The 282,884-nt window shown below is 39.1% G+C and overlaps 3 protein-coding genes and 2 long non-coding RNA genes across 11 annotated transcripts; 1 reads left to right on the top strand and 4 right to left on the bottom strand.

Annotated features, from left to right (window-relative positions):
- Nucleotides 1-44,624: 44,624 nt before the first annotated feature.
- CYCS (cytochrome c, somatic) lies at nt 44,625-48,321 on the bottom strand. Of its 2 annotated transcripts, none has more exons than XM_034401938.1 (3): nt 48,165-48,321; nt 46,595-46,771; nt 44,625-45,032 (listed from the first exon to the last, which is right to left on the bottom strand). In XM_034401938.1, the coding sequence occupies exons 2-3, from the start codon at nt 46,761-46,763 to the stop codon at nt 44,884-44,886; spliced, it is 318 nt and encodes a 105-aa protein (XP_034257829.1). In that variant the 5' UTR covers nt 46,764-46,771; nt 48,165-48,321; the 3' UTR covers nt 44,625-44,883. The 2 variants fall into 2 exon arrangements, with proteins under 2 accessions (XP_034257829.1, XP_087748776.1); XM_087892650.1 differs by lacking the exon at nt 48,165-48,321 and adding an exon at nt 47,517-47,844.
- Nucleotides 48,322-52,342: 4,021 nt separating this feature from the next.
- SPMIP4 (sperm microtubule inner protein 4) lies at nt 52,343-76,232 on the bottom strand. The gene is made up of 9 exons (XM_034401940.3): nt 76,164-76,232; nt 75,024-75,179; nt 73,757-73,927; nt 68,972-69,007; nt 61,858-61,958; nt 60,641-60,708; nt 56,314-56,458; nt 54,197-54,288; nt 52,343-53,190 (listed from the first exon to the last, which is right to left on the bottom strand). Exons 2-9 carry the CDS (start codon nt 75,155-75,157, stop codon nt 52,396-52,398), a joined length of 1,542 nt encoding a protein of 513 aa, XP_034257831.1. The 5' UTR covers nt 75,158-75,179; nt 76,164-76,232; the 3' UTR covers nt 52,343-52,395.
- A 4,850-nt stretch (nt 76,233-81,082) lies between these two features.
- NPVF (neuropeptide VF precursor) lies at nt 81,083-245,249 on the bottom strand. Of its 6 annotated transcripts, none has more exons than XM_087892648.1 (4): nt 130,560-130,933; nt 83,893-83,975; nt 81,785-82,143; nt 81,083-81,250 (listed from the first exon to the last, which is right to left on the bottom strand). In XM_087892648.1, the coding sequence occupies exons 1-4, from the start codon at nt 130,708-130,710 to the stop codon at nt 81,175-81,177; spliced, it is 669 nt and encodes a 222-aa protein (XP_087748774.1). In that variant the 5' UTR covers nt 130,711-130,933; the 3' UTR covers nt 81,083-81,174. The 6 variants fall into 6 exon arrangements, with proteins under 6 accessions (XP_087748774.1, XP_060538985.2, XP_087748775.1 ...); XM_060683002.2 differs by lacking the exon at nt 130,560-130,933 and adding an exon at nt 84,523-84,743; XM_087892649.1 differs by lacking the exon at nt 130,560-130,933 and adding an exon at nt 84,523-84,738 and having other exon boundaries at nt 81,944-82,143.
- LOC117655104 (uncharacterized) lies at nt 114,999-118,065 on the bottom strand. Its single transcript, XR_004588560.3, has 2 exons — nt 117,838-118,065; nt 114,999-115,405 (listed from the first exon to the last, which is right to left on the bottom strand). It is a non-coding gene; the product is annotated as an uncharacterized LOC117655104 (long non-coding RNA).
- On the top strand, nt 198,736-219,002 carry LOC117655064 (uncharacterized). Its single transcript, XR_009620921.2, has 4 exons — nt 198,736-198,826; nt 199,395-199,558; nt 212,401-212,573; nt 217,950-219,002. It is a non-coding gene; the product is annotated as an uncharacterized LOC117655064 (long non-coding RNA).
- Nucleotides 245,250-282,884: the final 37,635 nt, after the last annotated feature.

Below are 282,884 nucleotides of genomic sequence, written 5' to 3'. Positions count from 1 at the left end.
TTTCAGCCCTAAGAAGCAACCAATAGGAAGCAAGAACAGAAAAACAAGCAAAACATCTAAAATAATGTTCTGTACTGTACCAGAGAGAAAGTCATGGAATAATGAATTAAACATGAGACTCAGAATTATAGCTCTGCTTTAGGCATGAAAGTTGGGAGGGTGACCTTGGATTATAGTCAGTCTTTCTCTCAGTCACCCACAGCACACAATTTTTATGAGAAAAATAGGAAGTGGGAGGATATGAGTTACTTATAAAAATAATGAAGTTGAAATTGAAATAAATAAATAAACTTCTGATTGAAATTTAGTTAAACTTTTTCTTACAGAAAGAACAGATTGACAGTGAAAATGATTTTCCAGAGATGTCCTTTGCACTAAATATAATCAAGGAGAGATAGATAGGGATGTTTTAATTTCAGTTTCAGTGAGGGTATCTGCAGGGCATGGTCCAAAAAGTCAGGATGGTGGATGGATGGGACAATGCAATCAAAGCTTAGCCTGTTATGTGTGTTGCACACACAATACACATGATAAAATGGGTGGAACTTTGATAATACCATCCTGGTGACTTTTTCTAACAACATTCTTCACATGTCCCTGAATTGCCAACAATGACTAAATTAAAGACCCTTGTGATAGAAAAGTCACTGAAGAAATCTATGTACAATTGGTATTTTTATACCAATATGATATAAAATATAAAATCTATATTTTATATTATATTATACTCAGTGGTGGGATTCAAATAATTTAACAACCGGTTCTCTGCCCTAATGATTTCTTCCAACAACCAGTTCATCAAACTGCTCAGAAAGTTAACAACCAGTTCTCCCAAAGTGGTGCGAACTGGCTGAATCCCACCACTGATTATATTATACCAATACAATGCTAAAAAATGCAAGTAGAAGGTAACAGCGTTCTATGTGCCTTTCGCATTTAGTCATGCCGGCCACATGACCATGGAGACGTCTTTGGGCAGCGCTGGCTCTTCGGCCTTGAAACAGAGATGAGCACCAATCCCTAGACTCGGGAATGGCTAGCACATATGTGCAAGGCAAACCTTTACCTTTACCTTTACCTTATACCAATATAATATAAAATATAAAGAATTGAAATATGTCACATGGATTAGATGATTGTCAAAAAATTTTAAAGAGTTTTTTCTTTTTGGGGGGAAAATGGACACTATATTATAGTGTTAATCTAAGAATTGAACATGTTTCTTATGTTCTTGCCAGAAGTCAGAAGTCATTCTTTACATATATTTTCATTTTCCTTTCTTTTTCTTTATATGTTTCTTCACCTTTATTTTTATCTTTCTTTTTCCTCTTCATCTTTCCTTCTGAGTGTGAGTTTATGTTATTTTTAAGTGTACATTTTGTAAAATTTAATAAAATTAATATGAAACAGGTTACCCCTGAATTTCAGTCTTAAATAAAAGCTGGGCTTGATCTAAATAATCCCCTTAACATAACTCTATGATTATATAGCAACTTAAAAAATCCAATTCTACATTCTGCTTCAACTTTTTAAACCCTTAATTATTTGGTTTTAGTTATATTATGGCTTCCTTTCCCATATATTCCTTTCTAACATTCTAGTGCACATCAGAGTCTGTGGTTCAGATTCCTTTAATGAAGCAGGATGTAGAGTTACTACAACCTTTTCATCTGAAATTCTCTTTAGAAAAAAAATTTATGCTGATCCATTAGAGAAAATTTTCTGGATTTCTGAAAAATCATAATGCCATTCTCCTCGTGACTTTTTATGAAATATCTTTTTTACTAACTGTTTTTATATTATAGCACATGCTTATGTTTTATAAGATATGTAAAAAGGCCTCTATCTTTTATACAAAAGATACAGAATATATCTTTTTATATAAAAAGATGTCTTTGACACCCCTTAGACTTGATGCTCTGCAGTAAGTGCACATAAAATATTGTTTCTTTTTTTAAAAAAAGTTTTATTTAGTTTTCCTTTAACAGCCATACATATTTTGTGGACAGTGTATTGACTGGGTCAACATAAGTTTTACACAATGCTAACAATAATAGTACAATTAAATACATATAAAATCCTAATCTTCTAACTTCTAACCTTAACATGTACATTATAATTATGATACATTCTTTTATAATTTTATAAATAAAATTATTTCTGTTTGTTTTGCCTCCATCTCCTTTTTTTGTTCCTTTCTGTATTTCAAACTATAAATTAATAATTATAAGTTATAAATAGAATATTTGATATCCCAACCAGTTTCATCTAGCAGTTTAAAGTATATTTTTGGAAGCTGTTTTCAATAATATCTGTTAACGTGCAATATTTTTAGGATATAGTTGTAAAGAATGGGATGGAAAAATATATGTGGAAAACATATTCCCTGAAAAAAATAGTGTTCAAAACATGAGCTGAGTGCAAACCTAAGCATAGTTTTTACTCCAAAGTGCTGAAGATGAGTGGGTTGGTTGATGAACAACAGGGACACAAGAACAATCAAGTGGGCTGGCTTAATTATTGCTAATTTCATGGCATTTTCACAGTGTCTTTTTATAGCCTCGCTTGGGGAGATGGAATTTCTCTGCAGCAAATGGACTCTGACCTAAGCCACAAAACAAAAGCTAAAAAAAACCAAAAACCCTTCTTAAATAAGAGCAGTTTATTTAGTCACCTATGTGTGAGTTGGGTGGCTATATAAATTTGTTAAATAACTAAATAAAGTACAGCATTTTTAACCATGCAGAACTAAAAATGTTCAACTAGCAATACAAATTAATTAAGCTTCAATACAGAGTTTAATCAAAATAGAAATAGATATCCTGCTCCAAACTCAGGAGAATCAGATTTTGGGTTTTTTTTCAGCACTGTCAAACTGGACCATAGACTCTTGTGGGAGAGTATGGGGTTATTGCAAGAAGTCTATATCTACCACCTAATCAATATCTCTCTCACTTCAAATAGAGGGACCATTCTTAATAGGGCTCTCAAGATGTTCTCAGCAGCTGGGCAAATGATGCCTGATGTAATCTGATATTAAGCTATATAGAATTTAACAGATCATCACCAGGTTTTTTAATTGGGCCTGGAAACTCACCCAATAAAAGGTTGTCTCCTATGGTATCATGTGTAAGTATATCAATAGGAGGCTATCAGGAAATCCACATGTATGATATTCACAAAATGAAGGCAGTTGTAGTATAGTGATATAAATAAAATGGACAGTAGTCTGCAAACTCTGTAACCAATTTCAAGTGGCTCCTTTTTATAAGAAAAAGGAAGACAGAAAGATTTGGAGAAATATACTGATAGAAGAGTTGCTTAGCTCTTCTGCTTCTGACCATTTTGCTTTTGCTTTTGTGTAGGTTGTTTTGTTTGAGGTTTTCTTTCTTTCTTCTTCTTTCTTTCTTTCTCTTTCTTTCTTTCTTTCTCTTTCTTTCTTTCTTTTCTTTCTGAAAAATGATCATTTAAATGGTGAGATTTTACCAGAAATTGTAACACTATAAGAAAGAGATTCAAAATAGGTTTTAATATGATAGATATGCTGTTAAGGGAAAAGCAAATGGCAATAGACAATGCCCAACTAGATGAAGAAATAGTCTGGTTTTACACACTTTGCATGAATCCTGTGGCTCAATTTAATTCTTTTAATGACTACAGTTTACTGTGTGAATTTTACAAGTCAGCCAGACAAGAATTACCAGGGCTCCATGGACAGCCAAGCCTGGGAATACAATCAGATCTTTAGAGATATAAAGAACGTTTGAAGGGTGAAAACCATATGTACCTTGGGGAGGTAATATTGCAGAGGATGACACTATGACAGAGAAGGTATGCTTCCTTGGTTCTTATAAATGACAATCATTAACTGATGACACTCTGAGCGCACCATCTCCTCTGTTTGATCATACATGAAAGGCAGAAATTATTAGAGACAAGGACTCCTTCAAATAACCAGGCCCTGTGCCATGAAGGGCTTTATAGGATGACAACCAACAACCTAAATTGCAATTGAAAGCCAACTGGTAACAGTGCAGTTCATCAAGCAGAGTTTACATGATGGGTGTGAAATGCCCATTACAGCTTGCACTGATGCATTTGGAATGATTGTAGTTTCCATATGGTTTTTAATGACAGTCCATGTAGAGTCCCTTATCAGTGCATGAATGACCATCTAAATAGGCCTCTTTGTTGGTCAGTTAAACAATAGAATTAATGAATTAGATGAACCTGTGGGCAAAAATCCTCCTGCCTACAAATTTCTATCACTCTTCAGCAGTATCTGAAAATCTAGGAGGATCCCCTTGAATGGGGAAGTGCAATCCCTTCCAGGTCTACAAATTAAAACCATCCCAAATTTAGAGATCCAAAACAGTCCCAGTCCCGCTCAATGTAGCCAGAATTAAGCCTGAGACTGTTCCTTCCTATCCAGACCTAAACAGTTTGCAGACCCTGGGATAGGACATTTTCACCTTTGCAGTCAGGAATGAGATATAAGTTAAATATCACCAGCATATTGATGATTCCAAATGGATAGATTATTTCTCTCAACTCCTTTCATTGTTGCAGTGGTGGAGTACCAAAATTAGGATGGGAGAGCTTCTTAGGAGGTTTAAATTATTACCATACTTTGAAATTATAGAATATTTACAGTTATGTGTGCAAGTATTTGAAACTTTTGTTGGCATGTTTACCAAGTATTATATCTTACATTGTAATGTTACATTGCATGTTACAAAAACTAAAACATCAACAACATAACTTGAAAGTAGACCTATGCCTGATCTTACATCAAATCCTTTATTTCCTTTTCAGAAATATTCACCTATAGTCAGAAAAACAAAAGCAGATATGTCTTCTCCATGGCATCTCCATCTGGATATGCCTTTAGGAATAATATTGTAAGTGATTTGTGCCACAATCTAAGAGATTCAATTTGATATTCTTAACAAGAAGAGGGCAGAGGGACCTTTCAACACATTTCTGCCACTAACACAGTATATGGGGTGGAAAACAAAGAAGCTAAGAGAGAGTGAAAGCTAATCCACACTGAAACCTGTTCCTCTTCAAATAACACTTATTAACGAAGGATTAGGCTGTCCACTAACCAGAACAGAAGAGCTGAATCTGTACTTCTGGCCACATTATCAACCCTCTCTTGATGTCTCACTGAAAGACATTATTGGATAATATCTCGAGAAAATTTCATATTTGTGCACATGCTTTACCTGCAAATGAAATTCACAGAACAGCCTGTCCTGTTAATTATGATGCTACTTATTGCCAAGAATGGAGGCAGCTTCTTTATCTACTTCCTTTCTTCCTCTTTCCCACTCTCAAGAAAACAACATAATAGAGCAATAATACAGCAGCTGGAAAGAAGAAGTCACTTATGAACAAGAAATACTGGCTGCTTAGAAAAAAAATTGTAATTAATCAAAGCTGCATATATATCAGCAGGGTGATCTGGCTATTAAAATAAATAAATACAATTCATTGAAACGTTAATTTTTTTCCGCTGCATGATTATTTCTTAACAAATTTTCCTTCTCACTCCATACTAAAATAACAATAACCCAGTTGTAATTGGAAGATTTTAGCCAACAAAGAAATAATAGAGATAGAACAGGAAGCAAAGCAAAATTAATAAGGAGAATTTGGTTAAGGTTTGAGAGGCTATACGTAGACAGATTGAAGTAGGTAGAAGAAACATTACAACCTGGGCTACAAAAAGTCATTAATTTAAAACTAGCAAGGAGATAAAGGACAAAGAGGAGAAATAATGTACCTATTTTCAGCGTGGGAGGAAGGTAATAGGGAATTGTTCCAACACCGGAACCAATGTTCCATAGTAATAAGTCAATGTATTATTGCTAGTTCAGAATAGGATTTAATGAATATACAGCAGTAAAGACCTCCCCTCCCCCGTCCCTCATGGAATACAGTGATATAGCAGAGAAGACAAGAAATAAAAAAAGCATTATAAGCTTTTATTGTTTTGTTGTTTTTTGCATTCCCTGGAGCTCTCTTATACCACATACTGAAATCGAATATTTTACAGGCAAAAATCAATGGAACAGTTTTTGACTATTTTTAGATGGGAAGTATCCTACTACAATTTGACCCTATGACACTATTTCATGAAATGGGAGAGGGGAATCCAACCTCACCCTATCCCTCCAGTCTTTGAAAAATATCATTCTTGTGAGTTACTAATCTACTATTCCAGGTCTATAAAAAAAGAAAAAAAAATGATTTTTTAGCCACTCCCCATGATGATTTCTGGCTTCTGAAACTTTGCCTGGTATAGATTAAGTAGTACATGCTAGTAGCCACTCAGCAGGTTGACCAGTTAATTAATTCAGCTTTCCCAACTGGTGCTCTTATTATGTGTTGGTTTTCAAGCCTCATTAATCTTTTGAATTCATCAAGTCTTATTATTCGCAGTCAATTCTGCTGGGTGTGTAGTCCAAAATAAATGAAAGGTACCAGAAAGATGAAATTTATTTATTAGATATATATATAGTACAGGAATACAAGACTGTGTAGCTAATATTTCTTTTTCCTGTTTTTACTTCCTACTATCTTTGCATTTTTGATGTTTTCCTGTGTTATTTCCAAAGCAGAACAACAATTTCTATAATCAGGTCATGTTTCACAAGTCATTGTGAAAGCAATTTCAGCAAATAACTAGATTTCTGGCACTTTCTCACCATGGTTTTAAATACAAAGGAAGGATATTGGCACAATTGACCTTGAGGTACTGAAATAATTTACAATGGTAAAAATATATACCATACATACAGTTCTCGTGATAAATCTTCTCTTAAAAAAAAACCTGAACTAAATATGCTAAACATTTCAGGATTCCTTATAAGACTGAAAATTCCTGACTGGTCTTTGAGATATATAGAACCTATCTGGGTATTATGGTGTGAACTGGCAGAGTTTATTACTGTACTTCAATTATGAATAATTTCTTCTATTGGACTTGGCATATCTTGGATCTCCCCAGGCCAAACACCTGTTTAACAATGCTACACGTTTTCTGTATTTTTTTAAACATTTCATTGCCATTTTTTCATACCATTTATCATCTCTTTATCCCTCTTTTTGTACTAAGTAAGATTAATACTTCCTGAAATTCTATGTAGCTGATTCATGAAAACTTTTGCTGTCGTAATAAATGGCTTGTCTTCAGAAGTTGTGAGTGCTCTATCAGTGGAGGTTTTTAAGAAGAGATTAGATAGCCATTTGTCCAGAATTGTTAGAGTCTTCTGCTTGACCACGGGGTTGGTCTATACAAGCCGTCCAATGTGTCTTCCAGTTCTGATATTCTGTTATTCTTTAACATTCTAAAACATAGTGAAATGCCTTCATGAAGAAGTAGTGTTTTGTCAAATGTTTTGTATTAGACAAACACTTCACAGAAACAACTTTCATCATAAATTTTTTAAAAAATCAATACTCAGGATTCCATAATTTCCAATATGACCAGAGGAGATAAATTCAAAATGTTTGCAGCAGTAATTTATAACCTAAGTCTCTAGATTTGTATCAGGCCTAGGAACTAGAAACTGTGTCCAAATTGTAGTTTAATTTGATGAAAGAAAAATTACTTAAACATAGGTAGATAATAGAAATCATATAATATGCACCATTTAAATATGTTTCAAATTAAACCAAATTTAGCTGTCCCTGACTATTGGGGAGCAATGTTACTTCTTTACACACTTCTTTTATGCAAAGGACGAGCACCTCCACACTGCAGAAAACTTTGCACAGGATTTATGACTTTGCTAACCTGATGTTATGAAGTTAGTTAAGTCATATCTGAATCAGATATGACACTAACCATACAGAAAAATATTACCCATCCTGACCTGTCCTCACTAATAATTTGCCACTGTTCTAGAGACGTACCTGATCTCTTCTGTCAGGAATCGATAGTTCCATCCATCCCTGATCAATTGACTTTCCTTCAACCTTGCCAAGCATTTTTCTCTTTTAGTTTGCATCACATGCCTGAATTATGTGAGTTCTGCTTGCTAATGATCACCTCAAGGGAACAGTCAATCTTTATTTCTTCCAGTACCAACTGCTTGATAGTGTTTGAAGTCCACAATGTAACTGTTGCCAAACTATAATTCAAAGAAATTTCTTCTTTGCCTCATTTTTTTTCTCAGGGAACAGCTTTCACTGGCATATATTACTGCTGGAAAAACCATTACTTTTTTCTGATGCAATCTTTGCCTTAATTGGTTTTATATTAGTTTTTCTTTAAATAAAATATTTAAGTTATTTTCTATCATAGTGTCCTGGTACATATTGACCACAACATTTAAAATGTTACAAATGGATTCAAATGTACTTTCTAAAGGATTATGATCGATCTCATTTCAGCTTTAGCAGGCCATAATTATATTCTATTTCACTATTTTTACTGTAAATTGTAGTTCAAAACACCATTATGTGATCTACATTTTTTCTTTTCTCCCTCCCTCCCACTTTTATGCTTCATTGTCAAAGTTGACTCCCAGTTTATTTTTTTATAAGAAATCTATTATTTCAGAGGATACGACGTGTTATACAAAGCAAAACCATTTGAGTTTTTGATTTAAATCCTGTACAGGAGAAGGATTTCTCTCTTTCACCTCAGACCCCTTTCACAGCAGGAAAAATATATATTTTTTTGAATTGCCAAATGGAAGCCTTTACATAAGAAAAGGCCACATAGGCTAGAAAATTCCATAGCGACATAGAAACAATCTACAGAAATTGGCTATTTGTGCATTTAGTCCTTTTTCTAGTTAGACAATATAGAACCTTGCCTTAATATTTTTCTATGAGAGTTATTTTGCAGAAATATACCAAATAACAAGCAGTTCTAAACAAGCTGCTAAGTTATAAGTAAGAATGGGTATGGTTGATTTATTTCTAGACCTAAGCAAAAATTATATTTCAAAACTCTCCATTGAGTTTGGGGCCAGAAAAATAAGAACTTCTCCAGCAATTTACACAGCATATTTTCTTTCCTGTAATTTAATGAGAAATTATTTTAAAATGCAGGAACATTTTATTTGCTATCACTGGTTCGTTAGTAAGACTTAATTAACAATGTTTTGTTAATAAAGTTTGCAACTTTGTCATAAAAATAAAAGAAAAAATACATTAAGAAATGCAGATAAAGAAATAAATACATTTACCAAAACATTCAAAGTATTTAGTCAAAGTTCTTCTCCTTGTTAAGTATCATGTGCTTTATTGCATACGTGTCCCACCAAATCTTTGAAATACTGTACAAGATACAAAAAAATAAACAAAATATCAAGATATTTCAATTAGATGTATACATTAAATTGCATGAGATTTAAAATTGTTTTATTTGGGGAATGACAAGCATTGCCTGTTATTAGAATGTCAAATTCTTATTTAGATATTGAAAATCTGGATACAAATCTTTTAAATTTTCAATCATGATTATCATATTAAATTAAATGTCACCCACTATTTTTTGACAGGATCATTAGATTTTAACAGCAATGAAATAGGTTCTAAATTAGCATCCTTATGTTATCAATATTTGCACTTTGAATTTTTAAAAATGAGAATACTTTTCTCATTTTTAAACATTTCATCATATACAAAGAGACTATATGAGAGTAAAGTCGGAAGGGGAAAAAGCTAAAAGAAAACCAAATTAATATATATGTTCTTTTACTTTTAAAAGGGCAAATAGGAATGGGGACAAGATTAATTGTGTCAGTCTTGTTAGAAATAAAAATATGCAAGGTTTTCCTTTATTGGATGGAAGAAAAAGTTGCAAATCGTAATGATTTTTCTAAAATCTGCCCTTTTCTAAAGAACTAATTGTGAATAGAAAAACAAAGGCTTTCTTGATTAAGTATTTTATCCTATATCATTCGTCTAGCTGCAGAAATGTTTTGTAACATTGCTTTTTGTAATACCTTCTGAAATTTTATTACCAATTTATAGGGTTTTATTGGGATATTATATCTCATTTACAACTACTGTTTTTGCACAGTCTCATGTTATTGCTGTCATTGTCTCATTTGCAACTATATTCATTGTATTATAGCTTTGACACGATTCTCTCTCAGTAAGCATTTTATCACATCATTTTTCTTTTTCACTTCAACATTCTATTGCTTGAGGAATATTAACAAGAAAGATCACAGATCCAATTCATGCATTATTATTATATTCGAAAGATCGTTCTTTTCATTGATTCATCATTGCCAATTCCCTTGAAGGGATAAAGTATCAAAAAGATTCAAAGAAATATTAGATATTTCTTGTGTTTGATGAAAATATTATTAAAAATTGAGTCAGGCAGCAAAAGTCTACAATTTGATCTAAATAATACGCTCTGTGACACAGTCACATTGTTTTTATATAAAAAAATGAAAGGACTCATTAAAGCTAAAGAATGATACATTTAACACAATATGACAGAATAAATTAAGTAACCCCAGAATGTACCACTTCATTAGAAATTTATAGGCTACCTTTATGTCAACTGAATTTTTAAAAAGTATTGTGTAATACTTTGAAGAAAGATAAATCCAAACAATGTGGCATTCAATAACAAAAAAACAATATGGTAATAAATTTGGTTATATGGGAAGCATATGAGGCTTTCTTTAAAAATATAGTTCATTCATGCATTTAATTGTCTTTGACTATGTATTACTTCTTTTTTGAAATCCAAAGATAATTTTCTGAAAAAGCAATATTTATAACGCTAGTTAATAGGAATCAAGGCCAACACTGATTATATTAGATTACAACAAAAATTACTCCTTTAAGAACATATATGTACTGGAATAAATTGAGAAGACTATATTTATAAAATAAAAACATCTCAGAACCTATTGCATTCTGTTTCTCATTTTGTAATTCATTTCTTCATTTTCAGGGTTCTGTGCTCACTGAGCATGCTCGGACCACAGTAAGCTCTTTTGGTTCTTTTTCCTTTAAAATTTGTTCTCTGAAATGAGGGAGGGAGCTGGTGGTGGCAGTGCAGGGGTTTGCAGGAGTGGTGGCAATGGGGGGAGGGGGGGCAGTGGCAGCCTTATTAATTTGGCCTCCACAACAGTCCTTGGAAAAATTAAATCCTGAGTTAGAGTCATAATTCCTGTTTGAAGGGCACTTGTGATTACAAGTACTTTGCTCAATTTTGTATTGTGCATCAGCTGTGCATAGATAAAGGGATCAAGGGACTCTACTCATGATCACTCTGTCCTAATCATCTGTACTTGGATTTCTGTAATGTAATCTACTTGGGGCTGCCTTTGAAGATTATCTAGAAGCAGTACTGGTTGTGATGTGGGCATGTATAGGAACGTACATTATATCTCTGCTCTTGAACTGCATTGGTTACCAGTCTGTTTGTAGGTCAAATTCAAGGTGCCGTATTTAATCTGCTACATGGCATGGGACCAGGTTATTGGAAAGGACTGGATTTTCCTGATTATATCTACCTACTCCCCCACCCTCAGATCCAGCAGAAAGGAGATACTGCAGGTCCCATTGGCTAAGAAACTTTGCCGGATAGTGGGTGATGAACTTCTTTCAGTTATGATCCCATTTTATGGAACATTTAATGTCTGAATTGAGATTTGCTTCCTCTTTTTAACTTACCAGAAGTATCTCAAGACCTGATTGTGTTTTCAATTTTGAGGACCCAGGGGACCCATTGAGATGGCTCCAATGTGATTAATATCTGCCTATTCACTAATTTCATTATTTGGTTTTAGTACTGTGACTGGGGTGGCCAAAAGAGACATTGCACAGATTCATCTAGTGCCCCAATTATACCCATTCCTGATCAGAAAGCCCTTCAGTCAGTCATTTGTCCCCTAATCACCTCACAAATGCTGTGAGTTCTAGATGGAGCTGCCATTAAAGATAAACTAGTCCAGATTGCAGTGAAATGGACAGTTATGGGCATATTGCCCATGTGTTACAACTGCTCTGTAAATTGTACTCATTACCAGTCAACTTCTGGATGCAATTCAGAATACTAGCTGGTGCCTACAAAGCCTTTCAATAAATAAGGCTGGTTATTTGAGGGACTGAATATTTCCAACAGCTCTGTTCATCTGTGATATCAGGCAGAGTAAGCAGGATTTCAAATCTTTTTGATTAAACAATATCATCTTCCATGCCATACGAAGCATGCCTTCTCTATCACAGCACCTGCCCTTGAAACAGACTCCCCCTCATTCCCCACGTTAGAGATCCATATAATTTTCATCCTGATAATATTTGGAAAACTACTAAAAGCCTGGCTATTCTTCCAGGCCTTTGGGGAAATGTGGGTGAGCCTCTATAAGACATTTTATTTATTGTCCAGTAAAGTGTTTGTCTTCTGGATAAATATGATTTCTTTATTTCTTTATTTTATTTTTTAAGTGTAAATTGCACAGAATCATTTGGAGTTGGACAGCATCAAAATTGTTTAACTGCATAAACAAACAACAAAAGAAAGCCAATGAAGCCACAGAAACAACAGAAAAGCTGCCTATCTCTGGTTTAATTTGTATTTATCTTGAACAAAATTACTATTATATTCTTCTAAGATCCATCACTGAAAAAGGTTATTGACAGCTATAAGTTATAAAGAAATCAAACTGAACATTTCTCCACAAGAAAAACTTTATTATATATTTTCTTTTTCTTCTGATGGTCAACATTTCATGGATCCTGAGCATGCTCTGACTGAATTTTGTTTTTTTCAGGAAAAGGGATGGGGGGACAGGGGTGTTGGGTATTTCTTGTTCCTTAGTATTTTTAAAGAACTATTCTTAGTAATATATACGTCTGGGAATTCTACTAAGTATGCTAAATATTTTTTTCTCTCCAGTAGCTCCATTTATTTCTAATTTTCTCAGCACTCAACACTCAAGTTGATTATTAACAGGAATAAAATGGTTTCTGATAATGCAACAGCTGCTATTTTATGTAAATACAGGTTATGTGGTAAACCATAGAAATCATGATAGCCATCAATCTGTTTTATGGCAACTGGCCAAGACTAAGCAGAATTAATAGAATTGCCTCTGAGAGTTCATAAAGCCTGCTGAATAATTGTGTTCCTCATATATTCCTATAAATGAGTGCGGACTCATATATTCTTAATGCTTGGAATTATTTTAGTTGTGACTAAATGAGAAATAAGAAATCTCATTCTTGGAACCAACTCATAAAACATGACACACAGAATGTCAAATCCTAATTTTATTGTATAGTTTAGCAGTCCCACCAACAGTGTGCATTTTAATATAGCTTTTATTTGTGATATTTCTGTCTGCAAATTTTCAGTATGAAGCATGAAAATAAATGAAGCTTAAAGTTTAATGCAGATTAAGCCTTGCTCATCAGAAAATTCTGCTCTGCTAGAATTGGAAAATAATTTCCCTCTAGACCTCACTTAAGATTATTTGAGGTTTTGTTCCCAGTCAATCCTTGGTGAAGTGAATATGAATATGAATATGAATAAAATAGGCAGAGAAATTAGTTATGTGATTTTGGATCAGTTCCTCTTTGTCAACCCACTTTATCCTCGCAGGATGAAGTTGGGGAGAAAATAGGAAAAGAAAGTGTTATGTAAGTCACCTTGAATGATAAAAAGACAGACAGTTATTAATTAATGTTATCTTTTCTAGAAAAGAAAAAAAAATTCTTGAAAATGTATAAAGTGGTTAAAAATCCTGCTTCTCTGCTTTGTTTTCCCAAAGAAATGCCCCATTTGCTCAGCCTAAGAAGCAATACATTGTGAAAGATTTCATGAGCGTAGAGGACCTGAAAAAAACAACAAGCCCTGGCCTTTTCAAGTATGCTCAGAAGAAAATAATGTTCTCCTCCCTGTCAGCTAATGTTTGGATTTTATTTTTAATAAAAATCCAAAGACAAATATAAAAAGGTAAAGGTTCCCCTTGCACATATGTGCTAGTCGTTCTCGACTCTAGGGGGTGGTGCTCATCTCCGTTTCAAAGCCGAAGAGCCAGCGCTGTCCAATGATATTTCTGTGGTCATGTGGCCAGCATGACTAAACACCAAAGGCACATGGAACACTATTACCTTCCCACCAAAGGTGGTCCCTATTTTTCTACTTGCATTTTTAACATGCTTTCAAACTGCTAGGTTGGCAGAAGCTGGGACAAGTAATGGGAGCTCACCCCATTACACAGCATTAGGGATTTGAATCGCTGACCTTTCGATTGACAAGCTCAGCATCTTAGCCACTGACCCACCATGTCCCATTTAAAGACAAATATATTAGAGTGGAAATTTTCCTGTTACTAGTTGGTAAACTGAATGCTTTTTAAATTGACCTACAATTCTTAATCTAAAGCAGGAGCTACACCAGTGGGTTATCTAAACAATTGTAGGTTGCAGATTATATAGAAGCCTCCAATGCTATCTTTTCATGAAATCAGCAATCTACATTGACAGGCACTCATTTACTTTAAACCCTTGACTCTCTATCTGATCCCCCAGAAGGCTAAGGATTGACATTAAATGAGTGTTTGTTAATGAAAATAAGTGATGGATGTGTTACCATCAACTCTATGTGAATCCATTAAGAATTCCAAAGTTTTATTTTTAGTCCTATATTTTAGATAATGTTTTAATATTTTTTTAAGAAGGCCATCATCATAACATTTAGATGCTTCTGGTAAGATGGGTTTGTTTCCAAAATCACTTCACATCTTTAATCACTGAAAAAAAATGCTACAATCCACCCACTTCCTTGGCATGAATAAATTGATAACCAATCTTTCCCTAGCAATTTATTTTCATGGTTTGTTTCCATCCTTTTAAGTTTATTAAATAATTAAAATTGACTCATTCCTGCTTGAAACCATTATTGAAACAGATTATTATCAAGTGAGGTGGATCAAATAAAGTATGTGGGTAAAAACAAAATTTCTGGTGGATACAATGTTTGCTTTGAAAAATTGTATGAGGCTAATTAGCAAACATTAATTAGTTGCCACTTTTGGAATATTTGAGAATGAACTGATCTTTATAGGACCAATTTTTGTTGAATTATTTATTTATTTATTTATTTTATTAATTTTTTATACCACCCTTTTCCTGCTGGACTCAGGGCGGTGAACAGCCAAGAATAAAAAACATCCAATGCAAAATTTAAATTATTAAAAGAATTAAACAAACTTTGGCCCAGATTTAAAACATCCCAACTAAAATCCGTTACAATTAAAATATCTAAGGGGGGGGGGTGTTACACCAGCCCAGCTTGGTGAAATAGAAAAGTTTTGAGGGCACGGCGAAAAGCACGGAGATCTGGTATCCTACGTATCTCCGGGGGCAGGTCGTTCCAGAGGGCAGGTGCTGCCACAGAGAAGGTCCCCCCCCGGGGGTCACCAGCCGACATTGCCTGGCTGACGGCACCCTGAGGAGTCCCTCTCTGTGGGAGTGAACTGGCCGGTGGGAGGCTATTGGTGGGAGAAGGCGGTCCCGTAAGTACCCAGGCCCTGTGCCATGGAGTGCTTTAAAGATGGTAACCAACACCTTGAAGCGCACCCGGAAGACCATCAGGAGCCAATGCAGCTTGCGCAGGAGGGGTGTCACATGGGAGTGGCCCGTCGCTCCCATAATCCCCCGCGCGGCCGCATTCTGCACTAGTTGGAGCCTCCGGGTGCTCCTCAAGGGGAGCCCCATGTAGAGAGCATTGCAGTAGTCCAGGCGGGAAGTGACGAGAGCCTGAGTGACTGTGTGTAAGGAGTCCCGATCCAGAAAAGGACGCAACTGGCGAATCAGGCGGACCTGATGAAAAGCCCCCCTGGCCACGGCCGTCATATGCTCTTCTAAAGACAGCCGTGCATCCAGGAGGATGCCCAAGTTGCCAGCCCTCTCCGAAGGGGCCAGTAACTCACCCCCAATAGCCAGCGATGGCACCATCTGGCTATATCGGGACGCCGGAAGCCACAGCCACTCAGTCTTGGAAGGGTTGAGTCGAAGCCTGTTTCTCCCCATCCAGACCAGCACGGCCTCCAGGCACTGGGACATCACTTCAAGGGCATCGTTGGGATGGCCTGGGGTGGAGATGTACAGCTGAGTATCATCAACATACTGATGGAACTCCACCCCAAAGCCACGGATGATCTCACCCAGCGGCTTCACATAAATGTTGAACAGAAGGGGTGAGAGGACCGACTCCTGCAGCACCCCACAAACAAGGTGCCTCAGGGTCGACCTCTGCCCCCCTGTCAACACCGATTGTGACCGGTCAGAGAGATAGGAGGAGAACCACCATAGGACGGTGCCCTCCACCCCTAACCCCTCTAACCGACGCAACATGATACCATGGTCGATAGTATCAAAAGCTGCTAAGAGATCTAACAAGACTAGGATAGAGGAACAACCTTTATCCCGAGCCCTCCAGAGATCATCCACCAACGCGACCAATGCTGGTTCCGTGCTGTGCCCAGGCCTAGAGCCGGACTGGAGCGGATCTAGATAGACAGCTTCATCCAGGTACCGAGGAAGCTGTCACGCCACCACACTCTCAACAACCTTTGCCACAAAGCGAAGGTTGGAGACCGGATGATAGTTAGCCAAAACAGCCGGATCCAGGGATGGCTTCTTGAGGAGAGGCCTCACCACTGCCTCTTTCAAGGCGGACTGCAAGACACCCTCACTCAAAGAAGCATTAATAATCCCCTGGAGCCAGCCTCACGTAAGCTCCCGGGAGGCCAACACCAACCAGAAGGGACACGGGTCCAATAAACATGTGGTCGCGTTTAGCCATCCCAGTATCCTGTCCACGTCCTCGGGAGCGACAAGATCGAACTCTTCCCAAATGACATTCTCAAGACTGGCCTCCATCGTCCCGTCTGTACCTACCCAGTCAGAGACCAACCCTTCCCAAATCTGAGTGATTTTATCGTGCAGATACTGGACAAAATCCTCAGCCCGACCCTGCAAGTTGATATAATTGAAGTAAATATGTTTAGGACCTAACTATTGGAAAAGTTCTTCCTTCCTCTTATTGAAACAATGAAGAAGATTAGCAAACAAAATGTTGAGCTTTCCCAGAACTGAAATCCACAGATTTTAAAGAGTATCAGATTGAACTATGTACACTTTGAATGAGAGCCTGAAGGTTTCATTGACACTCTTGCTCTGCAATATGTTCTCTGCTTCTGTATTCAGTGTACAAGTATGATGAATAGTATTGTCTGCAGAGCATAATTATATTGATAAATGAATACAGGTAGTCCTTGCTTACTGACTACTTAACTAGGAACTGTTCATTGTTATGACAGGACTGAAAAAGGAGACTTTTGGCCAACTCTCAAAATTGCTGTCATTGGAGCCTCTTTGTGGTCATGCAAACTCTATTTCGGTTCTTGATAACTGCATGTATAATGATGGTTACAGTGCTCCATAGTCATATGATTGCCATTTGTGACCATTACAGATGGCTTCCAACAAGCAAAATCAATGGGCAAACCAATAAAAAGTCACAAGTTGTGGTGAACCAGTGGTGAAATGTTCCTGGATCGGACTGGATCACCTGATCCGATAGTGATCTTGGCTGGTGGTTCAGCGATCCGGTAGCGACGGTGGAGCATAGCTCCACCTACCCAGCCGGGTGTCATTACCTGGTTTTAACCAGGAAGTAAGTGTTTTTTACCTTCTGCGCGTGCACAAAAGGTTTTGCTCATGTGCAGAAGGTCTGTGTGTGCCTGTGACACACACAGCATGTGCACTTCCGAACCAGTAAGGAAGGTAAGTAGATTTCAGCCCTGGATTTCAGCATACTCTGATACTACCGTAAGGCTTATTGACATGGGCAAGGTTCGCATCTTCTTGGAAGAATATGTTGTGCGCTGTTTGTGCAGCCATTTTTAAAAGAAAAACTGTTGAACAATCTGTGTCTTATTATTATTTCACTATAACTAAGAGTTTGTATTATATATTTAATCTCCCCAAATTAGATTTTTAGATAGTACTTTAGTCTAAAAAATTTACATTTTACTTTGTTTTGGGGAGGGGGAGAAAGATGAAAGCTGTGGATTTAGAAAAAGATAAAAAACAATCCCCCTCCCCCAAAAAGGCAAACAGATGAAATGGTCAGCTAACAAAGAGCAATACAGCAAATATGACTTTTTCTGCTAGACTTTCCTTGCAGGCAAATTTATCAGATGAAACAGAAACCACTACTCTCAAATGGCTGTGTTAGGATTTGCAAAATTGATAAAATTCATCACTCCCCACCCCTCCAGTTTTATCCATAAATGGAAGGCAATCTCCAGTCATCGTTTAGGTTATAACTGTTTTCCAGGGGTTATTTTAGATCCTATGGCATGTTTTCAGTACTGCATTTAAAATTGCATTTGCCCATTGATTGATTATCTGCTTCTTCCAAATATTTGGCTCCAATTACACAGGGGAGTACCTCCTTCCTCCATGAACATGCCTGTGATAAGTTATCTCTGAAAATTTGTACAAAATGGCTTTTTATACATCCAAATATTACAATATCATTAAACATTTTAGTGATTTCATTCAGGAAGGGAACTGATGTTTTCTCTGTTATGGTTTTATCTGTGGTGTTTATTTTACTTTAATTCTGATCTGTGGGGTCCATTGTAATTCTAATTCAAGTTTCAGATAATCAGATCACTTTTGCTTTGATACCCATAGTGCAAAACACCAAGGTTAACAGCCTGTTGTAATATTTGTTTTAGCCAGATAGATGGAGCTAAGGTGGAAAGCAAGCAAATCAAAGAGGACAAAAACTGAGGGACAACAAGCCTTGAGGTCATGCTTTTAAAACCAACGGACAATCTTCCCAGCCTAGACCCCATCCGCTACCTTTGGAATACTGAACTGAGTTGCAGTCCAGTGCATCTGGGACAGGCTGCTTTATCTTGAAGAATGTAGCTGCTTCTGTCTTCACATAAGATTGTCTTATCTGAAGCTGGGATGATGGCTAAAAGCTGCACAGTTGACTTGGCATGAGCTAAACATGACAGCAGATGGGACCTAGATTTATTTTTATCTAGACTGAAAATGAACAGAGTAATGAATGAGAACAAATGGCTACAATATTTTGATACTCCAGATTGTAGTATTTGTGGGCTGGAAGGATTTGTCTCTAGCAGCAATGATGGGAAAAGATCTAAATTTACAAACCGTTCCAAATGGATATCTCTTTCCATTGCAAGCAATGCTACTGAAATTGCCATAGGCAGTGGGGGGTGGGGGGAGAGGGGAGATATGAATGCCTTTATATATGCCTCTGGCATATCTGACAATGTTCAGGATCTTCCTCTGATTATGGCAGGGAAATAATCCATAATCCATAGTGCAGATGTATTTCAAGGAAGTTCTACAAAGTTGATTTATGTTATTAATAGTGCAGCATAATGGTAATTTTGAGCTCAAGGACCAGAAAGTTTAAAGTCCCCTACATACACATATACAATGAAGAAAAGTAATTGTGCTTCCATGGAGTCATTGAAAATTCAGTGGGATACATATATAATAAATGTATTATTTATAAACACGCAAAGACATTTTTCTAATCGCATTATAGAGGATTTTGAATTAGAATATGATTGTGATGGAACTGTTCTGACTAGGCTTCCTGAGTCAGTAAAAGACACGAGTAGTCCCAAAAACCTGTTTTATTTTAACAGCTGTGAATTCTGTTCATTCACAGATGAGTCCCAAATAGTTGTAAAGAGTCCTTTGGGATAAGGCTGATAATCATCCACCTTTATCTTCCTTGACACGCTGCCAAAGATACCTAATTGGCAAAGCCACACGGAGACCAGAATCAAACAGAGCTTCAGACTTTCAACTGCACAGAATTAACGTTGCTTCCTGCAAAGGCCCATTTGCCTTTACTCCTCTTTTATGTCTTATGGGAAGGGCCAATCATCTCAAAGCCCTACTCCCACATCGTCCCTTTTGTTTTAACTGTTCTTGCCTTCTGGCAGCTCTGCACATGCGCGCACTGGGAACAGGCTCCCCCTGTTCCTCTGCCTCACTGAGGTCTGACTCTAGAGGCTCCGGAGGCAGCACGTCCCAGATGGCCCTTTCTCTGCCTCCGATGCAGAGCCCTCATCTGAGCCTTCCCCAGACTCCAGGACTGGCCCATGTTCCTCCCCAGCCTCCTCACTGTCCAACTCTGCTGCCAACTCCACAGGCTGCTGGCAGACCACAACAGGAATGTTGTTTGAATTCCCAGGAGGGAGGGAATGCATTCCAGAGGAGCAAGAGACAATGCAGTTTACAGTGAAACCTTGGTATTCATCATTAATTTATTCTGGGAAAAGTGATGAGTACCAAAAACATTTTTTTCTGTAAGGAATAATGTAAATAAATTTGATGCATTCCCAAATCAAGACAATGCATATTTTAAGGCAAAAGATAGGGCTGTATATCATTACTTTATATGAGAAATAAATCTAAAAATTTATAAATACTTAAAGACAACAAAAACTTTACTATATCTCTACTGATGAGGAAAAAAGTGCAAAAATAGACAATAGGATCACAGAAGCTAAGAGTGCAAGGGGATGTGCATAGGGAAACAACTACTGCATGACTAATGCATCACACTTTGTTTCAGCTGGAAAGAGTAGTGAGTCATGAGGCAACCGACACCAACATGTTCTAGCTTGTGCGTTGAGTACAAAACAAACAACAAGTACTGAAACAAAATTTTCTTATCAAAATGCACTGAGTACCAAATTTGATGAGTTTCAAAGCAGTTGCGTACCAAGGTACCATTGTTGTTAGTTTGTGTGAGAGAAAGAGGGTGAAGAAGGTGCCTTCCTAATAATTCCCAAAGTACAGGTAGTGCTCAACTTATTACCACTACAGAGCCAAAATTAATTTTGCTAAGTGAAACATTTATTAAGTGAGCTTTGCCCTATTTTATGACCATTGTTGTCAGTTGTTAAGTGAATTACTGCAGTTAAATTAGTAACACGATTGTTAAATGAATCTGATTTCCCCATTGACTTTGCTTATCAGAAGGTTGCAAAAGGTGATCACATGTTCCTAGGACACTGCAACCATCATAAATATGAGTCAGTTGCCATGCATCTGAATTTTGATCTCGTGACTCTGGGAATGTTGCAACGGTTATAAGTGTGAAAAATGGTCAAAATAACTTTTTTTCAGTGCTGTTGGAACTTCAAACTGTCACTAAGTGAACTTTTGTAAATTTAGGACTACCTGTATATATTTTATGTGTAAGTAGTCTACTTTCCATTGGCAAGATTTCTGTCTAGAGGTAAGGAATAATAAAGAAGTTTGCTTAGAAGAATCACAGTATGTCTTTTTTTATTTTTGGAGCCTAACACTTTTAGTAACCTATACTACTATTTCCATCTAGTTACATTGAACAAGAAAAATCGGAGGAAAGGGGTATATTATCATGCATCAACATCAGAACTATCCTATTTATCTTTCAGTAATATTTCTTTTTATTTTTTACATGTACTGTACTAGGTTTTATTGGCTCACATTCAAATGAAACAAGGCCTTTATTAATATAAAAACTGTATATTACTTCTGACCTTTGAATGCTGCATACTACAGAACTTGAAATTTATTTTTCTCAAAATTGATTTTATGTTTTTTTTTTAAAATGTTAAGCTTCACTTTTATTAAATGTTGTAAGTAACTCAAGGCCAGGAACATATCTAATATTCCTTGTTTTTGCTGTTTTTTCCCACAACAGACCTATGGGCAGGGCCGGATTTAGATGAAAAGAGGCCCTAGGCTATTCCACTTATGAGGCCCTTTCACCTATAGTGAAAGTGTAATTTTAATTTTGCTAACAATTTGAATGTAGCCCCTCTTGATCTTGATGCCCTAGGCTGAAGCCTAGTTAGCCTATAGGAAAATCCGGCCCTGCCTATGGGGTGAGTTGGGCTGAGGGAGAATGTCCAAAGTCACCTAGCTGCCTTTCATGCCCAAAGTGTGACTGGAACTCATCATAGTCTCCTGATTTCTACTCTGGTGCCTTAACCACCAGATCAAAGTGGCTCTTATAAATAGATACAAATGTGGATTTCATGATTTACAAAAATTGTGGAATCAGATATTCCATCATTGTTTTTCTCAACAATTGTAGAAATAAGTCTACGTAACTCAATGCTTTAATAAGTAACTTTTCATCTATTCAGTTTTAATATTGTGTGTTCATCTCCATAGAACTGTTGATCGGTTGTCATAAATACTTCGGTAGATTTATTTATAATCCCTAAGTAAACCAAATTGAATTCAATATCTCATTTAAGAATCAAATGCAAAGAGTTTGTCTTTCTGCTTGCTTGGTTTCTTTGCATTGGCAAAGGCACAGCTATACAATTTTGATGCCTGTACAATATTGGGTTGTGGTGTTAGAAAGCTCAGAGAGATCCATCAATAATTTAATATCATCTAATGTTGTTTGTCCTGAGTAGCTGAAAGCAAGAAACATTCTGGAGAAAATGGCGTTATAATTTCCCTAACAAAAAAATGATTTAAGTGCAGACAACATTATCTTTTTCTCTGGTACTGTTACCGGAGGAAAGAATTTGGATCTCTCAGCATACATTTCTGCATAAAAAACAATCTGGAACAAATTAAAACAGAACATTTATTCTGTTTTAAGAGATCACGTATAAGCAATTTCAGAAAAGAAAAGAGATACTGCACTATTTATTGATACATCGTCAACATCACTCCAAGTACTATGAGATAAGATAAAACTTTGTATCACATAATTCTTTTAAAAGCTACAAGAATTCTTCACCATGGCTCTCCAGTACACCTTAACATAATGTAGTTGATAGATTTCTGAAATGAAGCATTTAATCTGATTTATTTTAAAACAGAATACCACAGTGTATTAAAGCTCTTTATTTGATCATAAACCATACTATGAATAGAAATTCAGAAATGTATTCTTCTGTCTGGAGTTTTGTTGAAAATCCATTTATTATTTCTTTCCTATAAGTCTATTACTTCTTTACTTCCCACTTTTTGCCAGTATGAGAAGACCTAGAGTTATTTATCTATTGTTTATTTATTAAATTTATTTACCCACCCATTTCACATACATGACTGAGTACCTCATAAAATTAAAATAATCACAAAACACAACAAACAAAATACAAATAACAGTAAAACAACAACCCCCATTAAAACTGAATTAAAACTGTAAAACATAAGGACAGGTGTTGTGGCAGAATAGCCTCCCTCTGAGTCCCATCAAATGGCCCTCCTTAATAGAAGGGACCTCTTACATGCCTCTTCTGCCATCCTGATGGGGCAGGGAAATGTAACTAGGGAAAGCAGGCTTCTTATTCCAACATCCAAGTAAATAGAATGGGAGATGGTGTTTCCACTTAAATTTACTCTAATTTCCATGAGTGCTACTTTATAAGATGAATTTTAAGACTCCTGTATTGCCCAAATATTGAATAGTATAATGGTGGAGGTGCTGGCTTAACTGAGAATTTCAAGTTCACTTTTAGTCACAATACACTCATCAGAAGTTATAGGTAATATATAAAGGTCTTATAATGACCCTGTTAGTCTAAACAATTTCACCATTCTATTCTCCTATGACAGCTTTTCTTTAAAAATGACATCAGCATTTTTCTGATAAGTGCTGATGGGAACAAATTTAGGCCAAGATGTGCAATGAGCATACTTTTAATTTATTGCAGAATTGTCAATAAATCAACCTGAATAAATAAACCATAGTGAGCCAGTATCACATAGTCATCATATAGGCACCAGGCTAGAAACCAGGAGAATGTGAGTTCTAGTATTGCCTAAGGTATAAAGCCAACTGAATAACATTGGGCCAATCCTTTCTCCCTAGGAAGTAAGCACTGACAAACCACTTCCAAAATTTTGCCAAGAAAAATTCAAGAGCTGGTTCAGGCAGTCCCTAGAAGTCAAGACTGGCTCAAACTCATCCCTTCAAAAAAATAAGCTATATATAAATAGAAGTTGAAGTTACATTCACATGACACATAAAAGGAAAAATGTCATGTTCTACATTGACTTTGCAGGACTGATCAAAAACTAATGTTTGCTTTCCACAAACTAAATCCTATAGGCCTTATGGAAAGATACCATGATCTTTCAAAGTGAAAGCAATTTCAAAGTGAATAGCAAAGTAGTTTACACTGCATTAGGATGGAGATGTTCAAATCAAGGCCATCCATTATTTTTGTCCTAAGCATAGGAAAGAGATTGGGGTTGGAAGAAAGGAATTGAGGGGCAGCAGAAGGGAGGGAGGGAGGGAGGGAGGGAGGGATCAAGATAGAGAAGGCTGCTTAATTAGTTTGATTTCAGTGTACCTAAATTAATTTTACCTTGTGTTTATTTGAATGCAGTCTTTAACTTTCTACTTACTGTCTTCATCATTTCATTCTCTATTGTTTTTAAAGTTTAAAATTTTTAGCAGTGTAATTTTCTCATTTATGTTATTAATAGTAAACAACCCTCAACAACCCTGCCCTGTTTAGGGTGACCCGCGCCCTGCTCCATCCAGGAGTGCGGGAGGATCCCTTAGAAGGCAGGGCGGAGGATTTCGGACAATACCTGTATGACAAAATCGCCCAGATCCGGGGGGATTTGGACTCTGACTGGGTAGATCAGGGCAGGGTGACGAGGAATAGTCTTGAGAATGTTATCTGGGAGGAGTTTGATGCTGTGACTCCTGATGATGTGGACAGGATTTTGGGGAGACTTAGTGCGGCCACATGTTTACTGGACCCGTGTCCCTCCTGGTTGGTACTGGCTTCCCGGGAGGTTACACGAGGCTGGCTCCAGGGTGTTATCAACGCTTCGTTGAGTGAGGGTTACTTCCCCACCGCCTTGAAAGAGGCGGTGGTGAGGCCTCTCCTCAAGAAGCCGTCCCTGGATCCGGCAATATTGGCCAACTATCGTCCTGTCTCCAACCTTCGCTTTATGGCGAAGGTTGTTGAGAGTGTGGTCGCACGACAGTTTCCGCAATTCCTGGAGGAAACATCTTATCTAGATCCGTTCCAGTCGGGTTTCAGGTCTGGGCACAGCACAGAAACGGCATTGGTCGCGTTGGTTGATGATCTCTGGAGGGCTCGGGACAGGGGTTGTTCCTCTGTTCTGGTCCTGTTAGACCTCTCAGCGGCTTTTGATACCATCGACCATGGTATCATGCTGCACCGGCTGGAAGAGTTGGGGGTGGGAGGCACCGTGTTGCGGTGGTTCTCCTCCTTTCTCTCCGACCGGTCGCAGTTTGTGTTGGCAGGGGGGCAGAGGTCGACCTCGAGGCCTCTCATTTGTGGAGTGCCGCAGGGATCGGTCCTCTCGCCCCTTCTGTTCAACATTTATGTGAAGCCGCTGGGTGAGATCATCCGTGGCTTTGGGGTGAGATACCACCAGTACGCTGATGACACCCAGCTGTACATCTCCACCCCAGGCCACCCCAACGATGCCCTTGAAGTGATGTCCCAGTGCCTGGAGGCTGTACGGGTCTGGATGGGGAGGAACAGGCTCAAGCTCAACCCTTCCAAGACTGAGTGGCTGTGGCTCCCGGCATCCCGATATAGTCAGTTGACTCCATCACTGACTATTGGGGGCGAGTCATTGGCCCCCACAGAGAGGGCTCTCAATCTGGGAGTCCTCCTGGATATGCAGCTGTCCTTGGAGGAACATCTGACGGCTGTAACCAGGGGGACCTTTTGTCAGGTTCGCCTGATTCGCCAGTTGCGGCCCTTTCTTGATCGGGATTCCCTGTGCACAGTCACTCACGCCCTCGTCACCTCTCGCCTTGACTATTGCAACGCTCTCTACATGGGGCTCCCCTTGAGGAGCACCCAGAGGCTCCAGCTGGTCCAGAACGCAGCAGCGCGGGTAGTGACGGGAGCAGCATGGCGCTCCCATGTAACACCGCTCCTGCGCGAGCTGCACTGGCTCCCAGTTGTCTTCCGGGTGCGCTTCAAGGTGTTGGTTATCACCTTTAAAGCGCTCCATGGCATAGGGCCTAGCTATCTTCGAGACCGCCTGCTGCTACCAACGACCTCCCATCGACCCGTGCGCTCCCACAGAGAGGGCCTCCTCGGGGTGCCATCAGCCAGACAATGTAGGCTGGTGACCCCCAGGGGGAGAGCCTTCTCTGTGGGGGCACCTACCCTCTGGAATCAGCTCCCCCCAGAGATAAGGAGAATCCAAGACCTCAGTGCCTTCCGTCGCGCCCTTAAAACCCATTTATTTAAACAAGCCGGGCTGGCTTAAGATGAAATTTTTAACTGTTTTTAAATGTTTTAAACGTTTTTAATTGGTAAATGAGTTTTAATTGGGCCAAATTTATATATCTTTTAATTGTTTTTAATATTTGTTCTGCATGTTTTTTTTTAATTTGGCTGTACACCGCCCTGAGTCCTTAGGGAGAAGGGCGGTATAGAAATCCAATATAAAATAAATAAAAAAATAAACAAATTCTATCTATTCTCTAAATACTCTTAATGAGAAAAAGATGAAAAGGGACAATTGATTTTGTCCTCTTGTTTTTGCCATAAATAATATCTAAATAATTGAAAACTCATTCACATTTGCCAATCTAGTTGTTTTTCTTTCCATAAACACCAACTTTTTAATGCCTTAAAATGAACTAATGGCTTGCTTGCTAATGCATTTCAAATTTGATCTTGCAGCAACCACTATTCTTACCATGGAATCTATATCTTCCTGCTCCTACATGATGTTTAAATTTTAGATTAAATCTCAATGCCAGAAATTGTCCTAGGAGAATGGTAGGTGTGTGTATAATTGTAAAATCCATTATTACTGGGGGAGAAAAAACCCTGGCAGAGGAGTAGAGTGCATTAAGCATCATTCTGGTCCAAGTTATTTTTCAAATGTCTTTGAAAGGAAGGATATTGAATAATTGGGCATCCAGATAGTGCACCAAAGGTAAGTAATCAAATGATTCATGCAGTACTACTACTACTTTCCTAATCTGTAGCATCTTAACAATAGGAATTTTGAACTAATAGTACCAACAAATGTTGTTCAGATCTTTTAAGAAAGGGGAGACCAAAAATTCATTATTAATGATTAATAAAGGATTAATATTAATCCTTTCTTGTTCCATTCTTTGAATTTTTTAAAAAAGGAAAGAAGAATATAGTTATTTTTAAGGGTACCTCAATGCAATGGCTGCTACACTTAAGAAAATGTTATCAAGAGGATTATTAATATTACTACAATTGTGAAATTACACTGAGCAAAGAATGGGTCTAGTTGAGTCATGGATGAATCTGCTTCTTTTGCATCAAAACAGAAAATTACGAATCATTTTCATATGCAATGCATAATAAAAGTATATATTTGCCCCAGTTTTAAAATAAATGTATAATTATATCAAGGCATATTGCATGTAGTACAGCACACTTTAGACATATAATTTGATGAGTCGTTTTGGGTCTAAAAATTCTTTTTTTTCAGCATGGATAGCAATGTACTTTGCTCTTTTGAAATTTGACCCAAATTACATCCCTTCAGGGGGCCAATGCTTTTAAAACATCTTGCTACACAAATTGGTCAACAATTTATTTTCCTTTTGCCCAATTCAAAATAGCCAACTGGATCCTCTTCCTGCTGCTCAGCAGGCCATGCTATTTTTGTTTCTCAACCTTGGTGGCTTTAAGATGTGTGGACTTCAACTCCCAGAATTCCTCAGCTAGCAAATTCTAGGAGTAAGTCCATCCTTCTTAAAGTCACCAAGACTGAGAAATACTACATTAAACCAGTTGTCAATACAGCACCCCGAGTGGCCAGATTATTGTATATTTTTGTGCCATCATCCAGATCAGAATTCAACTATTTAAAGCCAGTTAAAATATTTAACTTTTCTTTAACTCTTTGTTGGATGGCAGTTACTACTTTGTCCTAGAAACACATCACAATTAATTCAAGTATTGTCTTCAAAATGTTAAACAATTGCCCATAAATTATTCAAAAACATGCAAAGCTAGCAATTTCAAATATCATGTTTTACAGTGGCCACTAATTTTTTTTAAAAAAATCCTTCACAAAGATTTTAAAGAACAAATTCAAAATACTTAGTTTTTTGCATCTCAATCCTCAAGTTGACATAAAAAGGGTAAGTGTTAAAACGACACGGAGGTAATTAAACAAACGTTTCTCTGATTTCTTTTAAATATTCACTTTGAAGAAGCCAATCTGTTTAACTCTAAATGAATAACAAAATGAAAAAGGTTCACCTCTGGTGGGCTAAGCATGAGCATACTGAACAGACTCGAATAAGAAACATAAACAGATCCTACTTTTGTTTCATTGTGGCATAGGGCATAGACGGAGCAGAAGGGTTTTGTTCTGAACAGAATAATATTCCATATAATAAAATACATTCTAAGAGATGAATTGGTCTGCCCTAATTCAATGGCACAAGTCTGAGAGTCCACCAAACATTAGTAATATTTAGCACATGGTTCAGCTTGAAAATACACAAAAGAATGACTGATGGAATTCATATGTGCGAGATCTCACAATACTTTTGTCAGATGCCATTTTCTATGGTTCTTGGCTATGGCCTCTTATAATGATTGAAACATTGTCTGCGTGTCTTTCTGGATTGTATTCATTTTCTCCTGCTGAATCAAACTTTCTACTGACCTTTGGTTTGAGGGACTTGATGTTGCTGATGATAATGCAAATAATGGTGCCGATGGGATTTCCCCCTAGTTTAGATAAATTTGAGTTTCACAATTTAAACTATATCAATATACCAATAACTTTGAAGCAAGTGCCCACCAGTAATTCTAATTTCTACCAAATCTTCCATCCTCTTTTCATCCCCCTTTTTAGTATTAACCAATAGTTCTCTCCCCCCCTTTTTTCCTTTAAGTCATCAACCAACTTCACTGTTCTTTAACTTTAAATTCCACATAGTCTATGTCTGAATTAATCCAGTGGGTTTCTTCAGTATTCTTCTTAATCCACTTATTCTTCTTATAGCAAATGGTATTTATAATCCACAAAAGGCCCACAATAACCCCAATAGTTATAAGTTATCCTCTCTAGCCGTTCAAAAAACCATCCACTTAGCTTCAAAATAAATCCAAGTTTCGCACTGCCCAGTGTATTTGTAATCCACACAGATTCAGAGAGTTTCAGTCACAAATTTTCTGTGTCTTCCAAATGTCAAATGTAAACAATCTTCCAAATGTCAAAAGTAAACAATTTGCAGGTGTTAATTCCACAAGTCAGTAACAAGCTGGGCTTATCAGTTCAGTTCCAGGCAAACCTAGACAATCCACATTTCACAAGGCAATTCAAGGTCTTCTCCCTCTTGGCGTCAAATTCCACCCGTTTCTGGGGTAAATTCCTCAAAAGAAGTTGGAAAGTTGGAAGTATCTCACCCAGATCAACCACGCTGTTATCCACTTATCTTCTTCACTGCTCTTTCATTGGATCTGTCATAGCTTCGGTCTGGCCAGTTTAATGGCCATATTTTCCCCTGCCAGTTTGAGGAGTTTTTCCAATTCGAGCAAGGAGTTTACTGACTCCTTGTGAACAACGGAACTTCTCCTCTGTTTTCACCACCTCTCCAAGGTGGCTTGGATTCAATTGGACCTCCTGGCAGCGGAATTCGGCATCTTAGCATGGAGTCCTGTGAAAGCACACCATTTCACTGCGCCGTCAGCTGCGCCCTCCCTGTCACAAGCCATTCTCATCATTTAAAAGAACAAGCTGACATCAACTAGTCCACATTTTTAGATTTTAGAAAGAAAATCTTAAATCATTTATCATCAGAAAAAGAATATTTAGATTCTGCAAGATAGGTATTAAGATTGAAATGCTCATTCCTTAGAAGTGTAATTGGCATCCATTCTATTGGCAACTTGACTCAGGCTAAGACCCATCTGCTTTAAATGTAGCTAATATTTATGATAAAATGTTATGTGATTTATAGCTTTGTTTCTTTTAACTGATTTATGGTTATATTATTATGTTGTTTTTATTTATTAGCATTATTTCTAACACTTTTTATTGTTGTAAAGGGCAGTATCAACAGAAAAATAAAAAGTAAGTGCATTAATGGAAAACATTCATTTCTTTTCAAGGGCAGATAAACATTTAGGGTCATGATTAGACAGTGCCATGGCCCCATCAGAACCCGGTTCAGAGGAGGAGGAGCTGGAACTGGGACCATCCAACAGAGAAGGCACACCAAGAGCTGAGGAGGATACTGTCCCGGGACCCTCAGCACTGGGGAAGGTGCTCGATCAGACGGAGAGCTGCCTGCCTGCACAAACACAGTAAAGGATCAGCTGCTGACCAGCAGCTGATCTCCTCTAATGAGGAACAGCTGTCTAGTCCACTTGATCCAAGAACAAGGAGAGTGCAGCATACGCAAGTCCAAGGAAGAACTGCGAGGCTACTCAGGAGGAGGTCAATCCACCTCTCCTCACAAGGAACACCTGGAGAAGCCATGGAGAGTTAGTCTTTGCCAGGAACAATTAGTTGCTTTGGCTTATATCCCCCAGTTTTGACTCATGTCTGTTGCTGTTTGCCTTGCCTCGCTTGGAAGATTGCTTTCTGCCTTTTGTTTTGGACCTAGCCCTTCTCTTATGGCCTGCATTTGGTCTTTGCTTCACTGCGGTTTGGGAATTGCTTCTTGCCTGGGACTTGCTTCTTGTCCTGAGGACTGCCTTTGTCTTGCGCCTGGACTCTGCCTTGTGGCTTGGATTTGGAACCTTGCCCTGTGAGTATCCTCCTACTCTGTGGGCTTTCTTTGTATTACTGGGGCTGTGTTTGGGAGACTGAGGGAGGCTGCCTTCAGGGTAGCTTGGAGGTGAAGCTTTACCAGTTGTTGGAAGACTCTTAACATTGTTAAGAGAAATAAAGAATGCTCCAGAAGTGCGTTTGAACACCTGGATCATAACAATAGTTTCAAAGCTGTTTGCTGCATGATGCCAGCCAGATGAATACCGATGGATGCTGGTAGGCAGATTTTTTTCCCTTGTTTTCCTCCCCAAAAACTAATGTACATCTTATACTCCAAAACATTATATATATGTGGGTGTGGCTTGTTTGGTGGGCATGGCTTGGTGGTCATGTGGCTGTGGGCATGGCTTGGTGGTCATGTGGCTGTTGCTGTGTGTTCATGTGACTGAGTGGGTGTGGCCAACTTGCTGTCACTTGCATCAAGGTTTAGGGTTAGGGTGCCTGGCCTCTCCTCGCCTCAAAGGTCTCAATGAGATACAATTTCCCTGTCTATTTATTTACTAATATTGAACATCCAAAATATACTATTTAATCCTATGTATATATGCCATATGTGTACATACATATTACATAGTATAGTGTGTATAGGCACACAAAAAGATACATTACCTACTATATATACTGTACACACATATATTGCACACACACATACAGCTCTTCTAAAACTATACACATTCAATCTCACTTACTACATTTGGAAAAACACAGCCAGAGTCCACTTTCTGCCACACTATAACTTCTGTACTTTTAGAACATTACACACACCTTCACATCCTAGCTTGCATATGACTGTTAGAGCCAGGAGAGGTCATGGATTGAGTAAAATGTGGTGAAACTCATTTAACAATGCTCTTACTTAGCAACTAAAATTTTGGGCTCAATTGTGATAATAAGTCAAGGACTATCTCTGCCTTCCTCTGATGGCAGCCTTGTCCTAGTAAACTCCTTCTCCTTTCTGGCAATTTTCCTCTCTGTTACAGGCACCAAAATAATCCAGACGATATAAGGTTTCCTGCTGGAGCAGGGAGTTTGACTAGATGGCCTCCAAGGTCCCTTCCAGCCCTAGATTGCTGTCCTGTTTCAAAGCGTTTTCTGAAGCCACGCCTAGTGCCAGGATTTGTGGTCCTTCCTTCCTCTTCTTCCTCTCTTTGTCTCTTTCTCTTTCTCTCTCTCTCTCTCTTTCTCTCACGTTTTAGGAATCACATCTAAAGGACCTCTAGAAGTCCTGTTCAAAACTGACTGTACTCCATGACAAAATCTTTAGCTCAGATTTGTTAACTTGACTATAAATGATCCCATTTAAAGAATTTAGGAGGTTTTTTTAAGAATGTGGAAATGAGCAAAACAATATAGTAGAGAAAGAAAGAGAGAGAAAGAGAAAGAAAAGAAAGGTGTTTAGTTCTTAATATTTGAATGTATCTTGTTAATAAACATATTAGTAATAATGTATTAGAATATTTCCTTTCTCCCTCCCTCCCTTCCTAAAAGTTATTTGGGGCCACATGCAATTCTTCCTTCCTTCCTTCCCTCTCATTCCCCTCTCCTTCCTTCCATCTCATTTCCAGCTCCTTCCTTCCATCTCATTTCCAGCTCCTTCCTTCCTTCCTTCCTTCCTTCCTTCCTTCCTTCCTTCCTTCCTTCCTTCCTTCCTTCTCCTCCCCTCCCCTCTCATTCCCTATTGCAGTATATTATGTGCCATTTAGCAAAAGTCTTAATACTTTGGCTTTGAATAAACTTTTATGGATTTTATATTATAAATATTACAAGTAGTATTAAATGCTTGCCATCACCTGGAATGGGGAGGGGGGGAAACAGGGACACACCAGACAGCCGCCATCTCTTCTGGACCTGCAGACTGGGCTCTCAACAGCTGACCGGCGCTGATGCAAAGGGGGAGACCCCAAGCTGGAGCCAAGACTGCTGCTCTGTTGCAGCAAAAGGAAGAAAGCAAGCAGGGCCGGTGCTCTGGACCGGAGGGTGGGCAGATGTCCCAGGCGAGCTCCAAGTGGTGGGGAGGGGGACATGGCTGCAACCCCAGCGGCTTCAGGAAATGCTAGGCCGGTGGGGAAGGAGGAGGTGGTCTGGCAAGCTTTGTGGCTACGCTGTTGCGAAGCTTATCAGGCTGCCCCCCCCCGCCGCTTGGAGCTCACCGCTGCTGCCTGGAGTTCCAAGCAGCGGGGTGGCCCAGCAGTGGTGGTGGGAGAAAGGTGAGCTATCGCTCCACGTGGGTAAGCTCCAAGCAGCAGGGAGGGGGATGCAGCTGTAACCCTGGTGGCTTCGGGAAACACTAGCCCAGAGGGGAAGGGGGTGGTGGCCCGGCAAGTTTTCTAGCCATGCAGCTGCTGCAAAGCTTACTGGGCTGTCCCCTCTCCCCCTCCCCACCACAGCTGCAAAGGTGGCGGGTCGACTTTGGGAGCTACTAGCCGGCAGGAAGGGGACTGGCCTGCCTGGCAAGCTTTCTAACCACGCGGCTGCTGTGAAGCTTACCGGGCTGCCCCCATCCCCACCACAGCTCAAAGGTGGCGGGTCGACTTCAGGAGCTGCTAGCTGGCAGGAAGGGGACTGACCAGCCCGACAAGCTTTCCAACTACGTGGCGTCCCCCGAGGCCGAGCATGCCAGGCCCAAAAGGTGAGTGAGCCTCGCAACGTCCCCCCGAAGCGGCTCTTTGGCTGAGCGCAGCAAGTCTCTCTCCCCCGCCACCAGCGTTGGCCTTACCTTCTAGATCTTCCACGCGCCTCCGAAGGAAAGGCGACGGCGGTGGCAGGAGATGGTAGTGGCAGCCTCGGCAAGAGAGGGCAGTGGTGGCGGGGAGGGTGAATCCACCATCCTGGCAAGCGGCCCCCCTGTCCCCACCACAGCTGCAACAGTGGTGGATTTTGCAGCTGCTGGTGGCAGGGAGGAGGCCACCAGCCCATCAAGCTTTGCAGCCATAGAAAAAGCTGTCGCCATGTTTTTCGCACATGCCCATCCCATTGGACTTGCAAGGCAATGGGATGCGCGTGCGTGAACATGGCGGCGACAAAAATGGCGACCAGGGCAAGCGAATGGCAACCGGGGGACCGGTTCGGGGGTGTGGCCAACTGGCCATTGCTACTGGTTCTGCGAAATTGGCCAAATTTCCGCCACTGGTACGCCCGAACCGGTGTGAACTGGTAGCAACCCACCACCGATACACACACACACACACGATTATATATATATATGCATGCATACATATATAAAATGAAAGTTTGATTTTGGTTTTCTTGATCAGAAAGATTTGTCATTATAGAAATGGCTACTTATATATTAATGTGTAAAAGCAAAAAGTTGAGGATGGTTTTTATCTTGTACTGTGCTAAGAAGAGTTGGAAGTCAATGCCCTTTTTTCTTTCTTTCCCCCCTTGAATCTCACACCCCCTTTTCCCTGTTCCTTTTCCTTTTTTTAATTTCCTATTTTTCTTTCATTTTATATAATAAAACAAATAAAAATGTGAAGAACTTAGGAAAAAAAGATAAAAATAAAAAAAAATGAAACAAAGAAACAAAAAAGACTGGAAGCCACAATTTGAAATTAATATGCTTTAGAAACACAATGGAAAAAATGATATTCATGTTGTTGTAATATGGAGAAATGGAAGCTTACATCTACCTGTGAGACAGCTATGCAGGATAAGGGTATTCTTAGACACTCTCAGGAATAAGCAATGTCTGATCCCCAAGATATTGCTGAATTCCAATTTTCCATAAGCTTTTGTTAGCATGATCACTAACGGGGGTTAATGGGAATTAAAGTGCAGTAATTTCTGGAGAGTCATATACTTCCAACCCTTGCTCTGGGAGTCCTCTGAGAACTTAAGGTTTGCTGGTCTCAGTTTTCTGAAGGATGTTGGTTCTTGCTTGTAGTCCTCCTTTATTTTATTTATTAATTGCGAGAATTAAAAATCTCGCAACATGGTGACTCTTACTTTAAAATGAAATCATAAATATATGAATAAATATATAAAATCACATTAAAATTATAATAGTGCAAGTTATAACTGACAATGGGTAGGAAGAGACCAGAATGTGTGGGGGGCTGCTGCTGGTGGTGGTAAGCTGCTATTAATCAGCCACTTCCAACGTAAAATTCCCCCATCAGGGCCCCAAGCCAAATAACAGAGCCAGGTCTTCAGATTCTTACAGAAAGTTAGGAGGGTGGGAGTCAATCTCACCTTAGGGGACAAGATGTTCCAAAGGACCAGGGCCACAGCAGAGAGGGCTCTTCTGTCAGAATTCCTTGAATGATGAGATTTGCAGTATGACTTCTCTGCCATACAGGTGGAGAGGGACTGTCCCATAGGGGTGAGATGCTTCCTCAAGTAACTTGGAGCCATGCCATGCAGAGCTTTATAGGTAATAATCAACATTTTGAATTGCATCTGGAAGCAAACTAGTAGCTAGTGCAGCTCTCTAAACAGTGGTCTAGGGCCCCAGAGACTGCCTGTACCACTACACTCTGCACCAGTTGAAACTTTGAATGTTCTTCAAGGATAGCTTCATGTAGCCGCATTGCAGTAGTCCAAGCATGAGATGACCGGGGCCTGAATGACTGAGCACAGGGATTCCTTATCCAGATAAGGCTGCAACTGGCATACAACCTGAAGTTGTTCAAAGGTTCTCCCAGCCACAAGTTTCCCCTACTCTTTGAGCAGGAATTGCAAGTCCAGGAAAATCCCTAAGTTGCAGTTTGGGTTTGTCTGGGGTAGTGCCCGCCCACCAGAGCTAAAGATGTCAGAGTCCTGAATCTTGAAATTCTGTGTATCTACAACCATTCAGTCTTGCCAAAACCTGTTGTTATCCATCCAGGCTCCCGCAGGCTCCAGACACCATGAGAGAGCAGCGACAACATCACTTGGGTCATTAGGGATGGAGATACAAAGGTGAGTATCATCTGCATATTAATGATACTCAGCTCATGGTTTCACCCAAAGGCTTCATGTACATGTTAAAAAGGAGTAGAGAGAGAGAGAGATGAGCCCTGTGGCACACTACAGGGTTGGATCTCTCACTCTGTATCAACATTGATTGGGATTGGCCTTGGAGAAAGGAGCCAAACTGTGCTATCCAGCCCCAGACCCCGTAACTGGCCCAATACCATGTTTGATGGTATTGAAGGATGTTGCGACATCAAGGAGCACAGGGATGACTGCACTACCCCTTCTATATCAGAAGTCTGCAATTTTTTTCTTTCTGCTTTCTTTCCTTCTGCTGTACTTTGTTGAGAAACTGGCCCTTGCAAGTAAATTAAAATCTCAAGTTTGCTATTTCTTTTGAAAGTGAGCCATCATCATCATCTCCTTTACATTTTCTTGCTTGTATGGATTTCTTTTCAATATCTGGAGCTTTGATGATAAAAGCATCTTATAAGATCCTTAATAGCAAATCAGAATTTTCAAGTTGGTAAAGTAGCAAAGAATGACATCATAGTAACAATGTCTGAGAAAACCTTCATATTGGAACCTTTTCAATTCCCCTGTTCTAATAGAAAATACACTTTGCAAAAATTCTTCTAATTAGCTCCAACAAAATTAGAGCATAAGGAATTTTAATAGAATATTGTGTATTTTCTAATTGTATAAGAAACTAAGCTGTGACATTATGAATATTTCTCAAATATAATCCTCAAAATGAGAAAAATTCCATTATTTTGACCACAAAAGAATTAAGAGTTTTAACCCTCATGTGTTTTCCTTTTAAGGAAAAGCTTACAAAATTATTTTTCTTCAAAATATCTATATTTAGATACAATAACACTGAATTAAAAAACGGAGATTTCCCAGGATTGTGTGGCTTATCTGACCAGTAGCTAGTGATCATCAATCACCCTTATGTTCCTCTTATTCATTTGTTTAATGAAACATTGATACATCACTAACATTTGTATTTTGTTCTCACCCACTTCTCTTTTAGCCCAGATAGTTTTTCATGGCTGCACTCATTAAAAAAAAATAAATCAAAAGATTAATTAAATTAAAAATTGTTGCTTTTATCTACCAATGTATTTAACAGGGTGGCGTTCTGGAACTATATTTTGGGAGCATGATTTCTTACTTTTTCAAATATGTTTCATAGTGCTTCTCGGAAAGAAGTTGGAGCCACTAATGTCCAGAGCTGAAAATACTATTGCACAAATAGTGCAGGATCTGCCAAGTAAAGTTTGTTTATATTCTGAAAGTTATGCTTTACAGTTCAAACTCTGGCAGTCACTCAAGCTAAGAATTCCAGAAAGGGAAGATATTGCTGATTCCCAAGCTTGCTTTTCTGATATCTAAGCTGTTGGCTGTAGATAAGCTACAGCTGACATGAACGGTATTGGCTGCTTAAACAACTATTCACAGAGGGCATGAACAACCTAACATCACAACACCACCTGGAATCCAGAACAACACCAATCTGTTAAAAAATCTGTGCACGGCAGTATGACTCCAAGCCTATTTATTTCAAATTAAGCCCTGTATTTAGTGGGCTCCAGTTCATAAAAGCATTGGATAGAATAGAAATACAGAATTGGATAGAAAAATAACTCTATCATCCATAACATCTTGCCAGCTGGAAGGAAAGGATCCAAAGCAGGATTTGCTACTTTAAAAAAAAAAAAAAAGTCATTCAATTGTCAAAGAAATCAAACGTCAATCTTAATTTATATTTTTGTTTCTGTTGAAATTAAAAGAGGTTTTCAAAGATTAACATCCAGTATTTTGAAATATTATAAATTTAAATAGCCTTTCGTAGTATGTACTATATTAAATTATAAATAATGACCATAACTGTGTATCTTTTCTGAACTTTATATATTTGACCAAAAATTATACTAAAAAATATTCTCCCACCTTGAGATCTATGGATAGTATATTAACCCAGAAATAGTGAAACCCTGGTTGACTGAATGGGATCTATTTAATTTAAAATATTTATGTACCATTATCAAAACTCCAAAATAGCCCAAAGTTTTTAATATAAGATAAATCATATATAAGCCTACAGAAAACATTACCCACGAACATTATAATGGATTACCTTTAAATTTTGAATCATTAAACCATTATTTTATGTGCCAGACATCCAAGAGTGCAATCTTATATCTGATTCCTGAGTTACTCCAATTGAATAAAATGAGTTATTTTGGGTACTGGTACAACCATTTGTTTAGTGACTGTTTAAAATTACAGAGACAATGAAAAGTGACTTATGACCATTTTTCACACTTACAACTGTTGCAGCATCCCTATGGCCACATGATCAAAATTTGTATGCTTTTCAACTGGTTCATATTTATGATGGCTACAAAGTCCTGGGATTATGTGATCATCTTTCGCAATTTTTTGACAAGCAAAGTCAATGGGAAAGCCAGATTCATGTAACCATATTACTAGGTTAACAACTGCAACGATCCACTTAACAACTGTGGCAAGAAACATCATAAAATGGGGCAAAACTCACTTAACAATTGTCTCACTTAGCAACAGAAATTTTGGGCTTGAGTAAGTCAAGAACTATTTGTATTAAAGAAAGAATATGTACTCCCAATAATGTATACACAGAACTGGGGGATTAACGAAAGAAAGAGAAGGAATATCAATTATCAATATCAATATCAGGAAGTTCAGCATGTTAAAACATGAATAGTTACACTAACAGAGTAGAGTGAGTAGAAAACCAACAACAACAAAATGACTGCAATCAAAATATTAATATCAAACATTTTTGCCTCAATTCTTAGGATTCAGATGTAGCTTGATAGTAGAGTTCTACTATCTAATGAATTTGATGTTTTGAACTGTTCATGAACCTCCCAAACAAGAGCCATAAGGGATTAGATTTATTTATCCCTTTTCAATTAATGGTGAAGCAGATGCTTCTAAGAAACCCACAAGCAACATATGAAGGCCAGTCTTTCTCCCATCGTATTTCCAAATAAGCCAACACTGTAAAATTGAAGCTGATTTGTAACTATTGCTAGAAATCTTCTGTATGCATATTTGATGTTACCTGGTTTGGACAATGAAACATCTGCAAGAAAACAACCAAGCTCAGAGAGCACAGGGGACCCCTCATTTGACACCCTGAGCTACAACTATTCTGCTTTGTTGATGCATTTTTCAATTTAAAACTATCTTTTGGTAATGATTCCTACAAACTCTGCCAAGTATATTTTTTTGATGGATGTTTGAATCTTCCTACACATCTGACTCATTTGATATCCCTAGATTCTGTACGTAATATTCTCACCAACAAAAAAGCCAATAGGGACTAACAGAGGACATTGAACTCATTTGGGAAAAAATACTTAAAAACAGCTGCTTAAAATCACTGAATTTTAATCAGTGCAAATTTGCATTTAATGGAAAATTGTAATCTGTTCTTTTGTCTGGCCCTATGCTAGAAGTCAAGAGAAGCAGCAAGCATGATCTTCTAGCAGAAAACCCATCATTAGTTGACTTCCAAGGATAAAATAAACCCATGTACTGTACAGCACCTTACTATTTTTTTTTGCTTCTAAAATGGAACATGGAACTAGGTTTCCACTATTACAATATAATTCCCAAATGGAATAGTGTATTGATATTTTTTGTTACCTGGATATCTTACCTTACTGGAAAAATAGGTACAGTTATCTGCTTTATATCTTTGAAGGTCTGAGCTTTTCAATGTCTTTGCTCCCTCTTCTGGCTTTACTGAGCAATTTCATCATTTGAACATGAAAAACACTACTGTCTTCTTACATCTATAGAAAGCAATCTAGGAGTGAGTTTTGTTCTATTTTTTTTTTTTTAATTGTCAGACAATGCTATGCCAGTCTTGTCAACCGGGATGTGGCTGTAAGGGATCAAAAAGAGTCAAAGGGCAATCTGTACGGCCCTTTCTTTCAAAACCATAATCCGTGATAATTGAAGAAAAGATGTTTTCTTTTAAAAAACAAATAAGTTTTAAAAACTTTTTTGCAGTTAAAACATAGAAATGGACCTATTTTGATCATTTTAAAAGAGTTTTAAAGAACATTATTCCTATAAACTGTAGGAGTCAATTTTGATTTTTCCATTAAACAATATTTATTTACATAATACAGGTAGTCCTTGACTTAATAGTTCATTTAGTGACAATTTGAAGTTACAACAGCAATGAAAACAGTGACTTATGACCGCATTTCACACGTGACCATTGCAGAATCTCCAGGGTTATGTGATCAAAATCAAACCTTTGGCAATTGACTTACATTTATGTAAGTTGCAGTGTCCTGGGGTCATGTGATCACCTTTTGCAGCGTTCTGACAAGCAAAGCCAATGGGGAAGCCAGATACATTTACAACAATAAATTGCTTTTACCATTTACTTACTTACTTAACGAAGTCCATGTTACAACTGCAGTGGCTCACTTAATAACAGTGGCAAGAAAGATGGTAAAACGGGCCAAAACTCACTTAACAACTTAGCAACAGAAATTTTGGGATCAATTATGGTTTTAAGTCAAGGACTACCTGTATATATTTCCCAACTTCCAAACCAGTGGTGGGTTGCTACCGGTTCGCCCTGGATCAGGTGAACCAGTAGCAGCGGCGGGAGGCTCCGCCCACCCGCCCGGACACTTCTGCACGTGCGCAGAAGCAGCGAGCGTTCACGCAAACAAACCGGTAGCAAACTAATTTGAAACCCACTACTGTTCCAAACACTCAAGTCTGATACAGAAGCATTACAATAAGCCAGATCTGTGACTGGCATATGGCACTCTTTGGAACAAGTACAGAATGGAAGCTCCCTCTAGTTTAGAAGGCAAAAGGTTGTACAGTATGGAGCCGCCCACTGCTTTCACTTTCCATGGGGTAAGAATCCTCAACAATTCTTTTTGAGATAAATCCAAAGGTAATTGTTATCATGAAACATGACCCTAGAGGTACAGGGCTAAAGAATTAGTAGCTAGACTCCATTTTGGACTAATTGTAAACTTTTGAGTTATTTTTCAGGATAATCCATGGAAAACGCATTGCAATATCTTTAGTTGACCAAAATGGCAAAATTGATCACTTTGATTAAAGAAAAGAACATAAGTACTTTTGTTTCCACATGGAGACCACGATGTGGAGAAGAATGAAACTCTGACTTTGGGTTTTACCGATTAGATAGATCTTTTATAGAAATGGCTTGTTCATATTATTATGAAAAAGCAAAAAGTTGTGATTTGATGTTAATGCCTTATTTTACTGTAAGAGAGTTGGAAGTCAATGCTTCTTTTTTTTCCCTTACCTTTCCTCACCTCTCCTTTTCTTCGCTATTGCTTTCCTATTTACTTTGTATTTTACATTACTTTATAACTCAATAAAAATGCTAATGACAAAAAAGGAAAACACATTGCAATATCTTAAGTACAGATGTTATTAAGTCACCTTTGTAAGTCACTTGTCATTGTCCAAGAAGAGTTGCAAATCACCATCTGAAACTGAGCAAAGCCCTCTTGGACACTGTCTCCATCTGTTGTTCTATTGTACTTCTTTTTATCTATTTTTTGTTCTTCTTTTTCTCATGAGATCTAATGTTTTGTAGTGGTTAGTAGTTATGTGGTTATGAAAAACTAATTGATTTGGGATGGAATATTCTGGATAATTTCAGAATGTTTCATTCTCCTCCCAGACCATGCTGAACCTCATCCTTCTATGCTTTTCTGAAATCAGTTTGGCAGGTTCCAACAGAAAAATCTACTGAACTAGAAATAGTCTATTGTGTCCTGGTGGTCATCCAGCCCCAAAAGAGGAGTGTTTCATCAGTAACTCCTAAATGTTGAAGACACCTAGGGCCACTTCTGGATTAGATGATTAACTTTCAGAAACTAACCAGACTGAAATAATATGATTTTGAGACCTGCCTGACATGATCCAAAGAGGGAACAGAGAGAGCATGTTGGAATGCTTCACACGTTCCATTCTAAATTTTTGGGTTTTGTACAACTTCAGCAATCAGAATGTTAGGCTAGTTCTGGCCAATGAGGTTGGAGAGTCAGTGTTCAAAGCTTTGGTTTAGGGCCTAATTCAGACCCTCTCAATATTAACAAAAATAGCATAAGTGAACTTGAGAGTTTTTGAGACACTAAAACTGAGAATATCACTTAAGCTGTGCATTTTTTTCATGCAAATGGCTCTGAGACTGAATTATTTCAGCAAAATGCAATTATAAAGTGGAAAATAGAAGGAATATTAATTTTGCTGCCTTATTTATATAAAAAAAAATACAGGCAGGATAAATAAATAAACAATCAAAAATAAATTTAGAATGAGGACGCGTTTGGTATTCCTCAGCACTTCCCATATGCAGAACCCAGGAATAAGTGGCTTCTGCTTCATGCCAGAGAGCTGAATGTGACTCATATGGCAAATCAGATCAATGCAGTGGGAAAAAGCTTGGCTGAGAACTGACTTCATGCAGTTCTTATAAATTGCAGATTATGTGCCCTGTTGGAGAGCAGATAGCTTTGTACAGTGGAAAGAAACACTATTATGAATACAAATTTGCAATGAACCATGGGACTGTCAGTTGTAGAGAAGAAAATACAATAAAGCTAAATTTTATTTAGGAAGTAACAGTGATAGGAAAGCCTGTTATTCAAGTCTGCCTATAACTAAGAGGCTGCAATGCACTGTCTTCCATTATGGAGCAGATTTGTTAAAATGGGTCACCTGACTTACACAAGGCTTGAGTACTCATCACTTGAGTAAGAAAGTGATGGCCTTGAGAGTATAAATCTAGTCAATAGGAAACATGCTATGCAGAGATATGGGAAGACTTTTAGACAAGAAAATGAATTAAAGTACAAAATCCTTCTATCTCCATATCTGTCCTTAGTGGTCAATAGATTAGAAAGTATAAAAAGTTGAATTCCAATCAGTTCAAAATGCATGGAAAACCCACTAGCCATTGTTTATTGGCATGAACTGCACTATTCAGATTGAAATCTAATTGAATGGAATAGTTTTGAAGGGGGCTAGCACTAGGATTATGTCAGGACACAATGGAAATTGTGTTAATAGAGAAGTGCTAATTCTGACTAAATTCCAAAGGAAAGGATTAGTCTCAAATTGAGCACTTTTTCCCCTGACACTTAATTTCTCAGAATATTACCCCATAGAACTCTTCTTGCCTCTAAAACAGCAACTCACCCAAGTGCATGTGGCAAGGCTGTTAGCTTTACTTTACTTCTAGGAGCAAAAAGCCATGGCTGAAATAATTCTCTGCATTTGCATTTTTGGAATAAAGTGTAGGCAGTCATGCTGAGCTGGCTTTGTCCTTGGTTGAACTCCGAAGAGAAGCTGAGCTGTGAGAATTAATCTTGGTGGCCTGATTTGACACTTGAATCATGCAACACTTACGCACTTGGGTCCCAACAGAGCATTTGCGAGTCCTATGCCCAAAGATAAACGGAACAATTCCCCACACTGACAATTGCCTCCAGTAGAGAAAACTCCTGATTGCAGAAGCCCAGGTGGAGATTAGGATAATAGTTGCTTGGCAACATCACTTGCCCACTTGATCCTGGACAGATGATATAATACATCATCATTCACACTTGGATGGTAACTTGGTGGTGCCACCAGCTTGAAAATGAATCTTCTCTTGCCAGATTTCCCTAACCTACCATTTAAGGAAGAATGAGGAAGTTTCTTCCACTTTCCAGACTCCTGGTAGCATCAGGTGAAGACACCAAATCATCTGAATCACACAAAGCCAATCACTTACTGGGAGGAAGTCATAGTCGTAAGAATCACAAAATGCACCTTTAATGAAACCCACTTGGCTCATCTGTGGCCCTTCAGTGAGCACTCGCACTGGATACAAATCCATGCAATTCATATGTTGGCTGTCCCTTTTGTCTCTGAATAAAGAATGGATGAAACTCATACCAGAAAAAAATCCCAAACGGGATTATCTATTTTTGCACATCTGAGTTGCAGCGGGATTTATTCACCATCCCACTCCTACATTTCCTCAGTTCCAGTGAAATAGTTCACTTACCTTCACACTGAATAGTAAGGATATTTAGGGGCCCTAATTCCTGACCTAGCTAGATTAAATAAGTGTACACTTGTAAGGCCACATATATAAATTCAAAGTATGCATACACCACAGCATGTGGTGATTAATATTCTGGCTAGCAACAAACCATTTAGCCAAGATAAAAGAAAAAGATGTCCTTTCTTTCTTTCCCATTCATTATGCTATTGCCCAACTGCCTAAATCATCATTGTCCCCCCCCACAAAAAAAGATTCCTGCAGAAAAACTTAATTGATGTTAAGGTGGGGTGACATCTGAGATGAAACGTGGGAAGCAATACCAAAGATGAGAAGGTGTGCATGAACATGCAATTCTGTTCAGTTTTCCATAAAAATAATTGAAATGCAAAAAACTGATATATGCTAGTTGGTCCACTGCTTAGAGGCATCTGGATATTCTGCGGTTGCTTTTAGTTTCTGCAAATGATGATTCATCTTTGTCTATATAAGCCAGGCTCTTATAAGCAGTTCTACTTTGACAGTGAGGTGCGTTGTTTCATAGAGGTCACCTCATTGAGACTCAATGATAACATGATTTGCATCTTTGTACCACTTAACATTGCTTTGAATCTCCCTGTTCCCCTTCTCCCGTGGCCAGAAGGACGCACAGAAACTCTTCTAGTTACCAGACATGTCATCGGAGAAGACCTCAGAAGCCAAATGTTTTAAAATAAGCATTCCTTCAAAGCCCTTTTTTCCCTTCAAAAACAGTAATTCATTTATAAAAATAATCAAAACCAAGCAAAACAAAGACATTGATAGGATTTTAATTACATGATTCAGGTTGCAATGTAGTTGTCCTGACAATATTCCTTCAAGCCTGATTGCACAATTCTATAAATTATGACAACAAATATATATTTTTAACCATCCATGATCAAAGTTCTCTGGTTGATGAGTAATATTTTTAAGTGTTAGGTACAATGTATGTAAAAATAGAAAGTTTAAGATCTAATCTCATCACAGAGAATGCTTCTGTTCGATAAAATAAATAAGGCAATACATAGCCATTATTTAGCAGTGGCTTCCTTAAGATATGCTATTATATCTGTCCTCTCTTTCTTACTCTTAAGGCCAGTAAAGACCATCTTAGTTCCTGGAATATACTTCTTCGGATTTTCCAGGTACTCCATCAATGTCTCTTCTCCCCAGATTATACCTATGAGAGAACATTATTACAACAACATTGTAGAATTAAATTCAAAATAATTGATATCGTGTATCAGAATCTCTGTATTATTCTTTTCCAAGGCGTCCATATTTTTAAATTTTTTTAATAGCTGAATAAAAACAATTCAATATAGTGGTTAAGGCACTGAACTAAAACTAAGAAGACTCTGAATGTCCTATACCTTGAACCTGGCTGGGAGACCCTGACCAATCACATTCTCTTAGTCCAATTTCCTCTTCTTGCTTTGAGGAAAATAGGACACATGACATATTGTGCCTTCAGTTCTACAAAATAAAGTGCAGATATGAATCTAATAAAAAACAGGAATGACATATTAAAAGTTATACATAATAATTATTAAAATAAAGAAAAAACAGAAAAGGAACAAAAAGATCCATATAATTTAAACTAAATCTAACTCAATCCTTAGCAAGTTATTAGGTGGCCTGCTGGCCTTTTACTGCCCAAATATTTGACCTTAAAATCTATAGAGAGAGACAGAACACAAGAGTAGTTTAAAGAGATAGAGGAACACAGAACTGCCTTTTCCCACCAATTTAATTCCTTGCAATATACACTAGTTAGAAACAGATTTAAGAGTTAGAAAAAAAATTAAGATTATTTCAGGATTATTTTAGAAGACTGACAGATATGCTGAAATGTTAGACCAGTCATTGGGTATTGTTACTGTAGTTCAAGCGAATGCAGTAAGGAAGTTTAAACATACTTAAAACTCTGAAGAAATATTTAGTTTTTTTTAACCATATATCAATGCAGTTGTAATATGTTGGTTTACATATAATTCACATTGTGCCATAGCAAGTCAAACCAATGAAGAAAAAATAAACTGCCTCACAGTATCCAACAAATTATAATTAGAACTAATAATTTAAGAACCCTGGTTACAATTTGCTTTTTAAAAAATTCTACTCCCAACCTTTTTTCCTTGTGTTTTATGCCATTTTTAAGATGGGGATAATTTAGAATACTTTATTTACCATGCTGAGTAAAACTAAAAGTTCTAAGACTTTATAATGGGACTTTATTATAATTCTGTTAAAAATTCTTTTCCTAGTAAAATTCCACCAGCTACTTACATCAGTGAAAGATACTCCTGCACTAACAATTATCTTACGTAATAAGTAGTTTTTTTGTCATCCACCTTCTAGTATTAATGCATAAAGTTAGGAAATACAGTGATCTGGGTTGCATCTTGAACTAACAGAAGTCTATATCTGCAATGTGGAAGGATCAGATTATGTAATTGCCACTAAAGAGGACTGCTCAGTTGCTAAGGAAATATGGGAAGTGGGACACCTAAGGGACAAGAATTAGGATTCATTACATTCTAAAAAGTGTATTAAATCTGAAGGTGATATCTAACATATACTAAAATATACCTAACATATACTAAAATACTATTATCATTGGAGCAAGAATCCATTTTGTTTGAAGGGGTGTTTTTAAATAGACAATAATCCTTTGGTAATATGTCTTCCCCATTATTATTGCATTTGCTTTGTGTAGTAAGTGTAACACTTCCATTTTACCTTTGTTTTTGTTAGCTTCTGTGTAGGAGTAACCAACAGCTTGACCAGTCTTTCGGCCAAACAGACCATGTAGATTGGGACCAGTCTTGTGTTTGCCTCCTGCCTCCACAGTATGGCAGGTTCCACATTTCATAGAAAAGATCTTCCTTCCCTTTTCAACGTCTCCCATTGTAAATGCTGAAGAAAAGACATACAGCAGGGTTAATTAAAGAAATATGCAAAAATGGATAGAAACTGCAAAATACAAGGCACTCTGAAATATGTTGAAGCACAAACACCAAAACTAGAAGTGAACTGCCAAAATGTATACTTTCGTAATGGATGACATGCTTTAGTACAATAAATGTATTAAAAGCATTTCTGACTTCATGTTGTCAATTGCATGGAGACTGTAATGAAGTTTACAAAAAAATCGCTATATTCTAAATTATTAGGGTTAGGATCAATTTTCTTTTTCAGTCTGGTCCTAGACCCCAGTTCTAAATATAGCCTTTGGATGTGATAACAATCTAACAGCATATTGTCATCACACTCAAAAGAACATAATCAGAATAATTAAATGATCAATAACTCTAATGCTGAAATTGTGCTTCTAGAAAAATTTTATGATGCACTAATATGCATTTTCACTGAAAATTATTTTCAAGTAAACACATGCACTTAGGATTTCCTGCAGAAATGTGCCAAATAAATAACATCAATGCATACATTATTATGGAAAATATTAAGCTGATTACTGCAAGTGAGCAGAATTAAGCACATTAATTGATTTGACATCAAAACAAAGTCCTTGCATAGTACCATCTGGCAAAACTCCCGAATCAATTCAATAAATTATTCAGTGACCCTGACTGTGACCTCTAATCGACACAGAAACCATTACTTCTGCTACCAGGAAGCAGCCAAGGTTAAATCTGCTTACTCCGTCCTTCGTTGTGAATGGATTTTATTCCCGAGCTTCTCTCTCTCCTTTAACCAAGTCCCAAATACGGGGCAACGGTTAAATGGCGGCAGAGATGCCTTAAGGCTCGCACTGCCTTCAAGACTCCCTGACCGCTGGGCCTCGCTGGAATGAAGTGCATCCATCGGAGACGTGTTAAAAGTGGCGCTTTTTAAAATTTTTAATCAGATTAAAGCCGCGTTGAGCCGCCGCCCTGACACCCTTTCTTCGTCCCATATAAGGTCAGATGCCGCAAGAGGCAGCGTGGGAGTGTCCGCTTCGTCTCTTTCGGAAGGAAGGCCTGGATCTTTCAGTAGTCCCAGCAGTGAGCCCCCACCCCCTCTTGAGAATGGACTCAGATTCCACACACACACACACCATCATTTTTCGGGGGGGGGGGGGTTTCATTCCACAGCCACGTGGAGCCGCGAGCTGCCTCTCGAGGATCTGCGCAAGCGTCGCCCGCGAGCCTGCAGCTCTGACCTCGCGAGCCCTCTGTCCCTGACCCGCCAATCCGCATCCGCATCTGAGAGTCGTTCTCCGGCTTTTCCCACCAAGCCTCTTTCCCCCAATTCGGGAAGCTCCATTCACACGTGCAATCTTAGGATGGGGAAGGTTCTCTTTAATTACCAGGCCAAGTCGAGATTTACGTGTAAGAAATCCGCGGTGCCGTACTCGCGCCGATCTTCCTTTCTCAGCAGCACCGTTTCTACCCAAGGGCACCCGGTACGCAAGACTTTGTAACCGGTGCCTCTACAACCAAACTTCCTGCTCGTCTAATGTACGTCGGCCAATCAGGCGCTAGATAGAAGCAAGATTATTGGACGGCCTTGTGCCTATCATAAACTAGCAAAGTAGGTTGAGTTTCGAGGCATGTCTGATAAGACGGTCTGGTTTTGCGCAATGGGCAAGGACGTAGGAAGGGAGGAAGGTACGCATGCGTATTGGGTCGTTGTAACAAGGTCAAGATTACCTGAAGCTGCTGTGCCTTTCACGATTCCCCCCCCCTTTAAGGGTCATATGTGAATGACCCTTTTTGCCGGCAAAAAGTGACGTAAACGGGGATTCTGCCCATAAAGCGAGAAACTTGCTGTTCTTTTGGCGGCAAATAGGCTGATAGCGCAGTGGGTGGGCGAGCGGAAAATGATGCAATCATCAAATGATGCTGAGATAGGAAAACTTCTCTTAACTTTCACATTCAGAGTCAGTTATTAAGTTCGGTGCACTGGAAAGATATATCTGGTTTGTAACACTAGACTGTAGATAGTGTTTTATTTTATTCTGTCCAAGTTGGTAACAGCCATCAGAAGACCTTGGGTGTATTCTAAAGGATGTCTTCTAAGCTAAATTGAATATGGTTATATTTGGATAGTAGACTACCAATGGTACAGAGCAAGCAGACAGTCAGGAAAGCATCCTGGTAGGAAGCAGTGACAACCAAGAAAACAATGTGGATGTTGTTATATACGGTGACATTATACAAGTTTTTTTTTTTTGCAAAATTTTTATTTTTTAAACAAAAACAACATAAAAGCATCATCCTTCCAAACAATTACAGACAGTATTTCGATCGGTTAAAATCATTTCATGCTCTCAAAATTTTCAAAATCTCATTATATGACAAATGTTCTTCTAACAAAAAACAAGTGTTTAAACATTTTATCCAAATTTCATTTCATATATATATAATATTTCATCTGCATCCTTTATTACCTATGACACTATAAAAGTTGAGCTTGACTCAGAGCAGACTTCCTTCTGTTACATCTGGAGAGCCCATATTCATACCCACACCCCAGAGATCATCGTGAAAATGGGCAGTGGGAAAGTTTGCAATGACTTGAAGGGACTGGATACATCTACAGGAATCAATAAGAGTGGACAAATCCTAGCCAGTATGTCACCATCACAGTCAATGTGAAACACCACACACAGCATACAGGTTTGCTTAATGATCACTTACAGTACTTCAACAACTGTTCAAACTTAACAATGGTGCTGAATGAGTACAAGTTACAACCAACCTTCATATTTACATCAGTCACAGTGTTCCTGTAGTCATGTTGCAATCCAGATACTTGGTGCTGGGTTCACAATTATGATTTCACAACAACCTGCCATCATTTGATTGTCATTTGCAATCTTCTTTGCTGGATTCCTACAAGCAAAGTCAATAGTGAAGCCAGCAGGAGGTTACAAATGACGTACATATGATATCCTTGCTTAATGACCTGCAGTGATTCATTTAACAATGGCAACACGAGTATTGGAATTTCTGTTGCTTAGCAGTGTAGTCATGTGACATCACTCTTTATGATTGTGTCATTTAGTGATGGAAATTCCAGGCTCAATTATGTTGTTAAGTGAAAACTATCTATAGCCACCAAGAGTCTCGATTGTGAAAAATAAATAAATCTAATTAAATAACAAGCTACAAAACTTCCATATATTTTTTCATATAATTACAAAGTTAGGTAGCTGCTATTTGAGATAGAATAAGATGAAGGGATAAAAGCAACATCCAGTTATCATTGGTAGAAATGTGGAACAGCCTTTATTTAAACATTTATTGAAACCAAATGAGTAAGCTTCACTTCCGTATATGTGTATACTATATATGTGTACAGAGAGAGGGGGAGAGAATATATGTATGTGATTACCAGGAGGAGACTGAGAGTTTGATGAACTGGTGTAATAAAAAGAGTGTGGTTTTAAATATAGGATAAACAAAAGAGATCATTGTCAATTTCAGAAAAAGCAGGCACAGCCATACACCTCTGTGTATTAACAAATCTACTGTGGAAGTGGTTGGTAGTATGAAGTTTCTGGGTATGCAGCTGATGAGCAGGTTAACCTGGTCGTTCAGTAGTGAGACACTAGTGAAGCGGTCAGAGCAGCACCTGCATTTTCTGCCTCGTATGAGAAGAGCACATCTTCCTTCCCCTATCATTACCAGTTTCTATAGAGGAACGATTGAAAGCATCCTGTCATATTGTATTACTGTGTGGTTTGGAAGTATTACTGTTTTAGACAGTAAGGCTGTGCAGAGAGTGGTAAGGATGGCAAAGAAGATTATTGGAAGCTCACTTCTTTCTATCCAGGACATAGCATAAAAGCAATGCTTGACCAGGATTGGCACACTACACATCCTCTCCATGACCAGTTTTCATGAGCTTCTGGGAGAAGGCTTTGTGATATCCGAAGCAGAACAATTAGATTCTGTAATAGCTTTGTACCATATAGTATCAACCTTGTTACTTCTCAAGACTCTTTTCTGCTATGAATACAATATGAATTATGTATGTGTGTGTATGTGTGCAAGTAACAATGGATCGACGACATCAGCGAAAAAAACCAACTGGGTAAAATGCATTTCATTCAATATATTTTATCCTGAGCTCAAAAATGGGATCAGGCATGTCTTGTGCTGTGCAATTCTTTGTGGAAAACTTTCATACTTGAGCAAGAAAAAGCCATCTTCTGGATCCATGAAATTCTGAAACGCACTTGATTTTTGTGCTACATGGCAGGTTTATTTCTGGTGTGTCAAATGTGCTGTTTCACAATCTTTGCAATTCCATTTTACATCCTAGTGATTTATCCCTTCAAGACAACTCATAAGTATACAGACTCAAACCCATACCCCGAGAAAATTTATTTTCATCTAGATGATGATCTATTTTAGAAATATGCACCTTGGAGCCTTCTGGAATTATAGATGGCAATTCTTATATGTCCAATCAGTAAGATCCATAAAGATCGTTGTTCAAAATGTATGGAGGGCATAGGTTTTCTTATTTTGATCAGTCTCATGAGAAAAGAAAATCACAAAAAATCCACAGTAGAATACTTAGCAGGAAAAAAAGTGTTTTCGGTTAAATGAGGAAAGGAGAAGAGTTTTAGATTACCTACAGTCTGCTGTGGAAGTAAAAGAGTAACTTTTTGGGATTTCATCTAAAACACAGATTCTCCAATCCGATGCCTATCAGCTATTTGGACAATACACGACAGCATTTCCATTTTCAAATCCACTGGCACATATGGAGTTTGCCAGATATAGTCAAGTTCATTAGCAACTTATGAACAATTCCAAAAGATTAGTTCTGCAGCTTTCCTAGCATAAGAGAAACAGCCAACAGTTTTAAAACCTTTTAATACTAGAGTGCTGTCAGTTCTGTAACTATGATCCTTTACGCCAACCAGCAAATTGATATGACCAAGTGCAGAAGGTGGAAAATTTGTTTCCAAAGAGATATTGTACAGTGTATATTTGAAGCAGCTTCAGTTACTTTGAACTGGCAATTTCCTGTTCGTGGATGTGGCATCTCAAATTAAGTTTGCTACCTGGTGACAAAGCCACTAGGGCAGGGATAGTTTAAATGCTCACAATTGCAAGTCTTGACTAGTGTGTCATGTGATCAGGGTAGGGAAGGTTGATTTCATACGAGCGTTGGAACAATATATGTGTCTGGAAAACTCAATTATCTACATTTTACTATTATAGAACAAGGATTCTGATGCAATATTTGAAAAGTGGATAGCATGGTTTAAGACAGCTAAGTGATATTCCTATTTTACAGAATAGGAACACTGAGGTTGAAAGACACAAACAGTTAAGCACAGCAATTTCTTTACTTGAAGTTTATAAAGTATTGGGAATATGCAATTTTGGCAGACTACTGCACATCACAGAGGCCTGGCAGTGTATTCTAAACCATCCCTACATTAGAGGATATTGAAACAATTCCATAATAATAAATAATTAAACTAAGAGAAAAATACAAAAAATAAAAAGACCAATTCAGTAGTGGAGTCTGTGGCTGAGGTGTTTATAAGTTCTGTTGTTTTTGAAGATGAATTATTACAAAAAGAAAGCATGGATGCCCTGGAATTTATGCTTTCTACCATACCTGTCATGATCCCTCAGGTCTCTTAGTCCCCGCCTTGTAAGATCATTCAAGTACTTGATGGCTTCTCCCTTTGTAAAAGAATCCTGGATATCAAGTAATTTTGTCTGAGGTCGAACCATCCCACAATTAGGCATCCAATCTGTGGATGGATTGCAGCTTGTTACAATCTCTCTGACATTAGAAGCACATTCGGAATCTGGTTTACTAGCACACCTTTCACACTTCAGTTGTATTGAGGTTGAGGCGGGCTTACTAAGAATGGCAGGATTATGCCACACAATGTATCTGTTTAAATGGGAGGGTTGCAAATCTTCATAGTATATGGATTCGGCAGGCTTTAGAAAAGGCTCTGGTTCAGGTGACACTGTAAGTTGCCTGTGGTACAATTGATCTGTTTTCCAGGTATCCGTAATTTTCCGAAATCTGTTCGAGAGCAGTTTCTTATCTTGACTGTTTTCTTCCTGGCAAGCTGTTTCAGGCTGAATCCAATTGTAGAGCATGTGATTGTCCCTTTGACTTGCTTTGTTTTGTGTATCCTGCTGAAGGGGACTCAGGGATGCTTTCCCACTATTCTGCATTCCCTCTGAATGCCAGTTTACGCTGCAATGGTCTCTGAAATGAAGTGGCGACTCATAGTTCTCTGTAGCATGCTGATCTTGATGATGTGAGATCCTGCCTTGAAGGACACGGGCAATGCGTCCTTCCAAGGGCCTTACTTGAGACATTGCTGAATGAATGGATTCTCTCTGAAGAACAGATGGAATAGAATGGATTCCCAGGACTTATATGTACAATGCTGCACATCTGAATATGATTTTTAGATCTATATATTTATTTCATATGAGCATCCCTCTCAGTCTAGTGATTCTTAGTGGTTAGCAATACATAAAACATAAAAGTAATACAATATAAAATAAATCAATAATACAATTCAACTGAGAGTTGTAGTAAGTTATAGTTCACTGCAATAAGGCTGAACTAGCATCCTGGCACCAGCGCTTGAGGGGAAAACCAGTCTTCAAGGACTTCTGGAAGATTAATAGGGTCACAGTCATCCAAACTTGGGTGATGCTGTTCCATCGTACAGATGCCACAATAAAGAAGACAGGTTTTTTTGAGTCCCCACTACATGACAGTGTTTAACAGAAGGACTCAGAGCACGTTCCTTTTGCTATGAACATGGCAAAATGAGTGGTCTGGCAATGCAAATGATTATCGATGTCAACCATGGTATGCCCACATAACATTACTGCTTTGCCATCAAAGGAACTAGCTCCCAATAGATTTCTACGTGCAATTCAAGATGATATTATATTGAATTGTACATGGAAATCTGTTGGGAGGTAGTTCCCTTGATGGCAGAGCAGTGATGTTGAGTGCACTTCAAGGATAGCTCCATATATAGAACATATTTCAATGGTCCAACCAAGAAGTAACTAAGCATGGCTGATTAGAAGCAGGGCCTCCTGATTCAGGAAAGAGTACAATGGGCAGATAAGGTGGATTGATGCAAAGGCCCTCCTAGCCACTCATATTAAGTACTGACTAAGTCGTTCTTGCAACAGAATTTCAAAAACAACCCCAAGTTCCCTCTGAAATCCAACCAGTCCATTAGGTGCTTGTGGTGGACTGTTCAAGTAATCCTTCTACCCTACAAAGAAGAGCAGCCACAGAGAATTCCAAAGCTAATGTGTGATTTTTGCCATGACTAGAGACTCAATCCAGATCCATGATACCACTTTCTGTACTTACAAGATCCACATTTTTGCCCAGTTCTCCTGTTGCTCTGCCAATTAACTTGGCATTATAGTCATCCAGCTGCAATGGGTTCATACGCCCTCTACCTAAAAAAAAAAGGAATTAAAATATTATTTTATAATTTTTATTCTTTTTAAACAAATAATATTCATTTGTCTACATTTTCTTTTTTTATCCTCTGTATTTTTTTTAAGGAAGATACAAAGAACCAGATGATTATCTGAAAGTGTTTGTGATTTATCTGCTAACTTGAACTATAATACATTAGTTCGGGTGTTGGCAACTTGCGGCTCTGGAGTTGCATGCAGCTCTTTGAGCCCTCTGCTGCAGCTCCCTGTCCCATCACTGGTTGGCCCCGCCCCTTGCCCCTTTTATTTCTTTTTTGGATATTTTGGGAAATCCAGGCTGGCTAAAGAATGATCGCCAGCAGCGGTGGAGACTTCCCTTCGGGCGACTCTCCTCCTTCTCTTGTGATCCTCTGGCTGGCTATGGCTGAGCCGGGAGTGTGTGCACACATAGGGAGATCCTCCTCAAGCGAGTGCCAAAGCGCAGGAAAGACATGCACAGGATGAGCAGCTGCTCACTTAAGGAGGGTCTTAACAGGACGCAACAGGACGTGGCTTCTCTCCTGCACTAAGGCTCCAGCTATCGCCTTGCCATGTTGTCCCCCACTCCCGGCAGGAAGAGGGCGCAAACTCCAGCCAGAAGTGGCAGGAAGCAAAGGCTGCCTTATGCGCAAATGTGGCAGGAAAGCAGGTACAGGACTGCTTCGCTCCTGCACTCTCTGGTGACCCTCCTCCCCCTCCTCTTGTAACCCCCTGGCCAGCTATGGCTGAGCCAGGAGCATGTGCACATGCGTGGAGACCCTCCTTAAGTGAGCGGCAGCTCGCCCCACGTGCACCTTTCCTGTGCTTTGGCATACAGAGAGTGATACACACACAGAGTGATACACAGGGTGAGAGAGAAAGAGATATAGAGGCACATACCGAGTGATACACAGAGAGAGGGGTGAGAGAGAGACAGAGAGACACACACAGTGATTACACAGAGAGAGGGAAAGCGGGGAAGACCTAATCTTCCATAGCTTCTTCTCCAGTAATATTGAACTGCAAACTAGGGCATACAAAACTTTTGCTAGACCAATTCTTGAATACAGCTCATCTGTCTGGAACCCGCACTGCATATTGGACATTAATACAATCAAATGAGTCCAGAGATATTTCATGAGAAGGGTCCTCCACTCCTCTGCTCGCAACAGAATACCTTACACCACCAGACTTGAAATTTTGGGCTTAGACTACTTAGAACTTTGCCGTCTTCAATCTGACCTAAGTGTAGTACATAAAATTATCTGCTATAATGTCCTACCTGTCAATAAATACTTCAGCTTCAACTACAACAATACACGAGCACACAATAGATACAAACCTATGGTAAACCGCTCCAAGGTTGATTGCAGAAAATACGACTTCAGTAACAGAGTTGTCAATGCCTGGAATGCACTACCTGACTCTGTGGTTTCTTTCCCAAACCACCAAAACTTTAACCTTAGACTGTCTACTGTTGACCTCACCCCATTCCTAAGAGGTCTTTAAGGGGCGTGCTTAAGCGCATTGGTGTGCCTACCGTCCCGGTCCTAATGTTCATATATTCATAATCATGTTTATACTTACATCTGTTATCCAATATATGCTTGATGAAATAAATAAATAAATAAATAAATAAATAAATAAATAAATAAATAAATATAGGGAGAGGGGGAGAGAGAGATACAGAGGGGGGAGAAAAGAGAAAGGAGGGAGAGATAGAGGGGGGAGAGGGGAAGATAGGGAGAGGGACAGAGAGAGACAGACAGAGATACAGAAAGGGGGGAGAGAGGGGGAGAGAGAAAGAAGATAAGAAGAGGGGAAGAGAGAGAGAATGGTTTTGTGGCTAGGTAGGCATGGCTAGGGTTCATGTGGCTGGGTGGGAGTGAGTGACATCGAGTTAGCTACTCCCACCCAGGTTTTGTGGCTTCCTGTGTTTGTGTGTGTTTTTTTTTCCTGTGGGAAAATGGCTCTTTGAGTGTTTAAGGTTGCAGACCCCTGCTTTAGTTTGATAAAAATGTATACCTGTGTAGTCTCGCTTGTATGTAGATAGCCAAAGAGCCTTCTTTACGTTTTCTAGTATATTGGCAGCTCGAGGTGAAAGATCAGGTTCTGGAGGCTGGAATGTTGATTTAGGAGTTTCATCTTGGTGACTGATTCCTTCAATGACCTGAGATTTGGCATAAAAATATAAATAAAACATGTTGATAAATGACTTCACTTGAAGCCATATTGAGAATGCATACTGCTTCTTCATTGGTTTGAGAAGTAACAGTTTTTAAAATTAAATTTAAAACATTAAAAAATCTAACAGGATGTTGCATATATTTCCCATCTCACATGTACCTCTCTCCTTTTTTATTCTAGAATAAGTTCAATATAATTGAGATGTAATGTTTAATGAAAAGTGTATTCATTTTTTCTCCTTGCTTTTCTGAATAAATTGGACTTTCAATATATATGTTGACATTTTAGAAAATTTCCATTCCACACATACAGAAACTGATTTGGATTGAGACTACAGACCTTACCAAAGGTTAAAACATCCCTGCTCTCCTTCTAGTTCCTATTGCAAATCAAAACAGGAAATGAACAGGGAAAGTGGGGGGGGGGGGAGGAAAGGGAATAATTTTAATAGTGATATGAAAAATCTGTTCACTGTACAGTGAAATAGAGTGAAATATCCATTAGATCAAAGGTAAACAACCTGGGGTTCTCCATGTCCTTTAGACCACAACATTCCTTGTCACTGGACTAAGCTGGCTGGGACTGATGGGAATTGGACTCCTCAATGCCTGAATGTGCCAAGTTGAATGCTAGAAATGTGGGGAAAGTGTGGTTTAATGCTGAGCTTTGCATGGCAAGAGCATATGTTTTGCCTCACTCTCATGCTGCACCCATGAAGGCTGGCTTGAAATCAGTTAAACAGGCACAAAACTTCTGATACTTTCTGTAGAAACTTTCTATAGAAGAACTAAGAAGTCCCTGCAAAAGAATTCCAAGGAGAGTTGTATATCAAAAGCAAACCCCATTTACATTTAAATAAACATTCGTATTTTTGTACCTCTTTCTTCTAACCGGGCAGACTTCACTGTATCTTTCTTTGATCATGAACAACATATTTAGTATTAGACTGTTTTCCTCTGACTAACTTTCACACCTAAAAGTAATAACGGCAGGCTAATGTCCTAGGAATCTTGTCCCAAAGGAATTGCCATCCATGCAAGTATTCAATTGCATCGAAGACATTTTTCCAAATGAAGTTTGGTGACTGTTTACTAGACACCATAGTATTTCCTGCACCGAATTTCAGTGGTGTTTTTTTAAAAATACCTTCTTTAAAGCTCCTATTGAATATCTATGGCTTAAAATTTGATCACTGCAGTTGGTAATATTCCAAATGTTGTAGAAATTAGTAGTTGGTGGTTGATTTTATTATGATTCATTGCACAGTCAGTCAGATGTTCAGACTGTATTTGGCATTTTTATCAACCTATCGAGTCCTTCCCAAGAATCTGGGATAGGCAGATGTTGATGTTTGATGGCATTAGAGGTATCATTGCAGGATGTAAGCTGCTCCAAGTAAAGCTGCCTTTTGCAGTTGACGGTGAATTGGTCGATGTTAAATGGTGTTCCAGTTGTTTTGAGATTGCAACCAATGCACCTCTTACTATTGGTATTACTTTTGCTTTCTTCTGCTACAGTTCTATTTCTATTGGCAGGTATTGGGCCGTGGCAGCACAGTGGTTAGAATGCAGTACTGCAGGCTACTTCTGCTGACTGCCAGCTGCCTGCAATTTGGCAGATCGAATCTCACCAGGCTCAAGGTTGACTCAGCCTTCCATCCTTCCGAGGTGGGTAAAATGAGGATCCAGATTGTTGAGAGCAATATGCTGACTCTGTAAACTGCTTAGAGAGGACTGTAAAAGCACTGTGAAGTGGTATATAAGTCTGCTATTGCTATCAGTATTTTATTATCTTCTCTAGTTCCTTCTGTTCTAATTTGCTTCTTTGTCATGCCATTGTTTGTAATCGATCTGTGCAATCTTTTTGTAGCAGCTAACCAGGTGACCCTCTGTTTCTTCAGCTTCTTTGTAGAGGTAGCACTTAACTATCTGTTGCTGTCTTCTCAATTCTGGCTTTATATGCATTTGTTCTTAAGGTCTGATCTTGTGCAGCCAGAAATAGCCCCCATTTCTTTCTTCAACTTTCCTGCTCTTATCCACTGCTGGGTTTTGTTATAATCTGCTTTACCTGTTGTTATTTTTAAAAATGTACTGTATTATTATTATTATTATTATTATTATTATTATTATTATTTAATCTTTAGTGAGATTCACAGCCTTTGAGGCTGATTAATAACTCAGCAGCTCGAGTCCTAACCAAGGACCTAGGAACTGTTAAGGTATCGTTCCGAGTAAGGTGGTTTTTTGGAGAGTCAAAATGTTCAAATCCGGTAAATTTAGAATTTCTAAATAGCGGGGTAGCCCTTTAGGTATTGCTCCGAGGGCTCCAGTTACAATTGGGACAACACACGATTTCTTTTTCCACAATCGCTCAACTTCAATTTGCAAGTACTGGTACTTTGTGATTTTTTCTTGCTGCTTATCTTCAATCCGTGCATCACCAGGTATTGCAATATCAATGACCATACTTTTTTCATTTCAACTATTGTTATGTCAGGTGTGTTGTGGACCAAGTGCCTGTCAGTCTGAATCCTAAAGTCCCACAAGATCTTGAGTTTCTCATTCTCTAAAACTTTCTCAACCTGATGTTCCCAGTGGTTTTTGCTGTACTCAAATCCAAACTTCTGGCACAATTTCCAGTGAATGATCTTAGCAACGCGGTCATGGCGTTGTAGGTAGTCAGTTTGTGAAATTTTGCTGCACCCACTGATCAGGTGGTCAACTGTCTCATCTTTCTCATTACAGAGGCAGCATTTGCTATTGGTAGTAACATGTTGAATTTTTGCCTTCATGCAGTTTGTGGCTATGGCTTGTTCTTGAGCTGCCAAAATAAAGCTTTCTGTTTCTTTTTTCAGTACTCCTGATCTTAACAGTTCCAAGTTAGTTTCTGGTCAGCTTTGCCTTCAATACTTTTCAAGTATTGGACATGCAGGGCTTTGCTTTTCCAATTTTCAGCTCGCTGCTCAATTACTTCTTTCTTATATTCTGCTTTTGTTTTAGTTGTCTTTAAAAGGCCTCCTTTATTTACTTCCTTAATCATTGGTTCTTCACTTTTCTGGATGTAATCATTCAAGCTGCGTTTTTCTTCTTCCAGAGTCTGCTTTACTTGTAGGAGTCCTCGACCATCCTCTGCTCTTGGTAAATATAATCGGTCAACATCACTTTTAGGGTGCAAGGCATGATTCATTGTCATAAGATTCCTTGTTTTTCTGTCCAAATTGTTTAACTCCATCTGGGTCCAATCAATTATTCCTGCAGAGTATCAAATCACAAGTATAGCTCAGGTATTTATGGCTTTAATGATGTTTCCTCCACTCAATTTGGACATTAATATCTTACGAATTCGCCGAATATACTTGTCTGAAGTTAATTCCTTGACTTTATCATGCATGAAGTCAGAAGCCTCCAAAATCCCCAAGTACTTATAGCCTTCTTCTGATTTTACTGCCTTTATCATTTCTTCATATTATTATTATTATTATTATTATTATTATTATTATTATTATTATTATTATTATTTACTTTATTCATTAAACATGAAACTCAGTCAACTGAACATTCAAAAATGCATCACAAATACCATTGACCAGTGCTAATGGTTGATATGGGTTGCTGCCAGCTTCTAGGTATCAACCAAGTACTTTTTAAAGATGTACAATGTTCCAAGTAGCGCAGTTTTTTGCAGTTCCGCTGGTGTTATTGCAGGAAGCTGCAATTTGTTGATGTATCTTATAAAATTCTTGGACATGGTGCCAAGTGCCCTGATGACAATGGGTATCACTGTTACATGTTTCATCCATAATCACGTAGTTTTGATGGCCAGGTCATGATATTTCGTGTTTTTTTTCCAGTTATTGTTGTTGTTGTTATTTTGGTGACTTTGGGTCAGTCCTTGTGACTACATCGACAAGCCCATGCAATTTTCTTGGTAATATGTCAGAGGTGGCTTTCCACTAAGCTCTTTGCAGGACTGAGGAAGAGAAAAAGAAACTGCCCCAAGTCACCCCAAGAAGTTCTATGTCTCCCAGAGATAGCAGCTTTTTTGAGATTACAGGTTAGGCTTAATGGAAAATGTCAGATATTGAACCTGAGATCTGAAATATGCATGCCATGTGTTCTGCCACCAAGTTTATGCTGTTTTTCAATTACTAGTAATAATTACTTACATGACGTGAACACGTCACAGCTTCTCTGTAGATAGATTCCTTAGCATCTTCCTTTTTACTGAGGCCACCTGCAATGTCAGATGAAAACATTCCATTATAATATGACATTCATGAAATTTATCTTAGAATCCCTATGAGTTCTGCCCAGATGAGCAGAATTGACATTGCTTGTGATATTCTTCCATTACACTGTATATTGTTTTTAAAAGTACCATGAAAATTAAAACAAAGGCAGGTCCATTTCTCTGGCTTTGCAGAGAAAGTTCTAGATCTCTGATTCTGATTCTGTAGGACTATTAAAATAATTATTTTTGCTGCAGACACAAAGAGATAAAGATACTGGACCTGTGTTTGCATGCTGAATTGACATTGAAATACTCTTGTGATTATGACTGATTAAGATATCCAGTGAATGAAAATTAGTCCATCTCTCCATCCCTTTAAAAGGAAAAAGTCCTTCTACATTTTAAAAAATATGGCAATAAAGACAGATTAGCTTTTCTATCTGTTCTTCTTTGGGGAAGAGAATGATTTCCTTTCAATAAAATAGAACCTTTTGCTATAAATTAAGGAAATGGTTCATGGTATTTTTTCTGGTCAATGAGCTTTGCAGACAACTAATTTTAGACTTTCCAGCACTATTACTAACAGCTAATTAACTTGGACTATAATAAGTACTAAGCTAGTCTATAATGCAAATGTTAATTTTTCTCTATAACACTCTTTTAAGCTACAATCAAGGTGGGAGGAGAAACCATACTACAGCAAAATCAATGAACACTTATAGTTCATAGGTTATTCAAAAGTATCTTTGTAGGAAGAAATCCCCAAAACCTAGTCTTTAAATAGTGTTTTGTCTAAGACATCATATATACACAGTCCCCCAAGCATTATTTTAAGTAAAGATAACTAAAGTCAATGTGCCTTAAAGAATAATGTATGTTGTTGTTATTTGCTTACAGCTATGCAAAGCATTTAAAAGAGCCACTTTTCGAAGTACATGGCTTGAGCAAAGTATCCGTCCATAAAATACCAAAGCAACAATGCTCTCTGGAACATCTGCATAGCTGCTTTGAAAAAAATCACTGTTTTTTGCACATATGCATGAATAGACCTTCTGCTAGAATTTCCAGTGGAGCACTTTGCTTGTTCTCTACTGAATATTTAAATAGTGAATATTTAAAACACTACCCTATAAAAAGAGAAGCTTGCTTTACCTTGGATATCAGTGTTGCTATGGACATAAGGATGAAAAGGACGAAATCGGTTCTCTATGAGTAGAGCGCCTGGTGTCTTATATTTTAGATACCTTGCACACCTAAACAATAGAGCAAATACTTTATAAATGTTTGGCAAGAAAATAAAACACATAATGTTACTTAACAACATTTTATTGGTTTCTATAAGTCCTGTATGGATTCTCCTTCTCCTTCTCCTTCTCCTTCTCCTTCTTGTCCTCCACTTCCTCTGCTTCTTCTGCTTCATCATCATTCTAAAACCATATGATCAACCTTGCTTTGGCTATGAGTAGCAAAAGATTTGCAACTTTTTATAGCATGTTCTTGAGTCCTTCATAGGCCAATATATACGCTTCCTATTTGGAAGGCATTGCTACTGGTTTCTGTAAACCAAAAAAGTAATAGCTCATATCTGGAAATGCAGGGAATGCTGAACTCCTTGCTATGGCCTCTCCCTTGTTTGCCCACTGTTTAGTAACCTCATTAGTCATAGTACATAAACTAAGAATCAAGAGTGGACAAACAGGAATTTTGGTTTCTATTAATTATGCTATAGATTATGAACCCAGTATTGTTCACCTTGAAATAGGCTGAATAAATCTCCTCCTAATTCTTTTACACGGCTGTACCTGTCCTATGCCTATATTTCACCGTATTACTTATATTATTTTTGACAGTTTAAGTCCAACTATAAATACATTGCTTTTTATTTTAAAAAATCAGATCTCACACATTCTGTTCACATAGATTCAGTTTTTAGTACTATCCACAGATATTATATGCTTTTAAAGCAGGGATGAGGAGCATGTTAATCTCCAGATGTTGCTAATCTACCACATGTTCACCACTGGCCATGATGAAAGTAACTGCTGGAAGGTGGAATTCAATGACATTTGATGGCTATAGATTCCTCCTGCTCATCTGAAGGAATTAGCTTCCCTCGCAGGGTAGGGGTGGAGGGGTGGCGGTTGTTATAAAAGAAGGTCTTGGTCCGAGGGAGGCCACTGTTCCTCAGATTGCTGGATGTGAGTCCCTTCTGGTGAAGTGGGGTCATGGGGTACAGGTGGGCTTGCTGATCACGTACGTGGCTCCCTGCCACATGGCAGCGGCTCTGCCCGAACTGCTCAACATTATAGCCGCGGTGGCAGTTGATACCGCGAGGCTTATGGTCATGAGGGATTTTAACCTGCCATCCATCGGTGAAGCGTTTGCAGCGCGGGAGTTCATGGCTTCCATGATGGCTATGGACCTGACCCAGTTAGTGCATGGCCCTACTCACATGGGGGGAAACACTCTGGACTTGGTTTTTGTCTCTGGTCAGTGGCTGAATGATCTTGATATTGGGAATATAGTGTCTGAACTCTTGTCGTGGTCGGATCATTCTTTCCTTCGTTTTGACCTTCGAACTGCTACACTCTGCCTCAGGGGGCAGAACCGATGAGGTGGTTCCGCCCCAGGCGCCTGATGGACCCGGATCGGTTCCAGATGGAGCTTGGGCCGTTTCCTGAGGCTCTGGCTCATGGCTCAACCGAAGACCTGGTGGCCGCCTGGGATAGGGCGGCCGCTGGAGCTTTGGATCGGGTCGTGCCTTTGTGGTCTCTGACTCGGTGGCGATCTCGCTTGGCTCCTTGGTTTACCGAGGAGCTGAGGGAGATGAAGCGCCGGAAAAGACGCCTGGAGAGCGGTTGGAGGGCCAGCCAGTCTGAATCTGACCGAACACTGGTAAGGTCTCATATTAAGACTTACCTAGTGGCGATAAAAGTGGCAAAATGTAACTATTTTTCCGCTCTTATTGTATCATCAGATAATCGCCCGGCTGCCCTGTTTGGGGTGACCCACCCCCTGCTCCTTCAGGAAGCGCGGGACTTCCGGTTTGCTGCTTGTCGCTGCCAGACGTTCCTTTGGGATCGTCAGCTTCCATCGCCTGTCAGAGCTGCCTTCACAACGGAATGGCGGCTCGAAAAAACTCCGTTTCCATGAGGAAACGGAGATAGAGCCGGCAGGGGTGGGTAGAACTCTCTGCGGAGTCCCAAAAGTTTTTTTTTTACTTTTGGGACGGAGCGGATGAGATGCCCCGTATCCCCAGCCGCTGCTCCGGGCTTTGGGAGACCTCTGCTGATGCAGAGCCAGGCGTCAAAAGCGAGCCTGTAAATTTAACAGACTACTCAAAGAAAATGTGAGCTGGACCTGTAATACTGAACCGCAAGTATTTTACTGAATTTTTAAAAGAAATTACTTAAGAGAGAGGAGGAAAAGAAAGAGGAAAAAAAAAGCCTTTTAAAATGGCGTCGGCTGGAGGAGAGGCTGAAAGGGAAAGTCCTTCCGTTTTTTATTACTACAATGTAGCGGAATAAATACCACTGGCTACATTTGTAGACAAAACTTCGCTCCTGTGTTTTTTTTCTCTTTTTTTCTCCCTTGGAGACCTGATATTGTTGTTGATTGGAAAGAAGTCTTTCTTGCTTTTTTTTTAACAAAGTCTGCCTGGGCGGAAACATGGCACTGAGACTCATAAAGTCAGATAAACAAGAAGGGGGGGGATTCCCCCACCAGCAACTTAAAGGAACAAGTCTTAACTCTTCAGTCTGAGAAACCTGATTTTAATATAATAGAATTTTTTATAGAAGAGATTGAAAGAAGGGAGGAGATTGTGAATCAGCAATTTGAAAAATTTAAGCAGGAAATTAAAGAATTGGTGAAATCTAAGCTTGATTTTTTGGAGAAAAAATTCTCAAAAATGGCTAATGGTTTTACAGAATTTATGATGCGGTTGGACACAAATACTAATGTACTAGAGTCTAAAATGGAAGGAACTCAAGATAAATTGGACAATAGAATCCAAAAAATTGAAAATGACTTGACAAACATTCAGGATAATAGCTTAGAAGAAAAACCTAAAATGAATGCTGATCAAAAGTGTGGTAATGCAGAAAATCTGCAACAGAAGATTGAAAAAGAGATTTTAATGGTACAATATAATTTTACAGAATATGCGATAAGATTAAGAGGTTTGCAGGAAAATAATAGAGATGATTTAAGGAAAATATCTTCTGAATTTCTAGCTGGGATTCTAAAGGTTCAACCTGACGAAGTGTTTTGTAGGATCGACAGAGCTTATCGAATCAACTCCTGGATTGCTAAGCAAAGGCAATTGCCTAGAGATGTGGTGATTTATTTTACAGATAAGGAAATTAGAAATAATATCGTTCAAAATTCCTTCAATTCTAATTTGCAATTGTATGGAAGAAAGATTTGGATTTACAAGGAACTCCTACCTAAGATATTGATGGAAAGGAAGAAATTTGGTTTTCTGGTGAATGAGTTAAAAAAGAGAAATATCTCCTACAGGTGGGACGCCCCAGTTGGTATTATATTTAGATACCAAGGAGAAAGATATCAGCTAAATACTGTTGAAAGAGCGGAAGAATTTTATCAAAATAGGTTGAAAATGAACTTAACATCTCCAGGTATAATACAGGATAAGCAGAAGGAGCCGGAAATAAAGGTAAAATATCGAATTACAGAGACTGTACCAGATGAATTGCCTTTGGATTTATTGGATACCCCAGCTGGACTATCTACAAATTTGAGAGAAGAGGCATCTAATCTTAATGTGATGACTTATCAAGGCAAGGATAAACATGGAAACCAATTAGGGGATATACAAAGGATAAAAAAGAAATATGAGATACAAAAGCAAAACCAACAAGACCAATCTACAAAGCAGAATAAAAACCGACCAGATGATACATATTTTGTAGAAAGGGAACCAGGACGGAAACCGAACCCACAAAAAGAAAAGAAAAAAAGAAATAGGTGGCATAGAAATAGAAATTTCTAAATCAAGCAACAGTGAAGCCAGTGATTTTAAAATATAAACGATTATGTGCAAACACAGAAGAGGCGACGTATTGGTTAATATCATCCTGAGGTTTGTGGCAGATCTCTGCATGGCCGTAATTTGGGGACGTGAAATGAGCCTTAAACTGATGGATTTGAATTATCCATTTTGGAATTTCTTTTTGTGTTGATAAACATATTATATTATCTTGAATCACAAGGCAAGAGAATTATGCTGGGGCATGCAGAAGATCGGGTTGTTACCCACTACGATGATGGGAATTAATAATCCTGATGAAACCCACAATTATTACTATATGGAATATAATTATAATGTCACTCGGGTGGTTGTTTTTACTTTTATACATATAAGAAGATATTTACTACTGATGGGGGCAGATATGATTGAAGATTCTGAATAAACTGTTGCACCAGTAAGCTATGTTACCCGATTATGGATGTCGGTTCTACCAATCCAGTGGAAAGACCTCAAAGAAGATACTATATGGATTATAAATTTAAAGTCATTGTCTTTTCTTTTTTTTAATTTAGATTTAATGGAAAATATAGACATATATTTTTAAGTAGTGTGGGCAGTGAATCAAAGATGTTAAGAAATGTTGTTTATGGCAATTTTGCATGATAGTGGGTGAATAAGCTAGTTAGTAGATTGATTAGTCTAAGAAAAGGGATTTTTAAGTGTTATATTTAGGGGAGTGGAGGAAATGGATAGAGTGGAATAAATGTTAAACTAGATTTTATGGGGAAGGCCGCTTTGAAATGTTATAGTAATATATATAGAAGATTAAATGTTAAAGTAGGACTTATCGTATAGTTTTAAAGTGGAGAAGTTATTCTATAATGTAATAGTATAATGTCTTTTTTTTTTCCCTTTCTTTTCTCTTTTTTGATATGTATGGATAAAGGGGGATGTTATAATATTAATAATATTTTTAGTAAGTAAAGGTCAATATCTAGAGGAGGGAGTAAGTAATCTGTTAGGAATTAGGTTTTTTTTTGTTATGAAGAAGTCACAGGGGGGGATGGGTGGGGAGGGGGGGTTAGGGAGGGGGAGGGAGAGGGGGAAAAAAAGGGGGGGAAATTTGTATTTGAAAACTTTTTCAATAAAAAAAAAAAAAGGAAGCGCGGGAGGACCCCTTGGAGGGTAGAGCCGAGGATTTTGTACAGTATCTGTATGATAAAATCACTCAGATTCGGGAACACCTGGACTCTGACGGGGTAGATTCAGGGGGGAGGATGAGGCAGGTCTTGAGAATATTATCTGGGAAGAGTTTGATTCTGTGACTCCCGAAGACGTGGACAGGATACTGAGTAGACTGAACGCTGCCACATGTTTATTGGACCCGTGTCCCTCCTGGTTGGTGCTGGCCTCTCAGGAGGTTACATGAGGCTGGCTCCAGGGGATTATAAATGCTTCTTTGAGTGAGGGTGTCTTTACTGCCACCTTGAAAGAAGTGGTGGTGAGACCTCTCCTCAAGAAGCCTTCCCTGGACCCGGAAGTGTTGGCTAATTACCGTCCAGTCTCCAACCTTCGCTTTGTTGCGAAGGTTGTTGAGAGTGTGGTAGCACGGCAGCTCCCTCAGTACCTGGATGAATCAGCTTATCTGGATCCGTTCCAGTCAGGCTTCAGGCCTGGGTACAGCACGGAAACGGCATTGGTCGCATTGGTTGATGATCTCTGGAGGGCTCGGGACAGGGGTTGCTCCTCTGTCCTGATCCTATTAGATCTCTCAGCGGCTTTTGATACCATCGACCATGGTATCATGCTGCACCAGCTGGAAGAGTTAGGGGTGGGGGGTACCGCGTTGCGGTGGTTCTCCTTTCTCTCTGACCGGTCGCAGTCTTTGTTGGCAGGGGGGTAGAGGTCAACCCCGAAGCCCCTTGTATGTGGGGTGCAACAAGGGTCAGTCCTCTCGCCCCTTCTGTTCAACATTTATGTGAAGCCGCTGGGTGGGATCATCCGTGGTTTCAGGGTGAAGTACCACCAGTACGCTGATGATGCTCAGCTGTACATCTCCACCCCAGACCACCCCAATGATGCCCTTGAAGTGATGTCCCATGCCTGGAGGCTGTACAGATCTGGATGGGGAGAAACAGACTCAGGCTCAACCCATCCAAGACTGAGTGGCTGTGGTTTCCGACATCCCAATATAGTCAGTTGGTGCCATCACTGACTATTGGGGGCGAGTCATTGGCCCCCACGGAGAGGGCTCGCAACTTGGGTGTCCTCCTGGACTCAGCTGTCTTTAGAAGAGCATTTGACGGCTGTGGCCGGGAGGGCATTTTATCAGGTCCGCCTGATTCGCCAGTTGCGTCCCTTTCTGGATTGGGACTCGTTAAATACAGTCACTCATGCCCTCGTCACTTCCTGCCTGGACTACTGCAATGCTCTCTACATGGGGCTCCCCTTGAGGAGCACCCGGAGGCTCCAGCTGGTCCAGAATGCGGCTGCGCGGGTGGTTATGGGAGCGACGTGGTGCTTCCATGTGACCCCCCCTCCTGCGCGAGCTGCATTGGCTCCCGGTGGTCTTCCGGGTGCACTTCAAAGTTTTGGTTACCACCTTTAGAGCGCTCCATGGCCTAGGACCAGGGTATCTACGAGACCGCCTTCTGCCACCAGTAGCCTCTCACCGACCAGTACGCTCCCATAGAGAGGGGCTTCTTAGGGTGCCGTTGGTCAAACAGTGTCGACTGGCAGCCCCCAGGGGGAGAGCCTTCTCTGTGGGGGCACCTGCCATCTGGAACGAGCTCCCCCCGGAGATATGGAGGATCCCGGATATGCGCACTTTCCGCCGTGCCCTCAAAACATTCTTATTCCAGCAGGCCGGCCGGGCCTAACCTCTCTTTTAAACTGTTTTTAAATTTTTTAAATTTTAAATTTGTCTTATAAATTTGGGGTGTTTTAAATTTTGTTTTCTGGGCCAAATTATTTAATTGTTTTTTAACATTTGTATTATATGTATTTTATCTTTTGGCTGTTCACCGTCCTGAGTCCTTCGGGAGTAGGGCAGTATACAAGTTCAAATAATAATAATAATAATAATAATAATAATAATAATAATAATAATAATAATAATAATAATAATAATAATATTTAAAGTGGCTGTGAAGAGCTGAGACCAGTTCAAAAAGCCCAGATTACAGCTCCACCTGCCAACACTCAGATGGTACCCATGAGTAGAATTTAGAGAATGATTTACGTGGGCAGAAAATATAGAAGATATATGCTTACTTGTTTGAATTGGAATTTTCTGGCAACTCAGGTAATCTGTAATTAGAATAAAAAAATATTCTGCATTTATTTATTTATGAATCCAATTTATATAGCTGCTCATACCACTGATGTGATTATAGGTGCCATACAATAAAACAAATAATTTAGCCTTAAGTTACATTATTAAGCTATATTAAAACATAGATCGGATCAAAGGAGAATGCATCAAAATTTCACACACAATTTACTTTTTATTTATTTGTACTCCACCTTTATTATTTTTACAAATACCTCAAGTTGACAAACATATCCAACGTACTTTCCTCTTCCTATTTTCCTCATAACAACAATCCTGTGAGGTGGGCTTGGTGATTGGCCCAAAGTTACTCAGCTGACTTTCATGACCAAGGCAGGACTTGAACTCACAGTCTCCTGGTTTTTGGCCTGGTGCCTACTTGAAATAAATCCTAACATTGAAATCTAGCACAAAATCAATATAAATGAATAGTACAGATAAGAAGGAATATGCTTTCGTCTGCTTTCTGGTGTCTTAACCGCTAGACCAAAATCTCAGAAGCTCCCTATTATCATGGGGTTATCATATTTTAAGAGATTTCCATAAGGAAATATTTCAAAAAAAACCCCACCTTCGGTTTTAATTGGGTTGTTTTAAATTTTGGGCCAAAATTATTTAATTGTTTTTTAAACTGTTTTTAAATTTTATATGCTATGTTTTATCTCGGCTGTACACCGCCCTGAGTCCCGCAGGAGAAGAGCGGTATAGAAATAAATAAAATAAATAAAATAATAAAAAGTAGAATTATCTATAGCCAAACAATATATTTACATTTCATTGTTCAAACAATTTATTTGCATCAAGTGCTGCCATTTTGAAACATAATTGTATAAAAATAATTGCATATTTAGTTATAACAGCATTCTGTAAAGACAGGCAGCAATTGAAAATAATTACTGATGAAGCTCTAAAAATCAAGTCGGTTAGCTGATAAGAATGTTTTTAAAAGTTCCAAGTCCAGAAAATTCACATTTTCTATGTTAAAATCTAGATCAGTGATGGCTAACCTTTTTTTCCTCAGGTGCCAAAAGTGTGTGCATGCGCGCGATAGCACTCATGTGTGTACCCACACCCATAATCAATGCCCTCCACGCACACCCACCCTGCGCATGCACGCGCAATCCCCACCCCCTGCTGCCCCACCCCTTTGCGCAGCTGCGTGCGACTCTCCCACTCCTCCCACACACAGCCACGCATGCGCGTGTGACCCCCCCCTGTATCCCATTTTGGTCTTAGCAGTCCTCCCTGAAGCCTCCAGAGGCCAGAAACAGCTTGTTTCCGGACTTCTGGTAGCTTGTTTTTTGCCCTCCCAGAGCCTCCGCACGAGCCCTGTATTTACCTGGCATCCAAAACAGGCCACGTGGAGACCTATGGGAGGGGAGGGGCGGCATGGGCATGTGCGCGTGTCTCCCGCATATGCAGCAGAGACCCGAAAATCAGCTGGCCGGTGGGAGGCATGCGTGCATGCGCTGTGGAGCTGATCTACGGCGACGCCTCGTGTGCCCTCAGAAATGGCTCCACATGCCACCTCTGGTATGTGTGCCACAGGTTCACCATCACAGGTCTAGATGTTTGTTATTGCTACCAAGTGACAGTATTTATATCTACAATATTTATTAACATCCTGATTTGGACCAATGGTGATTTCAGCATCAGAGATATCTAAACTTTTTAAGGGAAAACGACCACAGTTAGAGACCTTTTAAATACAGTACTTAATATCTATACATCAATTTGATATGCAGAGATTGTAGACTGAATGGAGCAAGAAACCGAAGACCCCAATTTCCTTTAAACAATGGGAAACTCTTAACATCTATTATTATTAGAAAATTAATTATTAATTTATTTAAATTTTAAAAATTTAAAAATTATGGTTTACTCAAGCAAAAGAAATATATCTTCAACTTATTGGAATCCACTACATGTATAGAAAAATAATGAGTAAATCAACCTATCGTTGGAGATGCAGTAAGGATAATGTTTTATTATTAAATATTGTTGTGTTGTCCTAAAGTTGTTATGCTTGGGAAAATAGAAATTACATACATTAATTTGATTTTGCAATAAGATTTAATACTTTAAAATATCATATTTTCCATTAGGTACATATTACATAGAAATGAGAGCAAGAAAATGGAAGTAGGATATTTTTACTGATAGCAGACAATTCCTTCAATATTGGAAAAATAATTATATATCCCCAATTATTCAGTGGACTGGAGACCTGATATTTGTCATTTATCAATCTATGTTCATAGCAGTTGTGGGTTGCCTCCAGTTCGCACCGGTTTATAGAATCGGTAGTAAAACCGGCAGGAGGCTCCGCCCACCGACCCTGAGGTCATCAAAATGCTTCTGCGCATGCTCAGAAGCTTTTGTGCTTGTATAGAAGTGTGCGCGCAAGTGAAGCGAGCATGCACGCGCGGCCCTGTTTCGAACCGGTAGTAAAGGTAAGTAGAACCCATCCCTAGTTCATAGGCATAGATTATGTATGGACAATTCAATGAAATATAATCACCCTTGATGATGATGATGATGATGATGATGATGATGATGATGATGATGATGTTTTATCGTGCTATTTTTTAAAAAATGATCAGCTGAAGATGGCAAACATACTTCTGGTCTCCTTTGTTCTCCAGAACAAACTGTGAACTGTGTTGGACTGAGAGAGTGTGATTGGTTCAAAGACACCTAGCAAGCTTTCATGTCTTAAAGCAGAATTAGAATCCTGCACAATCTGCCAGTCTCTACCTGATGCCTTAATCATTACATCAAAATGACTTCATTAAGACTGTTTGGAACACTTTGTATATGTTTGTGTGTGTATGTGTATTTGTGGTTTATTCAGCGGTTAAGATTTTGGGCTTGTTGGCTGGAAAGCCAGCAGCCCAGATTCGAGACCTAAACTCCACACAAGAGGGTAAACTCTGCTCCTCACACCAGCTTCTGCCAACCAAGCAGTTCAAAACATACAAATGCAAGTAGATCAATAGGTATAACTTTGGTGAGAACAGTGCTCTGTGATGTCATGCTGGCCACATGACTGCGGAAATCTCTTTGGACAGTGCTCTACCACTATCACTACCACTATCACTATATCTAATCTGTATCTCTCTATCAATATTTAATTTTTATTCTTGTTTTTTTTATTTTTTCTATTTTTTCTGCTTTCTGTTAAATAAAAACAGTCCTTCATCAATCTCTCTCCCTCCCTCCCCCCCTCTCTCCCCCCCCCACTCTCTGTGGATATGTTCACATGTGCATGTCTGTTTACAGAAAATTCAGTTTGAATTGTCCACTAGGTGGCAGAAAAGAATTTCTCTTTTTCTGGCCTTTTGATTTATTCATTTGAGTTTTTTAAATCCCATCTTTATTATAAGTCAATGCTGAACATTATAATATTACTTTCTATTTTTCCTACACCTAACACCCTGTGAAGTTAGGCTGAAAGAAAGGGACTGGGCCAAAGTCATTCAGTCAATTTTTCATTTCTTAGGTAGAACTAGAAGTCACAATCTTCTGGCTTTAATCACTATAACAAACTGATTGTGTTTAATAGACAATCCCATTTTAAAGTTCATGCAATAGAGTATATTCATGGCAATAATAACCAAATTAATAAAATACGATAGGAAGAACATTTATATTTTAAAATAAGCAGCCTACAAAATCTAATGCTGAAAAAACAACTGATGGTTTTGTATATATAAATATCACATCAACAATATTTCATGTAACTTTGAAGGCTTAATCTGAGCAAATGAAAAGCTATCAGGTAGTTAAATCTGAGAACACACTTTTAATCTTGCAGTCCTCAACATACAATTAAAGTTTAAAATAGGCATACAGAATCTTTGTGAGGCCAGATTTTCAAAAAGTCACTTGACATGCAGGAAGCAGTCCTTTTTATAATAAAGCATTCTATCTGAAAGCCCATCCTTAAAATCACCTGCAACCTGGCATGTAGATTTGAAAGAAAGTAAAACAGAAGCCCAGAGCAGGCAGGGCTTCTGTTATATTATAAACATATATTATATTATATATAATATAATTCTATTATATTATAAACATATATGTAAAATCCTCCCTCCTTCCAAGGTTGGCAGGATATGATCAGTGGTGAAATTCAGCTGGTTCTATCTGGCTTGGGCGAACTGGTAGTGCTGGCAGTGGGAGGCTCTGCCCACCTGCCTGGACATCATCACGTCCTGTTGTTGACCCTCTGAGCAATGCGCAGAAGGCTCTGCACGTCAGTGGAGAAGGTGCGTGCATTCACATTTGTGAACCGGTAGCGAGGGTAAGTGGATTTCACCCCTGGATATGATGCTAAAGTTAAAGGTGCCTTGACAAGTTAAGAAATGGTGGAAACAGCAGCTGAGAAATTTGATGAAATGGTTAAGGTGTGTTGGTTTAGAAAGCAGGAAATTATAGTTTTAGTCTCACTTTAAGCATGAAAGCTAGTTGGGCGACTTTGGATCAGCTGCACTCTCTTAGCCCAATTCACCTCACAGGGTTGTTGTTTTGAGGAAAATAGGAGGACAAAGGAATAATAAGAATGTTCACAACCTTGACATATTTATAAAGTAAAAAATGTGAGATAAAAATCTAATAAATAAAAATAAATAACTTATCCTCAATCAGAATAGGAGGAAGGCTAAAGGAGGTGATACCAAAGAAGGAATATGTAAGAGTCAATCAAAAACAGAATGGAGTTTTACAACCTTAATGGAACATTTTTGGTGTCCTCCTCAGAGCAGGGTCCCTGAGTAAACTTGTAAGGTGGTTCATAAGTTCTGTGATATTCAGGCAGCTTAGGCTCAGTTTCTCTAGGTTCTTGACTTCCTCTCAAGATTGATTTGCATAGCTGAAATGTTTTCCTTAGTTCCTCATATCTGAAATGAGATCAAACATTATGAAAGAACAATTGCAGTTATAACATACTAAGCCTGGTTGATAGCTTATGGTGATCCAGAATTGCTGAATTATACCTGAATTTTTATCACTAATTCTTGTAATAGATCTGAAAGTTGTGTTCACACATCCTATGGCTTGCTTAATCAGGATTTATTGAGAAAACCACAATTGGCAGGGTTTATACAACATTCAAGTAGCGTGATATAACATACAAGTAGCCTTCAGTCTAATTCCATAACTCCATTGTAGATGACTTAGAAAAACTTCTAGAAAGTGTATGTTTCCAATCTCTTCCATTCCAATAATCCAGATGAAGAATCGTAGCAAATCAGTATGCCTAACCAACCTTAAAATAGCAGGTTATTATGAACACCAGAAACTGTTTCTGTTTCAAGTTTGAGCAGACATATATTAAGTTTCTTTTTACATTTCCTATGCTGAGAATATTTGAACATGATAAAACACTGTTTCTGCAGGTGCTAGAAGGAAGGTAAACATAGATAAGAACTGGTCAAGGCAGCATGATCAAAATCCTGCCATTGGTATATATAGTTCATATAGCTGACATTGAAAAAAAATATAAAAACAGTTGAGTTCTGTTTACCATGTGACAATTACCATCTTGCCTTTTTGACAACTCCCTGATTGGCTGCTTTGGTGGACTTTGTTCTGAACTAAATATAAACATTATTGAAGTGCAGTAGGATGAAAGCAAGAGAAAAATTTAAATATCTTGTGTGTCTTTGGCTTTCTAACTGGTGAGTTGATATCTCTTTGTTTTGCCTCATTTAAAAAGGTATAATTGATTTGACGTTGATGATGGAGAATCATGTACAGAACATGATTTTCTGTTCAGTCCTAATTAATGTTTCAAATGCATTTTCACAAAGAAATAATACAGCCCATATAAAGCTATTTTTTTTAATACGAAGAATTAAACAAAGGAGCAAGAACACACCAACTAAGCCTTGATCTTAGCAATTGTGCAGATACATGCCATTGTATAAATATTTAAAAGTCTAGATTAAAGCTATTGATGATAGAGTTGAAAGCAGTTAAAAGGTGAATTTTTACCTCTCTGGGAATATAGGTGGGCCTGGAGGGATATGCAGTGGAGTAAAGTGATCAGTGGATTCCAAAGTTTTTGTTACTACAGCTGCTCCATCTTGTACATCATTGTAATAAGTCAGTCTTGGATACACCTCCATCTTAAACTGCTAGGGAGAAGACCTGAAAACAGATAATTTCAATGGTCTGGTTCTGAAACCAATCAAACAAATACATTTGAATACATTTTCAGATTGTATTGGAATGCTAAATATGTTTGAACAAATAAAATGGATAAGAACTTTTAGCATTTAACATAAATAAGGGAGGGAAGATTTCTAAAATAGAGACACAGTTATTTTGCATTTTTAGTAGATCAGGGTTTCTAATTAAAATAAAAAAAATATTTGTCAGAAGTCACATAAAGCAATAACAATCACAGAAAATGAATGTGGTGTAATGATGATTTCTTTTACTAGTGTTTTGGATTGAGTGAAATATGCATATTATGAATTTAAGTATTTCTGTATATAGTAATATAACAAAAAGAAAAGACATTTTGATTTCCTTTAGTTCATGACAAAAAGGCACAAGTCATTCCCCCTTGCAAACTTTCTTTGTTCAAATGATCAAATATGTAACTGTTAAACGATATATCTTGCAATTATAGTTATTTCAGCCTTCTCAAACTAGTTGTTATTCAAATGTATTAGCAATAACATTAGCACTTAGACTTATATACTGCTTCACAGTGCTTTACAGCCCTCTCTAAGCAGTTTACAGAGTCAGCATATCGCCCCCAACAATCTGGGTCCTCAGTTTACTGACCTCGGAAGGATAGAAGGCTGAATCAACCTTGAGTTATGAGAATTGAACTGCCACTGCAGGCAGCCAGCAGGCAGCAGAATTGATGCCACCACGCACCAATTCCTATGATAATCAGCTACCATAGAAAAGAAACACACTCTCTAGAAATTATGAGAGTAGTTTGAATACAGTAAGAAGATGTTCAGTTGAGGAAATGTCTTTGAACTTTGAACTCTAGGGACAGACAAATCTATAGTCTCTCAATATGACTAAATTAAATTCTCATTGACTACATTGGTTGCTGAGAAGTATGATTCAGTTTATGATTCACTTTTCTCTTGCAGCTTCAAATCCACCTACCTTTCCATTTAAGTGTTGTGCAGGATACTGAATTACTTTCTTAGCTAGCCCCCCAAGTTTTTATCTGACATCACAATGACTTGGTCATCAACTCCTTGTGAAATAGAGGAGATTGTCCTCACTCTTGTTTCTAGAGTAAAAAGAAATGTCTGAATTTGCATAATGGGTTTTAATCAAATGAGGGTAAACAGTGAAATGTACTTGTAATACTGTAGGGAAAAAAATATTGGTGACTGATTTACTCAGGCAGGAATGAACGTTAAGTTAATTAAGATATAGAAAAACCTTCTGCAGCCAAGATTATAAACTATGATCTTGCTGGAAATTATAAAACAGAAGGATGGTTATCTTTCAGTAAAACTAGATTTTGATTCCATTCCTATACAAGAGAAAATAATCTGCCTTATCTAGTGATTTAAATATCAGTTTTAAACTTTGGTGGACAACTTCTGCACTCTAGTGGCCGCAGGATAATTCTGAAAAGATTCAACTTTAGTTTTTCAAATTCACTCATAACTTTGAAATTATTCAATATTAGAAAAGGAATAAAGAAGTACACTTCTCTTGTTAATATGTCTATTTTTTCATATTGATAAGTGTGGTTTAGCTATAGTTATGATTTCTTCGAGGCCATAAAATGATGCCAATATGTTGACTGTTTATGGCTCAGTTCAATTTGATTAATTTCTGAGGAGAGACTATTAAGAGAAACAATTATCACCATTTAAATCAACATTAAGAATTCAGCAGCATACTGTATAAGCTACATATGATTCTAACATTCTCTCACTTTACCATTAAAATTCAGAATTAAAATTTTCACATTTCAGAGGCACAATTTCAGATCATTTGAGGGGATGTTTGAGGTAGGCAGGTATTAAGGGTAAAATGGGTTCTCAAAACTGCTCCATTCCAAAAGACAAAAGTGCCAACATCTTTGGTCCTGCTCTCTCAGTGACATCATAGCATTAGAAGAAAGTACCTGTAATTATCCAGAAAAGTTGGGAGTTGGACTGCTGCTCTAAATCCACAGACATGAGCTGTCCATGGTTTAAATTAAAATATACCATATGTCACCATAGCGAAGAAGGCTATCTGAAGGATACTTACGGATGATGATTCTTTTCTATATAAGGGGACAGCACGGCATATAGCCCATTATGCATTTAACCATAATGTTGATCGTTTGGCTTGGTTTTGAAGGATGAATCCAACTATTGTAGGTTGAAAACAATGGTATATGAATTAATGCCATATTGGAACCATACTATTTGTTTGTTTATTTGTACCCTATCTTTATTATTTTACAAATAACTCAAGGCAGCGAACATATCCAACAAACCTTTCTTCTCTAATTTTCCACACAACAACCCTCTGAGTGAATTGGGCTGAGGGAGAATGACTAGCTCAAACTCACCTAGTTGGCTTTCATGGCTAAGGCAGATAAAACTATAAAACTCACAGTCTCCTGCTTTCTAGCCTGGTATCTTAACCATTGGCTATTATACTATTATAATTACTATTTATATTATATTATTGTGATGGTTTGTCAAGGCAGGATTAAAATAAACATGATTGTAATGAGGGCCATTCAATCTTTCAGAGACTGGAAATCTGGACATGTGATGTCCAAATGTGAAAATACTGCATTGGAAAGCTGGATTGCGGTCCTTAACAACCCTATGCCTGATGTGCTTATCTATTCTACCTTTCATTTCAGACTTTTAGCATTACAATCTGAAAAGGACACAAAGTGTTATCTTCTCCCATGCCTGGGCAGAAGCATCTCTGGAAGTATATCATATTCCTTGTTTGAATGAGGAAGGATCTGCTTCCTTTTACCTGGGCATAGAAATCTTTTAATAGCAGAGATCTAGCTGAATCTATGCTTTAATTTTTTCTTTTTCTCCTCCTTCTTAGGGGTGGAGGGCAGAGAGGCATCTTCCATAATGCATATGTTCCCCTTGTTCCCCCATCACTTCTCCAGATGCCTCTGGATGAACAAAAGCTTGCCAAGTGCTACCAGTCACTTGCAGCTTGTGGGTTAGTTGCTGCTGCTGTTCAACTGGATCTTGAAAACTCTGCAGTGTCCATATCACACAAGCAAAACTGGAGGTGAGAAGGCAAATATGCTGTAGCAAAGTCTTGGCCTGCTACAAAAAGTTTTCTAAACTTTCAGTTCTCCCAGGGGGAGAACAAGTGGCAGAATGGTGCAAATCATAATATAATACTTTCACTATTTTTGCATTGAATTTTTTTGCATTGAGATTAATATGAACGGGTTATTTTTAGTAGTATTTAATATGTCTTCTCTAGTTGTGTATTGATCATCAACAAAGTTATTTGTGTGATCCTATCCTGTAGAGCATTTCCTACTAAACTTACTGCTTTGTTAATCTCAGGTAGTATTTCTGGGGTATTTATTCAAAATATATTAGGGTGAGGGGGACTATAGTGGCAAAAATTTCTGGGTATAGTGGCAAAAATCTTCTGGGGGAAGAGCCTTGGTAGTACAGTGGTCTAAAGCACCCTGTTATTAACACAGCTGCCTGCAATTACTGCAGGTTCGAATCTTACCAGGCTCAAGGTTGACTCAGCCTTCCATCCTTTCTAAGGTAGGTTAAATGAGGACCCAGTTTGTGGGGGCAATAAGCTGATTTTGTATAAATATACAAAAATATGAAGGCTATTGCTTAACGCATTGTAAGCCGCCCTGAGTCTCTGGAGAAGGGCGGCATATAAATCAAATAAAAAAAAAAATCAGAAGTCTGGTAGCATTCATTTATTAAATATTTGTTAGTCAGAAGATCTGCTGAAAAGACTCACTATAACAGTTGTATCATCTCCAGCACTTCATAAGTAATAAAGCAATTCTTACCAGAGGGAGGGACTGCAATCTGTGAGGAAGACAGATGTACCTTCTTCTCTTTCCCTTAAATACGAATGGCTCACATAAAAGAAAAAGAAGCCCCTTTTTCTGAGTTGTATTGAGAAATTACCACATCTATGTGTTTGCATGATTTTCATTTGGACTGTGGCTGATTTAAAAATTAAGGTAGTCCTCAAGCTATGACCACAATTTCCATTGCTAAACAAGACAGTTGTTAAGTGAGTTGAGCCCATTTTACAACCTTTTTGCTACAGTTGTTATATGAATCACTGCAGCTATTAAGTGAATCATGAGATTGTTAAGTGAATCTGGCTTCCCCCCCGTGACTTTGTTTGTGGGAAGCCAGCTATGACCTCTGGACAGTACAACCGATATAAATATGTCAAGCATGCAAATTTTGATTACATGACCATTGGGATGCTGCAATGATTATAAGTGTGAAAACTGGTTATAAATCACTTTTTCAATGCCATTGTAACTTTGAATGTCATAAATCAAGAACTACGGTGTTTCCCCGAAAATACAACCTACCCCAAAAACAAGGTCTAGCCCGATTTTCATACCTGCGCCTAATATAATCCTTACTCAAAAATAAGCCCAAGTTAAGCCCCGGCCACCATCTGGTTATAGGAGGTGGGACAAGGCACAGGCGTAAAAATCAAGCTATGGCGGGGGTGGGGGTGGAGCTGCCCCACACACCCTGCACCTGCATGGCTGCAGTGATCCTAAGGTAAGTAGGTAAGACATCCCCCCAAAATAAGACCTGGTGCTTATTTTGGGGCTGAAAAGAAAATAAGACCGGCTGTTATTTTCATGGAAACATGGTACCTGTATTAGTTATCCCCCCACTCTGTACTGAATCCTGAAATATACATAGAAAAATGTCATGAGATATTTATGCAAACATTTTGACTCTCCACAAGCTTGGAGAACGAACCTTCACCCTCATCCTACACCTGAGCTACAGATATTTGCCACTATTATTTTGACTTTCTTAACAATCACCAGCAAGGAGTTGGCTCAGGGTAATTTCAGTCTAAATGTTTATGGAGATTCTCAATCATTCAGATCATAGTTCTCCCAACGGTGCTTTTTCAAGAGGCAACTGGACTTTCAGCTTCTTTTGAGCTGAAGACACTTTTTGGATGAAAAGTGAAACATATTCAAAGAAAAACCAGACAGTCCAGTTGCCTCTTGAAAAAGCACCTTTGGGATAATTTCAGTCTACATTTTCTATTTTGTCAGTTTTGGAAGCCATTTTTTTCTTTTAGCTTCCTGACTGCCACATATTTAGTTCACAAACACTATTTTGGGTTAAGAAGCAAAACAGAAACTTTTGAATATCATGATTATTATTTAGTTTTTAATTCTGCCCTTTTGCAGCTGAATATCTGTGCTCACATAATAAACTACCAATCACCTTCTTTGTCTGGATTATCACATTTTCACACCTATTTAGACTATCCCAAATACACATGATTGTCCTTTCATTCCACTTCTTGAAATGATAGGATGCTATGTATAGGAAGAGGAGTAGTTATTATGATGAAAAGGAAAAAAAACACTCCTCTTCCTATACATAGCATCCTATCATTTCAAGAAGTGTATTTGGGAGACAAACAGAAGGAGCCATCTGTAAACTTGTATACTGTATGTGTGTGTGTGTGTGGGGGTGCCAGGATTCTGGCTGTGATTGTCCTGCCCTCTTTGTGTTACCTCACATAAGAAAGAGGAGAGCTTCAATGCAACAATTACAAATGCCATATTGACTTTTTCTGACACACACACCACCCCATGCCCCTACTTTTGGACTCAATATATGAGATAATCACAAGTAGTTATATTCATCTTTATTTTGCTTATACAGATAATATTTTTCAACTGACTGGATATTAGTTATATCGAGTACAGAAGAATTAGTATTGACAACATAGCTATGGGAATAAACTATTACTGACGTTATCATGAATATATATATATATATATATATATATATATATATATATATATATATATATATATAGCTAAGGACAAATGCTTTGGATTGAATCACAATTTGACAGCAGACATTTTTCTTTTTCTATTTTTTCTTTCTACCACATTGGCATTTCAGAAAGAAAACTAGTCCTGCATATTCTGATGGCTTGCCTCTTCATTTCCAGAATTATTTTTCAAAAGTTTGCTCAAATGGCCAAGTCTGAAAGAAAGAAAAAAGGAAGGAAGGAAGGAAAGAGAGAGAGGGAGGGAAAGAAGGAAAGAAAAAAGTTATTATTAATATTATTTTGGTCATTAACTAGTCTTCACTGTTTAATTCACTATGTAAATCAATTGGGTTTTTCAGTGTTCTAAATACAACCTAAAAACACCTCAAAATTTTTTGTCCAACAGCTTGAACATTTAAGCTCAATATTTAAATTGATAATGCATTTCCTAACTTTTGCTTATTTCTTCTTCCTCAGTAGCTCTCACAGCCCCTCCAAATATAGGCACTTACTGGTAATTGTATTTTTTAACATGACAAGAGGGCAAAAATGATTAAATGTGGGGCAGTGATTATATGAATTGATAGACAAAGCAACCTTTACATTAAGTTGACAAATTTAGAAATATATGTCATGCCAACTCGACTAATTGTAAAGTCATTTTTCTTGTTGGACACTAGAATAACATTTGAAACCTGCAGGTACTGACTGAGATGATAATTCCATCAAGCATGCTTTAAACTATTCACCTATTTTTGATTTGGTCACAATCCTGGGTGCCTTGAATCAAATTGAAAAGAAAGGATCTCCCAAATTTTTCTGGTAGGTTGGCCAGCGAATGGAAGAAACTTTGAACTGAAGGAACTTTCTCAAAACTGTGTGAGAAATATCTAAAAGCCCTTCCAAACCTGAGGGGCAGATTGGCTGTAGGTTTGATATTTCTTCTTTCCAGGAAGTTTCGGCCAAATCTCAGTGGCAAATTAGCCATTGAACTTGGCACTACCTTCCCAGCTGGTCCACTCATCTTAACTATGTTCTTCAGTTCCCAATCTTTCAGTTCTTCAAGATTCACACTTCTCTGTTTTTCTTCTATAAGGTCTTCACTAGACTGGAAGGGGAAAAATAACATGATTTAATGTTATTAAAAATATAGCAAAGAAACCAGACTAACATAAATGGCATGGAAAGGTGCATCTAAGGTCCCCAAAGGGTTGCAAATGATCTTTTGAGGAGCTATGTGGAAGAGGAAAGGATTTGTGCTGTTTGCTAAAATCTAATGCAAAAACAAATAGAATAGTTTCACTACACTGGAGTTAATGCTCTACTGCTACAGAGTGAAAGGGTGACTAAGAAAATATAGCATGAACATTCTAGTACTATGTGACTTCGATTAGACCTTGGGTGAAGTCTTGTACAATTAGTTGCGCAAGAAAAAGAATTCCTCTAGATTTTGGAAGAAAGGATAAGGAAGATAACTTTGTAGGGTTTAAAGTGAACTTACCCTCTTGTATTTTCCCAATCAATATATAAAATGAAATGCAGTTTAACCATTGCTCTTCTGAACAACAAAAGCATTCTTATAGCAATGTGCATAGAAGAGAAAAGCAGACAATACGAGGGAGCACTAAGAGTTATTATTATTATTACTTTGGGGGGCGGCAGCAAGGGGATAAATTTAACAAATATATCTAATAGAAGTAGAAAACCTTTGGGAGAAACGAAAACAGATCTATTTAGAAATTATTCCTGTTTTCCAAAGTGGAATATAATGAAAAGTTCATTTTATTGAACTTTGAAAAAACAAATTTCAAAGTGACACTTAGATCAACAGGCTTTACTGTTGAAGCTATACACACTAATGTGAATATACCTTGATTCTTAAGCAATCTGTACAATTATCTCAATGAAACAGATTCTTCCTGCCTTTGTGGTACAGAGGAGGAATTTTAAAAAAATGATGTTGGAGGAACTTTTTTTTTTTAAATGATGTTGATTCAATGTTTTTGGTTGTTTACAAAAAAGAATATATGACTAAAATCAGCATAGATAGGAGTAAAAATCTAGTCTTTCTCTCACAAATGAATTTGCCACAGAATATACGTAAAATTCTGTTCTTTCTTTGATCAGCCCTTTCTTAATAGATGGAGGAATACAGTATTTCTTTTAGGTCATAAAGGAACTCCTCCCTAAAGCTTATACATTGTAGGGTTGTGTAAAGTTTTGACTCAAGCAACCTTTCTCTCCTGTTCCATGAAGCAATGTAGTAGCTTTGTTTCTAAGGGTGAAACAAGCACATTGTTTCACTTTGCTGTGATCTGGATCCCCTTTCTGCTACTTCGATAGAGCTCATGCTGAGACATTCTGAGGAGATTTCTTCAATGAGCTCTACACCAAGAGGAATCTTCTCTGTTGGACAATGGTGTCTGGCTTATGCTAAAGGTTGTCCAAGCTAGGTACCTGATGCTCATATTGTGAGCAATTTGACCAGCATTGTGAGAGAAGGCTGAAAGTGATTTGTTGCCACACAAATTGCTTTGTTGAAGTACCCTCTTCTCTTCAGCAAAAACAAAACAATCTTAATTGCTTCCATGGCGCACAGTGTTTTACTGAGGTGAATTTTGTTGCTTTTCATGAGCCAGAGGAATTTCAAAAGCAGTTAGAGAGGCTGTAGAGTGGATCAAGAGAGCCAAAACCAGCAGCCTGTTCCACTGCAGAGGAATAACAAAGCTAAAAGAGGCAGAAAATCAAAGCCCCTATTTCAAGAGAAAGAAAACTTCCAGCAAATTAGGAACATACATTAATCAAAATAATGATAATTCAATCTTCATGGAAAAAGTAATGCCAGTTAAGATCTTACCTCAGAAGAGTTTTTCTCACTGTTTTCTTCTCTAGTCCACAAACTGGTCATTAATGATTCATTGTCGCAGATAGTTTTTGAAGCTAAAAGCAGACATGTAGACAAAGTAACTATGATCACTTTGTTCATTTCTCTTAAATTGAGCTTACATAAGAGATCAAAATCACAACACATAGAAAGTAGCATCATTTTATACCAGCAGACAACAACAGAATCTTTTATCATGACGTCAATATCACATACCTTAATTTTAATATCAAAAGACAGTGTTAATTATATACGACAATAATGCAGAGAATTTGTTTTGATAACTTCTGTAAACAAAAGAGCTTCCTGTCAAAAATGCAGATGACTTTCCAAAAATGTTTTTGCCTCTTAATTAGGGTTACTAATATTGACCAGTTAGGTTTAATTAGATTTTAAATAAAAGCCCCTTATTATATTGTTTGTATCAGGCTTAGTCATTAGCACCTTGAGAAAAAATGTCAGTGTCTAGGCCATCGTCACTAAATCCTGAAGTATAACTCTTCCCAAAATGTCAATGTATTTTCTGCATAAACATGTAATTATAGAAATTAGCTGTCAAGGAATCAAGTTTAGTTCCAGACGACCATAGAGACAAATGCTTACTGTCATAGTTCCTCTGACATTTCTTCTCTTCATCATCAGTTAAACAGTACTCATCATTTCTTACAGTATTTTTATTTTCCAGAGCTGTGTTAAACATAATTTCAATAGATGAGAATATAGTAATAGAAGAGAACATATTAATTTTCTTAGAGTCCATCTTTCATTGACATTGTTTGCCTAAAATACGTGAGTTTTAACTTACTGATCAAGTGAGCAATCAGTTTTTATCTGATTCCAGAATGATTGATATATTCATTTTACTGTGTATATTCTTAACAGCATAACTAAATCTGAAATCGGAAGATGACAACACTTTTCCTATTCTTTCTCAAAGTCAAGCTTCCACAGTCACATGTTATTGCTGGATACACTAGTGAGTGAATACAGAAAATTATGAACAACTCACTTCTAACAGTGCATGCCAACATTCCTCATTTATCATCCGTCGGTGAAACGTCTGAGGTGGCTCGGGAGTTCATGGCTTCCATGACGGCCATGGACCTGACCCAGTTAGTTCATGGCCCTACTCACAGGGGAGGTCACACTCTGGATTTGATTTTTGTCTCTGGCCAGTGGTTGAGTGGTCTTGTTATAGGGGATATAGACATGGAACCCTTGTCATGGACTGACCACTCACTCCTTCGCCTAGATCTTCGAACCGCGACCCCTCGCCGCAGGGAGGCGGACCCAACTAGATGGATCCGCCCCAGGCGCCTGATGGATCCTGATAGGTTCCAGACGGAGCTTGGGCCATTTCCTGAGGATCTAGCACATGACTCGGCCGAGGACCTGGTAGCCGCCTGGGATCGGGCGGCTGGTGGGGCCTTGGACCGAGTTGTGCCTTTGCGGCCTCTGACCCGATGCCGATCCCGGGCGGCTCCTTGGTTTACTGAGGAGCTGAGGGAAATGAAGCGCCGGAAAAGACGCCTGGAGAGCGGTTGGAGGGCCAGTCTCGCTGAATCTGATCAAACACTGGTAAGGTCGCATATTAAGACCTACCTAGTGGCGATAAAGACGGCAAAGTCTAACTACTTTTCCGCCTCTATTGCGTCATCAGGGAATCGTCCGGCCGCCCTGTTTAGGGTGACCCGCGCCCTGCTCCATCTGGGAGTGCGGGAGGATCCCTTAGAAGGCAGGGCGGAGGATTTCGGACAATACCTGTATGACAAAATCGCTCAGATCCGGGGGGATTTGGACTCTGACTGGGTAGATCAGGGCAGGGTGACGAGGAACAGTCTTGAGAATGTTATCTGGGAGGAGTTTGATGCTGTGACTCCCGATGATGTGGACAGGATTTTGGGGAGACTTAGTGCGGCCACATGTTTACTGGACCCGTGTCCCTCCTGGTTGGTACTGGCTTCCCGGGAGGTTACACGAGGCTGGCTCCAGGGCGTCATTAATGCTTCGTTGAGTGAGGGTCACTTCCCCGCTGCCCTGAAAGAGGCGGTGGTGAGGCCTCTCCTCAAGAAGCCGTCCCTGGACCCAGCAATATTGGCTAACTATCGTCCTGTCTCCAACCTTCGCTTCATTGCGAAGGTTGTTGAGAGTGTGGTCGCGCAACAGTTTCCACAATTCCTGGAGGAAACATCCTATCTAGATCCGTTCCAGTCGGGTTTCAGGTCTGGGCACAGCACGGAAACGGCATTGGTCGCGTTGGCGGATGATCTCTGGAGGGCTCGGGACAGGGGTTATTCCTCTGTTCTGGTCCTATTAGATCTCTCAGCGGCTTTTGATACCATCGACCATGGTATCATGCTGCACCGGCTGGAAGAGTTGGGGGTGGGAGGCACCGTGTTGCGGTGGTTCTCCTCCTTTCTCTCCGACCGGTCACAGTTTGTGTTGGCAGGGGGGCAGAGGTCGACCTCGAGGCCTCTCATTTGTGGAGTGCCGCAGGGATTGGTCCTCTCGCCCCTTCTGTTCAACATTTATGTGAAGCCGCTGGGCGAGATCATCCGTGGCTTTGGGGTGAGATACCACCAGTACGCTGATGACACCCAGCTGTACATTTCCACCCCAGGCCACCCCAACGATGCCCTTGAAGTGATGTCCCAGTGCCTGGAGGCTGTGCGGATCTGGATGGGGAGGAACAGGCTCAGGCTCAACCCTTCCAAGACTGAGTGGCTGTGGCTCCCGGCATCCCGATATAGTCAGTTGACTCCATCACTGACTATTGGGGGTGAGTCTTTGGCCCCCACTGAAAGGGCTCGCAATCTGGGAGTCCTCCTGGATAGGCAGCTGTCTTTGGAGGAACATCTGACGGCTGTTACCAGGGGGACCTTTTATCAGGTTCGCCTGATTCGCCAGTTGCGGCCCTTTCTTGATCGGGATTCCTTGTGCACAGTCACTCACGCCCTCGTCACCTCTCGCCTTGACTACTGCAACGCTCTCTACATGGGGCTCCCCTTGAAGAGCACCCGGAGGCTCCAGCTGGTCCAGAATGCAGCAGCGCGGGTAGTGATGGGAGCAACATGGCGCTCCCATGTAACACCGCTCCTGCGCGAGCTGCACTGGCTCCCGGTGGTCTTCCGGGTGCGCTTCAAGGTGTTGGTTATCACCTTTAAAGCGCTCCATGGCATAGGGCCTAGCTATCTCCGAGACCGCCTGCTGCTACCGACGACCTCCCATCGACCCGTGCGCTCCCACAGAGAGGGCCTCCTCAGGGTGCCATCAGCCAAACAATGTAGGCTGGTGGCCCCCAGGGGGAGGGCCTTCTCTGTGGGGGCTCCCACCCTCTGGAATCAGTTGCCCCCGGAGATAAGAAGAATCCAGGACCTCAATGCCTTCCGTCGTTCCCTGAAAACCCATCTTTTTCAACAAGCCGGGTTGGCCTAAGAAGAAATTTTTAAAATTTTTAAATTCTTTTAATTAGTCTGTGATTCTTAACTTTCGGGCCAAAATTTATATATATTTTTAAATGTTTTAATATTTGTATCCTATGTTTTTTATCTTGGCTGTACACCGCCCTGAGTCCTCAGGGAGAAGGGCGGTATATAAATTGGAAATTATTATTATTATTATTATTATTATCAGCAAGAAGACTCAAATCTAGGCAATCTCCATGGGCACTTGCACAACATCTGCCTAACAACTTTAACATCAATTCCCAATGGAAAGCCAAATGGGTTGCTGAATGCTCAGTCATAGGTAGACATATAAATGACCCAAAAAAGATGCCAGGCTTTGAACTACCATGTCAGCAATGGACCATCCTGAATAGGATTTGCACCTCATGGCATCTGCCGGAATTCTCTGTATGAATGGGGCATAGCATCCTCCCCTCAGCATGACTGAGGGATCCCACATCAAACTTTAGATCACATTGTGACCAGCTGTAAGCTGAGCGCATATACCAATTCACTATCAGATTTTTGTTAATATAAACAAAGCTTCACTTCAGTGGTTAGATGGCCTAGGCTCTAGTACTTGAACATAGATGATGATGATGATGATGATGATGATGATGATGATGATGATGATGATTAATTCAATTTATATGCTGCCTTTCTCCGGAGACTCAGGGCGGTTTAGAATGCATTAAAAAAAAAACCATTATAAAAACATTTAAAAATGAAAACATTAAAACCCATTTACACCATTCATGGCTGGATTTCACAAGATTGCAACAGTGAAATCAACGCCCCAGGCCTGCCGGAAAAGCCAGGTCTTCACCGCTTTTCGGAAGGCCAATAGGGTGGGGGCGGTCCGGACCTCAGGAGGTAACTGGTTCCAGAGAGCTGGGGCAGCCACAGAGAAGGCCCTCACCTGGGGCCTGCCAGCCGGCATTGTTTAGCTGATGGGACCCACAGGAGACCAACTCTGTGGGATCTTACTGGTCGCTGGAAGCTATGTGGTAGAAGGCGGTCTCGAAGATAACCTAGCCCTGAACCATGTAGGGCTTTAAAGGTAATAACCAATAACCAATAACTGTGCCTGGAGACCAATAGGGAGCCAGTGCAGCTCGCAGAGAATCGGTGTAATGTAGGTGTATCCAGGTGTACCCACGATAGCTCGCGCGGCTGCATTCTGGACCAACTAGTCTCCGAACGCTTTTCAAGGGTAGCCCCATGTAGAGCGCGTTGCAATAATCTAACCGTGAGGTGACAAGGGCATGAGTGACTGTGAGGAGAGCCTCCCGATCCAAGTAGGGTCGCAATTGGTGCACCAGGCAAACCTGTGCAAAGGTCCCCCTAGCCACAGCTGTCAGATGTTGCTCTAATCTTAGCTGTGAGTCTAGGAGGACACCCAAATTGCAAGCCCATTCTGAGGGGGACAATTTCTCCCCCCCCCAGAACCAAGGATGGACAATCAACATAGTCTTTAGGAGGCAATACCCACAGCCACTCGGTCTTGTCTGGGTTAAGTCTGATCTTTTTAATGTTTATATTTTATTATGTTCTACTAATTTAGATGAAATGTTAATATATATTGCTAGTCCATGTATGACACGCCATACACTACATAAATAAATTATTGCTGGGAACACTATTATTTAACTATTCTGATCTTGTTGTTACTGAAATGTCCTTAATTTATTAATGAGTTCTATGTCTTCTTTAGTTTCAACTAGTAAAGGAACATCATTTCAAGCAGAACTTGAAATTTTACTATTTTGACTGGTACTTCTAGTTTCAGCTTTATTAGAGGCAATACATAACACTATTTTATTTGAAATACAATATATAAAAAATCTTACTATAGTGGTTGCATTGCCTAGAGTAGCAAACTTTGTTTAATGTCAACCCTGTCACAATATAATGTCCAATGCAAGTTCATTTGGAATGACCAGGTCACACAAGCATCATACAAGCTGCTGTGGTCTTGGATTACTGCACACAGCTGCTTGGATATTGGATGGTATGGAAATAGGATCAGGAATAATGAAAAGAGCACCTTCATCTCCTAAATGAATCAGCTGGTGGACTGTAAATCACTTGGTACCAGTAGAAGAGGAAGTTTTAATACTTTCTGTTGCATTTCCTATAATAATATAATGATAAATCCTTATTTATTATTAACAACACATCATGCAAAAATGCAATGCGTTCTATGACTCATGTCACCGATAAGTATCAAAAGATTTCCATGTAGATGAATAATTCATAGCATATTCATTTCCCCCCAGCATATAATAACCTATTTTATGGCTCATTTTGAAATAGCATGATTTAAAAATGCATACATTTTTTAGTTGAGAAATTGCCCAGTGATTTTTTAAAACATTCTGTGAATTATACAGCATTCTGGCTGAACTCTCAGATAGTCTACAAATGCTGCTATATATAAAATGCTCTTTTCCAATTTGGATTTCCCCAGCCAGATTTTTCCAGATATATTGATCTACAACTCCCAGAATTTCTAGCAAGTATAGCAGGAAACTCTGAGAATTGAATTTCCAATACTACTAATATAAACTAAGTTCACAAGTTTGTAATAACAATTCATGCAGTGTATAATCTGTTTTCCACCCAGAAAATGTCAACTTCATAACTGCTTAGTATCAACCAGAAAGGGAGATTTTGCTAGAGAAGCATAGAAATTATTTTCACGTTATCTGGGTTCATGCAAATCCCATACTATCAGAACTTCTGGTTGATGATGATTATTATTATGTTCACAATAATATGAAATCATAACTGCCAAGTTCTTTAGTTGGTCTTCACTTTCATTCACCAAGTACTTTCCCCAAGAAATTAGGATGTTGTATTATCCAAACAATGTAGCCTTTTGCAATTCACAAGTGGAAATTTTGCCAATGTTCATATTTTCTAAATGCTGTCCAAGATTTTTTGTTATTACTGATAACCACTGGGGCCACCAGTTTATGTCATATTTTTTCAGATTTTGATGTTTCGTGATCTTCTCCAATTCTTTGTTTTTTATTTTAATATGTCCTGCTATTGCCACGTCAATCATCCACACTTTTTTCTTTTCAACTACAATTAAATCTGATATGTTATGAGCCAAGTTTTAGTATGGACTGACTTTCAAAATTTTCCAGCCAGCAAGAAGTCCACACATTTTAAGTTGCAGAGGCTAAAAAATTGAATAATGTTCTAGAGGATTGGAGCTGATGTGATGCATCACAGTTAGAATATATAAAAAAGAAGGACAAAGGGGGTCTTGGGGGTAATTTTTATACTTGCTTTTTGGTTTGGTTTTGATCCCCAGATTTTGGCTATGTGAGACAATCTCTTTCACTGATCATCAAGAATTCCTTTTGCTACTTAGGAACTTGTGCAAAAATAATTAAGTGCAGATCTACTAACAGTGTTCTTTCAATTTTCTTGGGTACCAATGATGCAGCTGTCTGCTCTGTTATATAAATGCACCAAAAATGGAGCCTCTAAATCATGGGTGTCAAACTCAAGGCCTGCGGGCCGGATTAGGCCTGCGGGGTGCTTAGATCTGGAAACAGTGAAGGACCGGCCTGTGGTGCTTCTGCCAGTGAAAATGGAGCTCAAGAGGGCCAACTCCCGAGCTTCATTTTTGCTGGCAGAGGGTTGCAGCAGGTCATTGCAGCCAAAAACAGACCTCACTAAGGCTGCGTGCAGTCGTCCCGAGCTCCAACTTTGCTAGCAGAGGGTTGCATGAGGCTGTCTTGTCCGAAAACAGAACTCGGGAGCCCGTTTTCGCTGACAGAGCACTCAGGCTGCCACAGACACCCCCGACATGAGTGATGTTGAGCTGGCCATGTCCACCCAGCCACGCCTACCTAGCTCCCTGAGATCAAACACAACCCTGATGCAGCCCTCAATGAAATCGAGTTTGACATTGAGTTAAGTCATTGTCGCCTATTGTAGAAAAAAAAGATTAGTCATCAAAAGCTAAAATGATCCTTTCCTTCAAACTGTATGTCATTTATTATTATTCTTGAAAAATCAATGAATCCAATTTTGATTAGGTATTCAAATACTGGAGGGTTTCCTTTTCAAGTCTGGGTGATATGGAAAGAACAACAAGAAGCATCACTATCCAAACTCACAAATCAGCAAATATTTTCCTGTGCCATGTAATCACAATGGCAGTAATTATGTCTCACCTGCAACATCCAGTTTTTGTTGTTCTCTCTTATGACTATTTTCTACCCAATAGCTTAGGTTTAATTCAAAGGACAGGCCTTATATTCACAAGATTCAGAGTTTTACTATCTTTATTGCTGGTGTGGTTAAGGTGCTGGACTAAGAAATGAGAGTTTGAATTCTGATTCTCCTAGATGACTAAAATCCATAAGAACTGTTTGACATATGGACAGAGCCAAAGACTAACATAAATTCCCTAAATAAGCTGAAGACTATTTTTTGTATCTTTGACCAGTAGTAAAATTGTTGAGAAAAATATAAATGCTTTCTTCTCTGACATCTTAATTATTTCAATATTTGTTTTTATTGAATTTTTGAGGTTTCTGAAAAAAGTGTTGTCTGAAAAATATTTGCAAATTTAAAAGTATCCTAAATTCTTCTTGAGTGAGCAGATTAGATGGATAACCTGGGCTATATAACAGTAGGTCTATGATCTAATTTTATAGCCATTCCCTTTTGGATTATTGCACTTACTAATTTTCCATATTAATTTTGCCCTGACCTTTAAGACCCATTGGATTCTTTTAGATGCTCATCTTCTTTTGAATTACATATTAAGGCTTTGAAACTTGATAGTATGACAATATAAATCTATACTGTCTATGGAGATTCTCAGCCATTCAGGTCATGGTTGTCCCAAAGGTGCTTTTTCAATAGGCAATTGGACTTTCTGGTTTTTCTTCGAAGATGTTTCACTTCTCACCCACGAAGCTTCTTCAGCTCTCTGAAGAAGCTTCTCTAAAGAAGCTTCTTGGATGAGAAGCAAGACATCTTCAAAGAAAAACTAGAAAATCCAGTTGCCTCTTGAAAAAGCACCTTTGGGATAAATCTATACTGCATATTTTTTGTTGCAAACAAATCAATGCAAAGAGTACAGAAAATGCATTCTTGGTCATTCATACATGGAATGTGTCTCTCTTTAGTAGGCATTTCATTGCCAAAGACCTGACTTGGAGAATTTGTTGTGACTCCAGCTCCCGAGCCTGTCTTCATGGAGGAAGATGACTCTGAAAGTGATGGGGAGGAACTGACAAGGCCTCCCTCTCCAGGACCCTCCTTTCTGGCAACGCCTCAGGTTCCAGCTGAAGGCCAGGAGGAAGGCATGTCGGAGCACCCACTAATAGGGAGTGATGAAGATCAATCTTGGATTGATCCCAGGCAGCGTCGGAGGGAGAGGCGTGCGCAGCAAAGGAAGAGGTGTGGAAGGGCCAGAGATTGCTGAGTCACTGAGCCATGACCCACAGGGGATAAAAGTGGGTGGGGTTGCTCTGCAGGCTCTGTGACGGACAAAAACTGCATATCGTGAGCTTCGGATGGGATATCTTTTGGAATTAAGGCTTGGACTTTGTGAATGACTTCTGACTACTCTTTTGTGCTTTGTGAACTCTTGGTTGCCCCAGCAACGGACTACAGATACACTGACTTCTGTTTCTAGAGGTGATAAGAAACTTGGCAGGCATTCGGAAAGTAGGTGCCAGAACTTTTATCTGCCAAAGGATTCAGGTTGGCTTGTAAAAATAAATTACTGGTAGACGTCTTTTGCTTGTGAGTGCCTATGTGAGATGGGGGAACAGAACAGAACTGATTAAAAATTTGGACTTTATGTACAGGTGGTCCTAGACTTACAGCCACAATTGTGCCCAAAATTTCTGTTGCTAAGTAGGACAGATGTTAAGTGCATTTTGCGCATTATTGCACAACCTTCTTGCTACAGTTGTTAAGTGAATCACAGCAGTTGTGAAGTTAGTAACATGATTGTTCAGTGAATCTGGCTTCTCCATTGACTTTGTCAAGAGGTCGCAAAAGGGGATCACTCAATCCCGTGACATTGCAACTGTCATAAATATAACTCAGTTGCCAAGCATGTGAATTTTGATCATGTAACCATGATGCTGCTGCAATGGTCGTAAGTGTGAAAAAAGTCATTTTTTTAGTGCCGTTATAATTTTGAAATGTCACTATATTAACTATTGTAAGTCAAGAACTACCTGTATGTTGCATTTCCAGTTTTCTCAATTATTATGCAAACTGACTTAATTGTAGAACATAAAATTGTATCAGAAAGTATTTGTGAAGTTTTGTTTTTCTTATTTTGCCTTTCTTTTTAAAATAGTAAACCAAGTAAATAAGTGGTGGCTTAACTTAAACATTACAATGCTATATATGATTATTTGAGTTGCTATTATGTAGTAATTTCTGCTAAGTTTGTGGAAATTGATTTATGCAAAGAAGAATGCAAGAATGGATTCAGAGAATTGTGTCACTTGTAATAATCTATCAATCTTTAGTTTTTCCTCTAATGAAGTAAATATTGCAAATTATATCTAAGAGTATTGCTTATTAAGTCATTTTTCCCCTGCGGGTGAACATCATAGAAGCAGTACGGAAATCACAAAATCGTCAGGGGTTGGCAATATTATAGCAAGAGACCAAAGACAATTATGGTTTTAAGAAGAAACCAATAATTTTAAATTAGACATGTTCTTCAATTATGCATTTGATTTTTGGCAATAAAATAACAATGCCTGGTTTATAAATATACTCATAGGTTTTTATGTTATGGTTTCAAATCTTTTGAAAAGAACAATGAAATGTTCTTTTAGAAATGTACTAAAGGATAGCCTGTCTCCAATTCATTATTTTTCTATTAATAATTACAAATTATTAAAAAGGTTTGAATTGGCTATAAATCTACAGCCTTCGTATCAGCTAATAAGATCAAGGGAGAATAAAATCTATATTCAGAGATAATAGTAATGAAGGAACATGAAATAAAAGAAATCTTCCATTAATCTGTGTTTGTAAAGACTTTATAGAATGTTAAAAGGATATTAAACATTAAACAAAACCTTTCAGCTTAAATGCCCATAATTTTTAAAAGGCTTTTCTATTTAGGTTATCAGAGATTTTAATTTTTTTGCTTATTTTTTCTTAATTTTAAAGAATTTTTATTACGTCTATTTTTATTATAATTTTGATAATATAGACTAGTTGAGGGTGAAAGTTTGTTCTCCGAGCTTGTGGGTTGGCTTCCAAATGTTTCGTTATCAGGCAAGGTAACATCTTCAGTGGAGTTTATGGGATGTCAGTGTCAGTGTTCTGTTTATAAGGGCTTCAGGTATGGGTGTGTCAAGTGAGGGTCTTGTGATGGGTCAGGAGTGAAATATCAGTGAGAGTCTTGTGACAGAGCTTATGGTAGGGAAAGTACATCAGGTCATTGGGAGGTGAACTGCTGGTGGGGGGGGAGTTGTATGGGTTGGTTGAGGGTTGGTGCTGTTTTCTGGTTGGCTGTGCAATTGATTTGGATTCTGAGACATTCATAGGTCAATGTGAACCCCTCAGGTCAATGTGTCTGTTGATGGAAGTGCTTGTGGAGTGCCAATCTTCGATGAACTCACAAGCGTGGTGGAGGGTAGCAAGGCCAATGATTTTTGTCCTGCTCCAATCAAACTGGTGCTGTTTGATGTCGGTGTGGGTAGAGATTAAGGATTTGGAATCATAGTACTTGACTGCCAGCTGGTGTTCGTGGATCCTGGTTTTTAATTTATGTGATGTTTGTCCCACGTAGAATTGGTTGCAATGGTTACAGATGATTTTGTAGATTACATTGTTTCTTTCATCCTTCTGTATTTTGTCTTTGGTTCTTGAGAATTCCTGATAGAGTATGGCTGTGGGTTTGTGGACTATTGCTATTCCTATAGGAGGATTCTGGTTGTCATTTCAACACACCTTTTGTGTATGGTAGCATTAGTTTTTTGTGTGGTTGTTGGCTGTGTGGTGTGGTGTGATTTGGGTGCTGTGGGTCGAAATATGAAATGTTTGGATAGCCATTAAGGAGAAAGATGATAAGCAGCCATTTCTCTTCCACTTTTCTTATTGTTGTAGTGCTGCAGTGTATCCTGGTCCTTCTGAAGAGGATCTGGACACAGCTTCTTTTGTGTGCGATGAGGTGGTTGCTTGTGAAGCTCAGGATCTGGTCCATGTGCGTGGGTTTGTGATAGATGCGGGTTTCCAGTTCTCCGTTGTCTAGTCACCTTTGTTGATGTTGAGGAATGTGAGTCTGTTGTCTGTTCCCTCTTTGCATGTGAATTTGATCCTAAGGAATATGTTATTGAGTGGGTTTCTTTAATTTGGGAGCATTTGATGATGACAAAGGTGTCATCTACATAATTGTTCAGAAGGCCTTGATGGTATTACCTCCATTGAGTTTGGACTTGAAGATCTTCTTCACTCTCTTGATGTATTGACTTCTAACCCTTTTTTTTCACTTCAGAGTGCTTATTGTCAACTTGAAGGATAGCCAGATATTTGTTGTGATCATTTTCTTCCAGACTTTTGATGTTATTTCCATAGGGCATCTTCAGTTGCTGGGTCCAATTGCTCAGCTATCAGTCATGGATCCTGTAGCCCAGCAGTCCCCAATCATTCTGGCTCCATGGAATGGAGCAGCAGTGGCAGCGGTGGCAGTGAGGGGGTGATTTCATATGCACACTCACTGTTTGCATGGCTCATTTCCCAACAGACTGAAGATCCATACCAGCCGATGGACTGGGGGTTAGCCATTTTCCCCCAGGTATCCAGAAACTCCAATACCTAGCATAATCCATACTGACTCAAGAGACAACTGAGCTGGTCTATGTATCATGCCATGGTTTGCACATAAAAATTGGGCAAAGTTTTGATTATACTATCACAGCCACTTTTTTTAATAAAAAGTTTTTTATTAATAATACAAAATTAAAAAAACATTGGACATAGATATGACATCACTGGTTCCATACATCTTCTGTCACTTTACAATAATATTAGTACTCATATAAACATATAGTTCTTAAGCTTTGTTCACTATTTAAGCATAATATGATATGATATGATATTTCCCCCTTATTTCTATATATTTATTTATCTCTTAAACATACATTTATCTATAATAACATCTATATTTTTGTTCTAACACTATACATTTGTCTTGGCTACCCTCTTGTTATCTATCCAATCATAAAATTGTTCCCAGATTTTGTAGTACTTAGTTTCGCTTTTATCCTTGAGTTCCAAAGTGAGTCTGTCCATTTCTGCGCAGTTAAAGATCTTCAGTAATATTTCCTCTTCAGTTGGAATATCTTTCTCTTTTCATTTTTGAGCGAAGGCTATTCGTGCCTTTGTGACTATATGCAATAATAAATAATTTGTATCTTTCTTATATTTTCTTTCTATAATTTCCAATAAGAAAAATTCCGGTTTGATTTCTATATCTGTTAGCAAAATTTCTTCCAGCCAGTTCTTTAGTAAATTCCAAAATTTCTGCGCCTTTGGGCATTCCCACCACATGTGGCGGTAATTCCCAACAGTCTCTCCACACTTCCAGCATATTGAGGATTTCCCCTTATTCATTCGTGCTAATTTTGTGGGGGTGGGGGAGGTGCCACCTATAGAACATCTTATAGAGGTTTTCCTTGTAGGAAGTTGCTAGTGTGATTTTTAATTTTTTTTCCCATAAACTTTGCCAACTGTCCAAATCGATATTGTGCCCAAAATATTTACACCAAATTATTATTGTTTCTTTCACCTGTTCCTCAATCATATCTTGTTCTAATAAATATCGATATTATTATTATTATTTATTGAATTTGTATACCGCCCTACTCCTGAAGGACTCAGGGCGGTGAACAGCCAGATAAAAGACATATAATACAAACGTTAAAAAGCATTAAAATACAATTAAATAATTTGGCCCGGAAAACAAAATTTAAAACATCCCAAATTCTTAAGACAAATTTAAAATTTAAAATTTTTAAAAAGTTGAAAAGTTTAAAGAGAGGTTAGGCCAGGCCGGCCTGCTGAAAAAGAAATGTTTTGATGGCACGGCGAAAAGTGCGCAGGTCTGGGATCCTCCGTATCTCCGGGGGGAGCTCGTTCCAGATGGCGGGTGCCCCCACAGAGAAGGCTCTCCCCCTGGGGGCCGCCAGTCGACATTGTTTGGCCGACGGCACCCTGAGGAGCCCCTCTCTATGGGAGCGTACTGGTCGGTGAGAGGCCACTGGTGGCAGAAGGCGGTCTCGTAAATACCCCGGTCCTAAGCCATGGAGCGCTCTAAAGGTGGTAACCGAAACCTTGAAGTGCACCTGGAAGACCACCGGGAGCCAGTGCAATTTGCGCAGGAGGGGGGTCACATGGGAGCGCCCCGTCGCTCCCATAACCTCTTTCAAGGCGGCGGGAAAGACACCTTCACTCAGAGAAGCATTTATAATTCCCTGTAGCCAGCCTCGTGTAACCTCCCGAGAGGCCAGCACCAACCAGGAGGTACACGGGTCCAATAAACATGTGGCAGCACTATATAGTTTACTTATGGTCTTGCCTTCCCTGCTAAATAAAATTTTATCTAATTCTGATGATTCTTGCTTTATGCCCCATTCCTTTTTATCTTTGCTAAATTTAGATTGAATTTGGAGATACGCCCACCATTCCAATTCGATTCCTTCTTCCTATAAAGTATTTCTTGCTTTTAATTCTCCTCTCTCATTCAAAATATCTTTATAGGTGACTGCTCCCCCTCGTTTTTGGATGTGTGTACATTTCTAATGTTGACATCCAATTAGGAATTTCCATATAATTATTTCTTTTTATTTTTTTCCAAATATCCAATAGTGCTCTCCTAATATAATGCCTCCGGAAGTACTGATGGGCGAAATGTTTTTCCTCCCATAGAATAGCGTGCCACTCTGTCTGTAGGTCAGTAGGTGCCAATAGTCTTGTGTTTTTAAGATGCATCCACTCACTTAGCCAAACCAACGCTGCTGCCTGATAATACTTTGTTCAGTCTGGTAGGCTGAATCCTCCTCTTTCTCTAGATCTTGTAATAATTTGAATCTGATTCTCGGTCGTTTCCCTTGCCATATGAATTTTGAAACAAGTCAGTCCATATTTGTAAAAAAGTATTTTTTGAGCCGAATTGGTATGCATTGAAATAAAAACAACATTTTCGGAAGAACATTCATTTTGATGGTGGCTATTCTGCCCATTAGAGATAGCTATAGTTTTCCCCATTTTTCCAAATCAGACCTAATTTGTGCTATTAATTTGTCACAGTTATCTTCTTTAAGTATAATGCATCTCGCTGTCAATTGAATTCCCAAATATCTTATTTTTTCATAGTCTGAATATTTATCTTTCCCTCCAATTCTTTTTTTTTTTTTCTCTTCAGTCATGTTTTTAACTATCATTTTTGTTTTATCCTTGTTTACTTTCAGGCCTGCTACTTCCTCATAGTCCTCCAGCACTTCCATCAGCCTAAAACCAGATTGTACAGGCTCTTCAATAATAAATGCAAGGTCATCCGCAAATGCCTGTACCTTAAAACTTTCTTTTCTTACTTTTAAACCTTTGATTTTTTTGTCTTCTCGAATTGTTCTAATTAAAGCCTCTAGTGATAAAATAAAAAGCAGTGGTGCTTGCAGACAACCTTGCCTTGTGCCTTTTTGGATTAAAAAATTCTTTGTCGTTTCCCCGTTTATCACCACTCTGGCTTCTTGTCTGGAAAAGATTGTTTTGAACATTTTTATAAATTTCCCCCCAAAATCCATATATTTTAATTGTGCTAGTATGAAGTCCCATTTGATGTTATCGAATGCTTTTTACGCATCGATGAATATCAACGCCATCTGTTTTTCATTGTGGACTTCATTCTATTGTATCCAAAATAATCCTAATGTTGTTCGTTATATGTTGTCGAGGAAGAAAACCATTTTGATCAGTATGAATGAAATTCTCTAAAACTCTTTAGTCTGCCTGCCATAATTGTTATGAAGATTTTATAATCCGAATTTAGTAGGATATCGGCCTATAATTTTTAATATAAGTCAAATTGGAATTTTCTTTGGTAATTAATGTGATTGTTGCTTCTTTTCATGATTCAGGTATCTTAGTTTCATTAAGTACATCATTATGCACCTCTAATAATAGTGGGCTTAATAATTCCTGGTGATTTTTATAAATTTCTGAAGGTAGACCATCTGAACCCTGGTGGCGCAGCAGACTAAAGTGCTGTTAAATAGCACCAGCTGCCTGCAATTACTTCAAGTTCAAATCTCACCAGACTCAAGGTTGACTCAGCCTTCCATCCTTTCAAGGTAGATAAAATGAGGACCTGGATTGTGGGGGCAATAAGCTGACTTTGCATATAAAAAAAACACTGCTTAGGGGGGGCCGAAAGCCCTACTAAGCAGGTATATACAAAAGTATGAAGGCTATTGCTTAACGCATTGTAAGCCGCCCTGAGTCTCCAGAGAAGGGCGGCATATAAATCGAACCAATAAATAAATAAATAAATAAATAAATAAATAAATAAATAAATAAATAAATAAATAAATAAATAAATAATCTGGGCCTGGCGCTTTGTTACTTTTTTGTTTTTTGATTGCCTCAGATATCTCCCATGCTGTTATCTCATTATTTAATAAATTTTTATCTTCCTCTGAGATTCTGGGCAATTCTGTTTTTTGAAGGTATTGCGCTATCTTACCTTCTTCTATCTTCTCCTTATCCTCGTAAAGGTTTTTAAAAAACTCATAATCTACCTTCCTCTTTTCTTCATTTTGATAAATTAACTCTCCTTCATTATGTAATTTACTAATCTGGTTCTTTTCTTTCCGTTTTCTTAGTCTATAAACAAGTCATCTTCCCAGCTTATTTGTATTCTCAAAAAAAATTTGTTTAATGTTTTTAATTTGTTGTGCCATATTTCCCTTTTCAATGATATTTAATTTATGTTAAATTGTGTTTATTTGTTGTTTCAATTCCCATTTTATGGGTTCTTTCCGCAGCTCTTTTTCCAGTTTGCTAAGATCTTCCTCTAAATTTTTTTGCCGTTGTCTTTTGTGTTTGTGGTTTTTGGCCATGTATGATATTGTGATACCCCTCATACAAGCTTTTGCTGTGTCCCACAGGTTCTGATTGTTCGTATCCTCTTTTTTATTACTTTGAAAAAACAAACTCATTTGATCATCCATCTTTAATTTAAATTCATTTTGATTCAAGATTGCTTTTTTGGGGTCCACCTCCTTGCCTTTTTTTGCCCTTTCCATTTAATTTTAATGGGACTGTGGTCTGCCCACGAATTTATGTCAGTATTAATTTCCTCAATTCTCAGATTCAAGTCTGTCGATGCCCAAACCATATCAATTCGAGACCAAGATTGATGTCTACCTGAATAATAAGTATATTGTTTCTTATCCCCATTTCTATCACAGCCACTTTTACCGCATTGTGAACATATACATACATGTTGTTTTGCCATTTGATATTTGTTTAAAAAATCTATAAGTTTAGGATCTTCTATCACTCATTTGGAAGGAAAAGAAAGGACATCCATTGGACTTTTTCTTCGCACGTGCATATCCTATCACACAAACAGCTGCTTTGTTTGGGCAAAGGGACCATCAATTCCATTGGGATTCTTGACTGCCATCTGCCAGTTAACTATTTATTTGGCAGACAAGGAACTATGTTTCTAAATCCAAATCATTTCCATTGATTTGTGGCTCACAGCCTGTCTGCTTCATGATGAACATTAGTCACACATTTCACACACAACTGGCAATTATACTTGAATGTTGGGAAAACCGAATAAAGCTCCTTCTTTCCTGGGGAAAAAAAAAAGGATTGAACTGACAGATGGCATATATATATTGTCATATATTGTCATGTTAACCTTTTTCTCTTGTGAACTGTTTCGGTATTGTGGAGAGGAATCTAGGGAGATAGCCTGGCTTTACATAACCAAGATAAGACTTTGTTGCTAATGTGCTTTTTTAAAGACATAGTGCTTTTTAAATGTTTTAAAGTAAATTATATTTTTACACAAGACGCCTCTGTCAGATTTATTTCAGTCCTAGTGTGTTTGCTCATGAGCTGGTTCACGGTCCAGGGTACCCCTCAACCCCACGTCATTACAAAATGGCAGCTGTCTAGAGCATCACAAAGCATGACTTTCTTCTCAATTCTCTCCTCAGAACTTCTTTGACCTGCTGTCTCTCCTTTTTTCCTCTATTCTGCCATGTGCAAGTGAAGAGATGTCTTGAATTAGCATCTCCATGTAGCCATTATCCTTCCAAGCTTTCTAAATGTGAAGGTCATAATGGAAGTAGGATTTACAAAACCATGCTTCAATATTTCTGTACTTTTATGCTGTAAGTAGATGTATTCAAGTTGGATCAGATTTTAGTTTTTTGTACAAATACACATGTAACATTTTTATAGTTTAACTCTTTTGCATGAAACAAGAACTTTAGCTATAATTAAAAGATTTCATGTCTGTCTTGCCTGGTTAAGTCTCCTCTTCTATAATCAGTCTGACATTTTTGTCAGCCATCTCCTATAACATTATAGGTCAGTGATGGCTAATCTTTTCCGGACTGAGTGCCCAAAGCGCACACGTGTTTGCACAAACCCCCAAAATGCAATGCATGCATGTGCCCCACCCCCCCACACATGGGCACGTGGCCCCCTGCATGCGCCCCCCCATAGGCGTGACAGAGACCCAAAGACCATCTGGCCAGTGGAAAGCACACGTGCATGCACAACAAAGCTAAACTGGGGTGACAGCTCACATACCATCAGAGAAGGCGCTGCATGCTACCTCTGGCATGCGTGCCATAGGTTCACCATCATAGGTTATAGGTAGTCCCCATAGGTAGTCCTACCGTATTTTTCGGAGTATAAGACGCATTTCCCCCCCAAAGAGGGTGAAAATTTGGGTGCGTCTTATACACCGAATGTAGCCTTGCCCACCTGCCAGAAAATGGGGCATGTGCTATGGCAATAGGCTATGGCAATCCCTGCAGCCTGAAACAACTGATCTTTGGGACGCCGATCCAACCAGCAATTAGCTGCTTGTGCTAATCAGGCTGTGCTGAAGCTGAAACTGGCTGTTTCCTGCAAAGAGGCAAATTACTGGGAGGCAAAGGCAGATTTTTTTTTTTTTTTTGTGCTGATCAGGCTGTGCTGAAAATGAAAATGAAATGGGCTGTTTGCTGCAAGGAGGCAAATTGCTGTCAGGCAGAGGCAGATTTTTTCCCCATATTTTCCTCCCCCAAAAAGCTAGATGCGTCTTATAGTCCGGAACGTCTTATACTCCAAAAAATACGCTATATATATATAGTGTTAGTTTGACACTTTAGTTATAATGACACTAAAAAGTAACTTATGACTAGTCCTTGCACTTATGACTGTTGCAGCATCCCTAAGGTCACATGATCAAAATTCAGGCATTTGGCACTAAGATGTATTTATAACAATATATTGTTATCCTACTCCTATCTTGTCCTGTCCTGTCCTGTCCTGTCCTGTCCTGTCCTGTCCTGTCCTGTCCTATCCTATCTTAGCCTAGCCTAGCCTAGCCATCCCATCCCATCCCATTCCATCCCATCCCATCCCATCCCATCTCGTTTCCAATTTCTATTGCTATAGCTGCCCAATTCAACCAAGTGACTCTGGGTGGTTTACAATTCTAAAATTATAAAACAATTAAACATTTAAAACAATTTTAAAAACATTATGACAATAAAAAATATCCACAAAGTAAAAAAGTACAAGCAGGAGCTGTGACAATTAATCAGCTAGTAGTAAAACCGAGCAAAAGAGATTTAAAATACTCTGAGCCCCAGGAACATAACCAAGTTTTAAAGCTTTGTGAAAGCCATCAGGCTTGAGGGGCATTCTAATCTCTGAGGGGACAATATTCCCTAGCTGGCTCAGTGGCTAAAATGCTGAGCTTGTCGATCAGAAAGATTGGCGGTTCGAATCACTGTTACTATTACTGTTACTCTGTAAGGCAGGGGCTTCAGCAGAAAAAAGCTTATCTTCTAGTTCCCACCAATCAATGCTTTTTGGCTGATAGGATCTGCAGCGTGCTCAATCTGTTGGATTCAATTGGATGGATAGAAACTCTTGAAAAAAGAAGGTCCTTCGGGTAACCGGAACCTGAAGGGTTTTAAGGTGACAACCGGCACCTTGTATTGCACCCAGAAATCCACTGAAAATCAATCTAGTTCACAGACTATTGGTGTTATATATAATATGTAACTGGCACCATTTATTACCCATGCATTTCCATTTTGCATCAATTAAAGTTTCCAAATGCTCTTCAAGAGCAGCTCTATGTAGAACGTGTTAAGAGTAATCTAAGTGGAAAGTTACAAGGGCCTGGTGATGGTGAGCATGCATACAAGTTGCATGTTAACTGAAGGTGTGAAAAGGTTCTTCTAACCCAGCTGCCAACTAGTCTTCAAAAAGGAGTTGTGAGTATTGTGGTCCGCCAGCAGCCTGTGGAGCTGGCAGCAGAGTCAGACAGTGAGGAGGCTGGGGAGGACCATGGGCCAGTCCTAGAGTTTGGGGAAGGCTTGGATGAGGGCTCTGCGTTGGAGGCAGAGATGGGACCAGGGCCATCTGGGAGTTATGCACGGACACCGGAGCCTCCAGAGTCGGACATCAGAGAGGCAGAGGAACAGGAGGAGCCTGTTCCTAGTGCATGCATGCGCAGAGCTCCAAGAAGGCAAGAACAGTTAAAACAAAAGGGATGACTCGGGAGTAAGGCTTGGAGATGATTGGCCCTTCCCATAAGACTTAAAAGAAGAGCAAAGGCACGTGGGCCCTTTGCAAGAAAGCAACGTTGTTAATTTTGTTCCCAGTTGGCATCTCTGTTTGATTCTGGACTCCGTGTGGCTTTGCCAAGTAGGTCTTTGGCAGCATGTCAAGGGAGATAAAGGTTGGTGATTATCCCGAAGGACTTCTCCCGAAGGACTTTTTGCAACTAATTGGGACTCAGCTGTGAATGAAAGTAATTCACAGCTGTTGCAATAAAAGAGGTTTTTGGGACTACTTGTGTGTTTTAATGACTCAGTAAGCCTAGGTCACAACAGTGAGTCTAGGAGGAACCCCAGGTTGCACATTGGGTCTGTATGAGGTTAGTATCACCCCATCCAGAACTAAAGATGGTTCTGGATGTTTCCGGAAGTCCAGATACTCACAGCCATCCTGCTAGAGTTGAATCAGAGTCTGTTTCACACAAAGACACTTTCCAAATTGTTAAGGTAACTGGAATTTCTTGGTTTTTCCTTGAAAACATTTCATTTCTCATCCAAGAAGCATCTTCAGTTCTGAAGAACTAAAGACCAGTTGCCTTTTAAAAACAACTTTGGGATAATCATGGCCTGAATGATTGAGAATCTCCAGAAACAGTTTGTTTCACTCCATTCAGACCTGAACAGCCTCAAGAGACTGGGATACGACACCCACAGCATTACTCAAGGGCCTGGAGAAGAAATATAAAACTGGTTGTCATCTGCATATTGATGATATCTCATCCAAAACCAACAAATCACTTTACCCATGTGTCTAATGTCTACTCATGAACAGTAGACATTAAATAAAAGAGGAGAAAGACCCTGAGGTTCCCCAGAAAGTAGGGGCTTCCCTATTTATGAACACCAACTGAAACTAATTCTGGAGGAAGGATGAGAATCAGCAGAATCAGTGCCCAATCACCCCCAACTCCTGGAGCCAGCCCAGAGGGTACTGAAGCTATCAACTGCTGCTTAGAGATCAAGTAGATACACTGCCACCATTCCATTCCTGACAGAGATCATCCATGCATGTGATTAATGTCTCAATCCCAAACCCTAGCTTGAACCCCAACTGAAAGGGGGCTAGATAATCTGCTTCATCCAAGATTGTCTGCAGCTGCAACACAACTATTCTCTCCACAATCTTGGGATGGTGGGTTTGGAAACTGTGTGAAAACAGTCCTGTAAAACAATGGTCCTTGGTGAGAGGGTGCACCATCACCTCTTGAGGAGCTGGTGGGACCACTTCCTCTTTCAAGGCAGAGTTAATTACTGCCCAGGCCCAATTCCACATTCCCTTCTGCACAGCTTTAATAAATTTAATAATAATTTAATTAATACACAGGTGGCTGAATGAGCAGCTGAGAAAGCTTTGTCCACTTCCTCAGATTCCATAGGCTCAAACTCATCTCAGCTCACCCGGCAAGATGTTGTCCCCACTATCTCTATAGATTCAGCTTTAAAGCTGGAGTCCCAGCATACAGCAAATGTGAGTGACTTTGTCTGCCACATAAGCAGCATATTCCTCACAGTGACCTTTAAGTGAATTTTGGTATTACTCCCCCTGAGAAGGGACTGAGTGACTTGAAACCTGAGTCATCTGCTGAATGACTATTGGCAGACACAATAAGGGCAGACAAATAGTTAAATTTCAGGACCCTTACTGCCATGAGGTAGGCCCTACTAGTGGCTCTAGCTCATGTCCAATTGTCCTAACTCCATGTTGTCCAGCAGCATTTCAAGATCATATGATGCCATCTGGGACTTTCCAATCAGCTTCTGAAAAACAGTCAATGAGGGAAGCTGGATTCACTTAAGAACCATGTGATTCACTCAACAACTGCAATGATTTGTTTAACAATCATGATAAAAATGTAATAAAATCAGGTATAACTCACTTAATAGTCACCTTGCTCAGAAATGGAACTTCTGGCCCCAACTGTGGTTGTAAACCAAGGACTACATGTAGTTCAGAAATGTGTGACTTTATACATCAGTCCTGTATAAATTGTTTCTTGCCTCCACATTCAGCATACTATCCATCCTATTTTGGGATGCTCTCCTGATAATTGGCTGGCTGGATGATCTGGACCACTTTGCTCCAAAATTCTGTCACAAAGGTTCCATTGTTCCCTGCAGGGATTATTAAGCCAGCATCATTGGGAGCCAAGATATCTGCACCCAAATTTGAAAATCTTCAAAAGTCCATGGAATAGCAGAGATTTCTTGTGAGGTCATATATACTTTGGCATTCTATGTTTGATCTCAGGGATAAGTGCTCTGAAATATTTAATTATTTTAAACAATATTTTTGGGAACCATACTGTTAAATAAGATTGTGATTATGTCTATTGGATGAAAAGATACTTGTTGAAAAATAAAACTTGCATTTTTTCTTCTTCTTTCCATTATAAATGGGATTCTGGCAACGTTTAGTAGGCCGAGGTCTAAATATAAAGTTTAAGTTTAATATAAGAAAATTCCATTCTACTAACTCATCCTTAGAGGCTAAATTGTGCCTTAATCAATCACCAACAACGGTAGATTTATTGCAAAAGAAAATATATATCACCAAAGCTGATATGATATCTGCAGATATCTCTGAAGGCCATGCAAAGAAATGTATCCCAAATAGATGCCAGATGTATAAAAAAAACATCCTACTATATAAACCCTTTTTTGCTATCCTAATCTTTATCATTGGTTTGCTTGCTTCTATATCAGCCACCGTCATTTCTGTACAGAAACAGAGATATCAATTTCTGTCCAGAATTTGAAATAGTTAAGAAACAAGGCTTCCTTTTATGAAGCTAATTCAGTTTATTTCTGGGCCAGTCTGATGAAAGTCTTATAATCCTTTTTAATCTCAAGGAATTGCATGAATATAATTCAGCAAATGTAACAAGTACTTTTTTGATGTTTAATAAAGTATAATCAATTTTTCTCTTTTCAAAAGCAATTAATAATGAAGATGGTCCATTTCCTTTCGACAGAAGCATCTTTTTAAGTTACTTTTGCTTAGTTTTCTAAACATAGCTAAATAAATTTTGCCCGGCAATTTAAAAAGAAAGGATATTTCAGGCATCTTTTCAGTTTAACCACATGGGGGCACAATATGTTTGCATAAGAACAGTTTTATTTGTTCAGAAGACTCTCCCAAGATTTACTAGATGCTTGGTTAGCATCTAATGCTTACTAATTTGCTTACAAATAATGTATAACTAAAATCTATTGCAAAATTAGCTTTACCTGAAATAAATCTAAACTCATTTAAAAAGCATAGGTTTGTTTGGGAGAGGTAAAAAAAAGATCCTGCTTAATACATTTGCTTTCTAAATATCAGAATGTTCTTGTAATACAGTATCCCAAAGGATCTTATATATTAAAAATACATTCTTGAATGTGTTTAACCTATGCCATTTCAACTACATTTTAGGTTAGGCCAATATAAATGTGACATAGATACATTATTTAATTGAATTGTTATAAATATTGCAATGTGGATAAAATGCCTTTATGCATGGCATATATATTGCATTTTTCCCACATTGCAATATAATTGGATTAGAATAATTTTAGCTATGCTTTCAGAGCTGATGGTGTTTATAGGATACTGTTCCTTGCATTTATTCCCTAATTAAAAGGATGGCAGGCAGGCAGTGGAATATTGGAATTTGAATTGCAATTTTCCTTTGTGATTTGTGTAAAGTAAAATGCTTGTTCTGGAATTCATTCTTCGAGAACAAACATAAAACCTATTTATCTCCTTATAAGGATAAGATTGTTTGCTTTGCTTCCTCTCTAAATTTGTCCATTTATTTTACTGGTTGACTTCAACAGTTCAAAAGGTTTTTTTTTTTTTTTTTTACAGGTATTCAATTTGGGTAATAAAATACAAATTGCCCTTTTTACGAATAATTATAGAAAAGTATTCATATTTGTCTACCTCTGATTAAGCGATAAACTACAAATTACAAGTAAATGTACTGAGATGAATTAATGGTGGTTTTTTTTTTAAGGGAAAACAACTGTGGGTAACTTTCAGTTTTTAAGTAGCTTCTCTTTGTGACAGGAAAGCTGTGAGGAAAGGGTTAAGCAATGTCTCTCCCAATTGAACAGATTCTACCATGCCTATTTTGCATAAAATAGTAGTTGGGGAAAGAATAATGGCACTATATAAAAGGAATCCTGGCAAGAACACAAAAAAGTAGAATTCAGGTTACATTAAATGCTGTTTTGTTCTGAATAATGTGAACATTAACCCTGAGTCTGCTTCATTTAAATCTCTGAGCATAAGTTTAAATGAGAGAGGAAAGAAGGAGTTTGAATCTACTATAGTTTGTGATTTTACTGTAGCAAGTAATATCACCATCATCCTTGATAATTGCATTCTGAATATAAGCATTTTGTTTTAGGTTTTCCACAGAAGGATTGCATTGTGTTTTCCAAAGGATATCTTTGATTCAACAGCCTTCATTTAAATAAAATCTGTGGCATTCTATCCTTAAGATGCATTTCATCTTTTTCTAGTTAACTCCACAAAGATGTTACTTTTCAACTTCCATGATCAACACCAAGAGGACTAGGAATTATGGGGTTATGATATACAACAATTTGCAGTATACAAGTTTGAGGAGAGCTGATCCAAATGGCTTTGATTTAATTTTTTCATTGATGCTGAAACAATGCTGAGTCTGGATTACTTTAAGAAACTGCTTCATCACAATGGGATTGGCCCGCCCCACCTGTGCCATCAGAGGAGGCCTGCTCCTGGCCCGTCAGTTCAGCTGGTGGGTCCAGGAGAAGGGTCTTCTCTGCTATGGTTCCTGTCTTTTGGAATATCTTACCCCCTGAGGTGAGATTGGCCCCACTCTTTTGATCTTCTGTAATGGCCTGAAGTGCTGGCTCTGACAGTTGGTTTGGGACCTTAACAGGGAAGTATCACACTAGAGGTGATTGATGAATTAAGCGGTAATCCCACCTCTCCTCCCCCATCCTGCTCCCTCCCCATCTTTTAACTATAATTTTATCTTTGATTGTAATTCCATTTTTATCATTTTAGAAATATTTATCGTTTATAGTTTTAATGCTGTAAGACACGCAGACTTGCTTCAAAATGAGATGGGTGGCAAACGAAGAAACAAACAAACAAACAAACAAACAATATTGATTCTGACCAGACAATATGCAACTGAACAAGACCTGATTTTACCATGTTTATTTCATATATATCTTGGCAATAACAAATTGTCTATAAACCATCATCTCATTTACTGCATCCGAAATTATGGTGCAAAGGAAAACAGTTGAGAGCCTGTTTGTGTTCTATTAATACACTGAACGCCCTTGAATTACAAGATTTATATAATGTTTTATAGAATGCTATTAAACCAGCTTGTTACTTTTGATGATAACTGTGCTGTACCATTTACAATGTTCTATAGCAATAGTGAAATCATTATTCTTGGTTATGTTTTTCAGATGCTATATATTGGAATTGCAATGGCAATATTAAAAAGAGCTTATTTTTTTCCACTGACACTGCTTAGCAAGAGGCATTTAACTTTATATAAAAACTGATAAATATAAAGAAAAAAGCCCTGCATGTGTGTTAGTATATTGCCACCTGCAACCCAAGTTTCTGCATGTTTACTTAAAGTAAGTCCCATTCTAGAATTCTATTGTCTCCCATTCTAGAATTCTCAATATAATTCTGAATACTATTGAAAATGTGGAGAGTAGGGAGAATTCCTCCATATGAATAAACCAGGTTTCCATGGAGATACCCTTTCCTTTCTCAAATTAAAGCTCACTGAAAACCAAAAGCCATTTTCTTGAAGACATTTGGAGCTTCCTTTCCAAGCTGACACAAGCTTTCATCTAGACAAGAAAGGTGATCTTAGAATTTGGAAAAAAGTCTGTTTTGCAGTTAATTGGTGTTAGTGAGGTAGATCTGACAGATTGACACACAGCTTTGGAATGTCCAATTCTATTAAGACTTGTCACTTCTGAGCTAGTAGATATAAATACATCAGCATTTGCTGTTTTGACTTTTCCTTTGGAAAGAAAAATTGTAAGAGCTTACCAGCTTTCACTACACATATTTTCGAAAGCTATTCAATTAACGTCAAGAAATAATAGTGCATACAAATGCCAAATACATATTAAATATCTGGCTGTGTGACCAGTAACAAAAACAAAAAATAATACTTGGAACTTCTTACATCCATAAATGCTATCAAACAAAAATTTCTACCTATCCTAGGTCATCCTTAGGAAGGACAAAATTACTAAATTGAGTTTAAACTTCTGGCTGGCTGTGCAACCAACCATAACAATACTAATATTCCCAAAGTATTGGAGCACTAGTTGAACACCATCAGCATTGACAAAATCACCATCATTCAACTGCAAAAGGCAGCTTTACCTGGGTCAGTTGACATTCTGTAATGGTACTCTTACTACTATCAAACAATAACACCTGCTCATCCCAAGTCCTTGGAAAGGTTGATTGGTGGATAAAAATGCCAAATCCAGTCTAAACATCTTATTGGCTATGTGACCAACCATAGTAATAAAATAAAACAGCAACAGCATTGACAAATTCACTATCAGTCAATTGCAAAAGGTAACACCTGTCTGTATGATGTACTGTATTATTAATGTTCTATACATTACATTCTAGTAGTGATATTGCTAGATTATTTACTTATTATATGCTGCCCATCTCACTGTCTGAAGTAATTGAGAAGATTATACCTGTCCCGCAGAAATGGAGGAAAATGTTTAGTTTAACTGTTAAAGAAAAAAACATGCAGTGACTAATTACATAAAAGATAGCTAAGAATAAGCAATGATGTAAATTAAAGATTGGACCACTAGAATGTGCAGGAAACAAAACATGAATATTGAAATAATCTAATAAAAGCAAGGACAGAATGCTGAAAATCATTACATGGTCAATTTCTACAAAAGATTGAGGGGAAAGTAGGTAAAGGGAAAATCTGACAACAGTTTACAATTGGAACATTAAAAAAAGAAACTGAAGGCTTGATTTTATTTATTTTATTTATTTATTTTGTCAAGCGTAACAGATATAAGTATAAACATGATTATGGATATGAATAAATGGGGATAGTAGGACAAGGACAGTAGGCACACTGGTGCGCTTATGCACGCCCCTTGTGCTTATGCATGCCCCTTCATGCATAAGGGCATTTTGGCTGTTTAAGAGCAACTATTTGAATTAATACAATCAGGGCCAGAATTGAAAATGATTCAAATGATTCAAAGTACAGATTGTTCAAAGAGGTAGAAGAAATGTAGATCATACACTTTGCTTGTGCAAGAATATCATGCAAACCAGGGGTGGGTTCTACTTACCTTTACTACTGGTTCACAACGGGGCTGCATGTGTGCGAAACAAGCACACATGCATGCTCTTCTGCATATGCGCAGGAGCATTTGATGACGTTGGGGTGGGTGGGCGGAGCCTCCCTCTGGTTTTACTACCAGTTCTATAGAACCAGTTTGAACTGGGGACAACCCACCACTAATGCAAACTAATTATAAACAATGACATAACACAGTCATTGAAATGATGGAAACATTATCCTGTTCCAGTACTGAAAAATTCGGAGGAACATGGAGTTGAAAAATTAGATAGAATAGAATAGAATAGAATAGAATAGAATAGAATAGAATAGAATAGAATAGAATAGAATAGAATAGAATTGGAAGGGACCAACATCTTATCCAGCATCTTCTTAAAAACTTCCAGTGTTGGAGCATTCACAACTTCTGGAGGCAAGTTGTTCCACTGATTAATTGTTCTAACTGTCAGGAAATTTCTCCTTAGTTCTAAGTTGCTTTTCTCCTTGATTAGTTTCCACCTATTTCTTCTTTTCCTACCCTCAGGTGCTTTGGAGAATAGTTTGACTCCCTCTTCTTTGTGGCAACCCCTGAAATATTGGAACATTGCTATCATGTCTCCCCTAGTCCTTCTTTTCATTAAACAAGACCCGTGATGGTGAACCTATGGCATGCGTGCCAGATTTGGCACACAGAGCCCTCTCTGTGGGCATGTGCACCATCACCAGCTGCTTTTCTGGTTTCCACACCAGCTAGCTGGTCTTTGAGGGTGCTGGAGCACTGGAAAATGGCCCAAAAAATGGCCCAAAAAGGGTCTAGAAATGGCTGAAAAATGGCCTGAAAAACAGGCAAAACCAGTCAAAAAACACGCATGTGCACGCTGGCCAGCTGGTCTTTGGGTTTCCTGTGTTCAAGCGTGCGTGAAAATCAGCTGGCTGGCATGCATGGTCTTCGGGTTTTCCGTGTTCCAGTTTGGGCACTCGGTGCTGAAAAGGTTCGCCATCACTGAACTAGACATACCTAGTTCTTGCAACCATTCTGCATATGTTTTAGTCTCCAGTCCTCTAATCATCTTTGTTGCTCTTCTCTATACTCTTTCTAGAGTCTCAACATCTTTTTTACATCGTGGCAACCAAAACTGAATGCAGTATTCCAAGTGTAGCCTTACCAAAGCATTATAAAGTGGTATTAACATTTCATGTGATCTTGATTCTATCCCTCTGTTTATGCAGCCTAGAACTGTGTTGGCTTTTTTGGCAGCTGGTGCACACTGCTGGCTCATATTTAAATGGTTGTCCACTAGGACTCCAAGATCCCTCTCAATATTACTACTATTGAGCAAGATACCACATATACTGTACCATTTTGTTTTTCTTACCTAAATGTAGAACCTTACTTTTTTCACCATTGAATTTCATTTTGTTAGATAGCGCCCAATGTTCAAGTCTGTGAAGATGCTTGAAAATGGATAGTTGAAAATGAGCAGATTAAAATATTGTGGGGTTTTGAAATACAAACTGATAAAATTTTGGCTCACAACATACCACATTTAACTGTGGCTGAAAAGAAGGACATATTTATTTATTTATTTATTTGCTTAAATTTCTATACCGCCCTTCTCCAAATAGGACTCAGGGCAGTGCACAGCCTAAGTAAAAACAAAGCATACAAAATTTAAAAAATATATATAATTGGGTCAATATCAGGAGACAGTAGAATAGAAGACAAAAAATGGAAGATCACAAAGTATCAAAATATGAAAATTGAAACTGAAAAATTATGGCATAATGTGGCTATGATACCCACATTTAATAACTTTTAATTATGAGTGCATTTATTTATGTAATGTCAGAGGGAAAAAAAATAAAAGTGGTATTTTTTAAAGGGGAGTCAACAAGAAAAACAGGGAACTACACAACCATAAGGATGTTTTCTCAAATAATACAATTTGTGGAGTTAAAATAAAAGCTGATCTCAAGCAATCCACATTTCATTTACTTTTTGCATGACATGCAAATACATATCTGAGTTCAACAACTTGAATTTTGCTGTTAAGAAATACTTTGCATTTATTATTTATCTGGTGGGTAACATGAAATTATAAAGAAATTTTTTTATGGTTCTTAGTAGGTAAAGAAGGCTATCAGAATTGGAAAGAAGCAAAAAGTTTTAAAATTGAGCAAACTACTCTAGCTGGGGTCTCTTTGGGATGTTACTGCAGATGTTCTAATCCCATAATTACAATTACCAAGTATCCCAATACTATAAAAAGAAAATCCTATTTATTTCTAGAATTTGTTATTTCTGTTTTACAGGTAGCAGATGAGCATGTTTTGATGACCAAGACATTCCAAGACATTCTGTTTATATCTACAATTTACAATGTGTTTCCTCAATCTTAGAGATGAACTGAACATTTCTCTGAACCTGATGGCCATGAGTGGCCTTGAGTGTTGTATATTGGTTTTTTTTAAAAAACCTTTATCTGAGGCAAAGGGGTTTAATGAGAGATCCTATGCAACTATATATGCATATTTACTTAAAAGTAAATTGAACTGATTTTAGTGGAGCTTTCTCTAGGCATATAGTATCTGGTTTACTGTTCAGAGTTTGAAAAACAGATATGATATGCCTAGAAGGGGTGCAGGTTTGCTATGTCAGCTCACTAGAAATCTGAAAGTCACTAAAGGACTGCTTACTTATCAAATTTGCACATAAAAGGACAAACAGAAAGCTAGGCACATTTAAATTAGAATATACTGGAATGAGTTACTGTTACTCTTTAGGAAGTCCTTGAAGAAATAGTAAATATGCTATTTGCTTGCATTTTTAGACAGCCAGCTATCACCAATACAGTATCAATTTCAAAAGCTTTTTGAGCCAATGGAAAATGCTTGTAGCATTGTCCAGCTTTTTGCTCTCATGGGGTACCTGAGAGTGCAGAACATTTTGCAATGTACAGAAGTTGGGACAGAGTTGGAAGGGACTTTGGTGGTCTTCTAGTCCAACCCTCTGCTCAAGCAGGAGACCCTATACCATTCCGACAAATGTCTCTTCTTGAAAACCTCTAGTGATTGTGTAGCCACAACTTCTGAAGGCAAGCTGTTCAACTGATTAATTGTTCTCATTGTCAGCACATTTCTCCTTAGCTCTAGTTGAATCTGTCTTTGATAAGTTTCCATTTGTTACTTCTTGTCTTGTCCTCGGGTACTTTGGGAAATAGTTCACCCCCTATTCTTTGTGACAGCCCCTTAAATATTGGAAGACTGCATTAAGATGGGAGGTGTAGAGATTTGTGAATTTATATCATGTTCTCCCTCGGGCACAGACTTTTGTAACAAACCCTTTCATCGATGAAGTTCAACGGATGGGTCAATGGATGGAGAGATGAAACCAAAATGGCCATTACTGAATAATAACTAGAGAATGTATTTCTATCAGGTTTACATACTTAGGAGATGTTTTTCCTGCTGTAAATGGTGAAATATTCCACAGTGTAATCATTTGAGAAACTGTTTTCTATCATCTACTTGGGACCTTTCCATTGTGGGGAATATTTCTGTTTTTCCTTATAACTGCAGTGTTATTCTTTCCCACTTTCCATTAAAGGTTTCAGCAAAGTTTCTTTTGAAATATAAGTGACGAATATATTTAACATTGTGGAAAACAGCAAAGCGCAATGCCAAACTGCTTTTCTCATTCCAAAAAGCAGCAATTGATGAGCTGGTTGCCAGATTTCATGCATAAACTCCAGCTTTCTCCATCACAACAGCTTTTTAAGAGGCCCGAGCTCTGGGAGTTGATTCAAAGAGATTTCTGATGGAACAACCAGACGTTATGCATTAAACTTGAATGGCATTTGAATATATTTCAGTACAACATTTTAGCTTTACTTCTACTTTACCAAGATTTACTTCTAAGTCTCTTTCAAGAAAATTGAAGCTGTTGCACATGGCTTTTCAGATATTTCCAGAGAAACGCAACTGGAAAAATTGGAGATTTGGATATTCAATCTTAATGATTTTTTTGATTATTCAGAATTTAAGTTATATCCTGAAGCTAGCTTTTTATTTCAAATCTAGCAATATTCTATGATTAAAAAACAAAAAGTAGGTTCAAAATGAAATAGTACATTTATCAATAATATAGATATAATACTTCTATACACTGTGCCTTATTGATATATCAAGATTTATAGGAAGAACTTGAATTTGACTTCCTCTCCATTGTACTTCAATATACAGTATGCAGCAGAATATTTGCAAAAGTATCTTGTTTTGACTTGTGTAGCATAAAAATACATATATGAATCAGAACTGGTCATATTTCCATTTAATGGGAGAGTTCAGGGATTAACTAGAGATAAAAAATAGACTTGCCATCTGTTCCATATTCCAAAGTAGCAACCTTTATCTATGGTGAAAACAAAGTTTTATACTAACAGGCAACAGAGTTCATTGGATGACATAATAATGTGATGCTTCTCATCATGGCTTGTCCTGGACCTCTATTTTAGAGGATGAATTATACATTCACAAATAACATTTTAGTATGTAAATAAATTGATTTTATCAACTCTTTCTTTCCCTTTCTTCATTTTTCTTCTTCAGCCAAATAAGATTTGGACTTATTGGCTTCTCTGAATTATTTGTTACCCTGACTACTCCTGACAATGGATTCCTCATTATAATCTCTGGAACCCCTTGGCATATTTGGATTGGTTCTAAAACAGGATATTTCTTTCCCAAGCTACAGAAGGATCCCCAGGAAACAGCAAGTTTCCTGGAACTTGTGAATGTAAGCTCAGCATCAAGTCAGCCTTTCAGTTTATCTTCAGCATTAGGGTTCTTGACACAACAGTCTTGCTCCCAAGGAGGGATTACAATATGTTTAAAGACTATGCTGCAGCAGTTATGTGGTTCTTGAGCTGCTAGCTACTGAGCTGGTGAGTAGACAATGCTTAGGTAGAGACAGCTTAGCCTGCAGAAGCAAAAGTACATGGCAAACCCTTCCTAGTTTCTTTACCATAGAGGCAAGTGAGAGGGGAGAGAGATATTTTCAGATTTGCAAGATCCTGATAATATAACATTACAATAACATTAGAGATAGTGCTTAGCTATTGTTTTCCTTGCAAGGCTGACAGATTAACTCCTGATAGCTTCTTATAATAATTGTAAGTATGCTGACATATTTTGTTGTGCACTTCCTCTTTTCTCTTCTGGGGTGACATAAGGAAGCATTTCAAAGTATTCCCTTGAGTTCTTGATTAACCATAGTTTATTAAAATATACGAAAATTAGGGAAAGAAAAGATCAGTCACCTGCTCAGAACTGCTGCCACAATATTATACATACAATATTATATTATGGTTACAGTAAGTACAGACATCTCATTCTCTCTCTTTCCCCATTCCCTCTCCCATTTCCCCTCTCCCTATTTCTCTCTCTGTCTCATCTATCTCCTGTTGGAAGAAATGTCATCTGGATTCAGTTCCAACTGGAAGAAAGACCCTGGAAACCTGGAGGCTATTTGGAAAGATGGTTTAATGGTGGACAGGACCACATGGTTTCTGGTCCTGGGCAAAATGAGTACATGGGTGAGAGAGAGAGAGATAAATTTATACCCTCTCTTCGGCCCTGCTTTTGAGCTTCCTGTTCCCATGTAAGAAATGTATTCTGATTGGTTTTCAGACTCCCATGGAGCATGCAAGAGTAACATTGTAAGTTATCTTGAGTCCCAGGCTTGGTTGAATTTTGCTGAGTGATACAATCTCCCCAAGTGCTATGTGGTGAGATGGATAGAGGGCTAATCCTATTATGTCCTGAGGGTGAAGGCATTTTCTGCTGTAGATAAGCTGGCCCAGCCTTTCTGGGGCTATTAACAAAGGTGGGGGCTGCATGTTTCTCCTTTTCTCATTCAGGGAGGTATAATATTCTGCCTTTTTAATATTTCCTAGAATATTTCATTCTTCTAGGAGACGGGGTGTGCTAACTTTCTACAGTCTATTTCCAGATACATATCTATATCTATCTACAGATATACATTGTTTATCAATATATGTCTAAATTATCCATCTATATCTAGCATCTATATCTGGCATCATATTAACTTGCTATTACTTACTGAATCATGTTAAAATTAATGAATATTTTCTGAGCCTGCATAATTGTTAAATAATTTTCAGCAAATTCTTCAATATTTTGCTTGAGGCTATTCTGATTTTAGTTATACATGCTTGGTGTACTTACATAACTTGAACAACTTTTAAGCCTTACTGCTGAGCAAACATCTTCTTTATTCCTGAATTCCTGGCATAAATGTTTTTATCTGAGCAGATTCATATAGTCACCTAATCCATGAGGATGACCTCGCTTCCAAAAATGAAGAGCATCAAAGTAGACCTTACAAACTGATAAAGCCCTTAACTAAGTCCCAGCACAAGGACAGGCAAGTAGGCAAGAGTTATGGATCCCAGGACTCTGACTCAGAATCCTTAGAATGCTCTCCAGGCCTACAGAAGGGCCAGCATTATGAGGTAGAGAGTTGAAAGGCTGAGATGTGTAGAACTATGAGGTTCCAAGAAAACCTTCCTAAGAATGCACTCAAGGAAGACATACCTGTATGATATATGGAGTGCATAAATCCAGATGACCAGTAGATGGTAGCAAGGAGTTAAGAGTGTTTTGTATCTCTTTACTGGCACCTTGAAGTCACATTAATTTTTATAGTCCAAATATGAGCTTATTCAGTAATCAGTGGTGCTCCCAAATCCATGAATATCCCTTGAATGACATAGTGCACATGTCTAGCTGTGTTAGAGATGAAAGTCTGAATGTTTTGCTATAGAACTCTCCATTCTAAAGTAAGCAATTACTGGAAACAATACTCTCACTTTATTCTGTTTTCATGACAAATATTACTCTGACCTCTCAGCTTCAGTGTTTGGATACTGACATGATTTGTACTTTTACTTTTCTTGTGATTTCTGGACTATAACTTAGATTACTTGGCTTGGCTGGATCATCCTAAAGCTGATGTTTTCTTTCACACTGTTGAAGTGCAAATTAATTGCCTGAGAGAGAATTTAGCACATCCAAGTATATTTTATTTTATACAATTTCATTTCATTTATATGTGTCATACTTTTATTATTTTTACAAATAACCCAAAGCAGGGAACATATCCAACACGCCTTCCTCCTCCTTTTCTATGCAACAACAACCTTGTGAGTGAGTTGAGCTGAGAGAGAGGAATTGGCACAATGTCATCGAGGTTGCTTTCATGGCTAAGGCGGGATTAGAACTCACCCTGCTTTCTAGCCTGGGGCCTCTACTACTAGACCAAAATTGTTTGAGACAAGCTGACTTTAAATCCTGGTTTATTGAACTGTTTTGTTTTGATAAATTAACATTAAGATTGTCAACCATGATTTAAATGCTGTATTGAATTGTGTGATTTAAAATACATGCAGCAACTTTTAGTTACCTTTGTCTTGCTGCATACACATAGAGACATGGAATTAAGTACATGCCATTCATGACAAAGGAATTATAAGTATCCATTGAGCTGGACAATCCCTTGGAAGACTTTGTAAGTAATCAAAATGACCCAGTCTGGTCTTAAAAAACAGAGCCATCTGTGGAATGGAGCCATTAATAACACATCTCTCTCAGGATGTACCAACCTGAATATTAAAACTCCAAGCAGGTGGCACATTGTTCAGTCAAATGAGAGTGAGCACATAGCATTGACTTGAATCAAAATGAAAAATGTAAAAATCTGAAGTGTATGGCTGCATAGTGGCATCTGAACTACTAACGTGAGTGCCTGCATATATGAAAAGAATCAACCAGAGCAGGAGGAATTTGTCTGCAGAAAGTCAGACATTTGATTCTTTATTTGAGATTTTCATGGATTCATCACTGCATTAGTTATGGCTACATTTAGCTGTGCATTCCCATTGGATTAGCAAAATGATGGCCCAGAAGAAAACTGTCACTTTTAAACACTCCAGCTGTGCTTTGCCACCATCAGAGTCTTCGGTTTGCAAAATCCATAATTTATTATTTCTCTCTTTTTCCCACCCCCATGAAAATATTGCTAATCTGTTTATGGGGAGTAGTGCAATGAGAAAAGAATTCAACATACGTTGGATCTGCTAGAAGTTAAGAATTGTTGATGGTCTACTATAAATAGTGAAGTATTCTCTCTGCCTCTAGGTATTATAAGCTGTATTAGCAACAAATGACTCTTTCTTTGGGGAAAAACTGTATGGCCAAGTAGGTATGCAGAATGTGATACAGAATACAGTATAGAACTAATAAATAACCCAGCATTAAATCTTATGATTTATTTAGGCTCAGAGAAAAGGCTCTAGAGGACCAATTGTGGTATTTGTATAAGGAAGTGAAAGCAGCTTAGTGCTGTTTTTTGTTAAGACAGGTCTATGTTTATGTCTGTATCAACACGGCACAATGCAGGGCATAGATCTTTTTCTTGCAGTCAGACAAGGCCCTGTAACCTCTTTGCTGTCAAAAAGAAACATGTTTTCATTAAAAGAACACTGCCTTTCGGTCTGGTCTCTGCATCGTATATGCAGAGAAAGCAAAAGAAGTATGTGTTGGGGTTTTCTTTTGTTTCTTTCTAAAAACATTTCATGGTGCCACATTTGTATGGCTGGGGTACAGGAGACCACAAAAGCAAAAGGTGGTTGACCCTTGAAGAATAGTTTGATTGGTAAGGCTGGACAAAAGACTCTCCCCACCGCAAAATGGCTCTACTAAGCTTCATTTCCTCCCATAGCACCATTCTATTTAATGATCCAAAAATCACCACCTAAAGTGACAGAAGGAATCCTAGTAGGAATCCAACCCTTTTATCTGCAGCAATATTTTGTACAAAAGAAAAATAAAAGTTGAATTTTAATCGCTGGAACTGGGACTGAATTTTCACATGGTGGTGTTCAAACAGAAGATTTTTCTCTCTCGCAGGGCCAAACGGGGGGCTGTTTTGTCATTTTTTTTGTCATTTCAAAACATTGTTTTTGTCATTTCAAAACATTTAGGCTGGTCATGCATCTTACTGAATCTTGAAATACAATCTTGAAATACATTTTGGAGCATTGGGAGGGGTCAGTCATGCTCTCCCCATTCACATTTTTAAAATCTCAGATTCCTTCCATTCTCTTTTTGTGTAAATTCCCATAGAAAAAGAACTAAAGAAAACGCTCGCCCATCTGCACCAGCCAGATTCAAACAGCATGGCTTTTCCCAATAGAATTGAGAACCCTCAGAAAATTCTAGCCTAGTGTTTTCCTGAAAAGGCCCATAAGAAAAGTCAGAGTACTGGAATATTGGAGGGATAGATGTGCTGGAACACCAAAGGATGGAAATTTGTGGGAAGTTGGTAAACAGATATTAGTTAATCCCTCTTTCTATTGAAATCCAGACAAAAACCCATAAATGTGTCATAATGAGCTCTGCATGTCATGCTGGAAATTAAGAAGGATGAAGATATTATGGTAAATCATTTCTGTTTTTCCTTTTAGGGATGGCTTTTAATCTGGCCAAGTTCTGATACGTTTTTTAATTAAAAGCCTGGCTGGAAATTTTGTGGATTAGGCCCAAGGATAGGAAAAGAGGGTTTTTTACATTAGAACTTCTACAAATAATCAATAAACTCTTTCTTTTCTTTCTTTCAACCCTGAAAAATAAAATAAAAACCCTCTAAAACTGCACAAAGCTCTCTAATTCATAGATTTACACATTTCTTCATAAAGAGAACGGATTAAACATTTTCTGGAGCTATCCTGAGCTCTCACAAAGGGCTCAGAATAATGGGGGGAGGGGGAGATAAATAATTCTGGGTCATTTTATTCTCCTAATGAAAATCCAGTGGGTGTTGTGGCTCCGTTACCTGAGCCTGTGTCATCGGCAGGAGAGGACTCCGAGAGTGAAGGAGAGGAGTTGGCAAGGCCTCCCTCTCCAGGACCCTCCTCTCTGGCAATGCCTTCAGTGTCCGACGAAGGGCAAGAGATAGGGCCGGGGCCAAGCACGTCCACGCAGCCACAGGTGGACAGTGATGAGGGTAATGAGTCTTGGCTGGATCCTCGGCAGCGTCGCAGAGATAAGCGCGCACAACAGAAGAAAAGGCATGCCAGAGATTAGGCTGTCACTGGACCACACCCCACAGGGTATAAAAGGGGGTGAGGTGGCCATTCCGACTCTGTGACGGACAAAACTAACTACTATCGAGTCACACCGCATCTTTGGAAACAACATTATCAGCCTTGGATTTATTTTACGAACTGGACAATTCTTGACTGTGGGTATTTTGTTTATTGAGTAAAAGTTCTTGGCAAGCAGCTACTGGGTTGCTGCCAAGCATCTTATCGGAAGAATTGGTTGTCTGCCAGTTTATTTAACCCCCGGCTTTCTGTTTGTGTGTGTGTGTGAGATGGGGACAGAACAGTGGGAAACTAATAATGTGCTGTATATTTTAGTATGATTTCTTCTGTAGTAAAATTCTCAAGTTCAGCCCTGCAGAAAACCTAAGAGGAGGCTTACAGCAGTGAGTACAGGTCCTTGACTTATAATAACTCACTTAATGACTGTTCAGAGTTACAACGGCACTGAAAAAACGTATGACAGTTGCAGCATCTCCATGTTTATGTGATTTACATTTGGATGCTTAACAACTGACTCATGTTTATGATAGTTGCAGTGTACCGGGGTATGTGACCCCCTTTTGCAAACTTCTGACAAGCAAAGTCAGTGGGAAACCAGATTCACTTAACAACTGCAGTGATTCACTTAACAAACATGGCAAGAGGATTACCTTTACTCATTTTGCTTGGTATAGTATGTGGGAATAACCTTGGGAAATAGGAGGAAGAGCCACAACCTAGACAAAGGTTGAATAAACAAAATTTGAGTTTGAAGGAGGAAGAGTGTCAAAGCATCTCAGAAGGGATTCTCGCTAGTTTTGGGGAGAGTAAAAGTGAGGGAAAGAAGTACTTCTACACTTGCAAGATTGTGTTAATATAATCTTTAAATAAACATAGGCTTAGTACTTATGGCTATGCTGCTTGTCAGAACTAACCTCACAAGACTGACATCAATCTTGCAAATCTGAAAGTAAGTTAGGCCAATGAATTGGACAATTCCCATCTCCATTATATCTGTTTCTGTATTATACACTAAAAGTGAGGGGAAATGCCATTCTAATAAGCATAGGAATTGGTTCACAGAATTTATAGAGATGGACAAAGTAGATATGGCATTAGGCTGAAGATCATTTACTGGTGCTGAATATTCAACCATGAAACCTCTTGAAAAAAGTAATGCTCAATTGTTGACATGCTTGGTGCTCTCTGAGCTTCGTTATTTACTTGCAGAGGTTTCATTACTAAATTAGGTAACCTCACCAGTGTGAAGTTACTTGTTCCCTGTTTATATACAGAAGCTTGCCCAGCCACTTTTGATGAGGGTGTGGTCTTCTCATTGGTAGCTCCTTGATTATTGTTTTCTGCTTTATTGCTTGCCTAGTATTAATACCTGCTTGTCTGGGTGTTTCTGGAGAGATGCATTCAGGTGTTATTGTTTCCTTCTTGATTTTTTTATTGTCCCTTTTGAATGTATAAATATGGGTTTTTTCTGTGTCCATTGATAGCTAATTTGTTTGAATGCCAAATTTTTAGGAATGTTCTGGGATTTTTGGATTTAGCTTGGTCAAGGATGCTCATAATTTCCCAGCTGAAACTATGGTTGAGTTTGTTCTTGTGTTGAGAGATTAAAGAACTTTTGTTGTGTCTTTTGAATGCTAGTTGATATCCATAAATGTGCTCTGCTAGTCTTCTGCCTGTCTCTCCTACATAGTGTTGCTACACTTCTTCCACTGTATATTGTAGATGACTACAGTACTTTCTTCTTCTTGGACTACTGAGTCTTTTGGGTTTGTTAAGATGCTTTGGAGGGCTTTAGTTGGTCTGTCTGCTATAGTAATGCTGTATGGTTGATATATGGCAATTTAGCCTGTATACTCTAATTCCATTGTCATCCTAATGCCATCTATCTAGTGAATTGGCTATGCTTTGTTTTAATATTTCAAATATCTTTCTTTTACTTAAATGGTTTTGGACAACTCAGTTACCACATCTTTCTATACTTTTGTGAATCTCTGTAATAAAAATCTTTTTCTAGATTCTTTTAAGGAATTGAACAGGAATAGAAATGAACATTAGGTGCCTGTTCCTATTATCTAGTGGAGTTGGCTTTATCTTTTACCTGGCTGCACCTTATAGGATGCTAAAATATTTTGATAGCCCTCTTAAGACCACCATCCTCCAGCACTTAAGAGAGCATCAGTTTCAAAAGGCTGATTTGTTAATTTTCTGTTCTTCATTTTATAAATCTCTGAGAGGTCTAGTTGATTGTTTTCCTGAAATTCATTGGTTATAAATATACTTAACTTTTCTATATTAATTAAAACAAAATCAGAAGAAGGAAAGAAAAATGTTTCTCAATTTAAATGCATATTTCCAACCATTTTCCATGGCAGAGTTTTCACCCCAAAACTATTCTTGCTAAAAAGAAGTAAAATTGCTACCTGATAAAAGGCTGAAAAACTGTTTCTTTTGAGTCCAGCTTTTGCAGCCACTGATGTCTGGTTGTGATACAAATTTTCTGGATTTCAATCGCTGCTAATTCATCTGTTCTTCTTATCGGCCCTGGACATGATCACGTGCCCAAGGATGTGAAGTTTAAAGGCAAGAAAAGTTTGCACACCATTCTTCCTTGCCATCAGAGCAGGACTACTGAAAAAGCTGCTGTATTAGGAGATATTGATAAACTGTGGCTTGGTATTATAGAGTAGGGATCACAACCCCTGGAGCCATGGCTCACTACTGGGCCTTGAGCTGTTTGGAACCAGGCTGTGGAAGTGGCTGATGAATGTATGGATGCATGTATCCCCACTTGTGCGAGCAGTGAGCAAGCACACACGTATTCTCTGTTTGTGCAAACAGTGGCCATGTTTGTTTACTGCTCATGCAAATGGAGCTCTGTGTGTATGTGCGCTTGCTCGACGTTCACACAGAACCATCCCCTCTCTGGGGCCGGAAAGAAACAAAGATTGGGGAATTCAGTTATAGAGTGTTGTATAAAGCCCTAACAGTTCAGTGGTAGATGATGCAGTTCTTTCGGAATACAACAGCAGTTATTTGGCTTTAAATTGTGATGATGACATTTCTGAAACTTTGTTTTGTTGGACTGGTATGTGTTTTTCCATTAATATTCAGGACTGGTTTTAGAGTGTATTGAATGCTATGTGTGTATGTGAGAGAGAGAGAGAGGGAGAGAGAAAGAGTGAGCGCTACTTCTGTCTCAGATGTGCTCCCAAACTTCCTAAACTGCTGATTGCAATTTTTATAGTTATGGAAATGATATATAGTTAAATAAAAGAAAAATAAACATATTGTGCCCATGTTTGTCCTGGCCACTTTGGGGTATTAAGTTCCTAATGTGCTTGTTCAAAAATAAAATCTATACCTTGGTTCAGAAAAGATTAGGCACCATTACTGTAGAAGTTCAAGGCCATCAGTCAATAAAATATATAAATTTCTTTTGTAAGAAATGGACCAAAGCACCCAATGTCCTCTATCTGGATAATGTATTCACATAAACATTGAAATAATAGAGAAAGTCCTAGATAAAAAACCTTCCCCCAAAATTCTAAATAATATCTACAAATCCCTTTTCCTATTTCCACTCCAATTTTAATATCACCGTTAACCTTCTTGTAGTTTAGCTAGGCTGGAACCATAGCTAATCTGGAATACCACATAGAGTAAGTTCACTATCTTTCCATTGGATTCATTATAATTCAAGCTCTTGTCAACAGCTATATGACAACACTGATGCACAAATTAACATCTTGCGAATAATTAAATTCTAATTCAGCTAATTGTCAGGTTTCGGTGCTATCTTGAATAAACTTCATTCTCAAACGCAAACTCTAATGAATCACTTTTATTTTAAGAATAGCCGAGTCCGACATTCCTGATTTCATTTTGCAGCCAAACTGGCCCCTCCTTCCAACCCCCTCCTCTTCCGCTCTCCAACCCCAATGTCCCATTGGCCATCATGCATATCCATCTCTACCTCCCGGCACGTTCTTTTCACAGGAATGTAGCCCCCATCCTCGTCTCCCAGGAAACACTATCTGTACATACAAAACTAGGTAAAAGTTCATCTTGTTATGTCAGCGCTGGAAGAGAGCCTAATTTGGAACGCTGACATCCGGCCCCTCTCCCTTCACTTCTGCGACATCACCTATCCCATAGGGAAAACACAACAAGATTAGTCTCATCAGCCCCTCCCTGGCTGTGCACCCCCCTCTCCCGGCTTTCCCGGGTGGTCTGCATGGAATTTTGCTATAAGGCGATCAGCTTGGATGTTTGCGCTCTTCACCCAGGAAGCCTCTGACAATGGGTAACCCTTCCATTTAATTAAGTACTGAAGGCGCCCCCTGTGCCATCTTGAATCAAGAATCCGCTGCACTTCGTAGTGCGTTTGGCCCCCAACAACCAGGGGCCCAGGGGGTTCACGTGGCGTTGGCCTTAAAGTAGACCCCACTACAGGTTTTAGAAGGCTACTGTGAAAAATGGGGTGAATTTTCCCCAAAAGCCATGGCAACTGCAATTGCACTGTAACGGGGTTGATTATTTTTATTATAGGAAATGGTCCTATAAATTTTGGGCCCAATTTCCTGCTCGGGAGTCTAAGTCTCAAGTACTTGGTGGAGAGGTAAACTTTCTCTCCCAGCTGAAATGGCCTTTGGGGAGTTCGGTGCTTGTCTGCTTGGTCCTTATAAGATTGAGCCGCCTTTGCCAGCGCCCTCTTAACATTTTCCCAAGTTTGTCTCAACATTGCCATCCAGTCGGTCAAACTGACTGAGGAAGGGGGCTCCCTCGGGTATTCTGGCATGGGAACAAAATCCATGCCACTCACTATTTTGAACGGGGTTAGCCCCGTGCTGCTGTGGACAGCATTATTATATGCAACCTCCGCAAAAGATAGGAGGTCTGCCCAATTGGACTGCTGGTAGTCGACGTAGCATCTTAAATACTGTTCTGTCATAGCGTTCAGTCTTTCTGCCCCCCCATTGGTGCTCAGGTGAAATGCTGAGCTGAGCCCTTGGGATGAACCTATGGATCGTAGAAACTCCCTCCAGAACTTTGCTGTGAACTGGACCCCTCTGTCGGAAATGATTCTCCTGGGGACTCCATGTAGGCGGTAAATGTGTTTCAGGAACAGTTTGGATAACTGACGGGCTGAAGGCAGTCCACTACAAGGAATGAAGTGTGCCTGTTTGGAGAATAAGTCTATTACAGTCCAGATCACTGTATTTCCACTGCTCCTCGGTAGGTCTACTATAAAGTCCATTGCAATCTCCTCCCATGGTCTTGTTGCCTCAGCTACTGGTTGCAACAATCCAGGCGGGCACCCTGGCCTTGTCTTCATCGTGGCACAAATGGTGCAGCTTTTTACATAACTGTCTACATCCTTTCTCATATGTGGCCACCAGAACTGCCTTCGTACTAGGTGCAGAGTCTTTAGGAACCCGAAGTGTCCTGCTGGTTTAACATCGTGGCTCCTCTTGAGAATCAGGATGCGTAAACTCTATGGGACATAGAGCTTTGTCCCCCTCCATGCTAGTTCATCTCTTTTTGTCAAGAGATGTTGATTGTCCCGATACCAGGGGTCTGTCAGCGTTTCATTTTTTAATTTCGCAGTTAAGTCACTTGCAAGTTGGCCTTGCTGGTTATGTCGTTGCCGTCTGGTGACCACTTGGGCCGCAGCTTGGGTGGAGGGGATGATGGCATTCACTACCTGCTCCCGCTCACTGTTGTATTGGGGCATCCGGGAGAGGGCATCAGCCAGGAAATTTCTCCCACCTGGGATGTGCTTAAGCTCGAAATTGAAACGATTGAAGTATTGTGCCCACCGCACTTGCCTGGGCGACAGTTTTCGTGGGGTTTTTAGGGCCTCTAGGTTTTTATGATCAGTCCAGACTTCAAATGGTTTCTGGCCTCCCTCTAGAAGGTGCCGCCAGGTTAACAAGGCCCACCTTACTGCAAACGCTTCCTTCTCCCACGCCGCCCATCGCCTCTCCGTATCGGTGAGTTTGCGGGAGGTGTAGGCGCAGGGTTGTAGATCACCTTGGTTGTTCTTTTGGAGTAACACGGCTCCTACTGCCACATCACTTGCGTCTGCTTGGATGACAAAAGGCTGTTCTGGATCCGGGTGTTTTAAGACAGGTTCTTTCGCGAACAGTCCTTTTAGCGTCTCAAATGCCTGTTGGCAGGTCAGGTCCCACTGTAGGGGTTGTCCCGGGCGAGGTTTCATCGCTGGGCTTCCTGTCTTTAGGAGGTCTGTCAAAGGTTTGGCAATCTTCGCGAACGAGGGGATGAATTGTCTGTAGAAATTCGCAAAGCCTAGAAAACTTTGCAGTTGTCTGCGGGTGCGAGGGGGCTGCCATTGTAGAACTGATTGGACCTTGGCTGGGTCCATCTCTATCCCCTCATTTGATACTCGGTAGCCCAGGTAGTCTAGCCGTGATTGGTGGAAATCGCATTTTGGCAGTTTGACATATAGGTTTGCCCGTAGCAGTTTTTTCAGTACTTGGCAGACGAGGGGTATATGTTCATCTATGGTCTCCGTGTAGATAAGAATATCGTCCAGGTAGACGAGAACCCCTTTGTAAAGGTGTTCATGTAAGACTTCGTTTATTAACTGCATGAACACTGCCAGGGCTCCTTGCAATCCAAAAGGCATTACTTTAAACTGGAAACTACCCAGGGGGCAGTTGAATGCTGTTTTCCATTCATCTCCTGCCCTTATGCGTACTCGGTAATAAGCTTCTCGAAGGTCTAGTTTGGTGAAAACCTTCCCTTTAGCTAGGTGGGCTAACATGTCTTTCATGAGGGGGAGGGGGTACAAGTTGTGTACGCAAACAGCGTTGATACTTCGAAAGTCGACTACCAGTCTCATGGAGCCGTCCTTTTTCTCTTTAAACATGACCGGCGCCGCTACCCTTGGTTTCACTGGCTCAATAAATCCCCTTTGTAAGTTTTTGTCTATGTAGTCCCGCATTTCCTGCATTTCTCGGGGCGTCATGGCATACATTTTAGGTTTGGGTAGTTTCGCTCCTGGGATAATCTCGATGGCACAATCGGTCTCGCGGTGGGGGGGCAGAATGTCACACTCGGCCTCGCTGAATACCCCTGCAAGGTCTTGGTACTCCCTTGGGATCTGGTTTGCGTTACAAGCGGTGGTGGGTGCGGCTGCCAATTGCTTTGCTGCACCTTCTGGGAGGGACCCTTGTGTTGGTAGTGTTTTCTTCTGTAGTGGAGGGCTGCTTTGGGGTTTCCGCGTGGGAGGGAATTCTTCTGGTCGGGGCGGCAGGGGTTGGGGCCCCTTTGCTATCCTCAGCCTGCGTGTTCCCTCTTGCCACCAAATGATTGGGCCCCATTTGTCGAGCCATGAGAGTCCCAATATGACTGGTTCTGTCATCTTGGGGGCTATTATGAAGCGGATTGTCTCCCAGTGATCTGCGAGTTCTAGTCTCACGGGTTCAGTCAAGTGTGTGGCGTACGTTCCTCCCACTAGGGACCCATCAACTTGCTCGAAGCGAATTGGTTGTTTGAGCTGTTTAGCTCAGATTCCCAATTTTAGAACTGTGGGTAGGTTGATTAGGCACCGTGTGCTACCCGAGTCTATTAGGGCTTGGAAAGTCTCTTGGGCCCCTGTTTTGGGGGCTGTTAGGCGTATGGGGAAAAGAAAAGGATGGACGGGTCCACTCACCATCGGGTCATCCTCGCCTTCGTCTTCCGTGTCATAGGGTTCGGGGAACTGATCTCCCTCATCTGGGATTCCTCTGGTTTCGGTCAGATGAGCGAAAAACTCAGGGATTTGGGGAGCTTCCTGCGGTACGTGGGTGACGCGCTTGGGCCCTTGTTCCGGTCGTGCTTTGGGCGGTGGAGCTGGTCCCGATCTAGGCGTTCCACATCTTGCTGCTATGTGGCCGCTTCCCCCACATCTGTAGCATTTCAGTGGGCTCCGTGGGGCAGTTGGTCTGTAGGAGGGCTGTGATGTTGGGGTTTCTCGTCTGTTGAGTGGCCCCTGGTCTGGTCGGCCTCTCTCCTTTCCCTCTGGTGGTTTTGACGTGTCACTCGCCCGCAGCCCTCTGTCGACTTTTATCGCTACCCGGAACCATTCAGCGAGTCGGTTTGGGATGTCACGATAGGCAGTCACTTGGGAAATTCTTTTATCTAGGCTTGTTCTAAAAAAATACACCAGCAATCGCTCTGGTAGGGGAGGCAGTGTCCCAATGACTCTCCTGAATTCACGGATATGCTCTCTGATAGGCTTCCCCCTCTGCATTAGGTTTCTGAGCTCGTCTTCCACATAGGGGTCCTCCTCCTCCTCCTCATAACAGGCTCTCAATAGTTGCAAGAACCCATCTGCATTTTGTAGCTGGGGGGCCCTGTATTTGTAGAGTGATGCTGACCACCTCTTTGCTTCTCCCTCCAGCCCTTCCGAGATAGCATTCACTAGGGCTCTGGGGAAAGGGTAGAGGTGTCTGAACCGCTCTATGTATATCTCAGCTGAATCGAGGAATTGGGCGAGGTTGTCTGGGTCACCATCGAACTTCCCTCTGAACTGGGGTGGCTCCTCCCTCTCTGCCCTCTCCTCTCTGTGCTGAGCTCTGGAGGGCCAGCCCTGGTGTTGATAGTCCTCTGCCTCGTCTCTCATCCTGGGGTGGGGAGGTGCTGCCTTGTCTGGGCTTCGCTGCCATTCCCATCCCCAGCTCGCCCTTCCCAATTCACTTAGGGGTTTTTCTTTATCTTTTACCTTTGCAAAAGGGGATTCCGCCTCTAAGGCTTTTGGCACAGTCCCCGGGTACTTACCTGCTTCACGTTTCTTTGCTTGAAGTTCTGCGGGGAGGGAAGGTGGAGAAAGTTGAACCTTTGTATTTTCCAAGTTGGCTGGAATCACGACCGCTTCTGCTCCTCCCGTTTCTTGAAGCAGGCTTTTCTCCGATAGCTTGGCTTCAGCCATAGTCCGTCCGACCAGATGTCTGGGAGGGAACGGGATGATTTAAACTCAGCCAGCCTGGATTTGGAGGAGAGTTTGGCTGTCTGTCAGGTTTCGGTGCTATCTTGAATAAACTTCATTCTCAAACGCAAACTCTAATGAATCACTTTTATTTTAAGAATAGCCGAGTCCAACATTCCTGATTTCATTTTGCAGCCAAACTGGCCCCTCCTTCCAACCCCCTCCTCTTCTGCTCTCCAACCCCAATGTCCCATTGGCCATCATGCAGATCCATCTCTACCTCCCGGCACGTTCTTTTCACAGGAATGTAGCCCCCATCCTCGTCTCCCAGGAAACACTATCTGTACATACAAAACTAGGTAAAAGTTCATCTTGTTATGTCAGCGCTGGAAGAGAGCCTAATCTGGAACGCTGACACTAATATTAGCTAAGAGAAATCAAAAGCACCATCTTGATATTTTGGGATATCTTGTCCAGTTTTCTCAGCCATCATCTATGAGCATTTTCTGGTTTTGGAGATGAAACAACTTCTTGATGAGAAAAGGTTGGGGTTTGGAAGTAATATAAACAATAGCAATAGCAATAGCACTTAGACTTATATACCGCTTCATAGTGCTTTACAGCCCTCTCTAAGCAGTTTACAGAGTCAGCATATTGCCCCCAACAATCTGGGTCCCCATTTTACCAACTTTGGAAGGATGGAAGGCTAATTTAACTTTGAGTCTGATGAAAATCGATCTGCCAAACTGCTGGCAGCCTGTGATGAGCAGAAGTAGCCTGCAGTACTGCATTCTAACCACTGCGCCACCGCAGTTCATTTCTCTAATCTCAGTTTCAATAATGGATATCTTTAGATACAGCAGAATACATTTCTCTTTAGAATATATTACTAATCATTGTAGACAATACTATAGACAAATGGTCTGATTTGGTATAAAAAGCCATATAGAAGACATTTTTTGAAGATAAAAGGCCATGTCTATTGTACTTCTATTCAGACAATGGCTGAAAATTAAAAGGAGAAAAGTAAAAAGGGAGAATTTTAGTTTTCAGTCATTTAAAAATGATTAATGATTAATTAGATATCAAATGGCATCAAGTTTTATAAATAAATGAAAAAGAAAAACACAGCAACAAAACAAGCTGGAAGAATTGGTAGCTTTGCTGTTCCACCAATCTTTCATTACTTAATACTGTATTTTAAGTTTTAGATGGATCCTCTGGTTTATTTTAATGCCTATATTTCAGCAGTTTGGTTTTTAGCTTTTAAAAATTGTTGTAGGTGTACTTCAATTTTAAAAGTGAAAGGGTGCTTTAAAATATGGTTCAAAGAATGAGCATGCAATGTATTAAGTCTGCTGAAGTAGGAAGTAACATTCTGTTCATTGATTGGTTAAAGTAACGTTCTGTTCATTGATTGGTTAAGCTGCCTGACAGCTGGCTAGATAAGAGGTGTCAAGCAGAGTTCCAAGCAGTTTCAGTTATAGCTGTGGCAGTTAGCACAGCTGTTGTTAATAAACGGTTAATTACATGATCTTCGCATTGTCCATCGTCATTGATCAAGCCAATACATTTCAACTGGCAACGAGGATCAACTGGTCGATCTACCGGTCATAGTAATAAGGAAAAAAGAGAGATTTAAACTGAAGAAGCAAAACATGAGTCTGTTAGGGGAAAAAAAGAAGAAGAAGAAGAGGAAATGGCGTCCGCACAGACCTTTCCTCCTTTCAATCCCAGTGCAGAGACATAGGAGGCTTATTTGGCACGTTTTGAATGTTTCTTAATTGCAAATGATTATACAAAGCTGACGCCTGAGCGCAAACACGCTTATTTCCTAAGTTTCTGCAGTACTGAAATGTTTGATACTGCAATGACATTAATGGCCCCACAATCTGTACATTCGGGAACATGGGAAGACTTTATAAAAAAATTAAAAAAACATTACGCACCAGCTCCCTCAAGAATAGCCCACTGCCAACACTTTTACCATCGTGATTAGGCCCCTGGAGAGACTATTAATCAATATGTTGGGGCTCTGAGGAGGGTGGCCAGGTACTGTGAATTCTTTGATTTAGAAGATTATCTCCTAGATAGACTTGTCAGTGGGGTCAGGGACCAAAGTCTTAAAAGGCGTCTGATTGCGAATCACGACCTCACATTTCAAATGGCATTGGATGAGGCGTGTGCTGCAGAACTGGCAGCATTGTCACTAGCCGAGTTGCCCTGTGGATATACTACACCTAAGATGGAAAAAGACTCATCGTCTGTAAATGAGACAAATGAGAATCTGTCAGATTCTGATGGTGACTTTGAAGTATGCTGTCTTCAAGAGTCTAGAAAACAAAACTCTGGCCCAACTATCATGTCAAGGGGGCCGAACGCATGTTTCAGCTGCGGAGGAAATCACCATTTTAAAAACGCAGAGTGCCGCCACTGCGGCCGCAAAGGTCATCTCGCCAGAATATGCAGAGCCCCTCAGCCACAGTTCAAATCACGTGTGCTGCAGGATGGGGGTCGACAATATCGTCTTAATCTGTCTAAAGTTCGTAATAATAAAAACCAACGATCTTCTTCTGATGTGAATTTAGTAACACCACCAAATATGTTGAGCCAGCAGAAGATTCGTCTTACAGTATTCATCGAATGGAAACCGTGCACCATGGAAGTTGATTCCGGCTCCGCTACATCCTTGGTGTCATGGCGTACAATTAAACGACTAGTTCCGAAACTGGCTAAACAACAGCTAGACCCCTGTCATCTCCTGCTAAAAGATTCCAAGGAGCCAAGATTCCGATTGCCGGAAGTGGCACATTCCGAGTACAATTTTAGAAGTTTAGTGGATTATTATCACTGGTCATTGTGGAAGAAAAATTCCCCAGCCTGTTGGGCCTTAATTGGTTCGATGCATTAGGTCTAACTATACAAGGGGTTAATGCCATCTCATCATCTGAACTGGACATGTTATGTAATGAATTCCCCTCCGTTTTCTCTGAGGAATTAGGAAAATATACCGGACAACCAGTTTCGTTCAGTCTCGACCCTCAAGTGCAGCCTCGCCGCCTTAAGCCACGAAGAGTACCATTTGCATTGCGACCAAAGGTGGATGCTGTACTTGACAAATTAATAGCACAACATACCCTGGAGCCTGTTGAGTACGCACCATGGGAGACCCCCATTGTTATTGCCATGAAGGCGGTTGGTTCAGTGCGCATCTGTGCAGATTACCGATCAACAATTAATCATGCATTATAGGCACATGCATACCCTGTTCCTGTTGCTCAACATTTGTTGCACTCCTTGGGTAGTGGCTCCATATTCGCTAAATTAGACTTAGCACAGGCATATCAACAACTGCCTGTGGATGACCAAACAGCGGACGCACAAACTATAGTGACACACCGGGGTGCTTTCCATTGCCGCCGCCTCCAATTTGGGGTTTCAGTCGCCCCGGGAATCTTCCAGAGCATGATGGAGCGTTTACTTAATGGAATTCCCAGGGTTGTACCGTACTTTGATGATATATTAGTATCGGCCACCAGCACCACCAAACTCTTTAAAAGACTCAGATTGGTTCTAACCGAATTCCAGAGAGTGGGGCTCAAAGTTAAGCAAAGCAAATGTATTGTAGCTGCTTCCAAAATCGAGTTCTTAGGTTTCCTAATTGATGGTAAGGGTATACAACCTACAGAGTCTAAGACAAACGCTATTTTACATGCCCCTGCTCCCACCAACAAGGCCAAAATTCAAGCCTTCTTAGGCCTTTTAAACCTTTATGCAATTTTCATACCACATAAGGCATCTATTGCGGAACCGTTGCATCGTTTGCTGAACCGGGGGACACGTTGGAACTGGGATTCAACTGCAGCTGCTGCATTTACTAATGTCAAATGTATACTCATTTCAAACTCTGTCTTTGCTCACTACTTCGAGTCCCTACCCCTCGTACTAGTGTGTGTGATGCTTCTCCTTATGGGGTGGGAGCAGTCTTAAATCACCGTTTCCCTGATGGCTGTGAAGCCTCCGTTGCATTTTTCTCCTGGACTTTGGCTTCAGCGGAGCAAAATTATTCACAGCTAGACAAGGAGGCTCTAGCATTGGTAACTGGAGTCAAGCGGTTTCATCATTACCTATATGGTCGACCTTTTACACTAGTGACCGATCATAAGCCTCTGCTTGGTCTACTAGCAGCTGACCGTCAAACTTCGCAATTCCTATCCCCGAGATTCACCAGATGGTCTGTGTTTTTATCCGCCTACGACTACATGCTCCTGTACGTGCCAGGCAAGAATCTGGCCCATGCTGACGCCATCAGCCGGTGCCCCGTGCCAACTTTGCTCTCTGACCCAGCTCCCGCCTTGTCAGTCCTGATGATTGAAGATTCACCTTTTGTTTTGACGGTGGCTGACATTGCTTGAGTTTCATCCCGCAATCCAGAGATCTCCACAGTCATGGACTGGGTGCTAAGGGGGTGGCCACAAGGGCCCATGGACATGAAGTGGTAACTGTACACTATCCGTAAAACGGAATTATCTACCATGGGAGGTTGTTTACTGTGGGGACACAGGGTGGTGATTCCAAAATCTTTATGGGATTCTGTGTTAAAATCATTGTATTCTGGACATCCAGGAATAGTCCGAATGAAGGCTCTATCTAGAGCCTATCTCTGGTGGCCTACTCTTGATCAATGTATCACCGACTGAGTGGCCACTTGCCGCCCTTGTCAAGAGTCTCGGCCAATGCCCCCTAAGGGTAAGCGCAGGGAATGGGAAGACCCTGCTGGCCCGTGGTCCCGCCTTCATATAGACTTTGTGGGGCCATTTCATGGTCAAATTTTTTTAGTGGTGGTTGACGCGTATTCTAAATGGATTGAACTGATACTTATGCACTCAACATCCTCAGAGGCCATCATAAAGGCCCTTCGTACACTATTCTCAACCCACGGGTTGCCCGACCTATTGGTGTCAGATAATGGGCCCCAATTAACTTCTACCACATTTGAGTTGTTCCTTGCCCAATTAGGCATCAGGCATGCCCTTATCTCTCCTTACCACCCGGCCAGTAATGGCCTTGTAGAAAGGACTGTGAGATCCGCAAAGGAGGTATTAGGCCTCATGGGACCAGGGAAATGGCATGACCGTATAGCGGAGTATATGTTAGTGCAACACACCATCCCTTGTCAGGTTACCAATCAGAGTCCAGCAGAATTATTGATGGGTCGCCGGCTGCGTACAATTTTGGATAGGTTACACCCCCGTTACGCCCCCGCCAAGCCTTTGGATTCAAGTAGGACATCTAAGCCTTTTGGTGTGGGTGATAAAGTGTACGCCAGGAATTATGGGGGTCAACTGTTATGGTTACCAGGTAAGGTGGTGGATATTACAGGTCCATGCTCATATAAGGTTGATATGGGACAAGGCAAGGTTTGGAGACGTCACCAAGACCAGCTACGGGTCAGATGGGGTACTGAACACGATATAACAGAAAGAGAGAACCAGGCAGGAGAAAGTTTCAGCCAGGGGTTAAGGGGCATACCAGAAGCTGAAAAGCTACCAGACACTGAGCAGCAGATTTTGAGCCGACAGATTACTTCAGACAAGACAAACCCCAAGGGAGAAATTGAAACACAGGTCGAAAGCAGTAACATATCTGTAGTTATTAGAATTGCTGGGGAAAGTAATTCCTCGCAAGAGTCTGTGAGTGAGGCAGGGTTAAGACATTATATCAGAAGCCGGTGCCAACTGGCATACTTCCAGGACTACACATGCGCCATCCAGGTGGAAAGGGGTGCAATGTATTAAGTCTGCTGAAGTAGGAAGTAACATTCTGTTTGTTGATTGGTTAAAGTAACGTTCTGTTCGTTGATTGGTTAAGTCGCCTGACAGCTGGCTAGATAAGAGCTGTCAGGCAGCGTTCCAAGCAGTTTCAGTTATAGCTGTGGCAGTTAGCACAGCTGTTGTTAATAAACGGTTAATTACATGATCTTCGCATTGTCCATCGTCATTGATCAAGCCAATACATTTCAATGTATTGGAAAAATAGCAACCAGTAAATATAAAAATTGAAACTTAATGGAAAGAAAAAAGCCTGAAGGTTCATAGACTTGATTATTTATATCAACAGGAGTGATAATATGTAAGCAGAAGCAGAAGGAACATATGATTCAGAAATTATTACATTATAATTAAAGTTAGCCCTTGTAATTTTTCATGTTGGTTGGTTCAAAATAATAATAAAAAAAGTGAGTTGCTCAAAACAAACTTTAGATGATTATTGGACTCATTCTAATAAAAAGAGCCTTGATAGTACAGTGGTATACGCACCCTGTTATTAACACAGCTGCCTGCAATTTCTGCTGGTTCGAATCTCTCCAAGGCTCAAGGTTGACTCAGCCTTCCATCCTTTCTAAGGTAGGTGAAATGAGGACCCAGTTTGTGGGGGCAATAAGATGACTTTGTATAAAATATACAAAAGTATGAAGGCTATTGCTTAATGCATTGTAAGCCGCCCTGAGTCTCCGGAGAAGGGCGGCATATAAATCAAATTAAAAAAAAAAAAAAGTGATGCCCAACAGTAATTATTATTTTTTTTTTTTTTACTTTTCCTTCTAATTTTTATTCCCATGTTGCTGGGGCTCCCACCTATGCCAAAAATGTTCAGAGACATTTTGCTCCAGCATCTGGATTATTCTCTTAGGCTTGCTTCTCTCTGTCCTGTCATCAAATTGCACAGTTCAGGAATGGAAAATTGGAAGCTGTTGTATTCTAAATGAGGTTCTAGTGCCTCTTTAAAAGTGGTCATCAGCTCTGAGATGTTTAAATGAGACAAACAGAAAATGGTAGAAATATTTGGGTATAAATAAATATATAAAAGTAAATAAGTAAGCTCTGTTGCATTAATTAGCTGCAGGTTTAATTCAATATAATTCTTTTTGAAATGGCATGCCTTTGCAACTCAGGGATAAAATCAGGAGTGTTCCCAGATATGAGCAAAAATTAAGATGGTGCCCTTGCAGTGTGATTGCAACTGTATTTTGTTTTTTTTATGAGGGTAGAGCTTTGTTCCCAACTTGGCAGCTGCCATTTTGGTTTTTGTGACCATACATTGTGGACCTCCCTGGACCAATTATATGCTGTCAACCTGAAATTTTTTATCTGCTATATGATTCTGAAATTTGTTTCCAAACTTAATCTAAACTAGTCATTTACTCCATTTTAGTGTTTTGGCGCTGAAGTTATGTGTACAACTGTTCTTTTAAGCTCCAGCTTCCTATTGTTTTGTTTTTGCTGAGAGGCAATTGACCATAGACAATATTATTTTGGATGTACACTGAACTGGTATTTTCTTTGCAAATGGGACCTAGAGTATTCATTATTTATAAAATGGTGGCTAAATTTCCCAGCTGTTTCTCAGTCTGCTTCTGATCTATATCAATTCTGCATGTGTTTATTCATACATTCTTTCCCTTCTGTCATTAAAGTGGGAAGTGACTTGGAAGACAGAATAGGAAAATTTACAGGATTTTTACGTACCTATCCAAGATATAAATTCAGCCCAGGGAGATTTTTTTTAAAAAAATAGAGGATTAAGGGCAAAATAAGTGCTTTAAGACATGGAAAGCTTTGGAAATCATTTTCACTCATTATATATCTTACTCTTCAAAAATTACATATTGAATTTTCTGTTTTGGAAGGGCATATGGCAAAATGGATAAATAAAATCTCCAAAAATGTTTCAAATGTATCCATTAATGTATCAAAAATGGATACATTAAATAAAAAAATCCTGGGTAAAACATTGACCCCTATCTACTATGTTGATGTTTTGACATCATTGTGCACTGCATACTTTGCAGTGGTTAGTCAGGACACAATCCAGTAAAAAAAGTTACTGCCTTATGTCAGAAGTCTGAATTAGAAAGTGCATGTTTAGTATTTTTTTATTCACACCAAAGAGAATAAATAAAAGATCTTCTGTATTAAGTATACATTGTTATATTTGGATTATCTTAGTTATTAGGTTAAATTATTTTTAGACTTATGCACACACATACATACACGCACAAATCTAGCATTTCTGCTTCTCTCAGTCTTTAAGCGAAGAATACTAACTTCTATGACATACAGAATTGCAACAAAGAACTGAATATTTGATTGATAATTGTTTTGGTTAATGTGTGAAAAAAGGGGGAAAAGTGCAGATGGTATGAAAATGAAGAGGAAAATTATATATCCAAGCCTGGCTTTTGTTAAAAATGAGCAATTTAAGTCGGATTTTGATTTTGTTTTTTACATTGTTTGCCATTTGGCTTTACTACAAAATCAAGCTGCACTGAAATCCCCTCCTCAGCCAAGTTCCTGTTCTGTTTTGATTTTAAAAAGAAATAGTTTCTGGCTATTGATTAGACACCTGTGGAAATCTGATTTTCTTTCCAAGAAGGAGAAATAAATTGCACAGATGCAGCGATGAAATATTTGCTTCAGTAAAGAAAATAGAAGTTTTGCTTAATTTCTATTTTTTAAAATTTCCCCTTATAGGTATGACTTATGAAGTGGGAAAATTTGCTTTCACCCTCTGTGTGTCATTGCTCCCTTCTGATTTATAGGCAGACTAATTCTTCCTATAATGGGGACACCCATTAAGACACATGCCTCGTGGGTATCAGCATTAGTTTTGTGTGCTTTGTTTTTCACAGATAGACTTGACTGAGATAAGAGAAGCAAGACAGTCCCAACTCAGTTCTGTAGTGCAGGTTGAAGCATTCCTAAAGAGAAATGTATTTCAGATCAGTGTGCTGTTTTTAAATCTAAAAATAAAATATGCGTTGAGTACAATGAAGGGACACATTTGCATGGAATTCACATATTTCAGTGGCGTCTTGGTTTGTTCAGTTTGTAGTTTAATGGAAATAAATCTGTCTGATGCAGAATACAAACACAACTACCAGTTGGCTAACCCTTACTTGGGAGTCTCAAATAAGAAATAGCTTTTATGACAATCCCTGAAACTCTGATTATATTTAATACTGAGGTTAAATCTCAGTTATAGCATGAGGCACAGGCTGGACTTCTTTTCAACAGTTTAGAATGCCTTCTCTTAGATTTAGTAAGACTTTAAACCTGGGCAAGAGTCTTTGTGTGGGATGGAAAAAATCAAGATGGTGTCTGGAGCCTGAGTGGCATAGGAGGCTAATGCCTCCTACTAAGGCAGCATTTAACATCCATCTGCCTACAATTACTGCGAGTTCAATTCTCACCAGGCTCAAGGTCGACTCAGCCTTCCATCCTTTCTAAGGTGGGTAAAATGAGGACCCGGTTTGTGGAGGCAATAAGCTGACTTTGTATAAATATACAAAAGTATGAAGGCTATTGCTTAACGCATTGTAAGCCGCCCTGAGTCTCCGGAGAAGGGCGGCATATAAAAATAAATAAAAGTAAAGTAAAGTGAAAAGTGTTCACAACATTTGAAAGCGTAACATTTGACCTCTTTTTATGTTTGTCAGCTAAAGAAGAACACAGCTTCAATTGTACATTCACGGGTATAATTAATCAAGAAAAAATTAATCAAGGACAGAATCAACATAGAATTAAGGAGAAACTTCCTAACAGTGAGAACAATTAACCAGTGGAACAGCTTGCCTTCAGAAGTTGTGGGCACTCCATCACAGGAGACTTTTAAGAAGAGACTGTATAGCTACTTGTCTAGAATGGTATAGGATCTTGATAGGATAGATTGGGTTTAGAAAACGAGAAAAATAGAAAGAAATTTTGATTAATAAATTGAAGTAAAAATTGAGTTGTATACATTTGGAAATTAAGATTTGTGGTGATAAAATTGTAAGGTAAATATATAGATTAATAGAATAGATTGTCTTTGTGTTTAATGTTGATGCTAAAAGGAGCAAGGGATAAAAAAATTTAAATAAAGCGGTATTGAATTTTGACTTATAATTGAATTTATAATTGAATATAAAAAGGAGTGCTGCCTTAGTAGGAAATTAGGATGTATAATGAGATAATAGAAAAATTTATTAAGACGTTGGAATTTATGTTAAAATTGTTTGTTTTTTATCTGTTAAATTAGTGTACCCATTTGTGACCGGACCAAGACTTCGTTCTTGAAAATTTTTTCTTTTTTATGTTTATGTTGGAAAAAATAAAAAAAAAATTACAAAAAAAAAAAAATTAGAATGGTATAGGATCTCTTTCTTGAGCAGGGGGTTGGGCTAGAAGACCTCCAAAGTTTCTTCCAGCTCCATTCTGAATGATTGAAAAGGTGCCATCTTGACTTTTTCATCCCTTTCTGCAAATGCCACTCTATAGGAGTTAAAATTATGACACTCAACTCATTCTGAAAATGTCATATGAGATGCTTGTTAAGAATAGGCAGGCCAACTAATGTGAGAAAGAGCATTATTTAGTTTAATCATGGAATGAAAGTTAGAACTGGTACCAATTTTTCCCTAATTCCTACTCCTTCCTGCCCATGGTCCTCTTCCTTATATCTGACCTATGACCCATTATTAGCACAAAAAAAATATTTTGGGAAAGCTGTATTTCTTCCCTTGAGTAAGTTTTTATTTTGAAAACCAACTGGCATCAGATGAACTTGTCTATCTGGGTAACAAATAGAAAGGAATTCTATAGACCCAGATTTGTCAGTGCATTAAACTGTATGCAGTGTGCATTTACCTGAAAGAATCTTAAGAGCAGTTGGAGAACATAACCATTATATCTCACAGTTTCTATTGTATAATTTATTTATCAACATACTTGCTCCCAGAGATTTGAGGTATTTCACAGAGTAAAATAACAGATAAAATAACAATAAAACAAGAAGAACAAAGAATGCCGGGGGGGGGGGGGAGAGAGATAACAACACAAAACAAACTCACACTACAAAATAGGGGGTTTCAATCCCCCTCTTAAAAGTCTTGGGTAAAGAGTCAATCCTTCAATGCTCTCTGAAACACTATACCTACAAAGGTGGGGGGGGGGGGAGAGGGGATGATCTATATTCCTGGAGGATCTCCCTCACTATTTATTTAGATTTTTAAAAACCTTGCCTTTATTATTTTTATAAATAACTCAAGGCTGCAAGCATATCCTATTTATAATATTCCCTCTTCCTATTTGCTGCACAATAACAACCCAGTGATGTGAATTGGTCTAAGAAAAAGTGACTGAACTAGAACTCACAGTCTCCTAGTTTTTAGCTTGGTGCCTTAACTGCTAGGCTAAACTGGCCTTCAAAAAAAAAGATACTCTTCCTGGTTTCCAATAGATTGAAGGAATCTGGAATGTGTTAGCTCTGCTGGATCAAGTCACCCTCATTTAGATGTTGTTGATGCTAATATTTAGCAGTTATCAGAAATGTATAAAGCTTCTTCTTATAAAGATAGCAGTTATCTCTTAAGTCTATTTATTAAAACTTATCCTCATGGGGAACCAGTGATCCCTAGATGATAGGTTGTCACTCTTATAGTATTTAGCATTATTTTGAGGCCATCTCAGACGCTTCTCCTTCAACTCAATCCATGATATAAAAGTTATCTTAAGTAACTTGAGGCATTTTTGATTTTAACATCTTAATTTAAGGTATTGATATAATTTGTTTATTTATTATCTAAGGTATCTGAGACGTAAATCTTAATAGAAAAACATTTCACCCTTAACAGCTAAGGAGATTCTCTAATAAGTAGAACATTCCAGCAAAGGTCATATTCTTATGTTAAGTTGTTCTCTCAGCAATTTCTAAACGTGAACTTGCATTACAAGTTTACCAAATAATAAACAGCCTTGAGCTATAAAATCTTTCAGATTGTCGACCACAGACTGGATTTGTATGCTGACTCATATCCTCGATATTTATAAGCTATTGCCAAATGAAGGCAACTGCAGGATTTCTAATAATGCTATGGAAATTGCTAACATTGCAATGGGAGTTGAATAAATTTACATTTCTAGGATTTTGCTATCTCAAAATTTATGGTAGATTACCTTGTTTGTGCATGTCTTGGTTTTAATAGTTATTTTTATAGCAAAAATAGTAGTTTATGATACTATTCTCTGTAGAGATTGATGTGAATCTACCATATGGAATTTTATAATAACTCTTTTCCTGCAAGAAACAATTTTGCATTAGTGATTTTTTCACAATGAGGTAACGTTTATTGTAAATAATGTCCACATAGAGATTTCTGGAATATTTTAAAATCCTTTTGGATATTAATAACTTACATTTTTTAAAACAGGGAACCCAACTTACATTATCACAAGGAAAAAAAGGGTGTGCATTCATTTATTATCATAGGCAAGAACAAGCTGCCAGTTCCTAATAGAAGTACAGGTAAGTCCTTGACTTAACTCAGTTATTACAACCAGGACCAGATTTCTAAGTCATTACAGTCATAAGTCAAGGCACCTACAAGATGGGATCCAATTTTATGTTTTATTTGCAATGGTTGTTAAGAGAATTTGCAATAATTAAACAAATACCGTGATCATAAGTGAGAACCCATTCTTCTAAATGGACATTTTTAAAATTAGAAACCAGCAAAAAAAACATAGCAAATCATGACCATGTGATTGCAGAATATTGCAACTGGTAATAAAGGCCAGCTACTTACCAAGTACCTGAAATGTAGTTACAAGTCAAAGGCTACCTATAGATTGATCGAGTCTGTCAATCAGGCTTGCCTTTTTTGAAAAATTTATAAGTTGCAAAACAATAAAATATGTTGTTAATTATGTCCAAGCTATTGTTCAATCTGGAATGAGAAGAATTCCCATTCTTTAATTTTTAATCACCACTATAATCCTGTCAAGTTAATTGGATTATGACAGCCCCATGGGTGGATGATGAAATCAATTCCATGGAATGGCTAAACCAACTTTTAGTGAGATTGAATTACAATAACAGAATCTTGCAAGTCAGATTTTGTTGTATCTTGCCTTCTTATAGTTTGGTGAATTAAGGAAGCATCTGCTGAGGTACTTCTGAATATTGTCTGGATGTTCTGGACTTTAAAAAAAATGCTTTACACCCTTTTGTATAGGTAGCAGAATATTCATATTTTCATCAAAGCCATCTTCCCTTATTTTCTAAAGTTTGAGATATAGTAACAGGCTCAAAATTATAAACTTCCATGTCAAAGTTAATCTAACCCAATCCAATATATAGCACCAATTCTATAGCTTCTCCTACACAGTATATTTTTTAAATGATAAAACTTTGATGACAGATATTTTGATGTTTGATTTTGTTTATCCCTTTATTTAAATTGGATTAGACCAGAGTAGGAAACTTTAGATTTCTCTGAAATCTAAATTGTACATCTGTTTAAGGTTTAAGGTATCTTTAGTTTGAATTACTCTTGTCATCATGAGTATACTGATTTAGATATTAATGGAAGAATTGAGGTTTTGATATGATCCAGTAAAATTTAGGCTTTGTAGAAACTGTGCTATAGGTCACTCGGACCATCCTGAATTTTTAGTATTTAAAACCATACTTTGCTATGTTGCCTGGCTATTTTGAGAACTATGTTACAATATACATGGAAATTCTAAGACATCGTTCTTATGTGTGTTTCAGAAAGGTAATTCTACATTTGGGATAAGTACTTTTCAAATTCCATTGACAGGCATTCAAAATCTTGAAGAGTAATGCATCTTGGAAGATTTTGACTATCAAAACCTTGGAATCTTCTGTACACATATAAAAATATAATGCAAGATTTCAGAATTCTAGCACGAGCACATAAAAAAAATTCACAAGTTTGGTGAAATGTTGCAAGATTTCAGAGAACTTGTATGAATTTGACCTTTTTAAATAAAAAAAAGTAGGAGGATTATAGTTAATATTTTTGAAGATGCTGTGACTAACGATACCATCCTGCTGTACAAAATCAGTTTCATGACATTTTTGTAAGTTTTATAAGACCGATCCCTTTAGAATTCTGGATCAAATTATCTGTCACTTTTTAAAAAGTGGCCATGTCTTATTATCTTTCCTTTCTGAAAAGTATAAAGTCCACAATGTGGATTGGGACTTTATTGGGATGCAGAGGCATTGTCTGTTCCAATTCATATTCATCATACCCCCTTTGACTCTATGCCCCCATCCACCTATTTGCTTCAATAGATCATGATTTTGCAACATATGTGGTTGTGTAACTTATGTTTCATCTTATTTCCATATAGGAACACAAATAGAAGCTAAACCATCTGAATTTTCATTCAAGTGTCTCAAAAGTGTGTTTGTTGTGTTTTGGATTGTCACATTTTGGAAGTGTGACCGTTGCACGATCACCGGTTCACAATGGGAGTACATGTGCGCATGTGCAGAACCTTCTGCACGTGCACAGATCACCAATTATGATGTCTAGGTGGGTGGGCGGAGCTTCCTGCCACTTTTACTACCGGTTCTAAAGAAATGGACAGAACCGAGAGCAATCCACCACTGCCCACGATCCATGTGAAAGAATGTATATGTGGCAGGGGTGAAATCTAAATTTTTTTGCTACTGGTTCTGTGGGCGTGGCTTAATTAGTGGGCGGAGCTTGGTGGGAAGGTGACTGGGTGGGTGTGGCCAAGTCAATGTCACTTCTTTGCCCTTTTTTAACCTACAAAACACAACACAACACAACTGGCTTACCCACAATGTAAAAGCAGCTGTGCTAGACCCAAAATGGCCCCTGCAACAAGCAGGAACCTCACACAGCCACAAAAAGCCCAAAAAAACAACTTTCACACTTTACACACACAAAATTCCACATACAGCTTTGTGGGATTTTGTGTGTTGGTGTAGTTAGAGTGAAACACTATAGAAACACACTAAATCTCAGAAAGCTGCACAAATATTATTTTATTTTATTTTATTTTTATTTTTATATAAAAGCAGCTAAATTTAAAACTTCCTAAACTTTAAATGGCTAGGTCTAAAAAAAGAACAACTAAAAAAACCCCAATTAACTATTTTTTTTAAAGCTCCCAAAGGGGGGAAAAACTTATCCAATAGAACAGGGGTCTCCAACCTTGGCAACTTTAAGACATGTGGACTTCAACTCCCAGAATTCCTCAGCCAGCTTTGCTGGGAGTTGGAGTCCACAAGTCTTAAAGTTGCCAAGGTTGGAGACCCCTGCAATAGAACGTACAAGGCAGGCAGGCAGATAGAGCTGCTCACCGATGAGCTTGATTGCAGGCAGGGAGATTCAGTTGCTTGCTGATGCAATGGATTGCAGGTATTACAGCAAGCAAAAGCAGGTGTTGCGACCAGCAGCTAAGGTAAGCAAGCTGGAGGCTGGGGGCGGGGGGGGGGGAGGGAAAAACTTTTTTTCTTTTAAATGGGTCTGACGATCCAAGCTGAGTTGCCCAATTAGTAGGCAACTCAGCTGGGATCGTCAGAGCTTGGCTCATCAGAGCTTGGCTCAGGCTCTGATGATCGCGCAGCTCAGCTGGGCATGGGGGGCAGGGGCAGGGATTTTTGCTACCGGTTCTCTGAACTGCCCGCCACCATTGCTACCTATTCGCCCGAGCCGGTCCGAACCGGGAGCATTTCACCCCTGATATGTGGTTTTTAGAAGGGGGAAGAGAACAATAAAATAAGGGAGGAGAAACAGCAACCCAGTCCTGAGAAAGTGGGAAGGATGAGAAAGAAACTCAAAAGAATTCTACTGTGATATTGTTTGGTATAAGATAGGACAGAGAGAAGCTTTGACAGACATTCAATGTTCTGTTATCTTACTTTACAAAAAGAATGAATATATCTGAAATCTGTACAGCTTCTGGTTGTTCACCTTGCTTACCTTGCTGACATCTACTGACCATAAAGGGCAGTGGGAGGTAGCTCATTAGACATTTCGTGTTCTTTCTTTCTTTTCTCCTGCCTGCTTTTTGTCTGGGAAATTGCTAGTCTCGAGGGGTTTCCTTGCTGCCTTTGTCTTCCCAATACGCTTGCTCTCTGATCCTCTGCCAGTGTAATAGGATGTAGCTTGCTAGACACCAGGCTTTGACTACTCACATGATTACCTACACTACCCACATGGGAGTAATAAACCTTTCTGCTAAAGTTATATAGGCCTCACCGGTCACAGAGGTAGTTACTTCTTTGAAATAACATATAGTTTGACCTTGAGATGAATAGGAGATTTTCAGATCAGCATAAGTTTGGTTAGCAAACTTGCAATTCAACTGTATAGTCTACTTCATATAGTTCCGTAGACATTATTTATTTATTTATTCAAGCTAGTGTCATTGCATTATATACACTATTTAATAAAATTTTATATTATTTTGATTAAAATGTCAAGGAATGAAGATTTAGGATTAATCAAAGCGGTTTGCTTGCCTTGTGCCAAAGTTTTAATCAACCAGTTTCAACCCCTGTTATGGCTAAAGATTAAAGATACACACAGACACTCTGAGATGAAAATAGTTTAATTTTATGGAGGTAAAAACATGCAAACCTTTGTCTGGTAGTCTCACTCACTTTGAGTTTTACTCACTCATTGCCTTTAGCAATGAACATTATGGAAGGAAAAATCACCTTACTTTTTTACATTTATTAATTTTATTTATTTATTTGTCAACAAGTACAAGGTAATAGTATAGACATAGACATGGACACATAATGGAAAAAAATTGGCATAAATTAAAGGATATAAATAAGCAAAACATAGCCATAAACACATAAAATGAATACATATAAATGGGGACAGTAGGACAGGGATGGTAGACACGCTGGTGTGCTTATTCATGCCCCCTTAGGGACTTCTTAAGAAATGTGAAAGATACATGGTAAACAGTTTAAGGTAAAAGGTATGGGGATTAGAGAGACTAACAACAGGAATGGATTATTGCTCAGTTAAAGACTTCCTGTTTTAATTGAAGAAGGTCCCAGATTCAAATCCTCTAAAGAATTTTTTATAATTAGTTTGGATTTTAAAAGTTCATGTCATATTAGTGGCCTTTTCATATTTTTTGTTTTATACTTTTTGTATTAACATATTCTGCTGTTTTCATAGGAAAATATTACTTTGTTCTCTCTCTTTCAAAAAAAATCAGGTGAAGCAAGGGGTTTGATGAGTATCCAAAGATGTATTGGATACTGACCATGATGGACATTAGTCTTGGGGCTCCAGTCTGAGATTTGGTTTTTTTTCCATAGAATATTTACAGAGCATTAATCCTTATATAATATACTATCTGATCCATTAATAACACAGTTCTTTAGGCTGTGATACTGTTAAGTCATTATCATACCTGATCTTCACGAAAGTCATGAACTGTGGAAATCTTTAAAAAGTAATATATAGTATTACTTATAAATACTACTTACATAGTATCCATAAGTGCAATCACTCCTAAAAATAATAATATTCTTTACAATCAGATAAAAAAAAGGAAGTGGTGGTGAATAGTATTATCCTATTGTGGTTGATTTCTGCATTAACACAAGCTGGAAATATATTTATTTCCCTTCATAGTTTTCCCCCTTCAGGGTGGGACATTCAGGTTGCTGCCTGAAGTTTAGCCCCAGCTGCAATATTGCCCACAGGTTGAGCAATTACAGAATACAGAATAACAGAGTTGGAAGGGATCTTGGAAGTCTTCTAGTCCAACCCCCTGCCTAGGCAGGAAACCCTACACCACTTAAGACAAATGGCTATCCAAAATCTTTTTAAAAACTTCCAGTGTTGGAGCATTCACAACTTCTGAAGGCAAGTTGTTCCACTGATTAATTGTTCTAACTGCCAGGAAATTTTTCCTCAGTTCTAAGTTGCTTTTCTCTTTGATTAGTTTCCACCTATTGCTTCTTGTCCTGCCCTCAGGTGCTTTGGAGAATAGCTTGATTCCCTCTTCTTTGTGATAACCCCTGATATATTGGAACACTGATATGTCTCCCCTAGTCCTTCTTAAACTAGACATACCCAGTTCCTGCAACCGTTCTTCATATGTTTTAGCCTCTAGTCCCCTAATCATCTTTGTTGCTCTTCTTTGCACTCTTTCTAGAGTCTCCATATCTTTTTTGCAATGTGGCGACCAAAACTGAATGCAGTATTCCAAGTGTGGCCTTACCAAGGCTTTATAAAGTGCTATTAACACCTCATGTGATCTTGATTCTATCCCTCTGTTTATGCAGCCTAGAACTGTGTTGGCTTTTTTGGCAGCTGTTGCACACTGCTGGTTCATATTTAAATGGTTGTCCACTAGGACTCCAAGATCCCTCTCACAGTCATTACTATTGAGCAAGGTACCACATATACTGTACCTGTGCATTTTGTTTTTCTTGCCTAAATGTAGAACCTTACTTTTTCCACCATTGAATTTCATTTTGTTAGGTAGCGCCCAATGTTCAAGTCTATCAAGATCCTTCTGTATCTTAAGCCTATCTTCCGGAGTGTTGGCTATTTCTGCTAGCTTGGTGTCGTCTGCAAATTTGATGAGTCTGTCCCCTCGCCAAATCATTGATGAAGATTTTGAAGAGTACTGGGCCTTGAAACAGAGCCCACTGCATACTTCCCTCCATGTAGATGCAGTTTCATTGAAGACTACACCTTGAGTGCAGTTGTTCAGCTAGTTATGAATCCATCTGGTAGTGATGCTGTCTCACCCACATATTTTTATTTTATCTAGTAGTAGGTTATGGTCTACTTTATCAAATGCCTTACTGAAGTCCAAGTAAATTATATCAACAGCATTCCTCTGGTCCACTAATTTTATCACTTTGTCAAAGAATGCAATAAGATTAGTCTGGCATGATTTGTTTTTGACAAACCCATGTTGGCTTTTGGTTATTACTTTGTATGCTTCTAGGTGTTCACTGATTCGTTGCTTGATTATCTTTTCCAGAATCTTCCCTGGTATTGAGGTCAGGCTGATAGGTTTCTAGTTTCCTGGATCTATTTTTTTTTCCCTTTTTTGAAGATGGGAACTACATCAGCTCTTTTCCAGTCCTCTGGCAATTCCCTGGTGCCCCAGGATCTTTGAAAGTTATAGTACAGTGGTTCTGAGATCTCATCTGCCAGTTTCTTCAGAACTTTGGGGTGTAATCCATCTGGTCCTGGTGATCTGAATTAATCTAGGGTAGACAGGTACTCACCATTTTCTTCCCTATTTTAATTTGTACTCCTAATCTGTTTTTTGTGGTGCTGTTTTTGATAGGTTGGACTGTTTTTTCCCTTTGTGTAAAGACAGATGAAAAATTAGTGCCAAGCTTACCAGTTTTATTACCATTTAGTAATAAAACTATAATTTACTTATGGTTTAGACTGATGCATTTAATTTATGAATTCATGATAGTCATTTGTTAATCATGGATTATGGTTTTAGCATGAAGTGTAAATCCAACTAATTGTGGCTTAATGAACAAATAGCAATAGCACTTAGACTTATATACACCACTTTCTAGTGCTTTACAGCCCTCTCTAAGTGGTTTACAGAGTCAGCATATTGCTCCCAACAATCTGGGTCCTGATTTTAACAATATTGGAAGGATAGAAAGCTGAGTCAACCTTGAGCCAGTGAGACTCGAACTGCCGAAATGCTGGTAGTTGGCAGTCAGCAGAATTAGCCTGCAGTATGCATTCTAACCACTGTGCCACCACAGATTCAACAAATCAGGAATAAAACACACTAGTACAATATTTGTGTAATATAGGGGTCATCAAACTTTTTAAACAGGAGGACATTTCACAATCCCTCAGACTGTTGGGGGGCTGGACCTGGGTGTCGCTAGATGGTCATGTGACTGGGTGAATGTGGCCAATTTAGCAATTCATTTTGCCAATTTAGCAGACCATTAAACAATACACGTGGGGGTGTTTTATTTGCATGTTTGCATGTTGCTCTTTTAGTTGACTTTTCTTTTTACTAGATTGTTTTTTTAAGTTGTTTAGAGGTCTAATGGCACACTTCAGGAAACTCAGTTTTGTAGCAATTCTCAGCCCCAAGGAGGTCTCTATTAAAACAGGCCCAGCCAGTCGCTGACCTCTCCCTTCCCGCTGGGCATGCGAGCGCTTCTGGTGAGGAGGAAGAGAGGCACTTGCAGTGGGAGGAGGCTCAGCGGGTGTCAGAGAGGTGGTGAGCACTCCGCGGCTCCTGAGGGGATCGAGCCTCCCTGCTTGCAACATCTTTGATGAGGGCATCGCTGGCAGTCCCTTCCCATGGCTCAGGAGGTCCGTGCTCTCCCTGCTGCTGCTCAGACTCCTTGATGCATGGAGAAAGGAGGTGTGGCAGTGGCCATGAAGAAGGTTTTGTTTGGTGCTTGTGCCCTCCAGGCAGCAAGCAACCAAGCAAGCAAGTCAGTGATCTGCCAGCTGCCTCTAATCTACCTGCTCCTGTACCCTTGACCGTGCTGCCCCCTCCCTCTTCTCCCGATCTTTCCTGGCCAACAGTGCTCATGAGTAAACTGCAGCTAGTACTCTCAAATACAGCCGAGAATGAACATTTGTGTCTGTAAGACTCCATCCCACCACTGGGAATACAGGCGACTCAGCAATTGCCCGGGCTCCTCAAGAGATGAGGAGTTCACAGGGGGCCAATCTAGCACCCAGGCTGGCTACAACACAACATTCATTCTCATCTCTATTTCAGATTCTAAGCTGCAATGGACAGCAAAGCTAGGGTTGACCATGGTGGCTTCTCTTTGCCGCAGTGCTTCCTGGACAAGGCTTACAGCTCTGAGCCCAAAGCAGCAGGAGGGAAGGGCTGCCTTGGTGCCACCAGCATCAAGCTCTTAGCGATCCATGAAGGACACACTCGAATTGGTGCTGAGACCAGGGCCTTGAGAGGACATGGGTGAAGACTTTTACAGCTTTCTTTCTGCCTCGCAGAAGCAGAAATGGGTGGGAGGCCTGAGAACACACAGTGCCCCAGTGCAGTCCTCTCTCCTGAGGGCTGCCCGCTTGCCCTCCCCTCTGCCTTGGGCCGCACATCCGGCCTGCGATCAGGGATGCACTGCTTCCGGGCTAGTCCAGCTGGCGGGTGGGTTAGCTGAAGACCAGTTGGCCAGCAGGGGATGACAATGCAGGTGGCCTGCAGGCTCTGCAGGAAAAGCAACTGACATCTGGGAGGTGAGAGTGAGCCACCGCTGCTGTTGCCAGGGGTGAGTGGGCAGGATCTTCTCCATTGTGAAGCATGCTAAATTTTACTGTACTACACAAGGCACTGCGAGAGCAGTGGGTGGCCATGGAGGCATGCAACAATAAATGTACCGCTATAAGGAGGAATTCTGTGCCACGCAAAGGCAAGTTCGGGGTGCTTTGCTGCCACATGCATCAGTCCACCCGCCACCACTTCGGGTAAGAGCCAGGGAAGTCTCTGATGCAGCCATCTCCTGTATGCTCCCTCCCTCCCTCCCTCCCTCCCTAATGCCACCATGGCCACAGTCTCAAAGATCAGAAGGGCTGTGTAAGAAGAGAAAAGGCAGCAAAAGTTGCAAGAATGAAGACAGGAGAGCAAAGCAAGCTAGTAAACCTTCAGCCTGCTGACTGGCCTCTTTATTCCCCCTCACTCCTAAGGCAGGCCTCTGGAATGGCAGCAGCAGCACATGTGGCTGCGAGAGGAAGAGAGGCCGGGTGAGATGCTTTCCAGCTCCCTTCATCCCAGAAGCATCAACCTTGCATTCTCCCTTGAGAGTGGAGACAGCAGCCAGATGTGGGTTGTGCTCATTGGTCAAATGTGGGACTGAGCCTGTCAATTCATTCTTAAATCCCGCCCCTATTCCTAGGGGATTCCAGCTTTTTTGCTCAGTCGTCAGACTGGACAGTTGTGTGGAAAGTGTGCTCTATCTGCTTTTAGCGTTAGAGTGATTAATTTCTGCTTATCTTTCTTCAGATTTTGACTACTGGATTTCCTTTGACTATTCTAATGCCTTCTGGACTTAAATTTATTAACTGTTACCTCAGAAGTTCCTTCGGATCTCTGAGGACGAATTCTACTCTCAGCCCCTCACAGAAAACATCGCTGAAACTGGTCAGTTATTTATATTTCCGTGGAGCATTTCGCTCCCGTAAAGGGGCGGGGGTTTCCTTTTTTTGGCCACAGAGGCTGGACAACAACTCATAAAACAGATTGTGGAGACTTGCGCTTCCATCGTTACTGTTGATTTAACTATTATGAATAAGTGGAGCTTCGCACCCCTTACATTAGCTGCTTGTTTATTGACTAAAAACACCAAGATCGGTTTTGAGGGCATTTTAAAAGCCGCTTTTAAGTGCTTAAGCCTTTAATTAATTTCAGCTGTTTAGCGCTGAATCAGCCTCCTCTGGAACCACCTGTGCTCCGCCGAACAAACACCACACGCACACACTCAAAGGTGAAGCTATCCGGTTTAATTGTAGCTTACACGGTGGTCATACAGTAAGCGCTGAAGTTTTCTGATGAAAAACATAGTCGGAGACGCCCGATTCCTCAGCTTATCTGGCTTTATAGAACGCCCCCAAGTGCCCCGTCCTTGCTCAATTGTGCATTTAAAGTGACTGCACTATTTACTACTTCAGTTACTTCCGGATCTCGCTGTCCCTCGTATTGAAGGGCATTTGTTTCCTTTGACATCGTTTTATTGACCCTGTCCCCAGATTCCCTATACCATCCACCACCTGATATAACCGTGCCCTGCTAAATGCTACAACACCCCCCTTCACCGTGTCTCTGTTCTTCTGGCTTGTCACAGTCCCCGGGATCCTGTGTCGAGGGAATGGCTGACACTCGACAACTAGCCACATAGTCTGGACAGGAGATTCACGTTCCCACTATAAATTAAATCCTTCATTTAAACGATATATTTGCTTTACCTTAACGAATTTCAACTGTTTGGAATTTTCGTCTCTTTAAAGTGGAGCCTCGAGCTCCCAATGACAGTTGACCTGGTCGCCATTTTGAATACAGGCACAACGTCAAATTCCATTGCCAGAGCCTCCAGCCCATCAGGCTGTGCCAGTCTAGTTTGCTAAGACACCATTTTGATTACTGGCACAGCTACAATTTACATTTATCTGAGGATATCAAGCCTATTAGGTTTTACCTCCCTATCTTACCAATCTACTTGAAGGATAATAATGATACTTTCAGTTAAGAACTTGCATCAGTTGCATTCCACAGATTGGCCTTATAATTTCTAACAACCAATCTATATTTAAACAGCTTAACCTTACTGATTCACATATTGGTTCAGCCGATCTAACACATATCATGCCTAAAGCTCTCTCAAAGTCCAAACATGGCCGAAAGGCTACAGTAAGAGAGCAATCAGAGGCTTCAATCAGGGAGGACCATAATCAGAAACAAAAGGAATGTGTCCAGACTATTCCTATGCGCCCAAGCGTAAAACATTCTTTGATGATTCCCAGAGCTATCATCAGTCAGGTCAAGACTGTTAAAAAGTCAAGTAAAAAAACCACTGACACTGACCCTACAGATTCCAAAGTCATCAGAGTGTCTTCTGATGAACCTATACAGGAAACCTCTATTATACCAGACCAAATGTCCTTACGAGATTACCAGATGTCAGTTGAATCATCTGAAGTTTGGGGTTCTAATCCCGTTATGGGTACAACTACTACTGTGGAGTCTAGCGCTCCCACAATTTCAGTGCTTAATGCACCTACATCTTCTGTTCCTATCCGAACTTCTAAGGAAGTCAGCCAGGCTTGAGACCAAGCGCAAATCAATTGGCGCCCAGAAGACATTCAACATATGATTAATATGGCAGTACAACAATCTTTGTCAGAACATATATATCCTGCTAACAGGCAAAATTCTGATTCTCCTGATACATTTAATATGGATGATGCTATTTCACTAACAGGTTCAGATTCTCCAGAGGTATCTTGTGTCAGTGATCATTCAATTCCAGTAGGGTTAGAAACCCAGGAACCAGAGTTGTCAGAGGACGAAAGTTTACCTCCTGACCAACCTGCCTTCACGGGCCTTTTCCCACAGGCACTCTTTAAGTCGCTCCTATTTAAAGCAGTCAATACAGCCCAACTGGGGTCAACACCTCAACCAAAGCCTCAAACAACTACGGCCTTGTTGAATCCTTTATTTGCTGAACAGCCTAAGCCGGTGACAGCCATTCCAACGCCTCCACTTTTCTTGGAGGTCATTCAGAAACAATGGTCTTCTCCCTCTACAGTTCCAATACCATCTTCCACAGACAAAAATAATTTTATTGTGTCTCCTGATCTGGATTCCTTGTTGCATGTACCCTCTGTCGACGCTCCTGTGGCAGCTTTATTCTCATCTTCATCCATTCCAGAAGATCCAGAGGAAGGTCTTCGACCTGAGGAGCGCAGATCTGAACAGGTCCTTCAAAGGGCACATCTCGGAGCGGCATGGGCCACCAAATCGGCTACCACCGCATCTTTCTTTAATAGAACAACTCTTCTGTGGCTTCGCCAGTTACAGGATAAAATGTCTTCTGAGGACTCCAGATTAAAACAGGACCTGAATAAAATTGTGAGGGCCGTTCAGTTCTCTGCAGACACCATGTTACATGCTACTCGTTTTGCAGCTAAATCCCTGGCCTCTTCCATTGCGGCCCGCCGCTTAGTGTGGCTCCGCCACTGGCAGGCCGACGCTAGACATAAATGGTGTCTGGCGTTGGTGCCTTTCTCAGGCACGAAGCTCTTTGGGGATCACTTAGACAAGTTCCTTGTGGAAACCAAAGATAAACGGAAGATCCTGCCTACTGTTTTCCACAGAGGAGAACCTCGTTTTTCCCCTTATATTACTCGTCCTCAATTTTGACCTTCGGAAGGGGGGTTTGGATCCTCCCGTAACATGGGTAATTCCTACCCAGTTCCTTACAACTCTAGACAAAGAAATTTTCAGGAAAGACCACCCAGGGGAAGGAATTTCGATTCCCGATGGCCCTTTCGAGGGGGAGGGGGTCCTTCCATCTGACGCCATTACTAGTAGTGCAGGGGAATCTCCCATTGGCGGAAGATTGGGCCTATTTGCCAAGGTTTGGGAGATCACTACTTCAGATTGCTGGGTCCTGGCCTCCATTAAATCAGGTCTGGCCATTGAATTTGTTTCCACTCCTCCATTGTCTTTTATTCGCTGTCCTGTATCCTAGATAGCTGAACGAAGAACCCTTATGGAATCGGCAATTAACCATCTTCTAATCATTAACACCATTCAAAGAGTCCCTCTTTATCAAGAGGGACAGGGGTTCTATTCTCAGGTCTTTTTAGTCCCTAAGTCATCGGGTGGGTGGAGACCTATTCTGGACCTTAAACGATTGAACCAATTTGTAATTTATAGAAGGTTCAAAATGCAATCCTTGTGATCAATTCTGGACGGCATATGGAGGGGCGATCTCCTCTGTTCAATAGACTTTACAGAGGCTTATATCCATAGCCCCATTCGTATTTCCCATAGGAAATATCTTTGCTTTTGTTATGCTGGGGTTCACTACCAGTACAGAGCCTTACCATTTAGCCTTTCTTCTGCTCCTCGGAGCTTCATGAAAATTTTGGCGGCCTTAGCTGCTAACCTCAGACTTCAAGCAATTCGTCTCCAATGCTATCTAGATGACATCCTCATTATGTCATCTTCCCATCAACAAGCTAAGGACGATCTCAATCTCACAATTCAGTCATTAGCCTCGCATGGCTTCTCCGTTAATATAGAAAAAAGCCACCTGGAACCCTCGACCAGGATTCTCCATTTAGGGGCTATAATTGACACAATAGAATGTAAAGTTTTCCTCTCCCCGGACCGACAAGCCAGGTTGAGAACCCTGGTAGCTAAAGTCATGAAAGATAAACGGGCTTCTCCCTTAATGCTTTCTAAATTACTGGGCAAAATGGTATCTACCATTTCTATTGTTCCCTGGGCCAGGTTACACCTTAGAGACCTCTAATGGTTTCTCTTACCTTTGCAGAAGACAGGAAAGGGATCTTCTTCGACCAGAATCGCAGTTCCGAAAGAGGTACTCGCGTCCCTTCGTTGGTGGCCATCTCCTGCAATTTCCAAAGGCTGCCTGTTCCTGGAGCCTCGATGTGTAATAGTGACGACCGATGCCAGCAAATTCAGTTGGGGAGCTCACTGCAGGACACAAGTCACACAAGGCACTTGGTCTACCTTGGAAGCTGCCCGCAGTATCAATTGGCTGGAGTTTCGGGCAATTTACCTGGCACTGCGAGTTTTTCAACAGCTGGTGAGAGGCACACATGTGTTGGTTCTCACCGACAACACCTCTGCCAAAGCCCACATGAATCGCCAAGGTGGTACCAGATCCCAATCTCTGATGCGGGAAGCAAGGAAACTAGGTCTTTGGGCAGAGCGACATCTAGCTTCATTGAAAGCAGATCACATTTCAGGAAAGGCGAATGTGACGGCGGACTGGCTGAGCTGTCAGCAAATAGATCACGGAGAGTGGAGCCTCCATCCTCTACTATTCCAGATGATAACGGAACACTTCGGAATGCCACAAGTAGACCTGTTTGCCTCCCAGCAGAACACCAAGCTACCTCGCTTCTTCTCCCGTTTCCACTCTCAATATGCGGAAGCTGTGGATGCCCTACGCTCCCCTTGGCCACAAGACCTGTTGTACGCCTTTCCACTGATTCCCCTCGTTGCGAGGGTACTTCGGAAACTTATACTGGAAGGGGCGGAGATCATTTTAGTGGCGCCACATTGGCCAAGAAGGTCCTGGTTTGCGGACCTCATGAATTTATCAGTGACTCCTCTTTGGAGGATTCTATGTATCCCGAATTGCCTCAGCCAAGGGGTGATTGCACATCCGGAACCTCAGTGGCTACAGATGACCGCCTGGCGGTTGAGCGGGATGCTCTCCAGCGAAATCACGTCCCATCTTCAATAATTTGAACCATGCAGGCTTCTAGGCGGTCATCAACAGAACGAATTTATTTGGCCACTTGGCGGACCTTTGCATCTTGGTGTGATACCCAAGGTTTTTCCGCTCTTGGAGCTTCAGTTTTGCAGGTCCTGATGTTTCTACAGGCGGGTTTGGAAAAAGGCCTTTCTCCTAACACTCTCCGCAGACAGGTGGCCACTATCTCGTCTATCCTGACATACAATTCCAATCATTCATTGTCGCAAGACCCGCTGATTCGTCGTTTCATTCGAGGAGCAACTAATCTCTGTCCACCGGTACTGCATTGGGAACTTTCAATTGTGTTGGAGTCACTTATGGGTTCACCATATGAACCGCTAGATTCTACCAGTCTGCGCCTGTTGTCAGGAAAAGTTGCATTTCTGGTTGCGATTACTTCGTCGCGACGTATTTCAGAACTTGAAGCATTGTCTGTCCGAGATGATTTATGTATATTTCACATAGATAAAGTGGTCCTCAGATTGGACCCTACATTTATGCCTAAAATTAACTCTTCTTTTCATCGTTTGCAGGAAATTGTTTTGCCAGATTTCTATCCTTCTCCGTCCAATCCATTGGAAAACAGATTGCACATGTTGGATGTCAGACGGGCACTCCAGCTATACATCCAGAGGACTGCGGATGTTTGTAGGACAGAGTCACTGTTCATTTCCTTTCTCCCGTCTTCCTTAGGAAACAAAGTGACTTCTTCGATGTTAGGTCGATGGATCCGAGCGACGATTACTATGGCATACGAACTTCGATCTTTGCCTCCTCCTACTAATGTGACAGCTCATTCCACCAGAAGTGCTGCAACCACAGCTGCTTGGGCTTCTAAAACTTCTTTGATTGAGATCTGCAGAGCAGCTACTTGGACCTCTCCTTCTCCATTTGTTAGACATTATAAATTAGATAAATTTGCCTCCGCAGAGGCTGACTTTGAGAGAAGAGTATTACAAGGTGTTGAGGTCAGGGAGGAGTATTCTGCCCAGACTGTTCCCTCCCGTGAGCTGGGACAGTGAACTTTGGTATGTCCCACATCTGGCTGCTGTTTCCACTCTCAAGGGAGAAAGGGGCATTGGTCCTACCTGATACGCCCATTCTTGTTGAGTGGAGACAGCAGCCAGTCCCACCCTTTATCAGTCTGGTCACTAAAAAGTTTAAATTTTTCTCACAGGTTGTTTATATTTCTACTTTCCACACTCAGAGTCTGTCTTCCTCCTTCGCCAAAGCTGGAATCCCCTAGGAATAGGGGCAGAATTTAAGAATGAATTGACAGGCTCAGTCCCACATTTGACCACTGAGCACAACCCACATCTGGCTGCTGTCTCCACTCAACGAGAAGGGGTGTATCAGGTAGGACCAATGCCCCTTTCTCCCCTCTCTGCTAGTGACTGCCCCCCTCTCCTCTCTCTCCTCACTGCTGGGTGATCCTGTGTGAAGAAGGGGGTGGCTGCTAACAGAGAGGGGATGTTTCTGTAGTTTGATCCTGTGACTCCTGACGACATGGGCAGGATTCTGGGTAGACTGAACGTGACCACATGTTTGTTGGACCAGTGTCCCTCCTGGTTAGTGCTGGCTTCTCGGGAGATGACGTGAGGTTGGCTCCAGGGGATTATAAATGCTTCATTGGGTGAGGGTGACTTCCCCGCTGCCTTGAAAGAGGCGGTGGCGAGGCCTCTCCTCAAGAAGCCTTCCCTGGACCCGGCAGTGTTGTCTAATTATCGTCCAATCTCCAACCTTCCCTTTGTGGTGAAGGTTGTTGAGAGTGTGGTTGTGCGACAGCTCCCCCAGCACCTGGATGAAATAACGTATCTGGATCCATTCCAGTTGGGCTTCAGGCCTGGGTACAGCATGGAAACGGCATTGGTCGCGTTGGTTGATGATCTCTGGAGGGCTTGGGACAGAGGTTGCTCCTCTGTCCTGGTCCTATTAGATCTCTCAGTGGCTTTTGATACCATAGATCATGGTATCATGCTGCACTGGTTGAAAGAGTTGGGGGTGGGGGCACTGTATTGTAGTGGTTCTCCTCCTTTCTCTCCAACCAGTTGCAGTCTGTGTTGGCAGGGGGGCAGAGGTCGACCCCGAGGTGCCTCATATGTGGGGTGCCACAAGGGTCGGTCCTCTCGCCTCTTCTGTTCAACATTTATGTAAAGCCGCTGGGCGAGATCATCCATGGTTTCAGGATGAAGTACCATCAGTACGCTGACGATGCTCAGCTGTACTTCTCCACCCTGGACCACCCCAACAATGCCCTTGAAGTGATGTCCCGGTACCTGGAGGCCGTGCAGATCTGGATGGGGAGAAACAGGCTCAGGCTCAACCCATCCAAGACCGAGTGGCTGTGGTTTCCGACATCCCAATATAGTCAGTTGGTGCCATCACTGACTATTGGGGGTGAATCACTGGCCCCCACAGAGAGGGCTCGCAACTTGGGCATCCTCCTGGATTCACGGCTGTCTTTAGAAGAGCATCTGACAGCCATGACCGGGAGGATTTTTCATCAGGTTCATCTGATTCGCCAGTTGCGTCCCTTTCTGGATCGGGATTCGTTACGCACGGTCACTCATGCTCTCGTTACTTCCTGCCTGTACTACTGCAACACTGTCTACATGGAGCTCCCCTTGAGGAGCACCCGGAGGCTCCAACTAGTGTAGAGTGCGGCCGCGCGGGTGGTTATGGGAGCGACATGGCATTCCCATGTAACACCTCTCCTGCGCGAGCTGCACTGGCTCCCGGTGGTCTTCCGTGTGTGCTTCAAGGTCTTGGTTACTACCTTTAGAGCGCTCCATGGCTTAGGACCTGGTTATCTACGAGACCGCCTGCTGCCACCAGTAGCCTCCCACCGGTTGGTACGCTCCCATAGAGAGGGGCTCCTCCGGGTGCCGTCGGCCAAACAATGTCGACTGGTGGCCCCCAGGAGGAGAGCCTTCTCTGTGGGGGCACCTACTATCTGGAATGAGCTCCCCCCAGAGATACGGAGGATCCCAGATCTACGCACTTTCCGCCACGCTCTTAAAACCTTTTTATTCTATCAGGCTGGCCTGGCCTAATTTTTCCCCTTTTTCCTTTTAAAATACAAATTTTAAATTGGTTTTAATTTATTGGGGGTTTTAAATCGGTCTTCAGCCAAATTATTTAATTCGGTTTTATTCTGTTTTAATTTTTGTACTAATGTGTTTTTATCTTGTGGCTGTTCACCGCCCTGAGTCCTTCGGGAGTAGGGCGGTATACAAATCAAATAAAACATAAAACAAACAAAACATGTTTCTGGGATGAGGGGAGTTGGCTGCAACTTCTCACCTGCCCACTCACTGGCTCGGGGACACATGGCTGCACTGGCGGCATCACCCTTCTGCCAGTGGGCCCTTCCCCCATCCACCTACATCCTTTGGCCTTATCTTTGTAGCAGCAGTGGTGCGGTGAGCATTGAACTTTTGAAATGAATAGAACTGGGAAGTGCAGCTGGATGGTGAAAGATAATGGCAATGGCTGGAGTAGGGGTGATGTGGGTGGCTCAGCCTTACAGTAGGCAAGGCACCTGCTCCCCAGGGCCCTTGTCAGCTGGGAAAAGCCAGCCACATGGGGAGTGGCTGGGAGGAGAGGGGCGAGGGGTGGGGCGAGGCGAGGCTGAATCCCACCACTCTGTGGGACGGATACATTGGGTCGGCAGGCCGTATCTGGCCCACGGGTCATAGTTTGAGGACCCCTGGTGTAAAACTTAGTCACAATAGTTACTGTTTCACCCGGATATTTTTTTTCTCTTAACATATTAATCTATTTCAGCAGTAGTGGGTCTGATCTGGACAAGAGTACTTCAGAGTACTGATCTGGATGGGTCTGAGCTGGACAATACTAACTCACAGTATTAAGAATAGGTCACAAAACAACACAAAGATGGTATAGTCACTTATATATGGAAGATTCTAGCTAAAAATAAGGTAAGATTCACCATTCTTTCTTCATTCTCTCATTTAGATCTCATCAGCTTTGTCTAATCCTGTTATTTACATCAAAAAATGTAATCAGAAAACTAAACGTAATAAAATGTGACAAGCATCTGTTATGGCTCCTGTTTACTTTTTTATGTTATTTTAACACTTTTTGTTGGATTAGGAAATAATGTAATTTATTATGTTAATTTGAACATATTTGGTCAATCTGAAAATGAGCTTTTCATAAATTAAATCCAATATTATTGAAGTATTAACTATATATTTTGAAATCTGTGCACTAACAAATAACTCCTTAACTAATCATTAAAATAGTGGATTGTATACTTCTGTACAAGTCTAGAAACTTATAAAGAGTTGCTTTATGAGTCATATTAACCTTTGTGAAATCATTTCTTAAAGCCATCTTTTTTCAGCCTTGTATGAAGTTCTAAAAGAGATGGGTGGTTTTAATGAATAACAGAAAGATGATGTACTTGTGCATGATCCAGAGTGATTTTTTAAAAAAATCTTTTTTGAAATGCACATTTCAGTTGCCTGGAAACATTGGAAACATAGCATGTTAAATAAGAATCTTAAGAATTGAATAAATGGGAGGATTATTATTGTCTATAATTATTAGCTGTAATTCAGAATGTAGATAATTTTCTTCCTCCTAAAATCCCCAGGGGGTCTGAATGAAATCATATAAAAAGAATGACAATTTCTATCAAACCAATTATTTCCTTTTTATTCCACTAAATATTCTGCCTACAAGCATTTGAGCTGAAGCACAGCACATTCGAATTACATTTATATCACAAATTTTAGCCTTTATACTTCTGAGTGCAGAGCATTGCCTTAAAAAGGCTCCAGTTTCCATATCAATTCATATGAAAATCCCTATCTCATGCATCCCCTCCCATGCTGAGTTTTCTAAGTCTTATATGAGAATAAAGAACTAGTCACATTATCCTTTAAGGATTATTCTCAGCATCCAAGTCAGGAGGGATCTTCCAAAGATCATCCATCAGTTTTAAGCAAACTCAAAAGGCACTAAGCACTGTGCTCAGATTTGCTCACATCATTTGGCCAGAACTACACTTGTAGCAATAATAGAGAATACCAATACCAATAGTACTTAGACTTATATACTGCTTCACGGTGCTTTCCAGCCCTTTCTAAGTGGTTTACAGAGTCAGCATATTGCTCCCAACAATCTGGGTCCTCATTTTACTGACCTCGAAAAGATGGAAGACTGAGTCAATCTTGAACTGGTGAGAAAATTAAAGTGCTGACAGTCGGCAGTCAGCAGAATTACCTGCAATACTGCATTCTAACCACTGTGCCACCATGGTTCTTTTCAGTACCATTATTTTAGCAAAATGGTAGTGAATTATGTAAATAGAAAACAACACCTGTAAGAGTTAGAAAGAAAAACAAATTAAGGACTAAGAAAATGGCTTATGTAATATGTATATATGTGTGTATTAAAGAAAACATATAAACATTCAAAATATCTGAAATAAATTATTATTATGTAAAGAATGATATGTGTACAGGTAAGGGTAATCTAATTGAAAAAGTATTTCTAAGTAATTGATTAGTGGTAATCAAATTTGAATGCTTGTATAAGTAGTTCTTGACTTATGATAACAACTGAGCTCAAAATGTTTGTTAAGTGAGGCATTTGTTAAGTGAGCTTTAGCCCATTTTATGGCCTTTCTCGCCACAGTTAATCACTGCAGTTGTTCAATTAGTAACATGACTGTTAATGGCTTCCCCATTGACTTTGCTTGTCAGAAGGTCATGAAAGGTGATCACATGACCCTGGGACACTGCAACTGTCATAAATATGAGCCAGTTGCCAAGCATCTGAATTTTGATTATGTGACCCTCGGGATGCTGCAACAATTGAAAATGTGAAAAACAGTCATAGATCACTTTTTTCAGTTGTAACTTTGAATTGTCACCAAATAAATTGTTGTAAGTCAAGGGCTACTTGTATTTCTCATTTTAGGGACTTTTAAAGCTGTTATTTAATTTATTAATTTTCAGCCAAACCAATCTCCCACACTTAAATACCCTAATCCAATTAAATATACATTTTAGTGTTTTAGTATGAAAACAAACTCAGCAGATTTGAACTGAGAAAAACTGAGTCCATATTGCTTCAGTTAATATGCTTTAGAAAAGATGGACAGTGAATCACCAACCAAATTCACTGAGAAAGCTGTTTTCCCAATATTTTCAGAAAGGTTTAATCAACCCATCATATTTTGAAATCATAATTACAAGAATTTGATCTATGAAGTTACTTTTCAACTTAGCCAGTTAATGTTTTCTGAATTTTCTTATAAACAACTTTCCTCTGATTAGAATTTTGCTTCAGATATTTTTTTCCAGGGGAAGACAAAATATCAGTTGAATTCTGATGGGTGGAATGTAGTATTCTCTCACTTATTTAATTCAACATAGTCAAAGGGTGTGTATGAATGTATGTTTTTTTTTTTTTGCACCTTTGGCAGCCTCTCTTTCCCCAGGTTCCTGTGTTTTATGGGAAGTCATCCTCATAAAGTAGGAGAATCTTTTTTTCATAAAGAAACAAGGCAACACTATCTATTCATCATTTTTATGGAGAATATTGAGAAGTCATCATGCCTAATTACTTTTTTTTTTAAAATGTATGTGTTGTAACATTGGGTTAGAATGTTGGATCATAGGAGTTTTCTGAGTGTGGGCTATTTTTTGTTTGTTTGTTTTGCAGACTCTCAAAGATGAGTTGCTTTCTTCATTGCCTGTATCAACTTCCAGCTCAGAATTTGCCAAACAGAAATGGGGGTGGGGGGTAGGGGTCCTAGGATAGGGGAAGGCTAAGGAATGCTTGACGTCCTTCTGCTGCCACAGAGGAGTTACCCACCAAAGACAAGTTCTTGGAACTACCAGCTACCACAGATTTTTTCCCCAAAATTGAGAAATAACTGAGTTCTTTCCCAAAGAACTGAGTGTAACAGTTGGACAATGGACAATAGACTGTGGGCAGCTCAGATGTGAAAAGGGTTTTACCTATGTGGGTTTTTGTGGGAAAACGTCAGAGCTGACTTTGCTTCTGCTGTGCCTAAATGATCTAAAAATAAAATTTTACTCTTGGTAGTTCCTACAAGCCAGGAATGTCTGTTTTTGGATGTGTCAAATAGGACAGTTGACACAGACTTATACAGGTAGTCCTAGACTTACAACAATTCATGTACTGACTGTTCAAAATTACAAAAACACTGAAAAGAGTGACTTATGATCGTTCTTCACACTTACAACTGTTGCAGCATCCTAATTGTCATGTGACTAAATTTGGCTACTTGGCAACTGAGTCATATTTATGACAGTTGCTGTGTCCTGGCATCATGTGATCACCTTCTGTGACTTTCTGACAAGCCAAGTTGATAGGGAGACCAGATTTACTTAACAACCATGTAATAAGTTAACAATTGCAGTAATTCACTTAAACAACTGTAGAAAAAAGTCATTAAATGTGGCAAAATTTACTTAACAACTGTCTCACTAGCAGCAGAAATTTTGGGCTCAATTGTCATTGTAAATCGAGGATTATTTGTAATCATCTTAGACACTATCTTGATAGTTATGATCTGCAAGTATGTGGGTTAACTATAGAACACAAAATTGCCTGCTGTACTACACTTGTATGAGATTGGATGGATGGACAGCATTATTGGGTTTTCTGTTTTGATGGACACATTGCTATCTGGTTCTTGTGCTGGTGCAGTGCATCTCTTACCTGTGTGTATATTAATAGATGTGAGATAAAGGAAATGTTGTGTTGTGCATTTCTTTGTTTGGGAATTACTTTTGAATTTTGTGACTAAGCCTATGTTGATGGCTAATTTGTGTAAAAAATTTGGAGGTTGTCTGTGAAATTAATGTGTTCATGGTATCTTTTATCTGCCAAGTAGTGGTCATGAATTTGAATAACCTTCTAGCTTTGTCCTTTACAGTGGTGCTCCCATTCCATGCATTTATTTTGTAGAAGACTCTGATTTGTCTTCCTTGAGCACATGGTCCTTATATTTGCTTAATATACTTTGGATGGCATTTATTTGCATATATGCTACAGTTATTCTAAGAATTGGTAATTGCCTTTTGATAGGTTTTGAGATATGCTTGATGTAAGAAAGAATTATTCTTCTAGTGGGTTGAGGTGGTTGTGCTGCTTTCACAGGTGTTTCAGCATCTCTTAAAAGCTCAATTTAAAGCATAAACTGGTAACAAACATGGCACCCACTCCTAAAGAGATCATGAATTTGTGATAAACTGTAATAGATTCAGCTAACTAATAGGTAGTTACCAGTATCAAAATTATTTTCCCTAAAAGATTAGCAATAAGGGCACTGATTTGGAAGAACATGATAGGCTATACACAATGTCCTCTGATAGTGTAGATAATCAATTGTAATTCTACCTGCACTTTTCAAGGGAAGAGAATGATTTATTAGTTCTAAGAGCCATCCGTCTGAAAGCAGTCTGAATTTATTTTATTTCTGCAGTCTCAATTGATACCTATATTGAATGTGTAGGCTAGACATCACATTAAGCTATAATTATTTTTAATCTACGCTGGATAGGAATTGTGACTGCAGTGAATTCTAAATGTCAGGTAATGCAACTTTTAGTGTTTGGGCAAATGAGATAGCCTTTGAGAAAGTACTTACACCAGCCAAAGAGTTACTTCATTGTAATAAGCCAGTTTACCCCTGAAAAACATCTAATCTAGGCTTCCTTATGGAATTAGATGCTCTGGCTTCTGTTTTTAATCCACCACTCATTAAATTAAATTAAAAAGAGGAGAAGGTCAAAGAATACTTGGCACATCCAGAGGAAGATAGAAAGACAACATGAAAGACAAGATCAATTAACAATGGTTAAGGCAACCAGAAAAGCAAGAACTAGAACTTTAAATCTCCCTCAACACCTGATGTGGTAAAAGAGGAACTAAAGAAGAAGACTCATTTAATTTGTCTAGATCACGTCTTACACCTTAACAGGTTAAAGAGATATTCAATATACTATATGTTCACAATATTTTTTGTACCAAAGGCTCAATTTTTTGAGTATCAGGGATGGGGGAAGTGGGAGTTGCAGTTTCACAAAGAAAAGAGAATTAGGAAAAAGAAGTTGTTGGAACCAGAACAATTAATTTGAATTTATATTCATCCCATTCAGCTGGTAGGATTGAATGATAAGTTCATTCATTTTTTCCTACCGTTGTGTTTTTACTTCTTGATGCAAAACTTTTGGGACATTTGCAACTTTGATAAATAATTACAGCATCCAGGGCTCTTTGAGAGTGGACACTTTCATAGATGGGATTTCATGGATGGGATTTAACCACAAAACAGACATTGCTAAATTTTGTGAATTCTCAGATTTTCAGAGCAATAACATTACATTTTTGGAGATGAAAGATCTCAAAATGGAAGTTAAACAGCTGACTTTAGTGACTGGCCATACAATAGCTTAACTGTTAAGGAAATAACAGAATGCAACATAATGACCAATCCAATTATTAGGATTGCCTGGCTGGTTTTACCCTTAACTAGAGAGTTAAGTACTTCAGAGGAATGTTGTGTTGCATTTCCTCCTTATTGTTGCTATTAAGCTCTGAAGGAAAGGAGCTCTCCAGAAACATCATAATCATAAAAATATATTAAGTTGTGCTATTAAGAATGAATAAAATTTAGAATAAATGGCCATAGCATTCAACTGATTGTCTAAAAATATTTTTTATATCTTGAACATGTTCATATAATATGAAAAATAGATGTAGCAGCTAAAGAAAGTGAAGGCTTGTTTGCCCAGGACAATATTATATGTACCAAAACCAAAACAAATATTTTTAAAAAGCATTTTTCATCACTGGTGCTTGTTAAAATTGTATTTCAAAGAAAATCAACTACTGTGTTGAAAGTGTATCCAAAACCACAGTACAGCTGTATTCACATTGATTTTAAAGGTGACTGTTACAGAGTTTACTGACAAAACTGTAAAATACTAATTTAGTATTGATTTAGATTATTGCTGAGCGAAGAGAGAGACAGGCAACTTTTTAATTTTTAATTTTTTTAATTTTAAAGTGATAAATGGTGAATGTTATAGACAAACTCATCAAAAAGTGTAACTAATGTATAACTAATAAATATATATATATATATATACACACACACATATAATACACGTGCATATATATATAAACCCATACATACATACAAGGTAAATTTGGGTTTACTTACACATAAATGGGTAAGTAAACTTATTACTAATAATTGTACAGTATGTTGTTGACATTTCTTAATTTATATATAATAATATATATGGGTAGGAGAAAATAAAGGTTTAATGGCTGAATTTCTATATCCTCTTTCTCTGATAGAAAATAATGTAAGACAACTGGCATCCAGACAGATTACATAAACACAAGTTAAGTGGTTGAATAAAAAAGAATGATATCCTTTCTTGACTTAAATACTGCATTAAATAGTGTGTCCTTCAATTCAACGTAAAGCAATTTTCTCTTGAGTAATAACAGCTAGGGGGCATTCCAAATAGAACCAGCTTTGCATTTTTAATATTTCATGTATACATAATTCACTGTCTTGATTTAGAAATGTTATTGCTACTTCTTTGGAACATTTAAATTATTCTCCACCTCTGAACTTTCATATTAACTTTAATGTCAGTTCCAAAAATGTATTTTCCCCCTACCAAGCAGTTGCCTTTAGCTTTTTTAAAAAAATGCATTCATAGGTTCATAGTGAGTGCAGGAGTAGTCCGGAAGAAGTATTTTTAATACTAACCATGGTTATGTCAAAGTCATTCAAACCAATAGGCAATATAATATAATATAACATCAGTGTTAGAATAGTCCATTTAGAAACAGCGAATAATTAATGTCATATCACCAGGGTAGTTTTGAAAGTTCAGACTGATCAATATGAGACATTTCTCCTTTACAAACTGCATTGGTGGTAAATTTAATCTGGAGATGGCTGGAAAGTTTTATCATGAGAAAATAAAATCTAACTTTAAAGCAAGGCTCACCTCTGGAAGGAAAATAATAAAATGTGGGCAACATATTAATGTAACATAATAACAACATAATAATAAGTGGGCAAGGTGGACTACAGGCAGGCCAAAACTGCTTTTCAGTACATTGGTTCTCAAAGATGAACTATAAGCCCTCCTTCTTCACTTTGCTGTTTGCACAAACTCTTTTTGTGTGAGGAAAAGAGTTTCTCTATTTCCTGAGATGACTTTGACCAACTCATATATCAGTATTTATTTTTAGGCCCTGTAAATTTTAAAAACCCTATTCTCACAGAGTAGGAATGAAATATAAGCATTCATTCTTTTCTTGAAATTCTTCTTGAACAAAGTATATAAAACTTAGATGATCAAAATAGTTCGAAAAGTTAACTCAACTTTTCCCTTCTTTAGTTCATACTCAAAAGGTTTCAAATTGTCACAAACAAGGAAATGGACTACAGTTTAAGGATCAGCCAGAGTGATCAAAGAGTTATGGTCAATGCAAATCTATGTCCATTGGGAATATTTTGGCTACAGAATCGATAGAAATTATCTGCAATGGTACCTTGGCTTTCAACTGCTTTGAAACTCATTGAATTTAGTTTTCAGCACATTTTGACATGAAAATTTTGTCCCAGTACTCATAGTTTGTTTAGTACTTAATACAAAAGCTAGAACTTGTTGGTGTCGGCTGTCTTGTGATTCACCACAATACTCCTTATGGGTAAGGTGACCAGATTTTAACATTGGTAAAGAGGGACATTGTGGGCGTGGCTTATTTTGTGGGCGTGGCTAGCTGGTCATGTGACTGGGTGGGCGTGGCTAGCTGGTCATGTGACCGGGTGGCCATGGCTATGTGTATAGGGCAAGGTGAACAGATTTTAACATTGGTAAGAAGGACACCATTGTGGGCGTGGCTTATTGTGTGGGCGTGGCTTGGAGGCCATGTGACTGGGTGGGCGTGGCTAGCTGGTCATGTGACCGGGTGGCCATGGCTATGTGTATAGGGACTACTCAGAGGGCTGAAAAGTCATTTCTGACAGGTCCTCACACTTTTGACTGGTCCTCACACTTATGACCATCCTCACATTTATGCCCGTGCAGCATTCTTAACAACCATGTCACTCATTTCACAACTGCTTCTCTTCACCATGGTGACAAGATAGGGCAAAAACGTAAAATTTGAGGACAGTCGTAAGTTCGAGGACTGGTCAAAAGTGCGAGGACCAGTCAAAAATAACTTTTTCAGCCTTCCGAGTAGTCCATATGCACAAAAGGACTAACCAGAGGGCTGAAAAAAGTCATTTCTGACAGGTCCTCGCACTTTTGACTGGTCCTCACACTTATGACCATCCTCATATTTATGCCTGTGCAGCATTCTTAACAACCATGTCACTCATTTCACAACTGCTTCTCTTCACCATGATGACAAGATAGGGCAAAAATGTAAAATGTGAGGACAGTCGTAAGTTCGAGGACTGGTCAAAAGTGTGAGGACCAGTCAAAAATAACTTTTTCAGCCCTCTGAGTAGTCCATATGCATTAAAGGATACAGCAATAGAGAGGGATGAAGGAAGAGAAATTAGAGTAGGAGTGAGGGTAAGAGAGGGAGGAAGAGAGGAGGAGGAGGAGAAAGGAAGAGGAAGTAGGGAGGAGAAAAAGAGGGTGGGGGGAAGAGAAAGTAAGAAGGAAAGAAAAGAGAGAGGTGGTAGGTTTGAGGAGAAAGGTTGCTGTACAATAAAAAAGATGAACGGGAAGAAAGCCAACCCCAAACAAATATAAAGATATTAAGATAAAGAATGAATTGTTAAACTTTAAAGAATAAAAGAGAACAAATATGAATAAATAGCAGTAATTAGAAACACACATACAAACATACAATGTATTTTCTTTGAACAGAAGAAATTGGTTCACAAATTTAAACAGCGTTTAGTCATTTCAATTAAATTTACAATTTCTATATTTCCTTTTTGCCATATTTATTCCTCATCTATTTTTTAAAAAAACCAATATTACCCTTCATCCTCATCTCTAATCTTAATCAAATTCAATTTTTCCCTTCTATTCTATATTATACCCCTTCCCATTGTCATCTATTTTTATATCCATCCTCACATTGGTTAATTATGTAATTATGTAATACAGTTGTTTAATACAAATTCAACATTTTAATATAAATCAATTAGTTATATAACTATCTTTTTTGTATATTAATCAATATGAACATGAATATTCCAATTATTTCCATGCAATCCAATTTCTTACAAATCAATTAATTATATCTATCAATAATAATAAACCAAATAATTTTCCCCATATATACCTCCAAACCACAACTTAATTGCTGGGTCGCCCGCCCCTCCTCCCATCCGCGCAGCATCAGCCTACCCTAGCCCAGGGCTGGGCAATTGTGGCTCTTTTACAACGTTTGGACTTCAACTCCCGCCGAGCCCATTCTGGGGAATTGTGGAGAATTCTGGGAGTTGAAGTCCACAAGTCTTAAAGCTGCCAAGGTGGGAGACATCAAGCATGAGGCTGGCCAAGTATCCTCCTTGAGAGACAACAGTTGAACATCAGGAGAGCTGTAAGAGGGCAGGGCTACATTTGGAAATTTTCGCATTTTTGCAGGTGGTGCATTACGATCTGGTGTCTGCAATGGAGAGCAAAATCCGGTTTCTTCTCTCCGCTGTAAGGGCGGCATCAGGATTCCACCTTGGTATATTTGCAGCACAAGGCAGCCCTCCTCTCCTGTCGCTTGGGACTCGGAGCGGTAAACAGCGTCTGGTTCGGGGAGCAGCCGGATTTTGCTCTCCATTGCTCTCTCGGCCCCCTGCAAGCTCTCGTCTCTCGAGGAACGCTCCCTGAAATGGCGCGGGAAACTTTGGTTGGGCTTCTCGAGAGATGAGAGCTTGCAGGGGACCGAGAGAGCAATGGAGAGCAAAATCCGGCTGCTCCCTGAACCAGACGCTGTTTACCGCTCCGAGTCGGCAGGAAACGAGGGCTGCCTTGTGCCGCAAATATACCAAGGGTTTTTTTTTTTAACACTGATCAGCTGTAGGTCGGCCCTTTGAAGCCCCGCGGCAAGAGTTCAAACAGTTTTTTTTCCCTCTAGCCATCAGCGGGGACTCAGGAGGCAGAATGAAAAATCGGGACTTTTTTAAAACGCCGCGGGACGCGGGACAAATTGCTCAAAAGTGGGACTGTCCCGCCAAAAGCGGGATGTCTGGTCACCTTACTTATGGGAGAAATTTGATATTCATCATTTTTGGTACTCATCATGCCTCCCAGAACCAATTAACAATGAGTATGGAGGTACCATAGTATCTTTCTCTAATCTCTGAAATTAGAGGAAAATGTGTTGCCCAGAAAGAGATCCATTTTCAGACTTCCTGTTTTTTTCCTCCCCTCATATGTTTAGACACAGCTCTAGTTCTCCCGTCTTGGAGCTTGGGAACATATACTGAGAAGGTAATAAGAGGATAACATGAGAATTTTGGGTTCTTTGGGATTTAGTGCCCTTAAAACTGCCCACCATAATTCTATGAACTATAGACTTGGACTTAATATAGAGTGGAAAGAAATCATTTTCTTTTTTCTTGAATGGAAACAGGGCCGGATTTTCCTATAGGCTAACTAGGCTTCAGCCTAGGGCCTCAAGATCATGAGGGGCCTACATTCAAATTGTTAGCAAAATTAAAATTACACTTTCACTATAGGTGAAAGGGTCTCATAAGTGGAATAGCCTAGGGCCTCTTTTCATCTAAATCCGGCCCTGAATGGAAGAAATGTCAGGCAACAACACTCTTTTATTCCTTCTCTCCTGCCAGTTTGTTGCAAATGAAATTTCAGACAATTCTGAATTGGGGAAAAAAAGCCTTAAAATTATTGCAGTTATTTGAAAAGTCCCTCTAATTAGAGTAACATTTTTCTGTATCGTCATGGGTTAAAACCTGTTCTGGTATTTTTACTTTGTTACATAATGGCCTCATCCTGCTAATTGTATTCACAAGTAAAGTGTGTTCATGGGAGGGAGAAACATGCATATAATGTGCAGGATAATGTTATTGACTGCACAAGTTTAATTTGCACTAACTAGGTGACCCAATCTACATCTTTGTGTTTTTGAATTGCTTAAATGCATTAACTGGCAGTGGTATGAGCTGAATGAGGCTGCTGTGCGGGTTCTTGCCATGCTTTCTGCAGCTGCATGAGAAGTGCCTTCTGTGTGAATGTAATGAATGAACATAGGCCTCTGCCAATTTAAAGATGCAAAAGCTATGGAACATTATGCTGAGAGGCAATCAAGCTATTTTGTTCCTGGTTATTGAAAAACAGGGGTCCATTTAATTCTGCAAAGTTGTTTTGTGGAAAGTCTCTGCTCAAGGCCACAGTAAAGTAAAACACCACCTAGAACAGGGATGGCTAACCTTTTTGCCATTGTGTGCTGAAAGCAGGGGTTGCGCGGGGCGGGGTGTGTGCGTGTGTGCTCACACCCATAATTCAATGCACCCCCCCCACACACATGTGCACATGCTCCCCCGCGCTCCCCCTGCTTTTGGCACATGATGGCAAGGTGGGCCTGTTAGGCCTGTTTTTCACCCTCCCCAGGCTCCAGAGGCTTTCTTGGAGCCTGTGGAGGGGGGAAATGGCCTTCCCTACACACACACCCCGGAGGCCCTCCGGAGGCCGGAAACAGCCTGTTTCCCGACTTCTGGTGGGCCCGGAAGGCTTGAAAATCAGCTGGCCGGTGCGTGCATGCACGCTGGAGCTAAGCTAGGGCAACACTAATGTGCCCACTGATATGGCTCCATGTGCCACCTGTGGCACGCGTGCCATAGGTTCGCCATTGTGGGCCTAGAAGATTGCACAGCCTTACTGATCCTGATTTTCACCTGAATTTTAAGCAAACCAAAAGTAGTTGATAATGCATATATTATTTGCCACTTGAGTTACATGTTGCAATTTGAAAATAACCTGTGACAATGGATGGCTTTATGAAAATGGAACTCCTGGAAGTAAATCATCCTTCAGTAATGATGAAGGAGAATGCTATAATTTCAATTTGTCAAGGTATAATGATGTCACCATCCATTTATCCTGTGCACTTAAAGGTTTAGGCTATTCAACAAATCTCTTCTAAGCAGCTTACATCGGTGACTTTAATGGTGGGCCACAGCCAAATATATTGATTAATTCACACATCAGTCATCAATTAAAACAGAAGGTGAACGTTATTTCCTTTCCTGCAATACTTTATTAAAATAAAATATTTCTCCTTCTTTAGAAGAGGACATCTGATGAAGCACTGTTGAAACTTTGTCCAATTGTTCCAGTTCTATATATGAATATAACTATATGGAAACAAGATACATGGAGGATTGCTTCTTTTGCATGAACTAAGACCTGCCCTAGGAAAAAAAAATCTGAATATCCAAACAGGTTATGTTTTAAACACCTGTGGCATCTATGGATCACTCTGTCTTTCTCGCTTTGTTTGGTCCTTCCCTTTTTTTCTTCAATTTTATGTAGACTTTTGAAATATGTCTTTGAATAGTTTGAAATGTATTAACTCCACTCTTTGATTTATCATTTTCTTCCATCTTTTTGTTGTCTGTGCTATTTTAAAATGTCTAATCTTGGACAGCTAGTGCATCTTGGAAACATTTTATAAATAGGAAATAAAAATGTGTTGAAAGCCATTACAGGGGTTTCTGTGAGTCCTTCAGATGTCTCAATGAACAGAACTCAGTGAATGGGGGAGCGAAAAGGATATTGTGGCAGAAGACCTTCCCCCAAATATTGATTAGAATATGAATAGGATCTCCACACGAGTGGCAGTTTGCACATACAATTTAAAAAAGCCTATGACGTGATCCATCATTTCTTTAATATATATTAGGGTAAGCAATGTAGTTCTGTATTAATCCATGTATTGTGAACATTCCCTGGTTCCTGCTATATCTTACCTTAATATAATATTTATTTATAAGAGAACCTCAGGACATTTTCAGTAATAAAATGGTGGGTGGAAAGCTGGAGCCCAATACTCGTATTAGATTTGTTTCACCTGCCTGTCTAAAGGTGAGCTATATCCCTCAAGGAAATTATGTTGATTTAATTGTTTGCAACTGTGTAGAAATTGTTGGTCCACAGCTCTGGTTTCCTATCCAAAAACAATCCATGAACCTACTTAACTTATGGTAGATCAATCAAGGTCAATGAGAAAGTTGAAAGAAAAGTAATTTAAGACACTTTTCCGCAACATTGTATTGTCCACTATATTGGGAATACAATCTAGCTGCCTAAGAATTATTAAATTTCTACTCCCAATATATCTTGGGGTTGGGTATCAGACTGAAGAAGATGGTCCTGAGACTAATTCCTCAAAATGTAGATTTATTGTGGATACTTTGTATTAAGATTGCTAATTTGATTACAGGAGAAAAATGTGCCTTCAAATGTCAAATCAAGCATATTGATTGGATATTTAGTTCCTGCTTTGGGAAAAGCATTTGCCTGGACTTTATTTGGGAATTAAGGCATTTATCTCCAATCTCTGTTGGTCTATTAGATTGCACCATCTGGAGAAATTAACACGTTTGGCTGAGATGTGGCATTTGCTGATGTCAGGAGCAGCTATCCTTACTTACTGTCTCACAATCATTGTTTATTTATTTATTTTTATATTTATTTTCCTTTTAGAGGTGAAGTTTTACTCAAAGCCATTTTTCACCCATTCTATATTCTTTTCTGGGTATGCTTTAAAAACTGGGAGGAAATGTAATATTCCGATTTTTTTTTCTTTTTTACTGCTCCTATAATTGTACCTAATCTGGGTATGTTTGAATCACACCTTTTCAATTTAATATTTAAGTTCAATACTTAAGTTACCATTTGCAAAATAAAATGCCTTTGAAAAGCTACTGTCTGGATATTTTATTAACTATTACACAATTAAAGCAACCTTGCAGCAATTACACTCTCTTGGCAAATGTTACCTGATCGATATATGGAAAATAATGGAACCAAAGAATGCAGTAGGGTCAGTGAATCTGGTCCAGTTCACCTCTTGCGTTTTGTTAATCAAGCAAGAGGATGAATATCTTAGCATAGTTCACATGGGCTGTGGTAAATGGAATATGTTGGTCAAATTTTGAGTCAAATCAATACATGACAATTGAGTCAACATTAGGAAATGGTCTGATCTCACCATCAGGAATTTAGCAAAATGCTGATTTTTAGCCTCAGCATTGCTAAAATGCAGTGTATATCATAACATTCTTGGATTACTGCCTTCAAATTCTTGTGTATGCTTGCACGTCTATGCATACTTATATGAGAGTTAATCTTACTCATTATAGCATTATGTATTATGTATTTTCATCTGTTTCAACCTCATTTGGCAAGTATATCTAACTCGGTATGCCCTCAGAATGGCAAATGTATATAGGTTGCCTCTGAATCTCACAGTTAAAAGGACATTGTCAACTTGCTTTCTCTATTGTGCCCTTATTTGATCCTAACAATTAATAAAGTACCAGGTATATTACTGATGTGCTTCATGTACTAAGTATACATGGTAAGCTTTTTCATTATACTTAGTCCTCAATTTACAACGAGAATTGGGACCAGAATTTCCACTGGGAGACAAGGCAGTTGTCAAGGTATCTGATTTTATGACCTCTTTTGTTAAGTGAATCATTGTATATGTTAAGTGAATCATATAATCATTAAGCAAATCCGGATTTTCCCATTGATTTTGGTTGTTGGAGGCTGTCTGGAAAGGTTGCAATTGTGATCAAATGACCTCAGGATTGTGCAACCATTGTATATACTTGTTAGTTGCCAAATGCCCAAATTCTGATCACATGACTTTAGGGATTGGTTGTAAGTATTAGGACCAGTGGTAAGTCACTTTTTCACTGCAATTGTAACTTTGAATTGCTGCTAAACAAATTTGTAATTCGAGGATTATCTGAGTAGATGTGTGAATGTGATGAATGTAATGAAATGTCTTAAAATTCTATCCAAAATTCCTATAAGCACATCCTATATGCGGTGACACAAAAGTGACATACTAGAATTATACAACAGGCTGAATGATACAAAATGTAATTTTATTATGAATTGCATAGTTGATGCAGAACATTGATCATTTGTTACTGAAGTTTTACAATTTTATTAAAGACTATTTATTATTATATGTCTTTGTGATTAAAAGGTAGAAAGTCAAAGAAGAATGGTATACTTTACAATTTAGGAAACTCTGTCCTTGGACTCCATCCATTGCACTGTTTCTGACAGATTGTTCATTATCTGGTAGAGTTCCCAGCCATTTACCAGGCTGATAATACATCTGTTGAGTTACTGATTTATTCCATGTATCACACTCTTTTTACTCAAAACAATTCACTTTTGCAAAGTGATATATTTATTTTAACAAAAAATAGATTCCTAATACAAATTATATTCATATTGCTAATGTTAAACTACATTACTGAATGGATTTAGGAACCCAATCTCAAGGAATTTGTAATAGGTTTTACAAATTGAATGTATACATGAGACACATAAAACTTGCCTTTATCCATCACTACTATTCAGTGCCCTTCTTTAAGAAGCTAGAGTGAGGCCAGCATTTTACTTTGCTTTAAAAAAGAGTTGGCCTGACCAACAGCATCTCCAACTGATTATTTCAAGAAATATTTTGCATATTGGAGAAATATAGGAAAAACTAAACCCCAACATAGCATTTCATCCAAACTTCCCAAATTGCTACCTCTCAAATAGACTGAGAATTAAAATACAAGCTTAAAAACAAGAATTTAGTAGGAATCTGTTAATTAACATACAAAGCAGCAGCAATACTAAATGAATTTCCATGAAGATTGATATGGATTAATCTTCAATGCCTTTTTTCCCTAGTTCTAGGAAACAGGGTCCTAATATTTTTTAGAAGACCTGCTTTAAGATTTCTAATATGCCTGTACAGTAAAATAAGATGGAGAAGGTTCCTGTGGTCTTTTGACAGCCTCAAAATGTGCTCACATACAACTTCATCATATGATGGCTATACTGTTCGGGACACATGGAAGTTGTAATCCAACATACTTGTAATGTGGGTAACTTTGTGGACTGGGGAATTTTGAACTAGAAGTCTACAATTTTTTAAAAAATGATGAGCATAGAACCAATAGCATGTGTTGCTTCTATTTTATCCTTCTTTCTCTTATCATCAGGATCAAGTTAGACTAGGGAAGCATAGTTCTATTTTCCACCACTTATTGCTTGCATTTGAAAGGTTCTGAGTAGAAAGATGATCTATCAAAGAGCTGGTTGGATAGACATTTTGAGTAAAATGTGTGTGAGGTGAAGGTTAGAGTAATAGAGTGTCAGTCTATTTCCCATCACACTTCTCATTTGGAAGTCATTCAGCACATGACGAATGATGAATGGGGAGAAAGGATTTCATTCATTGTGTTTTCCAATTTGTCCTGAAACAAATATCCCTCTCCAAAAAACAATGCTTCTGCAAAGTGTAAGGGCCTAGTGGAGAAGCAATCTAGGATTTAAAATGTGAAGATGCCTGTATTTGGAGCTAATCCTTTCAGTCAATGGTATATCACCACTAAATAAAAGAGATTGTTCTAAAAAATATGATGGAAATGATTGACTTAGTATCACACAGGCAATGTAGCTCCACAGAGATATGGTATTTTTCTTGCCAAACCTTCACGATAAATTATGAGAATACAAGCAAGCGTTAATGCCATTTAAAAGTCATTTGGGTGTGAGTTCAATTTACTTGTATAATGAATAAATAAAAACAATTCTGATGTAATTGGAAGATGAGTTCTCCCTATGTCTTTTCAGAGTTAATTTTTATAAGAAAAATGGGATTATTAGAAATGTGAATAATGACATTCTAAATTTTTTCCTAGAATGTCTTATCATGTTTTATTGGGATTCTGCAATGGAATGTCACAACTTGCCATGGCCAACTCATGTTTTGGCTGATTTGCCTGAATTGTCTTGTTGTAACCAACTTGCCCCAGTTGACTTGCCACAGCCAACTCACCATGAGACAACTTGGGACATTCAACATGGGATAACTCACAAGAGGGACAAGTAGAACTGCCACTCATCCCAGCCTCAAGGACGTCTAACTGAGAAAGTTCAAACCTAAACAAAACAAGGTCCAATGCAATTCACTTGTCCCTCTCTTGAGTTATCCTACATTGAATTATCCTGCAAAGAGTTGTTTTATGGCATGTTGACTGCAGCGAATTGACCCATGGCAAGTTCATTGAGCTGAGTTGGCTACGGCAAGTGAGTTATCCTAGATCTAAAAAAGTCAGGATGGAGGTCATATGAACACAATTAGCCCTGACTCTTTCTAAATGTAATATATATAAAAGGGGACAGGACTTCAGTCACATCTCCCCATTATCTCCATGTGATGTTCAAAGGAATAAGTAGAGCTCTATGAATCAACAATAAAAATTCTACTTATCATACTAGCATTTTCACAGAATAATTTCTGCTTGGTGAACAACTGGATGAATTGACTTTGTCACAGAGAGAGAGACACAGACAGAGACAGAGACAGACAGACAGACAGACAGACAGACAGACTGCGGCTCTTATATGAGTAACATCCTAAAGAAAGCATAAAGGAGTAGAAGTAAATAGATTGATTTCTTTCTTTTTTAAAGTCATTACTGCCACATTTATTAAGCTTCAGCTGAAAGAAATGTAGTACACAAACACAAAGATTTAAAGATTTTTCTACAAATTAATACAAGAGATCATAACAACAACTATGATCATTCTATATGCATTCAAATGTTGATGAATTCCATTTCCTTGCAATTCCAAGCTTTTCCGCATATAGGGTACAGCTGCCAGAATTTGCAATTTAGCAGCACCTGGAGAGCCACAGTCCCTGCTCTTAATTGTAATAAACATCTCCCTGAAATAATTTTATGAAACAGAAGAGCAGGGTTGAGATATGCTATTTTGATCTTATGGATATTAAACCTTGAAATCTCCTTATTATTATGACTTGCATAAAATAAGGTAATTATTAGGCTATTTTCTTAATCTAGGCAGAAATAGCATGAATTTTTTGCAAGACAATTGGGTATTTTGTGACTTTGCCCTGTATAAAGTAATCTCATTTCATCTTTCTTGCATTCATTTAAATGAATAAATGGATGATAATTTCATTTAATAAATTTCATTTCATCTATTGATTAGAAAATTCTTGGGTCAAATGAACATATTTCTGAAATAAGAGAGAGAGCCTTGGTGGCGCAGCGGCTAAAGTGTTGTTAAAGTGCTGCCAGCTGCCTGCAATTACTGCAAGTTCAAATCTCACCAGGCTCAAGGTTGACTCAGCCTTCCATCCTTTCGAGGTAGGTAAAATGAGGACCCAGATTGTGGGGGCAATAAGCTGACTTTGTGTAAAAAGAACACCGCTTAGGGGGGACTGAAAGCCCTACTAAGCAGGTATATACAAAAGTATGAAGGCTATTGCTTAACGCATTGTAAGTCGCCCTGAGTCTCCGGAGAAGGGCGGCATATAAATCAAACCAATAATAAATAAATAAGCAAAATATTTATGACACATGCCTGCTTTAAGTTATTGTTAAATTTGTATAAGTAAAAAGGTTTAATTTTCATAACTGCTTGCTTTGGTTAATATAATAATATAGTCGAGAAGAAATAATCATGATATGTAATAACAATAATCTGTGATCTAAATGTAATTGTACATACAAGAATTGTGCAGAAAAATTACAAATAAATGTACAGCTGTTTAATAACAAATAAAATACATTTCTTTTTGAAAAAAATGTCATTTTAACAATTTTAAAGAAATTGCATCAAAACTCAGTTTCTTTGATTACAATATTCTAGCTTTTCTCAGTATCTAAATTTTATTTTGCACTTGTCTTGCTTTTAGTTTTGTTTTCTTTAGACTTTGAAACATGTACTCCAGGATAGATACATTTTAGTAAAAGTTTCATATTTTGAAGATACAATCAAAATTTGGGCTGATGAATTCCCAGTAGATAAAACCCAGCTGTCCTTTACCCAGTATGAATGTATTGTAACTACTGTATTTTTAAATTATTTTCTGCCAAAAATGTAACAGATGATAGGACACCATTATCATTTCAGCTCATATAAATATCTCACAGGCTATGAGGTAAAAAGCTCTATGAGGTAAAAGTGTAAAATAATGATAATAAAAGATTAGAAAAATAAAAGATTGCAGAAGTATTAAAAAGAATAGAAAACACTTTTTTCAAAAACATCTGTAGCCTGTATTTGCAGTAGTAACTTGTGCAATTAAAATTTAATGCTTCATAATTAAGTTTATTATGGTAACAGTTGTAAAAACTGCAAGAGTCTCATATATAATTTATGCTTATGCTAAATAAAGTCTTGGTCTCCTATCATGCAAGAAAAAATAATTCTTTGTACTGTATTTCTTCTAGGGAACATCCTTGCAATAGTTCCCCAAAATTCAAGAGTTTCTCCATAAAAATCTCATTTGGGTAGGCTAAACTGGTGATCTCTGAATTGCTTGGCTGCTATTTAATTCAAATAAAACAATGCTGGCCATTATAAGGAATTATAAAATATTTGGGGATGAGTTGTTAGTCATTTGTTTGCAGGCATGTGTGAAATTGTAAAAAAGAGGATTAATGAAGTTTTATTTTTCAATCAGTGGATAACTGATGCATGCTAGGAAAGACATTTGAAAAGAATATGAAAATTATGAGTAAAGTTTGTCAGTTTGAAAGTTAAATGTTAGTGCTAAAATATATTGTAAAATAGGGCATTTGTGTTCTGTTTATGCTTGGGAAAGATGCACATATTAATACAGTAACACTGAAGTAAAAAATTCCAGACAAAGGAAGAAGGAAGAGAGAAAGAGAGGAAATGGGAAAGAAAGAATGGGAACAGAGAGAAAGAAAGAGGAGGAGGAGAATAGAGAAAAAAAGGAAAAAAAGAACTTTCAAGAAATTCGGAAACAAATTTGGCACCTCTGGTGGAAATCCACAAATATCTTCACAGCTGTACCCATCTCAAGTCCAGAGGGTCAATATCAGTGGTGGGCTGCCCCTGGTTCGCACCGGTTCTATAGAACCAGAGTAAAACCAGTGGGAGGCTCCGACCACTGAACCCGACATCATCAAAATGCTTCTGCGCTTGCACAGAAGAGCATGCGGATGAGCAAAGCAAGCGCGCGCGCATGCAGCCCCATTGCAAACCAGTAGTAAAGATAAGTAGAACTCACCCCTGGTCAATATAGCTAATGCTTTCTAAGGAAATGAGGTATTTCATGATAATTCCTCTGTGGGAACTAAGAGTGTGATGTGTCCCATGGCCTAAGCCAAATTGGCAAGGGACAGCCATTCCCACTGCCCAGAGGGGAAAAGCATGACCTTTTCAACCACTGCCCCTCTTTTCTGCAACAGCATCCCCAGAGATTTGACTTCTTCCAATACAGTTCAGCTTCAGAAAAGGAAGCGAACACTGGCTACTTCATCAGGCCTTTGAAAAGGACAGAAAATGAGAGAGACTATTTCTATGTATGAGCATTGATTATGTCAGTTATTATAATCAATAGAATAAAAATACAATATAATAACTCTTAATGGCTATCTAATTTGCCAGATTTTTGCAGATTGTTCTGATTGATTATGGGTGGAACCCCTGAACTCCATTTTTCTGCTATCCAAAATAAGTGAAAGATAAATGCTAATGAATGTAGTGGATTTTCTTCTGAGTAAACAAATGTGAGATTGTATAGGAAGCATTTTAGAATATCTCTCAGATACACATTGGATTTTTTAAAAATATAAAACATAATTAATATTAACACCTGCAGAAGATGAATGAACAAATATGCCGCTTCTTACTTCATTGCTTTGGTTTTCAGGCCCCCACATTCTTCTATTTTGCATCTTTTGGACAACAGAAGGTGTTTCCATGGTGACAAATAGATGTTACATTTATTTACTGGGCAACCAGGAATGACAATGTCAGCAAATGACATTTTCTGTTCTTTTCTCTCTTTTCCAGCTGAGATTTGTTTTAGTTAATGAAATTGGCAACAGAATGGGCAGCTATTTTTTTTCTCCTTCCTTCTTGGGGGGGTAAAAATAAGCAGCAGTTAATCTGCCTCTGTAATTCTCAGAACAACACTTTGGAACCTCTGGCTCCATTCATTATGCAAATAGCTATTGGGATATGCAGATGTCGGCTGCAAAGTGAAAAGTAAATTTCAGATTTTACTCAAGGGAAATGATGGGAATACTTTTTGCCTTCATTCGTGCTCCTTAACTTTCACAGGGCTGACATTGTAAAAAGTTACATTGTCCATCTGAAAGATTGGTTAAAAATATGCTGTGCCTTTGCATGCAGATTGCAGTGTATGGTGGGGGAGGGGGGAGATACTTCAATACAACAGATTCTTTAGGAGGAATAGCCTATTAGAACCTCTTAGTAGTTCAAAGAATAAAAAATGACATTTGGAGAATTTGAAGGAGTGCTTTGGTAAGGTGATATTTCTTATGATCCTTAATCTCCCTCAAATTTGTTTCAGAAATATTTCTGGAGAGTTAATAAGGACCCAGGAAAGGAAAGCTAGAGATATGGGGTAGAAATATTCATAGGAATCAGTTTTACATCTAGAACCCCTACTGCTCAAAGGGATAGAGTCATAAACGTCAAAAGCTGCAAAGGTGCACCAAAAACTTGCTGCTTTTTATCTGTGTTGTGTGTGTGAGATTCATGTTAAAAGACAGTAAGGTTTTGGAGATGGTCAAAGCCACCATCTTGATTCTTTTGACCTCTATGGATGCCCCTATTTACATCAACTCACATTGATATTTCATATCAATATTTTACTCTGGCTGGCATTTGCTCTCCAGAATAGCAAATAACCTAGTCCCTGATTCTTTAAGTTTGGAAAACTCTCAGCACCAGCTTTTTGACATATAGTTTGTTTCTATAATGTTTATCTTTTAAAAATTATTTGTATTTTTAGTTTGCCTAATAAAAATTATCTGGGGGAATTGCATAAAATCAAGAATAAAAACACAGTGCTCAGTAAACCAACTATGGCAATCATTAGCACAATGGATAAAAATAGCTATGCCGACTATTTATCGATCAAAAATACAGCGTGTTCTCTAGGAAAGACATGTCTTTGCCTGATGCCATTTCCTCAGATGATATCAAAGATGAAAAAGTTCTCTTTTAAGATTATTGGCCCAAGAGAAGGTGTTATATGCATGCCTCATTGAACTGTACAAAATACAGGTAGTCCTCATTTGGGAGCCAGAACTGGCAATTTGGTTCTTAAGCAATGTGATCACTAATTGAAACCCTGACTGTGCCTATGATCTTAATTCAGCTTTTCTTTGCTTTAGAGACCTGTGAAGGTTGTAAATATGAGGACTGATTATAAAGTTACTTTTTATCACCTTCATAGCTTCAAATGATTGCTAAACAAGGCAGTGATTAAACAAGATCAGTGAAGATCTTGATTAACAAGCAGTGATTAAACAAGCAGTGAAGATATTCAAAGTCTGTAAACTTTGAATATTTTCATTACCCTCCTGATACTGATAAATTTGACAGTGATTGATAAGCTAGTGAGATAATATGAAATTTTCCAACTGATCAGAGAACATCAACAATTAACAATTAAATGTTTAAATTTCTGCTTCTGTAGGAAGGAATGGTTGCCAGTTTGGCTGGGACTGAGACTGTTTTCCAGAAGGAAGACTGAGATTAATACTGACGATCTAATAGGGACAAGGTTTCAAGTAATCAGTCAGGACTGCAAACTCATAGGCAGAATTCAAAGCAGTAAGGCAGAGATAGCAATGGGCATACATGAAAGTATTAGGAGATGAAATTCTGATGAAAAGTTTTGGAACTATGGAGTGAAGCTTATTCTCTTAAATATTGAAATAACATATTATTATTGTTGATTTAAATCCCATAATACAAAGTAGGCATGCAAATTTCTCCTGGGAAACAAAATAACTTTTTTCCCTTAGAGTCTAAATTCAAAGTTTCATTAAGTGGAAACTCAGCAGATAATCTTCCAATCCCAGTAATCTCAGTTCCAAATATATTATAAAACATCCCATCTTGATCTGTTGCAAGACTGCAAAGAACAGCTCTCCAAAGAGAACCAGAACCATACATATAAAATGAAATACATCTTCGGGCAACAGAGACCATTATTAAGCCTGTAACCTAGGCAAAAAGCCAAAATAGCTGGGTGATGTAATTTGACATAAAACAACACATTCCAGTCACCTTCTCATCCTTATGTCTGTTTCATTTTTGTTTGACAGCAACTTGATTTTAAATGGTAACCACTTCATAATTTCCTCATCATGGGTCCTGATTCCTTTAGCGTATTACTAGCATGCCAAGGAGTTTTACATGCTGTGAATTCCAGGTACGCCCTTTGTTTTCTTTTCATATTTCAACAGAAGCTGTGACATCTTAAGCATCATTTCACCATAAACCTGGAACCATGGGGAGTAGCAAAAATGCCAGTGGTTGTGAAGAGAGGGAGGTGGAAAAATGATCTACCTCCATATGTCTGTATCCCTTATTCAGTCTCTAATTCTTTCCAAGAACTTTTGACTTGCTTCTACAGCCTTGCTATTTAACTATGGCCAATTCTTGTCTCTATAATATCTCCACTATGCACTGGAGGAAGACTTCATAGGACTAAATTGAGCACCTTCCAGGCCAGTGATCTTTATGATTATATTGATACAGAGGCAAATCCCTCTGCTGCTTTACCAAAGAGCAAGGTACCAGGCCAAGAGGCTTTTATAAATATCCAGTTGTCCCACATATTGTTTGGATCTATTACTAATCAAGTTGCAAATTTGATTAATTGCAGATTAGAGTGAATCTAGATATCAAGTTACCCTCATGAATTGATCTGAAGTGTCATTCCAGTAGGTTATTATAGAACTGATTGATTATTCTAAATATGATACTGCAGTTAACTTTAGATGGTTCTTAATGGAATTATGATAGGATGCTAAAATATAACACTTATATCACTCCTGAGGATACTTTGGTTTTATATTACAGTAATTTAAATTGCATTCAATATGCTTCTATATTATGAATGTGTAGGATGCAAATTCTGACATTCACAACTAGCCAATTTCCAAATGATCTCAAAATAATTTATTTATTCATTAAAGCAACTCCATATTCACAAAAGAATTCATATCCACAACTGAGATATGGCCCGTGATGACAGGAAAATCAGATTACTCAGGCCTTCTTTTCTGAAGATGTAGATTTGGAGGTATTTTTAAAATTAAGGGGAAAACATTAAAGAGAAATTTGGAAACCAAGATGGGAGAAGAATCTCAGCTTTTTAATTCAAATTTAAAGCTATGCATAAAGAATAATATTGTTTTTATGCTATTCTTATAATTTACTAGACAATCCATGGCCTTTAGTCAATGTTTCAGAGATGTATTTCTTTTTACTGAAAGAGAAAAAGAATGTCCAAGGGCAGGCAAAAAACCAATGGGAGCAGAAGTGACTTCTGATTTATCACTGGTTTTCCTACTGAGTTTCCTTGTGGAAATCTGGCAAGGAGCATTGGAAATATCCCCCTCCCTTCCCCTTCTGTTTTCCCTTCCCTTTTCTTTCTTACAATACCCTACCCTACCCTACCCTACCCTATCCTACCCTACCCTACCCTTTCTATCATATTAGCAAGTGGCTGCTGTTGAGTAGAGAAGGGAAAGAGGGATTGTAAGACTGGCTGGAAGCCATTGTGGAATGTTGCAAATGAAGATCATATGACTACAGCAGTTGCACAGCAGCAGCCAATAGCACTGGAGCAGCCACAACTTGCCCAAATTTCATTTCCCGATTTTGGATACATTCTGTAAGTTACCCCATTTGAGGTACCTTAGTTCATAAATTGTTGCCCTATAGTTTACTGTTTCACCCAGTTAAAGGTCATGGCAATGAGAGTTTTAGTAGTAAATAGATAATTTAAATTTTTTGCAGCATTTCTTTCAAGATCCCATTTAATGTTTGGTTTTCTAATATTTAATATTAGTAAAGTCTTCATGTATTGTATTTTCTTCTTTTGTAATAAAGTTTGGTTATGTTTTTCTCAAAAGAGATTAGTCTATCTTCCAAGGATTGGAAGGAAGAATGAATAATCTAATCACAACTTCAGTTTACATTCCAGAAAGTTGCATAATTTTAATATCTCATTTTTCAGCATGTTAACCTTTTAATTGTCAAAAAGACAGAACAGGTTTTAAGCCCTATGTCTCACAGACTCTGGAATTAGAAAAAAGGATGTCAGGTAAGGTATTCTCTGGAAGATAAGTGGTAGCAACAGAAATTACAAAACTACAGTCCCAAAATAGGAGAAAGAGACAGGATGTAAATATCCAGAAGGTTTCTGGGAGAGGGAATTGAGATGTAAAGTGGAAACACTTTACAGGCACAACCATTTTCTACACATGTTACAAAAAATGTTTTGATTTCAATTTATTTTCATCTCTAGCCCAATATATGTCAAAAAGGGTTGATTTATGGGATAGGTCAGCTCCAAATATAATGGGAGGATTTTAAAGCATTTGTAAGAAACACTCTATATAGCTCAAACTGTTAGGAAAAATGGATTCTATAGATAAATAGATAATTTAAGTAAATTATTTAATACTTGTATGGCTACACATCTCTTGGTGGCTCACAATCACAATATAAAACATAAAAATTAAACCAAAAAAACCAACAAAAACAAAAACAACTAAAACCCAGGACCACATTCATGCAACCCACAACACTCTCTGGATTCATCCTAACCCAATGCTTACAGAAAATGACATTGTTTCATGACTTTCTGGAAATTTGAAAAGATAGGAACCTGCTGAATCATAAGGAGAAAGTTGTTCTATTGAGCAGTAGCTATCATGGAAAAGTCACACTCCTAAGTCCTGCAAGATGGCAGCATATAAGGAATGGGACTAAAGAATAGAACCTACTCTATCCAATCTGGTAAAACAGGCAGTCCCTTAAGTAATCTGGCCTTGTGCCATGTAGGACTTAAAAGGTGATATTCTGCTTCTTTAATTGCGCCTGTAAGAAAACTGAGTGCCAGTGCACACACAGAAAAGAGATATTTCATGGACAAACCTAAAGATGCATAGCATTGCACGTGATCCAGCATTCTGGACTAGTTACAACTTTTGGATGATCTTCAAGGTAGCTTTATGTAGAATGCATTGCAATAATGCAACTGAGAAGTAACCAAGGTGAGTGACAAGGATACAACTGGCAAACAACATGAATCTGTGCAAAAGCCCCCTTAGCCATGGTTGCTCAAACAGAAGCCATGAATCTAAGAAGACACCCAAATTGTGCACCAATTCAGAGTGTGCAATTGCCATCCTGTCTAGAGTAAAAAAAAAAAGATATATCAGCAAACCTCAAGGAACCAAAAACCCAAAGCTACTGCATTATGCCAAAATGTAATATTGGTAAAATCTCAAGAAGGCAGTGTTTTTTGTGGGGCTGTCCATATTTTGAATATGATTCAGAAGTATATCCCCTGATATTCATTAAAACAAGACTTTTTTCAGGCATGGATGCATAAAATGACATACGTAGTAGAGAGATCCTAAACATGTACTGTATGCACATAAACAGTACTCTGCTCTTTGTTTCAGGGAAAAGGGTAGCTTGTTTATAAATTTCTTGCATTTAATTTATTTGATTTTTAGATACTCTGAATACAATATTAATAGAACAATATCAGTGGTAGGCTGCCTCCAGTTTGCACCGGTTCTATAGAACCAGTAGTAAAACCGGTGGAAGGATCCACCCACCGACCCTGACGTCACCAAAATGCTTCTGTGCATGCACAGAAGAGTGCCTGCGCCATGGGTAAAATGCTCCCGGTTCGGACTGGATCACCCAATCCAGCAGCGATGGAGGCGGATGGTTCAGAGAACCAGTAGCAAAAATCCCTGCCTCCCCCCATGCCTAGCTGAGCCACGTGATCATCAGAGGCTTTAAAAAAAAAATTTAAAAGCATTTTTTCTACAACCTCTTCGGCAGAAAAAATGCTTTTAAAAGAAAAAAAAAAGCCTCTGATGATCACGCGGCTCAGCTGGGATTGTCAGAGGTTTTTAAAAGCATTTTTTCTACAACATCTTCAGCCATAGAAGAAAAAAGCCTTTTAAAAGAAAAAAAGCCTCTGCCGATCAGGCAACTCAGCTGGGATCGTCAGAGGCTTTTAAAAGCATTTTTTTACAACCTCTTCGCCGAAGAGGTTGTAGAAAAAATGGTTTTAAAAGTTTTTTAAAAAAAGTTGGCCATGCCCACCCAGTCACATTACATGTTTCTGACCACTTCATTATTTCTAAATTCAGTTTGTAGAGAGATCCCCAACTCCCAGTCTGTGGCCCAGTGCCTTGCTGAGAACCAGGTCACCCTGCTGCCATCGCTACTGCAACCACTGCCGGTGCTGGCCCACAGAGCTGGAAAGATTGGGGATCACTGTTATAAGCCACCTATGTAAGAATATTGCTGCAAATCATGATTTAGTAATCATGTGGACTCAATAATATTTTTTGCTTTTAGAGTAACTATTTTTGTCCATATATTAAGTCCTACCCTAATTTTATAAGTTGTAAATCATTTGTCAATATTTAATTTAGTAACATGCAGGAGAAGTGGTAGAGCCTGGGGGAAAGGCCAAAGAGGAATCAGCCTAGAGTCTCTATGTTGCCACAAGTGGACTAAGTCCAACCCATCTTGAATTCCGTTAACCTTTGTCTAGTACCAAAATAGCTAACCATTAGTTGACTATGCATTACTATCCTGTGCATAGGCATGAGCAATAAATCAGCTTAATTGGAAATTAACATGCGGCCCTGGTCTTTTGCACCTGATATAACATCTGTGGCTTCCACTGTGTTAATCATTTACAGCTGCTTCATGTAGAGTTGATATGCTCAAAATAAAACATAGCAACAAAATACACAAAGTGGATAGATTTTACACTAAAGGGGAAGAAATCCAGAAATATTCTTATGCTTATGAAACAGATAACATTTTTCATTATTTCTCTTTTTCTTTGTTTAACGCCTTACAAAAACGCATTGCTAAAAATGAGAACAAAAATGAGAATAAAAATGAGTTAAATAAAAATGGTATATACTCTTTTAGTTAATTAGCTGTAAGTGTAGAAAATTAATACAATGTGTTTTGTTAGGATATGGTGTAAGTCTAACAGGTTGTTCAGGCAATATATGTGTTCTATAACTTTAAATGTATTCTATGTCTTTAAGATGAAATGCTGAGTAATTGTAAAGTCAAAGTCAAATGTTTTACTTTAATATAGTTACATTTATAGTTGCCAGTAAAAATAAATTTGCAAAGTTGATTTATTTCTTAATTTACAAAATTACTAAAAATAAGAACTACTTGAACAAGATAGCAAATATTGGTGTGCATTATTACATATTGTGGATGTATTTAGAAAACTAATATTGTCCAAGTTGTAATTTAGTGATACTTTCTATTTACATTTATTAGCATGATGCAATTATGGAACTAACCCAGGGCAATTTTGCAATACAACTGGCATATACCTGCCTGAATGAACAAGTTTTTGCTCATTTCACGATAAGATTCTTAATCTCACAAATTACAGTAGTGGAAGATAGCAAGATTATTCTCTTTCTGAAATATCAGTTTAACTTACTTGCCATTAAATCAATTTATTTCCATTCTATCTCCCCATTTGCAAATAGTTTTGCTCTTCCTTCCTTTCTGTTTTTTCTTTCTCTATATACATTGGTAGACCAATTTTTGAAAAATTATATATTTCTTTTGTTCCCCCACAGCAGGTGGCCAAACTGGGCAGTCTTTTCTGATATTACAAGCTAAATAGAGTCAGACCTGCTTAAAGAGAAAAACCAGCAGGGAACAATTTCAGAAGAAAATAGTGAAAAATCATTTCCGAATTATTACTTGTATCACAACATGGACATGTCTATGAAATCACCATGAGTCAAACTTGACATGAAAGCTATTTACTAAATCACTTTTGAGGCTCCCTTAACTGAAAAGAAAAAATACAAAGCTCCTAAAGAGAGTACTAATGTGAACTTAACTTATATGCCAAATTAATAATAAGCAAAATCACAGCAGTAGAGCAAATCAAAATTTAAAAACTAAGTATTTGATTAATATATGATTTGAAAAGGGTGTTGAGGGCTGCTGAAATCTGGCAAAAATCAGTATTTGCCAGCTTTGAAGAGGGGCTTAACCAGGAGTGGGTTCCACATACCTTTATTACCGGTTCGCAGCGGGACCGCATGCGCGCATGCGCAGATCACCCATCATGATGTTCTGGTGGGTGGGTGGAGCCTCCTGCCGGTTTTACTACTGGTTCTATAGAACCAGACCAAACCAGGAGTAATCCACCACTGGGCTTAACATATGCAGCCATGCCCTTCAAGATATATGTTTAATATACTGTAAATAGGCTGAATATTAATATAATACACGATGTTGCAGGAACTGCAAATTGATACACTGCTCATATAAGCAATAAATTATTTGATTCATAAGGTTTCTGTAAAAAGGTAAATGAAATTGACTTTGAATCAGGCAATTAAAATTGACTGATTTTTGTCATTCAGAACCATTTAACTAACTTGGAAAAAGTTGCTTGAAACAATTCAAAGCCAACTCAGCTAACATAAAGACCCTTGTGACAGCAGCCTAGGCCTTTTCCATGACAAATGTATGGGCAGCAATTAAGAGAAAAATGTTCTGCATTTTTATAATGTATGGCATCATTATGTAAACATTGTATTATAGTATTTTAAAATGCTTATAACATCTACAGAATCTATTTCCTAGGCGATATATAAATACAGTATCATTTTTATAAACCTGATGTTCCTACATTTGAGTAATTGTTCTTTGGAAAATGCTTTTGTATTGATTCTGCAAGAGGGTACTTTCAAAGTTATATCTGGAAAACCAATTTTCAGCTTGGTGCCAGTTAAGATAAAATATTGACGTGGTGATTTAATTATTGACTTAATATCCCAAGTTAAAATTACCAAATATTATATATTTTACAATAAGATTATTCCCACAAACTCTAATAAGAACTTGCCAAATTACAAATGAACATACTTTTATAGTCTTCAGTAAGAATGATTTATTATTATTGAAATATATTGCTTGTTTAAAAAGTCTCTTCAAACATAGAAGGAACCACTCAGAAAGAATTAAAGATATTTTTCAAACATGTTGTTACTAAACAGTCTTTAACTACAATCTGGGGTGGAGAAATAAAGAAGTAGGATATCTTTAAGCCTTTTGGCAATTAATATTTTTGATTCCATTCTGGAATGAAAGCCATTATCCTCTTTTATGGACAGGGACTTTTCTTACATTTATATGAGCAAATAAGATTTTGCACATTTTTCATGTCTGAATTGCAGGAGGCTATAAAAATATTGTTTTATACCACTGTATCCTTCCTTATTGCACCCTGCTCCAAATGCTAGGCTGCTTCAACATTTCTCAGAGAATATCTCTCAACCTATCATGATTCATATTTATAGCAGCAATAATAATAGATCCACGTACATACTGTAGTTAATGCAGGTGGAGAGATTTTTTTAAAGCCATAGTTTGTCGAATTAGTCTAGTAGGTGGCTGAACTAGAAAACCTCCAAAGTCCCTTCTAGCTCATTCATTCTAAAAATCCTGATCACATGATGTGGACAGGGACAGCCAGGAACAATAGCTTTGAAAAAAATAGAGAAAATTGTCTTCCAAAACTGACAATAGATTTAAGTTGTTACTTAATCAAATGGATCTTCTATAAAATACATCTAGTTATGGTACCACTCTATGCTATGTAATAAACAATTCTGGATTTCCCTGACACATTAAACCAAAAAAAGAGCAAACAATTTTTGGCTTACTGGTAACTTGATTATTTTTAAAAAGCACATTCATTTGCAAAAGCAACACTTACAACTTTCCATGCAGGAAAGGAGCAGTTTCTTTTCAAAGTCAGTGTAAACATACTTTTGACTATGTTCAATATCATTCATAGATAGGATAGATGGATGGATGGATGGATGGGTGGGTGGGTGGGTGGATTGTAGATAGATAGACAGACAGACAGACAGACAGACACTCCATCTCCATCTTTCGACATCACATTGGCTGTCTTATGCAATAATACAGTAAACCTGTATTTTCATGTGACGATTGGACACATTCACAAAAACTTCTCTTAATGTAGGGACCAGGCAAGTCACTACAAAAATATTTATTCCTGAATTCACTAGAGGTTTCCATTTGGCCACAGTGTAATAATGCCAGAGAGAGACTGAAAGAACCAACTGACATTCAGAAGATTCTCTTGCCAGCCCCTGAACTCTGTGGTACGTTTTTACATTATTGTTAATTACAAACATGCAAAAGATTGCAAGGACAAGTTGATTCATTGGCAAGTTGACAAACATATGGCCCATTTTGCAAATTGTGAGATTTTTGATCAGCAAGGGAGAAGGACATTTTTGGGGAATCAGTTCTATCAAGATAAAGAGAGCCAAAAGCAACCATAATTGGGTGTTTTTCCTGACAAGCATTGTTCATCTTGAAATAGGTGTCATAAACTAGAACCTGTATGTAGATTTTTGACAAACAGAATGATGAAGCAGATGAGCACACCAAGGTGTCAGACAATTTGCTTCTTGATAGAAGATTGTTATGGTTTATACATTATTTATACACAGTTAGAAACTGGTTTCCAAAATCTGCTCCGTGCTATTCTTGGCAGTCTACCAATCCTGCTTTTAGTCTTTAGTTGTCAGCTTGGCATTTGAAATTAATGCTAAGTTGAAATAGGGTATAAAACACAGTATGATATGAAACATTTCTTGTACTTTTTTGCTCATCTATAAAATGTATGCTTCCATTATGATGTTCTCATGCCCCCTTGCAGAAGATCACAACATTTTCAAACCAGAGTTCAAGTGTTTCAGTAAGAAGGAACATAACGTTTACACTCAGATATTTTCCAGAGAGCAGTTATTGGTTATCAAGGATCCCTCTGGCCATTCTAAATTGTTTCAACTGTTTAGATTCAACTGTATACATAGTTATAACCTCTCATCTCGTTGTTACACATTTTTCAACAAGCAGAATATGAACTGATATGGATGCATATAAAAAGTGCATGCTAAGCAAGTAGACTCATGGGTGCACTTCTGTCTTGGCAAACTGATACAGAGATTTTGGGAATCTGATCACATATAGTCTTCACATGAAAATACAGTTCCTCAAGACAGTTCCTTCATGGTCCAGTTGTGCAATTTAATAGCACTGATGTATTAGCCAGCTCCTTCTGGCCAGATGGACTCCCCAGTGTCTCTTATTGACGACAGATCCAGTGGTGAGCAGCAGAAACTACAACCTTTGGCTACAGTTTTTTTTAGTTTCTTCCCAGCTCTGGTCTAAGCCAGGCTACCGCTCATGATCGACCTCTGAAAACCCTCAAAAGAGATTTCTTCAGACAGTGGAGCAAAAAAACATTTAAATTTGCTTGCAAAATACATCAGTATTCTTTCTGAGTGAAATCTTGACAATTTACAGAAACCAAGACAAGCCCAAGAAGAACCATTGATCTAGAAAACAAAATCAGAACATGAACAATTCTCTTTTGGGCTATGAATGTAAAAGTTCCAAGCTCAGTGGAATTGTTTCCAAAGAAAAGGATTAGAACTCACATACAAGGTGCCTCACATACAGGCAATCCTGACTATGGTCTGACTTGGTATAAAACAACTTCCTAAATTAGGATTAGGATAAGGTTCTTAACAGATTAACTAAGTTGGAAGGCACCTTATAGGTTGGATTTTTAGGTGCAAGTTTGGGCCTGCAAGCAAAAGGGTCCCTAAAATTAATAATTACAATTGTTATACAGACATATGCACAGTCATGCATGAACACACAAAAGCCAGAATTTTCCTTTTCTTTTTTCCTTTAGAAGAAATCTTCTGGAAGAAAGAAGTTTTTTCAAAGGCTACGGGAGAAAAGAGAGGAATAACTGCAAGAATCCTAGAAATCTGAAAGAGGATATGATACCAACAGAATGCATATTAGCATCAATTTGGTCTCATTCAACCCTAACAGCACCACTGTGTACTGTCAAAGTTGTAGTGAGTATTATATGAGGCTAATGTTACTTTTCTGCCAGTAGGGAACAAGACCTTGGGACTAAACAAGCACCCTGCACTCCTTTTTCCCCTCTTTTCTGGCTATATTGTTATGCACATTCAACATAAAGTTTAGCCTCAGAATGCTTGTAAAATACTAGGTCATTGAAATGATAGTACTCATTTGCTGCACTCAATTTAGCACTAATAATCAGAAATTATTGAAGAGGGATGTTTTTACATGGGACATAAACTTTGTTCCCCCTCTCCCACTGCAAGAATAATTTTCTACCAAATTATCTTAGCTTAATTTTTGTGACCAAATGCCTGTGCAGAGAACTCTTTCCCCAAACAGTTTTGATAACATTGTATGTATATATTGTACAATGAGAAACTGATGGAGCTTGTAAGATTTTAGGGGATTTATAAGATATTCAAGATTATTCTATCCATCAACCTACTCCTCAATTCATGGAATTAATGCTTGAGTTGAGAGACAGACCCTTTTCAATTATCTCTATTCCAGGCTTGTAGAACTGGAAGGTGTTTTGAATTAAAGTCTGTTTTTCATCCTAAAACAACTACTTCATTGTGTTGTTATAGAGTAAAAGGGCAACGATCACCCAAATCTCATTGGAACAAAATTATGGAAAACATAGAATAATATTTGATGGAACCATGAAGTTAAAAAAAACATACACATACAAAATAAATCATTAGTATCTGTAGAGGAAACTACATATACTGTGATTTAAAAAATGGTATTATGCAGTTGATTTTGACTTATCAAACATTGGTAGGATGTATGCGACTTTTATATGATATATTCTGGAAGCTTGAAATAAAGAACAGGAAATGTTATATTGTTAGTCATTTTTAATTATTATAAACACTGTCTTATTTTATGTTAAGTGCACCTTTTCTTATAACAGTAATATCATTGATCTGTCTTACTCCCTAGCAGTAATTAGATTTCCTTTTGATAAACTACTCAGCTTTCAGTCTCATAACTTATTCACTTGGGAATTGAGTTACTGCCTCATGAAATCGAGGATTGGTTTATTTAATTACTTAATTAAATGTTCTAACTTGGTCATTGCTGAAATGCATTTGGATTCACTAGTGACATTTGGAAATGTGTAACTATTTTCTCTAAATTCTTGTTCTTAATAATCTCTTCCTCTATCTGTTTTTAATTGTACTATGCTTTTAAGTTTAAAAGGCTGCATTCCTAGACAAAGTACTAATAACTAAGCAAATTGTTTTCATTCATTTACTTTATTTATTATGTACATTTGTTTCCTTTGACTCTAACCAATCTATTGGGGATAAACCTCAAAAAGACTCGGAGAAAAGAACAGAAATTCTAGGACCTTCTAAGATCCGAAGAAAAAAAATAAGAGATGTGCTCAATTTATCAAAAAGATTCCTTTTTGATAAATTATTTGAAAATAATAATTACCAAGATCATATTATAAATTAAAATTAGACATACAGCTGCACAGAATAAAGCTTCACATAGTAGGAACCATGGTCATGCAGTGGTTAGAGTGCAGTACTGCAGGCTACCTCTGCTGACTGCCAGCAGTTTGGCAGATCGAATCTTACCAGGCTCAAGGTTGATTCAACCTTCTATCCTTCCGAGGTCAGTAAAATGAGGACCCAGATTGTTGGGGGCAATAGGCTGACTCTGTAAACCGCTTAGAGAGGGCTGTAAAACACTGTGAAGCGGTTTATAAGTCTAAGTACTATTGCTATTGCTATTAAAACAATCACATTTGTGCCTTCCTGTTGGCTACAATCTTTTCATATAATCCCTGTATTCCTTGGTTGATTTAACTTTCCTCAGATTTCCGAGAAGCCTGTTTTTGTGAAATTTTAAGTCAGCTTCCTAATTCTCACACACCAATGCAACTAAGCCAATTAGTAAGTTTTGCAGTTACTGCATATTCTCTATTTACTCCTGCCTTTATTTCCTGCAGCCTACATTTTCTTTCTTTATGTCAAACTTTAGTTAGTAAACTCTTTGGGCATCAGAATTTTGTACATCCCATCCACAATTATCTGAGACATATAACATCCCAGAAGAGACATATACTTGTATTTGACACAAATATTTATCAAACAGTAATAAATAGAAATTAGAACATATAAGTTAACCCATCTATTTTCTGAGATGTCTGGGAATTTTTTTCTCATTTTAGACTACCAAGGCTCTGAGTGAAAGGAATTATGTTTCCCTCTGGTCATGTAAACACACTTAAAACTTGATGGGTTCTTTTTGATCTTTAATAAACACATAGAGACAAGTAACCCACTCTTAAAGATTCATAAAGACCATGGAAAAATAACCTTAATGCTGATAATACTAGTTATCTCTAGAGACACAGAGAGCTATCTGAGGGACTGCATTTTCCCACATACAGCAGCCTGCCCCATTAGAACACTCAGAAAAGGCATGCTGTGTATACCATTGGCTAGAAATCTACATTTGGTGGGTCCCAGGAAATATCCTTTCTCTGCTTTATGGAATTTCCTCCCCTCCTCAATTAAATTGGCCCATCCATCTCAATATTTAAAAAAAAAACAGAAGAAGAAAAGAAGAAAAGAAAGCTGGTTTGATCTAATAGTTAAAGTACCAGGTTAGAAACCAGGAGACTATCAGTTCTAGTCCCTCCTTAGGCATGAAAGCCAGCTGGGTGACTTTGGGTGAGTCACTCTTTCTCAGACCAACTCACTTCATAGAGTTTTGTGTGTGTGGGGGGGGGGGTATAGGATGGAATATTAAGTATGTTCACTGCCTTGATTATTTATAAAAATAATAAAAGTAGGATAATGTTGTAGAGGTTAAATCAATGTACCATAAAACCTTATCTTGATAACAATCTACTATAACAAATGAGACATACTAGCAGTTAACAATAAATGTTTTTATTCACATAAAAATAAAAAGAATATATATTCAAATATTAAATAGTATTTCATTACTTTGCTTAAATATCCTGTCAGATATAGATAGATAGATAGATAGATAGATAGATAGATAGATAGATAGATAGATAGATAGATATAATATCTCTAAGAGATGTTAGTTATGGCTATTCTTCCTCAGAAGAAATAGTCTTGTAAACCATCAGAACTGCATCAGAAATGCCCTTCTAACTGACTTCCAAACTGCCCACAGTTTTCTAACAGAAGAGCTGAACAGAACTCTCCAAACTGCCAACTGCCTTCTGAACTGCCCTTTGGACTGCCTTCTAACTGCCATCTAACTGACATTTAGAACTGCAGAGCTGCCCTCTAACTGACAACTAACTAACTAATAACTGACTTCTAACTGACAATAGTTTTCTGTCAGGAATCTCCTTTTATACTGTCACAGTCACAGTTATGGGAGGGAATATAAAATCCAGGGCGTTTCAAACCCATTTCTGATTGGCTTATTTACTTGTCCATTCCAAATGCCATTAATAGGCACAGCAACTGAGAAATAACTTTTCTCTAACAGATAAAAATAAAGTTAAAGTTAAAAGAGATCTAATTATAATTGAATTGGAGACTAAGCTAGATAGATCGATTATTAAGAGGAACATTTTTTATTCATCTATGGTTTGTATTTTTGATTTTTATTATATTTATTTTTATATTTGTACTTGCTGTTTTTATATTTTCTGTTTTATCTATTGTGTATGCTGCTCTGAATAACTTTTCATCAGATGAGCTGTTGTATACTTTAATCAATCGATCTATCCATTTCTCTCATTCCCTCCATTCCTCCAATGTTGTCAACACTACAAGATAGGCAACAGTGAAAATAATGCATTCTTCCTGCCCCCCCCCCCCCAAACTGCTTCTTTTGGAGTTGGAGAGTGGAAATCTGGAGTATTCTCAGAAGAGTTATCAGGAGGTTAAGATGGTGATTGCAATCATACAATTAAGATCCTGGTATTTATATATATATGTTGAACATTTAAAAGGGGAAGATCTTTAGTAATTGATCACTATTTTTCTCTTTGCCTCCTTCCCCCATGCCATGAAGGTGTTTCTGCGGGGAATCAGTCATAATATGGAAATATTCTGGTTCTAAGATAAGGGGTAATTAAATGGATTTGTCATCAATTTGGTATTAACTTAAATGTTGCAATTTGGTTCCAGGAATTTGAACATAGAACCATATTAAATATAGTTTTGAAGATAAAAATATTAAATCTAATGGAATATTATAGTGCTGCTATACTCTGTTTTTATTTCTATCACCATATATTTATTTTATATTATAAATAGTTTAAAATGCTGAAATTACAAATGAAATGGGTGTAATCTAATACTGATTATTCTTATTGTTGCCTAATTAGGAAGAATTAATGGCTCGAATGGTTAGGATAGCCTAGGAGTTGAAAACCAACATATCTGAAGGGTTTCAGATTATGGAAACATAATTCAATCAAGAAATGGATATTGCATAATATTATGATCATATACTTTATGATCTTTCATTACTGCTTTGTTTCAGAGAAGGAAGGAAGGAAGGAAGGACCAGGCAGTCACAGTTTTTAAAAACGTCAAATGGTGGAACTATCACATAACTTTCGAATAGTTAAAACCCTGTAGGAAAAGCTGCATTCAAAAGGAGCTGTGAAAATGAATTCAGTCCTTAGAAAATTATACCAAAAATAAGTATGTACGAAGGAGAAACACTTTTTTATTATTCTGATTGCTTTGTTCCATAAAGGTTAAATAATATATTCTTTTCTTTTTCCTTTAAACTGCGCTTAAAAAAAAAATCATTGCATTATTATCTGAAGCAAGTTGTATGTGATACAAGAATATTATGTTTTCCATATTATTAACAATGTCACATATGACACCTTTTATTAGTCAAAGTTCTGTTTAAAGAACAGAAAGGATTTCATGGGAAAGCTTATAGTATATGTTACGAAATATCATTGCTGCAATGGGAATCAATAAAAGCAGAGCCAAAAGTATACATATTCATGGATTCATGTATTAGAAATATATGGAATTGTACCGTTAGAAGGTAAAAACCTTCATGGCATCTTCTAGTCAAATCACACATTAATCTTGGCTCTGTCTGATCCCAGGAAACCCCAGGTCACACAAAAAAAGAACCACGCGAGTCTTTCAGCCAAGTCTGACACTTTAAATGAAACTGATAGGAGATTGGCAGACATCTCAATCAAAACCGCTAGAAATCCCCTCAGGACATGGAAATCCTTTATATCCACAAAGACAATGAAATTGGCCAAATGTTACAAGACCATTCAAGTAAATACCAGATAACATAGCTATTAATAAACAAAAAGTTCCCTTCCTCCCTGTAACTTACACCTGCAGTTGCAATGTTAATTAAACAGGAAGCCAGTTGATATGGTAATGAGTGGGAAAATTTAGCAAGTTCAGCAGGGTGCGTAACCACTGAGCATCCTCTTTTGGCCATCCAATTAATTGCAGTTTGCAATAATTCCTGGGATGGGGGCGTTCTACTCCTAGGAGGAGCAAGAGAAAGGTAATTACCTCAAACCTGTAGTCGCAAACAGAGTTTACTCTGTAGCCTACCTTTCAATTGCTATTCTGCATGTTATGTTGCCAAAATAAACTCTGCTCCAACAAATTTTCCCTAGCGTGTTCCTTAGATTCAAACTCAAAACTTTGCTCTAACATATATGTGTGTATTTCTTTATATTGTACAGTGTGTTTATGTAACATGTTAAGTAAAATACAAAATTAGGAACCAATGCTCATATAATAATGTAACATTATGCGTAATGCTTTGCAGGGCAAACATAATCACTGTTCCCTAGAAAACATACTTAGATTTCAATTCAAACAAGTTATTAAGAGTATTGGAATAGAATGCTACATTTGCATTCAGTTATTAGAAGTATATGGGCTCAAGCAGTGAACAATCAATGGGTGGACAGAATAAATAAAGGAAAATCAGAAGAGGAGAAAATTATCTGAAGCAAAGTTAAAGGGTAACTCCAGGGTTTGGGACATGGTCCCACATACTGCTGTCTTTGGCCTCTTTAGCCCAAGAACATTGCCCATCTCCTGCCCTATCTTACGTTTTAAAAGTTTTTGACCTCACATATAAAGTTTGGCACATTCATTGGTTCAAGCTCATGTATAATTTTCAGTTGATAAGGACATTCAGATCCCTTTCCTATGTACTCATGTATCTCCCGTCCTATATTTGCAATTTTTTTAAAAAAATTTGATTTATATGCCGCCCTTCTCCGGAGACTCAGAGCAGCTTACAATGCGTTAAGCAATAGCCTTCATACTTTTGTATATTTATACAAAGTCAGCTTATTGCCCCCACAAACTGGGTCCTCAATTTTACCTACCTTAGAAAGGATGGAAGGCTGAGTCAACCTTAAGCCTGGCGAGATTCGAACCTGCAGTAATTGCAGGCAGCTGGTCTTAATAACAGGGTGCTTTAGACCACTGTACTATCAAGGCTCCTTAATTTAATTTTTTCTTCCCATTTAGTACTTTACATTTATTCTCACTATATTTCCTTGTGTCAATTTCCACCCTCTACTGAAGTCTGTCTTCATGCTTTCAAATTTTCTCTTTTTAAAAATCTTCCTAATCATTGAGCATTTCTCTTCCCATATATAATTGAACTTCTTTATAAAAATTTGTTGATGTGAGGAATTAGGACAATGGTTTGATGATTTGCTCATGCTCTTGTGTTTTTCTGATTTGCTATAAATATATGCACCGATCTTCCCTAGCCCACATATTCCATTCCATTATCACTGAGCTGTTAGCACCTTAATTGCCTCTTACCTTAGGGCTAAGCATGTTAATTCACCGTAGGGCCAAAGACATTGTGGTAGATTGTGGTCTAATATAAAGAGAAGGAATTCAGATCTCTCCTTGATAATATAAGCTGAATACCTGACTGGTAATGCCTAACTGGATGCAAATAGTTAGCATCCCATTCCAGTAGTTTTGTTTAGTTGGCTGAGTTAAATGTAAGTATACATATGGGGCTGGGGATGTTGCTTCTCCTGCAAAATATCATACATAATTTTACATTATTATATAGTAGACTGGGCTCTGATAACAAATAAATCAACTTCTACATCACTGTAGGCAAGACCACCAGCCATCTGTTTGGCTTATATCAGCAATGCAAAGGCTTTCTAAGCAGAATGCTGCTAACTCCTTCTCCAGAGGCCTGTCCTCTGTAGCAGACTGGGGGCAGAGGCAACCACCATATCATAGCATTTTCACCGCACCAGCTGAGATAGTTCATCCCAGTGGCTCCTCTCTGGAGGCAGACAAGAAGGCTACCATGCTGCTTTACAGTGTGTTCAGCTGCTATCAGGATTTATAGAGTAATTGAGGGGAAGGGGATGGTATGACTCCAGGGATTGGTTACAGGGGAGAAGCCTTTCATCTTCAGGTCATCTAACAGCTGTTGGGTGGCTTGTGCAGGATGACATGAGTGATGGTCGAAGCCCAGTGATTGAAAGACAGCACACAACCAAACACAAAGCACAAAATGCCTACAATAATAAACACTAATTGGCAATTTGACCAGACACCAACAGAAACGGATGTTGAACATCAAGAGGAAAAAGAAAAGAACCTGGAAAATAGGCTTTAGGTAGTCATATTGTAAACTGAAGCTGACAAAACAAAAAGTTTAGACAAATTTGCTATTATAATTACTATTATCACTATTATTTTAAACATCTTGGGGGGGGGATATCCACTATAGGAGTTCAAAATGTGCCCAGCTTCAACCCAAATCTATAGTGTGAATTGAGTACAAGGTGCTGTCATTGCTTCAAAGTCAAAACAGAAACTCATATGGTATTCCTCTCCCCTCTAAAAAACAAATAACCCTTGAAATGACTATTAAGAAAAAGGAATATACAGGTAGTCCTCGATTTATGACCACAATTGGGTCCAAAATTTATGTTGCTAAGTGAGAACTTTGTTAAGTGAGTTTTGTCCCATTTTACGATTTTTCTTGCCACATTTATTAAGTGAATCACTGAAGTTGTTAAATTGATAACACGGTTGTTAAATGAATCTGGCTTCCCCATTGACTTTGCATGTCAAAAGGTTGCAAAAGATGGTCACCTGACCCTAGGACACTGCAACCATCATAAATATGAACCAGATGTCAAGCATCCAAATGTAAATCAAGTGACAAGAGGATGTTGCAATGGTCATCAGTGTGAAAAATTGCCATAAGTCACTTTTTTCCAGTGCCATTGTAAACTCTGAATGGTCACCAAATGAACTGTTGTAAGTAGAGGACTACCTGTATTGCATATTCATTATAAGAAGGTAATTTTTTCTTAGCTGAAGGTATTCTATAGTAGCCAATTTTAACCAACTACTTAGAATTAAGTTCACAATCTGAGCAACACAACTGCCAAACCCATGGCTGTGAGCCCCAAAGTTAACAACCTCACCTTGTATTAGTATCCAATGGACTTGGGCAAAAGACTGGGTCATCAGATGATGAGCCCTATCATTATCTTTGGGTGGCTGCAGTTCCTCAACTTATAAACAACTTGTAAGAAATGCTTTTCAAAGGCTGGGAACAGAGATGTTGTCTATGCAAAGCATATATATTATTAGTAAGCGATTATGGTGCCTCTTCTTTGAAAAAGGAAAATAAATAATTGTTTCTAACCAGTTTAATAAAGAATACATATATACTATTTCTTTTCAAATAAGCAGACTGCTAAAGAAAGGGAAGGGAGGAGAAGGGAAGGGAAGGAAGAGGAAGAGAAGGAGAAAAGAAACTCCAATTAAATCTAATTTATGCCAACACAATCCTATAATCTCCTCATATATTTTCATCCAGATTGTACTCCATTCATACATGATTCAGATATTGCCTTGTATATTTCAAATTTCTTGCCTGCCTGTTTTGAGAATTCTCATCAATTCTATTCAACCATGAATTTCCCAATGTTCCCCTTCCTCTCTACCCATTCATTGTTCCTTCCTTTATTTGTCTTTTGTCCCATCTTCATTCACTCTCTTGATATGACCAAATCACTTCAGTGTACAGTACATGTTTTGTATTAGTAGCTAACTTTTGTATTTAATCCTAACTTTAAATATTAAACTAACTTTAATATTTAATTATCCATTCTTGACCCCCCCACACACCTACTTCTTAAGTAATGAATTCCCATTGTATTCAACTTAATTGTTTGTTTTCCAAATAGATTCTAACTTCTGAATAACAAACATCCATTATACAAAAAAATTTTGTTTCAACAATTCAATTTCTTACAATAGACCAAATGCTATTCACTATCTACCTGCATTTGTACATCTTAATTGATCTATATCCATTTTTCCATCTTTGGAAAACATTCTATCAAATTTATGTATCAAATTCAACTACCATATAGTACTTCCTTTAATTGTTTGCTTTTATGTATAATTTGCAATCATTCACTCAATTTTTCCTATCAAAGTCTTGGTCTTTGATACACAAATCTTTAGAACCATGTTCTTTGTAGGATCATATAATCTCTCTAATTGCAACGGAGGAGCCTGAGTGGTGTAGGAGGCTAATGCCTACGCCTCCTACTAAGGCAGCATTTAACATCCAGCTGCCTGCAATTACTGTGAGTTCAATTCTCACCAGGCTCAAGGTTGACTCAGCCTTCCATCCTTTCTAAGGTGGGTAAAATGAGGACCCGGTTTGTGGGGGCAATAAGCTGACTTTGTATAAAATATACAAAAGTATGAAGGCTATTGCTTAACGCATTGTAAGCCACCCTGAGTCTCCGGAGAAGGGCGACATATAAAAATAAAAAAATAATTAAAAAAAATTCAGTTTTCAACTAGCAACATGGCATCACACATGCCCCTAGTTAACATTTCACTGCAGTAATTTCTTATATATGTCTGATATGTTCCAATGTTTCATTGAAATGCTATTGAGGGAAGCAACTACTTTCCTGTGAATATTACATTCTGTATAAATGAAAACCAGTAACGGTACCCACTCATTTGACAATGCATTCAGTCTATATTCTTCATCTCATCTTTGATCTTTTGCAACATGTAATAAAGAGTTTTTGCAAATCCAATGCATGCTACTAAGTGCCAAGGGCATATAGTCCCTTAAACCACATTGACTACTGTAATGATGTCTTCACCCACCAATGCAAAGATTTGCATTTTTGCATTGTGTTTGCAATGATTTAGAACAGTGGCTCCCAACCTTTTGGGCACCAGAGCGCTGGTTTGGTGGAGAGAGGTTATTCCATGGACCAGAAGGGACATGGTTTCACATGCTGTCTGCATCCTGTGGATGGGGCTTCACTTGTTTGTGTGGCCCAGTTGCCAGCATGCTGAGGCCTGGTGCTTATCCAAGGACCAGTCACCAGGGGTTAAGGACCCCTGATTAAGAAAGTGGGGAAACTTTGGAACTCTTAAGTTTGATGTTTTGACTAGTGCCTAGTTGACCTTAATCTAAAGCTAGCTTTGTTTGATGCTACTATTTGGGCCATTTTGTTTGGTTCTAATAAAGGTTATATACAAATATGCTTCTAAATAATTTAATCTGCCCATCATCATGCCATTTGCCTTACAGAAAAATGGTATGTTAATCAATTTTAGTGATTAGATATATGGAATCACACACACGGTGGCTAGGGTTGAATTATTAAGAACACCACAGTGTTTCCATTCTCAGGAAAGAAAATACAAATCTTAACCCACTGGTACCATCGAATACATTTTTGCTTAACCCAATTACAGGGGAAATGCAATGTCATACACAGGAATCCTGGAATAATGAAAAGCAGTAACTGAGGACCTCCCTTTGAGCAAGGGGGGCATTTGCATGTTCCCAGAATGCTATGGAGCTTCCAGAAGCCTTCCCACATTGATGTATTTTATTGGTTTATTGCTGCTTTAGAGGAAACAGCTTAGATATAACACACAAGCACTACATATTCCTGAAATAGGACAGTGAGGAATATGTTGCAAAAATATATGCAACCACATTTTTCTATACTACTTCATCAACACATATAGGTCAGAATGCATCTTTTCATCAGTAACCTGGATTCAAAAGATGCATTGAAGAATCATATATTATGCAAAAAATAGAAAAGTATTCAAGTATTTGCTGTATGAAACTGTAAATTAGCTGATCAAAACATGGACATTTATGGAAGACTACTGCTCAATCATGTCTGCTTCTTCTAAATGACTGGCTATTGTTTTCTCTTTCAGTAGCCTTATCCCGATTTATCCTTAACTATTTCTTACTGGAGTTGAATTTCAAGGCCTAGTAAAGGCCTGCTAAAAACATCAGAATTTTTTTGATACTTCCAAATAACTTTCATCTTTTTTCATACACAGCTTTAAGAGGTCCTCATTGTTTTCCTAAAGATAGATTCTTTCAACGTTTGTTGTCAATATGCTTCTTTAAAGAATATTGTGGCATTACTTTTCTGATTTGTACACATTTATCAAGCTAGCAAAGGTTAACGATACAGTTTTATTCACATATATTTCTTTTTTATTTCATTCTTTGACAAAGTGATTAAATTAGCAGACCAGTGAAATGCTTTGAACAAACCAGTAGTATTCTTAGACTTCTGCAAGGCATTTGCAAAGTAGACCACAACCTACTTCTTGGTAAACTAAAAAATATGTGGGATAGACTGCATCACCACTAGATGGATTTATAATTGGCTGACAAACTCTACTCAGCAAGTAGCCTTAATGGTACTACATATACATTGAGGGGAGTAAGCAGTGGGATACCGAAAGGTTTCATCTTAGGCCTGATACTCTTCAATATCTTCATAAATGACTTAAATGATAGAATAGAAGGGGAATTCATCAAATCTGCAGATGACATTAAGCTTGCAGGAATTGCCAACACCCCAGAAGACAAGCTTGGGATCTAAAAAGATCTTGACAGACTTGAATAATGGGCCCTATTCAACAAAATTAAATTTAATGCGGAGGAAAGTATGGTTTTACACCGAAATAGGAAAAACCAAAGCTACAAGTACAGATTAGGTGAAACCTGGCTCAAAAACAGTAATGATGAGAGGGACCTTGGTGTCCTAGTGGACAATCATTAAAATATGAGGCAACAGTATGAGCCAGCAGCCAAAAAAATCTAATACAATCCTTGATTGCATAAAGAGATATACAGAATCAAAATCAAGTGAAGTATTAGTACTATATGATATATAAAGCCTTAGTAAGACCACACCTGGAATACTGCATCCAGTTTTGGTCACCACATTACAAAATATATATATATATTGAAACTTTGGAAAAAGTGCAAAGAATAGTAACTAAGATGATTAAAGGCTCGGAGACTAGAACATATGAAGAACAGTTGCAAGATTTGTTTTGGCTAATTTAGAGAAAAGAAGGGCTAGGGGGGATGTGATAGCAGTATTCCAGTACTTTTTTTAAAAAAAATAAGTTTTATTTAAAAAAAAAAACTTTCATCATACATATCTTATGAACAGAGTGTTGACCAGGTCACATCTTATACATAATCAAAATCATCATTATAATACTTCTTAATCTTCCCATTTTTTCCAATATTCATCTCTTTTGGGTAATCCTTTATCCCAAATTTATCATTTTTCTCCATATCTTATTATTTCAACTTCTGCCAGATTAATTTTCCCCCCATTATTTTTTATCATTTTCAATTTTATATTTGAATAACATCATTTTGCACCTTATATTTCTTCTCAATTACAATTGCTCCAGTTGTTTACCATCTTTCTTCATTTCCGGGAAGGGTCTCTCTAATTCATTAACAATAATACATTTTTCTCATTCATTAACTGTTATGTATTGATACTTTTGAGCGGGAGTTTCAAACCTGCCTACGTTTCTGATTGGCTGACAGTCTCTCCAGGATTGTATATAAGGAGGACTGCAGCCTCTGAGTTTTTGCTGAAGTCTCACTGTAAATTAAAGAGCTGTTGTCACTTGCTTGGTTGTGCCTCTCGTTATTCCCGAACCACTTCATTGGCGACGAAGGTGGGATAGAGGTCACAACAAGCGAACCAGTGAGACCACGAGCTTCAGCTAGGCGACGAGGCGAACCACAGGAGGCATACCGAACATGTCTGCCTACGTTCCGCCCAAGCCTTTTGATCCGACCTGTGAAAAATGGGTCTCGTACCTGACGAGGTTCGAATGCTCGCTCGAAGCCAGCGACATGCAAGGGCTCTCCGCTAATCGGAAGAGGGCCCTCTTCCTAAGCCACTGCGGACCGGACGTGTTCGAGATGGCAGAGTCACTATGCGAGCCAACGCCGGTCCAGACCGTTTCCTGGGACACCCTGATGGCCACGCTCCGGGCTCACTATGCTCCCGTGCCCTCCAAGTTCGTGCAACGATACCAACTCAGACAGCGCGTACAGCGAGAGGGAGAACCGGTCAGCGCATACATGGCCAGCCTGAGAAAAGCCGCAACCCATTGCGACTATAGAGACTTGGACGATGCGTTGCTTGAGCAACTCATCTGTGGTGTCCGGGACATTAGGCTGCAACGGCGCTTGCTCGCCAAGCCTGATTTAACGCTTGCTGGAGCTCTAGACGAGGCCAGGGCTCATGAAGCCTCCACAAAAGCCGCAGAGACGCTGCAGCGTCCGCTGACCAGCAAAGACAACCCCAAGTCTGCCCCGGTGCACAGAGAAGACGCCGGATCCAGCTCGGAGTCCGAGTCGGATGAAGACGTTTTCCGAACAGAGCACCAGAGAAAAGACACTGGCAGCCCCCGGCGAAGCTGTCCCAGCTGTGGAGGGCACCATGACAGACTGTCCTGCAAATATAGGGAGGCTATTTGCAGGCGTTGCGAGAAAAAAGGGCACTTGGCGCGAGTCTGCAGAGCCATTCTGCCCAGAAAACACCAACCACGTGAGCGCCGCAGCCAACCAGAATCAACGTGCCCGAAACAACCAACGAGAGAAGGCGGCGCGAAAAAACGGCGCGAATTTGAACCTCGAGATGGCCGCAGCATTCACATAGACCAGGCCAGCGCGGAAGTTGAGGACAAAGTCAGCACGGTGGTCGAAATCAACGGCAAGCCATGCTCAATGGAGATCGACACCGGATCGGCTCTCTCCATAATGTCTTGGGCGACCCTAAAGACCCTCCTGCCGTCGTTCCGGAAGGACCAGCTCTCCAAACAGAGACTGCGCATCCTAGACTACCAGGGGAACCGAGTCCCCCTCGAAGGCGTGGGCACGTTCCGAGTCACCTACGGAGACTACGAAAGAGACCTGCCACTGACCATCGTCACGAAGCAGCTTCCCAGCCTTCTCGGCATGGGGTGGTTCCGAGCCCTCGGCATGGGTTTCACCGGCGTCCACCAGATGCTCAAGTCATCGTTAAAAGACAGTCTCCTGACCGAGTTCCAGGACGTTTTCGGGGACACGTTGGGCAAGTATGTGGGGACCCCTATCTCCCTTAACTTAGACCCCAACGTAGCCCAAATAAGACTCAAGGCCAGACGAGTGCCTTTCGCATTGAAACCAAAGATCGATGCGGAACTGGACAAACTGATTAAACAAGGGGTGTTGGTTCCCGTCGACCATGCAAAGTGGGAAACCCCTATAGTGACCCCAGTTAAGTCTGACGGCTCAATTAGAATCTGCGCCGACTACAAGTGCACGATCAACAAGGCTTTGCAGCCGAGCGCCTATCCGGTGCCGATCGTGCATCATCTACTACACTCCCTGGGGCCCGGAAAATTTTTTGCCAAATTAGACCTGGCTCAGGCCTATCAACAATTACCAGTTGATGATGCCACGGCAGAGGCACAAACGATTGTTACTCATAGAGGTGCATTCAAATGCACCAGGCTCCAGTTTGGGGTGAGCGTCGCACCCGGCCTGTTTCAAAGCACCATGGAGCGCCTGCTGCAAGGGCTTCCCGGAGTGGTGCCCTATTTTGATGACGTTCTAGTCAGCGCTCAGGACGAACGTCAGTTAGGGGATAGAGTAAGGAACGTCCTTTCTAGATTTAGGGAAGCAGGACTAAGGCTAAAAAAAAAATAAATGTATGATCGCTGTCCCCTCCGTTGAATTTTTGGGGTACAGGGTGGATGGCACAGGCATCCACCCTACCGAAAGCAAGGTGAGAGCAATTAAGAGCGCACCTGCCCCCAAGACCAAAGCTGAGCTCCAAGCCTTCCTTGGACTGCTCAATTTTTACTCAATGTTCCTAAAAGACAAAGCTACCGTCGCAGATCCCCTACACAAACTATTGGCGAAGAATGTACCATGGGTCTGGGGGAAACCACAAGCAGCCGCTTTCGAGGCAGTTAAGAGACTTCTATCAGAAGACAGTTTCCTAATCCAATACAACGCAGCGCTACCGCTTGTATTGGTTTGTGACGCCTCCCCCGTAGGAGTTGGTACCGTCCTGGGCCATAGACTGCCGAACGGCCTAGAGGCGCCCATTGCGTTTTACTCTCGCACCCTGTCAAGCGCAGAGCGGAACTATAGCCAATTGGACAGAGAGGCTCTGGCTGCAATTGCGGGGGTTAAAAAGTTCCACGAATATCTCTTTGGCCGGCAATTCGAACTTGTGACTGATCACCGGCCCTTGCTAGGACTTTTGGCAGGCGACAGGCCCACCCCCGCTGCCCTGTCCCCACGTTTGACTAGATGGGCTATTTTTCTTTCGGCCTATTCGTACCAACTTGTACATCGACCTGGATGGACCCTGGGTCACGCGGATGCCCTCAGCCGCTGTCCCCTACCTGACTTACTGACCAATCCAACACCTGAGGCCTCCGTCCTTCTACTGGACACATTAACTTTGGGACCTATTTCCTCTGCCGAAGTGGCTAAAGCCTCAGCCAGGGACCCAATCATTCGCACTGTGATGGGGTGGGTGCTGAAAGGGTGGCCGGTCAAGGTGGACGGGGGGGACTATCAAGGTTTTGTAAACAAACGAAACGAACTGTTTACGCAAGGGGGTTGTTTATTGTGGGGTGATCGGGTGGTAGTGCCAACAAAACTGCGAACGAGGGTCTTGGAATTGTTGCACGAAGGGCATCCGGGCATTGTCAGAATGAAAAGTTTAGCCCGCAGTTACGTTTGGTGGCCCAACATGGACCAAGTTATCTCTGAGTGGGTGGGGAAGTGCAGACCCTGCCAGGAGTCCCGCCCCGATCCCCCGGTAGCGCCCATCCGGGAGAAACCAAAAGGGCCATGGGGGAGGATCCATATTGATTTTGCTGGCCCCTTCCACGGGCAAACGTTTTTAATTGTAGTAGATGCCTTTTCGAAATGGCTCGAAATCATTTTAATGCTCTCTACCACAGCCGAGGCTGTTATTAAGGCCCTTCGCAAGCTGTTCGCCACACATGGCCTACCGGATACCCTAGTATCTGACAACGGCCCTCAGTTCACAGCAATCCTGTTCGAGGGATACTTGGCCGGACTGGGCATCCGCCATGCCCTATCGGCCCCGTTCCACCCGGCTTCTAACGGATTGGCCGAACGTTTTGTAAGAACGGCCAAAGAGGCCCTATCCAGACTAGATAACGGGGACTGGCAGGCCAGGATAGATCAATTCTTAGCTGTCCAGCATGCCACACCATGCACAGCCACAGGGAGAAGCCCAGCAGAGCTCCTCATGGGCAGGAAGCTCCGATGCGTGTTAGATAGGCTTCATCCCAACTATTCGCACGAAAACTTCAAGGGGGAGACCTCCGGACTAAGACAGTTTCAGGTTGGGTCCCCGGTGTTCGCTCGCAACTATGCCAGCGGACCTCTATGGGTTGCAGGAACCATAGTGGGCATAACGGGCCCGAAATCCTATACGGTAGACGTGGGGGTAGACAGACTCTGGAAGCGCCACATAGACCAGCTGAGAAAAAGGGTAGTCGGCGAAGCAAACATAAATTTAGACATATCCGAGCCTAACTATAACAACTTTCCCAAAACAGCTAACTCAAGCCCGGGTTCGCGAGAATACTTAGCTGACAAGCCCTGGTTCCAGCGCCGCCCCAGCGAGTCGCCACTCCCAACCGGGGATAACCACGCCCCGGACAAAATCCAGGAGGTTCCATTGGCGGAGCCGGGAGAGACAGAAAGTCCCTCCGACCAGCTCGACGCCCCACCAAACACTGAACTGCGCAGGTCAACTAGGACGAGAACTCGCCCTGGGCACCTGTGAGATTTTATGTGTACTTATGTAAATTTTTGAATGTCAGTGCCTTCTGGGAAGGGAGGGGTGTTATGTATTGATACTTTTGAGCGGGAGTTTCAAACCTGCCTACGTTTCTGATTGGCTGACAGTCTCTCCAGGATTGTATATAAGGAGGACTGCAGCCTCTGAGTTTTTGCTGAAGTCTCACTGTAAATTAAAGAGCTGTTGTCACTTGCTTGGTTGTGCCTCTCGTTATTCCCGAACCACTTCATTAACAATAATACATTCATCTTAATTTATTTTATTATCAAAATTAATAATATTATTAAATTACTTATATTTCAGTATTTGAGAGACTGCTACAAAGAGGAGAGGATCAACTTATTTCCCAAACATCAGAGGACAGGACAAGATACAATGGATGAAAACTAATGAAGGAAAGAAACTACCTGGAATTAAGGAAAAAATTCCTAACAGTGAGAGCAATAAACCAGTGGAACAGCTTGCCTTCAGAAGTTGTAAGTGCTTAATCACTGGAGTTTTATAAGAAGAGACAGGACAGTCACTTGTCTGAAATGGTATAGGGTCTCCTGCTTGAGCAGGGGATTGAACTAGAAGCCCTCCAAGGTCCCTTCCAGTTCTATTCTGATTGTTTTCTTTGTAGAAGACTGAATGGATGTTATTCTTGTAATTCCTCAAAATATTTTTCTTCAAGATACCTAATATTAGGATTATTTGATCTGGATACTGCAGGTCCGTTTGAATCTTAATGATAACATTCAGGGCTTTACTGTACCTCTGGAGCCTCTCCCCTCCTGCCAATAAATATCAAACAGGTTTACAGTGACAGAGCCAAGGTTGACTAGAGTTTCAGTGTTGCTCACCATAATTTCCTTCAATCAAATTCCATGCAATGGATATCAGAAACAATTGTAATCCTGGGTATTTCATATTGTTGCCATTCTTCACTAAACCATCATTATTCACTAAACCATCATTCAAGTCACAGTTTGCGAAATAAGAATGGACTAAGAGTCCATTTTTTTTAAACTTTGCATCTAAGTTTGGTTAAGTGAGAATTTTTTAATAAAATTTTTTCCTTAAAATGTATTCTGGCTTGCACTTCTCCAAACAAAGGTATTTGTGTGTGCAGTTACGTCTAATATACACAAAGATTGCTAATAATTTTCCTTTACAGAATACATTTTCTATGGTATTTTCATATCTGTATTCTCCCCAATACATTTTTATTGCTGGCTCTAATCTATTTACTAGTCAGAATGTGCAAAATTCAGCAAATAAGCATTCAAGTGGAAATTCTTTCCTCCCCTAGTTTTAGATGCACATTTGTATGAATATGACGAATTTTAAGAGGAAATATTTTTCTCCATAAGGACTGTTCTTTTTCTAAGGAGTTATGAAGATTGTATCAATGAAGAGAAATATACAGGTAGTTCTCCATTTACGACTGTCATGGAGCTTGCCCATTATGTTAAGTTGTGACAGTCATACAGCGGAACACCACAGATCCATTTTTTGCAGCCATCGTTAAGCAAACACCACAGTTGGTAAACAAATCTATTATTCACTATAGGTGTTTTTACTGAAAACTGGAAGTAAACATCAGTTTTCAGCAAACATGTTACAAAGCATAGTCAAATAATTATAGGATGCTACAAATAATCAAAAATGTGAGCTGGCTGTTAAGTGTCTGAAATATGACTGTGTGACTTGGGGGGGCGTGATTAGAACTTTGGAACATGATTGTATGTATCCTTTGGTGGTGGTGGCTCTTCATAAGCTTGAATAGTCACTAACTAGTTGTAAATCAAGGCCTACCTGTGTCCCTCAGAACCTATAATTCAAGGCAAATTTCTTGTTCTTCTTTCCATTCCACTGAGATGTGCTCATTTCTGGGAATGAGAAGAATCAAATTCTGGTAAAAATTTGTATAAATAAGTCATTTATAAATTAATTAATGTATATATTTTACATGTTAAGTAAAATGTTACAAATATGTATCTATTCTGCCCGCTTCCCCTACCAGCTTTTTTACCAAGGAGATCTTTTGCAGTGAATGATGCAAATTCTCATGCATGTTTGAACTAATGATAAGGAACATTACTGTCACTCAGGTAAATTTATAACATCATTGCATCTGAAATGAAATGTGAATTATTCTAGGATACTTGCACATACCCAGGCAGGTAGCCTGTGGCATCCATTCTAACAACTAGAGATGTAGCCCAGGGCTGGGTGTGATTGCATGGGAAAATAAACTCTTTTTCAATTTCTCAAGATACAAACCAAATGCTTCACAAATTGGTCATGTTCCATTTAACTCATATTAATCTGCATTGTATCTCCTAAGGGCAGAAAATGGTCCATTTTCTTTCTTTCTTTTTTTCCATATAATTTGTTTCGGTTTGTTTTATTTTTGATAAAACATATTCAAAAGTGGGTATGAAATTATAATAAAAGGAAACACCCCCTCACCCACAGAAAAATGTTATTCATTTAATCAGCTACTAGCTTAACTGAAGCAACTTTTTTTCTCACCATATCCAATACAATGTGTATTTGTAGAGCAAAATTTTTATCTAAATGCAGTATATTTCTTAAAGGCCAAACAAATTTATCTCATGTAATTAGTATAAGGATTTCTGAACATTTAGTTTCAGGATTTTTTTTAAATCAAATGGTGAACACCTTTTTAAAATAAAAGATTAAGGAAAATTTATTATTTGTCCTCACCTAGTATTCAGATTTTTGGACTATCAGAACAGAACAGAATAACAGAGCTGGAAGGGACCTTGGAGGTCTTCTAGTCCAACCCTCTGCTTAGGCAGGAAACCTTACCCCACTTCAGACAAATGGTTATTCAATCTCTTCTTAAAAACTTAAAAAGAGAGAGTGCTTGTGTTCTGTTACCATGGAAATCTTCCATGGCTGTTTTATGTTGGGACTCCAAAACTGAGGGGACTTATTCTGCCAAATATATGTACGGAAAAGTTGTGAATCTCTAGAATTCTAGAAATATACTTTCTTTGGACTTTAGCACATCCAACTGAATAGCTTGCTCAATTAATGTAGAAGAAAAGGGAACTAGGTTGTAAGTAACTTTGCAGAGGCCATCGTAACTCTGAACGGTTGCTAAATGACTGACCATTAAGTAAGAACTGCCTGTATTGTCTGTGGGCTACCAAATCTATAAAAGGTCACTTTAGTGAGATGCTTCATGTTGTTGTAGAGAAGCATTGCTTGCTACATAAAAGCTTAATGGTGGTAGTATCTATCTTATTGAGATGTTTTACTTTGTTCTGAAACCACTTCTGGCTACTAAAAGTGGAAGTGTATTAAAGCAATGTGAAGCAAAGCACTACAGAGACTACACAGACTTTGCTTCATTTTTTAGATGAGAAGCAGCTTCAAAGGGATATTTCCTCAAAGTGTTGTCCAAACAAAAGAACCTTTCAGAATTTCCCATAGCCTTAGGGGTTGGTGTTAGTCAAAAAACAAAACAAAACAAAACAAAAAAAACAAAACAAAAACACACACACACACACACAGGAAAAAATGCTCTCAAACTGCCTTTTTCTAGTCCTATAAAATATTTGAAATGAAAACAGGAAACAGTCTACAAAGATTAGTGGTGGCAACCAGGACAAAAGCTATATATTTAAATAAAGGAGATATAGTTGATTCTCCAGTCATGTAGTTCACAGTTTTACTTTCAGTAACATTCACCTTTACAATCCGATTATAGATTTGAAGGATTTCTGATAGACTGCATCCAAAACTTTTAAGAATGATGTGGCTATAGATGATACTGTGAATAAAAAAATAGCCAGTGATATATTATTCTTTAAGTAATCTTAATGACAAGCTAAGACAGATATCACAGGTTCTAAGAAAATGATTTCACCAATCATTCTTTGGAGACTACCTAGAAGTCTTCCTTATAAATGAGAACAGACATTAAGCACAACAGACTTCTAAGCAAACAGTGCTGTTTCTTTGAGCTTTGCTCATGGTACAGCCCAGCCTCATCTGTGTTTTTGAAGTGAAATATTGTAAGATTGCTAATCAATATGAAGAGTGACAGGATCATTTGTCAAAGACAAGTCAGCATGGCAGCTGTTGTTGTCAGTCTCCCTTTTCTGTTTTCCAAAAAGCTGGGGAGAGACCTGATTATTGGCCTTAGGTATGGCCATTCAAGCATTCTAGCCAGGCAATTCACTGTTGCATGAGAAAATAGTTACTATCCCTCTGCTTTTTGCTAATATTCCTTGTGGTTAGCAGAAGTTGAAGGGAATAAGCTGCCAAGAGACTGGAAGGAAGTATATAGTTTCAAACAATGGGATGTCAAAGACATGAGACACACTGCAAGAGACCAGATAATCTTTGAGAGATAAGAAACCTATTGACCTATAAACAGTAGATGACTGTTGTGTATGTGTTACCACTGGGTGGTAGATACTCTTGGATGGTCTTCTTGCTAGAAAGCCAGAATTTCCAAAAGCTCCAGCAGATTGTAATGAACACGTCCTTCTGCTCTAGTCACTAACCAGAAAAGCAACAGATCATTCTTTTAAAAAAACCTCCCACAGACGATAAATAAATATGACTATGAAATATTCTACCTACCACAATTTTTTATAATGGCAATGCTCCAACATATAGGAGCACAGGAACGAAAGTATTGCATTGAGCTTCAGAGCTGTTGTGGAAATGAATGTAATTAGCCACTCTAGTTCAGTATTTAGTGCAAATAAGTAGACGTGATTGTTAAAAACAAAAGAAAAAAAGGATGAAAGAAGGATAAGTCACAGAGAAGTTAGTGAATGGAATTGGGGAAAAGTAACACCCATACCATAAGGAGTTTTAAAAGGTAGCAGATGTGAAATGACAAAAGGTGAAGGAAGATTATCACAGGAGATATATGAAGATTTTCCTTAAACCAAGAAGTAATACAAGAATTGAAGAATTTAAAAGTTATATATGAAATTGTGCAGTATTGTTCAGTTGTTATCATTTTTAAAATATGCATGTTTCTTCTGATATTTAAATTAAATTTAGGATGTAACTTTTTTTTAATAAAGTTGCGGGTACAACTTAATAGTGGTGCAGTAGACATTTGTGGTATCAAATTTCTTACTCCTAGACCAGTAAGCATCTTCCATCTTAAAGATGCTAGTAAAATCTATTATGCCTGTATCAATCAGGAATTACAATTCTGTACAAGGTAACTGCCTCTTTTTCTTTTTCAAGAAGTGGATGCTGATTTTGCCAGGGCTCTTCCCATATATGCATACCTGCAGAAGATCTACTTCCATTTCCGCTTCTACTTAAGAACCAAACAAGTCTGGATAATCTTTAAAAATATGTTAGTAATATATATAAAAACCTCTTCTCAAAATGTGGTCATTTGGTATGAGTACCTAAGTTTAAAATTGTAAAACTCAGTTGTCCAAAATGCAACAGTGGCAATACAAATGTAAAAATTTAATTGGAAAAGTTTGAGCAATACAATGTTGTCTTTGAATCATTTCCTTCCCTGTTGTCTTTAAACATTTCCTTTCCTGTTTAATAAAGACAGGAACAAATGACAATTAAAAACTCAGCACAAACCTGTTGGTATTTTTTCTTCCTGTCCTCATGATGGGAGGGAAGCATGCTGTTTTTGAAAATTGCTGCATCCAAAGCATACCTTTTACAAGATCAGTGGAGAAGCTGCCCTTACACAAGGGTAGCTGCAGCTGGAAGTGGTTATCTTCACCAATCTGCCAGGGACCAAAGAGAAAATCATTGCAAACCTTTTCAACTATTTTTTTTCTGTTGTTGTCCTTACCTTCCTCCAAGGGTATTACTTACTTTGGGTTTTTTTCCCCCAGAGCTTCGTATACCTTTGACTGAAGATTAGTATACTCGTCCTATCTGGAATGGTTATCCTCATCCATCAAGCACATAAGGACACAAATGGAGCAGTCAAGGAGGAAGGGGACATCCAGCCATCTGATTCAACTAGATCAGCTGAATCAACCCAGATGTTGCAGCCAATTTTTCCTGGGTCAGAATGTTGTGTGAATAATCATTTGAATTGATGTAATTTTACTGTCGTAATTTATATCTCGTCCTTTGTTTAATTTATTATTATTACTTGTTTTAACTTTCTGAAACTTCCCTATATTCATTTTCAAATCATGAGGTATGAAAATAGAGAGAAGAAATTCCAACAATTCCTTTCAAATATGGAAATCTTGGCTTTTAAGACTGTCCTTAGAAGAAACAAGAACATTTTGGTTTTGCAATATTGTGCAATAAGATGATTTTTGGTACTAAATTTTGTCTGATTCATAACTGCAACAATGCAAGGAAGCAGATCAATCTGAATTTTCCCATTGTTCATTCTCCACTCAATTCCAAATGGCAGTTTGAGATATTATTGAAAAAGTAATCTTCATCTAAGATTTGGAGATTCTCCAAATGATATACCCATGATATACCTATCATTCATGGAATGAATCTCAGTTATATTCTTAAGTTTACAATTTTATTTATTTGCTTTTGAAATTATATTTAATGACATTGTCTGTTCATTGTGTTTTATTTGTGTCTTCAAGAACAAAGGGACACATGCAAAATATCAATTATTACATCACAGTAGGTATCATTAGACAAGACTATAATGGGCAAGTGTAGGACTGGTGTCACTGATATAGTTTTATAGCTACTTAGCTGCAAACTAATGCCCAACACAAGGTGGAAGTGAACATTAACAATGATCTTCAATCTCAATTCTTTCTTTGTTTTACATTTTAGTTTAATGTAAGCAGCATCAGAAGAAATCCTGAGAGCAAAAAATTTAAATTAGTTACTTGTACAGCCATAAAATGCCTAATTTATTTTTGACAAGATAATGTGCATTATAAACCATTTACAACAAATTATATAATGGATTTTGATCTCTAATGTTATCTAATATTCAAATGAAGTCATCATTTCATCATCTAATTTTAAATCTGCTTCCGAAAATAAGGAAAATCCTGCTTGGCAAACATATTTTCCTTCCCATTTGTTAATATGGATATATTTTAAGTTTTTACCAATATATTCTGTGAAAATAGCTAATAGGAATGCAGTTAAACATCTTGAAAGATCATTGCAGAGGTTATGGGAAATAAACCTACAAGAGTCTTTCTGAATCTGAGGCCTACATCAAACATCACAAGCAATAGAAAGTTCTCTGTGTAAATTTAGCCTGTAGCTACTGGGCCACTTCCCAAAGTGCTCCAGGTTACATTTTAATCCAAAGGCAGAACATTCTCATTGTTTAAATTGATTATCGGTCAGAAGGGCTATTCTTGGGTTCACTTACATTCCACATTAACCATGGCCTGCTATTCAAAATCTTGACTTGACCTTTGCAGAATAGCGGGAAGCGGACAGAGAACAAACATAATCATAGAATAATGTAGGAATAAAAGTATATGAAATAAAAACCCAGTGAAACATTTTAATAACAATAGAAAGGGTTTAATAAAAAAAATCTGGACTTTAAATGAATGAAAATACATGTATTTAATTATGGACTCAATTCAAGAAAGGAAAATAACTCTAAACATCTTTCCTTACTGGAAGATAGAAACAAACTAACTGCTTACTTTTGGTTAGACTTGAAGAAACACAAATGTAACTTAGATTCTCAGAGGAATTCAAGCTCATATATACCGTATTTTCCGGCGTATAAGACGACTGGGCGTATAAGACGACCCCCGAATTTTCCTGTTAAAATATAGAGTTTGGGCTATACTCACCGTATAAGACTACCCCTCTTCCAACGCACACCAAATAAAAATTAAAAAAACATCAACTGGCTCACCCACAATGTAAAAGCAGCTGTGCTAGACCCAAAATGGCCCCTGAAACAAGTAGGAACCTCACACAGCCACAAAAAGCCTCCCAAAAAAACAACTTTCACACTTTACACACACACACAACACAACACAACACAACACAACTGGCTCACCCACAATGTAAAAGCAGCTGTGCTAGACCCAAAATGGCCCCTGCAACAAGCAGGAACCTCACACAGCCACAAAAAGCCCAAAAACCCAACTTTCACACTTTACACATACAAAATTCCACATACAGCTTTGTGAGATTTTGTGTGTTTGTGTAGTTAGAGTGAAACACTATAGAAACACACAATCTCAGAAAGCTGCACAAATATTTTATTTTATTTTTATTTTTATATGAAAGCTAAATTTAAAACTTCCTAAACTTTAAATGGCTAGGTCTAAAAAAGAACAACTAAAAAAAACCCCAATTAACTATTTTTTTTAAAGATCCCAAAGGGGAAAAAAACTTACCCAATAGAACAGGGGTCTCCAACCTTGGCAACTTTGAGACTTGTAGACTTCAACTCCCAGAATTCCTCAGCCAGCTTTGTTTTGCTGGCTGAGGAATTCTGGGAGTTGAAGTCCACAACTCCCTGCTTGCTTGATTGCAGGCAGGGAGTTGCTTGCTGATGGAATGGATTCAGGCAAGTGAAGCAAGCGAAGCAAGGCAAGCAGCTAAGGCAGTGGTTCTCAACCTTCCTAATGCTGCGACCCTTTAATACAGTTCCTCATGTTGTGGTGACCCCCCACGATAAAGTTATTCCTAAAACCATCAAAAATATGTGTTTTCTGATGGTCTTAGGCCAGGGGTCCCCAACCTTTTGGACCTCAGGGACCACCAACTTCATAATTTTAAATTTCGCGGACCACTAATACGAATCCAGTGCGCCGCTTGCTGAAGCACCTGGACTCCCAGTACGGGATTTTATTTATTTATTTATTTATTTATTTATTATATTTCTATACCGCCTTTCTCCCGTAGGACTCAAGGCGGTGTACAGTCAAGTCAATGTTGTCGGTGCTCCCGTAGCGTCATCAGTCAGCGCCAGCAACTCAGATTCGGGAAGCTGTGCCGATCTCGTCAAGGCTGCATGCCGCTCAATGCTGGACCCAGCTGGTTGCTGCGCGGAGCTTCACCCAGGCATCCAGGGGGATATTACCGACGCTCCAACTTCCCCAGACAGGTGGGGCTCACCATCACTGGGGGTCAGCTGGGGAAGTCGGAGCATCGGTAATATCCCCCTGGATGCCTGGGACAGCGGGGGAAGCTCCGCGTAGCAACCAGCTGGGTCCAGCATTCAGCGGCATGCAGCCTTGACGAAATCGGCACAACTTCCCCTCAATGTTGCCGGCGCTCCCGTAGCGTCATCAGTCAGCAACTCAGATTCGGGTACCTGGCGTATAAGACGATCCCCGACTTTTGAGATGATTTTCCTGTGTTAAAAAGTCGTCTTATACGCCAGAAAATATGGTATGTAAAATATTTTCAGAAAAAAATTCAGAAAATACAATTACCACTTAATGAAGGATAATTCATTCATTAGACCTGGCTGGACCTGGCTGGAGTGATATGATCAAGTTGTTTTTTTTTTTTTTTTTGGTTTTTTTTTTTTGCTTTAATTTATATGCCACCCTTCTCCGGAGACTCAGGGTGGCTTACAATGCGTTAAGCAATAGCCTTCATACTTTTGTATATTTATACAAAGTCAGCTTATTGCCCCCACAATCTGGGTCCTCATTTCACCTACCTTTGAAAGGATTGAAGGCTGAGTCAACCTTGAGCCTGGTTAGATTTGAACTTGCAGTAATTGCAAGCAGCAGTTGTTAATAACAGTGCTTTAGTCCACTGTACTACAGGCTCTTTCTGCTCACAAGGCAAACAGGGTTACCTATTGTCAAGTAATAAATTCCTGAAAGTCAACAATTGGTGTTAATTTTCTGATTTGGAATATACATATAAACCCCCTTTGATAGACAGACAGTATCTAAATATACTAGAATTGTAATATTTCCAGAAACTATTATGAAAGAAAATCTGAAGGATGTGAAGCTCTGTGGTAACTCATTTTATTTTTTTAGAGATAGGGTCAGTGTTGCTTTGTCTGTCTGTGATAGGGTTTGTGTTGTTAAAAAAAAACTGGATATGTTAGAAATAAGAAGAGAAGTCTTAAGAAGAAACAAGGCAGCAATTTTCCAGTACTTGAAATGCTATCATAAAGAAGAGGATGTGGATTTTATCCACCATGTTGAATGAAAGTAGGACAAGACTGAATAGGTAACATCTTGATAAAGGTCCAAATTCAAAATAAGGAATTTTCTTACCATGAGGGCTATTAAAGTTGGACACTAATTGTCTCAAATAGTCTGAGGAATGTCGTGGATATTTTGGAATAAGAGCTCCTTTCCATGATTTCTGTTGCTCTATAGTTTTAATTTCAAGGGAAAACACTTATTAATGTTTTGCACATACTTCTTATTTAGATAAATTAAGCAAAAACTGCAGCAAAAATGTTTACAGACTGTGAAATGAATAATTAAATGGCAAATGCTACACACAAGTGTAAAAGGAAGTTCATTGGGAGGAAAATCAGTGCTACATATATGCTGATGGAGTCTCCAGTAAAACTAAGAAAACTACAGATAGTGGCAAATTCTCAATTACATTGTTGACTTGTGACTGTTGAGATAATATGATTAAAAGCTTATCCCCCTATCTAACTGCTCCATTACCTCAATTGTATCAGTTTTTGAAATTTTCCTAGCTGCTCACAAGGCAACTAGGAAACTATTATATTATGCCTTTTTGCTGAAGTTTTTAAATAAGCAAATACATACAATTGTAGTAGTCCAATAAGCATGACTAATACTACAGATGAATACTACTCTCATCTATTTCTACTCCCTTTTCATCTCCTCATTCTCATGTCATATGAATGTTGAGGAAAAGTTAAAAATAAAAGAAGATAGAGATACAACTGTGATGGCATATGTATGGCACGTGTGCTGGAAGAGGCACACAAAGCCATCTCTCCGGGCATGTGAGCTGTCACCCGTTGCTCTTCCAGATTCTGGTGTGCCTGCCAGCTGGTCTTCATGCGTGTGGGAGCGCAGGAAACCAGAAAAGCAGCCAGCTGGTACACGTGCACTCCGGGAAGATGATCTTCCATTTTCCGGTGCGCACATATGTGCACTGGCCACCTGGTCTTCCGGTTTCTGGTGTTCATGCACACACGAAGACCAGCTCTTCCGGTTTGCGGCACAGGTGTGTGCGTTCCTGCGCACATGCTCCCATTTCGGCACTCAGTAACGAAAAGGTTTGCCAACACTGAGATAGAATGTGTAAAGCACCCTATTTCCTCAGGGCCTCTGTAGAATTTTGTTTCTGCTTTAGCAATAGGAGAGAGGGAAAATGCTCTTTTAACTCTTTAATCCTGTTTTCTGACAACATTGTTCAGGTATACTTTAGCTGCAAACAGGATTGATTTTTGTGTTTGGTTGACAAGTTCTGTTTGTGTGATGCTCTAATCTATCCCATAAGTTAAATGCATTGTGAAAAGATAGCCACTGTACCGCTTTGGAGAAAAGACAAATTAAATATTGGAAATAATTAATGAAGGAATAAAATGGAATTATCAATAATGTTATGCCTTTATGCAAATCTATAGTTTTTAGAAACTATATAAATCAAATCTCTGAAAGTAGATTATACTTAAAAGGTACAGAAAATATTAAAAATGCCCAATCTTCCAATATTTTAAAAATACTAAAATCCAGAGCCACCCAATAAATGTTAATGTTAAAAAATAAAATAAAATAAAATAAAACATTTCATTATTTTTTGGATACAGGTATATATTGCTGATGTGGTAATATCACTTAAAGCCATGGAGCTGCAATTTTTGGCCACTTTGCTTTGCGTTTAAGGTAGAGTGGAATAGAGGATTAAAAAAAAAGAGTTTTGAATATGTCAAAGGTTTAATTAATCAATTTGTTAGTTTCTTTTTAAATGGAAAGTCATGACTTCACAATTAAAATTTTAATGATTAGTTTGACAGATTGGCTTCAGAGCTCTGAGAACCACAAAAAAAGTACTGAAGGTACTTCCATATTTTCAGGTACTACACACTGAAAAGGCCTACAGCCAGGTCTATCCAAGTCTAGATATATTTGTACCCATCTATCTAAATCATTACTTTTCTACAGGATTCAATGGCTACATTATGAGAATTTAGGAAAAAATAAAAACTTTAAATCCATCCATCCCTGCTTTAATGAAAGCAGAGTGTTTGCTCCTTTCCCCAAATACCATCAATAAATTTAATCTTAACACCCAAGGCTGTCCTTACTAGCAGTTTCAGATAACAATCCCCAAACTGATCTCTGCATATCTGAAAAACCCAGCCCTTTCGAATATGAATATTGTGTTAATAATTTTGCAATGTCACTGCATACTTGTTGAAAATCATAAAATGCTTGTTCATAGCATACATTACATCTACAGCAAAAAATATAATTTATTTTATTTTTAAAACATATTTTAAATAATGTGTTTGGAAAGAGAGGTTTCAACTTTCATCAAAACTGAACATTGATCTCAAAAGAAAATAATGAGCATTATCACACTGTTACCCATTCAGTTTACAAACCTGTCCTGATATTGTTTATTATCAGTATGTATGTTTCCCACATTATAATAGAATATTGTCCTTGGTATATGAAACTTAATAATTTTGCACATTGGCAAAAAAAATCAAAACATAAAATACAAATTAGATGGACATGACCTTGTAGATGACCCTCATTCTGTCAAGGACCTTGGAGTACTCATTTCTAATGATCTAAGTGCCCGAGCCCACTGTAACAACATTGCCAAAAAGGCATTAAGAGTTATTAATCTAATCTTGCATAGCTTCTTCTCTGGTAATGTTGTACTACTAACTAGAGCATACAAAACATTTGCTAGACCAATTCTTGAATACAGCTCATCTATCTGGAACCCGCACTGCATATCAGACATAAATACAATCGAGAGAGTCCAGAGATATTTTACGAGAAGAGTTGTCTATTCCTCTAACTGCAATAAAATACCTTACGCCACCAGACTTCAAATTTTGGACTTAGACAACTTAGAACTACGCCGACTTCAGTCTGACCTAAGCATAGTACATAAAATCATTTGCCACAATGTACTTCCTGTCAATGACTACTTCAGCTTCAACCACAACAATACATGAGCAAATAATAGATACAAACGCAAGGTAAACCGTTCCAAACTCGATTGCAGAAAATATGACTTCAGTAACAGAGTGGTCAATACCTGGAATGCACTACCTGATTCTGTAGTTTCTTCCCCAAACCCCCAAAACTTTAACCTTAAACTGTCTATTGTTGACCTTACCCCATTCCCAAGAGGTCTGTAAGGGGCGTGTATAATTGCACTAGGGTGTCTACTGTCCCTGTCCTAATATTCCTTTTTACTTACTCTTTTCATGTATTCAAATTATGTTTATACTTTTACCTGTTATCTTATATATGCTTGGCAAAATAAATTTATGACTTATGTGTTGACCATCCTATTATATAGTCTGAGGCTCACAGACAACACCTTCAGCCAAACACTTCAGACTAAACCAGACAATAAGTAAATGCAGAGAAAAACAGCTCCTGCCTGATACTTTCATCTCATTCCGCCTGCCTTAAAATGCTAGTTTCTTAGTTTACAGTTTATCCCAGTAGATTAATTCCTAATTTGCAAAACCAGAAATGAAAAGGATAAGCTTTTCAGTTAAGAGTCACAAAAATCTGTAGGATCTGCTTCAATAGACCTTTAGTCTTGTTTTATGGTTTACAAAATATATGTTTAAATAATCTATATTATACAGGTAATCCATGATTTAAAACAGTTCATTTAGTGACCATTCAAAGTTACAACAGCACTAAAAAAGAGATTTATGACCATTTTTCATATTTATGACCATTGCAGCATTCCCATAGTCACATGATTAAAACTGATTAGCAATTGGTTCATATTTATGATGGTTGCAGTCTCCCAAGGTCATGTGATTACCTTTTGTGACTTTCTAACAAGCAAAATCAACTAATCCTAAATGTTGATTTTCAGGACAGCATTACTGCATCTACAAACACAGACAAGAGTGTTAGCTACATAAAATATTAGCTGCGTGATGTGTGACATGGCATGCAGGCTACAAACCTGTTTCATCCATTACTAAAGTAAGACAGCATTTTATTTGAAAAGTATAAAAGGAGCAAACTATTTTAGAAATATTCAAGATGATACTGCTGTTTTGTTCTTAGAGGATGTTCTAGAGCAGTGATGGCTAACCTGTTTGCCATTGCGTGCCATGAGGGGGGGCGGGGGAGGGTCGTACGCGCAAATGCCCACGTGCATGTGTGCGCAACCCCCTCACCCCCCCCCCGCTCCTGGCACATGATGGCCTGGTAGGCCCTTTTTTCTTTCTTACCTGGTTCCAGATCCTCTCTGTGTATCTGGGAACGGCGAAAACAGCTTTTCCCACTCCCTTCAAGGCCCTGTGGAGGCTGAAAAAGCCCATTTCCCAACTCCCGGTGGGACAGGAAGTGACATTTTTTGCTGTCCCCAGCCTCCAGAACCTCTCTAGGAGTCTGTAGGAGCCTCTCTAGGAGTCTGTAGGAGCCTCTCTAGGAGTCTCTGGAGACTGGGGACAGGAAAAAATGTCACTTCCTGTCCCACCGGCAGTGGGGAAATGGGCCCTTTGAGCCTCCGTAGGGCCTCCAAAGAAGTGGGAAAGGCTGTTTTCGCCGTTCCCAGATACACAGAGAGGATCTGGAGCCAGGTAAGAAAGAAAAACGGGCCTTCCCCACCTCCCCAGGCCCTCCAGAGGCAGGAAACAGCCTGTTTCCCTACTTCTGGTGGGCCCAGAAGGCCCAAAAATCAGCTGGCCGGCGCGCGCATGCGCCCCAGCTGGCGTGCCCACTAATATGGCTCCGCATGCCACCTGTGGCACGCGTGCCATAGGTTCGCCATCACGGTTCTAGAGAATGGTTTTTACCCATAGAAATGTTTTACATTTCTTGTGTACAAAAACTCAATAAAAAGCAGAGATCAAATTTCAAAGATCAGGTTCCAAAAAACAAAACAAAAAACAAAACAAAACCCCCAAAATATATTAAGCTAAAATTTAAAAAGAAGCAAGTTCAAATTCTGATCAACAGGATAAGGCTTTGATATGCCTCCCTTGTAAAAGTGTTGACTTGATTCCAGTCAATATTTCTGTTGATAAATTATAAATATTCCAAAATATTCTAAAAATAATATAAATAATATAATAATATTTAGAATATTTTAGAATAAATTCAGCATCAATATTTGCAATGCTAAATTATGATTGAAAACTAGCTTGTAGTAGGTATTGAAGGAGGAAATATGGCAGAAGGATAGATCCCCTTTCTCAAATACATGCCCCTGCCTCCACTTCCTCCTCCTCCTCCTCCTCATAAGCTGCTGGTTCACCTATAAAACATTTAAAAAACCTGATAAGGAAAAGTTACCGAGAGGTGAATATAGACTCTGGGAATCAGGTACTGTCAGATAAGTTCCATAACAGTAACTCCTGAGAAAGAAATTTCGTATGATCATGAAATACTGCCTCTTTGTTCTCTCAAAGCCAAAATTTAACTTTGTAGTCCTGCATTCATAGTTCTGCCCTAACTACATCACCAAACACCTTATATGTACCTATACACAATCAAATATGTATGATGTATTTATTTAATTTATTCAGGTTGGATACCACCCTGAATAATTTCACAATAGTATTTGTGAATACTATTCACAAATATACAATATATACAATACAATAGAATTTCACAATACAATAGAATTTCATAATACAATAGAATTTCACAATAGTAAAATAAACTAAAAAAATGAAATAATAGAGAATTAACCACAACAAGACAAAACCACAACAAGACAATTAACCAAAACAAGACATAACTACAAAATAATTGCAAGATGTCAATCCAATAATAAAGCAAATTTTTCTGTGCCAGTGCTGTTGGTTACCAGTCAACAAAGAGCAAGTGGGATGCCTACCACAGTTCTGCACTTTAAAGTATACTTTTGCATAGTGCATGGTGGGTGAACTGAAAGCTTGAAAAGCCTGCCAGTGATCAGTAAGGGAATGAGCATTAACACAAACATCACGAATGGGGGACTCCTATCTCCCTATCCAAACATCATCAAAATCATATGGATCATATAAATCTTGAGTGGAGGCACATTCCGCAGCACAGACAATGCTTCAGAAAAGGCAGGTTTCACAGATTCCGAAAGATGACTGTTTAATCAAGGGGATCCAAGCATGGCTACTCTGCTGGATAGTATCAGATGAGCAAAAACATAACTGTTTTAGTCACAGCTATACTGTATTTTGTATAGCACTGAGTATAGGGTTGCATCGACTGCCTTTTAATATATGCTGATGCTGAAATAGAAATTAATATTAGTGCATAGTCAGAAACTAAGTAGAATTTATATTAGTGATCCTTGCTTAATGACCACTCGTTCAGGGACCAAAATTACAATGGTGCTAAACAAGTGCTACTTTCAAATGGTCTTTGAAATTCATACAGCATTTCTACGGTCCCAGCTGGTTTCCCATGAGCTAAGTCAATGAGAAAGTTGGAAGTAACTCACTTATCACATGAGGTTGCGGTCACATGAGGTTCTCACTTAATGACTATGCACAATTCATCTAACAACAACAATCAGGAATTTTGGAATTCATGTCATTAAGCAGCATGGTCATGTGACATCATGCTTAATAACCATATCATTTAGAGATAGTGTTTTCAGTCACAATTATCACTGTTAAGCAAGGACTGTCTATATGAGTAATATTCAGACTGTATGATTACCTGCCTAGATTTGGTAAGTATTTGATCATATATGTTTTCATGTTCTTATAAAGAGGTTCATCATGAATTTAATATCATTAAATAATGCATATATAAGGATTTACCATCTCCTGAAAGTTATTCCTGAACCTCAAGTATTCACTGCTGAAACTGTGGAGATATTAAGGTCAAGTCTTATTATGGATGTTTACAATAAGTGTTTTTCAAGTCAGAGTGTTAAAAAGAATTATGCAGAGTCAATGCCATTAAAGTCAAACAAGATTTATATCTTTGTATAAAGAAGATCTGTAATTTGGCAAATTAAATCTATACTGGAAGGAGTGAGTCCTTGGGCATTGTTGCAATAACACCAAATGCAATGATCATGTAAGTCCTTCTGTTTGTTTTTCTGTTGAATGCCCAAGCAAAAGTCATTTGCATTTTTGTCAATCTACTGAGCTCAGTTAATTTTTCTATAGTCATTGCAAATCCTTGTTGATGGCTTGTTTTCCCTTACCAATTCTGCAATTATATCGGTCTCTTAAATGGCAGCTTTGGTTTTATGTTAAATATTAATTTTACTTAATTAAAATGTAGTTTTTCAAGTATTACTATATAATATCAGATAACCTATAAAATGTCCTTACCCTTTTGTAGAAGTAAAACTGATTTCACTCCTTGATTGAATGAACAAGTTGACATTAATTAGAAAATACAATGTATTTCCACTTATCCAGGAGTTGGTCATATTTTCATGTGAATTGCTACTTCACATATTTTTAAAATTTAATTATTACTTTTATGTTCTGTCTTTCCTCCAAGAACCTAATATCAGTCCTACTTTCTCATTATGCCAGGAGTCCCCCTGTCTCTAGTTTTCCATCCCTCAACTTAATCCCCATTGCATTTTATCCCACTGGAACTTTTTTTAAATTAAGAAAATATAACTGGACAAAATATACAAAGATGGATAATGAGAGTGTGGGTGGGTGGGTGGGGGGAAGATACCTTTCACAATTAAAAAAAAAATGCTCCAAACATAATTAAAATGTTTTTCTAACAAATTCTAAAATACTTCCAGACAAATAAGAAAAAACAAACTTCTTTTGCAAAACAAACAAACTCTTAGGAAGTTGGCTAAAAAAAGAAACAACACAGCATTTATTATTCTATTTTAAAGATGCTAAATAAAGGCTTGGTGCAGCACACACCTTTTCCTTGAAAGAGTTTTACAAAAATATGATTTGGCAGATAAAATAAAATCCATTTTACAAAATTAAAAAGAAACAGTTTACAGAACACCACTGGTTAAGAAATAAATGCTTTTTTCTTCAAGTCCTTATTGTACAGTCAAATTTTCAAAATGTGGAAACAAATCTCACAGAGAACATTGCCAATTGTTTGGAACACATTTATATTTACAATAGAATAGCTATTTTGATATTTTAAAAATTAACTGGAGGTGTAGTTTCCGTAATGGTGTAGAAAGCTGAGAAGAGGCCATTATATTGCCAAATAAAACTATAATGTGCTGTGCATTGTCATGAGAACATTTTGACAAGTTAATCCAATAAGAATACAGGAGAGCATTATATATGGATGATTGCCACACATGCAAGACCGTGTTTTCAAGATAAAATATCTCAGGTATGTGTCTTTAAAAATGAGCCAATGATATGCATCCTTCTTGAAAATGCTTCAGGGAGTCATTAATTAAGAATTGGGAGGGGAGGGGAATGAAGACAAAAATGACTGGTAATTGATAAGTGAACTATTCATTACATGAACAAAATCATGATTAGGCTTAAACATACAGTATATAGGTGTTTTATGACAATTTAGTAAATTGACTCATAGCAGGAAGAAGCAAACAAACTCCCAATTCATTGGACTACAGCACCCACCAGCACGGGCAATAGCCTGGCACATTATTGCATAATTGTGATCCATATTTTCTAGACAGTAACCAGGTAGGATACCTCTGATCTGGAGATTTTAATAGTGCTGTCTCATTGGGTAATTCAATACTGAAATATACTGTATGCAGTCATAGTTGGAAAGTTGAAAATTACTACAGTGGTATATAATTTCAGTCTCTTTGAAGTTCAAGGATGGCATAAACAATTTGGACTGGCATTCTCCATTTACTATTATTTGAGAGATCCTTACATCTCTGTGGGCGTTCTCTGTGGGCCCTCCTGCCCTCTGGATTGAGTTTCCCACCAAGCTTCGGACGTCGCCTGACCTCCGCTCCTTCCGTCAAGACCTAAAGACTTGGCTGTTTCAACAAATGGGTTGATTCTGATTCCTGGGTTTTATTATTTATTGTCGCTGTTTTAAATTGGTTTTAATTACGCTTTCTTTTATTATTGTATGTTTTTAACCTGTGTTCGCCGCCCTGAGTCCTTAGGGAGAAGGGTGGCATATAAATTTGTGTAATTTTGTGTAAATAAATAGTGATGTTGATGGAGAAGATAAAGTAAACAAAAGATACCAGGAAAAGACAAGGGAATAAATTTTCTACTGCATCGAGTTTCCCCATATTAAAAAGGTGCTACATTCTGTAATTGCTTGGTGTTTGGATCTTCCTGGACAAAGTCTGTTCCTCTGAGCATATAAATTAGCTCAATTGAATGTAACATACAAAAGCAAAATTTAAAGTTGTTAGGGTTATCTTTGTCCTATTGAGAACTATCTGAGGCACTTGGGTTAGTCATTGATATTGTTGGAGTGCTGTTATTTTGATATTTTATCTGTTCACTAGTGAGAGTTCTTAGTAAAGACTTATGAATCCGTGTTGATTCTTGGTCACTGCCTGGATAAGTCCCTCTAGTTATTTTGGCAAGATTTCAGAAGTGGTTTTCAAATGCCTGTTTCCCAGGTCTGACATATAGGGACTGGCCTAACTAAGGTCACCCAGCTATCTTTAAGCCTCAGGTGAGACTTCAACTCAGGATTCTTTAATCAATATACCAAACTCAAAAGACCATTGAATAGTTAGAAAAAAGTTTTTTTAAAAATAGCAAAATGGTAAGCACATTAATAGATCTATTACCAGAAAAGAAAGTGAATGAAATAGAATAAGTAAAAGCCAGTCTTCCAATAGGATGAAAAGTTGGGTTACATGATTTTCAAGATTCCTTCCAGCTATGATATAAGATTCTATAAATTGAAAAGTAAATTATTAAAATTGTAAACTTGAAATGTGTTTATTTGTTGTACTAAGAACAATAATATATTCCCCATATTCTGCTGGCAGTGTTCAGTAAAATGGATTGAGCATGTTCCTTCTCATAGCCCTCGGAAGAGTCTCATTGATTCAGTTTGGAAATCCCAATGTTTTCTCCCCGCAGTTGAAAATTTAAATGAGGGATGTTCTTGCAATTTTATGAAATGCTATTGTTGTAGAGACTACCCAGGCTCTATATTCACAAATAGTTTCCTATATTAAATACTCCAAGAGTTCCTTGATATAATATTTGTTTGCTCTGAAAAATCATATCTTCATACATATCCACAATTACACTAGAAAAGGAAAATATTTCTATCAATTGGGCTATACACATATTCATATATTTGGCTGGCAACAATTTCTTCAATTATAGCTGTGAGTTTTCTCATCACAGAGATGGTCAAAATTGCTATTATTTCTTCTTCTTACAACCTAGTTCATCATCCTAGAAATAATGTGACAAAGGATTATGTTTGTTCAGAGCATCCTGCCAATTACCTGATAACTATTAGCATTTTCTTGTATTTCCTTTTCTATATATAGAAACACTGTAAAAAATAGCTTAACGTAATATCTTAAAAATTGATAGTTATGTAATGGGTGGATAGTTATGTAGTGATTGAAATCCTATCAAGCTGTTTGTATATTTACCTAATACTTCAAATCAGATTGCTGCCTTTTTTACTCTTTCCCTACCATTCCTCTCTGAACTTTTAACTTGTTTTTTAATCTGTACATTGTTTATTTTTAAAAATTTGTTCAAGTGCCATTTGATGATGGGTAGCATCTGAATGTAAATGCCAGTGTTGTGTTTTCTCTACTGTTTCAGGCAGTGAACAATGTTCTGTTTGGATTTGCCATCAGCAAAATAATAGCAACATCACTCAAGGATAACTTTGTTTTCATAGGCTAATATTAAGAAAAATGGTGGCTTCTCACAATGATGCACAGTTGTGTCAGATCCGCACGGCACTTACCCTTTGGACTGAGAGTGATTATGTTTTATGGCATCAATTCTGCAGTACAACATTAATAAATTTATGTTAGGAATAAAATTGCATCATTTTGATGTTGCAGCATTAAATCACAAAGGAGGAACCAATTGCAACAATAATATAAAAACAGCCTGGATTTTCTGCAGGGAAAAAAAAATCAATGGCAGGATATGGACCACAGTCTGAAAACTTTAAGCAAGTAAAAAAAGACATAAATCTTTATGATGAAGTTTATGAACTGGCCTCTAAAAATAATAGCCATCATTAATACTGCCACTGCAACAATTTTATGAGACAATAACCTGGTCCTAAAGTGGATAAACTATGAGGTTGAAGACTGGGTATTTTATATCAGTGAGGGGACTAGATTATTGCCCACTAAAAAGAGAAAGAATAGTAGAATTGCCAAAAGAATATAATAAGTTAACACCTATTAAAATAGATGTTAAGTAATTCTAAACGAGCCAAAAGAGAAAATAGAACTCCATTATTGATTGTTATTGTTGCAAACTCTTTTTGAATCTGATAAAGGGTGCTGGGAAGCTACTCAAGAAATGATTTAATACACTAGCATAGGCTTTATGCACTCTACATATTACTATCTTTTGATTTAAATAAGAGTGAGAACCTCTTATTTGTACATAGAGAGCAAAGCAAAGAACCATATATGAAGACACTGTGAAACAGGCTGGATTATTGGTACAAGAAACTCAGCACTGTACAGTTATAGCAAGCAATAAGTCTTCAAAATTTATATCAGAAATTTATCATAATTCAACAATTATTTTAATTAGAGAGAGCTAGTGATTGAACCCAGGACTACTGTATGTACAAATGAGAAAATAGTTTAGCATCTCCCTGCCCCAGCAGGATATGCTTATCATGGAAAGGTCTAAAAGAACTGACATTTTCTTGGCTTTTGAGATTTTAGAGTTTTCAACTCACTACAATATTCTGGAGAATAACATAATAGATTTTCGCCAGTGGGTTTCAAGCTTTGAAAACTGAGAGATACAATAAACATCCAAAGAGACTTAATTGCTTTTTCTGTAATGCAGAGCTCTGAAAAGAATTTTTTTTAAAAAAAATCCTGTATCCTCAGGTCACATGATTACCACGCAGTAAGTATAGTTTATTCTCCATAATTTATGGTGAATTCTCCTCCATTTCCTGAATAAAGATAGAGTCCAGGCACAGAAGTATAGGATATAGATTTGAGGAGATAGCATTGAACATTTGAAGTACCCTTGATATTTTTATTTATTTATTTGCAGATTTAAAGCAGAACATTCTACAAACACATAAATATTCCTACAGCAGATGGTATAGTCACTAACTCAGCATCTGACTATGAGAATGGCCTTGCATTCTAATTGTCACTCTTTAATTTTCTCCCAGCTCCAAACTGAAAACTCAATGCAAATAGTATTTTTCTCTCTTCACTAACTGGAGACTGCTTCTTCTCACTTGGACATGCCATTCCAGATACCTAAAGGATCACATTTTTACTTCCATGTATTCTTTTTATATGAATAGAATGATAAGAAGGCCTTCTGCTTTCAAGCTCCATGTTTTCTTTCCCAATGTCTCGCCTATACTTTAAATGAGAAACTTGATACAAGTGAAAGAAATTCTGTTCTCCTATCACCACCAGTTAATTGGATTCCTTTCAATTTACACAATTGTGTTTATTGCACATAGGCTTTGGGTGCAACCATGGATTATACTGGTTTATATTGGGTGGCTTTTTTTAAAAAAATAAATACACGTCTATTTTTCCCCTATCAACTTTCAAAATGTTGATTTTCTATCTTGCAAAGAACACTAAAATTTAGCAAGGAAGAACACTATAACAAATGCTGAGCTTAAATTTATGGCTTATGTGGTACACATAAATCTAAATGTAATTCTGATGCTGGGAGAGAGGAGAGGAACTGAATAGCCAAAGTCATTGCTGTTTGTTGGAGAAATAGGCCTGGAAGGCAGAGTGGAGCACTTTCTTGCAATATTAATAGCATCATTCATAGGCGAGCAAGCAAAATGAGCGAGAGAACTGTCCTCAGTAGTTCTCTTGCCTTGACTACTAATTAGCCGCAGGGATGGAGGAAATGATTATCATAAAGATGTGTTTTTTCTGAAGAGGTTTATTTCAGATAATATTCCAGCACTTGATTTTGCTGATAATGTCCTCTGATTCAATTAATCTAATAAGATTTATGGTGTCTTATTAATAAAGGAAAACTGAGCCTTGGAGGCATACAACGAAGAGTTGGGATCCAGGTGATTTAAGTTCAAATTGCTACTGAACCATGGAGCTGGCTAGATGACTTTAAGGTTACTCCCGTCTCAGCCTCACTTATTGGTTTATTTAAATTTTAAAAATTGTATCCTGCTTTTTTACTGAAACGCATCAAAACAGCTAACCAAATAATGTAATAGTGTTCATTTACAGGTAATCCTGGACTTACAATCACAGTTGAGCCCAAAATTTCCATTGCTATTTGCTAAGCAAGGCAGTTGGTAAGTTTTACCCCATTTTATAATTTTTTTTGTCACAGTTATTAAGTGAATCATGCAGTTATTAAACAAATCATGCAATGATTAAGCAAATCATTTGGCTTTCCCCATTGGCTTTGCTTATCAGAAGCAGGTTGGGAAGGTTACAAATGGTGAACACATGAAAGCAGGACACTGAAACTCTCATAAATATGTGCCAAGCACCCACATTTTGATCATCATGATGAACATGATTGTCATCACGTGACGTATTGTGACTCCCCCCCCCTTTGCTAAAATGATGTGGTGTGGTCAGTGCTAAAATCGCCTGCAGGCCACAAGTTTGACACCCCTGGTTTATATAGATAGTTGAGGACTATGTATATAATTATTGTATGTCTATAGAGACCTACGCACACACACACAAACCTGCAGACTCCTCTTAAGACAATTGGAAAAAAGGCAATGATACAAACATTTAGAATGCTTTTAAGTATATATGGTTTTTAATAATTAATGAGCTTTGTATTTCATATTATAACCATTCAACAGTGGCTAACCAATAAGAAATTGTTCAGATAAGTAAATGAATTGTTCTGGGTCTTGATAGTCATGTTTCAGTTAATGAATGGTGATTTACTATATTTAAAAAGGGAAGCTTTATTTTGAAATAAAAGTTGTGCACTAATCTACTGACAATCTCCCAAGAGGTGCTCATGCGTGCAAAATATATTACACTCCATGTGTAGACTTCATTTACTAAAAAGTGGTCTGTAAGTCAGACAGAAATCTCTCCCCCTAAGGCACAGCTGTCAAACTTGATTGTGTAACGTGACGTATTATGACATATGGTGACATTTTTTGCCTTTGCGGAGCCGGGGTGGGCGTGGCCTGTGTGTGACACGTGTGGCTCATGGGTACCAGTTTGACACCCCTTCCCTAAGGTGAACCCAATCATTTATTCAAAACATTGCAGTATCTCCCCAGCTTCTCTTTTTCAGCCACTCAGCTTTCACATTCATAAGCAACTTTTATTCCAACATGAAAGTGATTAAAGATGTTTATCTATGGCAAAAGACTAAAGACTATGCCTGCTTTCATCATAAGAACAATTAATCTAATCTTTGGGAGAAACTCAGCACTGAAGAAAACCATCTGAGAACTCCACATTTATCACATTTACTTTCTTCTCTCAAAAAAAAATCTTAATACTTAGGCAACGTATGTACAACAGTGATGGGAAAAAAATAAAATGATTTGTGGTAAATGGTCACTATGAACAGGTAACTGGTGCCCATTTAGAGAAATTGGATACTTGAGGTTTCAAAGAGAGGAAAAGCAAAATGATTGCTCAACAAATGTTAGAAACCAATGCTGGTTCATTGGTTTCTAACAAAAAACATTTTTTTAAATAATGTTAATCCTCATCTGTAAATATGTAAACAGAGAACATAAATTACAAGTTAGGGTTAGGGCTCCATCTAGATACTGATTTCATCTGTTAATCCCCCCACCTTCCATGTAGTCACCTAGGAAGTTTGAAAGAAGACTATCCACATTTGCTTCAACGCAGCTGCAATGGTTTTGGTTCTACACAGACAAGAACCTGGTTTATATGGCTTCAGATCACACAGAGCACTGTGGTTGCTTACATGCATTTATAAAAAAAGAAAAATTCCATCAAAACAAAATCAGAGCAATGAAAAAGAAGACTTAAAATTAATTTATTTTTATGGCTAGGTATTGTAAGTATAGTAAAATTTGTAAAAACATAATATAATTTCAATACAAATCTCAGTATAATGTAACAACAAGGCTGTAACAATTATCTATGTACTGAAACTAGATCGGCAACTGCAAATGTTCTTATGTTCTTTATCTTTAAACTGAGCTTGTAACAATATAGACAACCCCACCACCTCTGGGGAAACATTCATATCATTAATCTTGCTTCTCTTTCTCTAATAGTAGGTTCAGGCAGAAGAGTAAAGAATATGTATTATCCAAATATTTTAAAAAGTGAGAAAGAAGGAATTTTTTTCTTGGTTTTATTGGGGACAGCTGAGTTCTACAGCTAAATAAATATAGATTTTTAGCTTTATAGACTTTTAATTTTTTTAAAAAAATATATAACAACAGTAATCAATACAAAAACATTCTACACACACACATGAATAAAAAGGGAGACAAGAAAAACAATTCATAAAAACCACATATTTATAATTCCTTAATATTCCTCCATCACATTGATATATTCATCTGGGATAAAATAATCATGGTTTATTTGATTAGCGTTAGATATCAAATCAAACCATATATTTGAAAATTGTTTAGCTTGACCAGGATGCAGGTGAAGAATGTAGGTCTATTTCTCAGCTATGCTGATATACCAAAGCTCCATTATCTTAGTTTTATCTTCCCACTGTTTAGCTTTGGACATTCTGGTGGCAATAACAAAAATACTTTAGAGTAGATATTTGTGTTAGAACTTAAAAATATATTCAGCAAAGTAAGCTGTGGACGTATATTAATTCTTTGATTTGTACTTGACTTTACCTGTCTCCTAAACAACCCAGATCACAAGGGATATGAGCACCACAAGTGGAAATAAGTTCCCTTTTCTTCACAATCATTCCAATAGCAAGGAACTTTCTTTGTTCAGATTTGCTAGCTAATAAAAGTCATATATTATCTCATTTAAGAATTTTTTGTCTTTAATTTACACTGAGGATGATGACATGGGACATTTCCACATTTTATTCCAGTCTTGATTGTTATTTTTTTATTTGCAGGAAATATTTTTCCTAAGCCATTTTCAAAGCAGTCAGAGGGATCTTCATAGACTTTGCTTTATTAGGAAATCTTTGTGGTTTTATTTACTCCTAGTTGGTTCTGATATATTAGATTTGTGTTGGAGGATGCAGCTTCTGCTCAGTTTGCTAGTTCAGTAACAAAGTTGGATGTCTCTCCCAAACCTCTTTTCATGGTTCCTTGAAGTCTACTGTTTGTTCCACAACCCCCAGTCCAACATACAGTCTTGGGTAGGATTACTGGATAAATGAAATGGGAGTAGTGTGCCATGTAGATTGGCCAGAACTCCATGAAGAAAAGGCAGAGGAAAAAAAATATAATAACAGCTTCTGATTGTATTGTTTCAGGGTGTGTTCAGAAGAAAAGCTTGTTTAATAAGTGTGAATTACTCTGTAAAGGGTACAATTTATAAATTTATCATTGAAGCCAGATGCTACCTGAGATTAATCCTGAAATCTCTTTTCAGAATGAAAACTTTGGATATTAAATTAATTAAAAAAATAAGGATGCCTACAACAACATAACCTTTTTTATTGAATAAATAGAAATAATTGAACATGATGCCCAGACTTGGCTAGTTTTTGTTTCATTCATTTTCTTATTTTCTAAACTGTTATTTTCTTAAATTGTTTTGAATCTTGTGCCATTCAGGATGTCAGAATTTTACATTTTAGCATGAAAAGGTATGGAAATTTTCACTTTGAGTCATCTACAAAAAAGCTCTAGAAATCCATGTCACAGTGAGCTACAAAGACAGCATCAGAGAAGTCAACGAACAAGCTGTTCAATGTGCCAGAAGATTTGAAATCATCAAAGGGAAAGCAGGGTGACAAAAGGCCAGCTATTCAGTATTTTATTTATTTATTTATTGAATGTGGCCTTCTTACCATGTCTTACATTTCAGCCAAAAAATGACCCTTTTTGAGGGATTTCTTTGGTTGTCCCCACTTGCTTTTAGCTAATTCTTACATTGTCAAGGGTGGCAAGGCAAATGTCTCTGATGAACAAAAAACCACAATAGTGGGCACAAACTTGAAGAATAAAAGAAAGGATGGAATAGAAGAAGTACCAGAAAAAGGAATAAGGAGACAAGAAGGGTTTTAAATTCATGGATGTATTCAAGGATGTATGCATAGACAGATATTGAGGCAGATATTTTCTTTTGCAGAGTGGCAGAAAGCTCAAAATATTTCCCCACCCAAAGTAATATACATCATTTGGCTAATTTAGATAGGAGGTTCACCTCTGTCATTTTTTTTAGACAGAGGTCATTCTAAAAAATTTCTTTTTCTTTTCAAGAAAAAATAGTTCAATCCATTTTTTCAAAAGGATGTTGATTGTAGAAAGTACAAAAATCAATCAATTAATTAAAAATCAGTAAAATTCAGAGATATTAAGCATTTCACATTCTACCTTCTGATATTAAACACATTTCTTTTTGGGCTATGTGTTTATTTTTAATATGTTGCTGTATTTCCTTGCATTATTGAAATAAAATTGAGCCTAGGTGGCTCAGTGGTTAGAGTGCAGTACTGCAGCTACTTCAGCTGACTGCTAGTTCAGCAGATCAGCGGATCAAATCTCACCCTCAAGGTTGACTCAGCCTTCCATCCTTCCGAGGTGGGTAAAATGAGGAGCCAGATTGTTGGGGGCAATATGCTATTTAATATACTCTCTTTGGTGTAAGCCACCCAGAGTCCTCGGAGAGTGGGCGGCATAGAAATATGAATAATAAATAAAATAAATACAATCCTAATGGACATTTTTACATGGCACTGTTTTTACTCTCAAATTTCTCCAAAGTCTTCTGGAATCAATTATGACATATTTTTCATTTAACAGAATAATAGTGTTGGAAGGTCCTTGAAAGTCTTCTAGTCGAATCCCCTGCTGAGGCAGCTTGCTTCTTTCCTTGATGAGTTTCCCTCCATTTCAATATCTCCTTGACTTAAGGAATACTTATTTTATATTCAAACTACAGAGAGTGGATTTCACTGTCTGAATCGTGCTTTTTGCACAAATTTCCTTTGTTTTGCCCCATTTTACAACTTTTCTTGCCACGTTTGTTAAGTGAATCACTGCAGTTGTTAAATTAGCAACACAGTTATTAAGTGAATCTGGGTTCCTCATTGACTTTGCTTGTCAAAAAGTTGCAAGGATAACACATGATCCCAGGACATTGCAACCGTCATAAATGTGTCAGTTGTCAAGCATCCAAATGTAAATCATGTGCTCATGCTCGGTGATTCCTGGCTAATACGTGCCATACGCTAAAAAAAAAAGAGCCTTGGTAGCACAGTGGACTAATGCACTGTTATTAACATCTGCTGCTTGCAATTACTGCAAGTTCAAATCCCACCAGGCTCAAGGTTGACTCAGCCTTCCATCCTTTCAAAGATAGGTAAAATGAGGACCCAGATTGTGGGGGCAATAAGCTGACTTTGTATAAATATACAAAAGTATGAAGGCTATTGCTTAACGCATTGTAAGCCGCCCTGAGTCTCCGGAGAAGGGCGGCATATAAATTAAAGTTAAAAAAAAAATGGTGATGCTGCAATGGTCATAAGTGTGAAAAATGGTCATAAGCCACTTTTTTCAGTGCCATTGTAACTTCAAATTGTCACTAAGCAAACTGTTGTATGTCGAGGACTATCTGTATCTAACTTAGTATTCTTCTATAGCAGGGGTGTCAAACTCGTGTTGTCATGGCAGCATCACATGACATATCACAACTATTTTCCCCTTCACTAAACTGGGTGTTGGTATGGCCAGCCCATGGGCCGGGAGTTTGACACCCCTGTTCTATAGTAGTCCAGATTTCTCTAATAAACTGAAAAGCAGGATATGCCATTATATTTATTTTTTTTCCTAAAGGTCCTTTTCCAAAAGGCTATTGGACTTTCTTGTTTTTTTCCTTGAAAACACTTCATTTCTCATCCAAGGAATTTCTTCAGTTCTTTAATTGCCTTCTCCATTAATTTGCATAATACTCTATAAAAACAATCTGCACTAGTAGCCATTTTGTGGAATTATTTTTCATATTATCTTGCCTTTTTTCCTAAACCTCTTCAGAAACAAGTTTATTTTTTGGCATGTGAGGGCTGGTTCTCCCATTGTTTTGGAAATAGTTGAATGATCTTTTTAACTAACATGTACAGAATGACTTCACAAACATCCAAACATTCTCCCTTTTATATCAAAACACAAGAGAAAAAACAGACCCCTGTTTCTTTACAATTGCCCTTATATGGGTTTTTTCGTTTTAGTAGGGCATGTTTTGAAATTCCTATTATAGCCTAAATCCTTTCTAATAAAAATTACAAATCAAAGCTGTGACAGATTTATTCTTTGTACATACTGTTTGCAGTCCTGGTGATATAAGATAATCTTGCATAGCCCCAATTCTAGCTGTAGAAAAAAGAAAAATACCAATGTACATACAGAATGGGATCCTATACACATCCAGACTGAGACCCATGTGTAAAAGTGAATGCTCACATATATACTTTCTGTTGCAATATTTCCTTTCTTTGATTATAAAATGAATATTATGCAGTACAAGGTGTTACCTGTAGGAAGTATGAAGCAAAACCAATAGGTGAAAAATACTGGCTATACTTATATCAACATTTTCAACCAAAATTAGATTTTAACTGTCAGAAACCAAACAAAGCTCCAGTACAACTGGAACTATTGAGAGATAGGAAGATTGACAGTCTTTGATGATCATAGGAAGCGCTGAAGCAATCCAATTTCTTGCTTATAAGATGTGGTTAAAGAGTGAATGCTAGCAAAACAGCCTTTCAGTCAAGAAAATATTAGTGATGTTCCTTGATTTGAGCAGCTCTGCACCTAAGCCCTCACACTCTAAAGAAAGTTTGGTGTTTCCAGATAATAATATCAGAGCTCAAAGAAATTGGAAAAATTCACAACAAATTCATCTAATTCAAATATCTGCAGGATAAATGAAATAGTTTAACTTTCTAATGCATTAAAAGCAGATTCAAAAGATGCAAGTAGGAATGTTATCAGAATGAGATTACTTCAAAACTAATAAAATGTTCCCCGTCTGAACACCCCAAATACAGACATAGAACAGTGAATGAAGTATTCATCTGACATAATGATTCTGTGACAGTTTCAGGTTATATTCTCACCTCACAAGGTTACTTCTTGGACTTTATGAAAGTTGGCCCTGAAGTAAAAACTTTGTTGAGAAAATCATTCTTCTTATATTTGGAAATAATTGATAGTCAGGAGAAGTAAAGTGCACTGCTCCTGTATGTCAATATACCATTAATATTGTGCACATCCTTGTTTGCCTTCAGGCAAAGAGTTTTCACATAATGTATTCTTTTATATTTTACTGATAATGGATGCAGCCAGTTGGAACTTCAATTAAAGTGGTTCTTGAAATGTCCTAGTTTTTGCATATAGATTTTGAAAGAACACATCTCTTAAGAAGGTACACCTTCAGAAATTACAAGGATACTTCAAAACTTTAACAGGCAAAATCATTTTGAAATTATAATTAACAAATCTATTTTCTTCTTCTTCTCTTCCTCTCTGTCTTCCTCTTGTTAGTTTTTTCCAGCACTGACATATTGTTTCTAATAATCATTTTTATCTATTTTGTTTTTAAAAATATCTAATTGTTGGGCTATTGCATTATTTATTTCAAAATCTATCTCATTATGAACATTAGTTCAATATTCTTCTCTTTCACCTCCTCCAAATATGTGGGCTTCAACTTCTAGACTTTGAGATGATGTCCATTGCTAAAGATTTGGCTAATTCCATATATCTAGAGATCACCAAAGTGGAGGAGGGATGCTTTCATAAACTGAGAATTATTTTATTATTAGTCTTTAATAATTTAACCAACCTATAGGAAATAGACAAGTGCAGATTAGCAGAATGACCAAATAATTGTGCTATTAATGTCAAACTCTACAGCCGAAGTTCTACCTCTGCTGTTATCTCAGTAGGTGTGTTCAGTTACTTTCCCATTTCCAAATCTTTGGATCTCCCATTCATGATTTATTTTCTTCCTTTTCTCTTTTTGTAAGATGTAGGAACAAGGGAGTTTTTGTTGCAGCAGTGATCATCACATCTCATTCTCAATACTGCAAGGTTGACAGTTCTGAATATCAATGCATATATTATATAGGTCCATGATGGTGAACCTATGGTATGCGTGCTAGAGCTGGCACGCAGAACCTTCTCTAGGCATGCATTTCATCAGCTGCTCTTCTGGGTTCTCCCACGCACATATGCATTGGATAGCTGGTCAGGTGCGTATGCACACCGGCCAGCTGCTCTCTTCTGGGTTCCATCGTGCCCATGTGTGCTGTCCAGCTGGTCTTTGTGAGAAGACCAGTTGTCCGGCATGCATGGGCGCGATGGAACCCAAAAGAGCAGCTGGCCACCGCACATATGTGCACCGGCCAGCTGCTCTCTTCCGGGTTCTGGCATGCCAGTGCGTGCATGCATGCACACCAGCCAGCTGCTCTCTTCTGGGTTCTGGTGTGCACATGCACACCGGCCAGCTGGTCTTTGCGCGAAGGCCAGCTGGATAGCACGCATGGGAATGTGCAGTCATCACATCACTGCTCTGTTTTGGGTTCTGGTGCGCCAGCAGGCGCACACATGTGGTCCAGTTTTGGCACTCGGTGCCAAAAAGGTTAACCATCACTGATATAATTTGTCCTCAAACAACCTTTGAGGATTAGATAGTAGACACTGTCTTTCTGTCTATTGGTCTGATCAACTCATTAGCTGACAAACAATTGCATAAACCTATTGGTAAACTTGCCCTCTGAGCATGAAACTCCATTACACAATATATCCATTTAGACATATGGATTACATAAGCCAAAGTGTAGACCAGCCAAGTTGAAGGCTCAAGCTAAGGCCAAGCTGCCCACTAGCAACCATGGAGTAGTGTTAGCTGTTAGATAAACTTGCCCACCTGAAAATCCTAGTAGAGGTGGGAAGGGGAAGTGAATAGGAGGCATTATCTGGGGATTGAAGTGATATGGGCAGACAGCTTTAGCCTCTTCATTTTCAGTCTCTCAGATACCCCTCAAATAAATCAAACCATTGGAGGAATACTTGCTTTGTAAAATGTGTGGCTTTTGCTGGACATACATAATTGTTGCCAAGAGCATTGGCATATTGGTTGGTTATAATGGTTGGTTATAATGACATTTCTTAGTGATAGAAAAGGAACTGCTCTTATTTTCTGTTGGCAACTATTTTGAGTTTGCAGTCCATCTTGTCTTCAAAATAAAGTAACTGATTTTGTTTTGAAATCAGAAAAAACAGAGGAATACTTATTGTTAATTCAGTCCTCCTGTAAAAAGCACTATTATGCTTCAATTTCTTTTGATTCAAGAAATATTTTTCATAAGAGCTGAGACTGGGAAGAGGTATTGTATCAAAAGCAGAAGGGAACACATTTAATGGTTTTTATAAAAATCCAAAGAGAAGTGAAATGTGATTTGGGGAGACAGATTATGACCACAGAATATTCATGTACATACATGCACCAGCTACTATTTACACTGAATTTACGAGAGGCAACAATTGGAAAATCCTGTGCTAACATATCTGATCTACATTTGGAGAGTATAATGAAATAATATAATTAATCTATTTCTGGAATTACTTTTGTAGTGGAATTATTTCATTCTTTATTAAAATAATTTAATCCAGTTGTATATATAAATCTAGGAATTAATAGGTACAAGTATTACCTTATCCTGAGATTCAGTGACTTTGCTCAGCCTTTATTAAACTCTCTCTGCATATTTCAGTATGTATTTCTCCGTCTGTGTATGCGCGTGTGTCTGTGCATGTGTGAGTGAGTAACATTATTCTTGGCTTTTATAGCAACCTAGCATTGGTGTTCAAGAATGAACTTTTCTTAACACCAGAGAAATGTCTCTCTGAATCTCTCACCCACAATGATGAGTTCTGGGATCCTTCATTTCCTGGAATGCACAGTGCTAGGAAGAAAATATCTTGGACAGTTGCCTGAAAGCTCTTTGGCATCACTTAGGAGTTGGATTATGGACAGACCTGTCAGAAGGTTTTCTTTAACATGAAGAAATGAGGTAGGGTTGGCATGAAACAAAAGAAAAATATTGCTCCTTTTCTTCTGGAAACTGGAAAAGATTCTTCCACTGCTTAATGAAAATAGTTTAAAATAAGCCAAGCTGAAACAACCTATCATCCCCATATTGAATGCTGCCCACCCATCATACGTGGCAACTCAGCAGGGATTAATCAAACTTGGGGGGCGAGGAGAAAGGTGCCTCGAAACACTGCATAGGCACAATACACCATAGGCTACATTTGAGATGGTAGACGTATCCTAATTAACATGGAATAGTTGTCTGCTTGAAAACATACTCTATTTGAAGGGCTGTCCAGTTCAAGTCCAGTTTAGATACCAAAGAACTTAAAAGGGAGATCAGGGCCGCAAAAATTGTCCATCAATGAAATAGCACTTGGAAGGCAAATCAAGCAGACGTTGGTCCATATTGCTCCAAATCTTCCCCATGATCTTTAGATCTTTTAAAAGTATAGTAAGAAGTTCTAAATTTGCAGGCATCTTGGCAATGTAGCATATGCAGATTTGATGCAAAATCTGCTTACCCTTTTGGGATGTATGCGAATGTATAGTATATGTGTGTGGTCCTCCATTTCCTGTCATTTTCCAATGCACTAGTGGGAAAAAGTTAAAGGAGTGCAGAAAATAAATCTAGTCTTTAGTTCCTTTCTGCACTTCTGTTCAAATGGCTGATTGCCTTTATGCAGCTTGGAAGAAGTATTATCTATCCTCTTCTATTTCAAGCATGAAAATGAGAAAGATTTTGGCGCTCACTGTTGTGTACAATCCAGGCTTTCAAAACACATTCCGCTTTTATTGGTTCAAATGTATAATTATGACACTTTAATGACAGAAAAAGGAGCAGGCAATTAGAAGCACAGAGTTCCCATCACCCTTGAACACAGAGCCAGAGACATTCTCACTACTTCTGAAGCCCTGCTAGTTTGTTGTGCCTTAAGCCAAAATCCCACAAGGTCTCAATGTAACCAGCTGTCTCACTAACGAACTGCCAGCACTTTTCCTGAATGGGAGCTATCATCTTTGCTGACATCAGCTGCCTCCCTAGAGCACTTCTCGGCTGTCTTTCTTGGTGTGATTGCATTTATCTGTGGCTTGCAGGGACTAGTCCTAATCATATTGCTTCTTGCCTTTGAGGGTCAAATACAAGTCCATTGCTCCTGAGACAAATGTGGGAGGGAGAGAAAACAGTTGGAGGGAGAGAGGGAGAAACAGAAACTGTCACCTTTTTGTAAGACTGATAAGCATTTGGCAGACAGGACACCACAAATGAGAAAAGCAAACAGCCAGCAATCTGTGAGTGCCATAAATATGTTACCATCTCAGCTGGAAGATAGGCAATATATGCACCAAGAGGCTTTTGTTTAATGAGCTGTCAGGAAGCAGGCACAAAATTATGCTTGAAAACACAGGGAAGCTGCAGAGACAGCAGATCCTGGACCCTGGAAATGCCCTCTTTGCCTTTTATGTGGATGTTTCAAAGGGTCTTATCAGCTAAGGTTGTCGAGTGATGCAGGCTATCATTCGTAATCCAGTAGCCTTTTGGACTTTTTTTAAAAAAAACTAACAGAGAGTGATGGCTAAACTGGACTCTGGTCTTTCCCTTATATACTTTCCTAATCCCTTAAATATAACAAAAGTACAGCTGAAGCTTGTCCAAATAAGACAAAAATAGCAGTAAGTAGGAAATTAAACATCTGGTTTCTAATCATACAGAGGTTCTTTTTCTGATTATCTCGGTATGTTCAGCCAGTTCCCTAGTTATTTCAGTCAGGCACACAACAAAGGCATTACTGATCAAAAGATATTGCAGCAACATAATGCGAATACATGAGCTGCTTTGTAATTGCTATGCAACATTCAGAGTTTCAGCGGCTGTGTAGCTAAACTGGTGAAGCAATTGTGGAATGACAATGTAGGCACTGGGAACATTGTGGGAAGCTTGAAATGATGGACAGCATGATATATTCAGCCAAAAAGCAAATTTGAGTTCAAATTTTCTTTTTTGTCATTAAAAAGAGCTTTTCCCCTTTAGTTTCTTGTATTATTCCATATGACTTCTGATCCTTGCACTCAGTCTGATTTGTATGTACACTTACAGAAAAATAACTCATTGAACCTAGTTTGTCTGTTACTTTAAGAATTTTGTTACTTTAACAATATTCTTCACAACAAATTCTGTTATTGTGGAGAAGTATGGCCAAACAAAAAGCATTCCATCAATATTATTGCAATTTATATAAAGGAAGTGACACCTTGTCAGAGAAAATAGGTGAATATCTAAAGTAACAAAATTTATTGAGGATTACAGAGGGACAGAAACAGTTTATGAATGGATCTATTCCATTCAGATTTTGAAGCAATAAAAAAGATTGAACGAGAAAATGTGTCTGAATCAGATGGATTATCAGGTTCTATTATATAGGTTTTGAAGATGAAGTTTAACAACCTTTACCAAACACGATAAACACAATAAATTTCTTTCTATAGGGAGAAAAATGCCAAGACTTGGAAAGAAGCCAATAAAATAATATCTAAAGAGGGACAAGATTTAAATTTAACAAGAAACTATAGACTGATATTAGTATTGAATAATGTGAGTTCATAATGTGAGTTATGAGTTGTTCACAACTATCATAGTTGACTAACTGAAAATAATTTAGCAATTTATTCATGAAGATAAATATTGTTTTTTACCTAAAAGGCAGTTAAAGGACTATTTAGAAATGTGTTCAACATTTTGGAATATGTGAAGCAACATAATGAAAAAGAAGTCATATTGATTTTCTTAGGTACAAAGAAGGCCTTTGACAATTTGAAGTGGGCTTTTTGTTCAAAGTTTTTAGAAGATATAAATTTTAGAGAGAACTTTATAAAATGTGTAAGACTGATTTACACTTCACGGAAAGTATAAATATGGGTTAAGGAGATTTAACAAAACCATGTGAGATACAAAAAGAGAGGACTGCTCACTGTCACACACACACACTTTTAAAGTTTTAATTCTTGAAATGTTGAATAGAGAAGGCAAGGTGAGAAGGTTGAGGGAGTAAGGATTTAGAGAAGAAATTTATAAGTTAAGGGTTTTTGTAGATTACTCTATGCTGTTTTTTGGTAGATTCCTTAAAGGGAATTGAAATATTAATGGGAAAATTAACAGAATTTGGTGCATTAGCAAGTTTTAAAATTAATAAACAGAAGGCAAAGGTATTAACAAAAATATAAAAATAAAAGATAAAAGAATTGATGAAAAACATGTTTTAATATTGAGAAAAAGGTAAAATATCTGGGTATCATTATGACAAATATGAATTTTATATAATTTCAAAATAGTGTTATGGCATTGAACAAAATGTAAAAAGGTATGTTAATGTGGGAAAACTATTTCTTTGATAAAAATCAGTGTCTTGCATAGAATGATGTTTGTGTTTCAAACAATACCTGTCTTGACATTTGTTGCACTATTTAAACAGTGGCAGAAGGACGCATCTAAATTTGTATGATGGGAAAATGATGAATTAGATACAAGATGCAAAAGAAAGTATTGGATTTACCTGACTTGAAATTGTATTTTGCAGTTTGCTGTTTGATTTGGAGAAAAGGGTGGTTGTTGCTAAGAACTAGAAAGCTTTTGGAGTTAAAAGCAGTATCTGAGATTTAGGTGACAAGAATATTTTAAAAATCATTATGTTAGACATGCCATACTTAGCATTTGGATACCTAGGTTATGTGAAAATACATTTGTGGCTCTTGGCAAAAAAACAGCTTATAGATGAGATATATAGGCAAACACAAATGGAGGAAAGGCTAACATAGTGAGAAATAATAGAATATTAACAAGGGAAATGTAAAATAGGATCAGCAGAAGAATGTCAGGTTATAGCTGCAAATGGTTCTCTTATTTACAATTATTAGAAAGATTTAAAGACAGTAACTGATGGTTTTTAACATGAATTGATGGTTTGGAACAGATTTGAGTTTGAAATAGAATTGTGTACAAATGATGAACATATAATTGCTAAAACGTAAAACACTTTTATTGAAATTTGAAACAGAAGAGCAAGTGAAAGAATATAAGATAAAGTGGGCTAAATTTTTGGTTCTAATGTACAGATGGAACAATGGGATAAAGTGTGGCTAAAAGAATTTAAATCTATACTACATTATAATCTTAAAGATAATTTTCATAAAATGATGTACCTTTGGTATATGTCACCAGAGAAATTGTTTTGACTATATAAAGTCACTTCAAATTTATATTAGAAATACGAATAACAGAAAGGGACATTTTATTATGTTTGGTAAACTAAACTAAAATACTGGAATTTAAAATAAAATACTGGATTTTTGATAGACCAAAGAATACTGGATTCAAATACCTACACTTATTCAGAAAAAATTAAAGAATAATAAAGAATTGAAATGGGAAGCTTTTCTTTTTGTGCTGATGGACAAATAGTTGGGAAAACTGTCATGAACTTTGTTTTTATACATAATAACTTCAGTGAGTTTAATATATGCAGAAAGATGGAAAGATTTGACTCTATCCACAATGGAGAAGTTGGTGAATATGATGGAACTTGCTGATACCTAAATAGGCTTTTTTGGTCACAGAAAAAAAATAATATTTATGTTTATTGCTAACTGGAAATCCCTTATAGACTTTGTGTGAAACAGAAAAAAATGAATTTATAATTTTGATGATTAGATAGAATGAATTATAGAAACAAGAGAATTATGTTGCAACTCTAAAGTAAGAAATAAATTGAGAATTGTACTTTCATTTGATTTAAAGAATAACAGAAGCTACTTCTTTGTATTGTTTCTTTTCTTTTCTATTTTTTCTTTTTTCATTTTTTGCACTTCGTGTACATTTCTTGCACTTTCTCTGATTGCTTTCTTCTTTTCTTTTTTGACTTTATATTAGTTTGTATTAGTTTTTTCTTCTAAAAAGTGTGTGTGTGTGTATATATATATAATAGCAGTCTGGTACTAATTATATTTCATAGGCAACTATCAGGAATAATTGCAGAAATGCACAAGAGGAATAAACCAGTGGTGAAATCTAAAATTTGTTACTATTGGTTCTGTGGTTCTGCTTGGTGGGGGGGTAATGTGACTGGGTGGGCGTGCCCAATTTTTTTTTCTTACTATTTTTTCTTACTATTTTTTTCTTACTATTTTTTTTTCTTACTATTAAAACCATTTTTTCTACAACCTCTTCAGTGAAGAGGTTTCTTCTGACGATCCCAGAAGGTTTCTTCTGACAATCCCAGCTGAGTTGCCTGACCGACAGAGGCTTTTTTTTCTCTTAAATGCTCTGACGATCAGGCAACTCAGCTTGGATCGTCAGAGGCTTTTAAAAGAAAAAAAGCCTCTGCTGATCAGGCAACTCAGCTTGGATTGTCAAAGGATTTTTTTCTTTTAAATGCCTCTGACGATCCAAGCTGAGTTGCCTGATCAGCGGAGGCTTTTTTTCTTTTAAAAGCTTTTGACGATCCCAGCTGAGCTGCATGATCATCAGAGGCTTTTTTTTTCTTTTAAAAGCATTTTTTCGGCCGAAGAGGTTGTAGAAAAAATGCTTTTAAAAGTAAAAAAAAAAAAAGCCTCTGATGATTGTGCAGCTCAGCTGGGCATGGGGGGGCAGGGATTTTTGCTACCGATTCTCCGAACCACCCGCCTCCATCACTACCAGATCAGGGGATCCAGTCCGAACCGGTAGCATTTCATCCCTGGAATAAACTTCATAAAGAGTCTCTCTAATCATTATTTTTTATGAGATTGTAGGTTATATCCAAAACTTATTGAAGTTTTGGATATAGACTTGTCCTACCCAATTAGTTTCTCTCTTTTAAAATAGACCAAAATGATATCAATTTTCCTACTGCATTAAAGAAGTCACACAAACCACAACATTATTCTCTAATAATACCATTTATATATGTGGTCTTACCATTTTTCAATAATCTTGGAACATTTATGATTTCCTTTTCATCATTTTTATTGGAAACTAAAGTTTATAGTATTTCTTTCAATTCTATTTTTCAACACACCATTTCTTGTCATATTAATCTCTAAAATACACTTTCCATCATTCCATCACTGTCTCACTTTTATTCCAAATCGCTTTCTTGTTTTAATTTTAATGACATTATACAATCACTTATTTCAAATACATCTTTAAAATTTAAACCAAATTACTCTGCACTTGTAAGCGTTCCCAGGTAGACTAGGCAAGAAACATGACAAGATGAGATAATTCTATTTTATTGTAAAGTCTGATAGTATAAACCTCCCACCATCTCTTTTACAGTCTGAGAAGTTAGTGAAGTTCCTTTCTGAGTTTTCTTGTCTATCTGTTATTCAGCTGTGAGTCAAAGCCTCTCTTAGCTGATCATTTCCCAGGCAGCATCTCTTTACTACATCTCTCAAGGTCATACTCACATACCATTACAGCACTTTCTTTGTTACTTTTAATACTAGATACTCATTTCCCACAATGTATAATTTTGCTTCCATCATATTGTTAAATATTACTATAATTCTCATTTTTGTGCATCCTGTTCCATTATTTTTTTCATCCACAGTCTCTTTCATTTTATAAAACAAAAACACCAGCATATAAAAGAAGATTGACATGGCTGTTCTAGTTTGTGGAACAGCTTCTTCTTTATCAGTGTACAATTGCAAACCATATCTCTCCTTTAATGAATAATCAGGCTATCACTACTTTCTAAGCTATTGTCAATGGTCATTGGATGGAGAGTCCTATCTTTGAATGTATCCAACTCTATAAATTACAAAAATGTTTCAATGTAGTTTTGAATCTTGGTGCAAATCTGGTTGTCGAGCAATTAGATAGGAAACACAAACAGATGAGCTAATTCTACTTTATTGTAAAATTACATTGACATTATCCTACAAGTTTGAAAGTACATTTCTCCTTCCATCACCTTTACAACCTGAGAAACTATGGACTGTCTCTTTTGAGTCTCTTGCCTACCCACCACCCAGCTGTAGGCTATGCTATCTCTTATCTGACCACTCCCTTGACAATGTTTCTTTGCTCAAGTCTCCCAAAGCCATTCCCCCATATCACTACGGGGTCTATATACATTTTTACAAGGTTTCTTTTTCACAGCAAATGGTATTAGTTCAATAGTAGAAAAAAAAAACCCGCACATCTTGTAAAGTACCTGGACAACATAACCAACATCCACATGTTCACTCATTTAAATGAAATGTCACCATTTTAAAGGTATAGCTTTATCCTGGTTTAGTTAGCAGTCTCATTATGATCAAGGAATTAATTTCCATCACTTCTGCATTGTCTCAGAACAATTGGTCAAAATGTGGGAGGATTTTTGTTTACATGAAAGGAGATATTTTTGTTTAAATGGGATCTTAATTTTGGCTCATTCCTACCAGTAGTTATTATCCTTAATTTATTCAAATTCCTTAAGCTATATTAGCTGTAACATTTTCTCCATTTGCATTTACCACATCACTGTCATGCCCAGCAACCTCTCTTTTTCTTCTATTTTTTAATACAGAATCAAAATATCTACGTATCTGATCACCACTTCATATCTGAAGTGGTTTAAAGTCATCCTTAGCTGTTCCAATTTTAGTGTTTTTCCCCTTAAGCAAGTACCCAACTAGACAGTTTTATTTTGGGTACAATATTACATTCTTCACTGACCATTCAGTCAGTGTGGTGCCATAGACTGATAAGATAAGCCTTTGTCTAAAATCCATTTATGTCAACATATTTCCCCTCCAAACCCTGAACACTTTATTCAGAACCATTTTTGCATTTGTGAATGATGCCGTACTTTCAAAGACGCATTTCCTGTGCCTTTCAAGTCTTCCACTCAACTCCTGGCTCAGTAACATAGTTTTGAACAAGAGATAAGCCTGGCTCTTAGGAATGATACAACAGGAAAGAACTTTCTTTTGTCTCACAGACTTTCTTCCATCTGTCACCTAACTAGTTTGTGGACTTTTCATTTGCCAAAAAAGTTTTGTTTTTTAAGAACAGTGGGTAAACTCATGTTTAAAATAGACTGATTTAACAAGTGATGGGTCATTGGAACTATACAGAGAACTAGGAGGAAGCTGGCCATTTGTCTCACAGAACAGCCCTTTCCTCTCCAATCACCAGTTGACCTCTTCGTGGAGTCAAAGAAAAAGCAAAGCTTGGAATGATGAGAGAGGGGAGAGGGAGAGGGAAAAAGATGGATGATAGACAGACCTGCCAATCTAGGCATCTGTTAAAAATTATCCCCTTCCCAACTCTAGGCTAGTCAAGGAGATATATTGAAGGTTGTGTTCCTGCTGGCTGGGGGTTGGGTGGGGATAAACAAAGCTGGATACCAATACTTTTCCTTAGTTTGCCCTATACACAGTAATTTGATGGCGTCCTTCATTTGCCAGGGTATGGATTTGCAATGGAAGCATGCATTTCATAGCAATTTCTTGCAGTTTTCTGCCAGCTGTAAGATCTGAACCATGAATAGCATTTTAACTGAGCCATGGGGAAGAGCTGTAAGAGTTATGAACAGGGTATTTGGCAGCCTTTGGCTTGACTTATGAGCATGAGGTTTGCTAGACTACGCTGACTTAGAGAGTGGGGGGAATAATGCCTTTCAACATTATCATAAAGAGAGAAACCACTGGACAAAATGTATGCTTTGTGTGTCAGTTAGCAATGGGGTAGATTACACTGTTCAGGCAATTGCAAGTTTATGTTTTTCTTCTTCAGCGTCTTTGCAAAAACAATTCTTATACTCTGTTCCCTAGGAAGCTTAATATAAACTATCTATATGGCAGCATATCGAATGGATAAATACTACTTGGTCTCTTAACTTTCCTATATGGATAAAGCATTTGAGTATGACATTACATTACACTTCAAGGAATGTAAAGAATATGCAAACTTTTCATAGTCATTCTAACTTGATTTAATGGTAGCTTTTGCTACTGGAACTTTAATGATCTTATGGAAAGTCTTCACTTAGGTGAACTCGTTAGATGAAACAGTAACCTATTATATTACTAAATTTCTCAGTGGCTTTTGAAAAAGGAGACTGATAAATAATACTGGCATATCTTCTTTAAAAATTTTATAAAGTTGATGGTATTCTTCTGCTATTGTCCCTTTATTATTATTCAAAACAATAATGGAAGGCTGATCATGAGAAATGATCTTTCAATCAACAGAATATTTTTTGTCAGAGGAAAGAAATCTTCTTTCTTTGCTTTACTCCTAATTGAGGAATAGTCACTGTGATTATTTAAAAGTTCTGACATAATATCAGAACTTGAAGATGATACAATAATGTTTTCTTTTTCTATTCATCCAAGAGTAAGAATCTTAGTATGTAACACAGGATTGGCTTTAAATTGCCAGCCAGAATAGAAAAATCCTATTGAATATAAATTCAGTATAAAAGAATTAGCCTGTTATCTGTCAAGTGTGCTATTAAATTAAAATGCTTGAAAGCCCTTTCTTTTAGATTATGCTGGCTGTGAATGGTAGATGTTAGAATTGACAATATCAGGAAGACAGCTAGAAAGGATGATCAGGAAAGATTCAATTTTGAATCTTTGGTCTGTCTTCATTCAGCTTCGAGTATTTACTATGAGGCCTTTCATGTCTGGATTACAAAACTCCAAACCATCTGGAAGGCCAAATAATTTTCTATGTCTCTTTTCTACCATCTAAAGTTTCTATACATTTTATCAAGCTGTTCATGATAGGCCCAGCAAAAGTCAATGAGTGTTCATTTTACATCTCTGAATTAAACAAGCAGTTCAGCATTAATTGGTACAGAATCTGGGAAAACCAAAAGATATATATATGTATCAGCAGCTTGAAATGAGTTGTAATTTCTCTCCTATAAAGGATGGTTCAAATAAAGAAGGATATGAGTCAAGTGGAAACTGTTAGATCGGCGCAGTAATGGAAGACGTGACCAGCTCGTTACATTAATAACTTTATTTAGAAACAGTAGCAAGACTGGCTGCGTGCTGCCGGAGCTCTCCTTATATTCGCTCCGGCAGTCGCACCGCCCCTGACAGTGATTCAAACTTTCCCGCCCGATGGCTGGCAGCCAATCCGGGCGGATGTCCTTATAAGGACATAACACTCCTCCCCTCTTAGTCCAAAAACAATCAACGTTCATCAATAAAAGTCACGTAATCACGCAGGTACGTAGGACACCTCAGCACCCTAGTTGACCTGCGCAGTCTCACTTCTTCCTCGTCCCTGACCTGGACGGACGGGGCTCCTGTGTCTCCTGGTTCCCTCCCCGGAACTGGGCTCGGTTCGGCTGGCGAGTGTGCGGGGTCACCCTCAGCGCCTCCGGCCAGACCGCAGACCTTGGATGGCTGGTTCTGGTGGTCTTCCTCCTGGCCTGTGGATCTATTGTCTCGTCGAGGCTGCTCGGTTCCGACCCGGGAAGAGCGTCTGAGTCTCGGTAAGTCCCAGGCTGTCACTTGCTCCTCCCTGGTCTCCCGGGCGCTGTGGTTTGGCTGCGGTTCAGTTCGTTGTCGTCTGGGGGGTGGTTCGGATCAGTGCCCTTGGGTCCGGTCTGCCAGCGGTGGATGGTGTTGGCTTGGGTCGTGCTGTCCGACCTCGCAGGGGTGGTGCAGGTCCCCTTGGTCGGGCTGGCATTGGCCTACCCCGTCGGGTCGGCGGTGGTCGACCTGGTCGGGATGTCATTGTGGGGCTACCTCTGTGGGTCGGTGGAGGTCTCCCCTGCTGGGGTGGCGCAGGCCTCCCTGGCTGGGTTGTTGTCAGCTTTCCCTTCGCCCTAGTCCCTGGTCTACTGCAGGTTGGTGGCTGGGGTCATCTGGGCTGGGTTGTTGTTGCCGGGTTGTCTTCTGTGCTGGACGGGGGTCCCTCTCGCCGGGGAGTTGTGTGCCACACTCACCCATGGGCTGTGGTGTGCCCACCTTGGATGGTCCCCAGTCTACTTGCCTGTAGTGGAGGTCTCCCTGGCAGGGCTGTCGCTGATTGCCTTTGCCAGATGGGTGCGATGCTCCCTTTTGGGGTATGTCCTGGTCTACTCGTGGGCTGTTTTGGTGGTCCCTCGCCCTGTCGTGCAGGTGCCCACCTCGCTGGGTTGGTGTTGCCATCCCCCATGCGGCTGGCCCCGGTCTACCGCTCTGGACCGTTGGTGTGTTAGCGCCTGGTAGTGTGCTTGGCCGGCCTCGTCGGGGTGGCGGTGGTCTGCCTCGCCGGGGTGTTGTAGGCCTACCTCGTCAGGGTGTTGCAGGCCTATCTCGTCGGGGTGTTGCAGGCCTACCTCGTCGGGGTGTTGCAGGCCTCCCTCGTCAGGCTGGTTTTCTTGCGCTTCCCCCCACCTTTTCCGGAGCTGGTCGATGTGACATCTACAGACCTGTCCATCTTCCAGCTCCACGGTGTAGGACTTCGGGCCGGTTGTGCTGTTTATCTTCCCCTTCAGCCACTTAGGAGAGCCGTGGAAGTTTAGCGCGAAAACTGAATCTCCCTTGCTGAAGGCGCGAAGCGGGCGGCTGGCCGTTGCGGTCACTTCTGGGCTGTATTGAGGGTGCAGCCGGTCCAGTGGTGACCTCAACCTTCTGCCCATCAACAATTCGGCCGGGCTCTTGTGGGTGGTGGCATGCGGCGTGATGTGCTGGGTGAGGAGGAAGTTGTCTATTCTTTCCTGCCAGTCGCCCGTGCCCATCTTGGTGAGTGCCTCCTTGGTGAGTCTCACCATTCGTTCCGCTTGTCCGTTCCCAGCCGGCCTGTACGGGGCGGACAGGGCATGGCGGATGCCCAGTCCTGCCAGGAATGCCTCCATGGCCAGCGATGTGAGTTGGGGGCCGTTGTCGGAGACCAGCACATCCGGCAGTCCATGGGTGGCGAAAAGGCGGCGCAGGGCCCGGATCGTCGCTTCCGTTGTGGTAGATGCCATGGGTACCACCTCGAGCCACTTGGAGAAGGCATCGACAACGATGAGTAGGTGGCGCTCTTGCATCGGACCCGCGAAGTCGATATGGATCCTCGACCAGGGGTTGCTGGGGGTCTCCCACTTCGCTGTTTCGGCTTGTGGTGGCGCTGGGCGTACTTCTTGGCATGGGTCACATCTGGAGACCCATTCTTCGATGTCTCTGTCCAGTGAGGGCCACCAGATGTAACTCCGTGCCAGGGCCTTCATGCGGACGATGCCGGGGTGCCCTTTATGCAATGTCTCTAGCGCCCGCCATTGCAGAGTGCTTGGAATCAGCACCCTGTCTCCCCATAGCAAACAGCTCTTCATTGTGGACAGCTCCTTCTGCTTCCTGACGAATGGGCTGAACTTTTCCTCCGTCTTCTCAGATGGCCACCCCCTGAGGACCCAGGACTTCACTTGGCGGAGTGTGGAGTCCTTTTGGGTGTGGACGGCCACATCTGCGGACGAGACTGGACAGCTGGCGTCATCGTCTATGTGGAAGAGGTGGAGCGTGGGGGCTGGGTCTTCTACTGGATCTTTCAATGGGCATCTACTCAGCGCGTCGGCATTTCCTATGGCTGTGCCTGGCTGGTGCACGAGCTTGTAGGAGTAGCCGGCTAAGAAAATGGCCCATCTCGTCATCCGTGGGGACATGAAGGTCGGGGTGGGTTGGTCACCTGCGAGGAGCCCCAGGAGTGGCTTGTGGTCAGTATTATGGTGAAACTCCTCCTGTAGAGGTATTCATGGAAGCGTTTCACTCCTGCAACGATGGCCAGGGCTTCTTTGTCCAGCTGGCTGTAGTTGCGTTCCGCGCCGGACATGGTCTTTGAGAAGTAGGCTATTGGGGCTTCTGAGCCGTTGGGCAGTTCGTGGCTGAGGACTGCCCCCACCCCGTAAGGCGACACGTCGCAGGTTAGCTTAATGGGGAGCGTCTCATTGTACTGGATGAGGACGCTTTTGGAAGTTAAAAGTCCTTTCACGGCGCGGAATGCTGCTTCCTCTTCCTGGCCCCACTTCCAGGGAGCCGCTTTCCCCAGCAGGCGGTGGAGTGGCTCAGCAACTGTGGCTTTCTGTTTGAGAAACATTGCATAGAAGTTAAGCAATCCAAGGAATGCCTGAAGTTCCGTTTTGTTTTTGGGGCTCGGAGCTTCATGGATTGCTTTCACTTTTGATTTGGTGGGGTGGATGCCAGTGCTATCTATGAGATAGCCCAGGAACTCGACTTCCTGTTCTCCTAGGATGCATTTGTCTCTCCTGACTCTCAAGCCCTTGGCCTTGAAGCGCTGCAGGACAAACCTGAGCCTTTCAAGGAGTTGTGCCTGTGAATCTCCGGAGATTAGTACATCGTCAAAGTATGGCACCACCCCTGGAACACCTTGGAGAAGGCGTTCCATCATTGATTGGAATATGCCGGGGGCAGCGCTGACTCCAAACTGGAGACGGTTGCCTTTGAATGCCCCCCTGTGTATGACTATTGTTTGTGCCTCCGCCATTTTTTCATGCACTGGCAGTTGCTGGTAAGCCTGGGCCAGGTCCAGTTTTGCAAAAATTGAGCCAGTTCCCAGGGAATGCAGCAGATGTTGCACCACTGGGACTGGGTATGCGCTCTGTGCCAACGCCTTGTTGATGGTACAACGATAGTCGGCGCAGATGCGCACAGACCCATCATGCTTCAGTGGGGTCACAATGGGGGTCTCCCATGAGGCATGATCGATTGGTTCCAGGACGCCCTGGGCAATCAGCTTATCCAGCTGCTCGTCTACTTTTGGCCGCAGGGCAAATGGAACCCAGCGGGGCTTCAGCCTAATTGGGATGATTCCCTTGTCCAGATTAAAGGATATTGGCCTCCCCACAAATTTCCCCAGCTTACCATCGAAGACTTCTTTGAACTCTTCGATGAGGTTGTCGAGTTCATCTCTGCGAATTTGATGGATGCCTCCGATGGATAGCCCCAGCGGCTTAAACCACTCCACTCCTAGCAGGTTCGGTCGGCTGTTCTCCACGACTGTGATGGGAAGCTTGCCTTGGAACTCATTGTATGAGACTTGGATGTTTGCTCTTCCTAAGACTCCGATGGGGGTTTCCCCCAAAATTGACGAGCTTTGAGTGTAGTGGCTTCAGGTCTCGTTTGCTGATGCTGGGTTGCAGGCGCTTCAGCTGGTGCCAATCCATAATGGAGTAGACTGAGCCCGAGTCTACCTCCATTGAGCAGGGTGATCCCTCCACGTGGATGGTCACGTGGAACTTGGTGGCATTGTCTGAGTTTGTGTGGGCGATGGTCGTCTGGTGGACCGCTCCGCTCCGGGGAAATTCGTCGTCTCTGCGTCTAGATGGGCCAGAGGACCGTTTGGATGATCTCTAGTATTCTTTTCGATTTTCGCGGGGACGGTGGCTGGAGGGTTCTGGGGCTGGTTCCTCGGCTCTGCAAGCTTTGGCAATGTGACCCCTTCTGTTGCAGCGTCTGCAGGTCGCATCTCTCCACTTGCAGGTTGCCCTGGCATGGTCCCCTCTGCAGCTGGCACAGCGCTCCCCCTTGTAACTTCTTTGAGTGGTTTCCCACCTTGGGGGTCTGGATACTTTGTGGACGGTGGACTCCTCCTCCGACTCCGATCCAGCTGTGGAATCCTCAGTTGATGATTGCTTTGTGGTGCGAATCTTGTGGATTCCCTTTGCTCTGCTTACCGCGGCTGCCGCTTTCTCTGAGATTTCGGATGCGGTGGCTTCCTCCACCACATCCTTGAGCACGAGTTTCTTCCTGCTCAGGAATTTCTTTTGCAGGCCTCTGTCCCTCATGCTGAAAACCACGCGGTCAGCAATGGCGTTGTCCACAGGGTCAAATTCGCAGCTGGCTGCGATTTGGCGCAGGGCGGCCACAAATTCTTTGATGGTCTCACCTTCCTTCTGATCCCTCTGATGGAAGGTGAAACGGTTCACCACTGGTGTTCCTGTTGGGGCATCATGGTCCTCCAGGATCTGCAGCAGGTCCGTCCATGGTACTTCTTCGATGTCTCGTGGTGCTACGAGATTGATGGCCATGTCAAGAACTTCGGAGCCGCAGTTGGCCAGGAAGATGCCCTTTTTTCGGTCATCGTCGGCATCCCTGATGTTGTTGCCTCTCAGGTATTGCCGAAATTTGACCACGTAGGATTTCCACTTGTCTTTCCCTGGGCGGAAAGGAGCAAGGGCTGGCAAAGTGACTTCAGCGGATGCCATGCCTTCGGAAATGCCTATTGGTGGTTTCAGGTGCCGGTGTCTTGGTCTTGTTGGCTTGGTGCCATGAGGTTCGTCTCTTGCTCTAGTCCTTCGTCGCCAGTGTTAGATCGGCGCAGGAATGGAAGACGCGACCAGCTCGTTACATTAATAACTTTATTTAGAAACAGTAGCAAGACTGGCTGCGCGCTGCCGGAGCTCTCCTTATATTCGCTCCGGCAGTCGCACCGCCCCTGACAGTGATTCAAACTTTCCCGCCCGATGGCTGGCAGCCAATCCGGGCAGATGTCCTTATAAGGACATAACAGAAACATCATGCAATCTAGGTCAAAAAGGATAAGATGACATAGTGACACAATCACAGCCCTGTCTCTTTTATATATTTGTTGACATCCATTGTGAAAACATATTTTTTTCCTAATATATCTTGTTGGTTGATTGCTTGGTTGGTAGGAATGTTCTTAAATTTGGAAAAATCTTTCAAGAAGTATTGCAGTTTTGAAGTTCACCTCTTCCTTTCTAAATGAACATATATGGGGTTTGTTGTCCAAGGGTTGATTCACATATGGTTTATTGCTCAATATCCTTTAATAAAATTGTTAGTTGTCTTCAATGAAAGTACATTGCCTAAACTGGAATTGACCAAGATGAAAGGTATACAGTGCACTTGTGGAAGCAGCTTTTAACACAGAGAAAATAACATAGTTATGCATCTTAAAATATTTTTTTAAAAAAAATATCAAGGGTGTACAATTCTTCCTTTGCTATTCCCAGATAACTTGTGTACTTCATTTTTTTTTTAAAGTAACTTTCTATAAACTACTAGTTTTTCAGAAAGTATTTGTACATTTCTAAAATTAAATTCATGTGTTCTGGTCTCCAAAATTTCCTTTAAGAGAATTGTGCTACAGAGCTCTCTATTATTCCCTGCTAGACAACAGAGCAAAATAGTAACAATGCCTATAATAAATAACAGGGCAGAATAAATTTTAACACTGAGCAAAATGACTTAGGAGTAAAAATGCACACCTGGAAACAAGAATATGCGTACTAAATTTATTGCTGCTAAGCATCTGTTTTTGTCTGCTTCCTATTGAGAACAAATTAATAGCCTTTGCATATGTCCATATGGCTTGATGTGAGAATTATTGATAATACAAGGGAATATGTTTGTTAGCTTTTTCCTCTTCTAATGATTATGCATGTTTGTTCTGCTTCATGAAATATAAGGACTGAATGTTGATGATATGTTTACCATGTGATAAATAACTGCAGACAGGAAGGCATTTTAAAGCAACAGACATTTATTCCATCCAAAGACTAATATCTTTTTACTTGTTAATTTCTCTATTTGGCTTATCACCTTTGAGAAATTATTCCTCAGTGATTCACATTTTAAAAAACCCACAATATGCTGCACATATCATAAGTCTATGGAACCAGACTTCTGCTTACAAAATAAATATCCATGAAAATATTGAACGTTTAAAAATAGAATGCCCCGCATATGTCAAAGTAGCTGGAATTGGAATATCTTCAAAAGCCTCTTATAAACTAGTGAATTGCTCCCAAAAGAAGGAAATGCACAAATATAGGTCAACCACCAAAACCATTTTAAACAGATTTTAATATGTTTCCAAAATGTCTTACTGGACAGATCTAAAATTTTATAATTACAATCTGACTTTCAGCTAACAATAATAAGTTGCCATCAAAACTTAACGCATTGCTTAACGCATTGTAAGCCGCCCTGAGTCTCCGGAGAAGGGTGGCATATAAATCAAATAAAAAAAAAAAACTGCAAAAAAATCCATCCAATATATAGGACTCAGCATGGATATTTTATATTTCAGCTCTGTGGGCTCCTATAAGTATCCCAGCAGTAACATATTTGTATATTATACTGGTCTTTATAGAACCCATTAATTCATGATGCTTAATAAAGCCAGATCTTGAGAATCAGTCCAAGTACTCCTTGTTTAATGACTGGTTGCAAATACACACACACACACACACACACACACACACACACACACACATTTTGGTTTCGGAAAGTTACAAATGAACTAAGGGTTCATATGGATATGAAATAAGATTTTGGAATTAATTATAAGGATCCCTTTCATGAGAAACTTCTTTTGCTTTGAATTTTCTTTTTAAAAAACAACAATAACTCCATAATAAAATGAAACTTTGAAGGCTGGGCAATAGAAGGAATTAAAGATTTCAATTAAAGGAGACAAATTCTTAAATTTGACTTACTAATTACAAAGTATAGCAAAATATTTTAACATTAGACATATTGGAGGATATTTTTTAATAATTGACCCATAAGTTAATTTAAGAAAGTATATTTCTATAATGTTTTTAAAAGATGTTATGAAGGAGGAACAGGTTTTACCTAAAAGTATTGAGACTGATCTGAAAATAGATTTAAAAATGATATGTTATAAAAGTGATGTGGAAAAAGATGCTACACTGGACATACAAGAGAAACTGATTCTTAAAAATTAAAAAGGATATACAAATAGCAAACCAAGAGTGTGGCCTGGATAATTTTCCGATATAGGATTTACAAAAGAATCTGATTAAAACTTAGAAGAATTTTGTGAGAAGGCATTAAGAAAAAATGAAAATAAATCAAGTTCTGGGATATTATTTGACAGGACCAAAGATCAAGATAATTAAATGGAATATAATGGAAGGAATATAATGTTAGTTTATTTGATTAAGGATAAAATAGATTATTGTCTCTGATAACTTTTGCTGATCAGGATGAAATGACAAAGCTTTAAGGATTTGCTTAAAGATAAGATATAGGATATCATAAAAAGAGATCCTTTGTTGTATTTTAAAAGATAAGACATAAGGTGATAAGTTATAGGTGTTGTGATGAAGGGTACAAATCATTTGTATATTATTTTTTCTTTTTTTACTATTTTCTTTTTTCTTTCTTTTCTGTTTTTCTTTGTATTTTTTCTTTTCTATGCTTATTTTTCTCTATTTTTGTAGTTTGTATTCATTTTTAGCTTTTTATTTATAAATTTAATAAACGTACTCTTTGGGACTAAATCCATATAAGTATCAGTGAATTGAAATAGCTTGAAATGTTGTTATAACAACAACAACAACAACAAAAACAAAAACAACATTTGCTATTAGTGTGTTGCTATTTCAATTCACTGATACTTATATGAATTAAGTCCCACAGAGGGTAAATCAAGGGGGAAATATTTTTTAATTATATAATTATATCATCTAGCACAGAAGTGGAAAAGCTGTGATTCTTCAGATGTTGCAAAAACATTCCTCCCGACCTTCCTTGCCACTGGTGTCTGCTGGAAATTATAATTCATAACATTTGGATGACTGCATCTTCCCATTCTCCAGCTAAAGCAAGGATGTCAAACTCACATTGTCACAGTGTTATCACGTGATGTATTGCAACTTCCCCCCCCTTCACTAAACCGGGCATAGGCATGGCCAGCATGTGATGCATCCGGCCTGTGGGCAGCGAGTTCGACACCCCGAGCTAAAGAATGTTATGAGGTAAAGGGAAGGGGAGAAATAAGGAGCCTGAGTGGCGTAGGAGGCTAATGCCTTCTAAGGCAGCATTTAACATCCAGCTGCCTGCAATTACTGCGAGTTCAATTCTCCCCAGGCTCAAGGTTGACTCAGCCTTCCATCCTTTCTAAGGTGGGTAAATTGAGGACCCAGTTTGTGGGGGCAATAAGCTGACTTTGTATAAATATACAAAAGTATGAAGGCTATTGCTTAACGCATTGTAAGCCGCCCTGAGTCTCCGGAGAAGGGCGACATATAAATCAAATTAAAAAAATAAGAAGAAGAAGAAGTAGCTCACTAAGAAACTCTCAAGGCTAATCTGGGTGTATAGGCCATCCAATGAAGCCATTCAGCAGATAGGAGACATGAACAAAGTCATACATTTATTCATTTGTCTCAATGAGACAAATTTTTAAGCAAGTTCTTCAGAGCTTTTTTCTATGCCAATTTTGAAAGAGCAACCCATCTGCTTCATTTACTCAGAGAAGCATGTTTGGAACCTGATAAGACCAGAGAGGAAAATTTCATTGAACTAACTTAAAATTCAGTAGCATTTGGCTTCCTGGGCTTTCTGTGCAAAAAGAGCCTTCTGTTATGTTGTTGTTCATTAGGACCTCATTGCTATACTGTTTCATAATAAATAAAAACTTTTTAAACATATCTAAAGATGAACATGGGTACCCTTGAAGTATAACATTAGCTTTGCAGGATATTCTTTATTCTGTAAATTAATCCCATGGTACTTAAAAATTACCTTATGGGTGGAGACAACGTGTCAATTTTAAGAAAAAAAACTCAGACAACTAGTTTTGCCAATATGTCAACAGGTGGTTCTATCTGGATGTTCTAGAACTTCAGTTTCCAGAATTCCAGGAAGGGCACCAGGTTTGCATGAATTGGCACCACCAATGAGTTCATTTCATAGAAAAAAATGAATGTTTTATTCATGTAAACTTTCAAGAGAGCTCTAGCCATTTCCTAAATGCTAATTAGCATAATAATAGGCTGTATGTTGCAGCATGTATGATTAGGTGAAAATAAACATTTCTCTTCAGGTTGTTCTGATGTGATAAACCACTGAGCAATAAAGAAGAAATGAGTCTAGGATTATTCCAAGATACAAATTTACAATTTGTTCTAGTTTATCCTGAAGAGTGGCAGAAGCTTTCTTATGTTCATTGTTTGTTCTACCTGACATGATGGGTTTCTTTGCTCCTTGCCTGTTTTTCATCAGGCTTCTTTCTTATACTGCTAGGTAAGTGTTGCACAACAAGATATACCTAGATGAGAGTTTCTGTCTCTTTGTCTTGCGCTCTCTCTCTCTCTCTCTCTCTCTCTCTCCTTTTTTCTAGAAAACATAACCTGTTCTTCAACCTGCAGTGCAGCAGCCTTGTATAAACTGATTTTCTTTAGAATTTAACAGTTCATAGCTAGAGTTCAGTCTGCATGCAACATTTTAAAAAAAGTTTAAGAAGAAGATACCCATGATGTTATAGGGTTTAGAAATGAATTCATTTAAGCAAGCAGAATACTGAGTAAAGGGGAAAAACTCATGCACATTTAATCATAAAATAAGCATTTTCATAAGTGCAGTTTGATTTCACTAAAGTCATTTAAAAAGAGGCTGGCAAACCAGTTCAAGGCTGTGGTATTGCCCAGTCTTAATCTAACTAACTAATTTGTTGGGCCTGAATAATATGTAAAGTCCAATCAAGAGAGAGAGAGAGAGAGAGAGAGAGAGAGAGAGAGAGAGAGAGAGAGAGAGAGAGAGAGAGAGAGAGAGGGTCTCGGCTTGTCGTTCGTTCAGAACTGCGATAGGAAATAATCACCAGTAACACACAGAGAATCAGGGTTTACTTTGGCAATGATAAGCTTGCAGTCAAAAGTAAAGTACAAGTCGGTGTTTTGGTTCAAAGTCAGCGCTGGGTGTAATCACACCACAGCGCTATTTAACAAAAACTCAGCCCCTTAAACATACATCCGGTGATTATCAATCAAGCACCCCCCACTCCCTTAACAGTAACAGCTGCGAGCAGCGAGGACAGCAGAATCGGAGAGGCCCAGCAACGTCATCAATCATTGCCCTGAATGCTGCTATCCAGGAACTGTTTGTGTGTTCTCTGCGGCTGCTTATCTCCACTCCTTCGTCTCCCACACACCCCATTGATGGCGAGCTCCGGCAGGACTCGACAGGCGGCCCCCCCTACCAGGCGCTCACCTATAAATGGAAAGCATACAGATGTTAGTCACTGTTACGATCCTGCATTAGGTTTGGCTGGGTATTTCCGATGGAACCGTTGTATCAATCGGGCAGCGTGAACATCGGGTGCTGCCACCCACGAGGCCTGTGTTACAGGGTATCCTTTCCACCGCACAAGATATTGTAACATCCCCCTACGAACCCTGGAGTCCAATATTCGGTCTATCTCATATTGGTTGGTATGCACGGGACCCGGTGGAGTAGTTGAGGTACCTGGCCTTTCTATCGTCACCGGTTTCACCAAACTGCTATGGAATACGGGATGTATCCTACTGAACAGAGGGGGAAGTTTAAGAGCTACGGTTACCGGATTGATGACTTGTGTTATGGGAAATGGTCCTATATATTTAGGTCCTAATTTTTTACTGGGCAGTCGGAGTTTAAGGTATTTCGTAGATAAGTATACTTTGTCTCCTATCCGGAATGGTTTTGGATCAGCTCTTTTCTTGTCTGCATATTTTTTGTACTCGTCTGCTGCCTTTTGTAATGCTGTTTTTACACTTGGCCATACATTACTAATTTTATCGGCCCAACTGCGTGGCGTGTCACCGTCTGTCATAGGGGGATCTAACTCTGGAATGGCTGAAAACTCTCGGCCATATATTACTTGGAAAGGGGAGAACCCAGTACTGCGGTGGGGTATGTTGTTATATGCCACTTCGGCGAAAGGCAGGAGTCCTGACCAATTCGTCTGCTGGTATGAAACGTAGCATCTGATATATCTTTCGACCATGGCATTGGCCCGTTCAGCCGCCCCGTTAGTGCTCGGGTGGAATGCTGAACTTAACCCTTGAGAGGACCCAATTAAACGGACAAATCGTCTCCAAAACTTAGAGGTGAATTGAACACCGCGGTCGGATATAATCCTCTTAGGTGCTCCATGGAGACGATAGATATGTTGCAAAAAGAGTTCGGTTAATTGTCGCGCGGATGGTATGCTTTTACATGGCACAAAGTGGGCCTGTTTCGAAAACAGATCTACCACCGTCCAAATTACAGTGTGGCCATGGCTAGGGGGGAGATCTACTATGAAATCCATAGCTATCTCTTCCCAAGGCCTGCTAGGATTCGCGACTGTCTGTAATAGTCCTAACGGTCGTCCAGACCAGGGTTTGGCGGTTGCACAGGTTGTACAACCTTTTACGTATGTTTCTATGTCCTTACGCATTCGTGGCCACCAGAATTGCCTCCTCACAAGGTGTAGAGTTTTTAAATACCCAAAATGGCCTGCTGATTTGGCATCATGGCACCTGCATAACACTACGTTCCGTAAACGTTCTGGAACATATATTCTATTCTCCCTCCACGCTATTCCATCATTATAGTTAACCATAGAGGGGTTTTGGATTACCCATCGATCCTGTTGTAAAGCTGTTTTAAACTCGGTACGTAAGTGACCATCTACTTCTGTAAGTCTTAATAGGGTTTGGGAAGGTGCAATTAGAGGTTCTATCACTTCCTCTCGCTTGCTATTATACTGTGGCATCCGGGACAGTGCATCAGCCAGGAAGTTTTTCCCAGCAGGAACATACCGCAACCGGAAAGAGAAACGCTGAAAATATTGTGCCCACCTTATCTGTTTGGGAGATAGTCGCCTGGGCGTTTGTAAGGCTTCTAAGTTTTTATGGTCCGTCCATACCTCAAAAGGATGAGACGCCCCCTCCAAGAGATGTCGCCATGTCATCAACGCCCAACGGACCGCGAATGCCTCTTTTTCCCAGATCGCCCATGCCCGCTCTGTCGTGGTTAACTTTTTAGACGTATAGGCACAAGGTTGTAACCCTCCCTGCTGTGTTCTTTGTAGGAGTACTGCTCCTACAGCCACGTCGCTAGCATCTGCTTGGACTACGAATGCCTGCGTTGGGTCTGGATGCTTGAGTACTGGTTCTTGAGCAAAGAGTGTTTTTAACTGCTCGAAAGCCATTTGACACGCTGACGACCACGTCAACGCTTGTCCCGGCTTTGGTTTAGCTGTGGCCAGTTTGGTCCGTAACAGATCTGTTAGTGGTAGGGCTATTTCAGCAAATCTGGGAATGAACTGCCGATAGAAGTTTGCAAAGCCTAGAAAGCTCTGTAATTGCTTTCTGGTTCTAGGGGCCTGCCATTCAAGCACTGCCTGGACTTTTCTGGGATCCATCTCTACCCCGCTCTCTGATATTCGATAGCCTAGATAATCTATCCTCTTTTTGTGAAACTCACATTTGGATAGTTTCACGTACAGCTTAGCAGCTAATAATTTGTCTAAGACCTGTCGGACCAGAGATATATGTTCCTCTTCAGTTTGCGTGTAAATTAAGATGTCATCCAAATATACAAGGACACCCCTGTACAGATGTTCATGCAGCACTTCATTGATGAACTGCATGAACACCGCAGGGGCGCCCTGTAGTCCGAACGGCATGACCTGGAACTGATAGCTTCCCAAGGGACAATTGAATGTTGTTTTCCACTCATCCCCTGGTTTGATTCGTATCCTATAATACGCTTCGCGTAGGTCGAGTTTCGTAAAGATACGACCGGTGGCTAGGGCAGCTAACAGGTCCTTCATTAAGGGAAGTGGATAGAGGGGCTCCACACACACTGCATTGAGACCTCTGAAGTCAACGCATAAGCGTAAACCCCCGTCTTTCTTCCCACGAAACAGGACAGGGGCAGCCATCTTTGATCGACTAGGTGTGATAAAACCCCGGGCCAAGTTCTTGTCTATATATTTCCGTAATTCTTTTAGTTCGGGTTGTGTCATTGAATACATCCGGGGCTTGGGTAGCTTCGCCCCGGGTATTAACTCAATACTGCAATCCGTAGGCCGGTGAGGGGGCAGGGTCTCACATTCCTCCTCACTAAAGACTCTGGCGAGATCCCTATACACATCAGGATACGTCGTGTCTACTGGTGGGCTCTCTGCTTCTATTCCCCCTGCTGGCTCCTTTTCCTCCTTGGTAGGGGGAGGTCCCAACGGTAATCGAAGTTTGCGAAAACCCCCTTCCCACCATATCGTAGGAGCCCACTTGTCCAACCATGCTAATCCTAAAATCACTGGTTCTAACATTTTCTCCACTATAATAAACCGAATAGTTTCGGTGTGCTCCCCAATATCGAGGTGCACCTTTTCTGTTATATGAGTCACTGGTGCCCCTCCCAGCAATGAACCATCCATTTGTTCAAAGGTAATAGGGGTTCTCAACCGCACAACCCGCAGCCCAAGCTCGTCAACTATCGCCCTACGAATTAAACAACGAGTACACCCTGAATCAATCAATGCCTCATATCGGCGTCCAGTGGTGGCCCGTGGGTTTCGGAGTACGACTGGTACCACAAAAGGTCGGATGGGGTCGCTCACCATCGGGTCATGTGGGTCCTCATCGTCATCATCACTATCCCCAGCCGCAATCGGGAACTTTTCCGCCACCACTTTCTTAGTATCTGTAGCCAGGGGATCCCTCTCCATACAGGATGTTCGAGTCATTTGGGACCGTTCGGATGTTGGTCGGCCTCTGCCTCTCAACACAGCTCTAGGAGGGGGGTTTTGGTCCAAGTTACGGGGCATGGGATGAGGACAGTTGGCTGCTCGATGACCAAGGCGATTACATCTGAAGCAACGAAACGCAGGCCGCTGGATCCTTTCCCCCAAGCCGGAGCCAGCATTCGGTCTAGTCTCCTTGGGTGTTTGTGTGCGTTCTGCTGGTCGTTTTCCTTGACTTGCAACCCCTTCACCCCGTATACGGAATTCTCGGAGACCGACGTCCAATTCGATGGCTGCCTTGTACCACACACTCAACTTGGGGGGCAAGCCCCGGTACACGCAGGCTTGCCGTAAATCACGGTCTAGTCCTTTATGGAATTGGTGCACCAGAAGACGTTCTGGCCACCCCACCAACCGAGCCGCAATCTTTCGGAACTCCTGTACATATTCCTTTGCTGGTACGCCCCGTTGCTTAAGCGCAAACAAATCCCCCTCTGCAACCTGGGCGCTTGTTTCGTCTTCAAATCTGGCACGAAGAGCCTCCAGAAATCGTCCCAGGTCCACGAGTTCCCTTGCATGTTTAGCATGGAGGCCTGCCACCCACTCAGCTGCTTCTCCCGTCAGGACCCCTGTAACAGCAACCACCATAGCCCACTGGGAGGGATACCACTGTCCATATTGGTCCATATGGCTTATCACCTGGCTTAAAAAAATAGCCACTCGTTCAGGGTTTCCGTCAAAGGAAGTCTGCAGGGCAGGTGGTCCCCAAACGGCCTGCGGGACCCACAGCCCCGGCGGGGCCCCTGGAGGCCAAGGCATGGGGCCTGGGGTCCTCGCTGCTCCAGTCGCTCTCCTGTCCTGCCTAGGTTGGTCCCTCGCCGCCCCACGACCCCCAACAGGTAAGCCCCCTGCCAATTGCGTTGGTTGGGGCTCAGGACCGGCTCCAAGGTCTCCCGATGAGGCACCTTGGTCTTGTTCTGGAGGGGGTTGGTCCATGGATCGTCTAGAGGTCCGCTCCATCCTCAATTTAGGACTTGTGAGCCGGAACTGGGTCTCCGAAGCGGTCACCCCTGTATCCTGCCAAGAAGAACCTGGAGGCTCCAGCCCTGCAACCCAGGGCTGCCAGGATGGGGCGTCACGAAATCCAGATCCCCCAAAACGCTCACGTAGCGTATCCATGGTGCTGGGACCGGATGAAGCAGGATACCCCCAATCCCCTTCATCCTCCTCAGTCCATCGTCTTTCCCTCCAGCCCTGGAAAGATGCTCCCAAGCGAGGGGGTGTTGGCATCCGTGGCCCGAGGAGAACAGAGCTGTGCCACCAATCCCCCGTCCGAGCCCGTTGTCCTGGAAAACTCTCCTCCTCCGGCCGGGGCGGGGCGCTCTTGGGTTGCTTGACTTTTGGTTTCACTGCCAACTGTTCCACACTCTCCTTCACCTCCTCTATCAGTGGTTCCTCCCCCTCCACATCTCCACCACACTCCTGCTCTTCCAAGGCCGTCCCTTCTGCCATATCCCCCTTTGCTGCAAAGCCACAGGGAATCCTCACCTCTTGCGAAAAGGAACCAAGCGCTGACTTTCTCTCGGCTTGTCGTTCGTTCAGAACTGCGATAGGAAATAATCACCAGTAACACACAGAGAATCAGGGTTTACTTTGGCAATGATAAGCTTGCAGTCAAAAGTAAAGTACAAGTCGGTGTTTTGGTTCAAAGTCAGCGCTGGGTGTAATCACACCACAGCGCTATTTAACAAAAACTCAGCCCCTTAAACATACATCCGGTGATTATCAATCAAGCACCCCCCACTCCCTTAACAGTAACAGCTGCGAGCAGCGAGGACAGCAGAATCGGAGAGGCCCAGCAACGTCATCAATCATTGCCCTGAATGCTGCTATCCAGGAACTGTTTGTGTGTTCTCTGCGGCTGCTTATCTCCACTCCTTCGTCTCCCACACACCCCATTGATGGCGAGCTCCGGCAGGACTCGACAGAGGGTCAGTCTTAAATATCACAAGTAATTTCTTTGATACAAGCTAATGATTGAAAGGCCCAATTTATTATGAACTGTCACACATAACATAGCAAGCAAGTTCAATAGCAAAAGTGATAATAAGATTATAAATTTCTTATATGTAGCAATAGCACTTAGACTTACATATTGCTTCACAATGCTTTACAACCCTCTCTAAGCAGTTTACAGAGTCAACATATTTCTCACAACAATCTGGGTCCTCATTTTACCCACCTTGGAAGGATGGAATGCTGAGTCAACCTTAAGTCAGTGAGAATCAAACTCTAGTAGTTGGCATATCTGCATATATATAAAATTAATTAAGAGTGATTTTCAATTCTCCAGGTACTTATAAGACTTAGAGGTTATAGATTGTGCTGTGAAATGAAGGACAAAGGGACATTTATTTGGAAGTATTTTTACAGTTAGAAATCATTTACCTTAGAATCATGGTCTAATTCATTGTTATTTCAAAGTTGGTGATAGAAGCTCAGCACAACACCCTGTACTTGAAGCATTGATAAATAGGCCTTCCTTCTAGTTTCCGAAACTTTTTTGAAATAAGGAATTCTATTTTTGCCTGCCTTCTCTTTATTGGCTTAAACTACACACTGGACATGCTTAATTCAGTTCACTCAATTTCCCACCCACTCCAGTTGGAAGCTATGCTGATTGATGAAAAATCAGCTCTTAACTGCCAGGAATTGTCTTTGCCATCAATTAGAATATTGCTCAGCCATGTTTAAGCTCTCCCCTCTCCTTCAACACATAATTAGTCTTGTTCTCTGCTGATTGCAAATGAAAATAGTCATAATTCTCTCAAAATAATTCACTACATTACTTAGATTGGGTGAGGTGTCATTCTTAAAACCATGAAGAAAGATGACTGATAAGTGATTTATCAGTGATTTTAGTATGTATAGCTGCCTTCTGTTAGTCTTTGTAGCAAAAAAGATTTCATCTAGCTAATAGCAGTTTTCAGTTTCCCCGATGTCTGATAAATAAAATGGTGAAGATTATTATTTATTTATTTATTTATTACATGTATTTATATGCCGCCATTCTCCCGAAGGACTCAGGGCGGCGAACACAAGTTAAGAAATAAGTACAATAAAATCACATTTTAATCCAAATAATTAATTAATAGTAAGTAATAAAACCCGGAATCAGAGTCAGCCTATTTGTTTGAAAAGCCAAGTCTTCAAGTTCCGATGGAAGGAACGGAGATAAGGAGCCATCCGTAGCTCAGTAGGTAATTCATTCCAGAGGGTGGGAGCACCCACAGAGAACGCCCTACCCCTGGGCACAGCAAGACGACATTGGCTCGCCGTCGGAACCCTGAGGAGAGCAGCCCTATGTGAGCGAACAGGACAGTGAGAGGCAGGCAGGAGAAGATCCTGTAAATATCTCGGACCTAAGTCATGTAGGGCCTTGTAGGTGAGGACTAGCACCTTGAAGCGGACCCGGAGAACCACTGGTAACCAGTGCAGCTCATGCAGGAGGGGTGTTATATGGGAATAATGAGGGGCTCCCGTAACAATCTGTGCAGCCGCATTCTGGATCAGCTGGAGTCTCCGGGTGCATCTCAGGGGCAGGCCCATGTAGAGGGAATTGCAGTAATCCAAGTGGGAAGTAATCAGGGCATGAGTGACTGTGCAAAGGTCATCTCGGTCCAGGAAACGGCACAACTGGCGCACCAGGCGAACCTGTGCGAAGGCCCCCCTGGTCACGGCCGTTAGATGGTCTTCTAGGGACAGCCGAGCATCCAGGAGAACACCCAAGTTGCGAGCCCTATCAATGGGTGCAAGTTTTTCCCCATCTATCAAAAGTGATGGTGCCTCTGAAACCCGAGATGCTGGCATCCACAGCCACTCACTCTTAGAGGGATTGAGTTTGAGTCTGTTTCTGCCCATCCAGGCCCGTACCACCTCCAGGCAATGGGACATCATGGAAAGGGCATCTCTGGGGTGGTCTGGGGTGGAGATGTATAATTGGGTATCATTAGCATATTGATGATATCTCACCCCAAAGCTACGAATGATCTCACCCAGTGGCTTCATATAGATGTTAAAGAGCAGGGGGGAGAGAACTGATCCCTGAGGCACCCCACAATTAAGGGGCCTCGGGGTGGATCTCTGCCCTCCCGCCCATACAAACTGAAAGCGACCCAAGAGGTAGGAGGAAAACCACCTTAAAACAGTGCCTCCCACCCCTAACCCCACAAGTCGCTGCAGTAGGATACCATGGTCGATGGTATCAAAAGCCGCTGAGAGGTCAAGTAGGACCAGGATGGAGGAACAACCACCATCCCGAGCCCGCCAGAGATCATTCACCAGAGTGACCAATGCAGTTTCCATGCTGTGTCCGTGTCGGAAGCCTGATTGGTATGGGTCAAGGTATTCCGTTTCCTCCAGGAATTGTGGGAGCTGTTGCGCCACTACAGTCTCAACAACCTTCGCGATGAAGCGAAGGTTGGAGATGGGACGATAGTTATTAAGTGAGTCTGGATCCAGGGAAGGCTTCTTGAGGAGAGGTCGAACCACCGCCTCCTTAAGAGAGGCGGGGAAGTTCCCCTCTTTCAACGAAGCATTGACAATTGCCTGGATCCAGTCTCTAGTCACCTCCCTGGCAGCCGAAACCAACCAGGAGGGACAAGGGTCCAATAAGCAAGTGGAGGAACTAAGTTTGCCCATAATCCTGTCCACTTCCTTGACAGAAACAGGGTCAAACTCAATCCAGATATTATTCTCAAGACCCACCCTAGTCTCCCGATTGGATTCTGCCCAGTCAGAGTCCAATCCGATCTGGATCTGAGCGATTTTATCATGCAGAAACTGTACAAAATCCTCAGCTCTGCCCTGCAAAGGGTCTTCCCTCACTCCCTGATTGAGGAGGAGCAGGTCACACGAAACAGGGCCCCTGGGCGGTTTTCTGTAGATGCAATGAGGGCAGCGAAGTAATGCCATTTCGCCGCTTCCATCACCACTAGATAAGATCTAATATGGGTTCTTAACTGTGTTCGGTCAGATTCAGATCGGGAGGACCTCCAACTCTCCTCTAGGCGTCTTTTCCAACATTTCATTTCCCGGAGCTCCATGGAAAACCAAGGAGCAATCCGGGATCTGCGTCAGGTTAGAGGCCGCAAAGGTGCGATTCTGTCCAGGGCGTCGGTAGCCACCCGTTCCCAGGATGCCACCAGAGCTTCAGCTGAATCGCAGGATTGAGAGGTGGGGAATGTCCCAAGCTCCTTCAAGAACCTTTCTGGGTCCATCAGGCGCCTAGGGCGGAACCATTTTATGGGTCCCGTCTCCCAGCGGCAGGGGTTGGCAGATTGAAAGTCTAGTCTAAGGAGTGAATGGTCAGTCCATGACAGGGGAGTGATGGAAAGTTCCCCCTTACCATGACCATTTATCCACTGTCCAGGGAGAAAAACCAGGTCGAGTGTGTGTCCTCCCCTATGAATTGGGCCCTGAATAACCTGAGTCAGGTCCATGGCTGCCATGGAGGCCATGAACTCCCGGACTGTCTCAGATGACTCACCGATCGAAGGCAGATTAAAATCTCCCACAACCAAAAGGCTGGGGAGTTCAAGTGCCACTTCAGACAAGACATCGAGCAGTGCGGGCAGGGCTGTGGCAACATAGCTGGGAGATAGGTATGTGACCAACAAGCCCGACTGAACTCCAGGGTCCCACTTCAATAGAAGAGACTCACACCCGCCTATCTGAGGGACAATGACCTCCCTAGGACTCAGACTTTCTCTAACAACCACTGCCACCCCCCTGCCCCTTCCCTGGTGTCGCGGCTGGTGCAGGACATGAAAGCCTGAGGGGCATAAATCAGAGAGAGGGATTCCCCCCTCTTGCCCCAATCAGGTCTCCGTGATACAGGCCAGGTCCGCACCCTCCTCATCAATAAGATCTCGTATGAGGAGAGCCTTATTCATCATGGACCTGGCATTCACATATATCAGATGGAAACCAGGGTCACTCGCTCTTATATCCCCAGGAAAGCAGGGAGAGCAGGAGGCATGGGAGCAAGTCACCATCTGAATGCATCTGGTGTGATGCTCCCCACCCCTACTTCGATTTCTTCTGCCCCTTCCCACCATCACAGGTATAGAATTTCCCACCCTCTTCCGAGCATCCCCTACGACTCACAACCTCCCCAACCCGCCGGGACTGTCAGAATGGCATGGCTGCTGATCCTTAAGAGACCCCCCAGTCTCATTTTTATTATTAAAAACCACCCTCCTCCCAGATCCCCTTAAAATTGGATCTAAAAATCTATTTAAAAAACCCCAGAGTTTCCGTTTTTTAGCATACCACCTCTCGGGGTTCCAAAACCCATCATCAAGGGCAGCCCTCGATAGTTGAGAGGACCAAACCTGCGAGAGGGGGGAATCTCGCAGTGCAAGGAGCTCCGCAGTTGAATACATTAAAGAATAGTAATGAGTTGAGACTGATGAAGGATCATTTTCTATTAAAGGGTGTTAGAGATGGTAAAAATAGGTAGATTAAATAAGGGAGGAAAAGATGTTAAAGAGAAGACAATATGCTAAAAACATCAGGACATCAGGACATCATTGTCCTCTCACGACGATGGGAAGTCTTGTGATTATAATAAGTCTATTCAATGGTGGGAAAAAGTCTCAAAGGCCGCCCTTTCAAGGTGACCAAACCAGAGTCATAAGGTCAAACGAGAGATGGTCCGTCCCACCATAGTCCAAGACTCTCGGTGTCTGTGCCTCCTCCCATTCTGACACCAGTGATAGCCGAGGCTTAGTTCAGAAAAAAGCAAGGTGTAGTCATAGGATGGAATAAATGATTGAATAATTGAATAATCCGGGTAACCCAGGGAGGACAAGATGGTCAAATAATGGTCAAATAAGGCTGCAGATCAATCAAAAGTTGTAAATTTATGCTGAGTAGCCCTATTAGGCCTAAGCCTAATAAGGGGGTGGGGACAGTTAAGGGGGAGACCAACCGTCATCCCCCAGCTGACAATCCTCAGTTCCTTCCCCATAAGCTTGATCTTCAGGCCATTCAGCCATTAAGCCCCTTCAATGCTTTAGAAAAAAAAAAAGAAGAGGGGAAGTGTCCAGATCCCTCAAAAACTGAGGGATCCTAACGATTGTAATGCTGCCCTCATCTCCACCAATAACGGGGGCGTCTTTGCAGCCAAGCCTCCAGGTACTGCCGCCGCCCACGCCACTTCCAGCACCACCGCCCTCGTCACCACAGTCATCTCCGCCGCCGTAGCCATTGCCGCTGATTCGCGCTGCCGCCCGTGGCGCCCAAGCCTGCCTCTGAACCACAGTTCTTTAGCTGCCCCAGCATTCCTGTCAGCACCATCATCGTCAGCACCGCCACCACAGCAACCTTGCTGCCCGTGGTGCCGGTTGTGCTAGCTCTGGCGGCCGCCTAGGCTCCGACAGCTGGGCCCCGATTGTGCCGTTCTCCGCGCTGTCCTCTAACCTCCTCCCCGACAGTCAGCTGTTCCTTGGGCTCCATCCATAGCTCAATCGAGCTGGCAACACCTTGGCTCGCTGGGAGGGGGTCAAAAGATGGTTAACTGACCCCCGACACCCATGAAAATGTCGAACATCGCCTCCCTAAGTTCGGGGATTACTGCGGTGCTGCCATTTTGGTCTGCTGTCCAACGGAATTCCAGGATTTCAACAATGGCATAAAATTTAAATGTTTATATAACTTCCTGTCTAAAATAATAATTAGCTAAAATGAAGTTTAGCAAGAATTCCAGATGAAGTTTCATTGATGACCAGGGGTTTGTTATACAAACTCTATTTTTTCATCACTAGAAACTCATTGTTATAAAAGTGAATTTCTGGGTGTGTAAAATAACTATTAAATAATCATAGAATTATAAAATCATGGAATTGGAAATGGTCATTTAGACCATGAAGTCAAACCACCTGCTTCATACAGGAAAATAAATAAACACATTTCTGGTTGAGGATCATAATGCATCTACTTGTACAGATCTAGTAAAGAAAGTTCATAACCTTCCTAGTTAACTAAATCATTCAATTGTTCTTGCTGTTATGTGTCATTAGCTCCTACTGAACAGAAATTTTACATGTGCTAAAAATGTTCATAGAACTATTCCTCCACTGAAGTGGATGGGAAAACTTAGGTGGCCAGACCCTTCCGTACAGAACCTGATCCGAGTAAAAAGATTAGTCTTTCAAAAAAATTAGGCAGCCTGAGTGTATAAGGCAATCCATTTTGAAATTCTGAATTCAACAACATTGCAACTTTTGTTGACATTTTAAAGCTAGAATCACAAGCAAAAAGATTTTGATTGCTTTATTTTGACTTTTGTAGGACAACTTCAAAATATTAGAAGCCAGAAAATCAGATGATCTGCATCCTCTAGTTGAACAAATATCCTCTAGTTGAAGAGTTGTCCAGTCAAAGTTAAATCAAAAGCTTCTTGGGTTTGGAAAAGTTATGAATGGAAACTAATTTGATAAACTTGATTTTGCTATTTTACCTAAAGTTAGGGCTTGGCTAAGGCCTTAGGTCCGTGATGGCGAACCTATGGCAGGTGTGCCAGAGATGGCACGCAGTGCCCTCTCGGATGGCATGCAAGCCGTCACCCCAGTTCAGTTCTGCTGCGAATGTGTGCGTGCCTCCCGCTGGCCAGCTGGTCTTGGGGTCTCTGCCACGCATGTGTGGGGACGGGGTGCGTGCGGGGGCTGCACATGCATGCGAGGAGGGCTGGGACACATGCAGGGATGGGGCGCATGTGGGGGGCAAGCAGGGCCCATGCGTGCATGCATGGGGCAGGGTGCATGCATGGGGGCTGCACGCGCATTACATTTTGGGGGTTCAGGCACATGTGCATGCGTTCGCAGCACTCTGTCCAGAAAAGGTTAGCTATCACTGGCTTAGGTTATCTAGGATCTAACTAGGACTGTTGATAAAATAACATTTCTGTCCTCCTCTCTATCTCTCATAAAGTCTCAAAATATGATTTACAAGAATACAAACACAATTCAGACATATCCTGATTTTTATATGAACATAGCACATTAGTATACAATACAATACATTCATATTACCAATAATAACTAATTAATGTATTGTTATTGTTAATAGATTATCTGCAACAACAATAAAAAATACATCATCAGATGAAAAGCTATGGGTTGAATTTAGATATGAACATATTTACTGAGGTCCCAATAAATTACTGGAAATTCAATGCCACTGCTTTTAATGAACCTATTGCTAATTTTAATGAACTTTAGATTTAGCCCAGTGCATATTATTAAAAAATTACCACTGGCATCCTTGAAAATCCAACCAATGAACAGTTTTTGACAGATACTTTATCAATTTTATACACAGTCAAATGTTTTTTTAAAACCTACTAAAATTGTAAAAAATCCCTGTTTAAAATCTTATTATATTAAAATATACATGGATGAATATCCATTGTTTGGAACAATGCTCTGGACAATGCATCATCCTGCACAGAGTGGAAATCTGCCATTAATTGTGCTTTCACTGGTCTGCACTGCTGAGCTATTTAGCAGTCCAAATACGAGGACATTCTAAAAGTTGTTAAGCTGACTACCAAAAATCAAGATAATTAAAAATAGATTCACAGCTGTTTGGGCAAGCAGAGATATAATTTTATCTTCATTATGCCTTATTGCAGATGTTATTGATTTAATCTCAATGTATTTTAACAGGTAGTATTAATTCATGCTGTCTACTGACATTGAAAGCTGGGAATTTTAATGTAGATCTAATTTTCCTTACGGTAGAAGTAAAGACATCTTTGATTATCTGGAGATAAAAACAACAAATCAATACCTTTGACCAACCCTGAAAGCCTACCCTAGCTATAAAGACTTCTTAATGCTATGTTTCTTCTCAAACTGTTTTTCTCAACTGATAGTGACATTGTACGTATTTTGTGGTGCCTCATTGTAAGGAATACAATACAATATATATGAAGTAATCACATGCTTTTGAATAAAGTATAAATATACATGTTTTTACATATGGCACACCAAGTTACGATACCTCTTAACATTGTTCAGAGGGTGGTGTCCATAAATTGGATCCAGGATAGAGTCAAGTCGATATATGGAATATTTGTGAAAACAGAAGAAGTCCAGTTCAAGAAAGGAACAAATGTTTCATCCTTCTTTTAAAATTAATTCTAAAAGAATCATTTCTATAATCAGGCCAATTTATTAATTAAATTTATTTATTTATTTATTTATTTATTTATTTATTTATTTATTTATTTATTTAGCAAATGGCTATTAAAGTGATGTTAGATATTTGAATATTGGTATGTTACGTGCTAATTTCCTGAAATCGTCTCTTGAAATTTATGAGGTGAAATGAGTACTGGAAGGCTTATCATATTTTCAAACATATTGTATTTTCAAACAACTCATTTGCTTAATCATAAAGGAACTGAAACTTGAGCATTATCCTGATATGTAATTTTAAAAAGCTGAAGGGAGGAATTGAGACAACTAGTAAAGAGGTAGGCATCACATTACTTTAGTAGTAGATGGAGAAAATGGTGAATGCAAATCGAAAGAGGAAATTGAAAAGAAATAGATCCATACTTTTAACAAACAAATAAAAAATCTATGAAGAAATTGTGTGAAGTTTTTCTTTAATTTGTCTTCCTCCTTCTCTTCTTCTAGATCAGCGGTTCTCAACCTGGGGGTCACGACCCCTTTGGGGGTCGAACAGCCATTTCACAGTGGTCGCCAAAGCCCTCTCTCGCCCCCCCCCCCACGCCTTCACTCACCCTCACCCTCTGCCTCTGTTGGATCTCCCGGTCGCCGTTCGCTTACCCCGCCCACTCCCAATCTATTGCTGCCTCTGGAATCCCAGCTGATGGCTAGAGGGGAAAAAAACTTTAAATTCTTGCCGCGGGGCTTCAAAGAGCTAGCTGCAAAGAGGTAAATTCCTGGAGCACATTTTTTTCCCCTTAGCTATGCTGAAAAGCGAAATTGAAAGTAAGGAAGCAGGGTCTTTGCTGCAACGTGACAAAATGAGGCAGAGAGATTTCTTTTTCTTTTTCCTCACCAAAAAAGGTAGGTGCAAAACTGCAAACAATGGGAAATTTAGGGCAAGAGGAGGTTCAAGTTTTTAAAACACAAAAGAAAAAAAGCTCTATTTAACTAGGGAATTGTAATAATTGAGATACTATTAATTGTATATTGTGTTGAATACAGAAATGGTTAAGTTGTGGTTTGGAGGAATATATGGGGGAAATTATTTGGTTTATTATTATTGGTAAATATAATTAATTGATTTGTAAGAAATTGGATTGCATGGAAATAATTGGAATATTCATGTTCATATTGAGTAATATACAAAAAAGATAGTTATATAACTAATTGATTTATATTAAAATGTTGAATTTGTATTAAACAACTGTATTACATAATTAACCAATGTGAGGATGGATATAAAAATAGATGACAATGCGAAGGGGTATAATATAGAATAGAAGGGAAAAATTGAATTTGATTAAGATTAGAGATGAGGATGAAGGGTAATATTGTTTTTTTTAAAAAAATAGATGAGGAATAAATATGGTAAAAAGGAAATATAGAAATTGTAAATTTAATTGAAATGACTAAATACTGTGTTGGAAGAAATATCCTTCTGGGTTCTGCTCCAAGTGGGGAAAAAGACACTGGAAACATGGAGACTGCTTGGAAAGATGGTTTAATGGTGGACAGGATCACATGGCTTGATGTGGCCCATTGTGTTAGTTTCTGTTGCTATTGTGTTGCAAATGTCCTTTGACAAAGGATTGACTTTCTGCCTCTGGCCCATTAACAAAGGGTGGGGGGGCAGGAAGGTGGGAGCTGCTTTGTCTGTAAAATATGCTTCTCCATTTCTCATCCAGGGAAATATAATATTCTGCCTTTTTAATATTTCCCAAAATATTTCATTCTTCTAGGAAAGGGGTGGGTGCTAACCTCCTACAACTGTTTAAATTTGTGAACCGGCCAAATACTCTGTTCAAAGAAAATACGTTGTATGTTTGTATGTGTGTTTCTAATTATTGCTATTTATTGCTATTTGTTCTCTTTTATTCTTTAAAGTTTAACAATTCATTCTTTATCTTAATATCTTAATATTTGTTTGGGGTTGACTTTCTTCCCTTTCATCTTTTTTATTGTACAGCAATCTTTCTCCTCAAACCTATCACCTCTGTCTTTTCTTTCTTACTTACTTTCTCTTCCTACCCCCTCTTCTTCTCCCTACTTCCTCTTTCTTTCTCTTTCTCCTCCTCTCTTCCTCCCTCTCTTATCTTCACTCCTACTCTAATTTCCCTTACCTTCCCTTCCTTCATCCCTCTCTATTGCTGTATCCTTTTATGCATATGGACTACTCAGAGGGCTGAAAAAGTTATTTTTGACTGGTCCTCGCACTTTTGACCAGTCCTCGAACTTACGACTGTCCTCACAATTTACATTTTTGCTCTATTTTGTCACCATGGTGAAGAGAAGCAGTTGTGAAATGAGTGACACGGTTGTTAAGAATGGTACAATGGGCATAAATGATGACTAGTCATAACTGCGAAGACCGGTCAAAAGTGCCAGGACCTGTCAGAAATCACATTTTTCAGCCCTCTGGGTAGTTCTTTTGTGCACAGGGACTACTCAGAAGGCTGAAAAAGTTATTTTTGACTGGTCCTCGCACTTTTGACCAGTCCTCGAATTTACGACTGTCCTCACATTTTACGTTTTTTGCCCTATCTTATACCATGTAGAAGAGAAGCAGTTGTGAAATGAGTGACATGGTTGTTAAGTATGCTGCACAGGCATAAATGTGAGGATGGTCATAAGTGTGAGGACCAGTCAAAAGTGCA

This window comes from Pantherophis guttatus, chromosome 4, assembly GCF_059756535.1.
Source record: "Pantherophis guttatus breed Tessera chromosome 4, ASM5975653v1, whole genome shotgun sequence".
In the NCBI taxonomy this organism is placed as follows: Eukaryota; Metazoa; Chordata; class Lepidosauria; order Squamata; family Colubridae; genus Pantherophis; species Pantherophis guttatus.
This window is presented reverse-complemented; position numbering and strand designations above follow the sequence as displayed.

Bases quoted from the DNA above. Each gene is read 5' to 3' on its own strand.
- SPMIP4 (XM_034401940.3), bottom strand. From the start codon at position 75,157: ATGGAGGTGTATCCAAGACTGACTTATTACAATGATGTACAAGATGGA. The intron at 69,008-73,756 runs GTTGTAAAACTC...TTCTAATTACAG, and splicing joins ACCAAAAATGTTCCATTAAG to ATTACCTGAGTTGCCAGAAA. The intron at 54,289-56,313 runs GTATACATTTTT...TTTTTTTTTTAG, and splicing joins ATACAAGCGAGACTACACAG to GTAGAGGGCGTATGAACCCA.
- CYCS (XM_034401938.1), bottom strand. From the start codon at position 46,763: ATGGGAGACGTTGAAAAGGGAAGGAAGATCTTTTCTATGAAATGTGGA. The intron at 45,033-46,594 runs GTAAAATGGAAG...GTTCTCTCATAG, and splicing joins AGAAGCTAACAAAAACAAAG to GTATAATCTGGGGAGAAGAG.
- NPVF (XM_087892645.1), bottom strand. From the start codon at position 130,710: ATGGCTGAAGCCAAGCTATCGGAGAAAAGCCTGCTTCAAGAAACGGGA. The intron at 130,504-130,617 runs GTTCAACTTTCT...CCTTTTGCAAAG, and splicing joins CCAACTTGGAAAATACAAAG to GTAAAAGATAAAGAAAAACC.